Here is a 243,793-nt window from a genome sequence, read left to right as displayed (position 1 = left end):
CTGTCTCAATCTCTGCAAATATTCACTCCTAGATATTTGTAACATCTGACACTGAGGAAGGTAATTAGAGTAACTCTCCCTCGTGTTTCATTTTCTGGCCTGATGTTGATATATTTCAGCTTCTGAAAGATTGGAGACTTACATGGGATGTGCAAGACCCAGAGTAACAATGAAGGAAAATGTCTAGGAACTCAAAAAGACAGCTGCTGCTGCTGAGATTCCAGAGCCCTCGCCCCAGGGTTGTCACCTTACAGTGCAGGCGGGACTCTGGCTTGCTGGGATGGCTACGACCCCATTTACTCCCACAGGACTATTCAAAGGAAGGGCAGTCTTTGGTTTTGGAGTAGATGGGGGGCTAAACAGTCCCTGCCACATGGCAGGCAGATGCAAAGCTGAGGTTTGCTTGGGTAAAAGATGAGAATCAGCACGCATCTTTGACAAAAACAAAAAATAGGCAAAATCTAAAACGTCAGGCTGTGGGCAGATGTGAATAGAAATGTAGATTATAACTAATCTTATTTTTTTGGTATCTGTAACATTATCATCAGATATATAAAAGCACATTTTACAATAAGAATGAAACAATTAATTTAATGACCAACATGATTGACGTGTTTTATCTGATGCCATTTACGACGGGTACGTTGAAGACAAGGGCTTTGTGGTTCGGGTTAACATTTGTTAGTATAGTCACTCCATCATCCAGAGGCTTATGAGCTGCCCATCTGAGGGCCAATCCACACAACCACAGTCTGAAACTGTTCTCGTCTGCTTTGTCATGTAAACCACTTTCATCTGCCCTGTCTGGAAACATTCTTGATCATGATCATCAAGACTAGGGGGAAGCTACTGGCATCTAGTGGGTAGAAGCCAGAGGTGCTGCTCAATGCCCTACAGTGCAGAGGTCAGCACCGCCCCCCCACACAAAATTATTTAGCCCAAAATGTCAGTAGAGCAGAGGTTGAAAAACTGATCTAGTTTGATGTTTACACATACGGGGAGAGGAAAGCTAACCTCTACTGAGTGTTTACCAGGGGGGCAGGAGGGACTTCTTTGGTGGCTCAGGAGGTAAAGAATCTGCCCACAATGCAGGAGACCCGGGTTTGATCCTTGGGTCAGGAAGATCTCCAGGAGAAGGGCATGGTTATTCTTACCTGGAGAATTTCACGGACAGAGAAGCCTGGCGGGCTATACAGTCCATAGGGTCACAAAGAGTAGTAGGACACGACTGAGCGACTAACCCTTTCACTTTCAGGTGCTGTTCACCTGAATTAACTCATCTCACCCCAAATCTGTGCGGTAGGCACTATTCTCACTCCTGAACAAGCCTGGGTCGGGTGGAGGAAGCAGGCAGGCAGGTAGGTTACTCTATGAGACAGATGAGAAGCGCAGGGCAGGGCGTCGCCTCTGCTGTGCTCACACGCACAGTGCAGGAAGGGCAGTGTGCTCTGCTCGCTCTCTCCCTCCTTGTTGGTAACACCACTGCCGATGCCTATTCAGGCAGGAGCTCCAAGGTTAGTGGCTCTGGTGCTCCCTCACCCATGCCTACAGGCTCAGCACCTGGAAAGAATAGGAAAATCACAGCTCCAAACTAGCCCTGCGGGGCCCCCAGAAGGCGCCCAGCACGTCTTTGCTGACTTTGAGCTTTGCTTTGGGAGAGGCCACACTGTGGTATACCGGGAGGACCTGGACAGTACACTGAAACGCCCAGCAGGGATAGAGAGAGAAACGAGTATCCTGGAGAGAAAACAGCCACCTTCGACGTGGGACGTGTCTGTGGGGCTGGCAGGCAGATCTGGACCGAGTGGAAAGAAGCTGCAGGGAGAGAAAGGGGAACCTCAGGGCTGGAGAGTCAGAAACCGGTCAGCACAAGTGACAGCAGCATCCTAGGTTGCTGGAGAGGAGTTTTTTCCTGCTTAAATCTGGCCTTTAATCAGCAATTTCCTCTCCACCGGCAGGGGGTGGGGGCGGGGCACAGGAGGGTGGGAAGGTAGGGCTGGAGCCCTGTGGGAGGAGTGGCCCAGGCAATCTGCTTCTTAAGGGGAAGTCACACCACAGGAGAGTGGGGGGCTAGTTTTCAATGTGTGCCTTCTTTGGCACCCCTAAAAATCCAAAGGCTGGTTCTAAGACAGGATGGAATCCAAAGCTCTTCACACAGCTGACAGCAGTCGGTTGCAATGTTTAGACTGCATCGGAAGCACCCAGAGGGCTTTTTCATCAGTCCACTGACTGCTGTGCGTGTGTTCTAAGTCACTTCAGTCATGTCTGACTCCTTGCAACCGCATGGACTGTAGCCCGCCAGGCTCCTCTGTCCATGGGATTCTCCAGGCAAGAATACTGCAGTGGATTGCCATGCCCTTCTCCAGGGCATCTCCCTGACCCAGGGATCAAACTCGTGTCTCTTACATCTCCTGTATCAGCAAGCAGGTTCTTTGTCACTAGCCCACCTGGGAAGCCCCACAGACCTCCGTGTTCCACCCAAATTCCTAACAAGTTCCCAGGTGACACTGATGCCTCTACTGGTCCAGGGACCACACTTTGAGTCAGGCTACCTGCCCCACTCCAAACAGCAGTTATCATTACTTAACCATAAATGGTATTATCATTATTATTACTCCAGTGTCTTCAAAGACAGTGTTCATAGGAGTCCCTATTTAACACACAGTAAATTTACCTAACCTCCAAACAAACTGTATGAAAAATGTGAATGTAAACATCACCCCAACATCCCATACAACATCATCTGTTTTAATTCATTCACACTACTCCTTGCCTTCATTGACATGGATGATCGGGAGTTACCAGACCTAAAATTTATTGTGTATGGAATGAGATCTATTACCTGGACTTGAAAAACACTTTAAGTCCTTGGAGTTTGGTCTGAGATTTTAGACCTGAGTAAAGAAAGCTGAAACTCCAATACTTTGGCCACCTCATGCAACGAGTTGACTCACTGGAAAAAGACTCTGATGCTGGGAGGGACTGGGGGCGGGAGGAGAAGGGGACGACAGAGAATGAGATGGCTGGATGGCATCACCGCCTCGATGGACATGAGTTTGAGTGAACTCCGGGAGTTGGTGATGGACAGGGAGGCCTGGCATGCTGTGATTCATGGGGTTGCAGAGAGTCGGACACGACTGAGCGACGGAACGGAAAGAATGTGAGTTTCAGGTTGTCCTGAGAATGTCTGCCATGATATCCTGATCACAGTAAATTTGATTTGCTGAAGCAAATCTCTTAATTGCTTCTGGAGCCCATGTCTGAAATCCAAATTGGTAGCTTGGCTTCGATAACAAAGAATATATATACTTCTGGATTGCCACCGCTGATTTTCTTCCCCCCCGTTTGAAATGGCCTCTTTAAAGGCTTGACAGTAATTTCCCACCAACCTTGGCCCCGTGGGGCTGATGTAGTAAAAGTCCAACTTTTAGTCAGCAAATGAAATAAACTGTTTTCAAGACACATATGGAGTAAATATGGATGGTAAGGAGGTGCTACTTTTACAGTCACTTTTCTGAACATCCGTCTCATGAAGGAATTACTTACAGGGCTCTGGGAACTTGGCTTCTCTGTTCCTCAGCCGGGCGAGCTGCGGATGGGCTCAGCCACCAGCCCTCCTGTGCTCACTCTCATGTGACTCATTACCGCAAATGAAGGTGTTTGCCCCAAACGCTCCGAAGCAGCTGAAAACTATCCTAATATATAGCACCCAATCAAGCCCCTCCCCCCATTGACTAGACTCTCCGCACATGGAAGTGTTTTGAGATCTGGTTCTGTGGGCTTCGAGAAACTATTCCGGGACTCCCGCGCCGACGACAGGCCTCACTTTGATGTCAGCGATAAAATGGTTGTTCCAGGGAAGAGTGTTCTCTAATCCCACCACCCTTCTTCCCCCTCATCACTGTGAACCAGGGCAGCTTTCACAAACGGCTTTGGTAGAACCCTCCAGTCTCTGCCCTTGGCCCTGGTTCCTAATCTCTTTCTTCCAAAGGAAACCAGGGGCTTACTTTTCCTGACCCTTTCCTGATGAGGCCAGTCCTGGCAGTGGTATAAATGAGGAGTCTGAACACTCTGTCACTGAAAACAGTAACAAGTGCTTGTAAACACTCATCACGCGCCGGGCACTGCGCTAAGTCATTTAGCCATATTATCTCATTTAACCTTTAAAAGTGGCCCTGGGTGTCAGTTTTGTTACTTTTTCCCATTTTGAAAATGGATAAACTAAAGCTAAGATAACATATGATAGTTGGGGTGACAAAGCCATGAGATGAAGAGGATGAACAACAGGTTTAGAATTTGTGTTCTTTTTAAAAACTTGTTGAAGTATAATGTATATTCAGAAAAGTGAAAAATCCTGTGTATGTAGCTCAGTGTATTTTCATAAACACCCATATAATCAACTTAGGTAAAAAAAAAAATACAGCCAGCACCCTAGAAGCCCCTTCATGTACTACATAGTCACCAGCCACCCGACTCTGCACAGTAACTGTTACCAAGATTTCTTAGATCACAGATTAGTTCTTGCTTATTTCTGAATTTAAATGGAATCAATACAGTATGCATTCTTTTGTTTTTAGCTTTTTTTTTAACCCACTATTACCGCTGTGAGATTATCTGTGATCTGTAAGAGGCTCTTCATCACTATATAGAGTTCCAAACGTGCTATAACAGATCTATTTCATCATTAATGGTAGTAGCAGTTGTAGCTCAGTCATGTCTGACTCTTTTTGACCCCGTGGGCTGTAGCCTGTCAGGGTCTTCTGTCCATAGGATTTCCCAGGCAAGCATACTAGAGTGGACTGTCATTTCCTTCTATGTCACAATGTTAATAGGCAGGGGTTATTTATAAGTTGGGACTATTATAACAGTGCTATTAGAAACATTTCTGCTCCTGCCTACTGATAAGACATACACACACATTTCTGCTGGGCACACACACCCAGGAACGGGACTGCTGAGCACGTTCAGCTTTAAAAGACACCGATAGCAGGCCAGCCAATGTTGTTATGGGCTGGCAAATGCCTTGACGGGCATGATGGACTGAACTGTGCCTCTCCAAAATTCCTGTGTTGAAGCCCCAACTCCCAATGTGGCTTTATTTGCAGACAGGGCCTTTAAGGAAGTGAAGTGAAGTGAAGTCACTCAGTCCTGTCAGACTCTGTGCGACCCCATGGACTGTAGCCCACCAGGCTCCTTGGTCCATGGGATTTTCCAGGCATGAATACTGGAGTGGGTTGCCATTTCCTTCTCCAGGGGATCTTCCTGACCGTGGGATCGAACCCAGGTCTCCCACATTGTAGGCAGATGCTTTACCATCTGAGCTACCAGCAAAGCCCCCTTTAAGGAAGTAATTAACGTTAAATGACGTCACAGGTATTCTTTGAAACAGAGGAGGAGACCCAGTGCTCACTTATTCTCCTCACACACACAGAAGCAAGGTCATGTGAGGACACAGTGAGAGGTGGCTGTCTGCAGCCAGGAAGAAACAAGAGTCCGCACCAGAGACCAAACCTGTCAGCACCTTGATCCTGGACTCTGAATCTCCAGAACTGTGGGAAAACAAATGTCTGTTGTGTAAGCGCCCAGTCTGCCACATCCAGTTGCGGCATCCAGAACAGGCGACTACGAGGGAAAAGTGGTGGAGAAGCTGGGTTCGCCTCAGGGAGCTTGCTTTCTATTTGGGATTGTGGCCTTTCTAGGCCTGTCCTCTTGGCCACACCGAGCCCAGAGTTTTGTCTTCCCAGCCCTTGGACTCACCAAAGCTCGGCAAAGGGGTGCAGTCTTGCAGTGACTTTGGCCTGGCTTTTTAGCCTTTTATCCTTGAGCCAATTCCAGCCTGGCAAAGCCCGGAGGGAAAGAGGCACTTCGAGGGTGGCCTGCAAAAGGTTATTCTATCATTCTTGGAAGTGGAAATCTAACTGGTCATTTTTTAAAATAAGGAACTTACAAATAAAGCTGTAGTGGAGCTAATATCAATTCTGGGTTCTTTTCATCAAAATATTATTCAGTCAACTAGTTATTCAAATGGCGTATCTACTGGTTTTTGAAATTACCAACCTGACACAATTTTTTGCTCTAAGGAGGTCTCAGTTTGGAACCCACACTTTCTTGTATCTTTGTTAACTTGGAGAACTGGTAACTTCCTAGCCAACTCCCTTCAGAACTGACTGAATTGTTTTTGAAAAAAGAAGTTTAAGAATTCAAATACTCAGTGGCACCTGAATTAAAAAAAAAAACAAAACTGTCACATTTAGTGACTGGAAAATAGAATCCTGTGGATGATGGTCAGAGTTGCACCATGTGAATGTACTTAGTGCCCCTGAACTGTACAGTTATTGGTTAAAATAGCATGTTCTATGTGAATTTCACAATAAAAAATTTTCAAAAAAAAAAACCAGAAAAATAAGAATCATGGATGAAACTCAAACTGAGCCCTCCAAATCAGGAACCCTGGTCTCCAGGCCCCTACTATTCCCCATCAGTGGTGGGGCGCTGGGTGAGTCAGCCACTTGGAGCTTCAGCTTCTTGGGCTGTTTCGGAAACTTCAGAGCACAGCTGACCCTCAACACTGCCAGGTTAAGCCTCAGCACTGGTTGATGGGCAGTGTCCCATGACTAGTGGCGTTTGGTCTCCCCTGCTGAGCTCTGAGCCCCTTGGGGCAGCAGTCGTGTCCTCCCCTTCTATCCTCAGCACAGGGTCTCACACTGGGGATGTGATGGAGCCCCCACGCCAGCACCCTGCATGCTGGCAGCTCCTCCCAGGGGTCACTGTCGTGGCATGCCTCACAGGGCAGGGCTACAGCATCTTTAGCACCAGAGTTGATAGTGGAGTTGTCATGTAACAGGAAATAGTCAAAGTTACCGTACAAAGCTCCTTAAATGGCCCATGAAATGCAGGACATACATATTCAATCTAGCAGAGTCATCTTCAGGCACCAACACTCTTGAGAACAACAAAGCCAGACGCAAAGGAACCACCGGCTGAAGCAAGAGATCTGGGCATTCAAACCCCTCTGCCTGTGTAAATCCTACCTAGTCCCTGAAGGGAACAGAGATGCGTGGAGATGGCTGGAGAAGGCCTGCTCCCCTCAGTCCATCCTGAGAAACCTCTAGGAACTGAGTGAGATTGTCGAGGTTGGCTTCCCACATCAGTGACTAGCCTGGCTCCCGCTTTCAGAGAGTCCCAGCACACAGCAGCTTGGTAAAGCCTCTAAACAAGTCCGTGGTAGTTTAGTGTGGATACATCCTGCTTCACAACCTTATTTGACATTGGACCTTGATTCTAGAACTCTATTAATATTCTGTGGCACAGGTTGAATGTGACATGCTGGGGACCCGGCCTTAGATCATTACTCAAACTTGACTTACAAACAATCCCGAACACAAGTATTTATCGGCTTCAGGGCAGAGCAATTAAGAACAACCTATTATAGAATCAGATGAAGAGTGCTGTCCGATTAAAAACCAAATGAACAGCTAAACATCCTGGCAGGAATGGAAGGGATGGAAAACTTAACAAAGCATCCATGGAATTATTTTTAGATACTCAACAAATGTTACTGCATATGATCATGGCGGTTCAGAAGAGTAGCAGTTAGTCCTTAAGAAAAGGTGACATCCTTGGTAAACTTAAGAGGGTAGAAAGGCATTTATTAATATAATTAAAAAGTTGGGCATTGAAGCACATATATTATCATATGTGAAACAAATCACCAGTCCAGGTTCGATGCATGATACAGGATGCACGGGGCTGGTGCACTGGGACGACCCAGAGGGATGGTATGGGGAGGGAGGTGGGAGGGGGGGTTCAGGATGGGGAATACGTGTACACCCGGGGCAGATTCATGTCAATGTATGGCAAAACCAGTACAATATTGTAAAGTAATTAGCCTCCAATTAAAATAAATACATTTATATTAAAAAAAATTGGGTGTATAAAGACAAGATTCAATTGTTGGGAAAATTTATTCTCTCACTGTACCAGACAAGAAAGACCCCCGACTTATCCTCTCAGCTTCCTGCTGTTGTCTTTCCTATAGACACAGCTCAGAACAGCCTCCCAGACAAAGGAATCAACCAACTCAAACAGATTCTTCCTGTTTCCTAAGAATCTTGAGTTTTCTTTGACCCTAAACATTATTTTCTTAAGGAGGAAGGTCTTTCTAATGAGTAAATTTCAAGATACCAGGACATAAATAAAAGTTTATCTTTCAGTTCACATCCACTTGTGAATCACATCTGGTATATGGACAAGAGACTTCACTAGAGTCTGCATCTTTGGCACCTCTCCCGTGCCATGAGGCCTGTTGATGGAGGTTGTTCAGCCAAGTCTCCCAATGTATAAAAAGCCGCTCCATCAATTATGTGGTTAGTTTTTTTTGAGAAAGAGAACAATTCAAAGGATATCTGAATTCCCCAGAGTAGAGGTGGTCCTCATCTTGTCCACTTTCCACTGCGTTGGACGTATCGACCATTCTCTTTAAATAACCATCTGGGCCATCCTTACTCGTTGTATTTGGACAGTTTCAGTCTGGGGATGATGTTCATGGACTGCAGTTCCTGGAAGAGCAGCTTGCAGGCATATGGGATGCGCAAGGAGGACACGTGGCACGACGACTTGCAGAAGTGGCACCTGAAACCCAAGTCAGCTGCGTTAGAGGGACAGCAACTCAGGGGTGGAGGCAGTGCGAAGGAAGGGAAGGTGCGCTCTGCACCATTCCACGACCATCCTATTGAGTTCACTCGTTTCCTAGTCCTCAGTGTTGATTCACGCTATCAAATATGTATGTATGAAAGTGAAAGTGTGAGTCACTCAGTGGTGTCCAATTCTCTGCGATCCCATGGACTGCAGCCCGCCAGGCTCCTCTATCCATGAAATTCTCTGGGCAAGAATACTGGAGTGGGTTGCCATTTCCTTCTCCAAATATGTATGTATACACCCCCGGAATAAAAAGAAGCATCCAAGGCAGGAAAAGAAAAAAAACAAACCAAAATACAACTCCCCCAGTTTTAAAAGCATGTACTTTTAATCAGTTGCATCCACACTTCTAGACCTTTCTCTTTAAATGCAAAATATCTGCCTATATACTTGTTTTGAATGAGGCCCAGAAATCTGAACTATCTGAAAGTTACTCAGATTTAGTCTTTGTTGTTGAAAGAATTTCAAAACAATTTAGTCCCTATCCCTGTAGTTGAAAAGCTACTACTGCTCTATACAATTCTAGACAAGATGCTCAATTTGCTTTCTGTCACTGAAAGGCTTGAAGTGTGATGGGCAAGAGAAGACTTTCATATAGGAAGGTGGTGTGCAGTCAAATGCTACTTATTTTTCCAGTGCTCTTCAAGCACAGATATTTCCCTTAGTCCTGGAGGCCACTTCACTCACAATGCACTGATTCCTGTGTGTGTTCATCTATTCCCATTTTATCCTCACAACAGCACCTGCTCTGAGCCAACACATCTGCTCTTTCAATTAGTTTTCTTTTCTCTTCCTTCAGGAAAAGCCAGTGAACTGAACCTAGATCTTAATCAATGGCTACAATGGAAGAAGGGTCCCAGGGGAGAAACTGAATTATTCTCTTAGGTTTCAGACCAAAATAGGACCTCACCCTATATCTCAAGGGTCTGGGGGTACCTGGGACAGTAGATTTCCAGTACATATCCTGAAACTTAACAGGTAGAAAACTGGATCCTCCCAGGTAACAGGGTGCAAAATGAATGTAGGAGGAACAGCAACCATGGCTTAGACGAGTCAGTGCTGACTGGGGGCTGGAGGGAAATTCCTTAGTGATCGGCAGACCAGAGCAGGAAGACAACGTGTGTTAAACCTGTAGAGGTGTGTGTCATTTCACTGAGTAACCACAAAAGTGGCACAAGAATGTTCATGGTCAAACTGGTTATAACTGCATAAAGCTAGAACTCACATGTCCAATAAATCATTGGTTCTGAGATTACAGGACATTTATGCAGAAGAACCCTGTGCAGCCAGACCCAGATTAGTGAAATGTGAAGGTGTCCAGGACACAGTATGGAGTGAAAAAGCAGTCTACTCAACAGCGTGATTACATGGGGGGTCCTCAGATGGGTTTCAGCAAATGCACGAAGCTTCCAAAATCATCTATAACCAGATTTTCTGGTGTTTATAATTTTATTTTTATGCTATTATCAGAATCTCAAAGGGGTTCATGATTTAAAATAAAAATGGGTACAGACTATTTGGAGAAGGAAATGGCAACCCACTCCAGTATTCCTGCCTAGAGAATCCCATGGACAGAGGAGCCTGGTGGGCTATAGTCCATGAGTCGGACAAGACTTAGCAACTAAACCACAGAACTACTGGCAAACAGAAATGTCCCCAAAGGGTCGCTAAAATGTTGATAGTGCTCATCTGTGGGTGGCAGGAACTTGTATTGTCACAAATGTGACAATTTGTATTTTTTCTATATATATGTATTTTTTTATAACTGAATATAATAAAAATATTCAGGGGGTCATTTTTGCCATCAGTAAAATAAAGCTTTATTAATTTTAGAAAAGCAAAATATTAAGGCTCAGCATTTGAACAAGATGGTGGGTGACTATGCAGATACGAACTTTCCAAGGAGAGGTGGAGGGAAAAAGGACAAGCCACGATGGACCCATGCCTGGGTCCCCACTAGGGGACCTGCAGAGACCTTAACAAGCACTGTGGAGATTTGATTCCATCAATATTATAATAGGAACATTATGGATGACTTTTTCCTAAAAGATTACCTAAAGACCTCATGAATGCATTACAGTTTATGAATTATGTTTTTAAATGTGCCTGGGTTGATCTAATTTATTCAGGAATCATGTTCATGCTTTAATTAAACTAGAGAAATGGATTTAACTGGGGGAATGTCTTGCTGATTCTCCTGACCAGTATATTACCCTGTGACTTCAATCTAAGCTCATCTGCTTAAAGTTTCCATATGTGTTGATTCATAATCCAGAAAGTCCACTAATCTTCTCTATTATTACATATTTCTCATCATTTAAAATGTTCCAATGCACATATATACATGCATAAATATATACAGATAAAACATGCACCTATATACAGATAAAATATACATAAATAAAAATATATAATGCTTTACCCTATTTCTGAAAGAGTTCCAAAGGAAGAGACTTGACCCCAACAACAAGAAAAGAAACTGATTTTTTTAAGGCGAAAGCAGCGCAAGAAGGAGGCTGTGGCTTCACATGAGGAATGACTGTCCAGTGAAATATCCTCTACGAGCTAATTATCCGAATAGGGATTTTCTTTTCTCGGCAGTTTTCCTCTCTTTTGTGACTTACACCCTCCGTGTCTTCTGTAGAACAACAGTCTTGCTGTAAACATCCCCATAGCAATGCCTTACTAATGTGCAAATCACTGACAAAAGGCCAGTTTCAAGGTTCTGAACTGCTCTAATTACTCAGCCTCCTTTGTGCTGTTCATTAAAGAGCGACTTCCTCCAACAAATGCCCCGTGCTCCCTCCCACACAACCCAGAGCGCCTGATCAGGTAAGGACGGGAAAATGACAGCATCATTAGGCCCCTCTGCTAGGAAGCAGCGCGAGGAGGGTACCAGACTCCCAGGGTGGATGAGGATTTTATTTTTTTCTGTTGGCAACAGGGTATAAGCAAGCCACCTAAAATCAGACCTACGGCATATCCAGGTCTGATTAATTACAGTAAAGACCCTTAAACTGTATAACCTGAGTTAGTCTTCTTTCAAGGGATTTCAAATACAATACACACTGAACACATGTGCTTCAAAATCAGGCATTGCCATCAAACGATCTCTAAATGAGACAGAATCAAAGCAGCAAAGGAGATGATAATTTAACAGAAGAACAAGGAGATCAACCACAGCTTACGTGAGTTTCCCCAAGTATTTAGTGGAAGACAGGGGAAGGTTTTCAAAGTACGTGAATGAAGCTCATCTACTGCTTCGGTTCTTTTTTGCTCTCTCTTCCCTGTCACACACACACTCTCTTTCTTCTTTGAGTGGGAGGCACAGGAGGGAATGTGAGGCGAATGGAGAAGAAAAGGAAACTCTCTGAAGTCTCATGATCCCTGTTCTTAATAAAATGATTCCTCTGCACCATCTTTTCAAAATAAATTACTTTGAGATCCTTGTGCCAGAGGATGGCTGTCTACGAACCAGGAGGTAGGCCTTCTCCAGACAGCACATCTGCTCATACCTTGATCTTGAACTTCCCTGCCTCCATATATATGAGATATATGTGTTTGTAGTTTAAGCTTAAAAAAAAAAAATCCTTGCACCAAATTAGAAGACTTAAGCATAGTGAAACTAGTTCCAGGCATCTCGCTATTACACAATTTGTTGGTGTGTTACACAGCCAGAACAACAAAAAGCAAACTCAATACGCATTTCAAAAGACAAATAGACATCTCAGAATTGAAACAGCCCCTCCCATGTCACTGATAAAAGCAACACCCAGGCTTATGCTTAGAATACTGTCACCTCCTCTCTGCCATCATGTGAAAGGAACAAAGTGCAAACAGCCACCTCTGGTGTTGGTTTTTTAATACGAAAAGATTTCTTCACAGATAAGAAACAGACAACTCCTTCTCAACTATTTTACACCAAAAAAAAAAAAATCATAAAATAATTGGCTAAAGGGTTTTGTCATGTAACTAGCAAGGTATATACACTGTGTTCAAAGAAGTTCATTCATTTCAACTCTTGATTTGCTTTCATTCACCAAGAAACTGGCAGCAACAAATGGCAAAAAGTTGGGGCTCTCTCTGGAAGGAGGCTGTGAAGGGGGACTCAGTGGGGAAAGGGGCTCTGGGAGGGTGGGTGAGGGAGTTGAGGCTATTTCCTGTCCCACATCTGCCTTATACCTTGCTAGACCTCATCTCTGGCAGAAGAGTGAGGAAACACCAGGGAACTGCTGGCCTTCCTGCCTGCAGGGGATCTTCAGGGCTCTGGATCGCAACTAAAGAGAGCAGCTGCTCTTCAGTGGTAGAGTAGAACCAGTACGAGGAGGAAAACAAGCACAAACAAAAAATACAGAGTATCATCTTTTAACTGGCCTGTGTACTGAACTCGACACAGAAATTACAAAGTTTATGAATTATGCAATTTACCTATGGATTATCCTAAGCAATTATATTTTATTTAGCATCAAAAAGGTCCCAGGCTGGAGAAGCAGAGGTAAACAAGACAGAATGGAGTTAGACTGAGCTAGAAGACAAGCTCCCTGTGAGCAGCCATTCATCTTTGTTATTCACCACTATAACTCTGGGGCCTAGAACCGTGTCTGCCATGTAGCTGATTCTTACTCAATGTTTGTTGAGTGAAAAACTGAGACAGATGTGGTCTTTGACTTCAGGGAATTCACAGGTCAAGCATAAAGCAGAGAGGGTACAGACAAGGTCCCGGCTCTGTCACCAATTTGCTATAAGAGCTAGGGCAACATACCTGGTTCTTTGGGTTTAAGGTTAAACAAGGACATTTGACACTTTCTATCGAAGGATACTAGTTAAAATATGCTATAATTCTGAATCTGCTAGTATTTACAGATGAATAGTGTTATAAAAGGTACTTGAGATAACATTAAAAAGAAGACAAAGTCTCCTTGGGAGTTTAAACTCTAGTGGTCGTAGAGAGCAGAACACTAGGCAGACAAACTAAGCACGTACATACAGAATCCTGAATTCCGGAATGCCTGGATGGGGAAGGCTGGAGAATATGTGGGAAAGATGCAGGGTGGAACACTGAGCTGTGATTTAAGAGGCGAGGGATGTGGTGTGAGAGGCATGTGGTATCCACTTACCAGCCGGAGTACCCCAGAAGTCCGCACTGCCCACAGACATCAACCTCAAAGGCGTCACTTGAAATCATTAGTCTCTCTAGTAAAAGCATACTGGCTCCATAACCGATTAAACAGTCACGTTCCATTTCTCCAAGACGCAAACCACCATCGCGAGATCGACCTTCAGTGGGCTGCCTTTGGAACAAGTCAGACAAATGTGTTTGTACTAAACAAACAAAGAGGCAGCATCACATGCTGGCTAAAAGCACAAGGCTACAGAGCAGGGCTCACCTGGATTCAAACTGCTTCTGTTTTTTAAAATTAATTTCCTATTGGTGTATAGTTGCTTTACAATGTTGAGTTAGTTTCTGCCGTACAGCAAAGTGAATCAGCTATATATATACATATATCCACTTTTTTTCAGATTTCCTTCCCAGTTAGGTCACCACAGATCACTGAATAGAGATCCTTGTGTGACAGAGTAGGTTCTCATTAGTTATCTACTTTATACATAGCAGTGTATATATGTCAATCCCAATCTCCCAATTCATCCCACCCTCTCCTTCCTAGGTACCCATAAATTTGTTCTCTATACCTATGACTGTTTCTGCTTTGTAAATAAGCCCAGCTGTACCATTTTTCTAGATTCCACATGTAAGTGATACTGTATGGTATTTGTCAAACTGCTTGTAGACAGCGACCAAGAGCATGCTGCTCAGGCTCTCAGTCTCATTTGTAAAAATGCATGTAAGACAATCTATCCCAAAGAGCCTTCAATGAGAAGAGACATAACCCGAGTGGCTGCTAATATTATTATTAGATGGAAATAATAATTACACAATCTTCTGTGATATAACAACAGCTAACATATAATCACATAAAACAGCATTACTATCACCATCTCTATCATCATTATCAGCACAATATAGTTCTCAAATCAGGGGAGAAAGTCTTTTGAGTATTTTCAAAGATGTCTCAGTTCTCTGTTACTTAAAAATAGAAAAACTAAGCAGAACACGCTATGGAAGAAACCTGGGTCCCCAATAGTTATTGCCAGGGCTCCAGAGAGGAGCTTTACTGTTAAGATACAGATTAAACATGGGAAGAAGCAGAGTTTTCTATAAAATTTGGAAAAGATCAGGAATCCCCTGGAAGGATGGAGTTCCTGAGCCAGATGGGAGGTTCCCCAGAGACTGGAAAGGTTCTGTGTGTCCCACTCAGGCCGTTCCTTCTTGTATGAGAACTGGTCCCCTATTGGCCCCCTAAATGGACTCCCTGTGGTTTACGTATCTGCTGGGCTTGAAAATACTTTAAAAGGTTAGGGACCAAAGCCCTAACTGGTGCAGGATAAATGACTTTGTTAGGAGACTATTGGCAAGACTTTCCATGGGTTTGCTTACCTATGAATTGATTTTCAATTGGTGACTATTTTCTCACATTAATCATACATGTGATTTTTGTTGATGCCTAACACCCTAAATTTTGACATCTACCTACTGCTACATCCAAGAAATGCAACACAGACTTGACTACATTATAAATGCTTTTCTCTTACCTGGTAAGGACAGCTCGTGGTCCCCGGGCCCGGGCATGCATCTTATCAAGCACCATGTGTTTCAGTTTCTGATAGTACACAGGGCCAAAATAGATGTATGCTTCCAAGGGCTCACTGCAAGAAAGGTCAGAGTTTTAGGTTAAGGAACTAAGTTTGGGCTAACAAGAGACAACCTTTTTCAGGGCTCATCACTGTCAAGTCCTAATCTGTATTTGAATGAGTTTATGACTGAATGAATGGGCAAGAGAGTGACTTTCAGACTGCAGTGGATAAAATGCTAGAACTGAAAATATAAAAGTACCACAGATGCAATAAAAGACATACTGTTCAATTAGGAAATAAAATCTATGAACACTGTGTGCATGTATCTTTTCAAATTAGTGTTTTTGGTTTTTTTGGATATACAACCAGGAATGGAATTCCTGAGTCATATGGGAGTTTTTATTTTTTGCTTTTTCGGAAATCTCCATACTGTTTTTACAGTGCCTGCACCAATTTACATTCCCACAACAGTGTACAAGGGCTCCGTTTTCTCCACATCCTCTCCAACATTTGTTATTTTTGTTCTTTTTGATGACAGCCATTCTGACAGGTGTGAGGTGGTATTTCATTGTGGTTTTGCTCTGCATTTCCCTGATAACTAGCAATGCTGAATATCTTGTCATGTTCCTATTGGCCATCTGTATGTCTCTGGAGAAAGTCTATTCAGTTCTTCTATCCAGTTTTTAATTAGGCTTTTGTTTTTTTAATGTTGAGCCATATGAGCTGTTTTTATGTTTTGGATATTAACCCCATCCACTTATCAATCTTATCATTTGCAAATATTTTCTCCCATTCATTAGATTATCTTTTCGTTTTATTGGTGTTTCTCTTGCTGTGCAAAAGCTTTTCGGTTTAATTAGGTACCATTTGCTTACTTTTGCTTTTGTATCCTTTGCTTTAGGAGATGGATTAAAAAAATATTGCTGCAATTTATATCAAAGATTATTCTGCCTAAGTTTTTCTCTTGAAGTTTTATAGTATCTAGTCCTGCATTTAAGTCTTTCATCCATTTTAAGTTTGTTTTTGTGTATGGTGTTAGAGTTTGTTCTAATTTCATTCTTTTACATGTAGCTGCCCAGTTTCCCCAGCACCACTTATTGAAAAGACTGTCTTTTCTCCACCATATATTCTTGCCTCCTTTGTCACAGATTAATTAACCATAGTGTGTGGGCTTATTTCTGGGATTTCTATCCTGTTCCACTGATCTGTTTGTTTTTATGCCAGTACCATACTGTTTTGATTACTATAGCTTTGTAGTACAGTCTGAAGTTAGGGAGAGTGATTCCTCCAGCTCTACTCTTCTTTCTCAAGATTGTTTTGACTCTTTGGGGTCTTTTGTGTTTCCATACAACATTTTAAAATTATTTACCATCACCAAGGTATGGAAGCAATCTAAGTGTCCATCAACAGATGACTGGATAAAGAAGATGTGCTTTATCTATATGATGGGCTGTTACTCAGGCATAAAGAAGAACGACATTTTGCCATTTGCAGCAACACAGGTGAACTTGCAGGGCCTTATGCTAAGTGGAAAAGCCAGAGAAAGTCTAATACCATATGATATCATTTATATGTGGAATCTAAAAATTATAGCAAATTAGTAAATAAAACAAAAAAGAATCAGACTCATAAAGGACAAAGTACTGGTTACCAGTGGGGAGAGGGAAGAGAGAGGGGCAATACAGGGGTAGGATAAAAGGGTTATTATGGGATTATATGAGACCATGTGTGAAACTTTTGAAAATCATAAAGCACTGTAAAATTAAAACAGTCTTTCATTCAATTAAAAAGAACAGTGAAAAAAATGTAAACAGGTTGTGAAAGAGTGTATACAGGACAACCCCTCTTTCATGGTTGCCACCCTTGTCAGGTCACCCTCCTTTCTTGCCTGGACCACTGCAGACAATCCTCTGATCTGTCTCTCTGCTTCTACTCTTCTCTCTCAACAATCTATTCTTTGCACAGTAAGCCAAGTGATTCCTTCTAAAGCAGAGCTCACAGCAGGTAATTCTTCTGCTCTAAATTCCCAGTGGTTTCCCATTACACTCAGAATCTGTATCACCCAAACTGTGTATCATAGCCACAAGGTCCAACACAAGCTGGTTCCTGTCCACTTGACTCATTTTCTATTCCCTCTCCCCACCATGCAACTCTATTTCAGCAACACTGGCTTCTTCACTGCTCCTCAAATGTAGCAAGCCTGTCTGCTGCAGGGCCTTTGCACTCACTGTGCCCTCTGCCGGAAACACTCTTTCACCAGGTATTCCTGTGGCTCTGTCACACACGCCACCTCTTCAGAGAGATGCGCCCTGATGGGGGCCGCTGTGCACCCCAGCACCACAGTGCCAGTGCACTGTCTCAGCTCTCACCTAGCTTATATTTTCTTCAGGGTATCTGTCACTGCTTGGCATTAAAATATACATTTGTTATTTCTCTGATTATTGCCTCTTTTCCCCGGGAGAAGTAAACTCTGCAGGATAAGCATTTCATCTTGCCACTGTGGTCCCTAGCACTAATGACTCTGCCTGGCACACAACTGGTACTTGGTCAACATCTGTCACATAGCTGACTCAGGAGCCTTTAGAAAAGGTGTACTAAGAGTTTCAGAAGACAGTGAATATTTAAATGCTTTAAAAGTAGAAAGCTTTTTTCTTCAGTTTGGAGCAAGAGCAGCCAGAAAGATGCCTTTAAAAACATTTTTAACTGCCCCAGAACTTCCTCCTCAAAAGAAAGGAAGCATCTAGTATGTGCCATCTAACTCATGACTTAATCCATAACACAGTCCAGGGAGGGAGAGACTTCTTCCCTATGTTTAAGATGAAGAAACAGGCACAGAGAGCTAAATAAGAACTGGTGAGTGGTTCAGTTCAGTTCAGCTCAGTTCAGTTCAGTCGCTCAGTCGTGTCCGACTCTCCACGACCCCATGAATCACAGCACGCCAGGCCTCCCTGTCCATCACCAACTCCCGGAGTTCACTCAAACTCATGTCCACAGAGTCGGTGATGCCGTCCATCCATCTCATTCTCTGTTGTCCCTGTCTCCTCCTGCCCCCAATCCCTCCCAGCATCAGAGTCTTTTCCAGTGAGTCAACTCATCGCATGAGGTGGCCAAAGTATTGGAGTTTCAGCTTTAGCATCAGTCCTCCAATGAACATCCAGGATTGATCTCCTCTAGAATGGACTGGTTGGATCTCCTTTGGTGAGTGGTTCAGTTCAGTTCATTTCAGTTCAGTTCAGTCGCTCAGTCGTGTCCGACTCTCCGCGACCCCATGAATCACAGCACGCCAGGCCTCCCTGTCCATCACCAACTCCTGGAGTTCACTCAAACTCATGTCCACAGAGTCAGTGATGCCATCCAGCCATCTCATTCTCAGTCGTCCCCTTCTCCTCCCGCCCCCAACCTTTCCCAGCATCTGAGTCTTTTCCAGTGAGTCAACTCGTCGCATGAGGTGGCCAAAGTATTGCAGTTTCAGCTTTAGCATCAGTCCTTCCAATGAACACCCCGGATCGATCTCATGAGTGGTACAGTGATTCAAATCCAGGGCTTTCCCTACTAAGTAAATTTGGGGCCATAGCATGATGCAAGAGTAAAAGAGCAAAGAAAGAAACAGACATGGCAGAGAGGACACAAAAGCACCTGCCCTTGCTTGTGTGGTACACATCTTACAATGCTTCCAGCATCACTGGAAAAGACTTTTGCATCGATCAAGCTATTCTACTGGCTTAAGTACAGCCAGATTCTTGGAAGACACAGTAGAGTGAAAGCCACAATGGACAGGGTGTCAGGAGACAATATTCTCATCCTAGGCCTGTCACAAAGTAATTGCATGACCTCTCTCAGTTTTCTTAGTTGTACAAGGGGGTCACACTGATCCCCTTTCTTTCCAGCTTTTAATAATAAATGATTCTAGTTCTCCACTGTATGGCTCTTCATGGTAGAATTTCTGGAACTCTGTCACCTAATGCCATTCTATTATTAACTGAATAAAGCCATATGCAATTTTCCCTCCTAATTATGCTTAAAAATGTGAACAGAGATGAAAGCTGGTGGGTGAATATGTTTGTATGTCATGTGTGGAACTTTCAACTAACAAGCCAGAACAGTGTTTCTCAAACTTTGCCACTGAGATGAATGGCTTGGCTGGGGGCACGGCAGAAGGTGGTGTAGACATAGTCTATAGTTTTGTTCATAAGAAGCAGAGAACAACCCATTCAAATCTTCCAGTAAAATTATGTTCAGAAGGTCCGCCAAATTGAGTCACCAGTTCTGCACACCTTCTGGTCAACTACTGCATTATTTCTGGATGAGGAGCAAAGAGTAAAACGACCAGTTGAGCAATGACAACTTTTCTTTTGAAATGGACCTTAGCTATTTCACTGAATCATTTTTGAAATGGACCATCACTCTTTTCCTGTAATGTGATTTTCTATAATATCTCAACCATGATACACCTAAAGAAATTCACATTATTACAGTCTGGGTAGATCATTTGAGAAAGTAATCTATATCTTTTAATGTCTAGTAACAAATCTCAATGGTCAGACGCACAGGTGAGGGACCATGTCTATTCTGTTCACTGTTATATACTTAGGTGTTTAACACGCTGTTGGTGAATGACTGTGCAAACGTTAGGCCTCAGGCTATCTGTCAGAGCACAAAATACCTGAAATTCATCATAGAAGTACAGAGAAAAGCCAACAGTTAACAGACTTTGTATTATACACAATTGACGTGTTCTTTAAAAGTTGTGTGGTAATCCTACTTCAGTAAATAAGATCTTTTCTACTTTTTAAATGAGAACCTCCTCAGCAAAACAGCATTCCTGAATTTATCAGATTTCTAATTAAAAAAAAAATTATTTGTTTATATTTTTGGCTGTGCTGGATCTGTGTTGCTGTGCAGACTTTTCTCTAGATGCAGCAAGCAGGTAGGGGCTACTCTTTCCTGCAGTGGGCAGGCTTCTCTTGCTGCAAAGCACAGGTTCTAGGTGCACAGGCTTCAGTAACTGTGGCACGTGGGCTCAGTAGGTGCAGCTTCCAGGACCTAGAGCACAGGCTCAATAATTGTGGCACGTGGGCTTAGTTGCTCCGAGGCATGTGGGATCTTCCCTTATCAGGGATCAAATCTGTGTCTCTTGCATTGGCAGGCGAATTCTTTACCACTGAGCCACCCAGGAAGCCCTAGTTTTCTAAATTCGGACTTTTCTTCTCTCCCCTTCCCCAGTTTAACTGAGATACAATTCACATACAACATCAGGAACAGCATACAGAGTGCTGATGTGAGACACACACATTGCAAAGTCATGATCATCAGAGCTTAGCTGCCACATCCACCACCAACCTGGATTTTCTTGTTTCAGATTTCTTAAAAAAGTCCAGCTGTATTTAAGGGCTCTTATGTCTTATCAGACTTTTACTTTAATAAAATCATACTTTTAAGATGTCTAAACACACACTCACCCTGTGATGCCAGATGTAACGTAGTCTTTCCCTAAGTAGTTATAACCGTGGCGGACGAGGTCCTCACACACATCCTTCACTTTACTGCCTCCAAATGCGGTGCCGTAGTGGAATCTGCCATCTAACACGCCGGCCTTGCCTGCCAACAGCTCGATTAGCTTTCCCACCTGCGTAATATGAACAGATTTAAGGGAACACCTTCCTGTGGTGCAGGAATTCTGTTGGTTTACTTAGCTCTGGCCTTACTTCCCCCCAAAAATAATGAGACTACTACTCTTAATAAGAGTGACAAATTAGGAGCAGCAAATATTTATCCTCTCTTACTGTGACCTAAGTTTATGCCTCCAAAACCCCGATGGGATAGATAGTATTATCTCCCTCTGTTTGCACACGAGGAAACTGAAGAACAAGGGGGTAAGCAACTTTGAAGTCCCAAGGCTGGTCAGCAGTGGAGCCAGGCTGAAAATGACAGCCACAGAGAGGGAGATGCGTTAGGTTTGATATGACGGAGTCTTCTGCTGGGGGGTAACTTCATCACTCAGAAGACTGCCATTGAAGGACAGCCCAGATCTCTCCACCTCCCACTGGGAGATCAGTCCACCTGGTCAGGAACCTATTTTTGCTCAAAGGGCCCTTTCTGAAAATCAGTTTCAGGGTCCTGTCTCCTCCAACTGCCTTGCCCTCTTCCTTAAAAGCAGCGTCTCTGAAAAACGGACTGACCGTCATTCGAGATGGGAAGCCGTGGGGGTTCATGATGATGTCCGGACAGATGCCAGAGTCACAGAATGGCATGTCTTCCTGAGGGACGATCAAGCCGCAGACACCTAGGGGAGAGAAGATTCCGGGCTACGTACAGCCAGTCGGCAGGAAGGAAGAGCACAGAATTGTACCGACATCTCCTCATTGCCATCTCTATCTCTGCTGCTCTCAAACCTTCTCCGTGGTCCTTGTCAGGAGTTAACAAAAGCAATTTCCAACCGCCCTGCTAGACAAACGGTTCAAAACGACTGTCCTGGCGGACCCTGCTGGCACAACACACAGCGTGCCATCGGCTGCCGCCCAGCCTCTCCAGCCATGGAGAGGGGAGAGCAGTCCTGGCCCTGTCAAGAGCCCTGAAGCTACAGGTCAGCAGCAGCCTCACTCTGCGTCACCCAGCTCCTGATGTACTATCTGCCGTACCCAGGTCCCAGAATTATGAGTTCTCTGACCACCAAACACAGAGAGCTGACTGAGCGAGGGGTGTGTTTAAATTGTGGTTTTAAAACCTGGGACAAGGAGTACTTTGTGCGTGGCCGATGTGCTGACAGGTCTACCCACTGGCTGCTGAGCCCTTGGCTTGGGGGGCCGGTTTCTGCCCCGGCTCCCCTGGCTTCCCCTAAGTTGCCCTAAGGAACTGTAACTCCTACAGTTGACAGCCCATCAGAAAAGGGACCTCAGATTGAAGTTGTGAAGCTGAACAAGAAACTAAATGCCAAATTATTCTTGGAAGAAAAGGCTAGAGTTAGACATGAAATTCTAAGCATGAAAACAAAACAAAACCCCACCAACTCTCTGCAATCTACTGATAGTCTCTTAAATTGGTTGTACTTTATTACACCCTAAATATTATTCTAACCTGTAGAGTTAAAAATCTAACCTATAAAATCTTACCATTTAAATAATTTTATATTCCTCTGACTTCTTTGTTGATAGGAGGAATACAAGAGTACAATTTAGATTGCTAACCACAATCTACAAAATTCAGAATTAGAAAGCTAGTGTACAATGGCATTAGAACAAGAAAAAATGCTTTAATGTTTCAAAATATGAAATTTATATTCCTTTGTACATGAAGCTATCAACCATCTGCATCTATTAAAAAGAAAACTGTCCTCAAAGAAACATTTCTTTCCTCAGTTTGGTTTCTACATAATTACTCAAACTATTTCAAAAGAGATTTTTTTGTGTGTGACATGTTATAAAAACCAAGACCTGAAGTCTAAAGAAAAAGAGCACCATTTATCTATTTGACATCAGTTATCAATACTCAGATTTCCAGTCACTGCCAACAATAATGGTAATTAGGTTTATGAAGCTGAATTCCAGAGTATGTAGGTACTTTACTTGGCTTTTTGGTTGCAACTGTATTGTTTATCATAAAGAACATATGTTTTCCTACATCAAGCATAGAAACAGTCAGTTCACTTGACTGCAAATTCAGCTACAATGTTTTAGAATTTAAATCAAGCAGAGTCTGTGACTCTCTTTTCTTCTCTCCAAAAATCCATCTTGTCTACACTGAAATTATCCGACAAAACACTGGGGCTACTGGGAAATCTACTCTGAAAGAGATCAAATTGTAAATCTAGGTGCAACCGACAACAACATTGTTTAGCAGTGAACAAAATGTTAAAAACAGCAATTCCTGCAGAGGCCAGTCCCAGGATGTGCTTGGGTGAGAATGTCACTTTGGCTGGTGAGGAGGTGAAGGGCTCAGCTACATCCTTTAAAAACAAAACCAAAGAAAAGCTTCAGCACCCGCTTCCGCAGCAGTTCACAGGGGGATGCTGGCGTCGGCTCTAGGGGAAGCTGCCTGTTCGCCCGGTAGGAGAAGGTGGGAGTGAGGAGCAGGAGGTGCAGGACCCTCCGTCGGAAGCTAGACACTCTCAGATTGGGGGAGGGTAAAGAAAGACATGATTAGAATTCTGTATTCCCAGTCTTAGTGGACACGTTTCCCCAAGCAAATTTAACTTCATTTTGTGATTAAAACGAAAGCAGTGCTCCTTCCCCTGAAATCTGAATCTCCAACGACTCTGCTTGAGATCTGATTAATATTTGGTAGAGAGCTTCCTTTCTTGGGAAGTTATTTTCTTACCAGCCCTTTTCTGACATTGCAATTTAAAAACATATTGGTTATGTAAGTCACTTACAGATTTTTTTTTTTTTTTTCATTCCGTAATAGGAACTGCTGGGGCCACATCTGAATCAAGGGCACCTGTAAGCCAAAAATTAAATCTTCGCTAACTTAAAATTACTTTAGGCTCTGAAAACCCTTTTATATGCCAAGATGGTTCCCATAGCAGACAGGCCTGTGTTGTTTGTTTTGTGTGAAAGTGAATGATAAAAGATCCATGAAATCGACACAGAAAGCCAGAACAGCAGAAAGAACTGAGGGCTCTCCATCATCGCGGCTTCTACCCTCTGCTGACTTGCGGAACAATGCGCGCTACACATCCAACTGCAGATCCAACACAGCTGTGCATTTCATTAGATGAAGAGCACTAGTGACACAAGTAAATAATTAACTTATTCTGGTCCGCTGACTGTGCTTATGAGACCAGTCATAGCTGACAGATTTTAATACAAGTTAACACAAAGAAACCATAATGAGCTTAGGAGTTAAAACAAAATATTTAGACAGAATTTGATGATCTCGAATCTCAAATGAGACAGATGATTTTTTAAACTTTGTATTTTACTGAATTCATTAGGTGGTGGAGGAGAGAGTTCTCGATCTTAGAACCAGACTTTTTTTTTTAAAAGGTATTTCTGTTTCAGAATTATTCAAATCTTTAATCAAAGCAGGAAGGTTTTTTTTTTTTTCCTCTTATTTTTCAAATGAAAAATTAAAACTTTGGCTTCTCCAGGAACAGAGGCATAAAAATCTCCTCCGATATTTAGAACTCTTTAAAGTTACTCTCCTTTAATGCTAGTTTAAAAATGTAAATGATATGCAGTACGCTTCAGTGTGTTCACACTCCCCTGGATCCTTGAAAAGAGGATGGACTACAAACAAACCATATCTAATGGAAGCTGTTGTGAAACAATTACTGATTCATACCTTAAATGCTTACGCAGCATTTCAGATTTTAAAATAAAATTTCATCCCCTGGCTCATGCTGGTGTCTCAACCCCATTGTTTATAGCACAACTGCCTGGCAGTGAAATACAAATAGACTAGTTTAACAGGCCTGGAACACTTAACACACTCACAGGGGCCAAGTGGGAATTAGACCACAGATGACACTACAGAACTTTTAACAGATGGAAACAGACAAGAGGGAGAAACTCAAACACAGAAAGTTAGAGCAGAAAGATTCTACAGATACCCAGTCAATAAAATATTATTCCATCACCATCCATCTTAATATCAAGCTGTAAAAGCGAAGAACTTAGGGAGTCTCAAGAAGCTACAAGTCTGATCCACAAGCCACACGGCAAAGCCAAGTCTGGGGACCCGCTGCCACGGCTCTCTGTGTCACGGTCCAGACAGTGGAGGCTCTTACACCAATTTGTTATTCCTATTTCTGTGCCTTGCAGAACAACACATAAATCATTTTAAGAATAGGTTTACCCAGCAAAATTCCAGTTAATCTGACAAATCACTCTTAGAAAGTATTTCTAATTATAAGCAGCAACTCAGTTGTTCAAAAGTCATTTGTGGATTTAAAAAAAACAAACTAGTCTTAATGTAATGGATCCATTTCAATCCAAACGGAGGAGGGGAGGGTGGGGAAGAAAAGGTAAGAAAGTGAGAAAAAAGATATGGAAAAAAACTAAAGCATTGTATTACCACACAGAGACAGAAAAGCAAGTAACAGCTGGCTAAAGACAAAAACTGAAATAATATCTTTAACTTGACAGTTATTTTTGGTGTGACTTTAACGTGCTGAGAACCAACTAGCAAAGGGTTTTTCTCTTTTGTTGACAGCCTGGTCTCTCCTTAAGATCACATTCTGCTTCACTTCTTAATTTTATAAAAATTTTATGCAGCAAGTCTACCTTCTAAGTATAAATACTTTGGGATTAAATTTACCACTTTCAGGTTGCTACATATTTTTACTCTATCTTTTCTGAGAAGAAAAGAGAGAATTATTTTCCTCAATTAACAGGTCATGTGACAAGTGCCGTGAGCAAGGTAGGAATATGAAGAGGTTCACGGACTTGGGTCCACTTCAGAGCTGCCCCGAGCAGAGCAGCCTGACTGAACGCTGACCACGAGAACACCCGGGCCGGCTCAGTTCACCACATTCTAATCCTCTAAGTGATGCAGAGCCATCCTGCTGAAACAACACCGATCAGAGTCTACACTGCCAACTTTTACTCTCTGTGGGTACTGGTTAGAAAAGTCTATTTATTCTGCACAGTTTCATACTCTGAGCACTAAGCGAAGGTGAAATGATGCTGCCATGCTTCTCTGTTGGTCACAGAGCAGGAAGAGGCTTGGTGTTCGGGGAAGGTGTGATCACTGCAAAGCCCAGTATTAATGAGGTTCAGACATGGGAGCAAGGGGAGTGCCATCTCTGAAAGGGTCATCACCCCTTGGATGCTGAGACCTGCATATGGCAGGGCATCAAGGAAGCAGGATATCTTACTTTGTCTCTGTGCTATTCAACCAATATGGTTACCTGGCGGGTAAAGCACCACGTTCCAGGGAGCCTTAGTTGCTTGGTCTTTGGAATGGGAATAATTAGCATCTATCTCATGAGGAAATTGTATTACAAAAACAGATGAGCTAATGTCTGAGAGGTACTTTCAGGTCCTCAGAGAAAGGCAGCAGCTAAACACGAGGAATTATTATTATATAAGAAACCTAATTACTCTCAGCAGGAAGCAAACTAGCAAGGCAAAGGAGACCAACTTAATGAATGGATGGAAGGGGCAGATGCAGTGGCACTAACTGTGGCTTAAGAGGCTGAAAGGCAGCTCCCTCCACTGGGCCGTGCAGATCATTTCACGCGATCAGGACGGTGTCTCATAATAACTTAGGACTTCACAGGACCTGGGCTGCGGATTTCCAGGGCAGAGTAGCTTACTGCTGATGAATATGGTGCTAAATGGGGCCGAAGAAGCAGCAGGAATGCTTTCAAGTTCGAACTGTTCGTGTTCAATAAGAAGTGTTTCTACTTTGAACAAACTCATCTCGATAAGCCTTTACATATTCAGAAATGTAAATCTCTAAGTCGAAATGGGAAGGCTAACACAGGTGGTTACTCCTTTCTTCCTTTCCCCCTTTCCAGTTATTGAATTAACCTTCTTTTATTCTCCACACCACCACCTTAAATAATCCCTAGGGGGAGGGGAGGAGAAAAAAAAACTGTTGAATCATATTAGCTTTGTTCTGTTGTTGAACCGCTTCCAGATCTATCACATCACTCGCCACATCCCGGTTGACATAATTTTAATTCGGCTCTTCCTTACATGTTAACAGATAAATAATGCATAAGAAAACTTGATTAGCTTTCTTATTAAAACATCACTCTCAATGAGAGGAGGCGCTAGAAGACAATACAGTTTTTACACGGCTTTCCCATGAGCAGTTGAATGGTTTGATGTGATAAATTTGCATAGTCTGAAGCACACAAAGGGCTGATTAATTGAAACCCTTACAATGCTTCTGGAAGCAGCTATTGTAAAACAATAACCATAGGAACTTTACAAAATACACATGGCTGAATGTGTCGAGAGCTTAATAAAATGTGTTGAGGCTACACTATTTGGAAACAGAATTGGAGATTTTTATTCTGGGCCATAAAACACTAAAAACCCTAATTTCAAAGCTTTACTTGGATATTTACTGAAAGGTCAGAGGGTTACTGGCTAGCTACCGAAGACCAAAATTTGTTCTTCAAAAAGCAAATTAAATAAAATCTTCCTGAGGTGTCTATGTGGACAAAAATCACCTTGATTTCAAAGGTTAAAGAGTCGCCAGGATTTCTTTTTGGAAGGAAACTCTGAAGGACTGTCTGGTGTCGTATACCTTATCTTGGGGCTCACGCTGTTAACTCCATCAGCCCCCTTCTCCCCTCCCACTGGAGTCTTTCATTCAAAAGGATCAAGCAAAGTAGGGAGCCAAAGACATCCAGACTTTGAAGCTTCAGACTAGCAGAGAGGATTTTAGACGGTTTCAAGTGTTACATGAGTACAAGGTATTATTATTATTACTCTAAGTCAAAGCCTTTTCATTCTCTCAATTTTAGAAAACATAAGACAGAAAACTGAAATAACAAGTAAAGGTCTGGAAAAAGCAAAGCTTTTGCCCAGACATGCTTAACAAACTTTTTCTCTTGGATTTTTTGCCACATGCAAATTTAACATTTTCTTACTTTCGACTGCCTCTTCATGCTTACTGTATATGGATTCTTTAATGTGTTGGGAAATCAGAGGAGACTTTGTTTTCTTATAATAGACATTCAGTTAAAATCTAATAAATTAATTTAGCAGGTTGCTAAATAATTTTTATTAATGCAAAATGGAGGCAAGTGACCTTATCATGGAATTTTTGTTGAACAAGAGAGGGTCAAAGATGAATCTTCCAAACAATGTTATCCATAAATGTGTAATCTCTATGAACCAAAGATAGATAAGCTGAATCAGCCTGTGGAAAAAAACTGCATTTTGATAAGACTGTATTCCTATTTTAAAACAAAGGCTGACTTCACTCCACTTAAACTGGCTGTTTGAGGATTTAGGGGGCGATGCTGAGGAGGGTATGCCATTATCTCAGATTTGCAGTTATTAAAAAGCTTCTGTTTGCCAGGACAAACACTCTTGCTCAAATACAGTTTTTCCTCTCCTTTGGAATACTGTTTGGTGTTGCTGCTGATTCTGTGATCTCCAGGACCTTTGTTGGAGGTGCTAATCCTTTTTCACATGAGAGACTGAGAAATGTTCTCTGAGAGAAGTGATATATTGCTTTTTTCCCCCTACATCAAAGGAATCCACTTTTTCCTCCCTCATTGTGAATGGCAGCAAAAGTCAGAGGAAATCTGGAAATATAATAATTTGGTTTCCTGAGGACTGAAATGAAATTTAACTTGGGAATTCCTTAGGCTGACAGGTAATTTTTGTTAAAGGATTAAACAATAAAACAAGCAAACAAAAACCCAACTGAGCAGGAAATCTGCTCACCCTTCTAATAAATGCACTGACCACCACAGAAAGCAAGGCTCAAGATACAAGTGTTTGCCCTTGATGAATCGTGTTCATATAGAACTTATGCCAAAGTTCAAGAGGCTTATACACATTATTTTGACTTTAATAAAAACTCTAGTTCCAAACATGACTCCAACCAGCACTCTTTGTGAATGCCCCTTCCGATATCTGTGTGCTGTGCTTAGTCGCTCAGTCGTGTCCGACTCACTGCGACCCCATGGACTGAAGCCCGGCAGGCTCCTCTGTCCATGCGGATTCTCCAGACAAGAATTCCGGAGTGGGTTGCCATGCCCTCTTCCAGGGCATCTTCCCAAACCAGGGATCGAACCCAGGTCTCCCGCATTGCAGGCAGATCCTTTACCATCTGAGCCACCAGGGAGCCCCTTCCTGTCTTTAACTCTTATCTATAAATTTGATCAAGGAAGAATGTGAAGAGAAAACACGAAGAACATTCCAGACCCATGTCTGCTCTACTTTGCCCTGTGGAGTATCATTATGCATCTATTATACAGGTCATAGCTTCACTCTGACATACCCAGATGTTGCGAACACTTGGGATAGGAGATCAAGACTTTGGGGTTCTAATATTTTCCCACCACCACCAGAATTTAAAATTAAAGTAAGCTTTCCTTCCTTCGTAAACAAACATACAACAAATTCATAACTTTGCTGTACAGGTTCTTACCAACTCATCTCACTTTCCCCATTAGTTTGCATATTACTAAAAGGATGAACTGTTCCAGAGATCTCTGACCAAGGGCCAGTTCCTTTGAGGGGGAGCTCATTCACTATGCATTTACTGATGAGACGCGCAATGAACCTCACAAAGACCCAGAGGATGATGTACTTCATTAAAAGTCTTTGAATTTCTCATTGGAAAACTCTATTGGAATTCCCTTATCTAAAAAGTGTGTTGTGTAGTTTAGGGGGAGAAAAGATACATGTATGTGCATGGCCGAGTCCCTCTGCTGTCCACCTGACACTATCACAGCATTGTTAATCAGCTATACTCCAATACAGAGTAAAACGTTTAAAAAATAAAAAGCGTGCTGTGAGTGCATCCTGGCCGCTTCACATTAACTCCCTCTTCCTTATGGAATCCTCTCTCTCTCCTCCACGTGTGGCTCTCTCTGCTTGTCCTCTGTTGTCTAGGACACAGGAAGTGATGCTGCTGACTGGGTCTGCCGCAGTTTAAACAGCTACTGATCAAACACTTTCACTTCTCCAGCGGGCCTTCTCTGTCCAATCGATTGCATTCGAGCTTTGCTTATCACAGAGCACTGATATTGAACCCAGCTAGTCAGAACCGATTTTTCTGTACCACTTCACCCCCTTACTGTGGCCTCTTCGACCTTCTTCTCGAGCTTTTACAACACAGAGCTTGTAACTATCACTGTTTAGCTACCTCTTTAGCGGTGTTTCATCTAGCTACTAATTATCCCACCACCTCTGAAGTGATCAGGCTGGAGCAGGACAGACGCTCATGTTCTGTGAAACTAAATTTTCAAGTCTCCTTTAACTGTTAGAGAGGATATTTTCAGAGGCATTAGGTACAGGAATGCCATCTACACAGTGTGCGTATACAAAAAAGAATTCCTAATTCCTAATAACAACTTTGACAAGGTAAACTTTTACCAAAAATCAGGCCATTTGTGGGGCCACATTGCTTTTTAAACACCAAGACTAACAAATTTAATGCTCTAAAAATGGAGAGGGAGAGGGAGGTGGGCATAAAGATGACCTATGTCAAAACAATCTTTACATTTTCTCATAGAGAACACATGTATGTCAGCTTGTAGGAGATGCTACCAAAAAAAAATACTTCCAAAAAAATTCTGCATTTCAAGAGTAAAAGCTAAATTCAACTAATAGTGCTCTTACACTGGTGTGCATCTAGACCAATACAGAAAGAAATCATTGTAGGAGACACCACACAACACATATAATAAATGCCCTGAAAGCTCACAACACTATGAAACTTTGGTTGGCTCATTTCATGCAGCCGCGACAGCATAACGGACATTGTGGACTATTCTCCATTTCATTCAGTTTATTCTCTCAGGCCTCATCCAGCTCCTCTCTGGGCCCCACGCTGAGGGCTGCGTGGCTTGCACGGCTCCACACAGATGCCACCAGCTATGCCAGTCAGCTCCCTCCAGCCCTGTCCAGGCCACTGCCCTCAAGGGCCCTCCTCTGCTGGCTCTAACCACCACATCGTGCCAGAAAAACCAGAAGAGTGGACAAAGCAAATCAAGTCTTCCTCGTCTTCTACATACGCTAACTTTTGGCAGATTTGGAAATTTTAACCAAACACTGTCTTCTGACCAGGCTACTGGGCCAATGAGTTTTACAACGAGTTGATTTTAGAAAGACAGGAATACCTGGTGACACAGCTCTGTGTCAGAAGTATATCTTAATATGGGGGACTGTCAGGCATTTCGGGAATGAGGTATGTGAGGACAGGATTTCCTTTGGACTGGTGGCAGAGGAGTGTGCCTTCCATAGAAACCTGCTTATCCAGGAAGAAAGGGAATTTTGCATCTCCTCAAGGAAATACTAGAATTAATATTTAAATAGGTAATATTAAATATAATATTAAGAAAAATTAGAATCTATCTCAGGAAAAGGCTGCGTCTTTTTCAAGGGAAAATTCCAGGGAATATAGCAACCTTGGCTTTCCAGGTGCGGTCATGGTGGTGGTTTAGTCACTAAGTTGTGTCAGACTCTGCGACCCCACAGACTGCAGCTGAGCAGGCTCTTCTCTCCGTGGGATTTCCCAGGCAAGAATACTGGAGTGGGTTGCCATTTCCTTCTCCAGGGGATCTTCCTGTCCCGGGGATCGAACTCACACCTCCTGCATTGCAGGCAGATTCTTTACCACTGTGCCGCCTGGGAAGCTGAGGCTTCCCTCGTAGCTCAGTAGGTAAAAGACTGAGCACACACCCACATGGCGACCTTGAGGACAGAGTGGTAACGGGATATCACGAGAGGACACCTTACCTGGCACAGAATGGGCAGTGCACTTGGAATCAGAAATCCGGATCTGAACTGACTCTGCGAGCACTAAGATGTAGGAGGCAAGCCACTCACGACTCTGACCTCAATTTCCTGATCTGTATAGTAGGAACAATAATACCAACTAGAACTGTAAAGGTTAAAGGATGGAATATAGATGAAAATGCTCATAAACTATTAATCACAAAAGGTAAGACACTAAGAGTTTACATGCAGGTGACGCCTGAATTTTATCTCTAGTACCAACCTCCCCCTGGAGCACCAGACTCTATCCAAGTGCCTACTCAACCTTTTCACTTGGGAGTCTAACGGGCATCTCAGACCTAAGAACCAAAGTCAACTCCTGCCTTGGGCTAACTCCAAAAAACTGTTCCTTCCCAGTCCTCCCCTTCTTGATAGACCGCCTTGCCAGTGGCTCAGGCCACAGACCTCACCCTCAGTTCCTGGCTTTTCCTGCTCCAGCATCTCAGCCATCAGCAAATCCTGCTGGCTCTAATTCTAGAGCACACCCAGAATGCATCACTTCTCTCCTGTTCTCCACCACTACTGCCCTTGTCCAAGTCACCGTCCCCTCCTGCCTGGACCACTGCCACCACCTCTGGGCTTCTCTGCCTGCTCCCCTCCAGTCTAAGCTCCAAGGGGAACCGAGGGTGATTTCTTAAAACGGTAATTTGATCTTGTCATTCCTTTGCTTACAGTGGCTACCCAACAGGCCTGCTGGTTCCAACAGGCCTGCTGGTTCCCAGTATATTTAGAATAAAGTCCAAATCCCTTTCTTTTGGCCACATGACCCTGTACGCTGTGCCCCATCCTTTTTCTCTCCACTATCTCAAACCGTGTTCCACTCAGGCACATGCCTGCCCAGACTGGCCTTGTGTGTGTTCTCTGATTGTACCAAGCTCACTCATGCCTCAGGGCTGGTGAACTTAATCCCAGACCCTTGCTTCCCTGGCTTCTTTTCATCCTCCAGGTCTCAGTTCAAGTGTCACTTTCTCCAAGAGGCCGATCTTCATCATCATCCACAGGGCAGCCCCCTCTTCCTGAAAACCAGTCACTTTTGCATCAGTCTTCCTATGTCACACTGGTCACTACCTTAAATAATTCTGTTTGTATTTTTGTTTCCTTTTTTCTGTTTTCTTCCCCAAGAAAACATAAGTCCCAGGAAAGCAGAGACTCTGTCAGTATTTCCCACTGTTATTTCTAATATTGAGAACAGTGCCTGGTACATAGTGAGAGCTTGAGAAATGGATCGATTAATAATGTAAGCACTTGAGATGATCCTCCATCACATCAAGTTCAATGAGACACAAAGTTGCTTTGTGATCTGTGCCATCCTTTACCAGGCTTAAAACCAGTCACTATGGCCTCCTGCCTCTTCTCGGCTCTATTCCTGAAGGTCAACAGGTTTTCACTCTTTACTGCTGCTCCCCATTTTTTCTTTCACAGGAAAAACGAAATCCTCATCACAGCCCTCCAAGTCCAAACCCCACCTAGCCTGTCTACCTTTCCTGCCCAGCCTGCGACAGCAGACCTTCCAGCGGACACCTCTACTGACGGTGGCCATGGACCAGGCATTGCCTGCTTCACACACATCATTCTGTTTAATCCCAGTAACAACTCCTAGGAAACCGTCTCCATTTCAAAGGGATAAAACTGGTCACTTGGCGCTCAGGACGTTTATCTCTTTGCTATACTTCTCAACCTGAAGGCTTTCTTTAAATGCTGATCAGAGGTAACCTCAAAGAAAAAGGGAAAGTGTGCATTCAGTAAGCCCACAGGGCAGGGCAGGGGTACTGGCTGGACACTACAGGAAAGTGCACTCAGGTTCCATATAAGAGAACCATAGCCTCAGAAAGCTGCAAGGGGCTCCCTTCACAGGTCATAGGCAAAGATGAACAGTATCTATGACAAATAATCTAAAAGAAATTCTTATACTAGGGAAGATGGATTTGGACCAGACTTCTTAAAAGTGTTTTCAAATGCTGAGTTTTATCCCTATCTACAACAAACTCAAAACTTCTCTATCATGAATGGTCTTCACCATTTAGTTTAGTATGAACTGTATGCAATTCATTGCATTCATCTTTTTGCCAACTATGCAGGGACACTAGCCAAGGGCTGAGTTTCCTTGCTACCTCCCAAAGAGACAACATGATTTTGAGCCCACGACAGAGATTTAAATATGACCAAATAGATTTCTCTGGGCTGTCAAGGCAGACTTTTACTGAAGCTCAGGGTGCATCTCCGGGTGTCTGTGTGCATTTAGCTATTTTGGTTGAAAAGCTCTAGCGGGCTTCTGTGGTCAGTTAGGGCTGGGGAGCTATGAGTCCAGGGTGATGAAAACCCTGGTACCAGTCTGGATAAAAATGGGACATTTCATTTCTGATATTTACTGGGACAAATAAGTTACATTAATTTAGGGAGGGAAGATTTTGGCTTGTTATGTCTGTATGTTTGAGATACTTTAATAAACTATTCCACAGACACATTGAACAGCTACTGTTCAGTTCAGTCGCTCAGTCGTATCCGACTCTCCGCGACCCCATGAACCGCAGCACACCAGGCCTCCCTGTCCATCACCAACTCCCGGAGCTCACTCAAACTCATGTCCACAGAGTCGGTGATGCCATCCAGCCATCTCATTCTCGGTCGTCCCCTTCTCCTCCCGCCCCCAACCTTTCCCAGCATCAGAGTCTTTTCCAGTGAGTCAACTTGTCGCATGAGGTGGCCAAAGTATTGCAGTTTCAGCTTTAGCATCAGTCCTTCCAATGAACACCCAGGATCGATCTCCCTTAGAATGGACTGGTTGGATCTCCCTGCGGTACAAGGGACTCTCAAGAGTCTTCTCCAGCACCACAGTTCAAAAGCATCAATTCTTCGGCGATCAGCTTTCTTCACAGTCCAACTCTCACATCCATACATGACCACGGGAAAAACCATTGCCTTGACTAGACGGACCTTTGTTGGCAAAGTAATGTCTCTGCTCTTCAATATATTATCAAGGTTGGTCATAACTTTCCTTCCAAGGAATAAGCGTCTTTTAATTTCCTGGCTGCAGTCAGCATCTGCAGTGATTTTGGAGCCCCCAAAAATAAAGTCTGACACTGTGTCCACTGTTTTTCCATCTATTTCTCATGAAGTGATGGGACCAGATGCCATGATCTTTGTTTTCTGAATGTTGAGCTTCAAGCCAACCTTTTCACTCTCCTCTTTCACTTTCATCAAGAGGCTTTTGAGTTCCTCTTCACTTTCTGCCATAAGGGTGGTGTCATCAGTATATCTGAGATTATTGATATTTCTCCCGGTAATCTTGATTCCAGCTTGTGCTTCTTCCAGCCCAGCGTTCCTCATGATGTACTCTGCATATAAGTTAAATAAGCAAGGGGACAATATACAGCCTTGACGTACTCCTTTTCTTATTTGGAACCAGTCTGTTGTTCCATGTACAGTTCTGACTGTTGCTTCCTGACCTGCATACAGGTTTCTCAAGAGGCAGGTCAGGTGGTCTGGTGTTCCCATCTCTTTCAGAATTTTCCACAGTTTATTGTGATCCACACAGTCAAAGGCTTTGGCATAGTCAGTGAAGCAGAAATAGATGCTCTTCTGGAACTCTCTTGCTTTCTCCATGATCCAGCGGATGTTGGCAATTTGATCTCTGGTGCCTCTGCCTTTTCTAAAACCTGCTTGAACATCTGGGAGTTCACGGTTCACATACTGCTGAAGCCTGGTTGGAGAATTTTGAGCATCACTTTACTAGCGTGTGAGATGAGTGCAATTGTGCGGTAGTTTCAGCATTCTTTGGCATTCCCTTTCTTTGGGATTAGAATGAAGACTGACCTTTTCCAGTCCTGTGGCCACTGCTGAGTTTTCCAAATTTGCTGGCATATTGAGTGCAGCACTTTCACAGCATCATCTTTCAAGATTTGAAATAGCTCAACTGTAATTCCATCACCACCACCAGCTTTGTTTGTAGTGATGCTTTCTAAGGCCCACTTGACTTCACATTCCAAGATGTCTGGCTCTAGGTCAGTGACCACATTATCGTGACTATCTTGGTCGTGAAGATCTTTTTTGTACAGTTCTTCTGTGTATTCTTGCCACCTCTTCTTAATATCTTCTGCTTCTGTTAGGTCCATACCATTTCTGTCCTTTATCGAGCCCATCTTTGCATGAAATGTTCCCTTGGAATCTCTAATTTTCTTGAAGAGATCTCTTGTTTTTCCTTTTCTGTTGTTTTCCTCTATTTCTTCGAGTTGATCACTGAGGAAGACTTTCTTATCTCTCCTTGCTATTCTTTGGAGCTCTGCATTCAGATGCTTATATCTCTCCTTTTCTCCTTTGCTTTTCGCTTCTCTTCTTTTCACAGCTACTTGTAAGGCCTCCTCAGACAGCCATTTTGCTTTTTTGCATTTCTTTTCCATGGGGATGGTCTTGGTCCCTGTCTCCTGTACAATGTCATGAACCTCCGTCCAGAGTTCATCAGGCACTCTATCAGATCTAGTCCCATAAATCTATTCCTCACTTCCCCTGTATAATCATAAGGGATTTGATTGAGGTCATATCTGAATGGTCTACTTTCTTCAATTTCAGTCTGAATTTGGCAATAAGGAGTTCCTGATCTGAGCCACAGTCAGCTCCTGGTCTTGTTTTTGCTAACTGTATACAGCTTCTCCATCTTTGGCTGCAAAGAATATAATCAATCTGATTTCGGTGTTGACCATCTGGTGATGTCCATGTGTAGAGTCTTCTCTTGTGTTGTTGGAAGAGGGTGTTTGCTATGACCAGTGCCTTCTCTTGACAAAACTCTATTAGCCTTTGCCCTGCTTCATTCCCTGCTCCAAGGCCAAATCTGCCTGTTACTCCAGGTGTTTCTTGACTTCCTACTTTTGCATTCCAGTCCCCTATAATGAAAAGGACATCTTTTTTGGCTGTTAGTTCTAAAAGGTCTTGTAGGTCTTCATAGAACCGTTCAACTTCGGCTTCTTCAGCGTTACTGGTTGGGGCATAAGCCTGGATTACTGTAATATTGAATGGTTTGCCTTGGAAACGAACAGAAATCATTCTGTCATTTTTAAGACTGCATCCAAGTACTGCATTTCGGACTCTTGTTGACCATGATGGCTACTCCATTTCTTCTAAGGGATTCCTGCCCACAGTAGTAGATACAATGGTCATCTGAGTTAAACTCACCCATTCCAGTCCATTTTAATTCACTGATTCCTAGAATGTCTATGTTCACTCTTGCCATCTCCTGTTTGACCACTTCCAATTTGCCTTGATTCATGGACCTAACATTCCAGGTTCCTATGCAATATTGCTCTTTACAGCACCAGACCTTGCTTCTATCATCAGTCACATGCACAACTGGGTATTGGTTTTGCTTTTGCTCGGTCCCTTTATTCCTTCTAGAGTTACTTCTCCACTGATATCCAGTAGCATACTGGGCACCTACCGACCTGGGGAATTCCTCATTCAGTATCCTACCATTTTGCCCTTTGATACTGTTCATGGGGTTCTCAAGGCAAGTATACTGAAGTGGTTTGCCATTCCCTTCTCCAGTGGACCACCTTCGGCTGTGGTCCATGTGATCAGATCAACTAGTTTCCTGTGATTATGATTTCAGTGTGTCTGCCCTCTGATGCCAACGCGGGAGACGCCGGCCCCGGCGGCGCAGACGCGGGAGACGCCGGCCCCTGCGGCGCAGACGCGGGAGACGCCGGCCTCGGCATCGGCACAACCGACCAGGCAAAGAGGCGCGGCCGAGAGGAGCTACCCCACGCCTGAGGCCAGGGCCGGCGGCCGAGAGGAGCTGCCCCACGTCCAACAGGAGGTGGCTGCGCGGGCGCAGGAGGGCCGAGAGGAGCTACTCCACCTTCAAGGTCAGGAGGAACGGCTACTGTATAATATGTAAAATGCTGTGCCTGGTGCTGGGTGGGGGTAGTTAAATAAATTAGTAGGGCATGTTTTCCATCCTCAATAAATCTAAAATATACTTAAATTAGCCCTCAAAGTGTTCTGATGTTTAACAATATATACAAGTGGTTTAACAAAACCATGACTATTTTTGAATCTTTACGATTTTACTATAAATGAAAAAAACTTGAAAAAATAGGTTTATGCCATTGTCATGTCTCTGGTTTCAGAAGGGTAACATTCACAGAAAGGATAAAAATGGCAGACTTTAGTTATAATAATGATCCAGGAAAAAGATAAGCTATTCTCAGATAAGAGCTGCCAAACTGTGATTAATACCTTTCTGATAATCGTTAGCATTTATGTCATAATTCTGATTATATGAACTTTAGACCTATTTAAAGTTAGTTTTCAATCTTAGAAATGCTTACAACAGCCAATAAAAACAAGGCACCTTGGAGGCAAGGCTCTGATTAGCAGATAAAAGGTGTTCTAAAAACTTTTCTCACCTTTTACTAAAATAACATTAATTTCAGTTCTATACGCTGCAGTGAAAAAAACACACACACTTAACATTCCTGTGTTGAACATTCTCAAATAATAGATACATGGATTTCCAGGAAACAGGGAAGAAGAAACATGTCTATCCCTACTCCTTCTCTGAACCTCACTAACAAAAGAGTTGACAAAATTAAGGTATAAGCCTATAAGGTAAAAGAATAGGCAAGAGAGAACTATACAATTTTGAAAGCTGATGAGCAGAGGAAAGAACAGTAAGTGGCTTAAGAGAAGGAGAAAATTACACCTGGAAAAGGTTTTCATTCCAATCCCAAAGAAAGGCAATGCCAAAGAATACTCAAACTACTGCACAATTGCACTCATCTCATATGCTAACAAAGCAATGCTCAAACTTCTCCAAGTCAGGCTTCAACAGTACATGAACTGTGAACTTCCAGACGTTCAAGATGGGTTTAGAAAAGGCAGAGGAACCAGAGATCAAATTGCCAACATCCACTGGATCATAGAAAAAGCAAGAGGGTTCCAAAAAAACACCTATTTCCGCTTTATTGACTATGCCTTTGACTGTGTGGATCACAAGAAACTGGAAAATTCTGAAAGAGATGGGAATATCAGGCTACCTTACCTGCCTCTTAATAAACCTGTATGTAGGTCAGGAAGCAACAATTAGAACTGGACATGGAACAAGGGACTGGTTCCAAATAGGAAAAGGAGTACGTCAAGGCTGTATATTGTCACCCTGCTTATTTAACTTATATGCAGAGTACATCATGCAAAATGCTGGGCTGGATGAAGCACAAGCTGGAATCAAGACTGCAGGGAGAAATATCAATAACCTCAGATATGCAGATGACACCACCCTTAAGGCAGAAAGCAAAGAGGAACTGAAGAGCCTTTTGATGAAAGTCAAAGAGGAGAGTGAAAAAGCTGGCTTAAAACTCAACATAACAAAAACTAAGATCATGGCATCTAGTCCCATCACTTCATGGCAAACAGATAGGGAAACAATGAGAGACTTTATTTTCTGGGGCTCCAAAATCACTGCTGATGGTGACTGCAGCTGTGAAATTAAGAGACGCTTATTCCTTGGAATAAAAGTTATGACCAACCTGCTGCTGCTAAGTTGCTTCAGTCGTGTCCAACTGTGTGACCCCACAGACAACAGCCCACCAGGCTCCCCCGTCCCTGGGATTCTCCAGGCAAGAACAATGGAGTGGGTTGCCATTTCCTTCTCCAATGCATGAAAGTAAAAAGTGAAAATGAAGTCGTTCAGTCGTGTCCAACTCTTTGCAACCCTATGGACTGTAGCCCACCAGGCTCCTCCGTCCATGGGATTTTCCAGGCAAGAGTACTGGAGTGATGACCAACCTAGACAGCACATTAAAAAGCAGAGACATTACTCTGCCGACAAAGGTCTGTCTAGTCAAAGCTATGGTTTTTCTAGTAGTCATGTATAGATGTGAGAGTTGGACCTTAAAGAAAGCTGAGTGCTGAAGAATTGATGCTTTTGAACTGTGGTGTTGGAGAAGACTCTTGAGAGTCCCTTGGACTGCAAGGAGATCCAACCAGTCCATCCTAAAGGAGATCAGTCCTGAGCGCATTCTTTGGAAGGACTGATGATGAAGCTGAAACTCCAATACTTTGGCCACCTGATGTGAATAACTGACTCACTGGAAAAGACCCTGATGCTGGGAAAGATTGAAGGCGGGAAGAGAAGGGGATGACAAAGGACCAGATGGTTGGAGAGCATCACCAACTTGATGGACATGAGTTTGAGCAAATTCTGGGAGTTGGTGATGGACAGGTCTGGCATGCTGTAGTCCATGGGGTTGCATAGAGTTGGACACAACTGAGTGACTGACCTTAACTGAACCTGCACGGAGGCACAAGAAAGGGAACTGACTCAGACCTCTCCACCGCTCCCGGGAAGGCTCAGGAAACAGACATAAAGTGCTATGAAAACAGGATGAGGGGTGGGGCTGAGGGCAGCAGTACTGACTCATAGGTTCCCTGTCCATCAGCAATCCCAGTGGGCTCTGTATTTAAAATGTGTCTCACTCTTTGCAACCCCATGTACTGAACCTGCCAGGCTCTTCTGTCCATGGAATTCTCCAGGCAAGAATACTGGAATGGGTTGCCATTTCCTCCTCCAGAGGATCTTCCTGACCCAGGGACTGAACCTGGGTTTCCCACATCGCAGGCAAATTCTTTACTGTCTGAGCCACGAGTGAAGTCCACCACTTCCCCACTCACCACCAACTCTCACCTGGGCTGTTACAACTACCTTGGAACTAGAATCAGGGCTCCCTCACTTGCCCCATACAGTCTGTTTTCATGGGGGCCAAAGTAAGTCCCATCATATTTCTTGTCTGCTCAGACCCCTCCAGTGGCGTCTCTCCCCCTCAGGGTAAAGCTGAAGTTCACAGAGTGACCGGTGAGGCCTCACCTCTGACTGCCTCTGCTCCAGCCGCACTGGCTCCTGGCTGGGCCTCCAGCATACCAGGCTGAGTGCAGCCTCAGACCTCCCTTTTCCCTCCATCACTTGAGCTCCAGAGAGGGTTTGCTCCCTTCCTTCTCTCAGGACTTTACTCAGTCATCTTCTCAGTAAGGTACTGTTCCTCAACCACGTGACTTACGATGTCACAAATAATCACTACCCCCTGACCTGCTTCCTGTTTTGCTCCCCTATCTCTTAGTTTTTTTCATCTCAGCACTTAGCATTATCTCTCATGCCCACAGGAATGTAAGCCCCACATGGGCTGGGATCTTGTTCACTGCGTATCAGCAGGACCCAGAATAGCACCGGACACTCAGGAGATACATAACTAAGTATTCGTAGAAATAGATGTCTGTATAAGAAATCATCAGAACCTGAGTTTTTATTCGCTACACTATGCAGACAAGAAACTACCTTCTACCCCCAAAAACTCACCCAAGAAACTGAACCAGAATGACCCATGACCTAGCATGGGGCGATGACACAGCAGAGGGTGGGGTAAGGACACAGATGAATGAAGTCAAAGTCAGTGCACTGAACCGGGCCCACAGCCTGCTGCCCCACTCTGGCTTCCAGAAGGTCAGCTGACAGATAAGCTTTAATCACTGTAGCTACCCTCATTTCTAGCTGCAACCTGAAACTGAACTGAATGGCACTCGCAAGAAATACGGTTCACTGCTTGATCACCCTACAATGACTTCCACCAGTCAACAGGTTCTATCCCTGGGACACAGACCTGCCAACCATTCTTTAGGGTTCAAGGAGGCACTGCACATTAAAGGAAAGCTTCCAACAACAACAACCAGACTCTAAAACACACATGAGGGAAAGAAAGCTGTGAAGAAACAGAGATTACATTAGAAACAGAAAAGAAAGAAACCAAAAAAGTAAAGCTAAAAACTAAAAGAAAATTTAAAATATATAAATACATACCCGCTGTTATAAAATGGAAGAATACAAATTAAATTTAAAATTACAATTGGAAATCAAAAATATAAATAGGTTAAAAAGGATCTTGAAAATAAAACTGATCCAATCTCCTAGGAAGAAAAATAAGAGAAAAGAATGGAGGGCAGGGGTAGAAAAGATAACAAAGCTAGAGTAACACTCTGGAAGAAATCTAACTAACAGGAAAATCAGAAAAGGCATAGGGAAAATGATAAAAAGGAAATTACCAACGACAAACATATGAAGATGTCCAAGAATTGAAGGAACTCGAACTTCCAGAATAAGAGGGTATCTGATGCTTAAGGACAAGGAATGAAAAGACAGTCTATGGAATTTCAGAATTCAAAAAAGAACACAGTAAAAGCTTCCAGGGGTGGGGAAAGAGGGAAGGACGGACGGAGGAAAGGAGAGAGAAACAGAGCACACAGACAAAGATCTGAAGGATGATGCTGCAATTCATGTAAGTAAGATGGAATCTGGACAATAACGTAGCGATGGGATCAAAATCCCTGGGGAGAGCAATTTTTAAATCTAGAATACTTTACTCAACCAAAATATATCTCAAGTATGAGGACAGAACACGTTCAGACATACACGAGCTCGAAAAATGTACTTTACATGCGCACTTTCTCAGCAATTTAATAGATGGGCTATCCCACTACAGGGGTGGGGGGTGGGGTAGAGAGAGAAGTGACGGGGGAGAGCCAAGAAACAAGGGCTCAAAGGAGGCTGTCATAAATCATTACCATTCAGCAGGCTTAGAGTGCAGTGGATGGGCTGGGTCCCCCCTAAAATTCATATTACTGATGCTGAATTTCTGGCCTCTAGAACTGAGAGACAATAACTTCTCTTGTTTAGGTCACCTAAGTCTGTGGCATTTTATTTTAGCAGTCCAAGCAAACTAATACAGAGTGCTTCTCAACCTTTCTAAAAAACACGTCTAGGGCATGCAAGATGAGCTTAATGGCCTTGGCTTCCCCAGGCTCTGCCCTGCACTCCTGAGGGTTCCAAGGATTAACCCTCTCAGTTCACCTATTACAATTCTTAACACTTTCCTGGGAAGGTCTGGCTCAGAGAAGAACCACCATAGGTTGGAGGAGGAGGAGTGGGGACACTATAAAAGAAACCATCTGGGGAAAAAATGGTTCTAACAGACTACCGATCATGTGGAAAACTGTTGAGAGGCTGTTGATGGTATAGAAGAATGGCAATAAAAATAAGGAAAATTAAGCAAAATTCTTAAATGAGATACCGATTAACTTCTGAAAAAATAAAGTTATATAACCAAGGAAATGTAGTCAACAATCACTTGGTTTGGAGGCAAATAGTATTTATGGCACCAGATAATGCAATATAAATAATTAAGTAACTTAAAATTATGATAAATCTATGCAGGGAATGGAAGTTGGGAATAGGAAACAGAGGTAGCCAAGTGTAGGTCTTCCTATTGATCATAAGGCGAGATCAGCAGGCAATGTCTGCTGGTGAATCCGTCTGCAAACGGATGAATGAATACAGAGCTGCTTAAGAATATTATTTAGAAATACTAAGATGAAAATGAGGCGAAACTGCTTCAGGAAGCAGAATAAGAAGAAAGGAAAGGAAAAGAAAATTACGTTTTTTAGTACAAGGCACCCTTTTTTGGTACTGACTTTTTTAAGCCATGTGCATTTATTATTTAATAAAAATTATACTTAAATAAAAATTATTTTAATGGTCCCTATACTCTGATAAAGCTTACATTATCTATTTTTTGTTTGTTTGCTTCCCCCCACCCCAATCTTTTCAATAAATCTAATGAAGTTGTAAGAGAATATCAAGGGAATCTAGGCTAATCAGAAGGTTTTATCATTGGATTAAAAGCCATCTGGAAAAAGAAAACTAGCAAGATAAACTTCTCACTACAAGTGAAAGGTCATCTAGACCCAGGAGGACTTCTTTCAGTTTCATATAGAGATATTCTAGTCAAAGCTCCCTAAGACTGAAGAGATCTCGAAAATCTGCTACGTTTCAGATCACTGCAAGTTGGAAACCACTTCTGTCAATGGACGGTATCTGTATTTTACTAACAGTCTGAAAAAATGCAAGCGCACAGACTTGATGACATTTTACCTTGAGGTCTGTATTCATAGGAACTTACTAATTAAGCATGGTTTTCATTTAAAAGTACTGTTTTGTTTCTACCATAACATACACATACTCATATACAATGTACAGATTAAAATCTGGGTAAAAATCAACCCATCAAGAGTAGGGAATCTGCTCCTTTTCATATTCCCGCTACCTTCAATTCATTCATATATTCAACCGTTATCAATTACCTAGTAAGTGTCTACTCCGAGAAAAACTCTTATGAGAATCTAAGGACACGGTCCCTGTCCTCAAGCTTAGTGGAATGCGAACACAGTGGGTAACTGCTGAAATGTACACTAGCCTTCAACTCTCTACACAATAACTCTGATGGAACAAAGCACAGGATCTGGGCGTCAAGTGTGCAAACTGATTCAGAACAGAGACGTCCTCTTATGGTGTGCACGCTTGTAAAACTTCTAGTGCCAACATTTTATAAGAGGAGTATCAAGCGTTGCTCTTGTCCAGGAAAAAGGTCCAGTAAAACAGATGCTGTTAACGAGGCTATGGTTACCCCAGAAAGACGTAGGAGTATATCTCAGAAAGTGTCAAGATGAACAGAGAAGGAGAAACAATTCCAATACAGAGAATCTGACTTTCACTGGTAAGCAGCAGAAAATAATAGAATCTCAAGATAGGTTTTAAACTCAAAAGTTAAGACTTAGCATCTTAGGGAACTGTATGAAGTAGAGGAATCATATTGACAGTTACAGATGGAACCAATTCTGTTTCATAAAATACTGATAGGCTGAAATAATCTTGTGTCTGTTAACTGAACTAAAAACTGCTTCTGATGAAATAGTACCTTAGTCTGAAACAGTCCCATTGATGGAATGACAACTAAGGCTAGATTCATTTGACCAAACACACTATAATATTTGATATACTTGCCTGGCAAAGCAATAGTCAGAATCATCAAGAATTTAATGTATAATTATCTTCAAACCAGTCAATTAAAAACAAGAAGATGGGATGGGGCAGGAGATGGGAGCGGGGTTCAGGAGAGAGGGAAAAAAACAAACACCAAAAACAGGAAAATACCACACCAGCAATTTATAAGCACAAGTGAGATTCAAAGTTAAACAGTGAATGGGTAATAGCCAGTATTAATGATCACAGCTTTCACTTCCTGAGCACTTACTATGTGTCAGGCACAATCCTAACTGCTTAACAGTCAGGACAGCAAACAGGTTAGTTACAGAGCATGGATTCTGGAGCTAGGCTGCTAGGGCTTAAAACCAGCTCTGCCACCAACTGGGGACATGGGCAACCTCCTAAACTCTCTGTGCCTTGACTTCCTCACCTATGAAGTACAGACTGACCTACCTCCTGGGACTGTGGAAGAAACAAATGAGCAATGTGCCAGGCACACTGAGTGCTACCCAAGTGTTAGCTGCTGTTGTTCTGAATACTAGTGCATGGCAGACAGAGCTAAAGTTCAAACCCCAGGACAAACTTAAACTCTAGGTATATATTGACTAAGAGAGACTCTACTAAGTTAATCAGTAGTGACACAGTACCACATGCTCCTTGAAGATAAAAACAAAACCAAACCAACAATGAGTGAAAGCCCAGCACTGACCATCAACGGAAACAGGCTCCCCAATGGGATCTGATGGAGAAGGAGCATCTAGGAGAAGGTCACTAAGAGGCAGACAAAGCGCTGCACTGGAGGCGGGGAAGAACACGGTTCTAACACCAGCTCAGCAACGAGCTGGGAACCTGTGACCGGCGGCTTACCAACCGGGGTCTGAACTTCCTCTTGTGTTAAACGAAGGGGCAGATGACTCTGAGGTACCTTTTGGTACTGACATCCTGATACTGTGACCCAACAGAACATACAGCATTTTAAACACACACCTTTTGTAAAAAATAGGTATTACTATTTATTTCTGAACAGCCACTTGTACTTTAGTAGGTACATCATCTAGAACGTATTTATAATTTTGGGCTGAGCAGTTGCAGAATGAAAAACATAGTATAGGGAAGCAATACTATGGTATACTGTTGCTGCTGCTGCTGCTAAGTTGCTTCTGTTAGATGCCATTAAAATATAAACAGGTTAATCTGGGAAATAAAACAAGAATACTTTTGATAACATGGTAATACTTTTTGTAACATACTGAATTTTTCTAACAGGGAGAATTATAAAGTAGTTCTTATATAATGTGGTTAATAAATACTACAGTTTTATAAAAAAGCTGAGAAATGGTACAACTTACCTTTTTGCCCATGACGACTGCTGAATTTGTCTCCAATCTCTGGACGCCTTGTCTGTCTCAGCAGCATTTTGATCAGAAAAGCATCTTCGGCATTTGAAGATATCATCACTTTTTCAATATATGAGTCTGTTGCCCCTTTGTAGCTAATATTAAGAGAAAGTCACTATAGCAGAGTTTTCAAGTTCGCCCTTGGTGAACCTATTCTTCCAGGCATATTTCATGTAATACCTATCACGTAATATTCTGACATTCCCACTTCAGGTTCTGAAAAATGACTTTCCTCTTTCAAGAATAAATTAAAATGTGACAATTTCCCTTGGACAGTCCTAGTTTAACGTGGTTAAACACATATGTGAACCGAATTGCCAGTCCAGGTTCGATGCATGATATATGATGCTTGGGGCTGGTGCACTGGGATGACGCAGAGGGATGATATGGGGAGTGAAGTGGGAGGGGGGTTCAACATGGAGAACACATGTACACCCAGGGTGGATTAATGTCAAGGTATGGCAAAACCAATACAATACTGTAAAGTAATTAGCCTCCAATTAAAATTTAAAAAATTAAAAAAAAAATAAAGTGGTTAAACATTTATTACAAGGCAGGCACAATACAATTTAATCATTACCATACATAGTATTCACATACTGTTATTCCTTTATAGGAAATAAGAATTGAGGAAAACTTAGGAAGGTTAAGAACTTGCCCAGGACACATGACTCATACAAAGCAGACTTGGGATTTAAGCTGAAGCCTGTTACTCAACTCCAAATTTTTAAATATTACTTTAATCTATTCAGCTTTTCCATTGGGAACTTTTTCACACACTTCACATCATCTGTCTTTCATTCAACAAACATTATTCAGAGTCTACTTGTGTCAGATCCTTACAAGCACTGGACAGAAAAATTAAGAAGACATAGTTCCTGCCCCAAAGAAACTCACAATCAATGCAGGAAGAGAGAAAGGGAGATACAAGAAAGTTTTCTGGTATAGGGAGAGGCATAATGGTAAAGGCCCGAAGAGGTAACAGTCAGTCCTGCCAGGGGCTGGTGGTGGTGACAGTAGTGGCAGGGAGGGGCAAGCTATCAAGGGCTGCTTCCTGGAGGAGACCCTAGAATGGAGACCTGACCAGAGAGAAGGAAATTCCAGGCAGAGGGAGCAGCATGAGTAGATGCACAGAAGTCACATGGAATGTTTGGAGAATAAGAGACAATTTACTAGAAATATGGGGGCTGGTGTGCCAGAGGATGAGGCTAGAGACATGTGCCAAGAGTCATGGATGGCCATGTATTTATTATATTACCATTTCGTTTGGCCTTGATCCTGCAGGCGACATTGTCACTGGGAGTTTTACTCAATCTACTCAAGTTTTATGCTGTTTACTCAAGAGTAGCAGATGACTAATTGAGGAGAAAAAATAAATCACTCTGGCAGTAACAGAGAGAGCCTGAGAAGTGTGGGGAGCCGCACGACTGGAGGCAGATGAGCAGTTACCAGGAACGGTGAGTCCAGCAGGAGAGGCGGGCCAAACTCAGACGGCCACACCTGTCACTGGGAAGTGAGAGAACTTCTGAGGAGACAGAACTGACAGCACTGACCGAATTAAGGCGTGCAGCAGGTCACGCAAAGGAGTCAGGAGTATGCTGTAGGTGACTGGCTGGAGGGCAGCACTACTCACCGAGAAAGGGACCCAGAGGAAGCGTGTCTGAGGCTGGGGTAGGTGAGGGGAGGATGACGGTTTGGGTCTGGGTTTGGGGACCCCGTTGTCCAAGAGCGGGTATGGAGCTGACACTGGGCAGACGTCTCTCTGGGAGTCACCAGCCAAAGGAGCTAACTTCTAATTTCCTCCAACCCTTCTTTTTAAAAATCTTTCAATGTAATATTTCCAAGGCATGACCAGGACATACGTGATGGGCACGTCTTTGTACTGCGGCTGCTGGGGCACGTTACTTCCTTCCAGGGGAATCTGAGTCACTGTGGGCATGGACTTGTTTACAAGCACTTGCTTGTTTTCTACTTTCTCACCTGAGAGAGAGAGAAGAGCATTAGACAAGTCACTATCATCCGTGTGGAGGGCAAAGGCTATTGGGGCATAAAACCCCGTGATTAGACCTGGTGCATGAAATTCAGACATGGAGGTAACAAAAAGAGTCCACATGGGTGGAATCAGTTCAACAGAGCTTGTTCGAAATTCTGCAAGCCCATCTGAAAACACCACATAGATTAAGATCCCATCATGTATAAAATTAAGAAGCTGCTTTAGGGGACCACATGAATGAGAGAAAATCCATCCACTTTAAAGTATCTCCTAGGGTGTTAGAATAGGTTTGGGCCATGTCACAGTTATTTCAGCTAGTAATCAGTCCCTGCCAACTTAGCTTGGACAATGAGAAAATATAAGTATTTCTTTGATTTTCCTGCTGTCCTCACCTTTGCTTTGCACCTTTTTGCAGTAAGCACAGACACCAGCTACTACACTGTTGTCACTGCACTTGTTTTCCCTGCCACAGTACCCGGGTTGATATGGTTTTATAGGTTGTTATTTTTTTTCTGCCTTGTATACCAAACATTCAGACATACTGCTGAATACTTTCCATAATTTAAAAGCATGTACATTAAAAAAAAACGATTTTAAGGCTTTTACCTGGAGAACAAATACCATCTGCATCTAAAATCTCATGTCGCCAGATGGGTTTCCTTGTAGCAGCATCCAACATGGGCCCCATCACTTTATCAAAAGTCTGATTGGTATATCGTTTCAAAGTGCATTTAGCATTTTTATATACAAGGCAACGCCCAAAACCTAAAATGAAACCAAAGTGGGTTCAGAACCACCAGCAATATGAAACTATGAAGTCACAGATTTGTGTTATTCAACAAGCCACCCCACTCTACCTCCCTTCCCCTCCCAAGTGTTTGTCACTCAGTCGTGTCCAACTCGGTGATCCCATCAACTCTAGCTCACCAGGCTCCTCTGTCCATGGAACTCACCAGGCAAGAATACTGGAGTGGGTTGCCATTCCCTTCTCCAGGGGATCTTCCTGACCGAGGGATCAAACCCAGGTCTCCTGTGTTGCAGGCAGATTCTTTACCATCTGAGCCACCTGGGAAGCCCACAGAAACACACCCCAAATTTGCTCTACATTTAGATCATGAGAGTAGCCAAACCAAGTAACAATTTGATGACTTGAAGAACTGGCTCAAGATCTCTACCATATAAACACTGGAATCTCTACAATCATTTTCCAGCACAGAATATGCCTTGTCAGGTTGGAGGAAGGTGAGAAAAACCTAAGAATATTACTGTGATTCTTTAAGAGCACAGAGCCATAGCATGTGAAAACTGGAAAGGGCCTTAGAGATCACCTGGCTTAATCCCTCTATCTTACTGGTGCCATGAGTGAGGGGCAGAAAAATTAAGTGGCCATGGTCACTCAGCAACATGGTGGCTGAGTTGAGACACAGCAAGTTCACTGATTAGCCCTCATTCTTCTCACACATCATTTTGTTGCAAAACTTTTGCTACTCTTCTCTGGAAAGTTTTCTTTTTGCTGATTTTAGCACTTAGAGGAAGTCTCAAACAAGCAAATGAAAACATTAATTTTTCTCCAGAGAAAAGAAAGAATAAAAAGAAGCAATCAAATGATATTAATGGGAGAGACAGTTCACCTTTGCCTTTAAGATTAGAGATTACTTTGATTACATTTTTATATTACATTTATCTACTGGAGGAGGGAAAAGTGCTGAGACCACCTAACAACTTAAACATTAAGGAAAGTAAGCAAAATGAATAGAAAAAGCCTTTAGATGGAGCAAACTCAACCACTGAAGCCCACAGAAGGATTTGTCAGTTGCTCAAAAGAGCTGCCAGTCCTTCCACACTAAATAACATTTCCTAAGATGCTATGGCTGAATTTCTTTCTTCTTCCCGCTTTGGCCAAGCTGTTATTTTAAACGGGATTCTCCCTCTGATCTCCCCAGGATATACTGAGCCATGTCAGAGTTCACTTAAATAGGAAAATGTCTCCAGATTAAATGCCAGCTATTACTGAAGAAATAAATACATGGCTGTAAAATCCTTTGCTTATGATTCTCCACCCAAAGCAGAACTCTTTCAAGAAATCGAAGAATTTGAGTTCAGGAAATTAACTTGGGAAGAGTGGATTTCTAAATAAAATCTCAGTGCTCTAATGTCATTTTTTAAATATGAAGGTGACCATGATTGAAACAACACATTTCTACATCTGGACAGTAGATGAAGAAATCTGTGTGTCTTTGATAACAGTCTTCGTTGTTATGGCTCCTGGTAAATTGCGTATGGCCCTAATAAACTCGCCTCAGAGAGCAAGCTGTTTTGAAAACCTTACATGATCTTGATATTTCGTACAATGGCCATTAAGTTCAATATGCTGGAGTACAGTGTGAATCTGAACTGCATGGAATCAGAAGCGTTTTCTTCTAAGTATAAATGGACATTTTATTTACAGGTGGGAGCTTAAAAGCAAGAGGACAGTAAACTCAGATCATTAAATTGTGTCGCGGAGTTTCTGACAGATATCACAAAGTCTTCAGATTTCCACATAAACGTTACCAGTTAATCAGAAAGGAAAACATCTAGCTTTAAAGCATGGCTGTTGTCATTTGGAGGAAAAAAAGAGGCATAAATTAAGTGCAGCCAACATTAACGCCAAAGACACATGTCTAGGAGTACTATTATGGCTGCCTAGCAACTGCGAAGAGAGAAGGGGAAGGCAGGGCGGGTCTGCCAGGGAGAAAGAAGAGAAATGTATGATGAAGACAGAAATCACACCGCAGATCAGGTGATGGCTAACAAGCCCCTAGGTGGGGACCTGCAAAAGTAAGCTGTCAAAAAACTGAGAAAGAAAAAGGCAAAATGATGAATCAGGGTTTGTATATGTATACTTTTATCATTTTGCTAACGAAAAAGTATAGCATTATGGAGTTGAGATATACAATAAAAAAAATAGTCTTTTACATATAACTATTGCTATTGCTCTTTCAGCAGGTTTGTAATTAAATATACAACTTGATTTTTTTTTTTTTTAAAAAAAAGGTATTTCATTTATTGTAATTCCTGCTAGGAAATAATCAAATTCTTATTTCAATTTTTGTTTTCTGTTGAACTGTCTCAAGTCACCAATAAATTAAATAACAAAGAAAAAAAAAGGTTCCTTAGTAACAATTATTAATACCTCTATATAATATTCATTTTTAAAATGTCAACACCATATATAACCACTTTCTGGTTGTATATTATAAAAATCAAATCACTTGCAACTGACATTAACATTCTGACGTCAAGTGACTTTCACATTGATCACGCTTGTATCTGAATCTGCACAAAGGTACCTTTGGTGTTTTGAAAATTCACTTACCTCTGTCCAAGGAAGCCTTGTTTAAAACAAGAGCATCTTCGATATCATAGCCACTATAACTCATAACGGCAACTGTCGCATTCTGTCCAGCTGGCAGTTTCTCAAATTCTATCAACTCAATAGTCTTTGTTTTAACCATGGGTTTTTGTGGATATGCTAGGAGATACATGAGAGTATCAATTCTATTCCTCTGGTTGTATCCAATGGTACCTTCATTGTTATTGGAGAAAACAAAATGCAACATTCTATTAGATCAAATAATTAAGCAGCAATGAATACAGAGAGAAACATTCACTTTAATAATTAAAATGAAGAAAATCTTCAAATATTTAAAGAGCAATACCTCATAGTGATTAATGACTTTCAAAAATAATTTTTTTCAGTTATGTCAAAAATCCTACAAAGAAGAAAAATCACACTCAAGATATACTAATCTGAATAATTTCAACTTTTGGATTTATAAAATTGATCCCATTTGGAGAGTTTTTATCTCTGCTGGTTAATTATACATGTCAGTCAACAATTCTGCATTTGGTTCTACTATGTTCCAGGAATATTTACAGCTGCATTAGAAAATACCCCACAGTGCTGACAGGTAGAAAGCTTGGACAATAGGACAAATAAAGTAACCAACAATTCCAAATGTTCAACATGAGAAAAAAAAAAAGGAGGAAAAAAATAACTATTCACTTATTAAGCAGTTAATAAACACCTACTTGGGGCCCAGCACTGGAGATAAAATGAGGAAAGGCAGGGTCCTTCCCCCTAGGGAATCCAGAGCCCTGTCCTGTCAGGGATGGGCTTTTCTCTCCTTTGCAATCAGCCTTTCCACGATTGGACCTTGGAAGAGTATCTCTGTCAACTGAAAATTAAGCTAGAATGTTACCTACCCTTCTCCTTTTTCTCCATTGGGTGCATTAAAGTTCAAAGATCGATTCAACAAAAAGGCTTTCAATCTCCGGGGCTTGTGAACACACAATTGCTCTTACTCAGAGACCTTAAAACCGGGAAACCTACATTTGCCCTATTGTTGAGCTTGAGTGCAGGTTTCTGGACCTCTTTAACTTCTCCCAAGTATCTCTTCTTTTCCCTGGAGTGGCACATCAGCAATACCCACACACATCCAAGGTGCTGACGTGTCATTTAATGGAGTTAAGCTTTAATGTGAGCAGATATAAAACTCAATTATTTGTTTCCTTTTCCTTTTTCTCTGACTCATGTCATTAAATCAATGGTGATTTCAATTTAGAGATGAAAACAACCTATTCAGGCAGCAAAAATGATATAGTACTCCTTGATGGTTGGGCTTTAATGAAATCTGTAGGACACTAAAGAAACAAGTGCCTAGGCTTATTACCAATGCTCAATAAATGTCAAGTAAATGAAATGGAAGAATTTCAATACTTTTTAAGAAGGTATGCATTTATGCTTAAATCTCTAGAAAATTTATCAAGATTCAGCTGAAAACCAATAGCTAAACTGAACTGCATGAATTTTTTCTCAAGTTCACACTAAAAATTCCCAATTGCTGTTATTTTAGTGCCAACTAATAGACTGGGCAGGATACCTGATAATAGATCACTGATGGCCTTAGAAATAAAATTGCTGCTGCTCAGACTACAGTAAAGTTCATGACAGTTAAGTTCATCCTTTTACATGAAATCAGTTCAAATTTATGTTGAGATTTCAGCTTCAACTGTATACTTTACCCACCGTAGACAAGGGTTCAGGCAAAGTCCCACCAGGCTGCCAAACGTGCCCTCTGAGACCTGAGCTGAGTGTTACCATGCAGCAGAGAAGCAGAGCCAGCTGCACTTCAAAACAAGGGTGACAGAGATGGCATCCTGCTATAAATTGTGCTACTCGGCCCAGAGCATAATTCTTGGGCATCGTAACCCACTATGGAATGGAGGAACAGCTAAACGGTTTAGCAAAAATTTGGGGCTTATGATCTCATCAGAAAATGTTCCTTAAAGACTTTTGAACGAACTTGCAGGCCGATACATGTATACATATCTCTAGCAGCACTGGCGATGGATGCATAGGTTAAAATATTATAAACTATGACTTCTATGTTATAAAATTCTCAAATGCCACCACACCCCATAATTTTTATACAAATTATGAATGAATGACTAGCTATTTTTATCAATAAGTAAGCTTTTTGGAGAAAATGTCATGTAGAAATTGTAACATTAGCCCAGGGTGAAGCATATGCTCAAACTAGGACAGCTCTATTAGTATTTTCAGCTTCCTTAAGAAGGGCACTGCATGTACATAAAAACTAATTATCTATAAGCTGAATTCTCCTTCTACTGGCCCATTTTGCTGTAAAAACAGTCTCCAATGAATTTATTTGCTGCTCACTACCCAGGACATAATCTTTCTTACAAAGTCTTATTTTCTTGATCAAAACTTTCTTAAGGAGTCACAAATTGGCATAACATGGTATGTATATGTAGGTTAAAACAGTGAAAACGTTTTTTAAGACAAAAGGAGAAAACGTAAGGATGAACACAACTTAGAAAAGGTATATTGAGAAAAATAAAGTTGTATATATTTAACTAATTTTTCCATCTTCCTTCACCCAAGCTCTTTTTATTTAATTGTATATATTATGGAATTACAATAAACTTCACCAATTTAAAGTATACAAGTTGATGAATTCTGACAGATACATGAATCTGTGAAACCACTATCACAATTAAGATCCAGAACATTTCCAATACTTTCAGATGATCCTGTCCCTGGCCTTAGGCAACCAAGGATCTGTTTATCAGTACAGTTTCAGTTTGCATTTTCTAGAATTTCATATATAAATGGAATCATATAGTAAGTGTACTCTTGAGTTGTTTCATTTAGCATGATTCTGAGACACATCCACATGTCTGTGTGTAACAGAATTCATTCTTTTTTATTGCTGAGTATTATTCCATCATAATATACATTTTGTCTATCCATTCACCTACTGATGGATATTTGAGATGTTTCCAGTTTTGCGCTACTGTGAATAAAGTTGCTACGAACATTGATGCACACGTCTTTGTTACTCATTTCTCTTGGATAAATACACAGGAGTGGAGTTTCTGTGTTGTTTGCTAAGAGTATGGTTAACTTTATAGAATAATTTTAGCATTTTCCAAAGTGATTTTACTGTTTTACATTTTCACAGCAGTGTGTGAGCACTCTGGCTGCTCCACAAATGTCAAATCTTTTTCATCTGAGTCGTTCTAATGAGTGTGCAGTCACATCTTACAGAAATTTACATTTACTTAATGACTAATAATGTTGAACATATTTTCATGAGTGTATTGGTTATTCCTATTACTCTTTGTGAAACGTCTGCATTTTCCCTGGCCTCCAACTTCTGAGTTGTCTTATTATCCAAGAGTTCTTTGTATGTATTCTGGACACAAATCCTCTATCAGATATACTGAAAATACTTCCTTCCATTCTGTGGCTTAATGCTGTCTTTCATATATATGTATTTGGTCACACCTAGCAGCATGCAGGATCTTCAAACCCAACCAGGGATTGAACCCATGCTCCCTGCAGTGGAAGTCCCTGTCTTTCATATTCTTAACAGCATCCTTCAAAGAGAAGTATAAGTTGAGAAAGTCCAATTTGCTAAAATTTTCATTTTTTATAGTTTGTCCTTTTTGTGTTCTAAGAACTGTTACATTATTTGAGGTCACAAAGATTTTTACTTAAGTTTCCTTCTATAAGTTTTACAGTTTCAGCTCTTACATTTAGCGGTGTGATTCATTTTGTATTAACTTTTTGTATGGTATGAGGTAGGAGCTGACATTCATTTTTTTCTATATAGATACTCAGACATTTTGTTGAAAAGGTTTTCCTTTTGAATTGCCCTGATATAGTCATTGAAAATCAACTGCTCATAAAAGTGTGGCTCTGTTTCTGGATTCTGTTCCACTGACCTACATGCCTACCCTGATGTCAACATCACGCTGTCTTCCTTACTATGGCTTTATGGTAAGTCTAAGTACTGGGCTGTAAAGTCCTCCAACGTAATTCTTCATTTCAAAGACTGTTTTAAAGATCTGCATCTGATTTCTTAACAATTTTAATGTGCTCAGAGATTCATTCGTTGTTGAGACATTTATTAAGTATTATTAAGCTGGCACCTGGCTAGGCCCCAGAGATACAGTGATAAAAAGCAGACACAGTTCCTGTCCTTAAGGGAGTTTATAATTTACAGTCTACATTCATCATGATCCATGGTGAACCAGAAAAGTGAGGAAAGAAGTTAGTTTCAGTTGAGAAAAGTTGAGAAAAATTTTAGTAAGTTTTACAAAGATCTTATGTATAGAAGACATAAAGTAATGTCTTAAGAGTTACTCAACCAAGCTGGAATTCAGTTTCCTTGTCAGAAACAAAGAGGTATGTATTATATCTGACAGGACTATTATTATTAATATGTTACATGAAGAAATAAATGTACATAAATCAGTTGGATATTCAATGAGTGACAACATTCATTATGACTAATATTAACAATATTAGCAGTAAAAATACACACTCATCATCCTGCAAGACTGCCCATTCTACCTCCAACTCTAAGCCTACATACAGAACTATACCTCATTATAAACATTCTAGTCTCAGGAACTGTCACACAAGCTTACACCTACAATAGCTACAATGAGTATGTCTTTTTTAACCAAAAGAATTCTAAAAGAGAATTACCATGGATAATTTGTATCCCCAAATGGATTCAAAAAAATTCAAACAGAAAACGAGAGAAGAGATGTAGAATGAAACCACATTTTATAAGTTTTTATGTGTATATTATGTGTTTCTAGTATTTTGAAATCCTCTAGCCTATTTCTAGTACATCCCATCCTACTGTAAAGTAGGGGATACAAGAGAAGGAACTACCCACTTAGGAACAGACTCAATCAAAAACAAAAACCAAAACAGAAGCTGCGTTAATGCCCAACTTTAAAAAAGTCCAAGCAGTTTACAGCTGAAGGAGGAAGGGGCGGTGAGAAGCAGCGGGGGCTGGAGGAGGGATGTGATGCATATTCATTAGTTGAGCTGACAGTGACCAAAAGGTCCTTTTAAATGGGAGAAAGGGTTCCACTAGAGGCGTGCCAACTAATAAAATGGGCAGGATATGAAAGCGTGACTCATGCGAACTTGGCGTCGGGTGCTGGGGGGAGCAGACAACGCGGCCCCCTCAGACTGCCTTCACTTGAAGCACTGGGTGACCTAAAGACCCTGCCACCTCCACACACGCCGACCTGACTTCGCGCTCTGAACCACGTCACAACAGAGCCACAGGCATGGCAGGGATGTCTCCCACAAGCTCAGTAACACACTGTGTGGAGCCCTGAACTTCACGAATAATTTAAAGAGCCTTTGATTTAAGAAACACCCTCTGCTGGTATTTTAGGCTGCATTCAAGTCAGCCCTGTCTTATATACAAGGTAAGGCTCTCAAGTCTCTGTGGTCTGTGCTGTATTGGTCTCCTTCACAGTGACAGAAGATGACTTTTATTTTCTCACTGTTGAATGGGAGGGGTTGGTGGTAAATGGCATATAGTCAACTTTGAGCTTGGTTAGAGTATTTAGCGAATTAATTCTGGGATACTGTCTTTCACTTTCCACATGGACTAACAGATGAAGAGCAACTAAAATATTCTGTTATAAAATCCACACAGACACTGGGAGGATATATAAGGAATCACAAAAAGTAACTGTATAATTGTTCATCTGAAAAAAAAAAAGAAAAGAAAATCCACACAGAATCTCTGAGCCAATGGCTGATACCTAGTGTGATTTTATTTTAGTTCCTAGTGGTCAAGACAGCATGGAATTAAAATGACTCCGAGAAGTCCAACTCAAAGAGCTGGGTTTGCTTCAGACCTGGGTCTCTGCTCTGGTCTCCCTCTGCGGCCCTCTCTCCTTTTGCAAGTTTTCCTATAGACCTCACTCAATACTTCTGCAGCTATTTCAGTGCCCACAGAGCAAGGTGGCCTTCTCATGTGCCAACTTTAAATATTACTTTTATCTCATGACTTTTCTTTCCAGTCAGGTGTTTTATAATAACAAACAGTAACAAAGGCTTTTATTATTATTATTATTACTTAAGATATTCAGCGGCTTTTGTCTTCCTAGCGTCAGCAGTCACGTCAGAGGATTGTATCCAAGGAGCTAAATGTGCAGGACCCAGGGTCAGAGCAGCTGAATACACCAACCTCAGAAAACACAGACAATGAATTGCAAATGACACTCAAAACAAAACGAGGAAAAAAACCTTCACACAGAAAACTACAAAAGAACTCTACAGACACTGAATTGGCTTTCTGTACACACTGATCCTGCTTAACTGTGTGTGGTAACTGGCCAAACGTTTTAGGTACTCAGGGCTACAAAATAAAGGCTTTTTTTTCTTTTTTGGTAGGAAGAGAAGTTACAAAAATAAAAATATTATTTCTTTTGCTCAAGTCACTTATTTACAAAAACAAAAAGATTTGCCAAGTGGTGAGAGATACAGCCCTTTCTGTTTCAATCTTCAAACGCACTAAAGAGTGGCATTTGCGATGAAGTGATTAGTCTTCCGTTAATTCTGCTGAAGGTTCTACACAAAAGGTGTATTGTTTCAGCTGGGATTCACATCATGAAACAAAATGGTTTGGTAAACCCAATAGAAGTGATAGCCCTTTCAGGACACACAGGATTCAGTACTGTATATTTCAACTTGTTAGCAAGTCAGAAGCACAAGGGGGAACTCAGCCTCCACTCCTGTGGAGGATGAATGGGAAACGCTAAATTGATGAGCCGCTGTTTAGATTTTCCCACTGGGAATTATTCTCAACTGTCCAGGCATTACATCATTCAGGTAAATGGTAGCAGGACAACATGCTTCTTATTTCTTTGTGGCCAACCAAAGGGCAATATAAAAACTCGAAAAGACATGCATACTCTTTATCCACAGGAGAAACAGAATTCCTTAATTGTCAAGCTAATTATCAGTAACTGAGAGGCTAACTGCATTCCAGCTGTTACCCAAGGGCAATGCAAAAACCTTTTATGGTTTCTTTATGAACCTCCTTGTAGCATACTTTAAATCAGAGATGACAAATCATATTGATGTCATAGACACGGATGAAAAGGAAATTTATTAAACTTATTAGGATTTAAATGAGTTTTTAAAAAATTTCAAAAAAAAAAAAGCTTATAAGCAAAACTTTTTTTTCTGCTAGCATCTTCTGTATCCTCTTCAAGACAAAAATCCAAACTCCTACACATATGGCATCTCTCCAGCATGCCTCTCTGCCCATACTATGTAGCAAACAGGATACAGAACAGCTGTATCAAAGTCTATACCAAGACTTCCCCAGGCACTGCTTGCTTACATTCTCATACCTGTGAGAAATACTCAAGAGTCCTCAAGATTCAGTTCAGTTCCAGTCTCCGGAAACAATCCACTCTCTAACCTTAGGTGTTCTTTCTGCTCCTACTCCCTTAGACTCGAGCTGTCAGTCTACCACAGCGTTCACCAGACTATATCCAATTCCTGGTATATTTATTGTTCTCTCCTACTAGACTGTGAGCTCATTGAGGGAAGGACTCTGTCATCTCTGTATTTTCAGGTTCCAGTACTCCTGTCTGGTTTATTGTTGATGCTCAATAAATGTTAGGGATGATAAATAATCAATGAATGAACGAAAGGAAAGAAAAGTAGAAAGAAAGAAACACAAATTCAGGAAACTGTGTGACACATACTGAATGTCTCAGGAGCTACAGGAGCAACTGTGTGGCTGTAACGGGCTCAGTGATTGTCATCCAGACAGTAACTAAGTACATTCTAATCAATACCGTAGCTCTTCACCCCTGCTGCCTTACACTCTCCTCCTTCTGCCTCCAGTCTTCACTGCTCTTTCTTCCAGCTCTCCTGGTTAACAACTTACATTTATATAAGGCTTTTCTCTTTATATTCACTACCTTGTAATTCTGTGTCAGTTATTATGTATCCTTTTGTTTGGCCAAGGGAACAAGTTCAGAGAGGTTTTCTCCATTTTTGTTTAGGCTTTAGACATGACAGGGGAACTTGCAAGCACTGCAGAATTCCACAGCCTCCTGGGTTTGGTAACACTCAGGTGTGTCAGCAACATCTGACTCGGCCAAACATGCAATACTAGTGAAACACGAATAAAGACATAAGTATTCATCCAAGTATTTAGAACCAAGTTCAAGAAGGAATTCTTACCCATGGCTTGCTTCCCCATGGCACACTGATATGTGTTTCTCGGGGACTGGTTGTGATGAGGGTATGGGATCAGGCCAGCACAGACTCCGAGAAGAGTAAAAGGTTCAATCTCCAAGTGGGTGGTATCTCTATCAAGTTAATTAAAAATCAGATGTCTCAGGCACCAAGTACAAAACAAATATCCTTTAAGGGTATAAAAAATATTACTATCCAGGCCCCAGAGGGATCTAGACAATAAAATTTAAGTTTACATAAATATATTTAAAAATCTATATATAAAACATATATAATAAATTTACATAATAATAAAACCTCATAATAAAATTTGATGCTAGTAAAGCTGATAGGAAAAAATCCATATGTAAATAAAATATAATAAAGCAAATTATTTTTTTCAGTGAAACTAACACGTGCAACTTTATTATATGAAGCAATACAAGAGAAGGGAGACAATATAGAATGCCTATATAAAAAATAAAACATTATTACACACTAATAGTAACAATAACTAACACTTTTTAAGAAATTACTATATTAAGTACATAGAAATGCAGTATCAAAAACATCTACATGGCACAACATTGTACATCAACTATACTTCAGTTGCAGAAGGAAATGGCAACCCATTCTGGTATTCTTGCCTGGAGAATTCCATGGACAGAGGAGCCTGGTGGGCTATCCATGGCGTCACAAAGAGTCAGACACAACTGAGCAACTGACACACTATTTCAATAAGTTTTTTTAAAAGTTAAAAAAATATATCTACATGGATAAGTAGCCTGCTTTCTCCCACTTTTCTAACTTATATCAATGAAAAATATTATCATCTTAGAGAGAGGAATATGTCCCCTTTAAGAACAATTACTAAGACCTGAAGTGAGAAGTTAAAGTGTTAGCTGCTCAGTCACCTACGAGTCTTTGTGGCCCCATGGACTGTACCCCCGCCAGGCTCCTCTGCCCATGGAATTCTCCAGGCAAGAATACTGGAGTGGGCTGCCATGCCCTCCTCCAGGGGATCTTCCTGACTCAGGGATTGACCTGGGTCTCCTGCACTGCTGGCAGATTCTTTACCATCTTAGCCATCAGGGAATCAATACTGTAACCACTAGCTAAACATGGCTGTAGGGCACTTGAAAAGTTAGAACAGTGTAGCTGAGAAGCTGAATTTTTAATCAGTTATTTTAAATCTTTTAGTTATGCTTGTAATCACTTAAATGTATTAATCTACCTTTTCAATCGTAAATGTTATGAAATTAGATCAAGTATTTCCAATGAAAATTTAGCATCCAAGCTGAGATATGGTGTAACTACACACCATAAGACTTAGGAGGAAAAAAATGTAAAATATCTCAATATTTTTATGATTACATGTTGATATGATAATCTTTCAGATACACTGGGTTAAGTAAAATTATTAAAATTAATTTCATCTGTTTCTTTTTTACTTCTTTAATGTGGCTACGAGAAAACTTACAGTTATATGGTGACTTGCATTATAGTTTTACTAGACAGCTCAGGTCTAGATACTGGCCACAGAGTTAGACTTTGCCTTAGTAGATGTTAGAATCTTGATTACTTTCATAATATAATTTTGCGTAAAATTAAGTTTTGTTTAAATGATAAGGCAACTGAGATACCGCAATGGGAAAGGGCAGCCAGAAGGTTTTTAGGTCTTGATGAAACATCTCCTATTCAGAACCTATGGTCTCCAATGACCCTCTATCCCTTCCTTGAGTGTTTCTGAAGCACAACTTTAATTGTAATTTCAATAGTTTACAGTACTTCTGAAGAGAAGTGATTTCCAAGATAACCCAATACATTATGGAGAATTAGTTGCAATGTACATGGCAAAGATCTCCCACTTATCCATCTATTTATTTTTCCAATAATGTGTATTGAATTTTGTCCCTCGTTTGGTTAGAGAACATGCTTTCCATGCAGTTTTTGGTTTTGAAGAATACAGTTCTGACCTCACGACCTCGCAGAACCCCAATCCTCTCAGACACTTTAGGTCTTTGTCAGCAGAAAGGAAAATGGCTCTAGGCTTTGTTTTCTTTCTTTTTGTTTGATAGAAAAACAGCTTATGGAAACATAACCAAGAATGAAACAGTTTGTTAAAAGGTACTGTTCTGTTTATATTTAATATGATGGCCAATTTGACCAATCCAAAAACTTTATTTTTTCTGATGTAAAAATTGGGATAAGCTGAAAATGAAGAAGGTAAAGATCTGAGTTTCCTCTTTTTTCATGACAAGAACATATATAAGATTACATGAAAGTCCAAACTTTCAGTCTGGATTTGAAGTTTACAAAACAAAAAGGAATTTTATAGGATTGGCCAAAAACTTACTCGGGTTTTTGTGTAACACCTTATCATTCAATATTATTCTAAATTAAAATCACTCTAAGCTTCTATCCTAAACAGGAAATAGGAGACTTCCTGTTCACCGTGCATAAGGGCCTTAAATTTAGCTCAAATTAAGAATAACTGACCTGTTCCTTGCAACAGTGAAAAAATTAGAAATAACCTAAATTGTCATCAATAGTGGAACAAATTAAATAAGGTATTTATGTACAGACAACATCATCAAAAGCAATTAAAATATTTATATGTATAAATATATATACATACATTCATGTGGAAAAATATCCAGGATAATAATGTTAATAACGTTGAGTTAAAAAATCAAGATGCTGAAAATAATTGTAAGCATGCATGTATGTTTGCATTTACCTAAAAAAAAAATCTAGAAGAGTAAATATTAAACCATTAACACTGGCTACTTCTGGAGGGTGGAGTTTGGTGGGATGGGGAATTACTTTATGCATTTCTACATTTTAATAAATATCCTAAATATGAATTACTACCACTTGTTTTCTCATTTTTAAAGTAAAATTAATTTGATGTATGGGATAACTTGGTGTTGGGTGATACTGATAATCATTTTCCTTTGCAGAGGGAGGATTGTGACATTGTATAGGAGGCAGTAATCAAGGCCATCCCCAAGAAAAAGAAATGCAAAAAGGCAAAATGATTGTCTGAGGAAGCCTTACAAACAGCTATGAAAAGAAGAGAAGCCAAAGGCAAAGGAGAAAAGAAAAGGTTTGAATGCAGAGTTCCAAAGAATAGCAAGGAGAGATAAGAAAGTCTTCCTTGGGGATCAACGCAAAAAAATAAAGGAAAAGAACAGAATGGGAAAGACTAGAAATGTCTTCAAGAAAATCAGAGATACCAAGGGAATTTTTCCTGCAAAAATGGGCACAATAAAGGACAGAAATGGTATGGACCGAACAGAAGCAGAAGATATTAAGAAGAGGTGGCAAGAATACACAGAAGAACTATAAAGAAAAGATCTTCACGACCCAGGTAATCACAATGGTGTGATCACTCACCTAAAGCCAGACATCCTGGAATGCAAAGTCAAATGGGCCTTAGGAAGCATCACTATGAACAAAGCTAGTAAAGGTGATAGAATTCCAGTTGAGCTATACTTCAAATCCTAAAAGATGATGCTGTGAAAGTGCTGCATTTAATATGCCAGCAAATATGGAAAATTCGGCAGTGGCCACAGGACTGGAAAAGGTCAGCTTTCATTCCAAGCCCAAAGAAAGGCAACGCCAAAGGATGATGAAACTATCGCACAATTGAACTCATCTCACAAGCTATCAAAGTAATGCTCAAAATTCTCCAAGTCAGGATTCAACAGTACATGAACCATGAACTTCCAGATGTTCAAGCTGGATTTAGAAAAGGCATAGGAACCAGAGATCAAATTGCCAACATCCACTGGATCATCAAAAAAGCAAGAGAATTCCAGAAAAATATCTACTTCTGCTTTATTAACTACACCAAAGCCTGTGACTGTGTGGATCACAACCAACTGCTGGAAAATTCTTCAAGAGACGGGAATACCAGACCACGTGACCTACCTGCCTCCTAAGAAATCTGTATGCAAGTCAAGAAGCAACAGTTAGAACTGGACATGGAACAACAGACTGGTTCCAAATCGGAAAAGGAGTATGTCAAGGCTGTATATTGTCACCCTGCTTATTTAACTTATATGCAGAGTATATCATGAGAAATGCTGAAATGGATGAAGCACAAGCTGGAGATGACACCACACTTATGGCAGAAAGCGAAGAACTAAAGAGCCTCTTGATGAAAGTGAAAGAGGAGAGTGAAAAAGTTGGCCTAAAACTCAACACTCAGAAAACTAAGATCACGGCATCCAGTACCATCACTTCATGGCAAACAGATGGGGTAACAGTCGAAACAGTGACAGACTTTTTTTGGGCTCCAAATCACTGCAGATGGTGAGTGCAGCCATGAAATGAAAAGACACTTGCTCCTTGGAAGAAAAGTTATGACTAACCTAGACAACTTATTAAAAAGCAGAGACATTACTTTGCCGACAAAGGTCCTTCTAGTCAAAGCTATGGTTTTTCTAGTAGTCATGTATGGATGTGAGAGTTGGACTATAAAGAAAGCTGAGTGCCAAAGAATTGATGCTTTTGAACTGTGGTGTTAGAGAAGACTCTTGAGAGTCCCTTGGACTGCAAGGAGATCCAAGCAGTCCATCCTAAAGGAAATCAGTCCTGAATATTCATTGGAATGAATATTCCAATTGAATATTCCAACTGATGCTGAAGCTGAAACTCTAATACTTTGGCCACCTGATGTGAAGAATTGACTCATCTGAAAAGATCCTGATGCTGGGAAAAGTGGGGACGACAGTGGATGAGATGGTTGGATGGCATCACTGACTCAATGGACATGACTTTGAGTAAACTCCAGGAGTTGGTGTTGGACAGGGAGGCCTGGCATGCTGCAGTCCATGGGGTCGCAGAGTCGGACACGACTGAGCGACTGAACTGAACTTGTAGCAGTAAACAAAACAGACAAAATCCCTGCCTTCATGAAGCTTCTACTGAAGGGAGATAGACAACACACAGATGCATCAATAAAATGCACATTTTACAGATTTTCAGATTTAAGCACTAGAAAAATAAAATCATGAAGAGGGATGGACAGAGGAAGGGTTTCTACTTTAAATAGGGTGGTCAGGAAAACTCGCTGAGAAGGTGGTGCCTGAGTGAAGACCTGGAGAATGTGAAGGAGTGAGCCATGCAGGTAGGTGAGAGGATTCCAGGAAGAGGGCCTGGGGCAGGAACATGAAGACGAGGCCAGTGTGGTCAGAGCAGAGGGAGGGAGGAGATGACACAGCAGTAGAGGTTCTGTGTAGGAATGTGAAGGCCTCCGCAAGGACTGCAGAGGGAGAGGGGAAGCCACTGGGAGGTGTGGTGGGGTCGGGGGTGGGGAAAGGGGTTGAGAAGAGCAGCGATGAGAGTATTCTGATCCTTGAAGAATAGACTATGTAGGAACAGGTGCAAACCTAGTCAGGTGCCTTTTGCAACAGTCCAGACAAGCAATGGCAGTGGCCTGCCACAGGGTGGTATGTGAAGGAGAGCTCAAATTCCGAGTATACTTGGAAAGCTCACATGGTGCATTAAGTGATTAGATGTGGGTGCAGGGCAGAGAGGAGGCAAAGCTGAAACTGAGGTTTTTGGGCTTCAGTAACCATGATGGCAGAGAAGGCAATGGCAAGCCACTCCAGTACTCTTGCCTAGAAAATCCCATGGACAGAGGAGCCTGGTGGGCTACAGTCTATGGGGTCGCTACTAATCAGACAAGACTGAGCGACTTCACTTTCACTTTTCACTTTCACACATTGGAGAAGGAAATGGCAACCCACTCCAGTGTTCTTGCCTGGAGAATCCCAGGGATGGCGGAGCCTGGTGGGCTGCCATCTATGGGGTCGCACAGAGTCGGACACGACTGAAGCAACTTAGCAGCAGCAGCAGCAGCAGTAACCATGATGGAGGCTTCCCTGGTAGCTCAGGGGTAAAGAACCTGCCTGCCCATGTAGGAGACATGGGTTTGATCCCTGGGTTAGGAAGACTCCCCTGGAAAAGGAAATGGCAACCCACTCCAGTATTCTTGCCTGGAAAATCTCATGGACAGAGAAGCCTGGCAGGATACAGTCTGTGGGATCATAAGAGTCAGACATGGCTGAGTGACTAAACCACCTCCACCATATAACAGTTATCCTTTACACTCAGTCAATCTTGAAATGAGGGGTATAAAAATTGTACTCTGAGAAAGTCATACATTTAAGAATGAAAAACTGACTGAAAAGCATTATTTACTACATTACAGTAAGACAAAAATGGTACATTTCATCTGGCAGCAGAAAACAGAAAAGCGCTTTCCTGATTGAAGACATAAATAGTTATCAGGTGGCAGCATTAACCATGTAACAATATAACTGCAAAAATTCTCATTTTAGGTAACTAGTACCTTGGCGGTTTAGTTTCTAAGTCACATCCGACTCTTGCAATCCCATGCACTGTAGCTTGCCAGGCTCCTCTGTCCATGGGATTTTCTCAGGCAAGAATACTGGAGTGGATTGCCATTTCCTTCTCCAGGGGATCTTCCTGACCCAGGGATCAAACCCTGGTCTTCTATATTGAAGGCGGATTCTTTACCGACTAAGCTATCAGGAAAGTTCAAAGTGGTACCTTAGCCACAAGCATCTGACAGCAAGTGGTATAAATGTCTTTTAATGTATTTCAAATGGAACACAGATATTTCTAAAAATATCATTGTTCTAGAAGAAACACTGTGGACACATTAACATTTCATGTCAATATTGCACATAAGTTTAGAGATATCTTTACAGCAAAACAACATATGGAATTTCTGCACTGACAACAGGAATTCAGATATCCACTGACAAAAACACCCCATTACATAGCCTGATTCCTTAGTTCAATTTTTGTCAGTAATCGAAGTCAGAGAAGCAATTCCTTTTAAGAAATACACACTACATTTTTAAGAAATGAAAAGGAAGGATAATTAAATCTAAAGATTATTTGTGAGCAGTTCTGTGATACTCTTGGGATAAGCAACAGATTATGCTTCATTATAAAACAGAATACTCCTAACAGTTCCTACTAAGAATACACAACAGAACTGAAGATGAAATGAAAAAAGGAGGCTGTGTCTAACATCAGAACAGGTTTTAATTATGGCTGTTACGGATACTACTTACTTATTAATTGTATGTTCATAGAGTGCGATGTTACAGTCATTTTCTTCATTCACATCTAAGTATTCAACCAGACTCTCATGTAAGAAATCTTCAAAATTCCTGAGAAAATGTTGGTGAAATGGACACTTAAAAAGCATTTTACTGCCATATTTTATATGCGATAATGGAAGATAAGTGCTTTCACTTAGCCTCAAAGCATCCTTCTCTCCCAAAAAGTATCAATACACTGGGATACTCGAAACATGTTATTCTTAGACCACAGTTATCACAAATCACCAAAATATTAGAAAAATCTGTGATTCTTGTTAATCTGGTCCCGCTTCTAAAAATACCTTCTATGATTTAAAAAGTCCTATATGATGAGAGACCCAGTATCTACATCAACGTAACTTTCTCCTACTACTTCATCTGTGCTGATTTACACCAACATTCTATAACCTGCATTATCTAAACTGATAAACATTTTTACCATGTCCAAGCAAGCTCATATAGAGAAAAGGTTTTTAACAGGTTGTTATATTTGGTAGAGAGGAATTAAGAGACTAAAACTGAAAATATGCTTTTTCTAAAAGCTCAGCTCAAACACCATTACTTCTATTTAGATCATATAAACGAGTCTTAAGGAGATGGAGAAGTTTTGCTTTTGGCTACTTACCTGTACCCCTGAGCCAGCTCTTCCATATGCTTATTTGTGACTGCAGGTTTCTGTTTCTTTACAATGATATAGGGTCTGGAAGAGAAAAGAACAGCTTTACAGCAATAGTTCAACGGAAGAATAAAACCAATAAATTCACTTTACTGAAGTGAGGGAAGCTACATACATGTTTCTGGATTATTTGAGGACACCAGGTACTTTTCACAAGTGTGAGAGCACAGGGGCCTATTTTCTCTTTCACATACACCAGCCCACCCACAAGCACATGTTTACACACACAGTTACTCTGTCCAAGTATCTTTGGAAATATTTGGTTCTGAATGAGAAAGCAATGTGAAATAACACCTGATAAAGTCTAGCCAAAAAAACCCCCAAAACTTTAATACCTTAAATATCATTTGGTAAATGCATCCATTGTACCAAAAAGTCTTCTGATTTCATACTGGGAATATGGAGAAGTCAGCAGTCAGAGAGAACAGTCACTGAGAAAAACAGTGGCGTTTTTAGGGAAAGTCTGAGGACCATCAGCTATCTAGAGTGCTTTTGCTTCAGGATAAACCTCACTGGACGACACCAGCAGCGTACTTAAAGCTACATACAACCAAAGAGTGGGGATGAGCTGACAGAGAATAAAGCTTTCTCACTTTGTGATTTTTAGTGATATCATGGGTTTAAGAAAGGCAGAGAGCCTCGGGCCACACGTTCTGATAGATTAGCCTGTAAGTGTCAGTGGGAACCTGCCTCTGAGGGCTCCGCCTCCGCGAGGAAACATGGACACAAAGGACGGCGTGCGGCTCGGAACGCCAAGGGCTGCTGCTATTTGCACAAGCGGTTCCTGCGAAGGAGCGAGTGGCCGGCATGCACTTGTGCGTCCCACCGTCAGGCCCACGCGACCTTCGGGGCTAACGAGCACCTGGAGACAGCTAAGAGGAGGAGTTGCATGATTACAAAAAGGGGAAAAACGGCTCTGAAAATGACTGGATGCTACCTTGAGGTCCTGGCTGCTCCTCTCATCAGGGAAGCAGGAACCCCACCCTCCCCCAGGTGGGGCTGCAGTATAGCTCAGGACAAGAGAAGTGGTGTCACCACTGAGAAGTGGTGACAAAGCAGGGATGGGCGAGGGAAGGGACTGTACTTAGCCACCTCAGCTACCTTTCACTTTTATTCCACAAATTCTACCAATTCTTCCTGCCAGATCTATGTTGGGTCATTATAAAATCACTTCTAAAAAAAAGGATTAGTTTTCTTTTTAGGCTATGCCATATTATACTGGGTGTAGTGAGAAACATCTTAAAAAAGAGTAATCGAGAAAATGTCAGTGTTTTCCCCACCCTTAACTGGACCATGTTAGTGGCTATAAGTAAGTACCATGTGTTTGCCTAGCACCCTACAAGGCACTTACCACACCTTGTATCAATCCCAGGAAGGCACTGTTATTTACATTTTTACTGATGAGAAAAATCAAGGCCCAGAGACTTAAGTAATAAACTCAAGAGTCACATGAGTCAATAAGTGGAATATTAGGATTCAAACATGGGTATAAGCTTCAATTAGGGCTTTTTGATTGCAGAGAATAGGAACCAAAGCTGGCTAATTTAAGTAAAGATGGAATTTACTAAAAACTAAGTAGAAGAAGAAAATTTTAAGGAATTTACTAAATGGCTTATTCTAGAAAAATACGAATGAAAGAAAAAGGTGCAACGCTCAGCCTCAGAAAGAAAAGGAACCAGAACAGCCCCAAAGATCCAGAAAGGCAGGGGGAGGGGGCAGTCTCTTGCACGCACTGCTGCCAGGATGAACCTGTTCTGACCACGTCTTGCTCTCAGTTCTTCTCCTTGGGATTCAAGCTCTCTGAAGAGAGTCTGACTGGCCTGGCTTGGGTCATATGCCTGATCTTTGGCTGAGCAAGAGACAGCAGCTGACTGACCAACCCAAGAAGACTGCCAGTGGGGAAGGGCAATCCTAAGGAAAACAAGGAGAGCGACTGGAAGGAGAAAGGGAGGCTGGGCAGACACAGGCAAAGGCAGTCCACGTTCCCAGCTGTCAGACTTCCCACCTCCTGCCACCTCCCCAGCCACTGCGAGCTCACCGACTCGTGCCCTCACACCATCGGAGGTCTCCAAGGAGAGACTCTGGTGAACTGAGTGAAGGCCTGGGAAACAAGGTGACATCCTCAGCTGAGGTCCCTGCATACCTCCAAAGCACCAGACACCATGTCACATTGGTCTCTGTGTCCCCGTCTCTGACACAGCTGAATAGAACAGGCCCTAAACATCTTCCGAGTGAATATAAGGTACCTGCTCTTCTAAGGGTATAATATGGTATCATCTCTTTGTGCTGCCATGTTTTCTTTCTTGCCATTCCTTAGCCTTTTTACTTTTCTCCTTTATCCTTTAAAGCAACAGTACTCAACCCTCGCCTCTTTGTTTCCCCAAAGGATTTGGGCTTTTGTTTATTTTACTAAGTTTTTTTTTTAATGTTTATTTTTAGCTTATTTATTTATTTGGCGGCACTGGGTCCTAGTTGCAGCATGAAGGATCTAGTCCCTGACCAGGGATCAAACCTGGGCCCCCTGCATTGGAAGCTCAGTCTTAGCCACTGGACCACCAAGGAAATCTGTATGCATCTTTTAAAGCTCAGATCAGAGCACCAGAATAGAGTGGGTAAAATCAGGATTACTGGATCAAATGAATTCTAAGAACTTTCCAGTAAAAAACAGACTCCACCACTATCTGGCTTTGGGTAATTTACTTAGTTTCACCAAATCCCAGTACCTTATTTGTTAAATGAAAATAATAATCCAACCTCATAGGGTTGAATGTGGTTAAAGCCTTACAGACAGAGCATCTATTAAGATAATGCATAATGGCTAGCACTTACTACTCACACAGTTAGTTGTTATTACTAATTATTTCTGCCTCTCCCAGCAGATTGAGTTCTCTGAGGGCAGAGACTGACTCCCATTAATCTCTGAATCCCCAGTAGCCAATATGCATATTCATGAGGTGTTTGCTAACCGAATTAAAGTTATCTTAACAATGAAAGAGGTTAAAGCAACTTCTAAAATAAAAACAAGTCCATTTCTTTCAAAAGTAAATAAAGAGATCTTAACTATTTCCAGCCACACCTACCTGCACAGCCTTCCTCCATCAGAGGAAATATAGACACATCGATCTGTCAGATTTGTTGAGATGGAAACAAACTCATTGATATAGCCTGCTCTTCGCATCAGTCGAAATGTATTCACCAGCTTCCTGTGATCTCGAATGACACCCAGGATGTTACCTAAGCAGAAAGAAGTAAGAATGTACAAGATTGAAATAAAAAATACATCTAATGGATTTTAAATATCTACTCAATAAAAACAATAACCAGCAGTGAGCAGTCATTTGGAAATACTAAGCCTGCAGCTAGTCCACAAGGCTGGAGGGAGCAACAGAGTGGAGGGTTTGAGGGGTCAAGGGCAGTCCAGGGGACTCAAATCCAGAGCTGGCCCTACCACATGCTGACTGTATATTGCTGGGAAGTCAGTCTTTCTCCTTATCTGTCAGCACTGTGCAGGGTCCGAACTTGGGCTCCAGAGCCCTGGAGTTGAACCCTGGCTCTATCACTTCCACTGTGTTGATGTGAGGATTAAATGAGCTGATCTCCTGTAAAACACTTAGAACTGGACACAGCACTGAGTAATTGCTATCATGAAGCTGCGACTGTTGTCATTATCTGAGAGCTGAAGCAGACAGACTTGGGCTCCCAGGGTAAAGTGAGGATTCAGGGAGGTACTGGATGAATGTGCAAGGTAAGGTCACATTCAGTGTGAGCTGCCAGAATTCACCGACCAGGCAGGCAGTGAACAGCCCCGTCTCCTTCCTACCAGCCTTCACAATAGATGGTGAAGCCCTCCCAGAGCGGGAAGGAGGGGGAGATGTGGGGGCTGATGTGAGGAAGAGCATGTGCAATACCCCAGGGAGGGGATGGACACCCAGGCCAACAAGCCACACCTGCTGCAGCGTCTCTGGAGGACCCTGAGGGGATGGGGAGGGGTGTGAGACAACATGGAGCTGGAGCGGAAGGAAAGGGACCCTCCTGCAGAGCCTGCTGACACTCACTCACTCAGGGGCTGAAGACAAGTCATCTCACTCTAAGGGCTGACCTGATTATTTCTGCAGAACGCCTCACATATTTAACTTGAACTTAAGGATATTGTGTTGAACCTCGTTCCACTGCGGATATGCTGGCAGCTGCCACAGGGTCTCTGCACCTTTACCTTTAGCTCTGATAGCCAAATCATCTCAGAACCTGGGTGACCCAGTCAATGGAAGAAGTGTTTGTTACCATTTTTTCTACCTTTCAGTTAAGGTCAACCTGGGTCCAGGACTAAGGTATATTTAGGGAGTAGAGCTCAGTGGCAGCGAGAATTAAAAGTATAATTGTGCTTTAAATACATAGTCAATTCCTTCCCCTTCCCCCACAGATCATTTAGGATCATCATGCTTCCCCAACAGACTCACCATTGAGGAAGACAAGAAACACATTTGGGTAAGAGAGCTCTTCCCCACACAGTAAGTTCACATCTTCTACTCCCAAGTTACTGGCTAATTTGACAATGGGTCCATCTTCCATGTCAGTCGTGATGTGTGTCATAAGCGCCAAGTTTTTAACCAAACCACACGCCTAAAAAACAAAAGATAGTCATGTCTAAGAATGAACATGAACAACACAAAATACGGTCTGTGTCTGAATATAGCTCACCACTCTGCTGGCAACAAGGCACAGTAGTGCAGCCTCAGAGGGAACACTTTGGAGGTTCATACAAAGCCTGAAGGATGCACCTACCCTTTATTTCAGAGGAACTGATACTAAAGTCACAAGCAAGGATATAAATATAGATTTAGCCACAGAAACGCTCAGTACTATTTGAACTGGAAATGATGATGACATTATAAATGTCCTCTCTCCAAAGAAACTGATTTACCCAAATTGCTATTTCCCAACAATAGTATATCATAGTCATTAAAATGACGTTGTATAAAATGAGTAAAGAAAAACACTGATAATTGTGAATACATGAACATAAAACTTCTGGCCTGAAATAAGACATAGTCTGCAAAATAACTGGCCAGTACTCTATAAGCTTCTTGGTGTTAAAAAATAAAGAAAGACTGAACAAACTGCTCCAGATTAAGAGACCAAGGAAACTTGACAATTGAAAGTGCAATCCTGGGATCAGAAAAAACATGATAGGACAATTGGCAAAATCTGAATAAGGTCTAGAGATTACAATACTGTTACCAATGCTAATCTCATGAGGTTGATAAATATAATTACATACTATAGTCACATAAGACATCACATTTAGGGAATCTAGGTGTACAGTCATGGAAACTCTCTGCACTATTTTTGGAATTTTTTTTGTATGTCTAAAATTATTCCAAAGTAAAAAGGAAATGAAAAAAAAATTCTTTTAAACTTCTATACAACCAAAGAAAATTTAAAGCAAACATAAAGGAGTTAGTACAACAAATTAAGAAGAAAAAAAAAGCCACTTGAGACACATGTGATATGTAAACAATGCATCTTTAATTCTTAAAAACCATCTTCTGTAGTGATACACAAAATAGTTTCTTTATGAGATTAGCTGAAGCAAGCTCTGGGAAACTTGGTGTCCCAAAGCTCAAGATGTATAGACTAGGCAAATTGGACAAGAGGCACAATTTTAGCATGAATTTCCTTAAAATAAATTAGGAGAAAAATGATAATTTCTAAAAATTATAACCCTGTATGGACTTCTATTTTTTACCTCTCCCAAGTCATAACAAATTCCTACACTTCAGAACATACATCTTTTACTTGTCCTAATTAAGTAATTTATTCATTCAGCATATATTTATGGGACCTCTACTAGGAATGAGGCTGGGATACAATGGTGAATCTAATATGGTTCCTTCCACCAGAAGTTTACAAGTTAGAAGGAATAAGATCAAGTGAAACTAATGATAGCTAACACAAAGGAGAAAGAAGCATGACACAGGAAGAAGCTGGTGTCTTGATGTAAACCAATTTAAACTCCTTGGTTTAGTGTTTAGGTAACTGCTTACGTTTCCTATATAAGTGAGCACGAATCCACTTTAAGTCTTGGACTGTATGCTCCTGGTTGGCTGCAGTTGTGACTTTGATGTCCTCTAAGAAGAGTCAGGAAAATAAGGAGTTGTTTAAAAAGAGCTCCTTGTGAGCAAAGGTGATGAGTCTCCCAATTTTCCTTCCTATTCTTATCCCCTATTCATTGAGTGGTTTGACTCTTGGGATAAAATAAAACAAGCAAGAAAATTTGGCCCATATGTCTCTTTAGGTGAGAAAAGAAAGTAAAAGTGTTACTTAGTTGTGTCTGAGTCTTCTGCAACCCCTGGACTGGACCCTGCCAGGCTTCTCTGTCCATGGAATTCTCCAGGCAAGAATACTACAGTGGGTGGCCATACCCTTCTCCAGGACATCTTACCAACCCAAGGACTGAACCCAGGTCTCCCGTATTGCAGGCAGATTCTTTACCACTGGGCCACCAGGGAATCCCCTCTTTAGGTGAGCTATTAATAGTAAATCAAAGGCTTCTGGAGGTACTGTTTGGGAATGACACTGATGTTCTCACAGGCTGCATCAACACTTCTCTGGCAGATAAATGGCTAACCCCAGAGAGGATACAACCTGGGGGAACGGGGCAGAAGCAGAACAGCCACTACCTCTGACACAGCGGAGACCCTCAGGGACCTTACCTCTCCTTCAGGAGTGTCTGAAGGGCACAGCATGCCCCACTGGGATGGCTGGAGGGATCGAGGACCACTCACTTTTCTTGTTTTTTCGAACTGGGAAGAGATTCTCGTCATCATGCCCAGCGCAGATATATATGATAAGCGAGACAGCACCTGAGTCACACCCTGGCGATCCATTTTAAATCTCTTTAGAGACCAATTGCCCTGAAAAGAGAGGAGAGACATGAGACTACCCCAGACCACTCGTGCTGCCTGAAACCCTGCGGTCATTCTGAGAGGCTCTGCATAGGAACTGCTTATTTGTGAAATTAGAGTCATGATATATATTCAGAAATCAAAAATCACAATTAAAATCTAGCCAAGTTACTCACTGGGGTTTTCTAGGAATTTAATGAATATTACCTATATCTAGCAACCACCTCAGAATGCTTCAATGGATTGACATTATCACATCAGAGAAGGTATTTTCTAAAGAACTAATTACATTCTGAACAAGCCAGTTCAACCAGAGATTTTCACTGGCAGCAATAAGCTAACTAATAGAATACTACCAATTTCTACACATATTTAAGGTAAAATGAGCCTGAAGCTCAAAGAGATAATTTCATGTTGGAATGTGCCACTATCTGGATGCCTTCCAAAATTAGTTTAAATTAGAGAAAAATATAGCAATAGGAAAAAAAGACTCTAATAGCAGTTATCAGGGAAAATGAATAAGTATAGGCTTCTTAATCAAGGCTAAAATTGCACATATTTACATTAATAAATATATCTTCTTTGGTTATCATGTCAATCTTAAAAAAGATTTATATGAAATAAATCTTAAGCCTTAAATTTACTTCAAATGCATTAGAAGTACTGAAATACATTAAATATACTATTTTATAGAAGCATTAAGTGTACACATTAAATATTCTCAAGGATAATTTAAAGATCAAGGTTAGGAATCAAATTTTCAACTCACGGTAACATGAATTAACAGAAAATAGTATGCAAAGAAAAAACAAAGTAGAAAATAAAATGTCAAAAAATGATTGATTCAATATTTATGATTCAAAAGGGAAGAAAATTACACCTGCTAAATAGTGGTTCTTCATTTTCCTTTTGATAATCTGATGAAAGCTATGACTGTTCTCTAGAGAAAAATGCACACAGGACCACAAATACAAATTTTTAATTCAATTTCAGGGGTGGATTCCCAGATCCCAGATTAAAATTCTTCCCAGTAGAAAAACTCATCTGTTTGAATTTAAATATGTGACCTCAGAGGAGCTCCTCACAAATTAAAGTTTAGTCACTATTACAGTGAAGACCTATCACTTCAAAAACTTGAGTTTTGATAGAGTGGAAAACAGCTAAAACCTAGGAAGAAACAATGCATTACAAAGCAGAGAAACAGAGCAAACATGTTTATCTCACAAGTTAACTCCTCCTCATATTACTTATTCAGTTAAATCCTTTTATGCTTTGAATGAGAATGAACCTAGTAAACTGACTTATGACCAGAAAGAGCAAGGAAGATAAATAAATATTCAGCACAGAACTCAGCAGCTGCTGGCAAATAAGTAGATGGGGATGAAGTCAAGACATTCAGCAAGATAATTTGTTCCAATATTCTTTTTTTAAAAAAGGGAGAGAGGAGAAACAGACAAAGGGTCTAAAACTGCTCCTCTGAGAAAATTTATTTGTTGAAAATATTCTACATATGGCAACACAATTTTTAAGACTTTTTTATGTGGACCACCTTTAAGGTCTTTATTGAATTTGTTACAATATTGCTTCTGTTCTATATTTTTGGTTTTTTGGCCACTAGATATGAGGGATCTTAGGTCCCTGACCAGGAATTGAACCCACAACCCCTGCACTGGAAGGTGAAGTCTCAACAACTGAACCCATCTTTTTCCAGTTGCCTACAGATTGGCATTCACCCACAACAAGGCCCACTACTGATTTTGCTAATAAGTAGTCTGCTCCAAGAGTTAATAAGGTGTCATTTGGGGGCAATACAACTACTCAAAACAGCTATTCTGACCTGAAAATAAAACGTCAGAAAGCAAGGAAAAGTCACTCTAACAGAAGTGTATTTAAGTGTTCTTTGGAGGCTTCTTTTCAAATATCCAGGAATCTACTTCCAGACAAGTTTGGGCCCCATGACTGTGACGGGCCCAGAGAGGCAGACAGGCCGGGCCCGCTCCAGTCTGGATGGAGCTGTCACGATGGGGGCTGCTCACACAGACCTGCTGCACATTTCTCAAGTCAGACAGGGCGCGAGTCAGCTGCTGATATACTCTTCTTTTGTTGGGACCAAATCCCATCCATAAAATTAATTTTATGTCTGGCATACAAAACGTGAACCAGACTTTATCAGATAGACCTATGGATGTTACACTCTAAGAAAGGGAGCAAAAACCTATCTGATAACCCCTGATGAACAGCCAGAGGCCCTGAATACACAGCAGCTGCTGAGGCCTGAATTCACTGCTCACATGAGAACAGCTGGGAGCCCTTTGAGGACTATGAACCTACAATGCAATGAAACATTTTACACTGTTTCAGACAAAAGTTGTCATTAGTAAACCTACTTGCAATATGTCAGCTTTATTACAGAAAAAAATGGGGGAACGTATCCATTGAAAGAATGGTTATTAACGGTTAAACTAAAGGATTTTTTCCTTTATGGAAGAGTGTATTTCCTTATTACCTCAGTAAATTGTAACAGGAACTATAATTTGACGATACAGTCATATAGCAGCAAAATTTCTATTGATTTCAACTGCAGACTAATTCAAAGAAGAAAATTTGTGACTTGTAACATCCTCAAATAAATGTGTGTGTGTGTGTGTGTGTGTGTATACACATATATTTTTTTTCCCACCTAGATTCTCAGAATACTTTAAATTTCCCACTGAACAGATGTACAAATAATTTACAAGACTCTGCCAAGGGCTCAGACTCACGGTTGAGATGGCATTCACCATGCCGTTGGTGATCTGGTCCTGGCGCATGTGTTTCACAACGTCAAACTGGGCTGCTCTTTGTTTAGGGATCACCTGATCTGCAATCTTCTTCATTTCAGAATTAAATTTTTTGAACAAATCTTCAAAAAGAAGAGATAAAAGCTAAAGAAAAAAAAAGTATATGGTGAACTTTCAAAATGCATCACTAGCTTATTTACTAAATTTTAGGTCGTTATTAAACTTTGTTTAAAAAAATCTGGTGGAAAAACTACTTAAAACTGCACATTTTAAAAATTCAGCATGATAAAACATGTAATTATATACGTGCTTATCACTATGCTTGGTGTGGAGAATACGAGCAATGATGACATAATCCCTGCATTCAAAGACATTTAGACCAGCCACTCCCAGACTGTTTCCACTGACCTAATTTTTAACTTTACAAATGAAGACTATTAAAACCCACAAAAGATCAGGGGAGAAGAATTAATGTTAAAAATTCTGACAGCACCAAGGATGGGTGCCATTTGAACATTCCTGAATCACTGGTAAAAATGTGAACTGGTATAACCACTAACAATCAGTTTGTAGTTATCTGCCCATCCCGAGGCCCCAAAGTTCCTCTCATAAGTACATCCTCTATAGCCATGGTTCTCAAACTTTAACCTGCATGTAATCACATTGAGGGATTATTAAAACACAAATTGCTGGCCATACCCCTCTGGTATCTGATTCTATAAGTCTACGGTAGAGCCCAAGAATTTTCATTTCTAACAAGTTCCTAGGAACACCATTGTTGCTGGTGGGGTAAGGGTACCCTTGAGAATCACTACCCTACAGAAATGTCTTTATATGCATCACGGTACATATACAAGATGTTCAAAGGAGCACTATTTGTATCAGTTAAAAACTGGACACCATACAAATACTATTTAGTTAGACAAATTGTAGTATATTCATATAACAGAATACTACAGAGCATTGAAAATGGACAAAAAAAAAATAACTGGCCACAAAATCACAGCTAAATCTTAAAAAAAAATATAATATTGAGTGAAAGAAGCCAGACCCAAAAGAATATATATGATGTGACTCTATATAGGGTTCAAAACCCAGCACAATAATCAGTTATATTGTTTAGGAAGGCTACCTAGCAGGCAAAATGAAAAGGAAAGACACAAACACCATAAAAATCAGGTTGGAGATTACACCTTGGAGGGGAAGGGGAAAGCTTAAGAAAGATTTTGCAAGTTCTGCTTCCACCTAGAATGTAAAAAGCCACAAGACAACATCCTTCCCACCCTGATAATCTTTTTTAAAAAAGATGCTGCTGCTGCTGCTGCGTCACTTCAGTCGTGTCCGACTCTGTGTAACCCCATAGACAGAAGCCCACCAGGCTCCCCCGTCCCTGGGATTCTCCAGGCATCATCTACAAAATCATAAAATTTCTTGACTCTAACAAAGAGGTAAGTTGTAAGGCAACCAGGGGAACTAAACTGCAAAGGTGTCAAGCCTCTCCAAGGAGAGATGGGACACATGATAGAGCAGAAGTGTGCCATAAAAGAAGAAATTAGCTAAAATTTTAAGGACTGCTAAAATGCCAAATGTGAGCTATCACCAAAGCTTAGAATTTTTCAGAGCTCCAGACATGAGAGGATCCACACTTAGAAGTTCATTCCACGAGTGCTCAGGAAAGACTGGAAGGAGAAAGAAGACCTGAGAACGACCCCTTTGTTGCAACAAGCAACAAAACTCTACCTACTTCCCTGGACTTCCTCTTACATGAGAAGAAACCCTTAAGTCACCGGAGAAAAAGCAGGAAACCCTTCTGTTGAGGATCCCAGGCAAAGGTAACTCACGCTGAGAGGGGCAGAAGCAAAACCAAGAGGTCCAGTTTTTTCAAAGACAGACACACACAGAATACATATTGATCAAAAGGAATTTAAGAGACATCAACTGAATGCAACATGTGAAACACGCTTGGATTCTATTTGAATAATCCTACTTTAAACAACAATATAAAGAAATCAGGGAAATCTGAATACATAATATTCAAATGATATTGATGCTTAATGACATTAAGCCATTATTCTTTAAAAATTTTATGTGTGAAAATGATATTATGATTTTTTTAAATTGTATTTTTTAGAGACACATTTTTAAGTACTTACAGAATGTGATTTGATTATTTGAAATGCTGAAATGATTTGATGGTTTGGATTTGTTTAAACAACCGAATCTATGGAATGGGGGGAGTAGGAAGAGTTGAAGAGGACATAGATAAAACCAGATTAACTTCTACTGATGACAGCCAAAGTTGTGTGATTAAAACAAGGAAGCTAATTTTTATATAGGTTTGAGGTTTTACTTATTAATATTTATATTACAAATATCTACCAAAATAAACCCCTAAAATACTAAGGAGTACGTCTAACAAAAGAGGTGCAAGGCTTTCATGGAGAAAATTACAAATCTTTATTGAAAGACTTCAAAGAAAACCTAAATAAATGAGAAAATATTCATGGATGAGAAGACTATTTTAAGATTACTAGTTTTCCCCCAATTGATCTACAATTCCAATAAAACTCCAATCAAAATCCCCAGATTTTTAATGAAAATGGAGACTAACTCTAAAATTAATGTGGAAAACCTAAGACTCTAGAGCAGACAGACAGTCCTGAAAAAGAAGGCAAGTGAACTGATTAATGTACAGATAAACTTAATGAACAGAACAAAAAGTCCAGAAATAACATATATATTAAAATTTGTTATATGGTAAAGACATTTTAGCATTTAAGATCTGTAAGGAAATGAAAGACTACAAATAAATGATGCTAGGAAAATCAGTTATTCATTTCAAAAACAAATGAAACTCCTTTCCTTACTTCATTCTACACACAAAAACCCATTGCAGATAAGACTAAAGAACAAATAACAAAGGCATAAGTTTAAAGTATAAAAAGCACAACTGAAAAGAAGAAAGGACTGACAAAATTGAATGCAATTAAAATTACAAACTTCTATAATTAAAAGATCCCATAATAGTAAAAAGAACTCAGACTGGAAGAAGATACCAGCAACACACATAACTCATAAAAAGTTGGATCCAAAGTACACCCAAAAAATCTTAAATAAGGAAAATACAAACAATCCAAAAAATATTTAAGAAAAAAGTAGAAACGATCAATAAGTATATGAAACATAAAGAGACTCAACTTCATTAGCAATGAAGGAAATGCAAATTAAGCCCACAAGGAGAGAGCACTTTGCACCCACTAGACAAGACAAAAATTTTTCAATTTTCACACTAAGTCATGGGCTAGAGACCATCAGGTCTTACATACAATGCAATGTACAAATACTTGGGAAACTAGTTTGACACTCTGCAGTCAAGCCGAAGGTTTAACTTGACTTCATGATTGGACAATCCTTTTTGCAGAAACTCTTTCATATGGGCACGAGAAGATATGAATAAGAAGGTTAATTTTTTTAAAAAAAGAGAAGTCATATAATGGCCTTGATAAGTAGGATGGATAAAGGGTTATTTATCATATGTATCATACCTTTACACATTGAATGTGAAGGTGAAATACATGAAACAATATAGATGAATCTTTAAAACAATGTTAAGTGAAGAAAAAAGTTGCAAAAGAATGTATATGATATGAATCTATTCTTATAAAACTCAAACATACAAAAATAATACTGAGCTCTTAGACTGGAAGAATCAATACTGTTAATAACCATACTACCCAAGGCAAACTATAGATTCAATGCAATCCCCATCAAATTACTAATGGCAATTTTCAGAGACCTAGAACCAGTAACTTTAAAACTTGTATGGAAACAAGATCCCAAATAGCCAAAACAATCCTAAGGGAACTTCCCTGGTGGTCCAGTGGTTAAGAATTCACCTGAGAATGCAGGGGGCATGGGCTCAATCCCTGGTCCAGAAGATCCCACATGCTGAGGAGCAACTAAGCCCATACATCTAGACTCCATGCTCCACAACAAGAGAAACCACCTTGATGAGAAGCCCATGCACTGCAACTACAGAGTAGCTCTACCCACCACTACTAGAGAAAGACTGTGTGCAGCAACAGAGACCCAGTGCAGCCAAAAATAAAAATTTTAAAGAAATCTTTATTTTAAAAATATGGGGCTTCCCTTGTAGCTCAGTCAGTAAAGAATCTGCCTGCAACAGAAGAGACCAGGGTTCAATTCCTGGGTCGGGAAGATACCAATGAGAAGGAAATGACAACCTACTCCAGTATTCTTGCCTGGAGAATCCCACGGAGAGGAACCTGGCAGGCTACAGTCCATGGTGTCGCAACAGTCAGACACAACTTAGCGACTAAATCACCACATTTAAAGAGAGAAACTTTTGAACTGTTTTAATAAAAAACAATGTTGAGAAAGAAGAACAGAGCTGAAGGGATCAGACTCCCTGAATTCAGACTATACTACAAAGCTACAATAATCAAAACAGTATGGCACTAGCACAAAAAACAGAGATCAATGGAATAGGACAGAAAGCCCAGAAATAAACCCACACACTTACAGTCAATTAATTTATGACAAAGGAAGCAAGAATACACAATAGGGGAATGTCCCTGGCAGTCCAATGGTTATGATTCCAGACTTCCAGTGCAAGGGGTGTGGGTTTGATCCCTGGTTGGGGCACTAAGATCCCACATGTCATGCAGTGCAGACAAACATATTTAAGAACACACAATGGAGAAAAAACAGTTTTTTCAATAAGTTGTGCTGGGAAAACAGGACAGCTACATGTAAAAGAATGAAATTAAAACATTCTACACATAAGTGACATCATACGATAGTTGTTTTTCTCTGCCTGACTTACTTCACTCAGTATGACACACGTGGAATCTAAAATAATGGTACAAATGAACCTATTTACAAAACAGAAATATAGTCACAGATGCAGAAAACAAACTTATGGTTACCAAAAAGGAAAGGGTGGGGAGAGGATAAATTTTTAGTGTTAACAGATACATACTCAATACATAAAACAACAAGGACCTGCTGTATAGCACAGGGAATTATATTCAGTATCTTGTAATAACCTAAAATGAAAAATAATCTGAAAAGGAATATAAATATAGTATACTCACACACACACACACACACATAACTGAATCACCTTGCTGTACATCTTAAACACAACAGTAAATAAACTATACTTCAATAAAAAAAAAGCAAAACTTATACTGTAATAAACTATTTTAAAATTTTTAAATAAATGATACAATAAAAAAGAAAGCAATAAGTATACAAATTCAGGATAGTAGGAGAAAGAGAAGGACAGAGTAAGGAAGAAATATATAAGTAAATGAAATGGCAATTAGTGGTCAATTACTAAGAATGAGTTAAACTGGTAGTGGACTTGAGGTGATTTAATTTGTCACCTTCATAACTAACATATGTGTGACATTTTTACTTTCACTCTTTAAGTTAAAAATTAGAAAGTAAATGACATTAAATCATGTTAACCATGGAAAACAAATCAGTGGGACGGGGAACGGAAAGTCATAAAAATAGACTAGAATGGTTCTGTTTCAGAATTGATGGGAGTAGCTCCTATCAGACTCATTGGCTGATAAAAATTAGAAACTCTGGACAAAATATTAAAACTATTTGACAGCACTGGAGAGTAAATGCAGACAGAAACTGGAGGAAACTTGATACTTACCAAAAGTGCATTTCCATTTTGAAGGCTTTTCAACTAAGGGTAGAACACATTAGCAAAAAGGGTCCAGGTGACATTAGAAACTAAAACTCAGAGAAAGACCCACAGTCTTACTGGATTGAAGGATCAGAGGGAGAAGATACCAGCCACCACAGTAGCTGGAAAGTGAGGGGAAAGTCACAGAAAGGAGATAACCACAAATAAAATTTACATCCTCAAATCCACTACCCACTTCATCTTGGGAGAAAACCCCAAGATCATGTAGATAAACTTTCCCCAAATCTCTGCTTACTATGTCTCCCACTGCCCCAACTCAGGCAAGGGCTGTGATTGCTTTTTTTTCAATAAAGTTAGTGAAGATGTGACTTTTAAGACGAACTCATTAAGGTCACACAGAGTCTCCTGTGCATGGGAAGCGCACTTGAGTCCTGAGCCACTCTGATGTCACAGTGCTGGCATGGTCAAGACGGAGCTGAGCCCAGCCTTCCAGGCACCCCACCACTTCCAGCAGAACACTACCAATTGAGCTCCATGTGATACAGAACAGTTACACAGCTGGATCTTGCCTGAATTTCTGACTCACAAAATCGTGAGATATAACAAAATAGTGGCTGTCTTAAGCCACATGAGACAATGATGGCTGTCTTAAGTTTTGCAATAGATACCATACAATGCAGCAACAGACAAAACCAGAACACCACTTACAGACAGTTCACAAAAGTAAGTAAGTGGCTTATGACCAAAAAATAATAGGCATACTTCTTCAATAATCAAATATAAAATTATAACTACTTAAATTCCTCTGAAAAATCAATTACATTTGTTTTTTATTCCTTTACTGAGGAAGAAAACAGTTGGATATATATGTAATCTAAGCTACCTAGCATAATAGTAATGAAGCATCAGAGGATATTATATATGCACTATTTATATAATTCAGGAATTCTGAACTTCAGGAATTCTGAAGTTCAGGGAAATCTTATAAGCTAAAGATTTTCCAAATTCCACACTGTATTCTTAAATGTTTACAACCCACAGGTAGTTTTGTGATTCATAATTTAGAAGACATGAAAGTCAATGAGTCTTCTCTTCCAGCCACTGTTGAAGAAAGCATTTCCTAGGTAGAATGTGATTTTACACTCTTCTCCCTTAAGATAGGCATATCCTTCCACTTTTCTACAAAATCAACTGTGCAGATGGGAAAGCCAGCGTCCTTGATTTACCATGTCAGAAGTTTTCTAAAAAGAAAACTTCCTCCTCTGAGAACTTAATCTTTTCTTCCACGCAGACCCAGCAGTTTCCTTCATGAAAAGGAATATGGGAATGGAAGCAGGTGCAGGGGAAAAGAGGGATGGACAAGCCCATTTCAGTAACTTCCTGTGGAAACTGGCAAAGGGACTTGAATAAGTATCCTGAACAGAAGCAAATGCCCTTAACCTTTAACCACAAAAGCTCAGCTCTGTTTTAATTAGTTCGTTACACTTAAGACTTCTGTGTCTCAAATTTCAACAAAGTTTATTTTGGGGATCCCAGATGAATTTGTTGTAGCCCCCTGATTCAAGTACAAGGAAATGCTCCAGTACTAAACAAGAGTAAGAGCACACTCAACAAAACTACGGCCTCATTAATAAATTTCTCCATCCTTCAAATTTCTTCATAAGAGAAATAACGTTCTCCAGTTCACAGAGCAGTAAGAAGCTACAAGGCCTATTCCCACAATAAGCCACATTATTTAGGTCAAGAGTAAAATGATGAAAAGGGATGGAATGTTGGTGATATTAAAATATTCAATACCTCTCACTGTTGGCATGAGGCCTTTCAGCCTGCCTAAGACAGGAGCACTAAAGAGCAAATTATATTTAAGAAAAAATGCTGACAGCTCATCAATTGATTTTCAATGAAAATGCTAAAAAAAAAAAAAAATTAATAAAGAAGTTAAGCTGCTGAAATACAGTTTCACCAATTAGCTTAATGTCAGAGAATTCTAATTAGGAGTCTTGAGATTGCTATTTAGTGTTTAAGCCTTCAGAGTGCCAAATTCTCCTTTTCACACAAACTGGTTGCAAAATTAAAGACATTAGGCAGCCTTAATTACATTATCAGAACAGCTGGGATTAGGCAATCTCTGAAGTCAAGACGGCATTCTTTTGTAACCGGGTGGAAATCCCTGGCTTTCCAGGGTGCCGGATTTTGGTGCCGTTCCATATCTCACCCATACAAAGCAAGCTGCATTAGAAACAAAAAAATCTGCAGACAAAGAATAGAGTAATGCTCGGCAAATAATGAACACATTACCGAAAGAGAAAAGGTAGGTGCAAAGATTAAGCCTGAAACCGGTAGGTTTTGCTAACACCTCTATTGGCGGCCAGCCGGCCAGCCCTCTGGTGGCGGTGAGACTGAGGGAAGGTTCTGTGAACCCGCCTGGCCAGTGGATACAGCTCTGTTATCTAAAGCTGAAGCACATTCATACTCCCTCATCCCATGGGGTGTGAAATTAGCAGCTATTGTTTTTACACATTTTTGCCAACACAATGCCTTTTATGTTCTTACACTGTTTATAAAGCAATGTTTTCTTTGCACATGGGAACCCTCTTTTTAATTCTAATTTTTTAAGCAATAGGATAGTCTTTTCCTCTCCCCTCTCAACTCCATTCCTTAGTCCTCCAAACAACCAACATTTTTTTTTAAAGGACTAGTTGAACATCAAGATTTCTTTTCCAATTATAAAGATCTGTAAAAAATTGGGATTGTTGGTGGTAGGGATATACACAATCAATCCCCTGAACTGTGGTCAATCTGAAGGTGGCCAAGAGCCCACCTGTTAGCCTTAGCCATTGACCAAACAACTTCCCAAGTATTTCAGGCGTTAATTTTTTTCTCAGAAAAAACTGATACAATTATAATTACAGTTTTTTACATTTTAGACATGGTAATTAATACCTGCTGTTATGATCCCAGCCACCATCACTCATCTGGAATACTGCCACAGTCTCCTAACCGGACTTTCCTGGCAGGTCCGTTCATCTCCAAACAAGATCTTTTAAACTGAAATTGATGGTGTCACTTCCCTGATTTTAACTCTCTTGTGATTCTCTACTGCAGGAACAATTAAATCCAAACCCCTTCCCACGGCGTATGATGCTAGTTCTCCAGTGTCCTCTCTCACCACCTCCAGACCTCACACCCCAGAAACACTGGTCCTCTTCCAGTTCCTCCAAAAAGGGCACTGCCTGAAGACGCATGTTGCTCATGCGGGTCTCTTAACAGAATGCAGTTCCAGAGGTTATGTGAGACTGGATTTTCCTCTCAAGTCTCAGCTGGAATGTCTGAGGGCTCAGCTTAAAATATATATCACTTTTTCACAGAGATATTTAATCAAGTGATTGATTTAATCAAGAGATTGATCCTAAGATGACTGAGTTATTGGAATGAGACCAGGACTCTAAAACAGCTGCTAAGGTTCGAGGATGTAAATGAAAACATGGTTGTGATGAATAAACAAGTAAGAAATCTCAGTAGAGAAACAGAAGCTAAAAGTACCAGAATGAAATTTCTAGAACTGAAAACACAACATCTAAACTGAAAATTTAATTAGATCAGTGTAATAGGCATGTTAGAGACAATGCAAGAAAAATTAGGGAATTTGAAAATAGATCAATAGAAATTATCCAACCTGAAGAAGAGAGCTAAACTGGGGGAAAAAAATTAACAGAGCCTCAATATCAAAGGGTCAAACAAGATAATTTGAGTTAGAAGGACAAGAGAGAATAATATTAAAAAGATATCTGAAGAAATAGGTTCTAAAAATGTCTCAAATTTAGTTAGACATAAATTTACAGACTGAAGAATTTCGTGAACTCTAAGTAGGACATTAACAGAGACCACCACATCAAGGCACTTCTTTTAAGCCCCAAGACAGAAAAGGGACCTTTGTCTATCTTATTTTTCCTCTATACCCAGTTTCTATAACTATGCCTGGCACGTGGTAGAAGTTTAATAGACATTTGTTAACTGAATAAATGATACTACTTAAAATCATACATCACTTTCTACATTAAACACAATGAGAGTAAATAAACATCTCAAAAAAGATATAATATAGGTAACACTACTAACATATTTAAAGAACTAAGAGTTTTCATAGTTCAAGGAATTCTTAAGTCAAAGAGGTAGTAAGTCATGTATGAATGTTTATATTCATATATTTCCAAATATACAAACCTATATTCCATTCAACTGTTTCTTCCTACTATCTAAAATGAATAGTAAATTAATTTTTATTGAGGAAAATAAGATTTGACATAAAATAGTTAAATCACCTGTCCTGCCAACTCCAACCTCTTGTTACCATAATAATCTCTGTCATCAACTTTATTATCTCCTTGGGCCAGAATTACTCTTCTCACCATCACTGCCGTATAGATACATTTGGCTCGGAAATTGAATTCTTTAACCTGTAATTCAGAAATTAGAGAAAAACTTTTAAGACTCTACACATCAAAATTTAAGGTGCCTCAAGAAAATAACCAATGCCATAATATTTAAATAAGAAAAAAATGAATTGTTACGTTTCTCCTTATTCAAAAAATTCAACCAGTCTATAAACTTTCTAAAAGCTGAGATGATGACTTTCCATCTTTGTACTCAATACTTGTGGCAGTTTTTCTTCAAAGATGACCACCATTAACTCCTTCCCTCCCTATATGTTTCACGCCATTCCTTCATGAAGAGGTGGAGTTAATCACCATCTTTGGGTTGGCTTGTAAACTAGCAGTTTCCACTTCTTTCCTTTTGAGAGTCCTGAAGCACCAAATGAGAAGTCTAGGATACTCTGCTGGGGAGAAAAGGGCCACTTGGAAAGGCAGTGAGGAGTCAGAGATGTGACTGATGACACATCTTTGATGTTCAGCCCAGTCAAGTCTTTGGATGACTCCACCCTCAGCTGCTATCTGTCTGCAACTTCATAAGATTCATGTCAAGAACCTCCTTCCTGGGACCTCCCTGGTGGTCCAGTGGTTAAGAATCCTCCTTCTAATGCAGAGGACACAGGTTTGATCTCTGGCTGGGGAACTAAGATCCCACACGGCGTGATGCAATTAAGCCTGTGAGCTGCAACTTCTAGGCAGACCCAGGTGCTCTAGAGCTATCTGCCACAACTAAGACCTGATGCAGCCACATAAATAAATATTAAAAAAAAAAAAAAGAAAAGAACCTCCCTCCCTATCACTGAGCCCCTTCAGACCTGAGAATCCTGAGAGAGAGCAACAAACACTTATCTCAAGCTACTAAGTTTTGGAAATATTTGCTGTGCAGCGATAAATAACAGGAATGGTACTAAAACACTGTCAGAACTCAACAAATATCTATGAAATAAATGAACAGATTGATAAGTAAATTGCTGCAAATGTTCTATTCAATTTTATCTTGTACAACTGAAATCTACATAAATGAATCTGGCCCAACCAGTAAACTAAATCAAAACTGGCTAAATCATTGCACTGGTTTACTTAGAGAGACAAAAATCTTAGATAAGTAGGTAAATTCTTTCTCTACATCCCAAACAATGAATACTGAGAGTAGTCTAAGTTTCTGTCAATTCTAAGGAATATTTCATAGGCTTGTTTATAAAGAATTCATATTATAAAACTTGTTTTACTTTTCTAATTCTCTGAATCAGACCAAGGGCACACACAAATGGCAGCAAAAGGGCAAAATCATAGACCCACATTATTTGGCTAACAAGGTGTTTCAAAACAAGAAAACTATATCTTCATGTGTTTAGGTGGTCACTGTTCACTTCTACTGTTCTCTCAACTTTTCATTATTTATAATCAGCCCCTGAAGGTAGAGTGTGCAATTCTTAAATTAGATCATTTGTGAATAATACACATGCTAAAAGTCAACATAAACCGACTATTTCGTTAACAAGATAAGTCTGACTAACAATTTTATAACTTAGAAAGAGTACATATGTATTAAGTGAGGGCAGGGGAAGAATGACTCTTGCCAATATGGCTAAACTCTGTTTAATAATAAGTTAATAAAAATAAATATTAAGCACAGGTTCAAGGGTCAGAAGATGCGATTCTGGCTCTCTCTCTCTGACCACTAAGTAGCTGGATGACAAGAAAAATCATCCAGCTTTTCTGGACCTGAGCATCTGCATTCTAAGTGAAGGAGTCTGGACAATGTGAGCTCAAGGTCTAGAAGATAAGCCCATCTAACATTTTAATAAGTATCTATGGTAGTGATGGTAACATAACAGTGAGAATGTACATAATCCCACAGAAACATACACATAAAAAGAGTAAATTTTATATTTTGTATGTTTTACCACAATTTTTCAAAAAGTTACACATATGGGCAAAGCACTGTAAGCGTGTTTTTATTTAAAAATATCTAAGACACCATCTCTGACCTTCAGAAATGAAATCTAGCAGCACTGCTAATATATATCTGAATATCAAAGAAAAAACTAAAATTTTGGATTGAAAGAAGAATCAAGACAATAAACATGATCAGATGATGACATAATATAGCTAATATTCTCTAAGTACAAATAAACTGTTGATAATGGAAGATTATTTCCAGGGCAGTCCATCAGAGAGTCCTGTTTAGGGTTCTCTCTTTTCTTATGGAACCAGTCTTCAATTAATGTAAACTCGTACTCAAACAGAAGTTCACGGATCCCACAATGATCAGTATTCACAGTTGCAAAGGGTTTACTCACTGGTACGTGGGTCAGAATGGTAGAAGCCAGGAGCTCTCTTGCTTCTTCTATTTTGGTTTTCTTTGGGCCACCTCCCCACATCCTTTGCCTTCTGACTTTGTTCCCTATATATTTTAATGCCTATTAAGAAACAGAATATATTACAATAATGTTTGAATAACATCAGAGAGAATTTATTAAGTAGCTACCCATACACAACACTATAAGCAAAAAAGACAAGGACCTTTATAAAGAAAACTGAATTGGTCCTAGTTAAAAAAAAAAACACAACAAACATTTGTCATAAACCAATGACAAAACAGTTCCCTTTTTATAATTTTTTTTTACTATAAAATTGATACAGGACAATTGTAGAAAGTTTAGAAAATACAAAGGAGATAAGTATTTTAGCCATCAATCCTCCACCCAAAGAGGATTCTGTTGACTGTTAACACTTTGGGTGAGTCTTCTTTGGGGGGGAGGGGGAGTAGTTTCTCTCCTCAAAAAGGAATCACAGCATGTATGACTACCCTGAAATCTACAAAGCACTGCTGTGAGAAGACAAAACCTAAATAAACTGAGGGTTATGCCATTTTCAATGACTAGAACATTTAATTAGAGAACGCAATGGCACCCCACTCCAGTACTCTTGCCTGAAAAATCCCCTGGGCGGAGGAGCCTGGTAGGCTGCAGTCCATGGGGTAACTAAGAGTCGGACATGACTGAGCGACTTCACTTTCACTTTTCACTTTCATGCACTGGAGAAGGAAACGGCAACCCACTCCAGTGTTCTTGCCTGGAGAATCCCAGGGGCGGGGGAGCCTGGTGGGCTGCCATCTAGGGGGTCGCACAGAGTCGGACACGACTGAAGTGACTTAGCAGCAGCAGCAGCAGAACATTTAATATAGTTAAAGATGGCTTGCTGTTAAAATTATCTCCAAATTGAGCAAAAGATGTATTTTTATTGTTAATTATACTCCTGACGGTTTTGTTAAAAAACACAAATTGATTGGATTTCAAAATTTTTATGGAAAAGCAGAAGACCTAGAATAACTGAAAACAGTGTTGAAACAGTCAGAAGATTTACATGATTTCAACTATAAAGGAAGTCAGTAAGCACACAAAAAGTAGTCAACGTCATCAGTCATCTGGAAAACGCATGATTAAAATCACAGTGAAATACCACCAAAACAAACCAGAACAGCGAAAGGTACACAGACTAACAACACCGAATGCTGAGGACGTGAAGAACCAGAACTCTCAGGCACGGCGGAGGGGACTGCAAAATGCTGCCGTCCCAGCTGGCAGCTCTGGCTCGATAAAAGTTACATACACAACTGATTTCTTTTTTAATCTTTTATTTTGGGTTGGCGTTTAGCCAATTAACACTGCTGTGACAGTTTCAGGTGAAGAGTAAACGGACTCAGCCATACATATGCATGAAGCCATTCTCCCCCAAACTCCCCTCCCAACCAGACTGCCACATGATACTGAGCAGAGTTCCACATACTGTACAGTAGGACCTTGCTGGTTATCCATTTTAAACATAGCAGTGTGCACATGTCAATCCCAAACTCCCTAACTATCCCTTCCCCGATCCTTCTCCCCATCAGCAACTGTAAGTTTGGTCTCTAAGTCTGTGAGTCTGTTTTGTAAGTAAGTTCACTTGTATCATTCATTCCTTTTTAGATTCCACATATAGGGATGCCATACAATATTTCTCCTTTTCTGTCCGACTTACTTCAGTCAGCATGACAATCTCCAGATCCATCCATGTTGCTGCAAATGGCATTATTTCATTCTTTCTAATGGCTGAGTAATATTCCTCACAACTGCATCTTGATCCAGCAATTCTATTTTTAGGTATTTATCCACGAGAAATGCCCAACTGTCTAGGCAGAGACTTAGACAGGCATGTTTATGGCAGTTTTATTCATAACAGCCAAAGAGTGAAACAAACCAAATGTCCATCAACAGGAAAAGATAACAAACTGTGGTATATTCATACAATGGAACACTACTCAACAATTAAAAGGAATGAAGAACATGGATACACGACCTAAAGAGGAAACACTTGGCTGGATCTAAGTCAGTATGTTCAACAAAAGAAGCTGACAAAACAAGAAGTATATACTGCATAATTCCTTATATAAAGTTCTAGAATAGGCAAAACTAATCTATGGTGAAAAAAATAAGAAAAGTGGGAGAAAACGAGAATGGAGGCAAAAACTGATTAGAAGGGGCATGAGGGAATTTTCAGGGGTCATGGAAATATTCTGCATCTTATAAAAAGTATACAATTAAGATTTGTATATTATGTGTATATATACTTTACCTAAAAAGTGAAACGTTAAAAACTAATCATATGACTGATTTGTGTTGCCGCTCAGCAGGAACCAACACAACACTGTAAAGCAATTTTCCCCCCAAATAAAAATACATTTTAAAAACTTAACCAAGTAATAGGTGAGGAAGAGATAGAGCTTTAGATGAAATAAGAATAGCAAAGTTTTTCTGTTTTTAATATTTATTTATTTAGCTCCACCAGGTCTTAGTTACAGTACACGGAATCTTCCATTTTTGTTGTGACACACAGGATCCAGTTTCCTGAACAGGGATTAAACCCAGGTCTCCTGCATTGGGAGCACAGAGTCTTAGCCACTGGACCACCAAGGAAGTCCCTGGCAAAGTGTTTTTCATGTTGAAGCTGGGTGACAGGCACATGGGGGTTCATAATACTGTTCTATATACTTTTTATATTTTGAAATTTTTCCATAAAAAAAGTCTGAAAAGATCATGTGGTTCTTATTATTTTGTAAGAGGAATAAACGCATTAAAAAAAACCCAAAACACTGGTTTCCATTTAGTCATAAGAAAGAACTAGGATTCCTGATTCTTTATCCTGGAATTCCTGCTGCTAGTTTCCTGCCTGGGAAAATTTCTTTTCCATGCTTCAAAACCTAGATCAGGTACCACTTCCTCTTTGAAGCCTTTCCTAACCCTACTTCTTTCTCTCTGCAATTTAATTCCTTACATATAAAGAACTGAGTACTTCCATTTGTGTTCATGTCACACTGTATTCTGTCTGCTTACCTGTATGTCCCTCTTACTAGACATTTTGTCATCTTTATTTTTTTGATTCCTGACTAAAATAGTCCCCGAAACTGAATGGAACATCTCTATTAAGACTGGAAATCAAATCTAGAACCTTCCCTGGTTTAAAACAAAAACAAGGCCATCAGAGAGTAAGACAAACTAAGAGCTTCAAAACACAAGGTGCAGTAACACAGCAGGAAGAGGTGACCAAGTAAGTGACTGGAGCAAGCCAGCAGCGGTGGGACCAGGAACAGACAGGCGCCTCAGTGCTCCCTAACTGAGCTGTCTTCATTAAATTTCGGTCTTTCAATTCCCCTGGGAAAGAGACTAAAGCGTCTTCACTTCCTTGAGGAAGAAACAGGAACACAGGGGCGCCTTCTGATGCAGCAGAAAGTCACTTTTCCCTAGAATAGCTGATAAAGTTGCCAGGGCTGGGTAAGGGCCCAATTGGCCTTATAAACAGGCCAAGACGCCACCCTGGTGTATCCTCTCCTCCCAAAAAGGTAGTGACTAATTTCTTCTCCATTTTTCAGAGTCCCTGGCAATGATAATGTAAAACATCTGTGACATATGTAGCAGTGAAAGGGCTTTATCAGCAGAATAAATGGAGGAGTCACTAAAAAGGGAGGAATTAAAAACAAAACATATATTTTAAACAATCTACTGAAGTGCCATGTCAAAAGTTCTATTACCTAAGACGATACATTTTTATTTAGAATAACATAAAATATTTGTGTTTCCCTAACTTACATGTTCAAGTCATCAACCATTTTGGACTGCCTGTGCCTCTGTAACCTTTTATCAGTTGCAAATAATTAATATTTGCTTTAATCCAGCACACAGAGAACAAGCCATCTCAAACTTCTATTTCTTGTTTGTCTCACGTGAGATACGTTTGTCTTTTTTAGCTAATCACATATTCTCATCTTTTAAAAGAACTTCTCCAGTTCACTTTAGTAACTTTTAGTTAGACAATATTTTCTGTCAGTACCTATTTAAGAGGAATAAATGAATGATTTTGCAACTCACTGTTTACCTCCAGCTCAAACGGCTTTACAATGATAGAGTTATCTGACCAGCAAAGATGATGCTTGCAATAAGATGAATACTGGATCTCACTAAATCCACTGGGCTATCATGAAGGTAAATTGTTCTCCCAGGCATTACACAGCTTTAAAGCATAGAGTGTATCTCCCCAAATGTAGCCAATTCCTAAGTATTTAACGTTTTCTCTTCACGTAATTACAATGTAATTTCAGTTTATAAACAGTTCAGTGAAGACCAAAAATAGAACAGGGCAAAGGCCAACAGAGTTTTGCCACAACAACGCACTGGTCATAGCAAACACCCTCTTCCAACAACACAAGAGAAGACTCTACACATGGACATCACCAGATGGTCAACACCAATATCAGACTGATTACATTCTTTGCAGCCAAAGATGGAGAAGCTCTATACAGTCAGCAAAAACAAGACCGGGAGCTGACTGTGGCTCAGATCATGAACTCCTTATTGCCAAAGTCAGACTTAAACTGAAGAAAGTAGGGAAAACCACTAGACTCTTCAGGTATGACCTAAATCAAACCCCTTATGACTATATAGTGGAAGTGACAAATAGATTCAAGGCATTAGATCTGAAAGACAGAGTGCCTGAAAAACTATGGGTGGAGGTTCGTGACACTGTACAGGAAACAGGGATCAAGACCATCCCCATGGGAAAAAAAGGCAAAAAGGCTGTCTGAGGAAGTCTTACAAACAGCTATGAAAAGAGAAGCGGAAGGCAAAGGAGAAAAGGAAAGATATACCCATTTGAATGCAGAGTTCCCAAAATATCAAGGAGAGATAAGAAAGCCTTCCTCAGTGATCAGTACAAAGACATAGAGGAAAACAATAGAATAGGAAAGACTAGCGATCTCTTTAAGAAAATGAGAGATACCAAGAGAACTTTTCATGCAAAGATGGGCTCAATAAAGGACAGAAATGATACGGACCTAACAGAAGCAGGAGATATAAGAAGAGGTGGCAAGAATACAAAGAAGAACTATACAAAAAAGATCTTCATGACCCAGATAATCACGATGGTGTGCTCACTCACCTACAGCCAGACATCGTGGAATGTGAAGTCAAGTGGACCTTAGGAAGCATCACTATGAACAAAGCTAGTGGAGGTGATGGAATTCCAGTTGAGCTATTTCAAATCCTAAAAGATGATGCTGTGAAAGTGCTACACTCAATATGCCAGCAGATTTGGAAAACTCAGCAGTGGCCACAGGACTGGAAAAGGTCAGTCTTCATTTCAATCCCAAAGAAAGGCAATGCCAAATAATGCTCAAACTATTGCACAATTGCACTCATCTCACACATTAGCAAAGTAATGCTCCAAGTTCTCCAAGCCAGGCTTCAACAGTACGTGAAACGTGAAGTTCCAGACGTTCAAGCTGGATTTAGAAAAGGCAGAGGAACCAGAGATCAAATTGCCAACATCCTCTGGATCATCCAAAAAGCAACAGTTCCAGAAAAACATCTATTTCTGCTCTATGGACTATGCCAAAGCCTTTGACTGTGTGGATCACAATAAACTGTGGAAAATTCTGAAAGAGATGGGAATACCAGACCATCTGACCTGCCTCTTGAGAAACCTGTATGCAGGTCAAGAAGCAACAGTTAGAACTGGACATGGAACAACAGACTGGTTCCAAATTGGGAAAGGAGTACATCAAGGCTGTATATTGTCACCCTGCTTACTTAACTTATATGCAGAGTACATCATGAGAAACGCTGGGCTGGAGGAAGCACAAGCTGGAATTAAGACTGCCAGGAGAAATATCAATAACCTCAGATATGCAGATGACACCACACTTACGGCAGACAGTGAATAACTAAAGAGCTTCTTGATGAAAGTGAAAAAGGACAGTGAAAAAGTTGGCTTAAAATTCAACATTCAGAAAACTAAGATCATGGAATCTGGTCCCATCACTTCATGGCAAGTAGATGGGGAAGCAATGGAAACAGTCACAGACTTTATTTTGGGGGGCTCCAAAATCACTGCAAATGGTGACTGCAGCCATGAAATTAAAAGTCACTTGCTCCCTGGAAGACAAATTATGACAAACCTAGGCAGCTCATTAAAAAGCAGAGACATTGCCAACCAAGGTATGTCTAATCAAAGCTATGGTCTTTCCGGTAGTCATATATGGATGTGAGAGTTGGACTATAAAGAAAGCTGAGTCCCAAAGAATTGATGCTTTTGAACTGTGGTGGTGGAAAAGACTCTTGAAGAGTCCCTTGGACTCCAAGGAGAACCAACCAGTCCATCCTAAAGGAAATCAGTCCTGGGTGTTCAATGGAAGGACTAATGCTAAAGCTGAAACTCCAATACTTTGGCCACCTCATGCAATGAGTTGACTCACTGGAAAAACTCTGATGCTGGGAAGGATAGGGGGCGGGAGGAGAAGGGGACGACAGAGAATGAGATGGCTGGATGGCATCACCGACTTGATGGACATGAGTTTTAGTGAACTCCGGGAACTGGTGATGGACAGGGAGGCCTGGGGTGCTGCAGTCCATGGGGTCGCAAAGAGTCGGACACGACTGAGTGAGTGAACTGAAATAGAAACAACTTCTCCTGATGCTGCCTGCCTGATAACTAGAGGTGACTGCTTAATTAACTACAGATAAAGAAGAAGGCAGTGGTAAGAATAATCCTTGCTATTTTCTGCTCTTGAATTTATGTGTACTTACATATGACAATCAATCTTCCTAAATGTTTGGTTCAGTCTATGAAAATATCAAGACTCATTTCATTTTTCAGAACACATACTAACAGATATAAGGAAAATGCTATCTCTAAAAACATCCTGGGTGACAAGAAAAAAGCAGCATGGAATTTATACCTTATTTAAGCAACCCAACAGAATAGACAATGTATACATGGATAATAAATAAGAACTGTCCATTGTGCTTCTCTATAGAAGGGAAATCCTACCTACCAGGATGGCTATGAGGAAGGTCACTACTGATTTACACTAGCAAAGCACCTTATAAATATGTAACTAAAAATCCTGAGGATGGCTATAAGGGCTACCTGTCACATGGGAAGGGAAGTCTAATTATTTTGATTATGTTTAGCATATATAAAGGGGCTTCCCAGGAGGCTCATTCGTAAAGAATTCACCTGTCAAGAAGGAGACGTGGGTTTGATCCCTGGTTCAGGAAGATCCCCTGGAGAAGGAAATGGCAACCCACTTCAGTATTCTTGCCTGGGAAATCTCACTGACAGAGGAGCCTGGAGGCTACAGTCCATGGGGTTTCAGAGTTGGACAGGACTTAGTGACTAAACAACAACAAAGCATATATACAGTTCCCTATCTTCATCTTTGAGTCTGGTCCTAAAATCCACAGGTTCCAGCTAGAAGTGCCTAAGGCAGGTCAATGAAGGCTCTGCAGTGGCAAAGGGGTTCTGAGCCTGGGTTTTTCTTGCTGGAAACATTGAAAATTCAGCAAAAGGGATAGAGACCACATACAACTGGATGCTGAAAGCAACTCAAAGCAGGGAATAAAAAAGAATATTAAAGATAAAGACGTAAAAAGAAAGAAAAAATAGCTTTCTACACTAGAGGTGCTGTAGTTTAAAAAACTGTGTCACCAGGCAAATACAGAAAAGACGAGTACTTGCCATTTATTACATTAGAACAAAAGCCTCTTGGTCCCTCCGCTTCTAAGTTGGACACCAAAGTCGATAATTTGTCTAGGCAGACTCCTCCAATCCCTCAAATAATGAGCCAAAGAAGCTCCTTGACCACTATTCCCATCTCCCCAACATCCACCCCAAATCTCTACCCCTAAAAGTCACCGCATCTGATGCTTTAGCGATGAGCAGCATTAAATCTCCAATTAATTCCCTTTCGCAGTGAAGGACAACGTGAAAAGACACACCTGCATCTGTGTGAAAATCTGAGCTTTCTGGCACTCTTCCAGACTGGGCCCAAACGCAGCCATCACGTGCTCCTCTGTTCCGATCATCTGCACAATTTCCTGGTCACTCTCAACACCCATGGCCTAGGAAGGGAAGAAAAGATAGAAAGAGTGTGGGCTTTGTGTTAACTCACTGACATTTGCTTATGCTAATTTGGCATTGTTTGTGGGTATTACTTCTAAGCAAAAGCTAGCTCTTTTCTCAGAAACGGTGCCATCTGGCATTGGCAGTCACAGCCCAAGCTGCAGAAGAACCTGAAACAGAAATTTTGATGAGGAAGAGGAAAAACAAACATTCTCAAGCACTTTCTGCATGTGTACTATCTTCTACAATTTATAAGTATCCAAGGAAGTGGGGCGGTAGAGTGGAGACCCTGGTCACAATTATAAAGGCAAACAGAAAAAAGAGAAAACAAAAGGCAAAGAGCAGTAAATCAGAAAATATGCATGGCTGAAAATAAACAGAACCCTCAAAGAGTTTTGCCGCAAGACAAAATTTTCTGAGAACTGTCAAATCATGCACCTTTAGGCTCAAAGAATTTTTCCTAGAGGATGTTTTAACCTCACTATTCTAGAGATATCAAGCTCTACTTTATGTAGATTTTTAATGAGATTTTTTATAAAACCAAGAACACCCTTAGGTTTAAAAAACTCATTTATCTTTAAGTGTTTCAAGGTGGCAGCCAACAATGCAGGTCTTTGTAGATTCCATATGGTCGTCCTAAGTTCACTCCTTCACACATTTGCCTGGCATTCTGCCACATCAAGAAATAGAGCATAATCTCACTAAACCTATCCTGGCAGAAAAGTAGCCCACTTCTGAGAAGTTAGGGGAAAAGTTATATTTGTATTCAAATTCTTCCTTTACCTATGCAGAGAAAAGAGAACCAGGGGTACTCGTCTGTTAAACTTTGACAATTTAGTTCTTAGCTCTTCTCCACACACAAGACAGGGAAAATCAAATTCTGAGTCTGATGCAGAACACAGACAGCCTCACGCTGGGCACAATGGAAGGGGCACCTCTTCAAAGCTGACAGAGAATGTCAACAGGCCTGACGACCACTACTGCACATCAGCTCCTCCACCTGAGTTTCTTCATTTCTGTCATGACAGGGCAAACAAGGTCCCTTCCAGCTCAACATTCCACCACTCTACATTTGAATTTTAATAGTCTGTATCATACAAAGTCAACCTGGCTATCTCAGGATCAGATGTAAGCCTACCGAAAGTTTCGAAGCTTGCTAGGACAGTTGCTGCTGTTCACTCAGTGGTGTCCGACTCTGCGACCCCACGGACTGCAGCACACCAGGCTTCCCTGTCCTTCACCATCTGCCAGAGTTTGCTCAAACTCACGTCCTTTTAGTCGTGATGCCATCCAACCATCTCATCTTCTGTCGTCCCCTTCTCCTCCCGCCTTCAATCTTTCCCAGCATCAGGGTCTTTTCTAATGGTCAGCTCTTTGTATCAGGTGGCCAAAGTATTGAAGCTTTAGCTTCAGCATCAGTTCTTCCAATGAATATTCGGGACTGATTTCCTTTAGGACTAACTGGTTTGATCTCCTTCCTGTCCAATGGACTCTCAAGTGTCTTCCCAGCACCACAATTGGAAAGCATCAATTCTTTGGTGCTCAGCCTTCTATTGGTCCAACTTTCACATCCATTCATGACGACTGGAAAAATCATAACTTGGACCATGTGGAACTTTGTCAGCAAAGTAATGTCTCTGCTTTTCAATACGCTGTCTAGGTTTGTCATAGTTTTTCTTTCAAGGAGCAAATGTCTTTTAATTTTGTGGCTGCAGTCACCATCCACAGTGATTATGGAGCCCAAGAAAAGAAACTCTGTCACTGTTTCCACTTCTTCCCCATCTATTTCCCATGAAGTGATGGGACCAGAAGCCATGATCTTAGTTTTTGGAATGTTGAGTTTTAAGCCAGCTTTTTCACGCTCCTCTTTCACCCTCATCAAGTTGCACCTCTGCTTGGGTGTGGGCTAAACTTAATGACTCACTTCTATAGATAAAAGGTAGAAACCACCTTATGACTCTGGAGCCTGGGTCACAAAGGTACTGCAGCTTCTTGCTGGCTCCTCTGGGGACCAGTGGCCATGTCATGGAGATACTCCAGCTCCCATGGAAGCGCCAGTAGTGAGGAGCCAGGTCTCTTACCCTGAGGGTCAGCCACCTCCAGCTCCAATCCAGTCTTCAGATGACTGAAGCCTCAGCTGACACCTCGACTCATGAGAGACCCGGAGCCAGGACTACTCAGTCTCAGTCCAGTTCAGTCGCTCAGTCGTGTCCGACTCTTCGCGACCCCATGAATCGCAGCACGCCAGGCCTCCCTGTCCATCACCAACTCCTGGAGTTCACCCAAACTCATGTGCATCGAGTCGGTGATGCCATCCAGCCATCTCATCCTCTGTTGGCCCCTTCTCCTCCTGCCCCCAATCCCTCCCAGCAACTCAGTGTAGGGCCCAAACCCCTGACCGACAGACTGTTGTGACTTGTTACAGCACAGATAACTAATAAACCAACTTTGGGAGTCAAATCAAACTTAATATTTTAAGCGTACAACTTGTTTTGAAAAATATTTTTGTTTTGTGAACAAAATGAAGAAGTTTTCAGGATACAAACCTTCTTTTTTTAATATACGTTAATTTTCACGTCAGTTTTCATGTCTTTTTTATCTCTGATACAATGCATTTATTCAAATGGACACTAGACAGCAACTCTAAACACTACACAAATTCATTAAAACAGTCTTCCTGGGACTTCCCTGTGGTCCAGTGGTTAAGAATCCACCTTTCAATGCATGGGACAAGGGTTTGATCCCTGGTCAGGAAACTAAGATCCCACATGCAATAGAGCTACTAATGCTACGTGAACCAGAGAAGCCTGTGTGCCTCCATGAAGACCTAGCGCAGTCAAAAAAAAGAAAAACACACACACATTTAGTCTTTCATGGATTAAAGAAGAGCAATCCTAAAAAATTATCAGCTCTAATTTAAAAAAAGAACAACCCTAGATTATCCTTTAACCAAACACAGAGCTGCATCTTCTCTGATGGTTACGGCTTATATCCAGTACCATCTATCCTCTGTGGTCTGCCAAGGAGCCACTCAGAAATAACAGATGACAGTACTTCTCTGAAAAGCCAGTTAGAATATAAGTTAATTTTTACCTGTCAAACTCTCAAAATAATGGGTTTCAATGGCACCAACATATTTTTACAAAAACAACACTAAGGCAATAGTTTGCAGTCGTTTTTCTCTAAAATCTTGAATGTAAAACTTTGTAACTAAGGAGTCTCACTTCTCAGGGAAAGCCCAAACACTGAAGAAAACCAAAAAAAAAAAACAAAACCTAAAGGAGATGAGATCTGTGTAGAACAGGTGCCAAACCAAGGAGGCAAAACGATATAGCAGGAAAAGGCCTTGCTGAAACAAACAGAATCCCAGAGCTGAAACGGCAGATGCATCCTGGGTCAGCCCCCTTTCATTGGGGAAGACAACACCTAAGCCACGTGAAGATCACCGTATGTCACCTGAATACTTTTTAGCTCAGTAATCTCCAAGCAAAAAAGACAGTGTTCTTGATTGTCTCTTTTGGTGTTTAATAATAATGAAAGTCTTCCCTTGAAGCTGCCACTTCAAGTTGCCCTGTTGCTGATCTAAGGAGCAAGTCTGTAATTGCACAAAACTCTTGAGCGGCCTAACATGAATCTAAACAGACTGCTTAGGCCTTCCAAATATTTTTAAGCTATGAAACAAAGATATGCCAAAGGTATGTCACACAGTAAATGACACCATATATGCAGAAAGAATGATCTGTGGCAAAGCTTAGCTCTAAAAGCCCTAAACTCTTCCAGTATCAGGTCACTGAAACATGGTGACAACTCAGTCAGGTCGTCATCAGTAGTGCTCCAGCTCCAAAGATGGAAGCGACTTTATGACTATTTAGCCTTCAGAAGTCACAGCTACAAATAAATGACATATTGCTATGGAAACGACAGCAAAATGCCCAAGCATTTTGCTCTACAGACCTAATTTAGACATCTGAAAACCAGCTTTATATGGAACTCTGTACGCCAGATATCTGAAACCATTTCACCTAACGAGTAAGTCAAAAGTGAAGGCTATTCAATAACCTCATGAAAAAAATAGCAGAGATAATGTCTCCGTGGAAGGTCAGCCAGTCTGGCGATCAGCAATAAGAACAAAAATAAGGGGATGTACTCTTTAAAAAGTGGCAGGAAGTCTTCTCCTTGGATATCCACTCAGTGTGACTAAAAGTGTGATTTTTAGAAACAGAAAGAATACTAATGAGCAGAAGAGAATGATATGCAAGCTAATGGTGATATGTTGCAACATATTATGTGAAGAAGGAAAAAGGGTAAGTTCTTAAAATATCTAACATTCAGAACCCAGAGATTTTTCTTTAGACAGAAGTCAACCTATCATTACCAGAACAGTCCACACAGATAACAAAAGAACTGCATTCACTCACTTGAACTCCGTAATTTTTTTTCTCTTTAAAGACCAAACATTTCAAAATTATGCAATGCCCAGCCCCCTTGATATCTGTCCTCTTTTTCCAAAAACATCTTTAGGCTGCAGATGCCGTCACAGCACAACTGCTGAATACTGAGGGGTACAAAAAATAAAAGTGGGGAAGATTCATGGGCAGGAGAACCTTTGTTGTGATTCAAGTCCATAAATAAGGCTGATCTACGTCTTGAAAGCTTTATCCGTCATATTCAGACTCGGCATGGAGTCTGGAAACCCTGCTGCTTCTGTCACTTTTAGCCAATTGTTGGCTACAATCAACAACCATCAAGTCCTAATGACTGTCAAGGTCTGTGTTAGGGCCACACAACACAAAAAGAGAAATGATGTGACTTTTCTGGTAGCCTACTTTATTTTCCCGGGCTTCTGACGCTGAATGTGTAAAGAAGACTCCCTAAAAAGAAACAGCATTGTCTTTCTACGCAGTCTACTTTGCAAAAAACGTATTATCTCATTTGCTCCTTAAAGAACCCCCCCCTCAGGTAAAATGCTCACGTTAGATGAGCTATCCAAGACTCAAGAAGACTGGGGAATCTATTCAAGGCCACACAGACTAGTAAGTGAAGAGACTGGAAGTCAACCTGGATCTGCCTGATTGTAAGACATCCAATATTCATTCTATGCTGCCTCCCAAATGGGAAGGTCTTAACAGTGGTTAATAAGCAAGTTCATTAAAACAACTCTATAGTGAGAGACCCAAAAAAAGTGTCTATGTGTGATCAATGTATTTATTTGACCTAAAAATTTTCAGGACACGAGTTTGAGTGAACTCCGGGAGTTGGTGATGGACAGGGAGGCCTGGCGTGCTGTGATTCATGGGGTCTCAAAGAGTCGGACACGACTGAGCAACTGAACTGAACTGAAAAATTTTCAAGTATTTATTTTAGTTAGTATACACTGCTGATTAAAATGTAATGAATACATTTAGGGGAAAAATTAAACAACGTGTACAAGTTTTTAAAAATATATATAATCCCACTCCCAGGAATTAAGTCTCACAAAATAATCAGCAACACACATGTGTGTATAAGGATGCCCAGTGCTGTGCCTAAGAGTGAAAATTTAGGGAAAAAAGACACCTATATGTCCCACTATAGAAATTTGCTTAAATAGATTATATCATGTACATGGATTCTATACAATACCTAGTAAAAATAATGATGTGGATTTATTTACAGATGAGGAAAGTTATTCAAAATTCATTGCTAAGTGAAAAAAGTAAAACAAAATCAATGTGTATATTTCAAAAGCAAAGGAAAAAAGGTCTTAAAAAACTATCCAACGTTGTTACACTTTTTAGTGACTTTCTCAATTCAATGTAAGGACTATTTTACAATCAGAAAGGGAGAAGCTGGAAATCTCAACTACTGGCTGCTGCATAAAAATGCACATTATTAACTTATAGCCCCATGCTAGAAAGGATTTACTTATTTATTCAGCTATAAATATATTTATACATTTATAACATAATAATAAATTTGACAGAAAAAACTGTCTTACCAAACTTTTGTCACCTACCCAAGTAAAGTATTTAAAAGTTTTCTGGTTTTAATGCATGCATGTGTCTAATGATCCCTTTTCCATATGAGTGACATAACAGTATCGGCATTATAATTAATTTATAATTTCTGGTCTAAGGAAAGCAGTCCTACACATCTTTATAAGCTCTGAAATTGTCCATAAAAGTCCTTCTGATCCATGATAACATACTGCCCTCTGCTGGAGATGTAATTTCACATAGGTAAAATTTATCCACTGAACCTCACCATGGACACAAGACACTGCATTGGGCAATGTGGGATTCCCTTCAAGAAAAGACAGAATTACTTTTTCTTTTACAAAAAATTATAGTTACAAATAACATAAACCTCAAATAAAGATAATAAGAAGTGAATTTAAAAATTCTCAGTGGACATGAGTTTGAGCAAGCTCCAGGAGATGGTGCTAGACAGGGAAGCCTGCCGTGCCGCAGTCCATGGGGAGCCAGACACAACTGAGTGACTGAACAGTAAACACCACTTAAACATTATTTCTACAGGAAAATGTCTTTTGGGTTCTAAGTCAACAATTCACAAAGAAGATTTTAAAAATCAGCTTTAGCTTAAAGATTCGTTATCTATGAAAAAATTCACAGGAATCCCAAAGTCCATAAAAAAGAACAAAAGACTCAGATCATCCTCTTTGACCTAGAAAATTACACTTCTAGAAACTTAGCCTACAGATATCCTTGCCTTGTATAAAATATTACAGCAGCTTTAAAATAGCAAGAGCTGTGTGTCCATTCTTTTTTAGGTACAGGTGGGTGAGAGGCCTACTCATTACTATACATCCTTTTGTATTTTTGGAATTCCTTATCGTGTTTCCATTTTAAAGAATAGATCACTACTTTTAAAAATACTTGAACCCCACCCTCACTAGCTTTCAATTTATATTATATGCCTGACAATTTCTCTACGTCACAAATCTTTACATTCCTAGAACTCCATGTGCTCAATTTTCTACCTATATATGAAAATAAACCATAGAAAATTTATAATTTTCAGAAGATATTTGCAGGCTCAATTTTTCTAACCTATATATAAAAATAAAAGTTTAAAAGAATTCTTTATAATTTTCAAATGATACTTGCAGACTCACCTTAAATATGATGACAATGGGTATATCTTCTGACAAAGTATTATGTCTCAAATAAAACCGTCCTTGTTTCACAGCCATATTGGTTCTGCTTTTTTTCTCATGAGTAGAGCTATAAGAAAACACAGTTGGTTAAACTACATCCCCACATAGTTTCAAGCTACTAACATGCAAGAGCAATAACTACCAATCAATAAGATTCCAGTGATCAGCAACGATCAGTAAGGTCCTTCCAAACAGGACACTCAACTCCTCTCCAGCCTCCTCTGACACTTCCATGAACATTTTAGAACACTAGAATTGTTTCTTTAGCTGTGTGGGCGAATAAGCAACAATTACCAATTCATTTTAACCTACTTCACTTTGATTCCACCTGAACTGCTTTGTTCTAATATGGGATATATTTCTGATCAATAATATACATTTGAAAAGAAAAACTTTAAAATAAGCCTATACCACAATGGGAAAACCACAAGAAAATGAATGAATACTATGAATTTTAAAAATAATAATCCAATACAACATACTACAGTTTCGATATAAAGTCAAAAGAAACTAAGGAATCTCCTATTGATATCTCAGTTAGCTGAAACTTTCCTGATGGATTTAAAAACATTTCCCAGCTTTAATCCACCACAATAACAACACATTCTGATCACCTATTACATACTGTGCACTGTTATTCACTCTATGAACATTAGCTCTAATCTCCTACATTCTAACACTTATTTTGCAGTGTTGTCCCTAAATCATGTATGAAAGAAACCAAGGCTTAGAGAAGTTAAATATTGTAATTTCGCCCCCAAGTGCCTCATGACTAGTAAACAACTGTGGGATTCAAATCCTGATTGTCCTGGCTTCAAAAGCTGCATACAACAGGAAGATGTGGGTTGCAGAATTATTACATCTTGATCCAAATGCTGGCTTCCCCTGATGGTCAATGTCATCCTGTGAGCAAGGCCTGTTACTCACCTGAAAATAACAGCACTTACCTTGGAGGGCAGAGGTGACAAATATATATAACGCACCTAATACACTCTCTGGCTCCTACTAACTGCTCAACAAATGGGCACTATTGTTAGTTGCCTCTTCACCAGAAAGAAAACTTCAGAAACTCTAAGCTGAGCAGTTCATTATAAGTCATCAGAAGAGAAACTCTATTTCATACTGACATCTTAACCATGCCACATATTTTTTATTCCCAGAACTTTTAACTTTTTTAAAAAGTTCCTTTAATGCTGTGTGTGTTAGTCACTCAGTGTCCAACTCTGCGACACCATGGACTGCAGCCAAGTTCAACTTGGATAAAATAACTAATGCCCCTTTGAACAATGTCTCACACTTCTCATCACTGAAAATTTTAAATCAGTACTCTATGACACAGACTTACGCAATCAATTGAATGCTATATAGTTTAGTTTAAATATCCCACTCCCTGTTATAGAAGAGAAATAACGGGCTACCTCCGTATTCAGTGACAGCTATCTGACACCAATGGGATGATCAATATTTCGTAAGAACACCAGCTCTGCCATCCATACCTGGTAACTGAAGCACCCACAGCCCCTTTTCTGTCAGCCTCCACAATGATCCTGTTCTTAGACAGTTGCTCTTGGATAAGAATAACTTTTTCTACTCCTTTAACGATGAAGTAGCCCCCTGCCAGAGGGAAACAAGAAAAGCATCACCAGCCATTCTTCCAACAGCGTGACTGAGCAATGGCAGCAAGTTCCTAGTCTTTCTATTGGGTTGGCCAAAATGTTAATTTGTATTTTTCTATAACATCTTATAGGAAAATCCAAATGAACTTTTCAGCTGACTCAATACCATCACCTTATGGTGCTGACAGAGAGTAGTTCAGTCATGTCCGACTCTTTGCGACCCCATGGACTGTAGCCTGTCAGGCTCCCCTGTCCATGGAATTCTCCAGACAAGAATACTGGAGTAGGCTGCCATTTCCTTAATTTAAAGGGGTTTGTCAATATTGTTTTACAAACTGTTAACAGTCTCAGCACATGATTTAAACAAATTAGCCACAAGATAAATTTCTGGAGGACAAGGAATGCATCTTATTGGTCTATGATCATCATTATTGATCATTCATCATTCATCATCATTATTGATCATCAGGACCTGACATATGAGAAGTGAATGAAAAAAAAGCCAAATAAATTAGTCTTCAGATTTTATAAGCACAGAAATAAGTGACAATCTTCAATATAAATTAAAATTCGTTCCAAGTTTTCTAACAAATCATTGACAATGGCAGATTAAGATCAGGTTTCCAAAATATATTCTATACTTGACAAAACTCATAAAACATTATGTTATGCTTTTTTGCACACAATTCAGAATAGGATAAAGTGAGACTGCTTTACCTTCAGAATATAAGCAAAAACAACGCAATATATTTGACTTATGAAACATCCTATTATTGCTCTAGTAAAGTCACATTCTGTGTTATCCTCTTTCCAAAACCTTCTGGGATTCTACATCAGTCACTTAGTCGTGTCTGACTTTTTGTGACCCCATGGTCTATACAGTCCATGGAATTCTCCAAGCCAGAGTACTGGATTGGGTAGCCTTTCCCTTCTCCAGAGGCTCTTCCCAACTCAGGGATCGAACCCAGGTCTCCCGCATTGCAGGCGGATTCTTTACCAGCTGAGCCACAAGGGAAGCCCAAGAATACTGGAGTGGGTGGCCTATCCCCTCCCCAGAGAATTTTCCTCACCCAGGAAATGAACCAGGGTCTCCTGCATTGCAGGCAGATTCTTTACCAACTGAACTATCAGGAAAGCAATATATGCAACTATAAAGGAATTAGATTAACCATAAACTAAATCAAAGTGAAACATGAATTAAAAGAACATTCTGTAAACTGCTAAGCATGAAGCTTAAAAAAAACTGCCTAGAAGTAAGTACAAAAATATAACTTAGAAAAATTTAAACAGAAGACTCATTTTTTGCCCAGATATGGCATTCAAAACAGCCGGAAGTGAGCTACTTGTGTCTTTTCAGATAAGACAAAGAACTTCGTGAGATTATTCTTGAATTTTTAAGCATACCAAAAGACACCATCGAGCAAACAGACAGCCTGATAAACCATAGCAATAAACCAGAACATCCTGGGTGTTCACTGGAAGGAGTGATGTTGAAGTTGAAACTCCAATATTTTGGCCACCTGATGTGAAGAGCTGACTCATTTGAAAAGATCCTGATGTTGGGAAAGATTGAGGGCAGGAGGAGAAGGGGATGACAGAGGATGAGATGGTTAGATGGTATCACCAACTCAATGGACATGAGTTTGGGTAAACTCCGGGAGTTGGTGATGAACAGGGAGGCTTGGAGTGCTGCGGTTAATGGGGTCACAAACAGTCAGACACAACTGAGCAACTGAACTGAACTGAACTGAGGTATTAAAGTTTTAAGCCTGAAATAAAAGAGGAAACAACATATCTTTAAAAATACAGACTAACAGAATAAAGTTGGAACCAAACTGCTGTATGTTTTGCAAACAAAATTTTATCCTAATTCACTAAAAGAAGAAAGGCTGATCTGGTTTCTGAGAAAAAATGGGAAATCAACAGCGAGAGTAAAACAAAAGCAAAAAAAAAGAAGGAAGTGGAGGGGAAATCTAAGAAATCACACCTACCTGGATCTAAAGGACATTCATTCAGCTTAGCAAATTCTGCTGGTGTTTTTCCTGTAAGAACACAGTTTGAACTACGCAGCATTATGGGCATTCTGTTTAAAATAAAACACAAAGAAAGTATCATATTCAGATGGTCACTGGCAAAAAGGCTGAACAGAATACAAGCTGGCCAGTGCACACATCACTGAGGGGTCTGCATTCCTGTTGGACGTTTGAGGAAAGGCAGAGGGACGGTATCATGGGAGAGCTGAGCGAAACGAAGTATGTCCTCAGGCACACTGCTTTTCTGGTACAGATAACAAAAACCCAAATCCATGGTTCCCTCCAACTTTGCAGACAAGCCTGAGTAACAGTCAACAAATGGCAGCAAGTCTTCATTCATGGAAAACAAAGTGACTCGCCTTAGTCACGTAGAAACAGCACTATGAGTCAAAGTGTAAGGAACAAGAGACTCTCAGAACTAACCAGGCAATACTGAAAAAGAACTAAGATTTAACTGGACACAGGTATGGTCCATTTATAAGAGAGAATTTCTTCTCTTTTAACACTGATAAACAGCTGTGCTAAAACAAAGATTCATTTAATATCCCTATTTCTTTTTCTAAGTGAAGAATGAGGAGAATGCAGCCAAGTGAGCAATGTCTTAAGTATCTTCTATTCACCTGATAGAGGTACCAGCATAGCACATGACAATAACAGGTAGCTGGTGCATATTTGATGAACAAACAGATGTTTATTGAGCTCTTGGCTTAATAATAAACAAATGCATGTTTATTATTTTGAGGCAAGGGGCAACACTTGAGTGGCAATTATTTGCATTGTGTTTAAAGTCCAACATCATTATTAAACACACAATATTGTGGATCTGGTCCATTTCTACAGCAAAGTAGATACATTTCCCTAATTAGGAAAACCAGGCAGTAAAAATGCCAGCTGGTGCTATCATTTCCAAACTTGTCCTGGGCAAATAACTTCTCCCCTAAATACTGCTATGAACAGTCATTCGTCCAAGAAAACTCTATGCAAAAATCCACCAAGAAGACTGGCCCAGGGGAGTTGAATGAAATGATCTCTTACCTAGTGCTTCCCTAACAGCCTGGAGTTATAGGAGGAAATGGAAGCAGTTTCCTTAACTTCACAATTGAAACACAACAACGTGATGAATGCTGCTCCAAGTGTTTTACATATACTGACTCATTGGACCCATAAGGCAACCCGGTGAAGTAGGCTCCATTTCCCCCACATTTCAGATGAGAGAACGGGGCAAGGAGTGTCAGTCCTGCTCAGGGGTCACCTCACAGGGCCACGATGCAGGCAGTGTCAGGCCTCACCTGCCAATGGGTAAGGCGTTACGGATGATCCTCTGGCTGCCTCGAGTGTACTCGATATCCACTGTGATGGGAGCGGAGTACGTCATGTCCCGCAATCGGCACTGGAAGAGAATCATACAATCACTGCTCCTCCTCTGGGGAAAGAATGGGTCCCAGCAGCCTCTTAGAGCCACTCTCAAGCAGAAGTAAGGCCCCTGCTGGACTCTGACCCCTCCACGGTACCCAGCTGTCCCTGTGCTGCCTTAAGGGAACTGGGAGTTATGACCTTACCCTCTCCATGAGGGGACAATGCCAACCATGGATATAGACATTGAAACAGCATCCCTGCCCCTGCCAGCCCAGAAATGGGACAATAGATCTTGGACTGAATTTCTTCTCCCTGACCTGATGTTATCACCAGTCTCCCCCGACATCTCTGAAGCCGTTAGATCCTTCTTTGCAAACTGGGACCTTGGAAAGTCATCAATGTGGCTGGTTTACTCAAAACAGTTAACAACCAGTTCAGTGACTGAACACACACACATAACTGAAGTACGTACACAAACTAAAAAAATTAAACTGTATCTCCTAGTCTTCTTCAAATAAACTATATCACAAAATTCCTTTGCAAGTGGCATGTCAGAGCACGAATCACTCAACACGTCATTCTAATAGTTTCTGAGTCACTTGCAGAACTTTTGGAATGGTTGGTGTGAGCTTTACTTTTACGTGGCCATGACTCACTAAGTGATGTCCTCGCCTCGGCCATGATTGGAAACAGGAAACCCACCAGAATCTTCCAAAGACTTCTCTATTATATTGAAGGTCATCAGATGGCTTGGGGTCTCAAAGAGAATTCCTCTGAACCTGAGTCAGATAATTCATGATGCTGAATCCTCTCTTGGGCTTTTACTAAACCAAAGACAGATATAAACTTTTTTCTAGCCTAACTGTGCTTAGGGTTTTAAAACAGCCACTTCCGTTGTGTCCAATTCTTTGCGACCCCATGGAATGCAGTCTGCCAGGTTTCTCTATCCATGAAATTCTCCACGCAAGAACACTGGAGTGGGTTGCCATTTCCTTCTTCAGGGGATCTTCCCAACCCAGGGACAGAAACCCGGGTCTCCCACATTGCAGGCAGATTCTCTACCATCTAAGCTACCAGTGAAGCCCTATTATTGACCAGTAAGCATGGCTTACACCATTTATTTAATTAGATCAAGCCTTCTTCAGGCCTGACAGAAGGTGGGCTGGCATGATGGTTAGTGTGGACTCTGGCCTGTGTTCAAATCCTGGCTCTACTAATTAAGTTTTAAATAAACTTTCTGTATCTCAGTCATGTGAGTAACATTAATTCCTAAAAGTATGAATATGTATTTTAGAATGGTGCTAGTACAGAGTACTATATAAATATTATCTTGTTTTCTTTTTTAATAAAACTAAGGTAGTACCCATGATTGGAGAAGGCAATGGCAAGCCACTCCAGTACTCTTGCCTAGAAAATCCCATGGATGGAGGAGCCTGGTAGGCTGCAATCCGTGGGTTTGTTAAGGGTCGGACACTACTGAGCGACTTCACTTTCACTTTTACACACTGGAGAAGGAAATGGCAACCCACTCCAGTGTTCTTGCCTGGAGAATCCCAGGGATGGGGGAGCCTGGTGGGCTTCTGTCTATGGGGTCACAGAGTCGGACACGACTGAAGTGACTTAGCAGCAGCAGCAGCAATACCCATGATAGGCAGATATTCATGGTCTTAACAATCCCTTCAAATGGGAATGAAACCGGACAGGACCCCAAAACTACCTCAGGGACCCCTCTGTCCCCCTCAGATGCTCTCCGCTAACAATAGGAATAGAGTTGTATGGCAGAGCCTGCAGTACCTGAACCCGCTGTGTCTTGCTGTGGATCCCATGACTGCCCACCCACCTGGCTCTCACACGCTCCCCATCTCTCCAGGAGTCAAAATCCCTCCAAGAAATCTTTGTTTCCTTTTTCTCTAACTGCAGTAACACCCATGAGTTTTCTTCAATGTCAGGAGGAATTATTATGACAGCTGCAGCCTCAGCCTTCTTCAACTACTTTGAACTCTTTGTCTTCTCCCTTTTCGGAGAATATATTTTTCCCCTATCTTTAAATCACTTTTTAAGAATATATTTTAAGGGCACTGGCTCTTCCAATTAAGCCAAAAAAATCCAATTAAATTATGGTTGGTAATTACCTCATGAGGGGACACTGGTCTAGTTACGTTGAAGCTTTCTTCAACATCAGGGAGCCCGACATAGATATTAAGATATCTGAAAGGCAAGTTATTCCAGAATCAATTATACTTCTTCAAAGAACATATAAACAATCAAGCTATTTTCCTTCCAAATACGAGATTACACTTTTGACAAATGCTTATCTTGCAGAGAATGGCAAACTAAAAATTTACAACTGGAGATCCTGAAGTCACAGAACACACGGTTTACAAAGGAGAGGAAATACCATCAAGCTGAGTTTTTAAAAAAATACAGTAAATCTCTCCACAAAAATACTGAAATTATAGCTCCCTAAAAATGATACTTAAGGGAAAAAGCAAATGCAAGAGTATCTATAATTTGCTATCATTCTTGTAAGAAAGGCAACATACAAATATTAGTAAATTTTATTCTCACAGAGTGATGAATTAACAATTCTGAAACTACTTTCTGTATATCCTAGGACTGAATAAACAATAAGTATAGCTCTGTCTACTGAGACTTCAGTACCCAAATCTTGGTGTCTAAAACACTACTCTGCAAAAGAGGAGACTAAAGATGCTTGGAGAAATGATTGATTCCAGGCTGGAACAGGGAAAATACTATATGAACCACATCTCATGGTAACAGAAAGTAAAGGAGTGTTCGAAACAGGAGCATGTTAAAAGGTCAACTCAATGGAAGTTTCCTATGGTCAAATCTGGGGCTATTTGAGACATAAAATAATGACAGTACTGGATTATGATGCAAATAATAAAATAACTATCTACGAGTTCATATTGATTTAAATAAAATTACAATAGAATAGGAAAGACTAGAGATCTCGTCAAGAAAATTAGAGATACCAAGGGAACATTTCATGCAAAGATGGGCTCGATAAAGGACAGAAATGATATGAACCTAATAGAACCAGAAGATATTATGAAGAGGTGGCAAGAATACACAGAAGAACTACACAAAAAGGATCTTCACGACCCAGATAATCACAATGGTATGATCACTCACCTAGAGTCAAACATCCTGGAATGCTGAATCAAGAGGGCTTTAGGAAGCATCAGTGTGAACAAAGCTAGTGGAGGTGATGGAATTTCAGTTGAGCTATTTCAAATCCTGAAAGATGATCCTGTGACAGTGCTGCACTCAATATGCCAGCAAACCTGGAAAACTCAGCAGTGGCTCCAGGACTGGAAAAGGTCAGTTTTCATTTCAATCCCAAAGAAAGGGAATGCCAAATAATGCTCAAACTACTGCACAATTGAACTCATTTCACATACAAGGAAAGTAACGCTCAAAATTCTCCAAGCCAGGCTTCAGCAACATGTGAACTGTCAACTTCCAGATGTTAAAGCTGGATTTAGAAAAGGCAGAGAAATAAGAGATCAAATTGCCAACATCCGCTGGATCATTCAAAAAGCAAGAGATCTCCAGGAAAAACATCTACTGCTTTATTGACTATGCCAAAGCCTTTGACTGTGTGGATCACAATAAACTGTGGAAAATTCTGAAAGAGATGGGAATACCTGACCACCTGACCTGCCTCTTGAGAAACCTGTTGCAGGCCAGGAAGCAACAGTTAGAACTGGACATGGAACAACAGACTGGTTCCAAAGAGGAAAAGGAGTACGTCAAGGCTGTATATTGTCACCCTGCTTATTTAACTTATATGCAGAGTACATCATGAGAAACGCTGGGCTTGGAAGAAGCACAAGCTGGAATCAAGATTGCCGGGAGAAATATCAATAGCCTCAGATATGCAGATGACACCACCCTTATGGCAGAAAGCGAAGAACTAAAGAGCCTCCTGATGAAAGTGAAAGAGGAAAGTGAAAAAGTTGGCTTAAAGCTCAACATTCAGAAAACTAAGATCATGGCATTCAGTCCCATCACTTCATGGCAAATAGGTGGGAAAGCAATGGAAACAGTGACAGATTTTATCTTTTTGGGCTCCAAAATCACTGCAGATGGGGACTGCAACCATGAAATTAAAAGATGCTTGCTCCTTGGAAGAAAAGTTATGACCAACCTAGACAGCATATTAAAGCAGAGACATTAAGGTCCGTCTAGTCAAAGCTATGGTTTTTCCAGCAGTCATGTATGGATGTGAGAGCTGGACTATAAAGAAGGCTGAGCGCTGAAGAATTGATGCTTTTGAACTGTGGTGAAGAAGAAGACCCTTGGACTGCAAGGAGATCCAACCAGTCCATTCTAAAGGAAATAAGGTCCTGACTATACACTGGAAGGACTGATGCTGAAGCTGAAATTCCAATACTTTGAAGAACTGACTCATTTGAAAAGACCCTGATGCTGGGAAACATTGAAGGCAGGATGAGAAGGGGACAACAGAGGATGAGATGGCTGGATGGCATCACCGATTCAATGGACAAGAGTTTAGGTAAACTCGGTGAGCTGGTGATGGACAGGGAGGCCTGGCGTGCTGCAGTTCATGGGGTTGCAAAGAGTCGGACATGACTGAGCAACTGAACTGAACTAAACTGAAGTGAACAGATAGAAACTGAGGGGAAGAAAAAAGCTCTTCTCACAGTAGAATTCTAACATTAATGTAGAAGGAATGATAGAAAAAGATACTGGCCACTAGATAAACACCAAAGTAATTACTTTTAAAGGTAAAAACCACCAATGCATGCTAAAGTACTAGGTAAAATAGTATGACAAATAAGATACTTGTAGTCTCACAGGATCACAATTTAGTGATTGATTACTAAAGGAAAGATAGTAACTTTACCGTGGAGAAACCTGGAAGATACCACCTTAACCAAATGAACAAAGTTAAATTGCCAGTAATAAAGCAGACTGACGTCTATACCACCTGATATGGTGCAGGGAGAGCAACCCAAAGCATTGCTTCTGAGGCCAAAAAGGCATAAACCAATGTAGCCATGAGCAAACACCACACAAACCCAAACTGAGGACCTTTGACAAAACAACTGACCAGAATTCTTCGAAAGTGTCAAGGTCAAAAACATGTCACGGTCACGTGAAAGACCAAGAGAACTTGAGGAGCTGCCACAGGCTGGGGAGGACAAAGGAGACATACGCCACCTGGACCCAATGCAGGTCCTGGACTGAATACTGTGCCAGATAAAGGGCATTTGCGGGAAACCTAAGCTAAGCTGACAGTATTGTATCAGGGCTGATTTCCCAGTGTGGCTAACTGTGCTATGACCACATAAGATGTTAACATCAGCATAAACTGGGTGAAGGGTAACATGGGAACTCCATCCTATTTTTGTAATTCTTTAAGTCTAAAACTGTTTTTAAGAAAGGCTTAAACCTAAGTTTCAGTAACTTTTCACTCATAACTACTTGTTTTCATAGCTTACCAATTAAAAATTGAACATTTGATAATTATTTTCCTATTCAAAACAAAAAAGGAGAATAATGTTAGAAGAATTTTGATAGCAACTACAATCACTATAAAAAAATGTCAGACACACAAAAATGTTAAACATGATCAAAATAGCAAACTAAGAGTAGTTGGTTCCTTACTTTAAGTACCACATGGGGTCAGCATCACTTGTAACCTTTTCATTGGCTTTCATTATTTTCTTTATCTGCAATGGAAAGAGTAACATGAGGAAAGACTCTGGCCTCCAGTTCATTCGTAATCATATCCTTTCCCAAGATCTGATGCTTACCTCTACATTAATGAAATAGTTAAATGAATCTATATGCTGTTTCACAAGGCCTTTCACCTAAATAGATAAAAAAATAAAAGCAGGTTAGCAACAAAATAGCAGATTACACAAGGGGCTTAACCTGATCTATAAATTTTCCCCCAAAACCAAACTGACCACAAAAAATCCATAAATTTTACTTGCCAAAACTTTCTATTTTCATGTCCTCATTCCATTTCTCCTCCATCTTACTAGAACACCCTCAAACTTTCCTCCCTGAAAAACAAACTGATGTATGGAATTCAAGATATATTCTAACGACTCCCCGTGAGCTAACAAATTAGGCAAGAAAGAAAATCCAAGGAAAAAATATAGCAATCAAGCATCATCTCTCCAACCCTCAAACAATGCCTATTTTCTTTTTTTCTTGCACCTATGTAAGCGATTTTATGATTTCCCCATATGTGGTCTTTCATATCACTTTTAGAAGAATGATGGGGAAAAATAAGGATCTCTATTAAGGAAACCAAAAATAAATGCATTTAAAATTGAAAGCAAGGTGAACCCCAGGGACCTACGAACAGATCAGCTCCAGTGACTGCCTTTCATCTCAAAAGTCAGTACAGCTACACAGACAGTGCTGTGTGCGGCCATGAAAAACCCTGAAATGCTAAACACAGACTTCAAAGTCTTAGGATTTAAAAGGACTGTAATGTGTTCAACTTTTTACAATAATGTTCAAACACAATTAGTTCAACCCTTCTAGAATACACCCAATAGAAAGCATCACAGGGCCTCTGCTTTAATTACACCTCTTTTGAGGGATCTCACTGGCTTACTAAGCAGCTATCCCATTTTGAAATAGTCCTGATTATTGGGGGGAAAATTCACTCTTATAATGATCTGTAGTCTAACATCCCACAGTTCCTCGCCCCCCATGGGCTTAACTGTCTTTTCTGAAGACAATGTCTTCTCCACCACAGTCCATTTAGTTATCACATCTCTTTTATGTCTTCTCTTCCAGGCTGAAGAGGCTCTTCCACTATTTCTCACAGACATGCTTTCCAGACTCTTCAGCAGCCCATGGACTGTAAAAACTGGTCAGAAATCTGGCCTTGACAATTCCCAGCCTCACCTGCCAGCACGCTCCCTTCCGACAATTATACAGAACTGAAGATGGAAAAAATGCGACACATTTTTTCAACCCTCTACTCTTTCAATGGCACCCCACTCCAGTACTCTTGCCTGGAAAATCCCATGGATGGAGGAGCCTGGTAGGCTGCAGTCCGTGGGGTCGCTAAGGGTCAGACACGACTGAGCGAGTTCACTTTCACTTTTCACTTTCACACATTGGAGAAGGAAATGGCAACCCACTCCAGTGTTCCTGCCTGGAGAATCCCAGGGACAGGGGAGCCTGGTGGGCTGCTGTCTATGGGGTCACACAGAGTCGGACATGACTGAAGTGACTTAGCAGCAGCAACTCTTTCACTGAGCATAATGTTTCCAAGATTCATCCATGCTGTAGCATGTATTGGCACTTTCTATTGCCAAAAACATTTCATTGTATGGATATATCATATTTCATTTAGCCATCCATCAGTCGGTATTTGAGTTGTTTCTATTTTTGGCTATTATAAATAATGCTGCTATGAACACCTGTGTACAAGTTTTTGCATGGACATATGTTTTTGTTCCTCATGGGTAAATAGCTAGGAGTAGAATTGCAGGATCATACAGTAACTCTATGTTCAACCATTTGATGAACTGCCAGGCTGTTTTCCAAAGTGGCTGCAACTCCATCAGTAGAGTGTGAGGGTTCCAAGTGTTCCACATCCCCACCAACAATTGTTATTGTCTTTCTTTCTTGACTACAGTCATCCTACTGGGTGTCAAGTGGTCTCTCATTGTGGAAGCTGCTACTATTTAGCATAAGCTCTTTAAAACTGAAATTCAATGATAATAGGATCGATCCTGGGTGTTCACTGGAAGGACTGATGCTAAAGCTGAAACTGCAATACTTTGGCCACCTCATGCGACGAGTTGACTCACTGGAAAAGACTCTGATGCTGGGAAAGGTTGGGGGCGGGAGGAGAAGGGGACGACCGAGAATGAGATGGCTGGATGGCATCGCCGACTCTGTGGACATGAGTTTGAGTGAACTCCGGGAGTTGGTGATGGATAGGGAGGCCCGGCGTGCTGTGATTTATGGGGTCGCGGAGAGTCGGACGCGACTGAGTGACTGAACTGAACTGAACTGAGGAACCTTAAAATCTGTACTTCCTTTGTCCGAACCACTCATCCACTCCAGCCAAGCAGACTGGACTCTGTTTTCAACAGACCCCGTGGATCCTCCTCTTGAGGACTTTTAGTAAGCCATGCTCCCCGCATCCTACCTTTCAGCTTAGGTAATTCCTTTCCTCTCGCTATTGTTGTTTAGCTGCTAAGTCGTGTCTCTTTTGCAACCCCATGGACTGTACTCTGCCAGGCCACTGAGCCTCCTCTGAGGATGTGGTTTATGTCTCACCTTCTTCAGAAGGCCCTTTCTGACCACATGTGGCATCAATCTTCTGCCAGTAGCACTTTGGTTTGTATTATTCCTATGCCAAGCGACAATGTAAACTACTTCCTAACTCTAAAATTAAATTATAATCCCCTACCTAGTACTTCATAGACAGGGTTACTGCCTTATAATTTCTCATATTTCTAAAACTTAGAAAAGTGCACAGTTGCACAAAGTCAAAAAATGTTGGTGATAAAATTTAATTTAAAAAAAGGCCTATTTCTTGACTCTTGACTGGAAAAATAACTGTTATTAGATATTAATTACCTTTAAAAATGCTGGAAGCAGCCGCCATTTTTCCTGTGAATCAGAACAATAAAAGTATCAGAACTCTGTGTCAGCGATCACAATATTTTCATGAGGTTATTTTAATGTACCAAAAGTGACTTACTTTATCACAGTAAGCAAAAGAAAGTAAGTGGAAACAAAAAGAACAATTTTTACATTGCAACCTTTTTATGGAAATCACATATGCACTGTACATGTACATGCATACAAACACATGCATACACACAAGCATATATAAACCACAGATTTCTTCAACAAAATATACTTTAATCTCTTTTTGATGACTCAAGAGTCCAAGCACTTTTCATCTTTCTTTTATTCTCATGACCCTTCCTGAGTAAGCAGGGTTTGCCAGTTTGAAAAAGGGAAAGTATTAGTAAGTTTCAGAGAGTTTGGTGGGGAATCTGGGTCTTTCAACCCAAAGGGAGTTCTTTCTCCCTCCTATTTTTCCTCAACTAGCACCTGGTCAGAGTCCAGGCTGAAGAAAGATATAACCCGGTGTTCACCTATTTAAACAGCTGCAAACTGCCACGTTCAGCTCTTAGGCCTGCTGTTCACACCTTCCTGAGGTTGTAAACAGCCTACCATGATACAACTCTTCATGAATGGTATCTAATCTGTTCAGGGGAAATAGGACAACTGAGTCTAAAGTAAGAAAACACAGTTTCTGAATAAGAGCCCCAGGATTATGTAAGACCTTGTAAGAAACTGTAAAATTTTTTGACTTTGGGCAACAGAGAAGTGCTAGAAGGTTTTGAACAAAAGAGTGACAAGATGATGTGATCCATTTTAGCTGGATCACTCCAGCTGCTGTGGTGAGAAAAGACAAGGTTAGACGCAGAGGGATCATTTAGGAGTTTCCTGCAATACTCTAGGCTGATAACAATACAGGTAGTGAGAAAGTGTTGCCTAGGAAAACACGATGTGAAGTTAGAGTCAACAGGACTTGATAGCAGATGAGATGCAGGAATCTGAGAAAGAGGAATTGAGACTGATACCTTAGTGCTGCCATTTCTGGAGATGAGGAGGCAGGGATGCTGCCGGAACAGCAGGTTTAGTGTCAAAGGGTGACCAGGAGTTTGGCTGGGGACATGTTAAGTTTGAGATATCCACTAGACATGCAGGTGGACATGCCAAATTGACAACAAATGAGTCTGGAACTTGAGAAGAGTGGCCTGGAGATCTAAATCAGGGAAAGTCAGCAGGCGGACGGCAGGGGAAGTCATGAAACAGATGAGACCACCTGTGGAGTGTAGGTGGAGAGGAGCTCCGTGAAGTGGGATCAGAAATACCCCAACACTTAGAGCAGCAGAAAGCACACTGAGCAGAGATCAAGGAGTGGTCAGAGAGGGCTGACAATCTGGAAAATGGAAAAACATTTTTTAAGAAAAGGTAAGTGGGGGCAGTGGTAAATAGAAAGTCTCTATACCTTCCTCTCAGTTTTGCTCTGAACCTAAAACTACTCTTAAAAAAAGTCATTAAAAAAAATTTAATTGAAGGATAATTGCTTTTACAGAATTTTGGTGGTTTCTACCAAACATCAACACACACACACAAACACAAAAGAAATGAGTCTGGCAAAACTAATCTATGATGACAGAAATCAAATGGTGGCGTAGGGCTCAGACTGAAAAGGGCACTTTCTGCAATGATGAAAATGTTGTATATCTTGTATGGGGTGGTAGTTATTTCGGTATACGTAACTGTAAAAACTAATGTAAATGAACACTAAGTAAGTACTTCTGCATTTTACTGGATGTAAATCTACAGAGAAGAACGACAGAAAGACCAGAACGGACTACACGGAGAGTAGAAAGAGCTTGAGGAGTTGGAGTGGAGAAGGGGCAGGTGGGGAGAAACAAGCTAGAGAAGTAAGCAGTGGCCAGATTGAGAAAAGCCTTAACAATATGGTAAAGACTAGATTTTTTTTTGCCCTGAGAGCAATGGGCAGACTGAAGAATTTTAACCAAGGAAGCAATGTGAACATTCTGCATGTTTAAACTGATGGCCCTGGTGACAGATCAGAGAATAGACTGGAATGGGACAAGTAAGAAGCCAAGGAAGTAAGAGATGACAGTGGCTGACTTGGAGAACAGTGGGGATGTCAGAACAGAGTACATTTTGTAATTGGGGCCCTTAAGATGGGATGGTGGACTGGATGCAGAGGGTCAGGAAGAGGAACTCTTATTTCTAAATCAGAAGACTGGAAATATGTCACTGGTCCCTTCATGGCTGTGCAACTTAAGAGAAGAAACAGAAATCCTGCAGCTCTCTGGAGAAGCAGTTCAGTCAGCAGTTAAGGTCAGGAGCTCTGGAGTCTGACTGCTGAAATCCAAAATCCCCAACAGTCACTTAATGGCCTTCTGACACTGGGTTAGTTACTTAACTTCTCTAGGTCTTAAAAATCTTCATTGGCAAAATGGGGCAAAAATATTACTTGCTTCGGAGGATTAAATAACATAATGCTCCTTCAGTTCAGTTCAGTTCTGTCACTCAGTCGTGTCTGACTCTTTGCGACCCCATGAATCACAGCATGCCAGGCCTCCCTGTCCATCACCAACTCCCGGAGTACACTCAAACTCATGTGCATCGAGTCGGTGATGCCATCCAGCCATCTCATTCTGTCGTCCCCTTCTCCTCCTGCCCCCAATCCCTCCGAGCGTCAGAGTCTTTTCCAATGAGTCAACTCTTCGCATGAGGTGGCCAAAGTATTGGAGTTTCAGCTTCAGGATCAGTCCTTCCAATGTACATTCAGGACCTGATCTCCTTCAGAATGGACTTGTTGGATCTCCGTGCAGTTCAAGGGACTCTCAAGAGTCTTCTCCAACACCAAATTCTTCACAGTCCAACTCTCACATCCATACATGACCACTGGAAAAACCATAGCCTTGACTAGACAGACCTTTGTTGGTAAAGTAATGTCTCTGCTTTTTAATATGCTATCTAGGTTGGTCATAACTTTCCTTCCAAGGTGTAAGCATCTTTTAATTTCATGACTGCAATCAGCATCCGGCAAAATGGGGCAAAAATATTACTTGCTTCAGAGGATTAAATAACATAATGCTCATTAGGTTTAAACAGAGCTGGTGCATAATAAGTGCTCAGTAAATGCTGGCTCTTAAATAGCAGTTCAAGAGTTAAAAATTCAAACCAACTATACTCCAATATAAAGTAAACAAACAAAAAAAGTTAAAAATCCAGTATTGCCTGATGAAAACCAGCATGTAGGAACGCACTCACAGAATCTAATAGACTGACTGTAATTCCTCAGAATGTAATTTGCAGAATGATTATAAAGAAATTGATTCATTGATCTTGTCAGTCATTGTCCTGCTTAAACCTGTCAATAGCATCCCAGGCCTCCTTCAGATCTCTAACAAAACCTTTCATAACCAGGACCCTTATCTGTCACCTTTAATCTCTCCTCTACTTTTTCACACCCCAATACTACTGGATTTATTTTTATTTCTCAAAAATATCAGATGGCCTTGCCTCCAGGTTTCAAGTGTCTTGTTCCCGCTACGTGAATCTCTCCCTTGACTATTTCTCCATGTCCCCAACCGATGCCAACTAAAATTTTGAGCCCCAGAGAAATTATATGTACCTTTACAGAAAATAAAATTATACCAACAGCTGAACTTCATCAGGCAGCTCAGAGTAGGACAGTTATCCTTAACTTCTGAGAAGCTGATGAAAGCTACAGGGGTACTCCCCGAGAAAACACTTAAAATTTGGAGTAAATTTTCTGGGCACTTAAAATACTCTTGCAATCCAAACTTGAGTTCCCGGCGAAAAGGAGAAATTACTAGCCTGGGATTCGGACGATTTTGTTTTAACACCACAGCTAGCGGTGGGAGCCTAAGCTCCATGGAGCTCAGCATCCTTTATAAGGAAGCAAAGATGCAATACGTCCCCCAAGGTGGGTGAGAGTCAGTCCTCCCTGACAACACTCGTACACTAGAATGGGTCCAACGCCGAAGCCGTGGGCGGGGCTGCTAGGCCAGCGTGGCGCCTGCCAGGTCCCCCAGCTCAACCATTGCACGTGGGTCCAGCGGCCGGCAAGGGAGTAAACCCGCGGAGCCCCGAGCCAGCGCAGAATCCTGAGCATGCGCGGAAGCCGCGGCCCGCCCCCCTCCATGGCCAGGACTCGGGGCAACGCCTCTCGAGGACGCATCACGGTCCCTTCCGTTCACCATCTGCCCTGCACTCACCTCTACAGTTGGGATCGGCGCAGCCAGCTGCTCCGGGGTCAGGTTCCCAAACTCTTCCGCAAGCAGGTCCATGCTACTCACGATGAAGCAAGCAGTAAGCAGAATACTCACGTGCGTCTCCCCCGCGTCAAGGTATCCGCTGTACCGGTGGAGAGCGCTGCGTGGTGGCCTAAACGGTCCCCGCCGCGCAACTTAGTAGGAGGAAGAAAGGTTCCGCCTGCTGTCGGTCGGAACCTGCGGTTGAACCCGGATGTGACTGAGGCGGAGCCGGGAAACTGCGCCTTCTGGTGTCCATCGGAAGTCTCGCGTGGGTAATCTGAAAGCCGGGCAGGGATGTCGTTTCCTGTGATCTCAGTCAGTCCGACTCTTTAGGACCCCGTGGACTGTAGCCTGCCAGACTCCTTTGCTATGGGATTATCCTAGCAAGAGTACTAGAAAGTGATAGTTGCTCAGTCGTGTCGACTTGTGACCCTATGAACCGTAGCCCGCAAGGCTCTTCTGTCCGTGGGATTTCGTAGGCTCCAGAGGATCTTCCCGACTCAGGAATGGAACCCCGGTCTCCTGCATTACAGGCAGATTCTTTACAGTCTGAGCCACCAGGAAAGCCCCAAGAATACTAGAGTAGGTTGCCATTTCCTCCCCCAGGGGATCTTCCCGACCCAGGGGTGGAACCCGTGTCCCTTGCTTCTCTTGCTCTGACAGGCGAATTTTTTTTCTTTTTTTTTTAACACTGCACTGCCTGGGAAGCCCCCAGTTATCCCATAATTGAGGTCAAAAAGCATATTGTTTTAAAAATATTTCACAGAAAAGGGTAAAAGGAAAATTTACATGACTTGAGCCACAGAAGCATAGGAGTCATTTAATTTCGCCACAAACTACACGTATAGTATGGAAAAGTTGGAAATATACCAAATACCTAGTAGGAGGGGATTGGTTTAAAAACTTAAGGTACGTGTGTGGTGGACTACTATACAACCATTAAAATGACCACAAAATGAGGATTTAACTTTACCTAGAGAGTAGAGCGTAACAGGACAGCAATAAAGATAGTTATATTCTGAAAGGACTAGGCAGAAGATCCAGGAGTAAATGTCAGCAGAAATTTAGTATGAAAAGATGACATTTTAAATCAGTTGGAAAGATGCTTTTCCAAAAAATGATGTTGGAGCCGCTGATTAGCTGTTTCAAGAGGGGGGGAAAAACATATATATATATATATATATATATGTAAATCCTATATGGATTACATATTTAAATGTTAACAACCTTAGAAGGAAATATAAAGTGAACAAATTCATGACATTGAATGGTGACTGCCTTCAAGCATGGCAACACAGAAGTCATAAAGGAAAATATTCATAGATTGAATCATAAAATTCTATCCATAGTTTTAGGATTCCATGAAAAATTTAAAATATCCTGAACAGATGGTTAAAAATCTCCATGAATAGGTTTCAAGACACACAAGTTGGCAGGTGAGAAAGGATTGGTATCCCTCATTTAAAATGAACTTACATGAATCAATAGGGGAAAAAAAATCCCATTGAGGGGGGAGAAAGGCAAAAAAGAATCAACAGTTGTTTAGTATGTGCAAAGTTTCAGTTCAGGAAGATGCAAAATTCTGGAAATGGATAATGGTCATAGTTTCACAAGTGTGAGTATACATAAGACCACTGAACCGTGCACTTGAAATGGTAAATTTTAGTATATTTTGCCAACTGTGCACTTGAAATGGTAAATTTTAGTATATTTTGCCATAGTAAATTAAGAAAATTTATAAATACTCATTTGCCATTCTGAATGTCTAACCCTTGTGGCGATCGTGGCAAAGAACTAGCATGCCAATGCAGGAGACATGGGTTCAATCCCTGGGTCAGGGAGATCCCCTGAAGGAGGGCACAGCAACCCACTCTAGTATTCTTGCCTGGAGAATCCCATGGACAGAGGAGCCTGGTGGGCTATGGTTCATAGGATTGCAAAGAGTCGAAGACGACTAAAGAGACTTGGCAACCCTAGCACCGGGTCAGTCTAATTTGTTGTAGTTTTGTTTTCTGTTAAAATAAGCATAGTTTTCCAGTTTGGTAGGTTTGGGCTGGGGCCTGCAAATTTGCATTTCTAATAGGCTTCCAGGTGATAATGCTGATGCTGCTGGCCCAGTGATCCCAGTTGAGAATCACTCTGTAATGTAACGTAACATAAGGTTTATCACTCGATCCCATAGCCTGTTTACGTGTTTACCTCTCCTTCTGACAGGGAGCACCTGGAACAGGGACTGTCTTGTTTGTCTTCATCTTTTCAGGTTCTAACTCATTGTTTGTTCCTAAGTAAAGTTGTGTTGAATAAATGATTTGGGGGAAAAAAACATGCATTGAGTGATAAGTTCAATTTTTCATGTCATGCTTTTTAAAATTCTGATTTTTTTAAAGTTTCTCTTGAGGAGGATCTGGTAGCAGAGGTCCCACAGTCCTACATGGGAGCAATTGGCTGACACTAAGTGGTGTCCACCCAGTTTGCACCTGCCTGGTTCCTGAGGTAGGGGCATTTGCATCCTGGGGTCAAATCCATTGTCTTTCTGATCCCCTAAGGCAAGGGTTCCCAACCTCCAGGATCTAATGCCTGATGATCTGAGGTATAGCTGATGTAATAACAATAGAAATAAAATGCACAATAAGGAAACGGTAACCCACTCCAGTATTCTTGCCTGGAGAATCCCATGGACGGAGAAGCCTGGTAGGCTACAGTCCATGGGGTTGCAAAGAGTCAGACACGACTGAGCGACGGAACGGAACGGAACGGAAATGTAGTGCACTTGAAACATCCTGAAACCACCCCCTACCCCAGTCCATGGAAAAATTGTTTTCCACAAAACTGGTCCCTGGTGCCAAAAAGTTTGGGGACTGCTGCCCTAAGGGGCTGGATTTTTTTATTCCAAAAGCCAGAAACAGTGTCCTGATTTCTGTTTTCTGCTGTCCTTTTCCTGAACTATTGGTACAAAAAAGACTTGGTGGTTTGAATAGAGGGCTGGGCAATTAGGGAAAGGAGATCACAGAAAAACAGTTGACATCTTGGAATACTATCCCATCACCTAGGTATGAAGTGTTGTGGTCCCCAGATGGGAAAGTGACCCATGCGAGGAGAACCATGAGCATCAGTTAAAGAAGAGCAAAGGAAAGGGGAAAACAGAGGTGTCAGAGCTGAGCCCTGGAATGTTAGGGAGTGTTTCTGTTGACTGTTTACTCTTTTCCAGGCATTGGAATAACCACTTTCTGTACACTCTCTGATTTAATAATCAAGGGGGAGAAGTATGATAATCCCCATTTTGCCAGGTGAGGAGACTAAGGCTCATAAGGTTTGAGAAATTTGCCAAGCGTGGTTGGAATTTAAATCCACACTCATCTGACCCCAGAGCCCATGTTTTAAACCACTCTATTGTGACACCAGCTGAATGGATTGGGTAGGAGACATCAAGCAGAAAGACAGCCTGAGCAAAAACGACATGGGGGCTGTCGAGCACATAATACTATCAATATGTGTGGCGGCTAAGTGTAGTTCTCCCACAGGGCTTGTCGAGGGATGCGTCTGTAGATAACACCAGAAATTGTCATTTATGCCATGTTAAAGAAAATTAGAACTTATTTTGAGAAGCTTCAACTTGAAGACACTAGAAAACAAAAGAAAAAGATGACCTTCTCTCCTCGAAAACCTTGGTACATTCAGACTGGGGGGAAAAAAGTGATCCTGATTTCTATATTTGAATAAATTTATAGCAGAACTAGAGAAAGCCCAGAACAACGTTGGAGAAGGAATAAGGGTTCTTCAGTCTGAAAAGGCAACGGCAAAGGGGATCTTGGAAGTCTATTGTTTCACAGCCAGCAAGGTAAGGAGAAGCTGGGACAGAAGTCTCTACTCTAATCAGAGAACATTTTGCATTTTGAGCAAGACTGGATGGTCCAAAACCTCTAGTTGCCTGCCAGGCCCATAGGTCTTCCTCTGAAAAACCTTTTTTTGTGTCACGTTACCTCGTCATCCTGTCAAAACCGACAGGGCCAGCAACCAGCTAAGCAGGGGGCAGGGAGGGGGCACGGAGCTCCTTATGAGACCCCCTACCGAAGGCAAGAGAGTCTGGGAGGGGTATCCATAGTGACTAGTGGCAAATAGACCCAATCATTTTCTCTCTTCTGGGAAGTTTTCAGTGAAGACCAAAAGGGAAGGGCAATAGGAAACAGAGGCAGAGAAGTAAACAGCATTTGGTAGCATTTCAACAGTATAGTGAACCAGTATAGTGAGTAGTTAACACGTTGCAGAGTTAGACTCTTTGCGTTCAAGTTGATTATCAGCTCTGTGACCTTAACCTCTGTGTCTCATTTTGCACAAATGGAAATAATGATAGACCCTGCCTTGTGCAGGTTGTAGAGTTATATGAGACCATTTATATAAAATGCTTAGTCCATATGATAAGTAAGTATTTTGCTAAATTCTGAAAGAAAAAATTATGTTCAACTTCTCTATCATCCCTGCAGGTGCAACTGCTGGCAGATTCCCAGGTTTCCTTTCTTCTTCTTAAAGCCTTGCGATAAATCCCTAGGTCCCTTTCCCTTGAAAGCTGAACAAGGCTAACATACCAAGCTTAGACATGAAAAGACAAAGTTTCACTTGAAAAGTAGAGAACAAGAGGGCACAAGTTGCTGGTACAAATGTGCTTTCTAAAAGGTTAGATTAAATCATGGAGGATAAAGTCATATCCGATTTACTAAACGAAATTGGAACATGTTGGATTGTGTCACTATCCTTTGAAGTCAACATCAAGGACAATAACTGCAGTCTCTACATACCCTTGAGTTTCTCTGCCAATGACAATATTGGGCTTAATGAACCATGCTTGTGATGAGAGTTGACAATTTTTGGTCTTATGTACTTAAGTACTCGATCATCACATCTCACAATACTAAAACCTCTTGAAGCTTGAAAGAGATTTAGGACTAATAAATTAGCTTTTGTAATGTATTCTGGCCACATTATGCTAAAGTTTGTAGACAATTTCAGATACATCTCATTTGACTCTCACTAGGGCTCTGTGAGGCAGGCAGGTAGGGTAGGAAATCGATGTTCAGGGTGAGACTAGAAGGCTGACTTGAGGTCATAATACCTGTGAAAAATAAGTGAATTCAAACTCAAGTCCCCTGACTCTCAGTCCCCTGCTACTTTTACTAACGAGTGGGAGCTTTTGGTACTTAACATCCCCAGAGGTAGAACAGATTCAATTTTAGTTTTAAGGAGGATTCAAGTGAAAAAATGTATGTTGCACAAAATGTGGCAGGCCCCACAGAATTCTTTACTGCTTATCCTGGATTTGGTTTCAAAATCCTCTCAACTCGGTGCTCTGGGGAGCTAATACTAAAAGATCAGAGCAGACACATGACTTTAAACTTATTTTCATAGAAAAGAGGATTCATAGAGCTTATTCAAGGAAACTGGCAGGGTCTGAGTTAGAAACTGCTAGTGCTTATCCATACCCAGTACCCATGTCCACCTCTTTTCTCCTGGGCACATTTTCCTGACTTGCTTGCACTTGAAGCCAGGTGATTTTGAGTTCTGGCCGATGCACCATGAATAGAAGTAGGCAATCCATTTATTTCCCCTGTCTTCTGAGTGATTCAGGAGATGCCGAAGGTTTTGAGGACTGCTGAGTTATAAGATGGAATAAGATGGATGGAAGTTGGGTTTCTGAGTAACTGGATTAAGGCCCTCGATACATACACCAACCTTCCCTAAACCTGGAACTACAATTTGAGAAATAAAGCTATGCTGAGGCCATGGTGACTTGAGAGCTATTTGTTCAGGAGTTCATCAATGCACACCAGTAAAGGCTGATTTCACTGACTATGCCCTTCCTGGAAATTATAGTGTCATTCTTAGAGGCAATACTGGATGGGAGGAGGGGTCTCCTCACACATTTCTCCCATTCGAGTTCAAAAGACCTCATAAACGTAAAGGATAGTGGATTTGTTTTTCTCTTTCTGCTCCTCAGGACACCTTTCCTATTTGAAAGAAATCACTAGTTGGGTGACCTTGGTGGGAACATAGGAGTCTATGTGTCAGCCACTATCTCATTCCATCCCATGCAAATTAAAGCATTGCCCTTGACAGAGATTCGTCCCACTGAATGTTGATATCTGGGACTTTAAATCTTGAGCAAATGAGGCAAAGCAGCAAGGACAGTTGAGAAATCAATCTCTGAATCCTGCTTGGCTAAGGCCCTGCGCTTGCATTGCCTTGGTTCCTACCCATTTGCCAAGCTTAATTCCCCAAACAAAATAGATTCTGTGAAGTGTGTAAATCTCTCCAATATACGCTCTGTCTGCCTGTTAGCTAGAGTCCATTTCTACTGCCTGTGCCATGTGTTCAGGTGTGAGGGTGTGTACACATACGCACACCACACATAATCTAGCACCAATGGCAAGTGTGCTTGGCAGGACAATCTTTCCAAAACATAATTGTTTGCAACTTTCAAAGGATTCCATGATTCTTTACCTCTTTCAGAACAAACCCCACACATATGAACATGACATCCCAGAAGCCTTTTCCCTTGCTTGTCTCTCCTCTCATCACTTCCCCTCTTCTGGAGGCTGTTCCCTGGGCTCACCATTTCTCCACATGACTGTGCCTCCTGTGCACTTGGCCTCTTGTGCCTTTCCCTTTCTTGGTCTCTTGGCAAGTTCCTGCCTATCATTCATGTTTTAGCTCAAGGATGATCCATGAAAGAGTCCAGTGATTTTTCGTCTATACTATGTATCAGTTCAGTCCAGTCGCTCAGTCATATCCAACTCTTTGCAACGCCGTGGACTGTAGCACACCAGGCTTCCCTGTCCATCACCAACTCCCAGAGCTTGCTCAAACTCATGTCCATCGAGTTGGTGATGCCATCCAACCATCTCCTCCTCTATTGTCCACTTCTCCTCCTGCCTTCAATCTTTCTCAGCACCAGGGTCTTTTCTAAGGAGTCAGTTCTTCACATCAGGTGGCCAAAGTATTGGAGTTTCAGCATCAGTCCTTCCAAAGAATACTCAGGACTGATTTCCCTTAGGATTGACTGGTTTTATCTCCTTGCAGTCCACAGGACTCTCAAGAGTCTTCTCCAACATCCCAGTTCAAAAGCATCAATTCTTCAGCACTCAGCTTTCTTTATAGTCCAGTTCTCACATACATACGTGACTACTGGAAAAACCACAGCTTTGACTAGACAGACCTTTGTTGGCAAAGTAATGTCTCTGCTTTGTAATATGCTGTCTAGGTTGGTCATAGCTTTTCTTCCAAGGAGCAGGCATCTTTTAATTTCATGGCTGCAGTCACCATCTGCAGTGATTTTGGAGTCCCCCAAAACAAAGTCTGTCACTGTTTCCATTGTTTCCCCATCTATTTGCCATGAAGTGATGGGACTGGATGCCATGATCTTAGTTTTTTTAATATTGCGTTTTAAGCCAGCTTTTTCACTCTCCTCTTTCACTTTCATCAAGAGGCTCTTTAGTTCTTCTTCACTTTCTGTACTATGTGTACTTGTTTTAAAAGCATAGCCCGAATTACACTTTATTGCTATTCTTCACGAGTGTGTCCTTCTTACTAAGTTACAAACTTCTCAGGACAGTGTCTGTCTAGTCATCTGTGTATTAAATACATAGGATATTTCTTGACACATAGTAGATGCTCAATAGCTATTTGTTGACTGAATGAATGAACACGATTGATGTCTGTGAGGCTTTGGCCTTAAGTAGAAGATTCCTTCTAGAATCACTGCAATAAAGACTGTGCAATATTCCAGCCCCAAGCTATCCAAAGGTGGTTTAGAAAACAGAGACACCATCTATCTTGAAATAATTTTTAATGTTTTAAAATGTAACTAGTGTGCACAATACATGTTTTAGCAGTAGAAGAATGAAAAGTGTATATGGTGTTTAGGAAAATTGACATTACAAAACAAGACCATGTTAAGAAAATTCTCAAAAGTAGAAGTAAACATTAAGTAAAAACCAAATAAACAACATGCTAAGAGACAGGATTTAAAAATCCTAATAAATGTACTTGCTTAAATCCAGACTTGGGACATTGAGATTTTCTTTGCCACTTAAAAAAAAAAAAAAAGCAGAATGCCCTTCATTTTAAAATGCATTTAAAAAAAATGTTTGCACATTGTTTTCCTGCTGGCAACTGTAGTATAATCAAGTATATAAGAATACCAGCTGGATTCCAATCTGATAGTAAAAAAGTATACCACCTGGTCCTCTAGTTAAATATACAGGTCACCAGGAAAGTGACAAAAAGTCACACTACACACTACCTTTCAGACCCTCTGTGCTATCCAGGCCCCAAAGTGAACAGTTGAAAACAACTTCAATGTAAGAGAAAATGCAAACAAAAATCTACAGCACCTTATGATTTCTAAGCATAGGAAACAAGCAGAATGGACATACAGGAAGAAGGGGAAAACGGGTAAGACCAATGATGTGCTCTTCAGTAAATTCCATTTCTACGCAGCTGCTCAAATGGACAGAATGGTGATTTATGTTTTGGTCATTGGGAGAAAAAAGATGATGTTCAACATTTCCTCAAATTTTGGCAGATCCCTCCAAAATGTAAAGATCAGAGATAAGTTATCCACACAATAATTTCCCAGGCCTTCATCAAATCACTAGGTAGCACCATAATGGTAGAGGTCATGGTGAGGAAGAGGAAGTAAAGAAGAAACAAAGATTAAGCTTTTTCTTCCTACTTGCTCTTCTCCATCAGACCGCTATGGTCAAGGAGTCCTCAGAAAATCAAACCATCAAAAATGCACTTTATGCAAATAAAGCATTTTCCGGTAGTGCTTCCCTCAACACTTCAGAAGCATGTAATCCAAAGACAAGCAGATTTCTCTAGGATCCTAACAAGCAGTGCCAGCGTGCAAAGTTTAATGCACAAGAACGGCAAATGATGAGAAGAGCTTCTTGGTCATGGTGGGGTAAGAATTAAATCCACAGAGAAGGCATTTGCTAGCACGTTATATGCTTATAAGAAGAAAAAGAATCCAAAGTTCATCTGTTTCTTTTTCAGATGTGAATTTCACTGAGAATGGGGGTCCCATTTTATCAACTTTTTCTGACAAGTAAATTCAAGTTACCAATTCAAACCACTCCTGCCTTATGTAAAAATATTAAAATCTTATATAAACCTTACCAATGGCCTGAGAAATGCAAGGACATTCACGAAGAGATGTGTGCAAAAAGTGTTTCTCTCAGAGAGCAGCATAAGTTGAGAGAAGAACCACCCTCTAGAATGAGATTTTAGAAGGGGTTTGTTTCTATTTCCATTAAATCATCAAGGGAGGTTTTATCTAAAATTTGTGCATAGCATAAAAATGTATTTAATACATTTAAATTCTAAACAAATACTGACCATCGGTATCACCAAATGTGATTAGGTATATTTGTAGAATTTGAGGACTTACTATGTAAGTTTCTATTATATATGAATAAAATTTAATTGTACATTTCAAATACAATTATCCTTACTTCACATCATTTATTTAGAACTTTCAACCCTTTAAGAAGCTGTACCAAAGTTAAAAAAAAAATCATTAGATTTGATAGTAACAGGTGAGGAAATACAATTCCTTAAGGGTTGAATGAATAAGCCAGATATAAATGCTTAAGAAAACATTTATAAGTATTATATAGGTAATAGAATTAAATACAAATTGTTTTCTGTTCATTAAAAAGTCTCTTTAGGACTCGAAAATGGTGCACGTGCAGGGGCGTTGTGATGTGCATGTCTCTGCAATGCTGACATTACTGGGTTACACAACTTCGGGCTAACACCATGCCTCACACAGGATCAAGAATATGCCCCATCTGTAATGCCGCTGGTGGAAACAGACTGGGTACCTAAGTGCTGGGCTTCCAATCTCTTTTCCAATGTCATTTCCTCTTTAGTTAGTAGATGAAGAAGCTTCTGCCTTCCCTGTGGCTTCCTCACCGAACAGCAGCTTTCGGAGTATATTTGCATAAAATGGTCCATATACTTGTTTGTTGAGATTCACGATGTTTGCGTATTGCAAGCCTAGTGACTCCAGCTCTTGCTGAACGACAGCAAGGCCTCCTGGCATGGGAGGCATGCATCTTGGAGGGCTTGGCAGACAAAGCAGACTTTTCATGTATAGCTGGATTCGTTTATCTGGGGGGAGAGAAGATATGTTTATCTGTCCTATTATTAAAGCACATACTTTTTAAACATGAGAATAGTAATTGTGGTAGATGGATTGCAACAACATTCTCAATTCTTTACCCCCTCCCTATACTCATGCCCTTTCCAAGGTAGCCTGGCAGTTCTTCCCATCAGGGCTGGAGTCTGGGTGCCCAGGCTTTGGATCAGGGATGGCCTTCTGACCTGCTTTGGCCCATGCAGAATGTGGCCGGAGTGATGGTGTGTGAGTTCCATGCTCAAGAGGCATGGTTTGAATCTGCCCTTTCTGCCTACCACCTCCATGTAAACAAGCCTGGGCCAGATGAGAGCCCATGTCGAGGGAAGCCCAACTGTTCATCTTAGGCCATCCTAGACAAACCAGTAGCCAGCCAAATCCCAAACACTTGAGACAGTCCGGGGAGACCAGCAGAGCTAACTACCCATGCGGCTGCTTACCATAAATGCATGCATTGAGTTCAGCAAGACCAAATGAACTGCCCAGTTGCCCCACAGCCTGGTGAGCAATGATAGATGGAGTCTTAGGGAAATCTGTTAGGCAGTAATAGCTAACTAATAAAACACACAGAGCACTTTCAGGGTGGAGTGGGGAGTCTTTTATAAAAATCAAATGTCCATAATTTTAGTTATATATCCTAAAGCTGAGTATGTAAACTGGGACTGCTAGTTTAGCCCAGACAGTGTTTTTATAAAAAACAGAAGCTATTTAAAATGAGGGGCTTTCACATAGAAAATCACATTTTTGGTTCTTCTTGAAAAATCTACAGATCTGGCAAACTTGGGAGCCCAAACTGCCACATGGCAAAGGTGAACATACGTCTGGGTTTTCTCAGGACAGTTGAAGTTGACACCTGCTGTCCTGGTCTTATTAAAAAGAATACTTTCAACAGTGTCCTGGGTTAGAAAATAAATTATATGATCACCCCCCATGGGGGCAAGAATCTGGAGGCACTCAGGAAGGACCACCCCAACTGGCACTGCCACCTTCTCCACTCTTCCTGCTTCTGTGCCTCTGCATTTGAGAAGATTCCACAAATGCATACAAATGCTTTAAAAAGGGAAGCTGCGGTGTCCGGGACAAATGGCACTGGACAAGCCAGACCTGCTCCAGCCCAGGCTGCTCCAAGGACATTCTCTGGCTCTGAAAACAGAAATCTCACAAATAAGAACATTTACTAAGGAAAATGAGTGAGTGAGTGAAGTTGCTCAGTCGTGCCTAACTCTTTGCGACCCCAGGGACTGTAACCCACCAGGCTTCTCCATTCGTGGGATTTTCCAGGCAAGAATACTGGAGTGGGTTGCCATTTAAATACACTCATCCAACACAGACAACTGTAATATTACTGAAATTCTTATATCCAAACACTTCTACCCCAAATCATACATTTCAGCCAGATCTGACCTAGAACTCAAAGTGCCCAGTGTCCCATGTCCATATCTTAGCCCAGACTATTACTAGAATGCCCTTCCATCTCACTTCATCTCTGCCAAAGTTGAGAGCATCCACGCTGATACTAAAGTCATCTCCTTTCTGTGGCTTTCCTTACCATCTGTTATATTCTCACCCCTTATTACTGTTATTTGAGAATTTCTCTCTCTCGCTTCTCAGACAGTAGGCTTTCGGAGGGTGAGGGCTACATTTTTAGCCTTTATTTCCCTGGTCTGGCAGGCTGTAGGCATATCACAAATGTTGACTGTAGTGAAGTGAGAATGGCATGAAAAAGGTCTATGAAGATAAACCCCAAACTGAAAACACAAGGAGCCAGAGAGGAGTAGGGGCTGAAGAAGACCTGAGCCTTATCCATAAATTTTCAACAAGAGGAAATTATTCATGGAGGGATCACTTGTACAGTTGAAAATTACTTTTTAAAAATGTAGGTGGCTATTAGCATGCAAACAATTTCCATAGATCATTTTTATCGTATATATCTGAAAATATTGGTTTGAAAGAAAACTTGCTTTCTAATTATCTTTTTTAAAGGCTAAGAACACAGTGGGAGTTGTGATTTTATTGTAAATAAATAGCACATCAACTGAGAACAGAAGAAGGCAGCCTGTGGGTACCATGAACAACAGAGGAGGAAAGCTAGGGCTAAGCTGGAGCCCTTCTTCTGTCCTAGGGATCCCTCTAAGGTCTGATGTATTCTAGCTCCTCTGTGGGCAGAGAATTCAGAGCAAATGGTCCACTAAACTCTCCGTTAGGCTGGCTGCTAGATTCTCATGAGCCCGGGTCTATTTTTGTCACAGTTATGGTCGGGACACTTTTCTGTGAGACTGTTTAAAGAATGCAGGTCTTTGAAAACTGTTATTATGCTGACAAGTAGTTCTGTCTCTTCTATGGATGAGTCAGTTTTTAGGCCAAGACTAAAGTGATGGAAGTGTCTGTCCACTGAGGAGCAGCCAAACCCAGCCACTGCCAAAGACATGCCCTTGGCTTCCAGAGCCTAGGGAAGAGACACTCAAGTGAGTCATGCAAGTTGCTAGGCAACAGTACTTTGAACAATGTTACAAAACACTTTCAATTTGCAAAAGAACAGGAAACTTGGAATAGGGAGGGCTGGGTGGAAAAAAGTGGCTTGACTGGACTTTAAGAGGCCTCCTCAGGGTGGGGCATCTCCTGGCCCCCAGCTTCCCCCTCTCTCTGGCGCTGCCAGTAGTTCCCTGATCTAAAGCAAGGGCACAGAGAACACCCGAGGCTCTGGCCAGCCTGCCAACAGGCAGCAGGGCTCCAGCTCTGACTGGAGTACCCATCAGAGCATGTGAGAATGTGAGTCAGACAGGAAGACTCCCTACCCTGAGACCCGCTGGTTATATGGCCTCAGGTGAGAGACACTTGACTGCTCCAAGTCTCCATGCATTCATTCATCCACTCCACTGCTGACTTTAAAAATTAATACACAATGTGAGAGTTGCAAACTGAATTTTATCTGGGGCAATAGGGGACTGCAGCCTGGGAGACAGCACCTCAGATAGCTCTGAGAGACCGTTCCAAAGACAAAGGGGAAAGGGACAGTATATGTGTGATTTTGGTGCAATCAAAAACACATTTTTATGAAAGGTTTCTACTAGTCTCATGAAGCTTCTGCTAGTCACAAGAAACAGTCATCACTATGAAGGATTTTAGTGTTTTTCTAGATATGAGGAGATATGTGAATTGGGTTTATAAAATCAGTTCTGGAGAATATCTAACTCGTGAAGACCTATCCTGCCAGTTTTCCCCTGAACACACAGTGCTTCTTTTCTGTTCTCCATCCTGAACTCCTTTCAGGGGGTGTTGGACGTCAGCAGCTGCAGCAACACGTGATTTAATCCTTAGAGAGGTAGATGGCAAGTGCCAATCTGTGATTGACACCTCAGATACCTATTAAAGGTCATCTCTGGGCCCCGCCCCCATGGTCTGGGGAAATCACGATGAGCAAAGATGCATCCCATCCTCCTCATGAGACCTGTGCACTAGCGAGGGTCTCCTGGTACGAGGCAGAGATGGCTGACAGCCTGCCCCTCCTCCTCTGAAAAGCACCATGGCCCAAGTGCTGGCTGTACAGCCTGAGATGACAGGCTGTGACATGCTTGTCAGCAGTGAAGGTCATGCAGGGCAGGGCTCGGCCACAGGCAGCTGAGGTTATGTTGTGTGTGTTACCGTCCTCACTGTCACCCCTCAAAGCCCACGTGCCGCCCACCAGAGCTCTTAAGTGGCCTGGGTGCTTAGATCGCCAGCAACCCATGTCCCAGGGATAAGGTTGAAAGACACCCTTTAAGAATCTCAGCTAAACAATAACCAGTGTTTGTGTTCCTAGGGAAGTCAGTGCTGTGCTTTGAAAACTTGCAGATTCCTCCTGGAATGTTTGGATATTCAAATTCCACACTCTTTGCTCCATCTGTTCCTCTCCCACTGGCGCTGACACTTGCTTTGTCTCCCACATCACCTTCATCCCCTTCTTATGGCCACAGCACCCTGATTCTGTCTGGGGGAAACAATTGCTTCCCTAGTTTCAGATCAGGTGTTCAGGTAAAGCTGACTCACATTGGCTCCAGGAACTGAACACTTGTCTGGGGTTAAGTTTCTTCCACTCTGGTGACCAAAAATGGGATGTGACCACCAACTGGAGCTAATGGGATTCAATTCTGGGGTCATAGTTTGAGCTAAGAGGGGAGGGAAACTGACTGGTTTTTTGTGTGTTTTTTTGCCTTGATTTAAATATGGAAAGATGCAGGCTGGAGTGGAAGTCATCTTGCTATGTTGGGAAGAGACTATTTTAGAGACAGCCATCCCAGAGGAAGGCAGCACTGAGGGACCACAAGTGGGAAACAGTGCCAAGACATCATCTGAACTCTTATTAAGCTGTACCAGCAGCCAATCGCCCCAACTGCTCTTTTCTGTGATATGAGCAAATACAGTCCCTTCCTGCTTAAGCCACTTTGTTGTTTGGTCACTAAGTCATGTCTGACTCTTTGTGACCCCATGGACTGTAGCCCGTCAGGATCCTCTGTCCATAGGATTTCCCAGGCAAGAATACTGGAGTGGATAGCCATTTCCTTCTTCAGGGAATCTCCCAGAACCAGGGATCAAACCCAGGTCTCCTGCTTGGCAGGCGGATTCTTTACCACTGAGCCACCTGGGAAGTCACTTTAGAGTTTTAAATTATCTGTAACAGGTAACAGAAAAAAGTCCTGATACAGTCTCCATTTCCCCAACTCACCAACACAATTTGATCCTGAGATATTAATTTTCTTAGCAATCAAATAGGGAACAAAAAAATCCCCCCACTATGCCTCTCAACTCTATGGCCCTTTTAACTTTTAGTCTTTCTAAGCTTGACCAAGCAAGGGGCCTCAGCTCACACAGGTTAGCTTCCATCAGAGCATGTGTCTACTTTCTGTGAACATACTGCCATATGGTTTGGATTGCTGTATTGATCTAGGATTTTAAAATGATGGCAGCATGACGTTATTTTCTTCATAAAACCCTATCAGCTGGGTAGTAAGGTAGAAGACCCTGAAACATCCCCCCCACTTCACTACATATACATACATAAGCAGCAGTGAGTCTCAAACCTTTGAAAATATTAATGCTTTCTTCATGTTTTCAATATTTATTCACCAAGAGAAGCGGGTAACCTGCTAAAATTTGACTGATACTTAACATTAGCCAAAGCCAGCATGGTAAAGAATATTGACATTGAAGCAGAAACCAATAAAAATAAAAGGACTCACCAATTAAAGACCAGATAGGATTGTCCTCATCTTCGATGCTTGAGAATTGGCCTACAAGGTTAGCTTGAACCTCAGCATTTAAAGTTGGTAAACCTCTCTCCATTAGGGTCTTGTTAACCTCAACACAAGTCTGAATGCCGATAGAATTCAGGACTTCCTTCAAGTTAAAGGTCCTACAAAATATGAAACAATAATTCCACCAGGGACAGTTTTTATTCAGCAAGTTTTTGTTTGTTTTGTTTAAAAAATATACCAGCTTGTTTCAAATGTCTACTAATTTTCTCTCATATAGACAAAAATTGCCTCTATTAGAATGAGCTTAGAAAATAGGAAACTCCTCCCAACCACCAAGCTTTATATGCATCAGACTTTTAAATGCTTAAAACCACTCAATTCTGTAGGGAATATGAAAAGCACAGACAGAAAAATGTGGTCCCTGAAAATAAATCCGCAACCCCATTTTCAGGCAGGGCTATCAGAAAGGGATAGAAAATATTTGTTTAATTTGAAAAATAAACCCTCTGGCCTGAGTGGATTCGTAGATTTTGGTTTTAATGTGCTTAGAAAATAAGATAGAATCAATTAATTTATCCAGCCTGTGCAGGAAACCTTTAACACCAACCAAAAACAAGAAATATTCAGAGGCCAACACCATAAAGACAAATTACCTAAAACTCTTGACCTATCATGATGAAAGATAAGAGACTCTTTCCCACTGTTACTTTCAAGTAGCTGATCAGTAATCCCAAATATATACAGTCCAGAAAGATGTAAAAAGTAGTTAGTGGTGGTTATTTAATAGGTAAGGAAAAAGGTATAATAGGAAGCAGCATTTGCTGTGTCCACACTATTGTGAATGATATTGAAAATTGTATCTTGTTATTCAGAAAGGATCCTTAAGACAACTTTGTGCACAATGGGAATTAAAGGATAAGAGAAGGGGGGATGGTGGTGAGGGGAATTAGACAAAACAACAAAACAGTCAGATAGGCAGAACAACTATAAAGAAGATGACTTAACAACTAGTTATTAAGAGCTAACATTTTTCAAGCACTTACAATGTGCCACACACCTGCTACACACGAGACATCTTCAGTTCAGTCACTCAGTCGTATCGGACTCTGCGACCCCATGAACCGTAGCACGCCAGGCCTCCCTGTCCATCACCAACTCCCGGAGTCTACCCAAACTCACGTCCATTGAGTCGGTGGTGCCATTCAACCATCTCATCCTCTGTCATCCCCTTCTCCTCCTGCCCTCAATCTTTCCCAGCATCGGGGTCTTTTCAAATGTCATCTTAAGTTGCCATAACTCTAAGGTAGGTATCTTTATATCCCTTCTTACCGTGAGGCCATGACACTCAGAGTGACTCAGGATCCTATTCAGTGGAATAGCACAGCTAGGATTTAAACCCTGGTTTGTCTAACCCAAAAGTCTGTCCTTTTAGTGACCATTTGCTATGTGCTTCATATGAATACTTAGGCAGTACTGGAGGGCTTCCCAGGTGGCTCAGCAGTAAAGAATCTGCCTGCCGATACAAGAAACGCAGAGATGCGGGTTCAGTCCCTGGTTAGGAAGATCTTCTGGAGTAGAAAATGGCAACCTACTCCAGGAATCTTGCCTGGAGAATTCAATGGACAGAGGAGCCTGTTAGGCTATAGTCCAAGGGGTTGCAAAGAGTCGGACACAACTGAGCAGCTAACACTAAGCAGTATTTGGGGACTCACTAAAGGCTTAATAAATTAGAATTCCTAGAAAATAATGATTACCCAGTGTGGGGAAATACTAAGAGCAGGTTTCTGAAAACCAGAGCAGGTGTTTTTCCTTACAGGTCTTGGGTCCTGGAATGTGAAAGAAAAGAGCCTGGCAGGTTAGTGCCAGGATCAGTAGAAAGGGCAGGGACTTGACAATCAGGCTTGGGCTCGGGTCTTGGCTTGACCTTTTCTTGGTGTACAGCCCAAAGCAAATCCTATTCTCTCTGAGCTTTAGGTCAAAATGAGAACTCTGGATTGCTGGAACCACTTGGGCTAGTTTGACTTTTAAGATTCTAGGATTTTATCAAGTCATGCATGTGCTCTCTGAATAACAAGCAGGAAGATGGGATGTTGGATGTATTGGGTGTAAAGTCCCTGAAAACACCTGAGAGGACAGTCAGTAAGAGGAAATCCATAGGAGACCCATGGAAACACCCAGTCATTGGCCAGGATTAGAAATTTTCTGACTTGGACAGGATTCCCAATAATGCAAAATTGAAATGGGATTCTAGTATTCAATGATGGTTTGATACTGAGAAATGAATTTGGCAAAGACAAAACTTTCACTGACTTGGAAAACATCTCTGAAGGACAGAGATGTCACTACTTCTGTAGGCTTTACAGAGGCTGGGATCTGTGAAGCTGGTAAACATTTCGTTGCAGAAAAATGATGGAGTCAGAACAAATGAATCAGAAAGCCTCTCTGATTGACACTGAGCATGACGAATTTCTAGGTATTGTTTGTTTCTTCCACAACACTGTCAAAGGAGAACTTGTACACACATCAGTCCTAAGTGGAAACACTACACTCATCCTGGCACCTGTTATGGAAAAGACCTCTCCCTACCGATGAGGGACATCTAAGCCTTCAGAGATATGAAAAGAAACTCTAGGAAAAGAAGGCATGAGCTAAGCTTCTCTAAAGCACGGTCCTGAATACCACATCCAGATTTTCTGAGGTTATTCATGTTCTCTGAAACACATGCAGAGCTGGAATACAAGGGAGAGCAGATAAAAATGCTGGAACTCACTCTTTGTTCATGCCTTCAAGTAGAACAGCTGAAATCCTTTTTAGTCTGACTGCAAGCTCAGGTAGGCCTTCTGTAAGAGCACCCACCATGTTATTGGTGATAAGGGCCAGGCAGGCAATCATTTTCAGTTGATTCAGCTTTTCTGTCAGTTCCTGAAGACGCGCTCCATCTGTCATGAGTGTCTAGCATATTTAAGATGTAAAAATAGGAAGGGAAGCTCAATACCATGAACGTGTAAAATCAGCAGTGTTACATCCAAACCCCCCATTTTTCCTCTGACTCCAGTTAAGGTCATTAAACCACATGCAACACAGACAGACCAGCTGATACACTGTTTGAACTTAAGAATCAGAATATTGAAAACTTGGGGGAAGCCAAAGGGGGGAAAAAGAAATCACTCACCTCTGGTAATTCTTTTTTCTGATAATCCCACTGTAACAGTTTCAAGTAACTATTATTTAGCACCAACGTAGGGCTCAGGCTTGGCTTGGAGCTGTTTTCGGCTCCAGGCGTTAAAGTAGCCTCAGAAAGAGAAAGTAACTCTTCATGGACAGATTCTTTTATCCACTCTGTAGTTTGATCAAGAGCACCTGCAAGGAAAAAGGCCACACACTTGTCCTACAGCTGATAGATTCCTTTATTTGTGCATTCCACACACGATGAACGGTAAGACGGCAACGACCCTCAAGGAGCCTTTGGTCCAGATGGGCAGACAGTCATGTAAGCTCACAATTACAGCAGAAGACAGTGAGTACTAGAAGGCCCAGTGGGGGTGGAGGGAGGAGAGGCTGTCTACAGTAGAGTCTAAAAGGAAGAACTCCGTAAGTGACACAAGGCAGATAGAGGAAAGAGCTGTCACTCCAGGCTAGGAGAACAGACCACACACAGAGACGAAATAATGAGAAAGCATAGCAATTTGGATGCTACAAGCAAATCTGTACTGCTGGTCCATAAAGAAGCAGGGAAGGGAGGAGAGAGTGGCAGCAGATAGCAACAGATGGACAGACAGGACAGCTCACACATGACCTTGAGTCTTGTGCAGAGAAGTTATCGAGATTAAAAGCAGTGGTGATTAAAAATTTTGGGTTCCAGACCCCTTGGAGCGTCTGATCAGAGCTATGCCTTTCCAAACATGCTGGTATGAACACTTTTTTTCACTTCAGACCCAGTTCTAAGGTTTACCCCTAGAAATAAATTGCTCTTTAGACCACATTTCTTATTAAAAGTATGCATTTGGTAAAATTTATAAGGTGTCAATTGCTTAAAAAATGCAGACTGAACACAGGTGCAAATTAAAAAAAAAAAAAAAACCCAGAGAATGAAATAAAGAATAGTCACCCTGAAATTCTTCATCAGACCCAGCCCTTAAACAGGGGTAATTTATGAGCAGCTCCATTTGCTATACTAAAGCAATACCACCCCCAGAATTTCACCACTTTACTTCTCTTCAGTTGGCAAAGGTTGTTCTTGGTTTTCCCAGTTTTGTTTATAAAGAAGTAAAAAACTTGCAGTCTTTAAAAGAGATCCAACAGAGAGAAAGAGTGGAAACCATCACAGGTATAATTACAATGTGGTGGTAATAAGCATTTATATACTACGAGTGTAATCATTTACAACTGACACATTTAAAAGCCTATTTAGTTATCTCAAACAAAAGCAACAGTGTAGCACAGAGGTTCTCAATCCTGGCTGATGGTAGAATCACCTTGGAAACTTAAAAAAAAAAAAAGATTTTGGGTGTTGGCTCTTGGAGATTTTGATTTAATCAGCCTGAGATGGGCTCAGGCATCTGTGTTTAAACTCTCCAGGTGATCCTTATATGTAACCAGGCCTGAGTACAATTGGTAAAGCAGAAAGAGCGAGGTTAGAGGGAAACAAGGATTTTCTTTAAGGGATCTGCTAAGATTTCAGGGGCTTCCCAAGTGGCTCAGTGGTAAAGAAAATCCACCTGGCAATGCAGGAGCAGCAGGAGACATGGGTTTGATCTCTGAGTCAAGAAGATCCCCTGGAGGAAGAAATAGCAACCCACTCTAGTATTCTTGTTGGCCTAATCCCATGGACATAGAACCCTTGCGGGCCCCAGTTCACTGGTCCCAAAGAGTTGGACACAACTAAGCACACACGCATGCTGCTGAGATTTCAATCCCATAAGCAAGAATATCAACTGCTCTGAGTGGCTCCAAGAGCATGGTCAACCCTAGGAGGCACTGGTACTTGGTATTTCATGTGGAAAAAAAAAGCCTCTCCATTAATTTCTTCAAAAGCAACTGAGCACCAACTATACACTAGATACTGTACCTTGCTTTGGAAACTAATCAAACATTTTCCCAGTGGTACTTGTCACTTAGTAGGTTCTCAAAAAGCTTCTGCTCTCTATATCTGGTATGAGACCTGGCAGGTTTCCTTTTTAATTCACTATCTCTGGAGTTAACCATGGGCTTAAGGACTGACTCAAATAGTCTCCTTCAGATTGGCAAATTGATTTGGTCCCTGACACCTGAAGATATCTTTCCTTTTTACTGATATACACAGAGCATGCAAATCAAACTAAAAGATATAAGGTGTTTTTTGCAAACTTTCAGAAAGCAAGAGGAGGGAACACTTCCTACTGTACTTATTAGGCCAGTTCTGTGTGTGTGAGCATGTGTTCAGATGCTCAGTCATGTCCAACTCTTTTGAAATTCCAGAATATTGAAAATAGGGGCTATCTAAAGGTTTGGACAATGCCAGGGACTCCTATTCATGTATTCTGCGCCATTCTCCTGGTTTATTGAATGGTGCCTGTTCAGAATTGCAAAGACCGAGAGCTAGCCTGGCCCCTGTTTTCAATATTCTGGAAAATATCCACACCAAATATCCCAGTTTTCAGTTAGAAGAATGTAGTCTGCTTATCCGTGACGTCCACTCTTTTATGCCTGGCTACACCTCACCTTCCCTTTTGTTGGTACTGATTTTGAGAAATCATTTCCTTCACTCCATGCTTTTGCAGATGTTAATTAGAGGCCCCATGACCAGGACCAGGCAACCTCCCTACCCAGGAGTTGGCCTGGCTGAGTCATACATCCATCAGACTCTTTCCTGGGACTCTGAATGATGATGACAGCGTTCAAGGATGGTCCGTGTTGAAGTGCACATTAACCATCTGAGGACACAGCTTGTTTTTTCCTCTCCAGATTCCTGATGCCCTCCTGATTTCTGGCCTTGCACAGACTCAGGAAATTTTAGCTTTTCTGTGAACTGCCCTCTCCTTCCATTCACTTCCTTTTCTGCTAAATCAGCCAGTGAGTTTCTTTTGCCTCTGATATAACTCAGCTGATACAACATAAAATTGAAAAATCCAGAGAGAGGAATGAAGACAGAAGCTTGGTTTACTACTGGCTTGGCCAGGAGAGACCTGGTTTCCAATCCCAGCTTTGCTATTTCTCACCTGCGCAGCTCTGTCTTTGGGCAGGTTGCTACTGAGCATCAGCTTGCTTATCTCTAAAATGTTCCATAAATATTTCCTGAATGCCTTGGGTGCCAGGCAAAGACAATCGTAATGCAATTTCATTTATTTTTTGAAAAATATTTATGTCCCGTGAGGATTTCTGAATCACATGAAATGAAGTTCCTGAGAACATTTTATCAGATATAAGAGATGATCTAAATAAATAAAACCTTTTCTGAGTATCTGAGAAATTACTTGTGGCCTGGGGGTTATGTGCCATTCTTTCCACAGATAATTTAGTCCTTGGATCTAATGTGGTTATTTTGTTGACATTTAAGACACATACCCAATCACTGCGTAAGGCTTTCTTGGGTGTATTTTAAATAGGGAGATGACATAAAATCTCTCTGTTGGCAAAATACAATCTTTGGGGGAGTCAACTAGGAAACCCAGAGTACTTCTAAATATTGATTTTCCAAATAATTATCTTATAAAAATCATGTACACATAAAAATCCAACACTTTTATACTTCTGTGCAGTACTGTAAGACTCTTATTTTGATAGCAGGGCACAGTGACCGATTTTTGGCAGCATGACTTGAGGATATAATTAACAGCTGACATACACTCTGCTTCCTGGACTCTTGATTTCTCTGGGAACATATTTAGAGCTGGGCAATAATGACCTATTTGCACAGCTGGATTCATTCTATTCTTAAATCTCTGGAAATATCCAAGTCAATGTGAAAGGTACGAGTGAAATAGAAGTGAGTAAGTCTGGATTTCAAGGAGAGAAACCAATAATTTGAGATGAACAAAACTGTAGTTCAAGCCTACATTAAGGGATTTGTTCAAGATTACAGGCCCATCTTGACTCAAGACACGGAGACATTTGTACACATGTATATGAACACACAGGGACACAAATGAAACCAACCAGTGAGTCTCAGGAAAATGCTGCTAAGAACATGGTTATCATATTAATAGTTCAGGTTTCAGATCCAGGGTTGATGCAGGGTTCTATTTCCCATAATCCCTCTCTGCCTTTGCAACCCAAACAATGTAACCCTAAAGTCAAGAGAATTTTTGTTGCAGAAGGATCCTTAGACGTCAACTAGTCATATCTGCCACTCAATGCTAGAACTTTCTCTGCAAATACCCACAAGACAGCTGGTATACTGCTTGGAGAGAGTCAGTTTTGCATAGTAGTTGAATGTGTATGCTTTGGGGCAGAGACACACCTGACTTATCCAGGTTCTTCCACCCACTAGCAGGCTCTTACTTTAACCTCAATTTCTTCCTTTATAAACAGTGGGTGATAACAGTCTCACAAGTGATTTGTGAAGCTTGAATAAGCTAATAAATGTAAGGTGTTTGGCACATAATAAGGTCTTGGCACACAGTAAGTGTGCAGACAAAATGTTAGCTAGCATGGGCTACTATGAGTGACAGGAAGTCCATTCTGAAGTTAAAATAGCAGCTCCAGCGGCTAGGAAGGTCTAAACTGGCTGTTGGCTTCTTCCCTCCCATGGGTCCTAGTCTGCCCTTCAGAACTTAACCAAAGCCCTGAATCACTAACCACATGGCAGGCAGTGCTCATGGCCCACCTGAGTCTACCTGGTACCAGGCACTATGGGCCCAGCTTCACTGACTGTTCCTCATGTCACCCTCCAAAGCCCCTGCCCTCTTCCCTGGACAGGCTCCAGCCTGCTGGAGTCCCTTTAAAGGAGGCATGTGATTGGCTCTGTATACACAAGGCTATCATATTGACTATCTTGACAGAAGAACGCAGTCCACGAGGGGGAAGGTGGCATGGGGGGATCACCTAACCCAGACTTAGACTATGGTTGCAAGTGAAGCCCAGAGGCTGCTGTCAAGGGTTTGCTAATAAGGGAAACAGTGAGCTAGCCTCTTGCCAGCTGCCCAACATTTGGCATCTCGGTTTCCTCACCTGTGGAATGAAGGGAATAACATTACCTCCCCCACTGAGAAATTGTGAGGATTCAATGAGGTCATACTTCCTCCTCTCTCCACTTCTGGTCACCACTGAAACTGCTCCCATCACAGTTACCAAGGAGCCTCATACAGTCTCATACCACGATCAAGCCTTGGTCTTCATCTTTCTTGACCACTTAGCACTTGTTACAGCTAATCACTGAACACTTTCTTCACTTGTTTTGCAGGACACCACCCTCTCCTGTCTTTCTTCCCCTCTCTGGCTACCCTTACACAGTCTCTGTTGTTGGATCCTTCTTCTCTTCTTAAGCTCTAGATATGCAAGAGTCCCAGGTCAGGCCCACTCAGTATCTACACTCACTGTCTAGGTAATTTCGCCCAGGATAACCCTGGGATAAGAGCACGGAGTGGACTGGAGTGTGGAGTCAGACTTCTGGGGTGAGTCCCAGCTCTACAACTCTCAAGTTGTATTATGGTGGCAAGTGACTGAGCCTCTCTATGTCTCTCTATGACTGAGACATAGAGAGTAGTTTCCTAAAGTTTTTATAAAGATTAAATCAGTTAAAACAGATAAAGTGTTTAAGGAAGCAGAGATCAAATTGCCAACATCCGCTGGATCATGGAAAAAGCAAGAGAGTTCCAGAAAAACATCTATTTCTGCTTCATTGACTATGCCAAAGCCTTTGACTGTGTGGATCACAATAAACTGTGGAAAATTCTGAAAGAGATGGGAATACCAGACCACCTGACCTGCCTCTTGAGAAACCTGTATGCAGGTCAGGAAGCAACGGTTAGAAGTGGACATGGTTGGGACTCTGTGGGAGAGGGTGAAGGTGGAATGATTGGGGAGAATGGAATTGTAGCATGTATATTATCATAAGTGACCAGTCCAGGTTCGACGCATAATTTTTCCTCTGTTCATTTCTTTGCATTTGTGCTTTTTTAATAAAAATACTTTTAACTGTAAAAAAAAAAAAAAAAAGAAGTGGACATGGAATAACGGACTGGTTCCAAATAGGAAAAGGAGTATGTCACGGTTGTATATTGTCACCTTGCTTATTTAACTTATATGCAGAGTACACCATGAGGAACGCTGGGCTGGAGGAAGCACAAAGTGGAATCAAGATTGCCGGGAGAAATATCAATAACCTCAGATATGCAGATGACACCACCCTTATGGCAGAAAGTGAAGAGGAACTAAAATGCCTCTTGATGAAAGTGAAAGAGGAGAGTGAAAAAGTTGGCTTGAAGCTCAACAATCAGAAAACTAAGATCGTGGCATCTGGTCCCATCACTTCATGGCAAATAGATGGGGAAACAGTGTCAGACTTTATTTTTTGGGGCTCCAAAATCACTGCAGATGCTGATTGCAGCCATGAAATTAAAAGACGCTTACTCCTTGGAAGGAAAGTTATGACCAACCTAGATAGTATATTAAAAAGCAGAGACATTACTTTGCCTACCAGGGTCTGTCTCGTCAAGGCTATGGTTTTTCCCATGGTCATGTATGGATGTGAGAGTTGGACTGTGAAGAAAGCTGATGGCCGAAGAATTGATGCTTTTGAACTGTGGTGCTGGAGAAGACTCTTGAGAGTCCCTTATACTGCAAGGAGATCCAACCAGTCCATTCTGGAGGAGATCAATCCTGGGTGTTCATTGGAAGGACTGATGCTAAAGCTGAAACTCCAATACTTTGGCCACCTCATGTGACGAGTTGACTCACTGGAAAAGAGTCTGATGCTGGGAGGGATTGGGGGTGGGAGGAGACGGGGACGACAGAGAATGAGATGGCTGGATGGCATCACCGACTTGATGGACATGAGTTTGAGTGAACTCCGGGAGTTGGTGATGGACAGGGAGGCCTGGCGTGCTGTGATTCAAGGGGTCGCAAAGAGTTGGACATGACTGAGCGACTGAACTGAACTGAAGCATTCTACATGTGTCAGCTACTATCCAGTTCTGTGGCTCTAGATGAACACTCCATGCTGACCATTCCTCCAAACCCGTCTCATTCCTAAATCCCTCCTGGCATCTTCATACTGATGTCAAACAAGGTCTGAGTTCACAGGTCCAAAACTGAACTCTGACTTCATCCCGTCCCCCACCCTCCTTTCCTGGGTCTCTCCCATCTCACTAATAGGCATCACTATTCATCGAGTTGCTTAGAGTCATCTCCAACTCTCATTTTTCCCTCGTCCAGCTTGCAGCAAATCTTGTTACTCCATTTTCAAAATACACCCAGAACCTGATCTCTTCTCACTACTTTCTGCCACCACCATTTGGACCATCCGCCATCCATGATACCACCTAATTGGTGTCCCTGTTTCCCTTCTTGCTCCCATATGATTTATTCTCTACCCAGGAGCCGGAGTATGTTTTAAAAATAAAAAGCAGATGCTGCTTCCCTGTTCAGGCTCTCCAATCACTCCCCATCACATTTGGATTGAAATTCAAATTCTTCTTATTTCCTAACAAGGCTCTACAGGACCTGCCTCAGTCTACTTCTTGGCCTCAACTGTAACCACTCTTTCCTGCCTATTCTGTTCCACCACACTGTCTGCCCTGTGTTTGTGCAAAACACAAGCAAGTTTCTACTGCAAGGCCTTTGTACTTGCAGCTGTCTCTGGCTGGAATGTTCTTCCCGCACATCTTCACATGGCCCTTCCTCATTCCTTTGCAAACTCTGTTCAAATGTTACTTCTCTGAGAGGCCTCTCAGTCCACCTCACCTAAAAAAAATCACCTCTTACCCTCACTCCTGCCCCATTACTATTTCTTTATCCTACTTTTATTCATAGCACTAAATAACACATCCGGCCATATATGCTTGTTTTTGTCATGCCTACTCGGCCATCTCCTTGGGAGCTGCAACTTTATTTTTTGTTCACTGTCATATCTACAGCACACAAGATGTATCTGGGACACAGCAGATGGTTAATAAATGTCTCTTTCTTTTTTTTTTTAATGCATAAAGAGCAGAGCTTGGGTCAGAGTTAACAGCTCTAAGTTTGTGATATTAATTTTAGAAGTCAAAAAAATGTTGAACAGAAATGCCAAAAGTCTTTAGTAATACTATTTAAGATATCAAAAACCAAAATGCCATATTTCACCCCTTTTCAATATATATCACACATATTTTACTTACTTGGAGTTTCTTCTAAAATTTCTTGGAACTTGGTTCTCTCATAATCTACCAACTGGCGCTGAAGATGTGGTCTGAGACTCCGAATTGTAAAATTCACCATGTCCATTTTCATGAGGTCCAGGACATGAAATATTTGTCTAAAAATTTCAGAGTTAAAATAGTTAGACAGGTGATCAAGAAAATCATCTGAAATTCATTAACTATTATTTATTTTACAGGCTGGAAAAGATAAACATCTCCGAAATGGTTTTGAAATTCCAATCACTTTGACAAGGACACTTTTCATAAAAGGCATTACACATGCATTCCAAATGCATTCTTCCAGAGATCTCAAGAGTATTTGCTTTAGCAAATATACTTCCAACTGATTCATTACATTCAGCCATAGACTGACAGACACTAATAAGTATAAACAATGAGTCTTAACAATGAGACAAAAAAAGATTCAAGAAGGAGTTTTCTTTTGGAAGTCCCTGAAATTTTAAGGAGTCTGAATATAGTACACCCTGTTTCTATTCCTAAGGAAACGAGAAAAAAAGAAAAAAGGACAGGGCAGTGAAGCACTGGGGCTGCTGCTGCTAAGCCGCTTCAGTCATGTCTGACTCTGTGCGACCCCACAGACAGCAGCCCACCAGGCTCCCCCATCCCTGGGATTCTCCAGGCAAGAACATTGGAGTGGGTTGCCATTTCCTTCTCCAATGCATGAAAGTAAAAAGTGAAAGTGAAGTCGCTCAGTCGTGTCCAACTCTTAGCGAACCCATGGACTGCAGCCTACTAGGCTCCTCCGTCCATGGGATTTTCCAGGCAAGAGTACTGGAGTGGGGTGCCATTGTCTTCTCTGAAGCACCAGGGAAAACACTGCATTTCAGAGTTGGGCAGCCCTGTATTCAATTACAGCTTTACAACTGACCAGCTCTGTGGCCAGGAACAAGTTACTCAATCTCTCTGAGCCTTAGTTTCCTCACCTGTGAAAGAAAGGGACAAGATCAACGTTGGAGACGTGTTGTGAAGAGTCAATGAGATAGCATATTAGAAATGCAGGGACAGTACCAACCACTAGGTGCTCAATATATGAGCAAGATGAACGCCACAGTTTTGATTAGCACACATGGGTAATAAGATCATTCAGCAAGGATTCCAGAGCTTAAGAATCTCAACCTGCCAGAGCTAAGCACAACTCTGAAGGATATTTACAACCCATTTTACAGATGAAGAAAGTGTGACTTGTGAAATTGTCAACTTTCCCAAAGTCAGAAAATAATGAACTTGCTATATGCAAACCAGTTTCCTCCCCTTCCTTTTCCAATACTATTACATGAAATTTAATTCTCTATGTGGCTGTATTCATACAACAACAAAAAAAAAAAAAAAGGAGAAGAATTTGCCTCAATGGCAAAAAATACTGTAGACTCCTCTTTCCTCTGGAATCACTAAGAAGTTGTTGTCTACATAGCCAAACTAGAGTCTTTATGATCTTACTGTATACATCACTTCCTTAGGGAAGCTGCAGCAGTTAGCTAGACAACCACCAAAGGTCCATTTCCCTTTCTGCAGTGTGGATGTGTGGCTGGGAAATGTGATTCCACATAACAACCACATTGCCTAAACCCACTTCAATCTACGTGGGACCACAGGACTAGGCATAGTCAGTGGAATATGTCACTTCTGGGCTGAGGTGGTTAAACATTTAATATGCCTTCCTCAGGGCTTCCTGGGTGGCTCAGTGGTAAAAAAAAAAAAAAAAAAAATCTGCCTGCCAATGCAAGAGATTTGGGTTCAATCCTTGGGTTGGGAAGATCACCTAGAGAAGGGAATGGCTACCCACTCCAGTAATCTTGCCTGGAAAATCCCACGGACAGAAGAGTCTGGTGGGCTACAGTTCACGGGGTTGCAGAAGAGTCAGACACCACTGAGCGACTAAACAGTAGCAGCATGCCTTCCTCATGATCTCTTCCCCATGCACCAGCTGAATGTAAAGGACTCCAAAGACCTGGGTGGAGCCAAGGACAGGAGACTGGGTCCCTGAATGGCGCTTGGAAGGCTGCCTAACCAGGAATCCCTGACTCAGACTGTGGCGTGAGTGAGAAACTTTCAGTGGTTAAATCACTAAGAAGTCAAGGTTTACATGTCAAAGCAGCTACCAATACCCTGCCTAATCAAGGCTTCCTGTATCCTTGAGATTAGGTGCCTCTGCTGGGGGCCCTATTAATCCTCTCTACTTCCCCTCCCACAGTGCTTTATCACAACTGTAATTCCTTGTTCAGGGTTGTTTCCCCATTAAATTGTAAATTCCCTGGGGTCAGAGGTCATATCTGCCCCTTTCATCACTGCATCTCTAGGGCCCAGCACTGCCAACTAACACCCTTGTTTGCTCATTCTATGTGAAAGTTTCATGTACACAATAAATGATTGACCCCTTGCTTAGTCAGTTTTTTCCCTAGGGTTAAGGGTTCCTTTGGGAGACCAGTTACTACTCTGTGCCCCTCAAGTCCCACATTTCCCTTCTGAATGCACTCAAAGGTAGTTTAAGAAAATGCAAGCAGCCAGCACTAACCTCAGCACCTCCACGATGTTGCTGGTAGCCTTCAACTCTCGGATGTCATCATCTCGCACAGGGGCGCACAGCTTTCCCATGGTACTGATGACATAGTTGGCCAGGCCTTGGATGTCGACAGCACTGTGCTCAGCCTGCTGCCTAATGAGTTCTGTGTCTAAAACTTCACAAATCTGGCTGCGAAGCCTGTTGCCACCAGGAGTCAGGAAAGAGAGGAGAATCTGCACAGGGAGAATGAACAGCATCATTACATGAAGAAAAGCTGTCATTTTAAAAATTTCAGTGTCTAGATGACCAAGCTCCCTGCCCCCAGTATTTGAATGCCCTGGATATCATGGAAGTTTGCCCTGACTCGGTGGTGGATCAGAGAAGCATGACAGGGTCCTGTCCTAAAAAGAATGATCTATCTTCTGAATGAAAGCCTTCCCTTCCCTCCTGTGGGAAGTTACTAACACCATCATAATGAAAATAAGGAAGCAATAGTATTGAAAGAAATTTGAAAAGTTTACAGAGAAATCCTGCAAAGAAACACAAGTTGCAGATCAGGGATCCAAAACAACCTTTTAAAGAAGGGCAAATAGTAACACCCCCATGGGTCCCATTAGTATAACACAGTATATTTACATGTGAAATATATATTATGGGCTTCCCAGATGGCACTAGTGGTAAAGAACCTGCCTGCCAATGCAGGAGACATAAGAGACAGGGATTCGATCCCTGGGTTGGAAAGATCCCTAGAGGGAGGCATGGCAACCCACTTCTGTATTCTTGCCTGGATAATCTCATGGACAGAGGAGCCTGGTGGGCTACAGTCCATAAGGTTGTAAAGAATCGGACACAACTAAAGCACCTTAGCATGCATGCACGCGCATTATATATTATGTGAGCAACCTATTCACGACACAGCAGACACTGTACTCATACACACAGCATGTGGTTAGGAGCATGAACTCTGAGCAGGAGTGCCTCAGTTCAAATACCTTCTGCCCCTCAAAGCTGTGTGACCTAGGATGAGTCAGGGAGCTCAGTTTCTTTACATAAAATAGTAACAGGCATAACTACCTCACAGCATTATGGTAAGGAATAAATGAAGACTCTAGTGCTTAGCACAGAGCAAGTGTCTTGTGAAACGTTAGCCATAACTGTCATCTGATTTAATTCTTGCAACTACTCAGGAGACTTTGGATTCCCTTGTGTCTCAGATGGTAAAGACTCTGCCTGCAATGCAAGAAACCTGAGTTCAATCCCTGGGTTGGGAAGATCCCCTGGAGAAGGGAAAGGCTACCCACTCCAGTATTCTGGCCTAGAAAATTCCATGGGCTGTATAGTTCATGGGGTCGCAAAAGGTCGGACACGACTGAGCGACTTTCACTTCACTCACTCAGGAGACTGAAACTTAGGAGAAAGCAGAAGCAGACCACTAAAGCAGACCTATCTAACCTGGGCTCTGTGCTCTGAAGCACCACAGCCACCGCCTACCAGCTAAGTGCTGACCTGTGTTCCTGTCACTGCCCTGTTTTCACTGTCTCCATTCTCCTCTAAGAGATGCAGGCAAAAACTCTTCCAGATATTGAACTGGCTCAGTGTTTCAGAAAGAGCCTCCAGTCCTCTTTAGAGAACAGAAAAACAGCCTCTGGAGCAGGGTGGGGGAAGAGGATTACCAATGAATACAGATGACATCAACTTGCCTCTCTGATTTCTTCAAACAGTTTGATGGCGTGTTCATACTCGGGAGGTTCTGCATTCAGTTCTGATTCCAAGACATCCCAGAAGGCCTGATGGACAATGTGCCTCACTTGACCAGCCAAGCTATGGGAATGAAATGAATCACTTTTTTTACATAAGCACTATTTTTCCTAATTATAAAAGAAATATGCTCATTGTAGAAATCTGAGGAAATGCAGAAAAACAGAATAAAAACTGCTCATAATTCTATTATTAAGCTTTTAACATATTTGATATATTTCAATGAATGGTCTTAATACAATTTTTTAAGTAGTGGTCTGTACAATATTATATACTTATTTCATTTAATATTCTGTCTTAAGTGTCTCCCCTAAATTTTTTAAGTGCTTCCTTCCTATAGCTTTTGACAAGTTCATCAAATTCTGTCCTAGGACTTCCCTGGTGGCACAGTGGATAAGAATCTGCCTGTCAATGCAGCAGACACAGGTTTGATCCCTGGTCTGAGAAGACTCCACATACCACGGAGCAACTAAGCCTGGAGCCACAACTACTGAACTTGTGTGCCACAACTACTGAAGCCCACATCTAGAGCTTGTGCTCCACAACAAGAGAAGCCACAGCAATGAGAAACCCATGCCCAGCAACTAGAGAAAGCCCATGTAAAAGCAACGCCTGGTGCAGCCAAAAATAAAAATAAATAAAATTCTGTCCTAAGGAGATACCTTATTTCACCCATCCACCCTTTTTTTTTTTTTAAGATATTTTGGCTACACTGCACAACATGTGGGATGTTAATGCCCAGACCAGGGATCAAACCTGTGACCCCTGCATTGGCAGCAGAATCTCAACCACCAGACCACCAGGGAAGTTCCCACAGCTAGTCTCCTACACAAATCTTCACACCTGGTCTAGGTTTTTAGGATGAGGTGGCCAAGTTGTTCTTTCCTTAATAGCGGATGTTCCGTGGCATGGAACAGAACAGATTGGCCCCAAGGAGACATGCATTTGAATGCCTGCCAGCTCCAGCTTAGATGTCCCATTTAAAGTTGGCCAGACCACACTGCTGAAATAGGAGCCTTCCTAGGAAAGCTTCACAATAGAATAGGTGGCCACCTTGCTTTATCCTGTCAATATCAATGCCCCCAAATAGGTGCATGTTAAAATACACATCCCTACTGAACTCCCATACCATTTTGAAACTGCTTTTAGAAAAGCACATATTTCCTGGAACTGTAATTACTTCAAGTTTCTATCCCTCACAGGGTTATGCACCTCTCTCAGATAGAGGCCACTTCTTCTAGGTACCTGCCACCATACCTAGCGTAGTGCTTGGTATTTACTGAAAGTTTACTGAATGCATGGTGAATGAATTGATAATTTGACAGTTAAGCATATCACTTAAATTTTCTCTTTAAAGCTCAAATAGCTAAAATATACAATAATGTTAGAAATAAAAACTAGCTTTCTGAGAAGCATAACTTAAAACTGTTTTTGTAACTGCAAATACTATAATCTACTCAGCCACTTTAAATGTTAAAACTTAGTCTAGTTGCCTGAGTGGATTTATTCAACATAAATGCCATTCCCAATGTCTGAAATGCTCTCAAGCAATTACAGAACAATTAGAAAGGCAAACATTACAGGAATGGATTTTTGCTCTTGACTTCACAAGCCTCAGGTACTTGGCTTGAATGGATCAATCAGGAATGAGCTAAAACAACTTTATAGCTCCTTGAAGGATGTCAGTTTCAGTTTTCCAAACTTCTTAGATTTCTAATTTTGGGTGGGTAGTGATGAGATCAATCAAATCATTTATAAGCATTCCTACCCAGTGTCATAAATCTGACTTATTTTACCAAGTCTTTCTCCCCAAGAAAATACTTGGTAAAATATGAGAGTCAGCCATTTTTTAAACAGTAAAGGAGACAGTGCTTTGAGAGCAATTGCCTGTCTCCTCATTTGTCACAAGTAATAAAGGATGATGCTTTGATGAAAAAAAAAAATAGTAACAACTTGGCCACTGTGGAGAATCATCTGAAAAATCAACAGTTAATGCTATGCTATTTTACTTTTAAGCAAAGGTATTCGGGAGTTGGTGATGGACAGGGAGGCCTGGCGTGCTGCGATTCATGGGGTCGCAAAGAGTCGGACACGACTGAGCGACTAAACTGAACTGAATGTGTCCTAATCCTGTGTGCTGTTTCTCTTGCTCACATTTTCTAGCCATGGAAGAAAATGAAGAGAAGGGGAATTCCTATCTTCCACAGTATCAAAATATTTATGTGCCATTCATTTCATTTCATTCATTCAGGGCACTTACATGCCCAGGAGCACGGATTCAGAGTGAGTATTGTGGAGAATGTGAGGCTCAGATACAGTCTCAGCAGAGCCAGGATTCAAACCCCAAGGTCTGTCTGATTCTAAAGGCCCCTCATTCAGTCTGTATTTGCAACTTATGAATTTAAAGCACAAATATTCCCAATTTGTCTTTTGCTGCACTTCATAAAACATACTCATTTTAAATTTAAAAGTTCATTTTTATTAGTCAATAAATGTTTTTCAAAATTCAATATGTGGTACTCCCTGTTTCAGGCACTGGGGTGTTTCAAAAAGAGTCTACTCTCAAAAAGTTTACATGTTGGCAGAGAGAGAAAGACAAAAAACACATTGACAGTGAGTAAGACAATTTCAGAGCCATGAGGAAGGCAGAGGAAGACAATGCATTCCACAGTGATGAAGAGGGTGCCTATTTGATGGGGCGGTATAAGAAAGCTTCTCTAAGACAGTGAGTGACCTTAGAGCTGAGACACAAATGGGGAAAAGAAAGCAGCTGGTAAAGACCTATGGAAAAAACATTAAAAAAGAAGGAAGATGGAATAAATCCTCAGGATAGGATTAAGCTGGTGTGCCGCAGGATCAGCAAGGAAGCCAGTGTGGCTGAAGCAAGCAGGAGGGAAGGAATAAGAGACATGGTTGGTGAAGGAGGGCCGTGCTAGTCATACTACAGAGTTGGAATATTTATTCTAAGTGTGATAGAACCACTGAAGGGTTTTAAGCAAAATCATGATTTAATCTGATTGAAGGAAAGTTATGAACAACCTAGATAGCATATTAAAAAGCAGAGACATTACTTTGCCAACAAAGGTCCGTCTAGTCAAGGCTATGGTTTTTCCAGTGGTCATGTATGGATGTGAGAGTTGGACTGTGAAGAAGGCTGATCACCGAAGAATTGATGCTTTGAAGAACTGTGGTGCTGGAGAAGACTCTTGAGAGTCCCTTGGACTGCAAGGAGATCCAACCGGTCCATTCTAGAGGAGATCAATCCTGGGTGTTCATTGGAAGGACTGATGCTAAAGCTGAAACTCCAATACTTTGGCCACCTCATACGACGAACTGACTCACTGGAAAGGACTCTAATGCTGGGAAGGATTGGGGGCGGGAGGAGAAGGGGACGACAGAGAATGAGATGGCTGGATGGCATCACCGACTCGATGGACATGAGTTTGAGTGAACTCCGGGAGTTGGTGATGGACAGGGAGGCCTGGCGTGCTGTGATTCATGGGGTCGCAAAGAGTCGGACACGACTGAGCGACTGAACTGAACTGAACCCTTTAGAAAGATCACTGTGGCTGACTGTGTATGTGGAGGATGGACTGCCAAGAGCTAAGGATGAAGACTGGGTAACCAGCTAGGATAGAAAGAGTCCAGGTCAGAGACGATAGTGACCTGACCTGGGGGTAGAGCAGCAGAGCTGGTAAAAAGGATCATAGTGAAATGCGGTCACCATAGAAAACCAAACAGATACACCTACTTTGGCCAGTAATCTTAAAAAGTATTCATGATTATTTATGAACAACATCCCCAGGAAGAGGACTATGATCCATATTTTTAAAAAGGAAAATTACTAGATTTACTCTTTTCCTGCTTTAAAACAAAAACTTGCTGAATGGAATCAAATATTATATGTTGTCTTCACTGATGGAGAGAATACCTCCTGATTTATAAATGGCACTGTGAGCTTTCAGATTCAGTGTGATTATCCATGGGTCAATTTTGCCTCTAAAGCTTATTTACCTGCAGTCATGGCTGCAAGCCTTTTCTTCTCTTTGTCCCAGGGCGGGTTTTGTGAACCACCAAAACTGGAAAGACTGAGGTGGGGTATAAGGACATGGCTCTAACTAGCGATCCCTTGGGCATGACATTAACCCAGGGGTACCTATGCTGTCATGATTCCTACCTCCAGAGGATTCTAGATAGACTCATCACTCTGGCAGCTCAGCTTCATTCGTCTTTTACAATCTGAATATCAGTTTTTAATAAGTTAGGCTGAAAGTATTTCTTGACCATATACTATGTGTCAGGCACTCTGCTGGGCAATAAGAACAGAGCAAACAATATAGACATAGTTTCTCCATTAACAGGGCTTTGGGTCCAGTGGAAAAGACAGACATCGAACCTAAAATTATAAGACACCTTAACAAGACAGAGGCAGAGGGGGCTACAGGAGTCTTTAGAAGGTAATTTCATGTAGTCTAGTGGGCTCAAGAATGTCAGGAAAAGCTTCACTCAGGAAGTGACATATAAACTGAATTCTAAAACTCTATGAGTGACATATACCCTAGAAGAATGGTTTTAAAAACAAATAAAAGACCTTGTTAGAGAACTAAATATAGTAAGTCCCCTATATATGAATGAGTTCCATTCTGAGAGCATGTCCATAAGTCCAATTTGTTCACATGGCAACCCACTCCAGTATTCTTGCCTGGAGAATTCCATGGACAGAGAAGCCTGGTGGGCTACAGTCCATGAGATTGCAAAGAGTCAGACATGACTGAAGCGACTTAGCAGGCCTGCACCAACAAAGTTGGACCCAACTCACACAACTGGCTATAGAGTACTATATTGTAATACTTTTATAATACTTTTCACACAAGTAATACACAAAAAACAAGCACACACAAAAAATAAAACATTTTTAATCTTACAGTGTTGTACCTTTAAAAGTATAGTAGCATAGTCCAACAGCTGGCATACAGGGGCACATTCGTATCTTTGAAAGTTTGCAACTTGAAGGTTCATATGTAGGGGCTTACTGTACTGTTAACTCCCAGTAGACATTATACAAGACTGTCCAGGAATCACTGTGAATATTTGTGTTTGCAGGACACACACATACACACACAGAGAGTCTGCAGCACAGTTCATGCACAACAGATGCCTCCAGGTTACCTGCTCTCAGGGAGGGCATCCTGTTTCAGTTGAAAGTTCTCATTTACAGCTATCTCGTGAGCAAGAGTCATGTTTGACAAGTTCCTTGCTGCAGCCATCACTTCGTCAAATGTCACGACCCTGGGAGGGCTCGTTGCTGAAAAGAAAACAAAAACCAGTTAATGCCGTGGAAGAGGAATTGCCAGCTAGTGACACGTTCTGATGCACACAAGGTTTAAGCTACTCCAGTGTATTATTTTCAAGGTTTTACAAGTAAGAAGAATGTATACAAAAGCAGGTAGATTCCCATGCTTGATACTTAAGGCTTCAAAAATTTAAAAATTCCTTTGATAGCTTCAGTTACTGTATTGATAATAAACTGTCAAATGTTTCTTAGAAATTTTTTATTAATATAGGCTATTCCAAGTTAGTTTTAAAAATTAAATCGCTTCATTTTTCAGCACATACTACTATCTGCATCTATTACATGTACTCTACAGGAAATTGATGACTACTTTTTATACTGTAATTCATAGCATTAATTTAAGCTGGCTCACTATGAACTAACTGATCTTTTAAAACTATAATATCTAAAAGTATATGCAGTATAGCACAATTCTAAGTTTTGCTAATTGGTGGTTACCATTTGACCTCACTGAAGCATAACTTAACCTGCTCAAAGGACTGTCCTGAAGTGATTAAACAAGATAATTTAAGTAAGAAACATGGCAAAAATTCCATAAATGTAGATAATTAAAATAAATCTGATAAGTTGATCATCTACTTCTCAGTAGGAAATAGGGAGTAAATAATTATTTCAGTTATTTGAAAAAGATTATTCAAAAATTATTCTAGTAAGTCATGTCTTTTTGAAATCATTCCTGGAACTCTCAGCTTCTGTTCATTAAAAACCATTGCCTTAAATAATGCTGACTGCCACCAATGCTTTGCTATCTAAAATAATTTCAGAAATGAGAAGACAAGGAGATGGTAGATAAGAGGGAGATGGAAGAAGAAGAAGAGGAGGAGGAAGGAATGGAAGGAATGGTGGTACACAATTAGTAAAATCCTTTTACAGGACGCCCAGGTGCCCTGCTGGAGACGTCAACCCTGTATATAGTATAAAGAATGAGAAAAAGCACTGAAAGCTGGGTGACTGCTAATAAATTCTTTTGCCAATTCTCTTCCCCATTAACATTCTCCATGAAAATGTCTGTACACTTTAGTCCAGGAATCTAATTACGTACAAAGGAATTCCTCGAAAGGCTTTATGCACCTCAATGTTTATAATGCACTATTTGTAAAGCAAAAAAAAAAAAAAGGAAATGAACTAAATGCCCAATGATAAACAGAAGTTAAGTAAACTGATGGTATATTCACTTGATAAAGTAAGAAGTAGTCATAAAGATGTTTAAAAAAACATTATCATGAGTGAATGTTTTAGTTATACTAATAAGCAAAAAGAGTACATGTGCGCATGTGTGTCTATGTGAAGAATGAAAATACGACAAAGCGCTGTCACAGCTGTCACCTTTGGGTGACGTTATAGGCGATATTTTGTTTTCTATCTACTTTTCCATGTTTTAAAAAAATGAGAATGTACTAACTTAAATACAGATGAAAAAGCTTTTTCCAAAGGGGGCATTTGATCATATTAAATATTAGTTGCTTCTCTCTGCATTTGCACTGACAACTTAAGGGGTTATATTTTCTATATAAAATGTCAATTAAAAAGCTAAAAAAAAATAAAAGACAAATACACTGCTTTGCACATCTCTAGCGTCCACACACAAAAAAGGAAAAAGACGTCTCCTTGGCCATCTTTTAACTCTCACGTCCCTAATGTAGTAATTCTCCTCATGGGCACCCCTTTTCTGGGGTGATTTGCACAACGGTTTTTGAAATTAGCAGGAAACCCATTAGATTATTTCACTTCCTGCCTGACCCTTGAGTTGGGGCAAGTTTCCTTCCACGTAAATCAGAAAGGACCGATTTGAATTCTTCCTTGAATGTGACTCAAAAAAAGATCTTGAGGAGTAGTTTTCCACCAAGTGAGAGAGAAGACAAGGTGGGGTTGGAAGACCTGATTTACAGTCAAACCAAAGATCAGAGACAGTGATGAAAATAAAAACAGACAGACTGTAAACTTCAGTTTAGTTCAGTTGCTCGGTCCTGTCTGACTTTTTGAGACCCTATGGCCTCATAGGGAAGCATGCCAGGCTTCCCTGTCCATCATCAACTCCCGGAGCTTACTCAAACTCATGTCCATTGAGTCAGTGATGCCATCCAACCATCTCATCCTCTGTCATCCCCTTCTCCTGCTGCCTTCAATCTTGCCCAGCATCAGGGTCTTTTCCAAGGAGTCCATTCTTCACAACAGACGGCCAAAGTATTAGAGTTTCAGCTTCAGCATCAGCCCTTCCAATGAATATTCAGGACTGATTTCCTTTAGGATTGACTGGTTTGATCTCCTTGCAGTCCAAGGGACTCTCAAGAGTCTTCTCCAACACCACAGTTCAAAATCATGAATTATTTGGTGCTCAGCTTCCTTTATGGTCCAATTCTCACATCCATACATGACTACTGGAAAAACCATAGCTTTGACTAGATGGACCTTTGTTGGCAAAGTAATGTCTCTGCTTTTTAATATTCAGTTCAGTTCAGTTCAGTCACTCAGTCGTGTCTGACTCTTTGCGACCCCATGAATCACAGCACGCCAGGCCTCCCTGTCCATCACCAACTCCCGGAGTTCACTCAAACTCATGTCCATCGAGCTGGTGATGCCATCCAGACATCTCATCCAGTGGCTATTTATTGCTGAAAGTGTGTACAAGACAGCTGGGATGCCCTTCCAGTGACATTCCAGTATGTCTAGAAAGGAGGGGAAGTTAGGACTTTGCTCTCACTCAAACAAGCATCTAGGGACTTCCCTGGTGGTCCAGTGGGTAAGACTCCATGCTCCCAATGCAGGGGGCCCGGGTTTGATCCCTGGTCAGGGAACTAGATCCCATATGCCACAACTAAGAGTTCGCATGCTGCAACTAAAAATAGGGCCTGCAGGCTGCAATTGAGACCTGGCTCAGCCAGATAAATAAATAAATTAAAAAATTGATTAAAAGAAAAAACAAACATGTGTGCCTACAACCATGCCCAGCACCCCCAGGCTCTGCTCCCTGTCGGCTTACAGGCAGGAGAGCTGGATTTGCTGGAGGAGTCGCTTGTGAAGCTCTGCCTGGAGCACTCGTAGTCACTGAGAGAAGCCATGCTTTCCGAAAACCGGGAAGAGTCGGAATCGCTGGGCTGGTCCTCGCCCACACACTGCTTCTCACCATTGAAGGGCATTTTGTGTCGCAGGAGTGTGGATAGAGACAGCACCTGCACAGACAAAGAGACCCTGTGTCAACCTCCCGCTGTGCTTCCACCAGTGGTGCCTTTGCCTCTTCCAGCATAGACAGCCATGTCCTCTGTGTCACAGCACTGGAAAGGCCCCCAGCAGATGACCTCCTTCCTCCCGTGGCACCCAGGCCAGCCTGTCACTAGGCCTGCAAGACTGCCTTCAGAAAGGGACTCCAGAGCCACAGGTATGAGCTCCCACGGGACATACTCAGTGTGAACATGGAGCAGCTCCCAGCAAGAACAGATCCTCGAAAAACAATGTACAGAGCACATGCTCTCTCCTCTGAGGGCTGCTGAAGCGTAGGAGGGTAAGAGTTAAGAGTGTGGGACTCCAGGTTAGAAGCTGGTTCTGTCTTTTGCCAGGTGACCTTGGAGAAGTCACTCAACTTCCTCCCTCCGGGGTAAAGCTGGGCTCAAAGACACCTCATGGGGTTGCTTGAAGATGAAACAGGTTTCGTCTTATTAAAGTGCTTAGCACAGCATTCACATGTTAGCTATTACTATTCCTCTGTCTTTGTTTTACATAAAATATTTTTGAAATCAGTCTCTTTAGTTGTCTGTGAGCCTCCTGGGGAAAGAGGAGCTACTAAGTAACATCTCTGGCTGGCAAGTCTATAGGTTTTCCTCATCCATTTTGTCACAAACTGCCACACTATAAAGCATAAGGCCTGATCTTTGGTTTATACTTGATAATTTACCAAGTACCCACAGTCACCCAATGAACAAGCAGGCACAGAGATGCTGGTTCACAGGCTGAGGCCTCTGGGAGACTTGCTGTGCCACAAAGCCAGTCCCTGGACTCCACATCCAGGGCTGTTTCTGCGACATCAGATTGCTTCCCAGGGAAGGGCAAGGGAGTGGGCCCAGTCCTTCCCTGGAAAGGAGACCTGGGGTACGCAGGATGCTCAGGCCAGAACTCAGGATCCTTAGCCATGCCTGTGAAGGAGCTGGCCCTGATACATGAGTGCGGTGCTAGCTGATACTGAGGGGAAACCCAGGCCTGAGAAGAAAGGCACCTCAAATCCTGAATGGATGGTAATGACAGTAAGAATTCACTGAGTGTCTTTAAACCTGAACCAGCAATGAGGTTCTCTGAGCTTTTAAAACTGTCAGTACATGAAACCACAGCTACCCACAGAATGCCTTCACCGGTCCCTTTCAAATGTATTAAGCGCCTACTGTGCACCAAGCCCAGGGAAGAGTAACAGTGAACAATATACGCAAGGCTATCCTCTCATGGCTCTGAAGTCCAGTTACCTAAAGCTGTGTGTCAGATGCTGGAGGACAAGGAAGGGGACACCAAGGCACTGCTGAGGAAGCACCAGAAAGGAGAGGCAGGCGGGGGACCAAGTGGAGGGACTGAGCCTTTGCTGAGAGAAACAGGACTATTGTTTTATCCTCTGGGTGAGGACGGAGAAATGAATGGGCCTAACAGGGACTTACTGAAGGTCAGAAGTCAAGGGCACTTGCCCCTGACCTCACCCAAGCTACTTCTACAGTCGTGGCACTTGGAGAAATGTACCCTTGCTCAGCCCTCCACTTTTGCAAACAGAAAATCACCAACTCAGAGGCTGCCTCTGCAGACTGAAGGGGAGGGAGTGGGGTGGTGCTGGAGCTGCCAGGAAGCTTCCCCATAGAGACACTACTCCCAGAGTCCCAAAACCAAACACCTTGGACACAGGCTACAAAGGGTCTGCCCCCTGGCATTCTCAGTGGTGGGCTCACTTCCTCTACCCCAGGCAAACTAGCCTTGCACTTTAACTCCCGTCTGAGAGAAGGGGGTGTGGGTGTGGCTGGGGCTAGAGGAAGAAGAAAATGGTCCACTCTAACCCTTTAATTCCACCAAACCCCAAGTCCCAAATGGAGCGCTTGCCCTTCCCTCTGGCTTTCTCTCTTTGCCAACGTTTTACTTCTCATGGATGGCATTTCTTGAAAATGCTGGTTTTCGAGGAAAGGAAAACAGGAAACCCTCCCTCTACACCTGGCCAGAGCTAAGGGCACTCTTCTCTGTCCACCTGCAGCACGTCTCCAGTATCTGCCCAATAGTAATTAGACTCTCACAGTTATTTTCCTCCCCTGGCTACTTCTGACTCCCCTTACTAAGGCAGGAACTGCGTCTCGTCCACCATCAGTGTCAAGTGTGTGACAAGCATTCATTCGGTGTCAGCTGAATCGGAATCCCCGAATCCCATCTGGTACAATAGCAACCAGAACATTTGCAAACTGATATTCCACATTTGCAGACCTGCTGCTGTCACAGGTTAAGGCCTGGAGCAAAGAACCTACTACCTCTACCTGCCTTATGAGGCTGAGGACTCAATATTCCCTGGTCCTGTCATACTCTTAAACTAGGATACCATAAGTTCTGCTTCCACTTTATTATTTCTTTCACTCATTCAACTGTGACAACTGTGCCATGATGCTCTGAGATCATTTCTTTTCACTTTGGCTATTTTTCTAGGTAAAAATGAATAAAAGCTTTTCATCCGTTGGAATTTATGAACTAGGTTAATAGCTAAAACTGTCCATTTCATTTTTATACTCCAGCTGAACAGCACAACTCATAGGTTTCTTAATTGTGTTTAACGAGGCAGCTAAGTACGAAGATTTAAAAAAAAATGAAAAGCTCCAGGTTGGGAGGTAGAAGTCCTGGGTGTGAGGCCTGACTCTGCTGTTGATTTGCTGCATGACTTCACCCACAATGCATCTGCTCTCTTCACCTCATTTTTCTGAGGGGGTTGGGCCAGCTATCAGGTGACTTTTATGAGGAACTGCTAAAATGATATATAAACCCAGAGTTCTGTGAAGCATCACATCACTAGAAGTTCTGAGAAATCAAATGTTGCATAGCAGACGTGCTCAATAACATGCAACTATGCTTTCTTCCTGGAGAAGGAAACGGCAACCCACTCCAGTGTTCTTGCCTGGAGAATCCCAGGGATGGGGAGCCCGGTAGGAGGCCGTCTATGGGGTCGCACAGAGTCAGACACGACTAAAGCGACTTAGCAGTAGCAGCATGCTTTCTTCCAGGTTCCACAGCTGGCTCAGTGGGTAAAGAATCTGCCTGCAATGAAGGAGATGCAGGAACCGAGCGTTCAATCCCTGGGTTGGGAAGATATCCTAGAGGAGGAAATGGCAACCCACTCCAGTATTCTTGTCTGGAAAATCCCATGAACAGAGGAGCCTGGTGGGCTACAGTTCATAGGGTAGCAAAAAGTTGGACACAACTGAAGTGACTGAGCATAGCACATACACAGCTTGTTTTCTTCAATTCCATTGAATTGTTTCTGGCATAGGGGATGTAAAGAAAATGTAAAAGTGTCAAAATGTTCAGAAATCCTGTTTAATTGGTAGAAGCCTCTACATGACAACTGGGTTTTCATGGATCTGAGCAGAAACTTTTATTTGAGGCCAAAAGAGAAGGCCTGCATTCTCAAATTAATAATACCTAACTCATAGGGTTGGTGAGAGATTTCATTCAGGCAGTATATATTGGAACAATGTCTGATACAGAGTAAACAGGATGCAGATGTTTGCTGTTGTTAGTATTATTTGCTTTGGTAGTTGTTATTATAATCATTTTAGGCATTAGAAACTCTGGAGGGAAGAATGGTTTCATTCCGTGATAAAAGCATGTTCCTCTACAGATAACAAAGACTGGGAGTTGACCTAGGACAGAACTCTTGCATTTGTTTGAAATACAAAAATCAAAGCAAATGGTGCATCATGGTACAAACAGTCTTCTGCAAGTTCCTTCACACTTGCTCTTACCTTTCTTGGTCTCAGGTGTCCATATAGGTCATCTGGGGACAAAGCTACCTGACCCAAAAGCATTAAGGGTAATTAGACTGCTTTTAAAGCTATTTTGGGTTCTCTCTTAGAATAGTGACAACAAAAGCAGGTTGTTTCTTTAAGAAATGTAATGCTTCTAATACCGACAAACTAGATCTACTTAACCTTCACCAGTGCAACTCACAAACAAACCAGACAACTTTCAGGGAACAGCACATCTCACCCCACGTGGGAGGATTTACTCAATGGCCAAAGGTAAAGTCAATGTGAAGAGAGGAGGTTACACCAAAACAAAGCCTCCAGCACTACGGTGTGTCACTATTCAAAGAGAATAATCACATTTTTCATTATACTGTTCCACATTTTATAATAATAAAGGCAGTATAATCATTCCTTCCAAGGTCAATGGCTGGGAGGCAGGAGGCACTTAAAGATTTATTGTGCAATGAATAGCCATATGACCACTGGCATTTTAGAGAAGAGGGAACAAGTTACAGAGACCTGAAGGGGCTCATCCTGCATTTCACCACATATAAGGGGGAAATCAGTTTTTAATTTGCCAGTGATCCTCAGGCTGCATCCAGATAACTGACTTTACTTTTTTATTTTCTTTCTGCAGCAAAATCTACCTGCAAATTATCCTGCACTGGTTCAGAACTGCAAAGATCCACCAGTCACCATGCACATGTCACCAAGGCAGTAAGGACATCGGCTCTGGAGCCAGGAGGACTGGATTCTTTATCTCAACTCGTGATACTTATAGACTGGAGACAGGAACTTACCCTTGATGAATGGGGGACAGCAGTATTATCTACCTTATAGAATTGTTGTAATTAAAATAGTCTTATGTATTTAAACTCCTACTAAGTGCCTGACAGATATGAAATATTATTTTATTCTTATTAGAAATTATGCATTTTTAAAACATGTCAGTGTCATAAAAAACAAAGAAAGGTTGAGGATAATGAAAGGGGACTTGACAACTGAGTGCAGTAGATGCTCCCAGATTGTATCCTGTACCAAATTAAAAAATGCTGTAATAAACATTGCATCAGTTGACAATATGGTTACAATACTTGAATCTACTGTCTGTATTATAATGTCAAACTTACTGAAGTTGATAAGTGTGCTGTGATTATGCATTGAGGAATAAAGACCTATGATATATGCAACTTTCTCTCCAATGATTCAAATGAGAGAAAAAGAGAAAACACTGAAGCCTATGGAACAAAATGCTAATAGGTGAATATGAGTAAAAGGTAGACAATAGGGAATTCTTTGTACTGTTCTTGCAACTTTTTCTGTAAGTTTGAAATTACTGCAAAGTAAAAGGTTAGAAGAAGAAGTACTGTACCAGAAGTTCAAGTCTAAGTCAGAACAGTCCAGTCTCCTGTAGTTTTATGATCTTGATTGTTCCCACTGCTATGTTAGTGTAGATAGCACGCTATTACAAAATCTCTTCTAGACAGTCAAACTTTCCCACTGTCCTTCTTGAACAATGCCTAATGAATAAAACAAGAAATTGTCCAGAACCCTTCAGAAAAGGCAAAAGAAATCCCTTTTAAGTGTTCTCCAGGTGGGTCCCCTTTTCCTACAAGGTCTCTTGGCAGTGGTTTATAATCCTTCTGTGATTTGGCCTTTGTCCACTTTATCCTGCTACCATTCTCCCCCTAATTCTTCATATTCTGAACAAAATGGCTTTCTTTGGGTGCCAAACTTCCTTCTTTGGAGCACTAGCACCTGCTATTCCCTTCCAGTGGGATGTTCTTTTCCCTGATCTCTGTGTGGCTGGAGACTTGTTGTCATTCAGACTTGAAAGCAAATGCTACAACTTCGAAGTGATCTGCCTTGATATCCCTACTCATTCTATTTATTGGTCATCTTAGAGCTTAGGATGCTGCCTGGGATAGAGCAGGAGCTCAGTGAGCACCACTGATGAACAAATTAAGTCACACTATTCACAAGACAACTTGGGTTACCCTTCTCCTTTGCCTCACTCACATTGTTTATGTTCCCATTACGCGGTCACTGAAAGATAACTATCTGCAAATCTGTCTCCCCACTAAATTTTAAACTCCTTTCAGGAAGAAGCTATGTCTTTTTCCTCCAATTTCCAGTGCCTATCTCAAAAGCATTTCTAAGGCACCAATAATTAAAATTAGCGAAGAGTCACAGTCCCAGAGCTTAAAGAGACTTTCACATTGTAACTTTCCACCCTCCTAATGCTAAACTGGTAGCAAAAAATAACAATTGGAGGTAACAGTTATTGAGTACTTACTATGACTCAGCCCCTATAATAAGTGCTTAAAATGTTTTATCTTCTTGAATCTTCATTATAACCTTGTTAGCAAAGGAATCATCATTATTCTCTTTTTAGAAGGAAGAACCTGAGGCTCAGAGAGGATAAATAATTTGCTCTAGGGTTCACAGCTGTGGCAGAGGCACAACTCTAACCAAGGCAGTGGATCCCTAAAGCCTGTGCTCTTTACCACTCTAGGATGCCTATAGAAAATGTGGAGAACTGTTCATTCTTTCCACTCCCACGCTGCTGAACTGATCTATCCATCACACATGGACCCTTGCACATGTGATAACAAGCTGACCTTCCCCCCGGGGTGTCTGCTCAAGTGCCATACCATGAAGGGCATCACTGAAAGAGTTAGTTCATTGACCAAAATCATTCTCACCCACTGCACTAGAGTAACTGAAAATCCTCCATCAGGGAGTCTTTCTTTATGAACTGCAAAATCTTTCTGTAAAACCCAAATATTATCAAAAGGGTTAATTGCTTACAGTTAGCTTGAGTCAGAAGCATTTTGAAGTGAATTACTCAGATTATCCAGCAGGGCCCTGAGGAATGGAACCCATCCAACTAAGGTTAAGTCATGAAAAAGAGAAAATTTCAAGAAACATCAAGCAGGTATCATCCTTCAAGACCTGATCAAGGTTGGGTGCAAGAACAAGCGTTCACATATCTGTAGTAAAGGGTAGGGAGTCACAGGAGTCAGGTTGGACTCTGAAGAAAACCCTGCAGATGATATAGTAAATCTTCATCTTCTGCAAAGTGCTGCTTTAGAACCACTCCTAAACAATAGCAGCGCTAAAGAGTTATCCACAGGCAGCAAAGCAAAAACCATAGAGCAGAGAGGTAGGTGCCTGCTCCAATCAGCTACAGAATATTGGTCTTCATCAAATTAGAACCAACAAAGGGCTAGATAAAGGCCAACAAAGACAGTCATTGTCTAAAAAAGCAAATGTTCATGCCACCCATAACATTACAGCATCAGGGAAAGGATTTCTAGGCACTGTGCACACTTGAAAACACTTCTCCCACCTCTGGCTGACCTGTTTTAGTACCTGGTTCCTCATCTGGGCCCTCAACCCTCCACAAAAGGGCACTGAAGCTGCTTCATACACGACTGGGTATCTTCAGCCTTGGGTCACTTTAAGTCAGGCAACCTCCAGAGGCTGTCAGGATGATAGATGAAATCCCCGGAAGCAAGAGGAAAAGGCAGGCTGGGCACTCCCTAAAGTGGGAACCACTGTCATAACCTCATTAAATTTGGCAGGTAGGACAGAGCAAGGTTTTGGACTGGGCTGGAGATCATGGGACCCGGGGGATCTTGGGGACCAAGGGGCCCACTGGGGACAAAGACAGCTTGTCTAGTTTCTTCAACGTGAAAGTAACAGGATAACCATCGAAGATGGTTTCCCAAGACTTAGCCACTTGAGGACCTCTCTTCACGTCTGTTTCCACATCTCCATCCTCACCGGTGGGTGCTCTAGCAAACACTTCTCTATCTGGACGAGATTTTTGCATATAAATAGATTTGTGTTGAAAGGAAACTTTCTATCACTGTGAAATCGCTCGGTTTAAGCGAACAGTTTTCCTTAACACTAATGAAAACACTTAACCACGTTCGTCCACGTGCCACCCCAAATCATCGCTGTGACCTGAAGTGGCACCATCCAAAGTAGCAGCCTTGGGAAGCACAAGCCACCCCGGAGGGCCTCAGGGGTTCGAACCCGGGCTTGACCCGCACGTCCCGCCTCCTCCCGGTAACTGAGGGTACCGCCGCGGGAACGCATCTGCACATCCCTCGCCCAAGTCCCCTGGGCGCCCCTCCCCTTCAGCAGCACGTTTCCTGTCAAAACAAACCCTTGGGGGAGGGGACAGCGGAGGCCGGGCCGAGTACCGAGGAAACCCCGGCAACAAACTCCAAACACACGATCGGAGCCCCTCCCGGCCCTGACCGCGGCTCGGTTCACCCACCCCAGCCGGGCCAGCGGTCGCAGGCTACAAGGTGCCCCCTCCCGGAGCCCGGGTGGTGGGAAGCCGCTCGCGGCGCCGTCGCTGGCACGGGCCCAGCGGGAGGTAAACAGAGGCCAAGCGGCCACGACCCCGACCCCGGCCCCTCCCTCCAGGGCCCGAAGCCCGCGGCCGCCCCAACACCCGCCGCGGCCACTAGGTGCCCGCGCCCCCTTCCCACGCGGGACGGCGGTTCGAGGTCAAACAAGGGATATGGGGAGGGGGTTGGGGAAGCGAGAAGCCTGGCTATACCGCCACTGGCCGCGGGTCCCAGGACGCAGCTCCGAGGTGAGGTGGGGGAGGCCCTCGGGCGGCTACTGGCGTGAGGCGTCCCCCTCTGTCAACCTGGCCCGTCACCTCAGAGCCCGCGATCCCTTCCCCGGGGATGGTACGCACCGGGTCCGGCACGGAGACAGGCGGAGGAGAAAGACGACTGAGGGAGCCCTCGGCAGGGGTCTTTGAGTGTTCCCTCGCCCAGGACCGCACAAACACCTTGGAAACTCACGAGTCCAACAACCCTCAGCCTCCCCGCCCCCCCCACCCCCACGCGGTATTTAAAGGGCCGGGAGGGACTCTAGAGAGGCAGCCACGGAGTGGCCACCACGTAAGCGGAGAGGAGGGGTGAAGACCGCATGAAGCAGGGGGTAAATCTAGGGCACTTCAGCTTTGATGTCAGCGTTCTGACAGACCTGACCTCATAGAAAACATCCGCCTCAACTTCGAATGAAAGAGACCCAGGAGAGCTTGGATTGGGGGTATTTTGGATGCCGGAGGGAACGGTTCCCCCCCGTGGGCTGCGAGTGGTGCAGTCCGGGTACTGCAAGGGGCGGGGAGAGGAGTGTTTACGGAACTGGGGCAGCCGTGCCTCCCAAGCGCCCGGTATTGGAGGCGGGGCCTGTTGGGGTTCTGGGGGCGGGGCCAATCGGGGCGCTGGGGGGCGGAGCGGAGCTGGGATTCTGGGTGCGGGGCGGAGCCTCCCGCGGACAGTCCCGTGAAGCCCTGGATTGACCCCACTGGTCTACAGGGCCCCACACTATCATGAGCAATGCAGCAAGCTGCCTGACCGCAGGTGGAACTTTTACGACCCGAACACTCCTCATCTAGACCAGGCGAGCCAAATTAAGTTCCCAGTATCACACGGTCTACACAGAGACAATCTAACCCACTACTGGGCAAGTGCATTCCCACGCACGTCAGCAACCAAATTGTCACCTATGTTTGTGTCTGCACCTCCACAGAAACAGGAGTCCAGATTTGCATATGACTGGACAGGACGATTAGCTCCTGGGAGTCACACGCACCCAGGCTCTCTGAAGACGTAAACTTCGTGTGTGCGCAAAAGATAAAGCATCTAACTTCCCCTAGGGTTTTTGGCAACACCTATCTCCGAGAGAAGTTTCAGAAGTTTCGACAGTGGTTAATGTAAATAAGCAGTCCCAGAGGAGCTCTGTGCGGTCAGGCCTACAGTTCTGCTCTGTTGTGGGTGTGCCTCCGAGTCTACAGAAACACCCTTCCCCCAACTGCACACAGGAAGACTGCATCTTCTGTCAGGTGTAAATTGAGAATTATTTGAGAGATAGTTTCATGCAAGAATGTAAGTGACTTTTGTAAAGGCTCAAGTACTTCCATTTAGTGCTGAAATCATGTCTGGTTTGGTGGAGGGGAAATTGGTTCTATTAGTAGGAAAAAAAACAGGCAACATTTTAAAGGAGGATGGAAAGTCAGTTAACCTAGATGGAATCATTCAGTGTTAAAAATGGCCCTATCTTGGGTTCAAACCTTCCCTCTGACATTTACTACTATGAGATCTCAGTCAATGGGAAAATAGTATAACTGTCTAACTAGGCTATTGTGAAGATGGAATGAGATAAAGCATGTAAAGTGCTTAGGGTTGTACACAGTAAGCACTCAATCAGTGCTAGTTGCTGAAACTATTTGGCAAACCACCCTGAACAACCTTAGCTGGTGATCTGAATAAATTTGTATTTGTGTCTCCTGATGCCACTCTCTCCTCCCTTCTCCTAAAATACACAACTTGGTACAAATCAAGAGATTAAAGAGAAAATGCTATTGCCACCCAGGTTCTTTCCTATGAACCTAGCTTATGTCATTTGTTGGAATCAGATGTCAGGTTGACAGAAGCCTCTAATTTAAATTCTTGCCAAATAACCACCACCACACAACTGCCATCACCACCCTAGAGACTCCACAATAGAAAGATTAACTAAAAATATCCCCCAAACTTCTGGACACTGTGACAATGACACATGGCAGCTTTGCTTTCTTTGTTAGCTTTGCAGGAGCTTGTTAAGTATTGTTTTGCCATATTACATAACATGAAGCAGGTAAGCATGAATCAGGAGAGTTGTCCAGTCTACCTGGGTCACCAGCTGCCTGATCCTGGGCATGGCACATATTTTAAAGCTCAAATATGTGATTCTCAAAGCCACAAGGAAGCAATTTTTGTCAAAACAGATGAGTCAAGTTTCAACATCTGGTGGGGTGAGAACTGTGAGGCATAAGAGGTAGGGTAACATCAGCGACCCATGCCAGAAAAAGAAAAATCTCCTGGAAAAATAATTTTCTATTACATCAAAATTAAATAACTTACTACCCGGAAACCTCTTGGTCAGTTAACCTCTTGGTCAGGAAACCTCCTGACCAATTGCCCTTAGACTGACTTGTATATAAAAACACTTTGAAGAAATATAGTCCTGTAAAATATTAGGCAGCTTCCTTAAAAAAACAGAGAGCCTTGTATCATATTCTTACCCAAAGAGCTCAGGCAGTCATAAAATAAAATCCTCCTTGCACAGATTAGTTCATGACCTTCCAAAAAAAGAATTTGAAAAGGCAACCTCTTTAGTAAGTAAAATAATTAGCTGTTTATGTGAAGAAGACATATTATCACACCTAATTTTTTTAACTTTTATTTTTTGAAGCACTTCAAGAACTCATGATAATGCAGTTTGCTTTCCCTGTAAATTACACAATAGATTAAATTTGATCTATTGCCTTTGGCAGATGACTCAAGAGAGATCGACATTTTTACTCAGCAAAAAAATTTAAAGACTTCTTTTGACACATCTTAAATCTGAGTTTTAAGTTATAGTGAATCCTTGAATAAATCAGAAGATCCAAAAATGTAATTTTAATGTGGATTTGCAACTTCTTAGCAGCTTAACGTTTATAGTGGGGTTGCATCATGTGCTGATACTCAGTTCAGTTCAGTCACTTAGTCATGTCCAACTCTTTGCAACCCCATGGGCTGCAGCACACCAGGCTTTCCTATCTATCACCAACTCCCGGAGCCTACTCAAACTCATGTCCATCGTGTAGGTGATGCCATCCAACCATCTCATCCTCTGAGTTCCCCTTCTCCTCCTGCCTTCAATCTTTCCCAGCATCAACATAATGCAGATTCAACCTGACATCAATGAGATGTGGAGTAGGGAGCACAAAAGCATGGTTGGAACCCCGGCAGTGATGTTAACCCCTTTTTCTCTCTATGGGAGTTGTGAGGCTTCGCCTCCTGAGTTGATGTCAGTTTCCAAGTTTCTCATTACAGGTCCAAGCTCCTTATCCAAGGCTAGCTTCTTGGGCATGCAATGGCTCATGACCCTATGCTTAGAGGAGCCTCATACTTAATTTAAAGCTCTGCTGCTGCCTACTTGAAATTCTCACTCATTTTTGAACAAAGAGCTCTGCATTTTCATTTTGCATGGTACCTTGAAAATAGTGTCACTGGTCCTGACTTCACCATACAGAATATGAGTCTAGTGTTTGAAGGTACTTATCTTCCCTTTTAATCCATCCCCAAATACAAGTCGATTATTTTATCTAATGCTCAAGTGAAGAAACATTTATCTGTTTCCAGGAATTCCCTGGTTGCCCAGTGGTTAGGACTCATTGTTTTCACTCCCTGGCCAGATCATATTGTTTTTGTTGTTATTGTTTTGGTTTTTTCTGGTTGCACCAAGTGGTTTGCGGGAACCTAGTTCCCTAACCAGAGACCAAACCCGGGTCCCCTGCAGTGGAAGCCCAGAGTCCTAACCACTGGATTTCCAGGGAATTCCCTGGGCCCAGGTTGGACACTAGATTAGAGAACTAAGATCCCACAAACCACAAGCGTGGCCAAAAACAAACACCAACCCCATAAATCAGTTTCAATTCTGGAGACAAAAAACAAAACAAAACTAGATGTTTCCTAGGTCTTATGGTCCATTTAAGGAATTTTCAAGGCTAACTTTGACTTTACATGATTTTTACCTTATGATCTCTCTTTAGAACTTAACCCCTCACATAATATATGACTTCAGTGTAAACAGAAAAATTCATCGAATGGAATTCCATCTCTTTTTCTCTCCCTTAAGGTCCATCTTAAGGTACTGCTGCTGCTGCTACTAAGTCACTTCAGTCGTGCCCGACTCTGTGCGACCCCATAGGCGGCAGCTCACCAGGCTCTGCCCTCCCTGAGATTCTCCAGGCAAGAACACTGGAGTGGGTTGCCATTTCCTTCTCCAATGCATGAAAATGAAAAGTGAAAGTGAAGTCACTCAGTCGTGTCCGACTCTTAGCGACCCCATGGACTGCAGCCTACCAGGCTCCCCCATTCTTAAGGTGCTAGGAAGGACTAAAAATCGATAAAGTGGGAAAAAATAGAAAGTAGAAGGGAGGAAAATAATTTGGCTAAAATATGAATTAGATGATTGATCACTGCATGTTCAAAATTAAACCACAACTTTTTGACAGATTTTGTCATTATTTTTTCTTTTGGTCTTGAATATAAGGCAGATTTAGATCACTGGTTTTGAGAGTGAATCAAAATATTGATTCTTTTTAAAAAAATAATTTATTTTAATGAGAAGTAATTACAATATTGTGATGGTTTTTGCCATACATCAATATGAATCAGCCATAGGCATACAAAATGTTGATTCTTGATCAAATTTCCAAAACACCAAAACCAGTTTTTCCCCTGACTCCACAGAACTGAGTTGGTGTAAAATTGGAGATTATTTCTCATTCCAATTGCCTCTACCATCATACATAGCATACTAAAAAGAAAACCAGCCTTAATACTCCCCTTTACCCTCCTCCATGAGTCCTTTCCACTTACCTGGGAAACACAGTCCTCTCCTGGAAAACAAAAAAGACTGTGAGGGACAACAGAGAAGACTCTGGGCAGGAAGTGGGGGGGGGGGCCAAAGGAAGCTGAAGCTCAAAGGAGCACCTGTGAGAGGTCAAAGCGTGATGGCTCAGAGCTCAGCCAAGACAGTCCTGCTGTTCCACTCCACCTCCAGGCCAGCAGGCGGCTCTTTGCTAAGTGTCTTCCCAGACCTGTTCAACCATGGATGAAGATTTAGGCAGAAACTAACACAACATTGTACAAATTTTTAAAATATATTTAAATGAAAAATAATCAACGGAAGCACCCAATGGAGTGGGGAAAGTGCTTCTAAAATAGAAGGGGACTTCCCTGGCAGTCCAGTGATTAAGACTTCACCATCTAATGCAGGGAGTACTGGTTCAATCCCTGGTTGGGGAGCTAAAATTCCCACTTGCCTCCTGGCCAAAAAACTAAAACGTAAAACAGAAACCATGTTTGTAACAAATTCAAATTCAAAATCAAAATTGGCTGTAACAAATTCAAATTCAAGAATAGTCCATGTCAAAAAAAAAAAAAATCTTTAAAAATTAAAAAAAAATAAATAAAGGCAAAGCCCAGAAGACATAAAGGAAAAGATTAAGAAACATGACTCTTCAAATAGTGTTCAACATAAAAGCATGAATTATAGAACAGTCACTGTGTTGGGATACCATTTATACTTGATTGAGAGCTGTCAGTAGAAGGCCTCTATAAGTATTTTGTATATATGAAATGCATAGAGATGAGATGAAAAGTTAGCCTCTCAACTGTTTAGGAAGCAAGTTGGGAGATGTTTCTCATTTATTCTACATGCATACAAATGTCTTTTTTTTTTTTTAACAATGAGAATGTATTCATTCATACATTATTAATGTAATTTCACATGCCTCATAGTGATATTGCTCTTATCACTGAATGTCCTGTCTTATTGATGGAGGGCTATTAACACCACACAGTAATCTTCCCATCTCCTTTGTATTCATATTCTTTAAAGTCATGATAAGAAAAGGAGCTTTTTATGTAAACTATGGAAAGCAATAGATTTGCAAAAGGTCCCTCAGTAAGGTATGTCAAAATTATTTATGCTGTGGGGGTGGAATAATAATATTTATTTCTCAAGTTGTTTCCTTCAGGCCCAATTCTTAGACAGTCAAAGTGCAAGGAGTTCACTCTGGCTTTAAAAGATATTTGCCCCACCAACAACCACTTAAGGGTTTCTTCCCTTTGATAATAAAGAAAATGGTATGGAACTTAAATAATTGGATTATTTCTGAGGATAAAAAATTAAGAGCCCTGAACATTTAAGTGTCGGTACAATAGCTTTTACCCAAGTTCCTGGGGGTTCTAGTGGAAAGTATGGTAGGGTTTATGACTGAGCAAAAAGATATTCAGTGACTCACTGAACTGGTCGAGAATAGAAACCAAAACTCATTTCATGGCTTCTCTACACACACACACACACAGAGTCACATGCAAGGTATTACCTATTGGCATAATTATCTAACTTCCATAACAATATGTCAACAAGCATACCAGCACTGTATCAACTAAGTGCCCAAAGTATTTATAATCGCAGTCCATTAATCTAGAAGGTTGCTTGGACCAGGTACTGGGGTGGCTGGCTGTGCCTTCCAGACAGCAAAAACAACGAAATGGTACCAACTCTCCTAAAATATGAAGCTGTCTATGTGTCTCTCATATGTATATATGAAGCAATCAGAGAAAGAACAAAAAAAAATGTAAATTCTACTACAAGAAGAGCAGCAAAGTGTTTCTGGTTGCTTCTCTGATAGAGATTGTTCATGTTACAAGTGTGTGATGGAGTGTCTCTTGCCATGTCTGTAAACAAGAATGTCACAGCCATCTGTGATTCCAGCCCTCCAAATGTGAGGGGCCCCAAAAGGGAGACAATGGGGTGGGGTAGGGGAGATGTGAAAATGAAGGATGCGGGCCCCAGGTAGCTGAGATGCATATGAAAGGAATGAGTTCAGTGAGCCCAGAGGCTTGCATCTTTCCATACTTAGAGAGTGCTAAGTTCCTAAACTTAAGATATCTGGTTTTCTTAGTTAACAATAATCTTCGATGTTCAGACTATCTGCCTGCTTTGTTGCAAACTTCTATATAACCTGACTCCATCCCCTGCCTCCTCAGAGCAATTTCTCAGGGCTGCTTGAGATGCTGCCTCCCAGGCTTGAAGTCCTAAAAATTTCCCACCCAAGAAAACAATTCTCAACTTTCAGGGTTTTAAGTAGATACAAGTATACCTCTAAGTACATAATCAACAAATCCTGGAAATCTGAGTAAAACATAATCATGGTCAAAAGAATTTCAATGCTTAAGCTGACTTTGCTATTTAAAAGAAGACTATTGTGATAAAGTATAAATTTAAAAAATGATTTCCAAGTGTATGTAGATCAAAGTTTTCAAAAAGCAAATTAATTCAGGTACAAACTAGCTCTTTATGAAGAACAAATGTATTCAGATGGAAAGGGGGAATGCCTTGGATTCACACATACCAGAAGGCTCATCTATACCACTTATTATACTTACATCTTATCTGTCATGGCAGTCCAAATATGGGTTGGAAAAGAATTTCCAGACACAAAGAACTGCAGAAAAGAGTGAGTTAATTAAGAACAAAGAGCAGAGATAATATAGGCACAGCAAGCACATTGGGCGGATACCTCCTGACAGGCCAGGGGGAGTTGACCCTTTCCATAGGCTAGTAGCCAATTTGGGGGCCTTGCTGGTGCCTCAGTGGGAAAGAATCCATCTGCCAACGTAGGAGATGCAGGTGTGAACCCTGCAGGAGATCCCCTGCAGGAGGAAATGGCAACCCACTCCAGTATTCCTAACTGGAAAACCCCATGGATAGAGGAGCCGGTCGGGCTATAGTCCATGGGGTTGCAAAAGAGTCAGACATGACTGAGCGACTAAACAACGACAAGGCATCTGGAGTGGAAGAAATTAGTGGAAATTAAATTAGCATAAAAGAGAGTGGGCTAATTAAAATAACCCTAGGTTGGAATCCCAGCCTTACTAGCTACTAGCTACATAATTTTAGGCAAGCAGCTTAAACTTCTTGTCCCTTTTGTTCTCATCCTTCCCATAATTCTTCCACAGGTGACCTCGTATGCTCCCATGGCTTCCCTGACTATTCAGATGTTGTGTCTCCCCTGGACTCTCTAAGTTTAACTCTTTCTACGTCTGAGTGGATGAGGAGCCACCAGTCACAAAGCTTATTTTGGCCCCCTCATTTGTAAGGAGTCTGACATTTCTCTTGGGGACATGGAAGTAGCTGTCAGTCACTTTCTTGGGGATGCAGATGAAACTGATGTCATGGCTGTCTCATTAACTATCCTATTAAATCTGTTCCTTGCACTGGAACCCAGGCACCTAAGGGCTGCTTCACTCTTCATGGCTGTCTCTCCAGTGCTGGGTGTAGTGTTTGGCGCATTATTCCCCTCCTCATAAGTATTTTTTGAATGAATGAACTGCCCTAAGGCTGAGTCCCGGAGTGAGTTAGTGTGTTAGCTGCAAGAAGGGAGTCAGTGTTCTGGGTAAGAGGACAGCATGACAAAAGGCACAGAGGGGAGAAATCAGAATGTGTGCAGACTTAAAAAGCAAAGGCAGGGACTTCCCTGGTGGTCCAGTGGCCAAGATTCCTTGCTCCCAGGCAGGGGACACAAGTTTGATCCCTGGTTAGGGAACTAACCAGGGGCTTCCCTAGTGACACAGATGGTAAAGAATCCACCTTCAGTGCAGGAGATGCAGGTTCGATGCCTGGGTCAGGAAGATCCCCTGGAGTAGGAAATGGCAACCCACTCCAGTATTCTTGCCTGAAGAATCCCATGGCGGGCTACAGTCCATGGAGTCACAAAGAGTCGACATGACTGAGCGACTAACACTTTCACTTTTTCACTTTAGGGAACTAGATCCCACATACCACAAGGAAGAGTTCTCATGCAGCAACTAAAGATCCAGCTTATGGCAACTAAGGCCCAGCACAGCCAAATAAATTAATTTAAAAAAAAGGGCAAATGGCTACATTCTACATTATTTAGTTGTTTTCTCTTTAAGACTCACCAATCTACTTTTTTTAATTGTATAGAAAAATGGAGAAAAAAAAGAGATGTTAGGAAAAAATGCAAAGGAGGTGGAAGCAGATCTGTGTACGTAAAAAACCAGCAAAGAAGCAAGTGTGACTGGACTGCGGTGGAGGAGTGGAGCAGGATGGGAGGCTGGAAGTAACCCAGGGCCAGCTCACAGGGAGCCTGGAAGTGATAAACAGTGACTGAAGAAAAGGGACAGGATGTGATAGATGTTTTTAAGAATCACCCTGGCTGCGTGAGGATAACAGCCCAGAAGCGCAAGAATTGGGAGGTTGTGATTCAGGCTGGAGATGATGCTGCTTGTCCTGGGACTGTGCTGGTGGCCTGGTCCTCTGCACAGATCATATCAATGAATAGCAGTTGGTTATGCTCATTTGGAAGCCTGACCTGGGGGTTCCCTTTGAAGCGCAGTTTTCTTAATTCCATGTCTGACAGCGAGAAGGAGATTACCTGGGGTGGAAATAATTGAATGGTACATGAATAAGAACATAGTGTCATCAAAGGCCTTAGGAAAATCCCCAAATGGAATCTGAGACTGTGGCATCTCCTTGTAATTAATTTTCCCTTGTCAAAGGAACAGATGGAGCTAGGATATCAACTATTGCTCTTAAGGAATGCACACCAAGGCGAGCGCCTTGGTGTAGTTCAGATGCTTTTGGCTTCGAGGAGCAGAAATCCAATCCAAAGAGCCTTAAACAGCAGGGAAATCATCTCCCATAGCAGTGATAGTGTGTTCGCTTGTACATTTTGATACGTATATCATTTTAGACAGAACCCTCTGATTTGCTTGACTCTTTATGCCCTAACATCTTCTGGAATACTCTAAAACGTGAAGAACCCATCTGCCAATGCAGGAGAAGTAAGCGACAGGGTTTGATCCCTGGGTCAGGAAGATCCCCTGGAGGAGGGCACAGCCGTGCACGCCAGTATTCTTGCCTGGAGAATCCCATGAACAGAGGATCCTGGCAGGCTACAGTCCATGGGGTCGCAGAGTTGGACATGATTGAGTGACTTTAGCCTGCATACACATGTGTATTAGTACTGTTTTTCTTCCTCTGTCAGAATGAAGCTCCATGAGGGCAGGGATCATTGTTTTATTCACTTATGTATCCTAGTGCCTATGTTGGTGCCTCAAACAGTGAGTGAATGAGTGAATGGATGAAATATCTTCCTTTGGAGCCCAGTTCAGTTCAGTTCAGTCGCTCAGTCCTGTTCAACTCTTTGCGACCCCATGGACTGCTGAGGGAGAAAGAAGAGTTATGAGGACTTCACAGTTTCTCCCCTGGGAAAAAAGTCAAGAAACTCTCCATTTGCTGAAATAGTTTCCTTGTAGCCTCCAAAAGGACAAGACTGTAAACTGCAAACCAAATCCCACTGCAGAGAGGAGGGGACTCTTTGGTAGGGTTGTGGAGGCTGCTGCTGCTGCTGCTAAGTCACTTCAGTCGTGTCCGACTCTGTGTGACCCCATAGACGCCAGCCCACCAGGCTCCCCCGTCCCTGGGATTCTCCAGGCAAGAACATTGGAGTGGGTTGCCATTTTCTTCTCCAATGCATGAAAGAGAAAAGTGAAAGTGAAGGTGTTCAGTCGTGTTTGACTCTTTGCGACCCCATGGATTGCAGCCTACCAGGCTCCTCGGTCCATGGGATTTTCCAGGCAAGAGTACTGGAGTGGGGTGCCATTGCCTTCTCCTAAATAGGAATTCACCAGGCAAATGTGGAATAGGAGAGGGCAGAAAGACACTCTGGGGAGGGCAAATAACAGATACAAAAATGTGGATGTATGAAGCAGCACTGTGTGTTTAGAGAATTATAATTGGTCATGTATTTCTGGAGTACAAATTGCCAGGATGGGAGTTACCAAAATTGAGGCTAGAGAGTTGGGCAAAGGCCAGAGTATTAATACCTTGTGTGTTCCAGTAAGGAGTCCTGGGTTTATTTTAGGTGATGAGTTTTCATCCCGAGAGTGAGAGGATCAGGTTTATGTTTAGAAAGATCACTCTGGCATCCAGAGACAAAACGGATTTGAGAATAGCCAACTCAGGTCAACAAGACGCACGCACACTGGAAAAATAAAGCTTTGGCAATTTCCCACACTGTCCACCAGGTGGAGTAAGTAAGCCAGAACAGCTTGGTTGCTGGCTGGGTGCGTGGAGAAAGAACAGGAGAAAGCATCAGCAAGGGGCTGTTTTCATGGACAGGAAACTTCTAAGTCAGGTGCCCGTGACTCAGAAAAGAACTGCAGTGATTTGAAAAAATTATCCAGCAAAAACTGAAAGTCTCTTAAAAGTCCGCAAATACAGGACACGTTACATTTCACAAAACATTCACACGCTGGATTACCAGTAAGCTATTGAGAGGAACGAGGTAGAATTGTGTGTACCCACAATAAAAGAGTCCAAGTGAAAAAACCAAGTTGGGTGTATAATGTGATCCCAAGATGTAGTGTATAATGTGATTGTGCAAATGTCTACAAAGATGATTGTAAAACTGGTATCAGAGGTAAGTTCGAGAGCAGGTTTTGGGCCTACTGTGTGTGTGTGCGCTTGTGTGTGTATATATGTGTGTCTAACAGTTCTAGGAGGTATAATTGGCTGCAATAAGCTGCACATATTTAAATATGCAATTTAATGTTTTACACGTGTAAGCCCCTATGAAACCATCACTGCAATCCCAACAGGGAACATATCCATCACCCTCAAAAGTTTCTACATGCCCCTCTACCTGTTTCCCATCCTTCCCTGCCCTACCCCCATCTCCAGGAAACCACTGATTTGCTTTTTGTCAGGAAAGGTTTGCATTTTCTAAAATTTTACATAAATGGGATCAAATAATGTGTCTTATCTTTGGTCTTGCTTCTTTCATTTAGTGACATTAGGATTCATCTGTACTGTTAACTGTATCAGTAATTAATCCCTTTTTATTGCTAGATAGCATTTTGTTGTATAGATGTACCACAGCTTGCTTATACATTCATTGGATTGACATTTGGAGTGTTAATAGTTTAGGGACATGACAGATAAAGCTCCTTTGAGCATTCACGTACCACTCTTCATAGTTACATGTGTTTTCATTTCTCTTGTGTAAACACCTAGGAGTGGAACAGCTAGATCCTGTGTTAGGTGTATGCTTAACTTTAGAAACTGCAAAATTGATTTTCAAAGTGGCTGTTTCGTTTTACATCCCAACAGCCCTGTATGAATGTTCCAGTTTCTCTGTATCTTTGCCAGTATCTGGCATGATTGGACTTTTTAGCTTTTCTAATGGGTATGACCAACCTTGATAGTATATTAAAAAGCAGAGACATTACTTTGCCAACCAAGGTCCGTCTAGTCAAGGCAATGGTTTTTCCCGTGGTCATGTATGGATGTGAGAGTTGGACTGTGAAGAAAGCTGATTGCCGAAGAATTGATGCTTTTGAACTGTGGTGTTGGAGAAGACTCTTGAGAGTCCCTTGGACTGCAGGGAGATCCAACCAGTCCATTCTAAAGGAGATCAATCCTGGATGTTCATTGGAGGGACTGATGCTAAAGCTGAAACTGCAATACTTTGGCCACCTCATGCGACGAGTTGACTCACTGGAAAAGACTCTGATGCTGGGAAAGGTTGGGGGCAGGAGGAGAAGGGGACGACGGAGAATGAGATGGCTGGATGGCATCACCGACTCTGTGGACATGAGTTTGAGTGTACTCCGAGAGTTGGTGATGGACAGGGAGGCCTGGCGTGCTGTGATTCATGGGGTCGCAAAGAGTCGGACACGACTGAGAGACTGAACTGAACTGAACTGAATGGGTAGTTTAAATTTTCATTTAATGATTAACAATGTGCATTTTTCATATACATATTTGCCATCAGTAGATTTCCTTTGGTGAAGTATCCATTCAGTTTTTTGTGGGCTATTGACATTTCTATTTCACTTTATATTTCACAACATTTAAAATTTTTACAATGACCACATATCTCTTTTATAATAAAACTAAACAATCTCAATCCAGAGTACAGTAATAATTGCAATCTGAACTTCAAACTTAATAGTAGAATATGATGATAGTGAAGGCAAATCTTGATTGTATCTTTAAATAAAATATTTGGTTTCCAATTTCAAATTACTAGGAAATTACCTCAAAACCGATATTTTTTTTTCCTTTTTTTTTTTCAAATTGGAGGCTAATTGTTTTACAATATTGTGCTGGTTTCTGCCACACATCAACACGAATCAGTCACAGGTATAGATATGTCCCCTCCCTCCTGAACCCCTCCTCCATCTCCCACCCCATCCCACCCCTCTAGGTTTTTACAGAACACTGGGTTGAGCTCCCTGTGTCACATAGCGAATTTCCACTTGCTGTCTATTTTACATACGATAATGTATATGTTTCCATGTTACTCTCTCAATTCATCCCACCCTCTCCTTCCTCTACTGTGTCCACAAGTTTGTCCTCTATGCCTGCGTCTCCATGGCTGCCCTGCAAATCAGTTCATCAGTACTGTCTTTCTAGATACCATACGCATGTGTTAATACACAATATTTGTATATTTGTTAATACACAAAATTGTTAATACACAAAATTTCTGACTTACTTCACTTTGTATGATAGGCTCTAGGTTCATCCATCTCATTAGGACAGACTCCAGTGCATTTTTTTACATATATATATGTGAAAGTGAAAGTGGCTCAGTGGTGTCTGACTCTTTGCAACCCCAAGGACTGTATAGTCCATGGAATTCTCCAGGTCAGAATACTGGTGTGGGTAGCCTTTCCCTTCTCCAGGGGATCTTCCCAACCCAGAGATTGAACCCAGGTCTCCGGCATTGCAGGCAGATTCTTTTACCAGCTGAGCCACAAGGGAAGCCCAAGAATATTGGAGTGGGCAGCCTATCCCTTCTCCAGGGAATCTTCCTCACCCAGGAATCGAACCAGGGTCACATAGCTGAGTAATATTCCATTGTATATATGTATCACAGTTTCTGTATCCATTCATCTGGTGATGGACATCTAGGTTAAAACCAGTGTTTGTATTTTACTAGATTATTGCTTTTGAGAGATCCCACAAGTTTATAACTATGGTGTTAGAGAAGATTCTTGAGAGTCCCTTGGACTGCAAGGAGATCAAACCAGTCAATCCTAAAGGAAATCAGTCCTGAATATTCATTGGAAGGACTGATGATGAAGCTGAAACTCCAATACTTTGGCCACCTGATGTGAAGAACTGACTTATTGGAAAAGACTCTGATGCTGGGAAAGATTGAAGGCAAGAGGAGAAGGGGACGACAGAGGATGAGATGGTTGGATGGCATCACCGACTCGATGGACATGAGTTTGAGTAAACTCTGGGAATTGGTGGTGGTCAGGGAAGCCTGGCGTGCTGCCGTCCTTGGGGTTGCAAACAGTCAGACATGACTGAGCGACTGGACTGAAATGAACTGAGTTTAGACTCAAATGAACCTGGCTTCAAACTCCAGCTCTCCTATTTTCAGCTGTGTGATTTGGGGCAGATTCTCAGAGCTTTAGTTTCCTTTTTTCTTTTTAAAATTCTGACATATCCTTTACCTCATAGGCTGATTTGGGGGGATTGAATTTGATATTATATCTAGCAAAATAACTAGCATGAAACCTGTTCCACAAATATTAGAACTTCTATGACAAGCAGTTTGAGTGCCTTGACCACCAGTGGTTCCATGCTCAAAATTCAAGCTAGGACTAAATAAAGCACAGTCACAGTGTTTTGTAAAGGAGCTGTTGAAACCCGTGTCAAGATAGGCAACATCCTTTGTGATAACAGAGATCAGCCCTCCCTCACCCGCATTTGTTTGGAAAGAATCTGACAAAAGAGCTCTGGTTTGTACTTGGTTTTGAAAGCAGAGTGAAAACACACACACACACACACAGAGGAAACAGGAAACTTAGGTTGAAAATGGACTTTATTGAGTATTTTAGCAGATGTTGACTTCCTTGGAGAGCCCTCAATATCCTCTGTTGCTCAACCCACCAATTAGTCTTGTGGACAGACATTCACGTTGCCCTGCAGGATGGTACAGTGCTAGAGCAGACCTAATGTTCTTCACGTCAGGGTGATTGTCAAGTTCACGTTATTGAGGTTAATGTCCATCATAAATGCTGTACATTGTGTAATGCAATAGAAAGAACCTTAGAAGCCACAGTCAAAGAGAAGGTTTTAGAAGGAAAATATGAGCAATACAAGCTGAACACATGACTAGAGAAAGGAACTCAGAACTGAGGGCTCCTGTGGGTCTCACCCTTGAATCTCTAAGGGGCCCCAATCTACAGGCTGCTTCATCCTTAAAGTCCCAGGACATGGCTTCAACCTTTGTTATTAGCACCTTTGTTATTAGGATTATTATATTTGTTATAATCCCCCTGGTATGGGGATTGGTGGTGGTAGTGGCTTCATTGCTAAGCTATGTCCAACTCTTGTGATTCCCGTGCACTGTATGTACCCTGCCAGGCTCCTCTGTCCATGGAATTTCCCAGGCAAGAATACTGGAGTGGGTTGTCATGTCTTCCGGACCCAGGGATAGAACCTGCATCTCCTACATTGCAGGCAGATTCTTTACCAGTGAGCCACCAGGGAAGCCTAGTATAGGGATTACTTGTTCAGTAAGCTGTGAAGCCTAAGGAACTTAATGACTAATCTCTTAAGAATTGTCGCTTGTGCATTTTTCCAGTTTTATATATCTCCAGCAACTGGCACAAAGCATGGTCTCAATTCTGTTTACATAGTTAAGAGTAATAGGAGAAGTATAAAAAGTTTGCTATCCACTAATACAACTGCCTTGTAAGAAGAGTGGATTCAACTTTGATGAAAGGTCATTTTGTTCAGCTGGGAGCCTCGAAGGGTCAGGAGCTGAGTTTGGAGGTTGGGGCTTGAATGTACTATACACACTGGAGAGAAGGGTTTGGGGTTGGGTGTGAGGTGAGGGCAGGGCAGGAAAGCAAAAAGAGGTGGCAGGTGGGTGGGGGGAGACAGGATCCAGTAACAAACTCATAGAGCAAAGCAGCCAATAAATAATACATTTCCAGGGCCTTTGAGAAGAGTGTTGTGTTCTGTTCTGTTTTCACAGGAATGTTAACTATTGCTATTGAAGTTGCTTGAGTTCAGCTGTGGAAAGCTCTCCAATACCTTTCATAAAGTCTACACATGTTCAGATCACCTGATAGAGCAGGTTTTCTGTAGAAGCCAAGGAAGGAGCTGAGTTTCCATCTGGGTCAGGGACAGAAAGGTGAGACCATTTCCTGAATGAACTAGTTCAGTGGAGTCAGGAGCTGGAGGCAGAAACTGCCTTAAGAAAGTAATCTTAAGAAAGAAAGCTCCTCGGGAATTTGCAGAAATTTTTGGTAAGGCTTTTAAACTTCTCTTAGGACATGAATTTGGGAGCATCTGGTTCATTTTATCTTACGGTGCAGAGAGATTGCAGCCGACATGCAGGATGCAAAAGGAAGGAGAGGATGAAAAGAAGGAAAGAGTAAGAGAAGAAGAAAAGACAGGCAGCTGTGTAAGAGTCACAGAAGCGGTGGACATCAGTCCCAGAGTTAAGGACTTGGGACAGGTACAGAAATTCTCACGAGAGAGGTAAGCCTGGAACTAGCCTTGAAACCTGGATCAACTGCTTAAAAGTAGCTTATTTCATGTATAAAATATGTCTATTTATTTTCTTCTCTTATTGGGGAGGGTGGGGTGCACTGTGGGCTTTGGTTCTGAAGTCAAACAGGCCAAGCTCTAAATCCTGGCTACCAGCTGTGTGACTCTGGGCAAGTTACTTAAGCTCTCTGAACTTCAGTTTGTAAACTGCAGACACTAAAAGTACCCACCTCATAGTCTTTCTGGGAGATGTAAATAAATTAATCTACAAAAGTACTTAGCATAGGGCCTGGCACAAGATAAATATTCAGGAATACTCCATATATAATATCCATTTTGAAGTATGTTTATTGAATGCAATTTGGAAAATACATGGGAAAGCAGAACTGAAAACCATCAATAGTTCCGCCACCCGAAGGAGAAAACCACAGTTAAGATTTGAGAGTACACCGTCCCAGTTTTCAGTTATTACTTAGTTTAGTCTGCTTTTCTTTCTTTTTGTAGTGCTGGTCATTCTAAATATAAAATTTAAACCCTAATTTTTATTTAGTTAACTGAAGAATTTTTTCCCATCTTATTATAATCTCTTCAAAACATTTTAAATGACTGTATTGTAGTTTTAAATTGATGTATTGTAATTCACCTAATCATTTTCCCATTGTTAGATATCTGTGTGGATTCCAGATATTTCCCCTATTAAAAATAGTTCATTAATAAACAAATCTGGGCATAAACCATTTCCTTTATTTTGTATTGTGTCTTTAGAAATGATTCCTTAAAATGAAATTCCTGCTGTTGAAGGTACAAATAGTTTTAATGTTCCTACTTGTCAAGACTTCTGAAGGTATCTGGAGGGAGTCTCCTATTTCCTGATTCTTCCTTTATAGTTATCTCTCTCATCTCTTTTCCAAAAGCAGGAGGAAAAGGAGGGAAGTGATTAACCAGATGCCCAGGCACTCCCTGTGTCATCTGTGCCAGTGGGCAGAATCCTCAGGCAGAAAGAAGTCTGGCGATGGACACAGTTTCTCTTTTTGCTGCCCATCTGTTGAATGCAGTCTCAAAGAACAGGCTACCCAGAGCATGAACTCCCAAAGGACACCTGGGAATTAATTTCCTTTGCTCTCAAAACTCTCATGTGGCAAGCGGGCCTGAGACCCTCCTTGCTGGGCTTAGAGGCAAACACGAAGATTTCTTGCGATCTCTTTCTCCGTGGCTCCATCTCACCCAGCACTGATGGATGGGCACTGAATCTCCCTTCCTCGCAAAGGGCTGACCTGATATTCAGGTCAGAGGAGAGGGCTGCCTTTTAGGTGTCTGGCTGTGACCTTGCTGAACAGATTCATGCGTCAGAATTCTGCTTTGAAGTGCAGAGACTAAAGTCCAGATAAAAATAAAACTTCCCCTTGGGGTTTTCCCTCCTTTGGGGACCCCTTAGGGATATTTCTTCCGTTGTAAAGGGAAGATAATAAAAGTTTCAGGTGGGATTTAGCATCTCTGGCTGGCTGGCTGCATTGCAGGTTCTCTGGGTTGCTAGAGAAATCCAGCCTGGGTAGCTTACAGACAGTGGTGCGCTAGTAAATGTTTAACAACTGGCTCTTTAGGGAAAAAAAAAATCAGCCCTGATTCACAGTGTTTGTAGATTTGCACAGGCTGAAAATGCCCCTGTGGCTGTAGAGTTAATACTTCTATCTGGGCTGATATCAAGTTTTAACTCTTTAACAACTCATTCATAAAATTCCTAACAATTTAATAGGCTCTTGCAAGTCAGAGGAGCCCACTCTGGTGTAAACTAAGGAAGAGGGTTGATTGGCTCTTGTCATTGACACATAGGGAGGGCAGGGACACAGAAAATGTCCTCAGGAATGATGGGAACTGGGGAATCTAGTGTCAATCAGATCCTTTCTGCAAACCAGCCTTTTTATTTTCCTAGTACAGACGTACTCTCTGCATGTTTCAACAGACATGCCTGCTGGCAGCTTCCAGAGTCACATCTTTACTGAATCACAACCAGAGAAAAGGAAGGGCTTATCTTCCAGCCAGCGCTGGTTTGAAATTCCTAGCAAAGGGCTGAGCAGCCTTTCATTGTGTCCTTCCCTCATGGCTCAGAAGGTAAGTGCACTGCCTGAGCATCATGGGTGTGTCAGAAAGGGGGATGGAGGGATGCTGGTCAGATATAACCCATGATTCCTGTAACAGTGACCAACTCAGTACCATCAGAACCTGTCCCAATGGCCTCCAAAGTGGGCGAATCAATGACAGCATGAGGAGCCTGCCTTGTCATTATATGCTGTGGTTTAAAAAATCAAAAAACTCAGCTAATTTTATAGACAAAATAATAACCCATTGGCATTTTAAATACTTCTATTTCTTATATCACAAATGAGGTTAGCAATAGGCTCCTACATATTGAATAATTGCACTTCTTCTTTTGTGAATTATTTTCATGTCATTTTCTCACTTATCTCCTGAGGTTTTAAGTTTTTTTTTTTTTTTATTTAAATCTCTTCATTCAACAAGTATTTACTGATCTGTAGACTTAGGAAATACAATAGCAAACAAGATAGTGTTCTGGTCTTCAGAGCACTTGCTCTATTTGCACAACCTTTTTAGATAATAATATACTAACATTTGCTTGCCATATTTACAACAAATATTTTCCTATATTTTTTCTTATTCTTTAATGTAGTACTTTTATATTTTATGTAGTTAAATCTGATATACCTTCCCCTTTTAATAAAATCTTTTTCTTCCATGTTTAAACTCCATTTCCTCACCAAAATTTTTAAGATATGATTCACTTTATTTTCTACTTGTCTAAAGTTGAAACTTTTGTATTTAATGACTAATTTCATTTGTAACTTGTCACAGTGTGTGGGTAAGCTGAACATCAAAATTGGTCACTTTTTCCAAACATTTAACACTAATTCTTCTTTTCTGATTTCTAAAAGAGACAGAATTGTGATTAATGTAGAGGTGAGGTAGGGGATATTGAAGGACAGTTGGAATTGCTCAGTTTAGGGAACTCATGGGAAATGTTGAGGAAAGGGATAATATATAAGGCCTTAAAGGGGAGGGTTGTTTGGAATGAAGGATCCATTTATTGTAGTGATACCTAACCAGGGATGGACATACCTATTGACTAGAGATTTAAAGAAGTACTTAGGCCTGGGCCCTACCATTAGCAGGGGTTTTTGTTGCTGTTGATGATGTTTGTTTTTTTTTAAGAAACGAAGAAATGGAGACATTTTAAAAAATAATTTTTACTAACCTTCAACAGGTCAACTTCTTTCTTCTCTACTGTGTTAATTCAAAACACATTGCCCAAAGATTTTGCCCCATGATACAACCAATACAGCAAACCATGAAAATCCTAACACTTACTTTACAGTGACAAACTTGATTGGACCATTCATATCACTACCATAAACCCTTGAACTGCCATGCTTAATATTCCAGCTCTCAAGTATTTGCGAGCAATATTGGGAGTTTCTAAATCTAGCTCTGTATCGAAATCTTGACTCTTGCATGTTGTACTTGGGGAGTAAGTTGATGCAGTTGGAAATGAGTAGTTTTTTTGCCCTGCACGTGGAGAAAATAAATTCTTCTACCTCATAATCACATCTGGATATATGTCTGCACATTTGGAGTAAATCTCCCTTCAAATAGTAAATGTTTTCTCTTTGACAATTGAGGGAGAATTTGAAGAGTGCCTTAGTCTACTCAAGACTTGGGCTTCCCTGGTGGCTCAGCTGGTAAAGAATCTGCCTGCAATGTGGGAGACCTATGTTCAGTCTCTGGGTTGGGAAGATCCCTTGGAGAAGGGAACGGCTACCCACACCAGTATTCTGGCTTGGAGAATTCCATGGACTGTATATCCATGGGGTCACAAAGAGTCAGACTTTCAAAAATAATAGTATTAGTCTACTCTAGACGCGATAACAGAATACCATAATCTGAGGATGTCTTATAAACAGAAATTCTTCACAGTTTTGGAGGCTAAGAAGTCCAAGATGAAGGTGCTGACCATTAGCAGTTTACACAGCGGGTCAGGGTTCATCTGTCTTTAAAAAAAACTCCCTCATCCTGGGAAAGCTTGAGGTCAGGAAGAGAAGAGGGCAACAGAGGATGACATGGTTGAATGGCATCACTGACTCAGTGGACATGAGTTTCAGCAAACTCCGGGAGATAGTGAAGGGCAGGGAGACCTGGGGTGCTGCAGTCCACGGGGCTGCAAAGAGTCGGACAGGACTCAGAGACTGAACAGCAACAGGCACTGACGATGTAGAACACTGTGAATAATACAGCTAGTTTGGTAACGAGGGAGCAGACTGAGAGAGCGGTCAGTGCCAGGCTGAGTGCAGCTGCAGGCCCAGGAAGCCTCTGGGGGAAGAGTAGAAAGAACATGGTGGACTTTGGATTCCAGCCGATGTAGGCTTCAATCCTATTTTTGCCACTTGCAGACACACTGTTATCTGGGCACATCACTGGTCTGCACTGAGTCTTATTTTCCGGCCCTAAGCAGACTTAATAACATTTACCTAATAGGGTTGGGATGATTCAATGGGAAATTAAGTATAAAATGCGTGGCTCAGCACCTGACACATTAATTCTCCCCTCTTCCTCTTGAATGAATCTTTGGCCCACACAGGGCTGCTTCGGGATAAACTGATGTAAGGCATTTCCAGAGAAAACATGCAAATACGTGTCAGGATGAGAAACAGAAAGAGGTCCAGGTTGTCCTTTAAGCCCAGAAATTCCAGAAACCTTCAAAGAGCCTGTACATTTTAGGAGAACCCTTCTTCCTTAGAGAAATGGAGAAATGTTTTGAACTTCACCAAGGCCTTGCCTTCGTAGACTAGGCAAAGACAAAATCTGGCTCCGCTAGAGGCCACCTCTACTCAGCAGCACAGATAATCCCAGCCCCTGGGCAGCTTAGCCTGTAAACCAAGGACAGCTGTTGTGAAAACAACACAGGCGTAGTCATTTTATTAAAAAAAAAAAAAAAAATCCTCATACAAATCTGTTGACAGTGCAAAGACTCTCCTTTCTCAAGGGTGATGCCCTTCCTTCTCAGAAGATCCACCTGCCTTAACTTCATTTCATTTATATTCATTTGGTGACTTGACAAATATTTATTGAAATCATTTCTGTTTGACAACTACTTTGGAACTGGCCTCTACATAGGGCTCATTTACAACTAGTTTTCCATGCCTCCCTGCATTTCAAATCGACACCAAATATTTACCTTGGGATTGGGTGCTAATCAGTATTCCTTGGAGGTCATTCATCCAAAAGGCCGTGGGGACTGGTGGAAAGGAGAGGGGTCTGGAATCAGACACACATGGTTCAAACCTTGACTCTCTCTTTAGGGATAAGCTGTGTGACTTTAGGCCAATCGGTAAAACACTCTGAGATCCAGCCTTATTTTTCTCTAAAATGAGACTGACCTTCTTACTCTAAAGCCAGTGCTCTCTTCCTGAAAGAACAGCACTTCTTGGGTGAAGTGGAAGAAAGAGCTCATTCATTCTAAAAGACAGGAACTTGTGTGGTACCAGAGAGGAGAGAGAAAGAGCCCAGCTGCCTACAAGGTGGGTGTGTTTGGGAACAAGGAGAGATAACATTGGGACAGCAAAAGATGGGCCCTTCTGCCCCCTGGTCACAGCCCACTTTAGGACAGTTGGCTGGGAAGTCCCTGTTGATGGAGGGGCTTTGAGCTACAGGGGGATGAATGCACTAAGATTGATGTTATAACTGAATTGCAAGCTTCCTGTGAGTAGAGTTCTCATCTGCATCACCTTCATTGGATGTCAGAGAAACAGACCAAGAGGATGGTATTTTTTTTTTTTAACTTGAAGAAAGAACAAGGGAACCTAGGCTTATTGAAGCAAGAGGGGCTTAAATTAGATAGTAATACTGACTTCCTCACTATGAGAAAAGCACAAGATTATCCTAGCTCACCAAGGAGTCTCTTTCCTAAGTGACTTGGAATCTCCTGGCTGGTGGAGACTCAGTTTGTTCATTCATTAGTGATTCTCAAGCTCTTCTACATCACTGGACAAGCCTACCAAATCACCGTGAGGATCATTGTGTTTGAAAGTTTCATGGTAAGCTCCTGGTTTCCTCACTCTGATCTACCCCCTTCCCAGCAGAAAACTTTTCAGAGGCTAATTCAGAGTTGCAGACAGCAGGTTGCTAGATCTGGCTGCTGGGTTCCAGGTGATGTCCCAAAGCCAACAGGGATGCTGTGCTCTGAGCCCAGACACTAGCTGTTTGTCCCTAGAAAATGAGGGGCTCAAGACTGACCAGAAGTGACAGACTCTGAACTGTAGACTCCCTTGTCTACCTTTCTAAAGGTTGAGGAGTTCAACCCAAGTGATACAATATTGCATTTACATACAATTCTGGTAGCACTTTAAGACTTAAAGAATTTTCAGAGCATAAGGCCAACTGTAAGGAAACAAGTCTCCAATGCAGCTAAACTTCAAGGGATAACCAGGTGTTAATGGTTAGGGACATAGTGGGATTCAGTTTACTGACCTCTTCCTAGGTGCTGGGTCTTGGGTTGGGTACTGGGTGGAGGTGGGAGAGACCCAACCTAAGATTGGTGATGACAGTGATAATAAACATGTGCAAAGAGCTGACCATACCCCAGGCATTGGGTTCATTTGTTCATGTATTCATAAACAGTAGGGGCTCCATAAATATTTGTTGAATGAACTATTCACTTGCCCCAGTTACACTGGCCTCTTCTCTGTTCCTCACATGCACCCCAGGGCCTTTGCATCGCTCTTTTCTCTATCTGGAAGGCTCTTCTTCCAGACGTTTGCATGACTGATCCCCACAATTCCTTCACATCTTGACTCCAATGTCACCTTCTCAGTGAGGTCTCCCTGACCACCTAAGCTAAAATTGCAACCACCCTCTCAATCCCAGGGCCATCCTGGTCCTTTTTCCTCACTTTGCTCTTTGCCCTCAGCACTATCCAGCATGCTGTTTGTTGTTGTTTGGTCGTTCAGTTATGTCTGACTCTTTGCCACCCCATGGACTGCAGCATGCCAGGCTTCCCTGTCCTTCACCATCTCCTGGACCTTGCCCAAACTCATGTCCATTGAGTCGGTGATGCCATCCAACCATTTTATCCTCTGTGTTCCCCTTCTCCTCCTGCCTTCAATCTTTCCCAGCATCAGGGCCTTCTCTAGTGTGTTATTGTCTGGTCTCCCTGCTGGCATGAGAGCTCCATGAGCGCAGGGACTTTGGGCAGCTTTGTTCACTGCTCTTGCCCCCACGCCTAGGTCAGATGCTCAAATCTGCCCAGTGCATGAATCAAATGAAATGCTTTCTTAGTATCAATTATCCCCCCAACAGTAAGTACTAAGGATAGTGCAGTGAACGAGGTAGACAACAGTTTTTGCCCTCTAAAGCGTGTGTGTGTGCCAAGTTGCTTCAGTCATGTCCGACTCTTTGTGTCCCTGTGGACCATAGCCTGCCAGGCTTCTCTGTCTATGGGATTCTGCAGGCAAGAATACTGGAGTGGCCCTGTAAAGCAGAGCTCCCCAACCTCTGGGATCTAATGCCTACTGATCTGAGGTGGAGCTGATGTAATAATAATAATAATAAAGTGAACAATAAATGTAATGTGGTTGAATCATCCTGAAACCATCCCCACCCCCAGGTCTGTGAAAAAAACTATCTTCCATGAAACTGGTCCTTGGTGCCAAAAAGGTTGGGGATCACTGCTCCAGAAGACCATGGCCTGGTGGGGATAATATATCACACTAATACAATAAAATATCCATCCTGCTGAAATATGGCATAGTGGGTGCTTTACTGATATTATTTCACTGAAATCTCACCACAACCTTAGGTCGTTGGTTTATGGATATATTTTAGTTTTTATTTTCTAGCTGAAAATACACAGATAGGCTCTGAATTATAGAAAGGCTGGATTTATCCAGTTTGCATTTATTAATGATAATCACTTATGTGTTCTATTGTTTAGTTGCGAAGTTGTGTCTGACTCTTTTGTGATCCCATGGATTGTAGAGTGTCAGGTTTCTCTGTCCACGGGATTTCCAGGCAAGAAGATTGGAGTGGTTGCCATTTCCTTCTATGGGGGATCTTCCCAACCCCGGGATCAAACCTGTGTCTCCTGCATTGGCAGATGAATTCTTTAGTATTTGAGCCACCAGGGAAGCCCTATCTATGTGTAACTTAGTTAAAATGGTCTTTTTTCTTACTCATTACTTCCCATGAATCCTGTGATGTATTTGTCCTGCTCTGTAAATGAGGACTAGAGAAGTTAAAGAACTTGCCAGAGGGACACTACCAGATAGCATCAAACCCAATCTGTATCCTCACCACTCTTCCTCATTCTGAACAACCTAAATGATGGCGGGACTAATTGGGGTATGGGGTAGTCAGGGACTAGATTTTGCTAGTGAAGGAGGCAGCTGGGACTTCCAGGCTGAAGGGCTGGGGAGACCTTGAATAGAGAATGAAAGCGTGCAGGTGGCTGTAAGCCAGGGAGAGGCAGGCCGAGTAGAATCCTAGGTGAGTGAGGAGGCACAGTTCTCAAACTCCCGTCCCCCAACACCCTCTTGGTCATTGTGGTTTGACTCTAACAAGTAGACATGGGAGACTCTTGAGCCAGGGGCAGGATGAAAATGGTCTCTGAAGAATACAGTTTTTGCAGCTACCTCTCCATCCCATTCACTGAAGAATACATCTCGTCTACACATCTCTTCAGCTTGTTTGGTTATATTAGCAAATTATCTAAATCTATTACAAGACATTGCATTTCCACATTTCCACCTCTAAGCTTTCAAAAGTTTCTTTCCTAACACCCCCATCCACTAACAGTAGGTGCCCTGAAAGGGGAATGCTGAGAATCAGAGGTCTGGTATTCTCAGTGACAGACTGTCATATCCATCCAATGAGCAACACATTGTGGACTGAGTGCTTCCTACAATCCAGGCAAACTACCTGGGACTAGGGCTGAGAAAAGGAACAGATGACAGTCTCTGCCCTGAAAGCCTCAGCGTTAATGACAGTAAGCAAACAGGCAATTATAGCACATCACACACAGTAAGTGCTATGACCCATCTGGGAGCTGGGACAGCACCAGGGAGGGGCATCTTATCCAGGTTGGGGGTGGGGCAGGAAAAGGAAGCTGAGTACCTAAGAGAATATGGCAAATTAGGGCAACTCCAGGGAAGTTTAGCCTGGCTAAACACAGGGTGAGAAGAGATTGGAGGAAGAAGTGAGGCTAGAGAGAGAGAGAAGTAGGGGCCAGATTATGAAGGGTTTTGTAATGTCATGCTAAGGCACTGGTTCTCAGAATTCTTTTTTTCCTACAACACTCCTGAGGGATGAAAAGTAGGTCCATCAGCAGCAAGGTGAGAGGGAACAGCTGTGCAGGTAAATCGCCTGTGTCAGGTTGAAATACAGCCCTCCCTTGCCCTTCCCAGTTTGAGATTCACGGTGTTTACAGTCTAGATTTCTTCAGCAGTCTGACTAGCCTTGGATCAATTACCTCATCCTGCTAAGCTTTGTCTTCTTATTGGTCTACACATTCACGTGCTAGTTGAGGGTATAAGCTCAGGATCAACTGCCTGGTCTTTAGCCCAAATGACAACCACCATTCTCAAGCTATGTCACCTTGTATAAGAGCTGTTCACCCTCTTCAGCAAACTGGATCAGTACCACCGTGGTGCCTACATCAAAGGCTCAGTGAGGATGAAAGGAGGTAAAGCATGTGAAGCTCCTGGCACGGTGCCTGGCGTGAGTGAGCAGTAAATGCCAGCTAACAGAATATCGCAGCACCTCTGAGCTTCCCAGTGTTAGCAACCATCCTGTATTTGTCATGCCCATCCCCATCACTGTTACCATCAGCAGCAGCAGCACCTTCATCATCTCCATCCTCTTGATGCTGAAGTTCTAGGAGGTCATTTCTCATTGGGTTCCTCCCCTCCACTGTCCTTCCTTTCATAAGACACTGTGGTTATCTTATGAAAGAGAAGGCCCTACATAGATAAATTTTAAATAATGAGAGATTCATCATATTCACTGAGTTCCTGTGATGTGTCAGACATCGTTTTGAGTACTGAGGATATGAGAATGAGCTAAATAATGAAGTTCCCAATCATGGCACTTACTAATGAGACGAGACATACAGCAATGATTCAATAAGCATATATATAGTATATTAGAGAAAAATAAACCAAGGAAAGACGGATAGACAGTGTCTCAGGTTGGGCAGTTGTTATTTTATATCAGATGGTCAAGGAAGAGCTGGCCTAGAGGTGACATTTGAATTGAGGAAGGGAAGGCCACCACCTGGTGGATACCTGGACTGAAGTTTGGTGGGTACAGGGGACAAAATTACAAAGGCCCACAAAATAGAAAGATACTTGGCATATTGAGGAGCAATAGGAGGCCAGTGTGGCTGGATGGCAGTAATGAGGGGGCAATTAAGAAGGGATGAGAGGGAGCAGGGGGCCAGGACACAGGGACCCTTGGAGGTCATTGTAAAAACTGCCTTTGGCTCCGATTCTCTTGAAATGTCATCACAGGGTTTTGGAAAGAGGTATGAGAGGGTCTGACTTATATTTTGAGGGACTGCTCTGGCTTTTGTATTGAAAAAAGACCACAGGGAAGCAGCAAGTGCTTAAGCAAGGAGTCCAGCAGGACGGTATTTCAATAACCCAAGTGTATGTTGAGTGGTGACTTGGATCCACGGGATAATGGTGCAGGTCCCAAGAAGTCAGAGATGCTAGATAAAATTTGCTAATATATTGCACTGGGTGTGGGGGGATGGGTGAGAGAAGGAGAGGAGTCAAGGATGATTCCTGAGCAATGGGATGGATGTTAATGACATGTGCTGGGATGAGGGAGACCATGAGTGGACGAGAAGATCAAGTGAGTATTCATGTTGCCTCTATGAGGTAGGGATTATGGTTTTCTCCCATAAAAACTAGGACTCAGTGAAGTGAAGCCTCATATGGTGCCAGGAGTTCCAAGAAAGAATTCCCGTATTGCATGGAGCTCAGGCTTTGGAGCTGGGGAGCTCCTGGGACTGGGGACCACTGAGACTAACAGATACCCTGTTTGTGGGGCATTGAGCCTCACGCCTTGGCCTCTTGTCAACCTTCCAGGTTGCTTCCATAGAGAAGAAGCAATCGAAGTAATAGGGGCTTTCTATTTAGCCATTCTAACTGAAATGTGGAAAACCAAAGGGCTGAAGGCTTACAGAACTCTAGGTAGTGGAAGATCCCTGTAGTTCAGGGTGTTCAGCAGCATCTTTGCACAAGCTGGGGGAAAGGAAGAGATGTCTTTAGCTCTTCCTCTTTTCTACCTACATTCCTGACCATCGAACATACTTTACGGAAGGTAAAATGGAAAAGGCTCAGAGAAGAAATCAGGAGGAGACGGGAAACTTCCTCTAAATGCTTGTTGTGTTGACAAAGAAAACAGGATAAAAGAATGGAAATCCCCAAGAACCGCGGCAGTCTTCCTGTCCTAGAAGGTGTGTTTCCATGACTATTTATCAACCTCCTTCTCTGGGTGTAGCTGAAGGTGGAACCACAATCCAGAGGGAAACAGTGCTGCTTTTTGAAGTTAAACCCATCAGAGCCTGTGTTCTATATGCCACAAATGGTGCTGGGAGCTCCAAGAAATGATGATGAAAGAAAAATGTTGAAATCTAGACATGAAAATTCTGTGTGCAGCTAGACTTTCAGTGCCTCTACCTACTCTTTATTCACTGAGTCCTACCAAGGGCCCAGGATCATAGTGTCTCTCCTTTAGCCCTCACAATAACCAGGTAAAGCAGTTTTTATTACCTCTGAAGACACAGAGGTTCAGAGAGTTCACATTCCCCCATCAGTCATGGAGCTGAATTTGAACTCAAGTTAGTCTTTTCCAGAGCCTGTGTCTTAACCATTATACTTCACCACCTCCCAAAAGGAAAAGGATGAGATATACATACTAATAACAGTCCCATCTCCCATCCCTTCATTCTTCCAGGGCTCAGTGGAGGCAGAAAGTTAAGAAATCTGTCATTTTTAAAGCAGGCCTATGTTTTGAATCAACTTTTAAAAATTTAAAAATGTAATTATTTCTCATGATAATCAGACTACTGGGAATTCCCTGGTGGTCCAGTGGCTAAGGCTCTGAGCTCCCAGTTCAGGGTGCCTGGGATTCAACCCCTGGTCAGGAAACTAGACCCCACGTGTTACGACTAAGTTTTAGCAACTAAAGATCCCTTGTGCAGCAACTAAGGCCTGGCACAGTAAAATAAATTAAAAAAAGAAATATAATTGATTGAAAAAAATCAGATGACTATTTTCTATAAGAAAGAGATTAATAATAAGAAAGGCCTTTAGAGATACAGAAATGGTGACCTTGAAATCCAGAGAAGTATACTTCTCAAGGTCACAGAGTTTGGTGGCAGAAGTAAGGCTAAAAAGCAGAGCTCCTGCCTCCTAAGCCAGAGCTTGGCTGAGCCCCCAAAGCCACTTTGCAAATTATCACTACCTCTGCCCTAACACGGATGATTGCTTGAAGGAGGATGGTTACTTTTTTGTGCACTAGAGATTTGAAACACAATCTGCTGAAGTTTCTAAACAAGGTTCTTCTACCATCTTCTGATATTAGTCTTCTGCCATCTCCTTTCTCCCCTCCTAGGTCAGAGTCATAGGCCTTGTTGAGCAGGGAGTTTTCTATCAGAGCTCCTAGTATTTAGTTGGAGTGGAGACATTCCTCTCTGTCTGGGGCAGATGATTGTATTCCTAGTCCAGAACCGGCTTCAATCTACTCTGGCTTCCCACACTAATAGCAACTCCTGTGCCTGCCTGGCCGGCTTCTGTGAACCTCTGCAACCTGGACCCACTCCACCCAGCTCATCTCTGTCTTTCCTAATTGCAGCTCACACCCTTGATGTCAGACAGGTGTCCTGGGTCCACCCCCATTTCCGCCACAGAAATATCCCCTCTGCTCTCCTCCTATGCAAATCTATTCTTCAAGGCTTTCCACCTGTGTTCAAGAACTTACCACCTCAGAAGACTTCCCCAGGTGCAGCCCAATGGTTTTCTTTCCAAGTTTGTTTTCCATTTATAGTCTGGATGACACAATTTAGCCTTCAAGATGTTTCTGCACATTTCTCCAAATGTGCAGAGGGACGGCACATATGTTCATTCATTCACTGCTGCTGCTGCTAAGTCGCTTCAGTCGTGTCTGACTCTGTGTGACCCCATAGATGGCAGCCCACCAGGCTCTCCCATCCCTGGGATTCTCCAGGCAAGAGTACTGGAGTGGGCTGCCATTGCCTTCTCCTCATTCATTCACTAGAGATTTTTAAAAGTATCTTATTAAGTGAGATTCATAGAGACATAGGCAATGGTTGCTTCCTATCCTCAAAGAGAGGAGACTCTAGTACTTTGAAGACATTGATCCGGTATATAGCAGACCCTCAACAAAGGTTTGCTATGTTGAACTAACATACACAACGCTTTGCAATTGTCTTCTGTTTCTTGGTCTCATAGGAGATATCATGTGGTTTACAGGGAAGGTTTCATGCAAGAAAGGGTATTTGAACTAGGCCTTAAGGATGTGGAGTGTTTTTTTAAAGAAGGCATTGAGAGACGTTTCCAGGGAAAAGAAACAGGGTTGCTAACTCACAGGCACATACACAGACACCAAGATTAGGGGGAAAGGAGCTTGTAAAGTGGAGCTCAGTTCCTGCCCCAGCATTAACTGGTCTTATTGAGAGTGAACAAACTGCTTAATTTCTCCATGGCCTAAGATTCCCCTGGAGAAGGAAATGGCAACCCACTCCAGGACTCTTGTCTTGGAAACCTCATGGACAGAGGAGCCTGGTGGGCTACAGTCCACCGGGTTGCAAAGTGTCTGACTGCGACTTAGGGACTAAACAACATTATTAAGCCGCACAGGCGCCCGGAAGAAGCAGATCACGGTTCAAACTACGTTTATGGGAGATCTTGGGACAATCAGTTGGAGTGGGGCTCAAGCTCAGTTTGTCTCCCCATTAAGCAGGTAAAATAATTTCTATATTAGAATATATCAGTGAGGTTTGATATAACATATATGTAAGTTGTGGGGCACAGAGCCTGGCAATAGTTTATTTCCTTCCACCAAAGTAGGCATGGAAGCCCTGATCTGCCGTCCTCTGCGGCCGCTGCCGGTTGCCAGCACGCAGCACAGAGCCTGTCCTTAGTGGGGGCGGTGGACACAGTGCGGGGCGGGGGAGGTAAAGAGAAAATGGAGTTGAACGGGCTTCAGAAAAAAGTCAACAGTGTCGACAGCGAGCTGGCTGGGCTAAGTGGGCCGCTCCTGACTCTTCCCTTGAACAGTCTTCACGCAGCCCGAGAATATTTGGTAACTTTTCCTAAACATGCCTTTGGGGCCAACTGGTTTTCAGAAAGCCCTTTCTGCCTCGCGTTCAAACCCCAGGAAAGAGAAAAGGTCCAACCCCACAGGCGTGGAGGGTGGGATCCGGGAGGAGTGAGGCGGATTGGGGGTTTCCCCAGCTGCCCGGGGAAAGGAATGGGGGTCTCTTCCTGCCCCTTTACTCCCACTCCCAGGAGCAGGGCTCCTGGGGCGCCCCCCTTCATTTCCTCTCTTCTCAAGGGTCCAGAAGGGCACGGGGCTCGCGCTGATTTTTGCCCGGCTCCTCCACTTGCGACCCGCCCGGCCGCCTTTCCCCGGGGCCCCAGCTCAGTCGCCAGTCCGGGTCCCAGTTGACCCAGCCCTCCGCCCCCTCCCTGTGGCCACCTCGGCAGCCGGGTCCCGCCTCCTTAGACCCGGCCTGGCCGCTCCCCACCTCGCCCCCTACAGCCGCCTGCCCTGACCTCCATTGGCCCGGCTGGGATACCATCGTCGCCCCCCGCCCCCACCGCGCCCCTGTAGACCCCGCTCGGCCACCACCCTCCCCTCCGCCGACCTCCCAACCCCCGGACCTTTTTGCTGGGGCTCCCTTCTTCATCAGCCACCCTCAGCCCACCCCGGCTCCCGTAGACCCGGCTCCGCCGCCGCCTTCCCCGAGATCCCCTCGCCCTATCCCAGCCTCCGTAGCCCCCGCGGGGCCGCCCCCCGCTCGGCCCTCCCTCTTTGGGGTCGTGGCGGCGAGGGGAGGGGCCGCCCGCCGGCCCCAGCGTGCGTGGCAGGCGCTCCGGGCTCGGCTCTGCCGGCCTCCCTTCCCGGGAGGCGGGGTCGGCGCCGCGGCGGCGGCGGCGGCGGCGGCGGCGGAGGCAGGCCCCCTCCTCCTTCCTCCCTCGCCCGGCCTCCTTCCTCGCCCGCCCGCCCGCTCTCGCTCTCTCTCTCTCTCTCTCTCGGCCGCTCCGACGCCAACAGCGCCCGCGTGCTGCTCGCCCAGCCCCGGGGGAGCCCGAGGAAGTTTCCCCGGCCGCGCGCCCCACTCGCTCGCCTCGCAGCCCGCGGCCTCAGCCGCCGCCGCGCCCGCCATGCCCTCGGCCAAACAAAGGGGCTCCAAGGGCGGCCACGGCGCCGCGAGCCCCTCGGAGAAGGGCGCCCACCCGTCGGGCGGCGCGGATGACGTGGCGAAGAAGCCGCCGCCCGCGCCGCAGCAGCACCCGCCGCCGTCCGCGCCGCACCCGCAGCAGCAGCACCCGCCGCAGCATCCGCAGAACCAGGCGCACGGCAAGGGCGGCCACCGCGGCGGCAAGTCCTCCTCCTCCGCCGCCGCCGCCGCCGCCTCCTCGTCCTCCGCGTCCTGCTCGCGCAGGCTCGGCCGGGTGCTCAACTTTCTCTTCTACCTCGCCCTGGTGGCGGCGGCCGCCTTCTCGGGCTGGTGTGTCCACCACGTCCTGGAGGAGGTCCAGCACGTCCGGCGCAGCCACCAGGACTTCTCCCGGCAGCGGGAGGAGCTGGGTCAGGGCTTGCAGGACGTCGAGCAGAAGGTGGGTACCCAGCCAGGCCCCCAACCTCCGTGCTCCCGGCGGTGGCCACAGCCGGGCCCCCTCGTGCCCTCCCGGCCGGGGCTCTCGCCAGCGGCCCGGGGTGCCCTCGCCCCGGCCCTTGGCTCCGAGGCAGCCCCCAGACCCTTTTTGTTAATGGCTGCTGAGGATTCGCCCTGAGGGATGGACCGCTTCGAGGATGTTCCGGCCGCCCGGGAGGGTGGGCCAAGGGCCTGTCACAGGACATTAGCGGTGACCTGTAAGGAAGCCGGCAGGCTCTGGGGAGCTCATTCTTTTTGGATTAGGAACCGCTGAATGGGCAGAGTTGTCTGGAGAGGAGCTTGGAAGGGAAACCAGCGCATCCCTGGAAGCCTCGGGCAAGGCCGCACCTCTGCTCTCCCCGTGGGAGACATCTGAGCCAGATTTTAATAGACCCAGAGCCTGGGGAAAGAGAAGCTAGTAATGTTACTCATTTGTATAGTTCTGATGAAATATTTCATCTCGTTAGGCCCCCTGCGCTTTATTAGACCAGTGTACCTAAGTGGGCCTTGGAAGTATGACAGCATATTTCAGCCTTAGAGGAGAGGAACGGCCAAAGATACTAGGTCACACTGGTGAATAATACCACGGAGGTACATTTATATGGTGTTTAGAGGGCTTACTCACTTATTATCTAATCCTCATAGCAACCTTGGGAGGGAGGGAAGGAGAGAGGACTGGCAGTTTTGACTCTGTTTTCCAGACCAGAAAATTGAGATTTAGAACTTAATTGACAAAGACTGCAACTGGTGAGTGGCAGGTTGCATGACAGCCTTGAGGCCACAGGGGTCTGTTTCAGGTTCAGATGGACCCGCCTTTCAACAGGAAGCTGCTTAGGGTCTACCTTTTCTTTTTACACTAAGTGCAGCTCCTTCGCCTCATTCTCCATTCTCCGTCCTCCACTCATGTCATTGCTCAATGAAACTTGGTTGCATGATTGAAACAAAAAATCCCGCCACCACTTCTGAGCCCGGAACTGCTGCCTCCTTTTCCCAGCATGCTGTCGGCCCTGCCAAGTTTCTATCGACTGTGTAGAATATGTAGGACTAGGAATTTCCTCTTAAGACTGGCGGAGCAACTGGAGTGAGTCATTTTGCTCCACGATGCAGGCCAAGGGAGGTGACTTTTCGAAGGGAATTAAGTAGGCAGCGCTGCTTTGCCTATCTGGAATGTCAAATCATTCTTATAAAATAGACATACTGCTGAAGTGTCATCAGTAGGCTCTCTGTTTCCTCTCTTGATCCACCCACTTACCAATCAATCATAATATTTGGTGAAGTCTGATAGTCGCATGGCTCCTGGTAGGCCCTGTGGAGGGTGTGAAGGTGCAAATCCTATTTGTGAAGCAGCCCACAGGTAGGTTTCGGTTGAGGGTGACTGCTGTGTGAGTTCGGAAGAGAGAAGGTGGAGTTTGCCTCGGCCTGTGACCTGGTGGCCAGCGTGGTACCAGTCTAGATCTATATGGTAGTGGATAACTGTTGAGATGGCATGAGGAACACACAGGCTTGTTTGGTGGACACTACATGGCCATCCTGCCCACAGCAGGGTAACTGCTGAAGTTGAGGCCCAGATGGTGGAGGTCTTGAGTTGAGGCAGGAGAAATTGAGGTTTATTCTCTCTGCTTCCTCCCTGCCCCTCCCTTATTCTTCCATCTGGTTCCCAGTCTTGCTCCATCACAGCTTTCACTGTCAGGGGAGGACTCTTTCCAGGTTTTCAAGAATTCACCTGGCTGTAAACCATTGAAATTATGACCCTTCTTTTTTAGTAGTGTAGTCAGGCTCATATTTAATGCCTCATGTTTATTGTGCATTCATCTGACTTTCACAGTGCCAACAGGTAAGTACTGATATGATCCCCTTTTCACAGACCGGGAAAGTGAACACCAGGAGGCTGAGTAACTCTTTGTGGTTACATAGCCAGCAAGTAGCGGTACTAGGATTCAAACTGCAGTGAACTCCTAGAACACGGTTCACCACTTACCTATTCATTTTGCCATCTTTCCCGTGCCTTGCTTAGTACCTAGTAGGTGCTCAATTAATTCTCATTTCATTGACTTGGAACATTTGCCACATAGGTTCTTCCACTGCATGTGGTCACTTCTCTCTGCATCTCCAGGGTGGCCAGTAGATTTTACTTTGCCTTGAGGAGTGAGTGGATGGTGCTTTGACAAACTAAGTTTGAGCACCTTATTCCTCTGAGGATGAGGGTTTGGTTTTTCTCAGAGACATATTCTTACTGTATTATTATTATTCATAGTTAGTCTTCACTGTGGGCCAGGTGTTCCCAGTTACCCTCTGAGACATTAGCACCATTCACAGATAGGCCAGCTGAGTCTGGAGCAGTTGTGTCACTCATTCGGGGTCACGTGCAGACCCTCAGTGGTGGAGCTGGAGTTGGAATCAGAGCAGTGTGACTTTGAAGCATGCTATTCCACTGCCCTTTTGGGTACCCACCTGGTCTCGTTCTTAGATGCTCTCAGTTTTGGGGCATGGCCCAGGTCTGCTGAATGGACTGAGAGGCTGCCCTGTTCTTAGCCTGAAGATTCAGCAGGCATAAAATGGGCACAGGGCTTCAGAAACCCTGGTTCTGCTCTAGGCCCTCTGAAGGGCTTGGGTTGCCTTGGCAGATCCAGCGTGGCATACAGTGATTTTAGGAGTAGGCTTAAGGCCTGTGGGGTCAGTTGAATGAGACTAAGGGCTGTTTGCGGGTGAGTGAGTTCTCTGGTCGTATTTCTTTGTTCTCTCATCTTACTCTCGGAGAAGGCAATGGCACCCCACTCCAGTACTCTTGCCTGGAAAATCCCATGGATGGAGGAGCCTGGTAGGCTACAGTCCATGGGGTCGCTGAGAGTCAGACATGACTGAGCGACTTCACTTTGACTTTTCACTTTCCTGCATTGGAGAAGGAAATGGCAACCCACTCCAGTATTCTTGCCTGGAGAATCCCAGGGACGGGGGAGCCGGATGGGCTGCCGTCTGTGGGGTCGCACAGAGTCGGACACGACTGCAGTGACTTAGCAGCAGCAGCAGCATCTTACTCTGGGCTAGGAATCATGGCCTGAGGCTGAGCAGCATTTCTAGGCACTCAGTGCACTTTGAACATGCTTCTGCCCAAGTTTATCACTGGAGGCCAAGAGTGCAGTTTCTAAACTCAGACATTCTTGGATTCTGATGCTCAGCTCTACCATTTCCCAGGTTCCTGCTTTGTAAAATGGGGATCAATAGGAGCTGCCATGAGATTATTATGAGGGTGGATTGAGATGATGTCTCTTAAATTTGCATAATTATTTACATCAAGTTCCTGTTGAATATCAGCCACCGCTAACTAGTTTCTTACCCCTGCCTCTACTGTGAGCTCCTTGGGGGCAGGGATCCTGTCTTAGTGTCACTCTGCTCTGGCATCTTGTCCACCACTTAGTGGGCACCCCACATAGGCTGGGAAAACAGATAAAATCACTGCATATTGATTATAATGGGGTTTTTGCATGTGAAGATGAACAGCTTAGAAGATGAACAGCACCAACACAGGGAGACACTGTCTGTGCTCTTTTCATTGGTTTCATCTGTCATTTCTGATCTAGTACCCTTCCTAGCCATCTGTAAAGAGCCAGTCCAGGTTAGGAGTGACAGACGGGTTGGGGGCAATGGACCAGCCTGGTCTTCATCAGGCCTTGCTCTGTAAATTCATTCATTCATTGATTCATTCAGAAAACACTGATGAACACCCACCATGTTTCAGGTACTGTGCCTACCTGTTGACACCTCTGTTCTGAAATCTGTGCTTAGAATAGGCAGATTCTGTGATTGAATAACCTAATTTCAGAGGTGAGCTGTCTCTGGTACCTTCTCAAGATGTCCTTTATGACTCAGGTTATATTTGGTTGAGCAGGCAAGTTGTCTAGTATTCTGGAGTCCCTGAGAACCTTATTCTAATCTGCTGTAAAATCACAGACTGGTAGAAGCAATAAAGGACTTTAGAAACCGATTTTTTAATAGATGAAGAACTTGGGAGTTGGAATTTGAGTGTGACTTCCTTGTGCTCACAGAGCTGGTTATTGGTGGGACTGGAACTAGAGCCCAGGGTACTGTTCATAGTCGTGTAGTGTTTTTCCCTTTGTCATTGGGCCAGGGGTGGGCTAGGAATCTCCAGATGGCTGAGCTACTCCAGAAAGATGCAGTGATAGTGAAGGTGACAGTTACTGTTTACAGGTTGCATGGTGGTAAAGAATCTACCTGCTAATGCAGGAGACATAACAGATGCGGATTTGGTCTCTGGCTCAGGAAGATCCCCTGGAGGAGGAAATGGCAACCTGCTCTAGTATTCTTGCCTGGAAATTCCCATGGACAGAGGAGCTTTGAGGGCTATAGTCCATGGGGTTGCAAAGAGTCTGAGTGACTGGGCACAGCTATGTGTTAGGCCCAATTTAAGCGCTTTATATATATTAACTCACTTTATTCTCACAAAACAAGCTAATGAATTAGATAGTATCTTTGTTTCCATCCTGTGGCTGAGGAAACCAAGGCATAGATATGCTAAATTACTTGCCCATGATCACATAGCTGGGAAGTGTCCAAGCTAGGATTTGAGCATAGGTGGTCCCATTCTAGAACCCATGCTATTTTTTTTAAGCCCTTCATTATGGAAATATTCAAGCATTAAGAAGAGATCAATATAGTGAACCCTACTTTGAATAATCATCAATTTTTTGCTATTTAATCCATTCACCACCCCTTCCTCCTCTCATTTTGTCATGCTTAGTTCTGCTCAGCAGTTCTGACTGTTTTGGCAGGCCATTAATCATCATGCTCTCAGCCTCTGAGGACATTAAACCTGCTCCCTGGAGTGGTTCCCAGGTCAGACCCTGTTTAGGGTGGAATTTATTTAGAATGAATGTATAGTGGCAATCAGTATTATAATGTGTTCACAAGCCAGAAAATGCTAAGGGCCACTGGTCCACTGATCACATTTTCAGTTGAGGACAGTGACTTGTTCAAGGCAAAGAGCTAGAAATACCAAGCAGAGACCTGAACCTGGTCTCCTGCCTTCCTGCCCAGTGTCTCCCATGTGCCTCAGCTTTGTTTCTATGAAATCTTGGGACCTTTCAGTTGTAAGAGCCAAAACTTCAGCTAAAACTGCCCTAAAGAAAGATGAAGGGAGGGAGAGAGATAATTTATTGGCTCAAACTTACTAGTTCCAGAGTAGATTCCCTCCAGAGTAGAGGCCTTCAGTATGGCTGTCTCCAGGGTTTTAAATTGTATCTTCAGAACTTGCTGTTGCCCTCCCTGAGTTCTGCTTCCTGTGCTGGCTTGATCTGTAGGCAGGCATTGATCATGTGCTGGTCTGAGCTGTTCCAGGCTTCCCTCATCCTATAGCTAGCAAGAGTAGAAAGAGTAGAAAGAGCTTTCTTTTCCCAGTAGTTTTAAGAGAAGTTATGCAGCCGACTTGCTGGTCTGGCTTAGGCCACATACCCATCCCCTAATCACTATAGTTCCAGGAGCGGGTGGGGAAGTGGGTGGATGGAAAGCATTGATTGGTCAGGCCTAGAGGGCTTGGCCTGGAGCCTTTGGGTTGGTCCCCCAAACTATATGGGCTGTGCATAAGGATGGTTCCCCAAAGAATTATGGTGCTGTTCTGTTGGAGGAGGGACCTTTAAGCTGGCCAGATCAAAAGAAATATAGCTGAATCACATAAAAACCCTTTAGCGGTTCTCTGTGGTTAACATCTGGATTTTGGTTACAGGTGCAGTCCCTGCAAGCCACCTTTGGTACTTTTGAGTCCCTCGTGAGAAGCTCCCAACATAAACATGATCTCACAGAGAAAGCTGTGAAGCAGGGGGAGAGCGAGATCAACCGCATCAGTGAAGTTCTACAAAAACTCCAGAATGAGATCCTCAAAGACCTCTCTGATGGGATCCACGTGGTCAAGGATGCCCGGGAGCGGGACTTCACCTCCTTGGAGAACACAGTGGAGGAAAGGCTGACGGAGCTCACCAAGTCCATCAATGACAACATCGCCATCTTCACGGAAGTCCAGAAGAGGAGCCAGAAGGAAATCAATGACGTGAAGGCCAAGGTCGCCTCTCTGGAAGACTCGGAGGGATACAAGCAGGATCTGAAAGCCTTGAAGGAAGTGGTTAAGGAAATACAAACCTCAGTGAAGTCCAAAGAGAAGGACATGGAGGCCCTGAGAAGCACCATCCAGACCATGGAGTCGGATGTCTACACGGAGGTCAAAGAACTGGTGAGCCTCAAACAGGAGCAGCAGAGGTTCAAGGAGGTGGCCGATTCAGAACATCACACCCTTCAGGCGCTCACGGAGAAGATCCTCCGGGCCGAGGAGTCTGCTGCCCGCCTCCCCGAGGAGATCAGGAGACTCGAGGAGGAGCTCAGCCAGCTCAAGGCCGCAGCCCTCCGACCAGAAGAAGACGGGGCCTTCAGACCCTCCGAGGCCTTTGAAACGCTCCAGAAGGAGAGCCAGGGCTTGGACTCGCGGCTGCAGAGTGTGGAAGACGGGGTGCAGGCGGCGCGGGCAGCCTGGGCGCGCCAGGGCGAGAGCCTGGAGGAGCTGCGCACGCAGGGCGAGGAGCAGGCGCGGCGCCTGGCGGAGCTGCAGCAGCGCGTGGCCGGCCTGGGCCCCGCCGCCGATGCCAAGGGCGGCCTGGCAGGCACGGTGCGTGACCTCGGCGAGGCCCAGCTCTCGCTGGCTGGTGACGTGGACGAGCTGAAGCGCCGCCTAGCCGAGCTCCCCGGCGCTGTGGAGGCTCTGCAGAAGGTGCAGGAGCAGGTCCACACACTGCTGGGCCGCGAGGCCACCGCCGCGCCCCCCCAGGACCTGCTGGACAGACTCTCCTCTCTCGACAACCTCAGAGCCTCCGTGGGCCAGGTGGAGTCGGACTTGAAAATGCTCAGGACTGCCGTGGACAGTTTGGTTGCGTACTCGGTGAAGATCGAGACCAATGAGAACAACTTGGAGTCGGCCAAGGGTTTGCTAGAGGACCTGAGGAATGACCTGGATAGATTGTTTGTGAAAGTGGAAAAGATTCACGAGAAAGTCTAAATGGATTGCGTGTGCAGGGCATGGATGGCCAGTGCAGTTTTTCATGACCAAAAAAAAAAAAAAATGTTGATGGCCTCCCCCTCACCTCTCCCCTCACAGCCAGGTCCCTCCACCACCCGCACCACCAGGACCTCCCGGGCCTTCCATGTTTTTGTGCCCGGTTAACTTATTTATGATGGTTATCATGCGCCACCGGTTGCGCAAAAGTCTTCTGCTTCAGCTTTGGTGGGGGCGTTTCCTGAAGGCGTTGTTTCTGTGCCTCAGAGGCACTTTCTAGAAGGGATGTCTCTCCCTAGTGTCAGGGAAGAACCTTAGTGGCTGCAATTGAGGATTAACAGAAGCAGATTAACCTCAAAAATCCTGCCTGGCTGGCAGATTTCAAGCAAAATGTGGGGGGAGGAGGTCCTTTTCTTTCTAATTGTCTTTAAGGAAAATTCATTTTATTTTTTTTAGTACTTCTGGCCGAGGTTTTCATGAGATGTCACTCGTCTTCCACTTCAAACTGGTTACAACTCATTAAGGTCAACTCTGAATTGAGGGGAGACAAGCCGTCCATTTTTAGTTGCATCAACTGCTTGATGGTCGCCTTCTGTGGGGAAAGGTGTCTTTTCCATTCCTGAACCATTTCACGATCTCAGTGGTAACTATGCAAAGAATTCAGACGGTTCTGAATGTGAAGGCACAACCCCCCCCCACCCCACAGAGTCCCCTGTGGCTGACCTGTGTCACCTCTTGATAAGGCCCCAAATAGTGCATTCAGAATAAGGGTTTAGAATCCCTGAGAGTCCTTGGATTCCTTCAGGAAATGTATTACGAGAGCTGCTCATAAAGGCATAGACTGCCTCCCCAGGGAATGGAGGCCACTGTCTCTCTTTTACCACAATGTTCTTGAAGAGGTTTGCTGTCAGCAGACCCCATCCATCAGTGAGGAACGTGTGCATTTTCTGTAGCCATTTGCTGTTTCCCTTCCCCCTTTGAGCTGTACTGTTCTTTAATGGCTGTCTTGCCCTTTAAAAAAGAAAAAAGAAAAAAAGGAAAAAAAAGGAAAAAGAAAAAAAAGGTTTGTTTAGTTTACTGTGAAATGAACTGTATGGCTTATTTACAGTATTTTTAATTCTTAATAAACACTTGAGCTTTGTTATGACTTTTCCAGAGTGGTGGTTTTCTGAGAACTTGGTAACTTTTAATGATGTATTAATGTGCAGTATTCAGAATTAGAAAGATGGGTAGTTTTCAATTGTAAACTTTTTTTTAAATTCTGCAATCAAGATGTCCTCCCTGTTAGGCCTGGGCACCTAGTTCTGATTTGACTATTAGCAGTTTTCTTTATAGGTCATTGCTTGACCCCAGTGCTTAACTACAGCAGAGGGTTACAACCTTGGCTTTCTGTTATACTCTTGGAGCCTTAAAAAATACCTGGGGCCCCTCTCCATAGATTTGGATTCAGTGGGTGCAGAGGGCTGGCACTAGCATTTTAAAGTCTTCCTAGCTGAGGGACTTCCCTGGTGGTCCAGTGGCTGAGATTCTCTACTCCCAGTGCAGGGGACCCAGGTTCGATCGCTGGTCAGGGAGACAGATTCCACATGCCACAGTTAAAAGAGCTTGAAGGCCACAGCTAAGACTTGGTGCAGCCGAAAAAGGAAAAATAAATGTTAAAGGCTCCCTAGATGAGCCTGGTAGGCTGCAGTCCATGGGGTGGCTAAGGGTCGGACACGACTGAACGACTTCACTTTCACTTTTCACTTTCACACATTGGAGAAGGAAATGGCAGCCCACTCCAGTGTTCTTGCCTGGAGAATCCCAGGGACGGGGGAGCCTGGTGGGCTTCCGTCTATGAGGTCACACAGAGTCGGACATGACTGAAGTGACTTAACAGCAGCAGCAGCAGCTGATTCTAATGTGCACCAGTGTGTTGATTTGAGAACTAGTGTGTTGATTTGAGAACCAGTGTGTTGATTCATCTGGGTGACCTTTGGCCTCTGTGCAAATCTAGGAATGTTGACTTCTCAGGTTGCCATACACCTGCCACTCGATAACAAAGGATACTATTTATTGAATTGAGTACCTGTCTGCCAGGCATGGTGCTTAGCACTTCATAGGCCTCTGTTTATTCCTTCTAATATTCCCCGGAGATAGGCAGTATCATTCCCCGTTTTATAAAGGAACAACAGGCTTGTAAACAAGCACAATGTACAGTCATTAGCTGGAAAGGGCAGGGCTGAGGTTTGAACCCAGTGCCTGCTCTTAACTGTAACAGCGTCCTCCACCTTCTACCGGCACAAGGGCAGGGCTGCGTTGACCTGTGCAACACCTGCTGTCTGTTGGTTCAGAGACTGCATGAGCTCTTCTCTCCCTTTGGGAGAGAGGGCCTGGGGGAGACCAAGACCTGAGTGCATATGGAGCTTCAAACTTCCACTCTGAATGGAGGGCCTCTCTGAACTTCTCTGTCGGTCATTCTGCATCCTGGGGTCAGCATCCCTAAGCCTTTATGACTCTTATTTTTCCCAAAGCAGTTTGCACATCAAGACGAGCCCTTTATTAGTGTTAGCTGTCATCTGTATTTTTATTTTAAAGTCAGAGTTGATATGTATGTTTTAACAACTCATTTTGCCCTCTTTGGGGGAGGGTGCTGAGCAGGATAAAACCCCACGTTTGGAGCAAATTAAATTCTGCTTCCTTCTCAGGTCGGTTGGTTGCATCAGGCATATTCTTGCTCTTTTACCTTCGTTTCTGCAGTCCTTAATCTCAGACTGTGGAGTAGTTTAATATAGTCTCATTTAATATTCATAGTTGAAAATATCTACTAGGGTCAGAGAAGTAACTAGATATAAATTCAAGTGGTAAAGTAAAAGGAATGCATTATGCGATCTTACCCCAAATAACAATTCAGCCTTATATTCATGTGTCTGCTCACTTATTCATTCAATGGACATTTGTTGAGCCCATAGCCAAACATTTTGCCAAATATCAGTGAATTCAAGATGCACCTGACAGGATCCTTGTCTTTCAAGGACCTATAGCTGAGTCGAATGGGAGTGACAGTCCTGAAAGCTGGTAGATGGCATAAGGAATCACAGGTGCTATAGCCAGGTCTAATGGGGTACAGAAGAGAGAGTGGGAAGTTCTGCGAGAGTTGGGCTAGCATGGTTAGAATAGATTCTTCGAGGCCTGCGGGAAATGGAATGTGTCCATGAATAACGGTAACACTCAGGAAACATGAGGCTGCCCCACCCTTTGAACAGGGGATAGCTACAAGTTACTGAAGGCCTTGATTAAACTGTGGATGATTCAGGGACTTCCCTGGTGGTCCGGTCGCTAAGACTCCATACTCCCAGTGAGGGGACCCGGGTTTGATCCCTGGTCAGGGAACTAGATTCCACATGCCACGACTAAAAAGATCCCAAATGCCATAACGAAGATGGAAGATCTTGCATGCCTCAGTTAAGATCTGGTGCAGCCAAATAAATAAGAATAAACACTAAAAACCAAAAAGCTGTGGAAGACCCAGCACCAGGATAATCAACTGCAGTGAAATTCCCAGGCAAGACTGGCAACATGCTGGTAAGGAAAACGCTACCATGTCCCATGGCACTTAGGATGGTGATGATGGTGAGGATACCTAACAGGATGACTGTGAGGGTTGCATGGGGCCATGGGTGGAGAGGGTTTAGGTTAACACAGCATCTGGCTGTAGCAAGAACTCCAGGGCTCATTCATGTGCAGCCACACCAGAGGGTAGAAGATTGAAATACTTCTGTGCTGCTTGGTAAACACCTGCAGCCCTGAGTGCCTTCTTTTGGGACCATTAACCTTCTTACAGTCTGGCAACTAACAGGCTAAAATACGGATGTACTGGAACCTCTAGGATAGTGCTTCAGCCTCATGGCCAGCATTAATTCTGATTATTGTGCACCCATACTTTGACAGTGGTTAAATATTTAGAAATCACCCTATGTTTTCCACAAGAGCCTGTGGAAAAGACCCTGATGCTGGGAATGATTGAGGTCAGGAGAAGGGGCATCCAGAGGATGAGATGGTTGGATGGCATCACCAACTCAATGGACATGCATTTGAGCAAACTCTGGGAGATCATGAAGGACAGGGAAGCCTGGCAGGCTGCAGTTCATGGGGTCGTCACAAAGAGTCAGACATGACTAAGCAAATGTTTTCTTCAAAGCATGAGTCTGAGGTATGGATCTAAATATCCAGTAACATCTGGACACACTGCACCCCACCCCCTGACATCTCACAGGGTTCAAAACTAAAGTCATTTTTTTCCCCTGGAATCAGTGTAACCACTGCTCCCTTGTTGCTTGAACTAGAAGCTCAAGAGTCCCTCCTGTCTTCCCAACTCTCCCTTTTCCTGTCCTTCCACATCCTCTTGGATAGAAACCTGGACACAGTCACTCCATTCCACATCCCCCAGCCTTTACTCCATCACTGGATGGTTCCTGAATTCCAGCAGCAACCCCTGACTGCACCCTCTGCCTATTAATACAGAAACCTGGTTCATGCACTCACTATTCACCCACTACTTGGAGAGCACCACTCTTTGTGGAACAAAGAGATGACAAAGAACAAGACATGTGGTTCCTGCCTTCATGAGGTTTATAGTCCGGCTCTGGGGAGGCAGTAAATGTGGAAAGAAACAGAGCTAACTGTACAAACTGCAGTCCGTATCTTGAGCGATATGAACAGCTCCTAGTCAGCCTCTTTGTCCCCAGCCTGGTTCCCATTCAGGGAATCCCCAGTGGGTAACTGGTGTGAGGTTTCTCAAAAGCTTTGAGAAAGAGACTTTGTGAAAAGTCAGCCTGTGTCCTTTCCCCCATTTAATCCATCAGTGTCTACCCTTTGGCTTCAGAAGAATATCCCAGTTAAAAACCTGTGCTCTTACAGACACAACAGGTCACATATTGTATAATTCCACGTATATGAAATATCCAGAATAAATCTACAGTGACTGAAGGCAAGTTGATGGTTGTGGGGGCAGAGGGAGGGGGAAGGAGTTGTGGAGAGCATCTGCTTAGCAGGCACCAGGTTTCTTTTGGGGTGATGAAAATGAAACCATAATAGTGGTGGTTGTTACACAGCACTGTGGTCATACTAAACTCCACTGAATGATTCACTTTAAAATGTTTGCTTTGTTACGTGAATTTCATCTCAATTTAAAAAATGGAAAAAAAATTGAAAAAAAATAAACAGAGGAAAAAACCTGAATTACTCTAGAACTGATTTCTTCACTGAAGAATACCCAGTACTTCTTGAGTTTACTTTTTATTGACGTATAACATGTGAGCTTTAAGGCATACACATCAGAAGTGCACAGCTGAATGAATTTCCACACATGATACACCACGTGCTAACCACCAGATCGAGATAGATGTTTTCAGTACCACACAAGCTTCCTGTGCCCCACAGTCATGTCACTTCCCAAGGTAACCACTCTTCTGACTACCGTCACCATAGATTACTTTAGTCCATTCTTGACTTTTATATAGATTGAATCATACCACATAAGACCTGGTATTCCTTTAATAAAAACTTCATTGAGATATAATTCACACACTACAAAATTTATTAAAATATAAATTGCTCTTAGTATATTTACAGAAGGCTGAAGACATTCTTATTTGATAAACCTTGCCCCTGTCACATACTTAAAAAAAAGGTGCATAGTAGGTGTTCAATAAACAGCATCTGTTTGCGTTCATAAGGTTTTTTGAACTGGACAACACATTTTACGGTCTCCATCTTGCTAGTCAACAATTCTGAGAGGACAAAGAAGTGTCAAGAGTGGCAGAAACCACTGCCTTCTTGGGCTGGGTCCAGAGGGGAGGAGGTGAAAACCACAGAGCTAGGGGCTTTGAGTGCCTATCCTCCTCCTCAGGCTGCATCTGGTCAAGACTGGATTCCACAGGCCGCCGTTTATTATGAACAGGGCAGAACTGTCTTCACTCTGGGAGACAAGATGAAGGCTGAGGTCTCCTTTCCTTGAGAGATTCCCACACGTGTGTGTAGGATTACATGTGTGGTATGGCATGCAATGGTAAAGGATTGCACACACAATGAGGCCCTGAACCTCTGTTGTTGCCTGCCCAGCATCACTCCTCCTGTGTTTGGCAACAACTCCTCTGTTTCTATTCACAATCACCCCTTTCCATTCCCAGTCCACTGCAATTTGATGAGACTGACCGTGATAAACACATGACCCAGGACTGGCCAGTGAGAAACCCCATTCTCCTGGTTTGATTTGTTCAAGATGAACAAGTCAACTGAAAAGATACACAAAGAAATACTACTAGTGTTGACCCCCAAGGACTACACTAAAAAGATACACAAAGATCTTCTTGACCCAGGAATCAATCCGGGGTCTCCTGCATTGCAGGCAGATTCTTTACCGTCTGAGCCACCAGGGAAGCCCTACACAACATGAGAGTTAAATTTTATCTGGGGCAAAATGAGGGCTGCAGCCTGGAGACAGCACCTCAGATGGATAGCTCTGAGAGGCTGCTCCAAAGAGGCAATGGGGGAAGGTCAATGTGTAAGATTTTGGTGAAGGGGGAGCTCAATGCAATCAAGTGCTTATTTTATAAACGATTTTCTCCTAGTCATGAGGAACTGATGTCACCATGAAGGGATTTGGTGATTTTCTAGATATGAAGACATGAAAGGATTGGGATCATGAAATCAATTCCTGAAAATATCTATCTAAAGACCTGTTCTACCTGTTTCCCTGGAGCACAGAGTGCCTCACTCTCCACCCTGAATTCCCCTCAGAGGGTGTTGAAGGTTGGCAGCTGCGGCAGCACCAGGTTCAATCTCCTCAGAGGCCTATGGCAAATTTCCTTGTTGTTGTTCAGTCACTGGCAAATGCTCTTGGTAAGTGTCAATTTGTAGTTGACAAACACATGTCCCAATCCCACCCATTGCTGCTGGGACTTTCTGTAAAGGGGTGCCTTTTGTCCACTGGCTGGATATAAGCCCACAGCTGCTAGGGGCCATCTTATGTAGAGAGATCGCTGAGAATGAAGCTGGCATAGAGGAAAGCAAATCCAAGGGATGGCAGTAACTGGTTCCCGATGACATAGAATGAGAACCTGGATCCAGCTGTGTCCCAAAGCTCCAGAAGCCACGTCCTTTATTACATGGAATCGTATGCCAACTTTTGGCTTCCCTTGTGGCCAGTGGTAAAGTATCTGCCTTCAGTGCAGGAGACTCGTGTTCAATGCCTAGGTCAGGATGATCCCCTGGAGAAGGAAATAGTAACCCACTCCAGTATTCTTGACTGAAGACTCCCATGGCAGAGGAGGCAGAGGAGCCTGGTGGGCTATAGTCCATGGGGTCACAAAGAATCCGACACAAGTTAGTGACTAAGCAATGACAACGTGCCAACTTTCACATGGATACAAAGTGACATGGAGCCATGCAAATGGTAAGCATAATAGTACTGCTTATGACTAAAAAGACTGTTGCTGTTTAGTCACTAAGTCATGACTGACACTTTCTCGACCTCTATGGATTGACCGTGCCAGGCTCCTCTGTCCATGGTGTTTCCCTGGTAAGAATATTGGAGAGGGTTGCCATTTCCTTTTCCAGGGGATCTTCATGACCCAGGGATCGAATCTACTTCTCCTTCTTTGGTAGGTGGATTCTTTACCACTGAGCCACTGGGGAGGGAAACCCTGTAAAAAACTGTCAGTTCAGTCGCTTAGTGGTGTCTGACTCTGCGACCCCACGGACTGCAGCACGCCAGACTTCCCTGTCCATCACCAACTCCCAGAGCTTACTCAAACTCATGTCCATCAAGTTGGTGATGCCATCCAATCATCTCATCCTCTGTCATCCCCTTCTCCTCCTGCCTTCAGTCTTGCCCAGCATCAGGATCTTTTCCAGTGAGTCTGTTCTTAGCATCAGGTGGCCAAAGAATTGATGTTTTAGCTTCAGCATCAATCCTTCCAATGAATATTCAGGTCTGATTTCCTTTAGGATGGACTGATTGGATCTCCTTGCAGTCCAAGAGACTCTCAAGAGTCTTCTCCAACACCACAGTTCAAAAGCATCAATTCTTCTGTGCTCAGCTTTCTTTATAGTCCAACTTTCACATATATACATGACTACTGGAAAAACCATAGCTTTAACTATATGGACCTTTGTTGGCAAAATAATGTCTCTGATTTTAATATGCTGACTAGGTTGGTCATAGCTTTTCTTCCAAGGAGCAAGCATCTTTTAATTTCATGGCTGCAGTCACCATCTGCAGTGATTTTGGAGCACAAGAAAATAAAGTCTCTCACTGTTTCCATTGTTTCCCCATCTATCTGCCATGAAGTGATGGGACTGGATGCCATGAATGTTGAGTTTTAAGCCAACCTTTCACTCTTCTCTTTCCCTTTCATCAAGAGGCTCTTTAGTTCTTCTTCACTTTCTGGCATAAGGGTGGTGCCATCTGCATATCTGAGGTTATTGATATTTTTCCCAGCAATCTTGACTTCAGCTTGTGCTTCATCCAGCCCAGCATTTCTCACGATGTACTCTGCATATAAGTTAAATAAGCAAAACAAGCAAATAAGTAAAAGACTGTAAACACCTAAAAAGTCTGGTAACCCAATCAATGACTACTTTATCCCTTGTTCAAACAATGTACTCCAAAACAATAATAAAAATGAATAAATCAGAACCTGTGTATCAATGTGAATGGATCGCTTAACTAAATCCTGAGTGGGAAAAAAAAGAAAAGAAAATACATAGTATGAGAACTTGTATATAAAATTAAGAACGCATACAAAATAATACTGTATATTGTAGTACAAGGATCAAAAAGTAGCTAGGATACTGACTATCCAAATTCAGATTTGTTTCTTAGGTTAAGTGGGGATTACCTGGGCATTCATTATATTATTCTTAATATCTTTTTTCTTCTCTTAACAATTTATTATGAAAATTCAAACAAAAAATGGAAAGAATTGTCCAGTGAGCACTCGTACATTTACCACTGAGATACTACAATGAATATTTTACTATCACATATATTTCCCATGCATGCGTGCGTGCTAAGTCATCTCAGTTGTGTCCGACTCTTTGTGACCCTGTGGACTGTAGCCTACCAGGCTCCTCTGTCCATGAGATTCTCCAGGCAAGAATACTAGAGTGGGTTGCCATGCCCTCCTCTAGGGGATCTTTCCAACCCTAAGGATCGAACCTGCACATCTTACGTCTCCTGCATTGGCAAGTGGGTTCTTTACCACTAGAGCCAGCTGAGAAGCCCCATTTCCCTGTACTTATATACATATTTTGGCTGCGCCACATGGCTTGCAGGATCTCAGTTCCTTGACTAGGGATTGAATCTAGACCATGGCAGTGAAAGCCTAGAGTGCTAACCACTTGGCCCCCAGGAAGCTCTCAGTCTCTCAATAGTCTTGATAATTTTTTTGCATGTCAGAAATGTTTTGCAATGAAAATCTTTTAAAAAGGGGGAAGAAACACCAAAGGAAACATTCATACTTTAAAAAAATTGAATTACAACTAACAGAAAACACTATATTAGTTTCGCGTGTTACAACACAGTGATTTGATATTTTTATACATTATGAAATGATTACCACAAGAAGTCTAATAATCATCTGTTACTGTCCAAAGTTGTTACAATTTTATTGACTATATTCCGTACGCTATAAGGGCTTCCCAGGTGGCATTAGTGGTAAAGAATTTGCCTGCCAATGCAGGAGACACAAGAGACATGGGTTCAATCCCTGGGTCAGGAAGATTCCCTGGAGTAGGGAATGGCAGCCCCCTCCAATATTCTTGCTTGGAAAATCCCATGGACAGAGGAGCCTGGTGGGTTATAGTCCATGGGGTCTCAAAGAGTGGGACACAACTGAACATGCGCACACACACACACACACACACACACACACACAATATTGTGCATTACATTCCCATGACTTATATATTCACTAATTGAAAGTTTGTACCTCTTATTCCCGTTTACCTATTTCATCTCTTCCCTCCATCCCCTGTCACTCTGGTAACCACCAGTTTGTCCTCTGCCTCTATGACTCTGTTTTATTTTGTTTTGCTTTCTAGATTCCACAAATAAATGAGATCATAGGGTATTTGTCTTTCTCTGTCTGACTTATTTCACTTTGCATAAAGTCCTCCAGGTCCATCCACATTTGTCTTGCCTCCAGTGGCAAGATTTCATTCCTTTTTTATCGTTGAGCAATATTTCATTATATATACATGCTACATCTTCTTTATCCATTCATCTATTGATAGACAGGTTGCTTCCATATCTTGGCCACTGAAAATAATGCTGCAATAAACATACGCGTGCACATATCTTTTCAACTTAGTGTTTTTGTTTTCCTTGGGCAAATACCAAGAAGTAGAGCTTCTGGATCACCTGGTAGCTCTGTTTATTTTATTTTATTTTTTTGAGGAACCTCAATACTATTTTTCATTGAGGCTGAACCACTTTATATTCCCACCCACAGTGGAAGGGCTCCCCTTTTCTCCACGTTTCTGCCACTTGTTGTTTCTTGTCTTTTTGATGACAGGCATTCTGACTATCAGAATGACGTGAGAGTGTGAGATAGGAAAACAAATGATCATCTCTGTATATTTCATGAGGAGCTATATTTAAAGATAATTAATTACTTTTTATGATAGTCAACTAAATAGCCACATGGCAGGCCTTGGAGAGCTCAGGCTAAAAAGTATTCCCAATCTCCCTTATTTTACAGACCAAGGGCAGGGTACTGAGACTCAGGGAGAGGAACTTGCTCTCCAAGTTCAGAAACTAGTTGTTAAGGAGACAGAACCAGTTTCTTCTCTTCTATTTGTTTGGGCTCCACCCTAGGCCTAAGCAAATTTCTGAAATGTCCAGAGACAAGCAAAGCTGAGTCCCTGCAAGCAGGAACTGCATTCTGGCAGGAAGGGGAGTGGCCCCTTGGCTAGTGCTCAGCGTATTGGTCCTGAGCAGCCAGGAGCAATACCTGTTGGGCAATGGGCCGTGGGGAAACCTCAGCCTGTCTGTGTGTAAATACCTGATAGTGTTGAAATGCCTGTTATGAATCGGGTGTAGTTGCCCAGTGTTAAGGTGCTTTTGTTGTTATTGTTTAGTCACTGTCGTATCCAACTCTTTGAGACCCCATGCACTGTAGCCCAGGCTTCCCTATGGCTCAGTGGTTAAAAAAAAATCTGCTTACAAAGTTGAAGCCACAGGAGACATGTATTTGATCCTTGGGTCAGGAAGACCCTCTGTAGGATGACATGGCAATTCATTCCAGTATTCTTGCCTGGAGAATCCCATGGACAGAGGAGCCTGGCGGGCTACAGTCCCTATGGTTGCAAAGTCAGACATGACTGAAGTCACTGAGCTCACTCGCTCAGACTATAGCCCGCCAGGCTCCTCTGCCTATAGAAGTCTTCCCAGGTAAGAAGACTGGAATGGGTAGCCATTTCCTTCTCTAGGAGATCTTACCAGATCAGGGATCAAATCCATGTCTCCAACATTGACAGGCATATTCTTTACCACTGAACCACCAGTTAAGATGTTTACAGTCCTACAGACTCACTCTTAGAAACTCAGGAACATAGGTCTACATTTCTCATGCACTGGATTGTCCTGGTTTATTCTCCTTGGGAGGTTCCCAGTCAAAGTTTTACTTTTTCGGCCGTGCCAAACGTTAGTTCCTCCACCAGGGATCAAACTCATGCCCCCTGTGGTGGAAATGTGGAGTCCTTACCACTGGACTGCCAGGGAATTTTCCCCAGCTGAAATTTTAAGGATTGGAGGCAGGGAGGAAAAGGACCTAGGGATCAGAAAGTTGGTGTTAGTTCCATCTGCTGGCCTGTTTTTCTTTGGATAATTCATCTTCTGTCTCTGGGCCCCTGTCTGCCCTCCTGTCTGTAAAGTGAAGAGAGTGATAAAATGATCTCCAAGTTCTCCTCCAGCTCCAGCTTCCCTTGACTTTATCATCTTACACGACTCTTTGGGAGCATCTTGTGGGTAGTAGGAGAGCTGAGCAAAAAAGAACTTGAGCGTGGGCAAATCCTCGAAGGGCACATATGACTTCTGTGTTAACCAAGGCTGTATTCCTAGCTCTCATTTGTGTCTGGCATACAGTAGGTGCTTAAATATTTTCTCTCTTACCAAGGTGGAGCTAGTGATTTGTTGGTTTTGCTGTTGGCGGTAGCTGCTAGACTAGGCTGACATTTTGGGTAACTTCATCCGAAGTCTGTTTACTTTTAGAAGACTCCCTGATGCGCCCGGAGCAAATCTAAAGTAGCTCACTCTCTTGAACTTTTTCAGCGGAGGTGTAACCCCAAATCTGTGGGGCTGATGGCTGTAGGAACGAGAGATGCCACTTGAAGTGAGAATTTAGCGCCATCTAGTGTTTGAATTTCAGCTTCAGCATTGAAGCTGAAACTCCAATACTTGGGCCACCTGATTTGAAGAACTGACTCAGGAAAAGACCTGATGCTGGGAAAGATTGAAGGCAGGAGGAGAAGGGGAGGACAGAGGATGAGACGATTGGATGACATCACCGATTCGATGGACATGAGTTTGAGCAAGTTCCAGGAGTTGGTGATGGACAGGGAGGCTTGGCGTGCTGCAGTCCATGGGGTCACAAAGAGTCAGACATGATTGAACAGACTGAGTGTCTGAATTGAGGATCACAGGAATGATTTCCTCATTTTTCTAGGTATTCTGTTTCAGAAAGGAGAGATAAATCCAGTTGTGCCAATTAAAATATACCAAGAAAACCCACTATTTAAAAGACTCATGAATGTACTTACATGTGACATGAACATGTATACTCTCCCCCTACTTAGCTCCCTCTGAAAACTTAGATAACAATAGAGGGTTTTGTCAACAGAAGTCTTTTGTTAGTAGAAGCTTAGAAAGTCCTTAAGGCTCTAACCTTCCCACATCCAGCTAGTTCAGAAGGGCAGGTGCTCACCCTTAAAGCAGCTCAGTCTAGAGCTGACTGCTTAGTTGTTAACATAAATATCTGAGTTTTATGTCATGCATTAATTAAAACACATTTCTTATCTCACTCAATCCTGGTGATTATCCTAGGGAGTAAGAGTGACAGTCTCTGACTAGCTGATCACTCACTGCAGTTGAGAAAATTTCATTAATTTGCCTTGACGTTGTACAGTAATTGTTGGGGAGAGGATTCAGACTCACATTGGTCTGACTTCTGTGTACTAAAAATCACATTCTTTTTGACAAAATGATACAATTGCCATCCCATAATATTCATAATTTTCTTGGGCTCCAAAACCACTGCAGACAGAAACTGCAGCCATGAAATTAAAAGACACTTGCTTCTTGGAGGGAAAGCTATGACAATCCTAGACACTGTATTAAAAAGCAGAGACAACACTTTGCCAACAAAGGCCCATATAGTCAAAGATATGGTTTTTCCAGTAGTCATGTACAGCTGTGAGAGTTGGACCATAAAGAAGGCAGAGTGCTGAAGAAATGATGCTTTCGAACTGTGGTGCTGGAGAAGACACCTGAGAGTCCCTTGGACAGCAAGGAGATCAAACCAGTCAATCCTAAATGAAATCAACCCTGAATATTCATTGGGAGGACGGATGCTAAAGCAGAAGCTCCAATACTTTGGCCACCTGATGCGAAGAGCCGACTCATGGGAAAAGACCCTGATGCTGGGAAAGATTGAGGGCAGGAGGAGAAGGGGATGACAGAGGATAAGATGGTTAGATAGCGTCACCGACTCAATGGACATGAATCTGAGCAAACACCTGGATATAGTGAAGGACAGGCGAGCCTGGTGTGTTGCAGTCCAGGGGGTCACAAAGAGTTGGACATGACTTAGCAACTGAAAAACAACAACAGTGTCCAAGGATACAACTCTCCATGCTTGTACAGTGTATATAATACTGATGGTTAAGAAATTGGGTTCTAGAGCCAGGTTACCTGAGTTTAGCTCCGTTGGACATAGAGAAAGATACTGATGGGCTCTGAGCCTCCATTTTCCATTATAAATGGGGATGATGCTAAGAATACTTACTTCATAGGTTTGTGTGACCTTTAACAGATTCACTACATCTCAGGTGCTGAGAACAGTGCCCTTCACACAATAAAGTGCTCCATAAATATTACTTCAAAATTGACTGTAAGGCAGGGAGTTGAAAATATCAGTTCAGTTCAGTTCAGTTGCTCAGTCTTGTCCGACACTTTGTGACCCCATGGACTGTAGCACTCCAGGCCTCCCTGTCCATCACCAACTCCTGGAGTTTCCTCAGACTCATGTCCATTGAGTTGGTGGTGTCATCCAACCATCTCATCCTCTGTCATCCCCTTCTCCTCCCGCCTTCAATCTTGCCCAGCATCAGGGTCTTTTCAAATGAGTCAGCTCTTTGTATCAGGTGGCCAAAGTATCGGAGTTTCAGCTTCAACATCAGTCCTTCCAATGAACATTCAGGACTGATTTCCTTTAGGATGGACTGGTTGGATCTCCGTGCAGTCCAAGGGACTCTCAAGAGTCTTCTCCAACACCACAGTTCAAAAATCATCAGTTCTTCGGTGCTCAGCTTTCTTTATAGTCCAATCACATCCATACATGACTGCTGAAAAAACCATAGCCCTGACTAGATGGACCTTTGTTGGCAAAGTAATGTCTCTGCTTTTCAATATGTTGTCTAGGTTGGTCATAAATTTCCTTCCCAGGAGCAGGCATCTTTTAATTTCATGGCTGTAGTCACCATCTGCAGTGATTTGGAGCCCAAGAAAATAGTCTCTCATTATTTCCACTGTTTCTCCATCTATTTGCCATGAAGTGATGGGACCAGATGCCATGATCTTAGTTTTCTGAATGTTGAGCTTTAAGTTCAACAACATTCACTCCTCTTTCACTTTCATCAAATGCTCTTTAGTTCTTCACTTTCTGCCATAAAGGTGGTGTCATCTGAAAATATAAGTCTTGTGAAATGAACTGACTTGTAGTTGGACAGCAAAATGCATGTTGAGAATTTTTAATCTGAGCATCTCCAGGTACACAGGTCTCCAGGGCCTGTGTACTGAGATCCTTGAAAGTCCCATCATTCACTCACATCTGCTTTTACATCCATTTAGAACCCTTGTTTGGCTCTGAAAGGTATTTGGGATTTTGATCCTTGCTGTGTATGAGATGAAGTAATGGAAACTGTCACCCTGAGAAATGGAAACTTTGGGCTCTTTGTAAATCTCTTTTAAGGCCTGCAACCTCACGTTGCAGAAGATCTTTGGGTTCTCTTGTCGTGCAGTATGGTTTCTCCTGCCAAGAACAAGGGCTCTGCTAGCCAAGAACTAGGCCCAACTCTAGCTTCACCTTCCTTACTTCTTTCCACAGATGTCTACTTTTCTCCTGTCCCTCCCAGGGAGGAACCAGCTCCCGGAGGTCAGAAGCGGTGCTAGAAAAAGTGAGTGTGATTCGTAAAAAGAAACACCGCCTAGAACCGCAATCCCTGGAGTCACTCTGCAGAGAAAGTCTGCCTGTGAGGTGTCAAAGCAAGAGTCTTGAAAACTATGCGTAGACCAAAAGGGCAATTTCCCTCCACTGCCAGAAGGGGGCATTCCCTCCACTGCCAGAAGGGGGCAGTGTAGTGCAGAGCACCGAGAGGAGATACACTCCTGGAGCGGTGGGTTCTAGTTCAGTCTCTGCTTGGAAGTAGCTGTGATCTGCACAATAAGCTGGGCCCCATTTTCCCTGATGTTCAGCTTTAAGGTTCTGCGGTTCTATTAGGAGAGAATGGGACGAACTAGCCAACAATTCCAAATTGGCTTATGTAAGTAAGAAACCAGAAATGGGGGAGAGGGGTGGGGGATGGGTGAAAATGGGGTGGTGGTGGGCACAGCTGAGAAGTTTCTTTTGTGGGGGATTCAAAACCTCTCTATGGGGCTTCCCAGGAAAGAATCCACCTGCCAGTGCAGGAGACCCAAGAGACAAGGGTTTGATTCCTCAGTTGGGAAGATCCCCTGGAGAAGGAAGTGGCAACTCACTCCAGTATTCTCACCTGGAAAATTCCATGGGCAGTGGAGCCTGGGTGTCTATAGTCTATGGGGCCCCAAAGAATCGGACATGACTGAGCAACTGAGCATGCATGAAAACCTCTCTCCTGAATGCAACAGGTGGAAAAAGTCTTAAAACAGCTCTTTTAGGGTCACATGCTCAGGTTGGGTGGCCCAGTCAAACCACCCCAAAGAGTCTGGAATGGAGCATTGTACCTTGCTCCTGTCCTTGTTGGTGCCAAAGCTTAATCCCCCCAAAAAACATTTACAGTTACAAACAGCACTCACTGGTGGTTTGCCCATCTCTGCATTGTGTAATAGCCAGAGCCTATTTTTTTCTTGATGGAAATTCTTTCTAGAAATAATGGCTGATGCAGAGCCTGCAGTGGCCTCAGGGTGCCCCTTGGCAGAGGTTAAAAAGTGAAGTCAGCAGGCAAAACCCTTTCTGGCTCAGCAGCTCCATGAAGTTGCCTTGCTTGCTAGGATTTAGAAGCCCCATGAGAGGCCTGGGAGACCCTGATGATTTGGGGCAGGGACTTTTTCCATTGAAGTCACTTGATTGGTGCCCTCAGAAGCCAGGGACACTGAAGTTGTATCTTATGAGAGCACCAAGGGAGAGCTTGTCATTAGGAGCCTGTGTGCATGCTAAGTTGCTACAGTCTTGTCTGACTCTCTGTGATCCTATGGATTGCAGCCTGCCAAGCTCCTCTGTTTATGGGATTCTCCTGGCAAGAATAGGGGAGTGGGTTGCCATTTCCTTCTCCAGAGGATCAAACCCGCGTCTCTTATGTCTTCTGCATTGGCAGGTGGATTCTTTACTACTAGCTCCACCTGTTATGCACCTCTATTGGTCTCTAATTCTGCCACACTCACTAAAAAGCCAGCCGCAAAAGCATAAACGCTGGGCAGGGTGCCTTGTTCAGAAGCCTCTTACCAAGCTTCCCATCTCCCAGCCTGTTCCTACATCCATTGGCTGTGGACCTCTTGCTTCACTTCCTGTTATTACCCTTGCTTTTCTTGGAGCTGGTGGAGGCAGGATAGCCTAGGGGCTAGGAACACAAGCTCTGGACCTCGGCTGTCTGGGTGTGTGACTCAGGGCAAGTTCCTTAATTCCTCATTGCCTTGGTTCCTCACCTGTAAAATGGGGGTGATTATAATAGTACCTGCCTCACAGAGTATGTGTGAGGATGAAAGCACTTAGCACCTATACTACTAGTACTTAGTATAGGTAGGCACTTGATAAAGATTTGTTGAACATATACATTCAGGTCTACATTGCAGAGATTTGTGGATGCAGAGGAAAAAATCCCAGAAGAAAACGCATTTAAAAATCACTGTCTCTGCTTGAGGTGGATAGAGGGACTGGATTTGCCCACCTGTCTGAAACAACGAAATAATAATACACAATAAGTCCTTACTAAATGTTTGCTGTCATCATTGTTTTCATGCTTCAACTCCCTGCTCACAAGTGTGTGAAGCCTGTTAAACTATTAGCCTCATGTTACTGCCAAGGAAATTGAGGCTCAGAGAGGTTCCATGACTTGACCGAGGTCACTTAGCTAGTCAGTTAGGGGAAGAATCAAGAGCTGAACATTCTAGAAGCTGTGTTCTGGACCATGCTATCATGTCTGAGTGTGCAGCCACGTGTTTGGTGATATCTGCTGAATGAATGACCCCAGCCACCTGGAATGAGACCGTCTCCATCCTTCCCCTTCCTCTCTTTTATCTTCAGCCTCTTCCTCCCTGGATCTGCCCAGGCAAGTCTTGAACACGTTCCCCTCTCTCCTATTCAGAAAGAAAAGAACAGAAAAGAAAACCTCCAGTGCTTATCCTACCTCTTGCCTCCACCCACAGGCCACCTTCTCGGAGTCACCTGTGCTTGTCTCCTTACCTTCTCTCAGTGCATCCGGGGTGACAGTGCCCCTGGCAGTATCTGTAATGTGCCGTTTTCATGTGAACTTTGCTTCCCTCTTGTCTGAATGTTTCCAGCGACTGGGTCTCTAGTCTTTCAGATGCACCAGTGAGCCATCAACTCTCTCTCCAACCCAGAGGAGAGATTGCAGCCAAGATCCATGAAAGGTTCAAGCTTACTGAATTCATTGTGCCCCAAATGATCTACTCCTTAGAAACTTCCTCCTCCAGGGAGCCGTAGCAGAGTAAAGGTTTCTTCAGCTCCTTGGTTTCTCATGTCAGAAGCATGAATCTTATACTTCCCCTCTTCCCCACTCTCTCATCCAGCCACCTGATCTCCCTGATACATCTTTCTAAACATTTCTTGAGAATGTTTCCTGCTCCCCACTGCCACGACTAAGGTCCAAACCTGAAAAATAGTGCATATATCCCAGTGTTTGTGGTTTTTCTCTCTTCCCTTCTTCCCATCCTCCCTTCCTTCCGTGATGGCTTCTCTTTCCCACTCCTTGTCCGTTTCCACCCACCTCCACCAGCACACCCTCTCTTCTCCTTACACCAGACTCGCTTTTTTCTTTATCATCACTATTTCTCGGTCTGTAGTGTTTAAGCACATGGTCTTAAAAAGTGCCTGGCTGGGGCTTCCCTGGTAGTCCAGTGGTTAAGAATACACCATGCAATGCACTAGTTCGATCCCTGGTCCAGGAAGATCCTACATGGCACAGGGCAACTAAGCCCATGCGCCGCAACTGCTGAGCCTGGGAGCCCCAACTAATGCAGACATGTGCCCCAGAGCTCGTGTTCCACAACAAGAGAAACCACTGCAGTGACAAGCCTGCACACGGCCCCTCCGCTTCACCACAACTAGAGGGTAGACCCTGCTCGCCACAACTAGAGAAAAAGTCCGCGAAGCAATAAAGACCCAGCACAGCCGAAAAAGGAAAATTTTCTTTTATAAAGTGCCTGGCTGACTCGAGGGCTCCCTTGTGAGGCTGTTTCCTGTTAAGGCCAGGATGCCCCCAGCCCAGCCCCAGCCCCCAGCTCTCATTTCTGTCCTGCCCGCTGCTCCCTCTCTCTCCGTCAGCCTCAGCTCTGCCTAAGTGCAGGGAGGGCTCCCTTTGGCAGGTGTGCCCCTGGTGACCCGCCTGGCTGCTAAAGACACGGATCCTACTGCCAGGAGAGAGCTTTCCGCGTGGCAGAATGTTTATGGAACTTATCCTCAGAAAGATCTGATCTGGCATCTGGCAATTTTAAACTGCCAGGAGGGATCCCAAAAAACAACTTTTTTTTTTTTTCACTTTCTCCAAGGAGCATTCTCAAAAGCAAAGGCAAATGACATTGTTTATGGAGAAAAAAGAAAACCACACGAAACCACCAACAACACTGGGTAATTATAGAGGGTGAGTGAGATTCTGTCAGCGATGGTGAAAGAAAGCTGTCTTTTTTTTTTCCCTTTAGCACTTTTCTCGTTGGAGGCAAAAGAGCCACGCTCTGCTACATTCCTGCGGACGGTCCCGTCTTTTGCCAGGATGGATCTGGTTGGGGCAAAATCTTTTGGTTCTGAGTAAGGGTGGAAAGCATAATACGTGTTTGTTGGAAAGATCATAAATTCCTTGACTCTGTCCAGGCTCTGGGGCTCTGGGGAGTGGTGATTCTGAAGCTCCTAGTTCAGTTTCTGTGCCATCTGGCTCTGGTCTGACGGAGGTTCAGTGACCCTTGGCTTCTGGGTAATAAAGTTCAGTGTTTATACTTCTTCCCTCTGCGAGAGCTTCAACTACTTGCTGACCTGCCAGGTCACGTATCTTAGATGTTAGCAGTGGGGAGTTAGGGATGGGAAGGCAGGCAGGGACACTTTTAGAGAACATGCGCAGAGGGGCCTTATATTGCTTCCCCATGGCTGCTCTAGTGAGTGACGGCCAACGTAGTGCCTGAAAACACACTGGTGTCTTCTTTCACGGTGCTGGAAACTGGAGTGTGGAATTGGTTTCCCTGGGTTGCAATCAAGGTATCAGCAGGGCTGTGTTCCTTCTGGAGGAGCCTTTGTTTCCTTGCCTTTTCCAGCTCACAGAAGCTCATGGCCCTGCCGTCTGTCTTCAAAGCCAAAATGCAGCATCTTCGAGTGTGCGTAGCATCATTCTGACACCCTCCTTCATCACAGCATCTCTGACTCTTTTAAGGACCCCTGTAATTACATTGGACTCACTGAGATGATCTAGTAAACTCCCCATCTCAAGATCTTGAACCTAATCACCTCTGCAAAGTCCTTTTTTGACACACTGGGTAGCACATTCACAGGCCTCAAGGATCAAGATGTGGGGATCTTTGGGGGGACCATTATTCTGTCTGTCACAGGCCTCTCAGAAAGGCAGTTGCCTTAAGTCATGTGGTGAGACCCAGAGGACAGAGGCGACTTGCTTTGAGTCAAAGAACCTGTCATTGACTGAGATGCGACTCAAATCCTAGTTTACCTGTCTTACCACGGTATTGGAATTTAAGAGTGAACTTTTGAGGGTAGATGGGGGATCCTTGCAATGCAGATCTTAGCCTTCTTAAAGAGGAAGCAATGAGACAGATCAGATGGCGTTGGAAGGATTGGTTAAAAAATTATATGTTGGGTATCACTTTGTGCAACGATTATGGTAAATGATGAAAGGCCCAACTTCACAAAATCATTTGCAAAGTCCCATGCAGGAGGGATAACTGTTAGCTCCATGCTACAGCAAAGAAGACCGAGGCGAAGGGGACTTTAAATATGCTCAAGAAAGCAGTGAAGCTAGGATGCGCTATCAGGTCTGTCTGAATTCAAAACCCAAGTTCTTAGGACTTCCCTTGGGTGGTCTAGTAGCTAAGACTCCATTCTCCCAACGCAAGGGGCTAGGGTTTGATCCCTGGGCAGGGAGCTAGATACCACACGTCACAACAAAGGATCCCACTTGCTACAATTAAGACCTGGAACAGCTAAATAAATAAATACTGAAAAAAAAGTTCAAAAATTGTTCTCCTGTACTCGCTGCCTTTCCTCCATCTTCTGCTTGGCATTTATCACCATATACATATTGTGCTACTGTACTGGTCTCTCCCATTGGAATGTAAGCTTCCAAAAGAGAGGGGGAATTTTTAGTTTCTTTATTTGGTCCAAGATTTCACTGCTGTGTGATCAGCTTCCGGCATACAGTAGGCATGCATGCATGCGTATTAAACAAATGAATATGTGGAGCCAGATATCATATTCAAAATATGCCATTATTAGGAAGTAAAGGCGTGGTCCACTTGGGACGGATGTTTGTTATAAATTATCAGTACAGTCTTATGGGGGCATCTGGCCGAAAATCAGCCTTGACTGGGACACTAAATGCAGCATCTGAGAATGTTACATTGAGAATCCTATGCTTTCGCAGTGTATCAGGCACATGCTGGGAACAGGCACTGCAAGGGCTGACGTTTCGTCCCTGTAATTAGCTGAAAGAAGGGAAACGCACACCTGCCGAGTATTTCATCTGGTGCCAGTCCTGGGCTGGGCCTATTATTTCGTTTAACTTTATGGTCTCTGTTGTTTTATTTCAATATAATTCCAAATTGCACACCCCAGCATTCTTTCTCGTCTGGGCCTCCTCTTTCCTCTCTCTGCACCCCCTTTAGCAGTGCTCCTGGCAGGGAAGAAGGTGCTCCTGGGGCCCCCGTGGTTGATTAGAACCAGCTTAAGAGAAGTGGGCTGTTACATGGGTCTGGCTGAGAGCAGCGCCTCTGGCAAAACCAGAAAAGGCAACACCAAGAGGGCTGAATGGGCCCCCTTTTCTGTCTGTATTCACACCTCATCCTTCCCTGACACCTAGAAGGTGTGGTGCTGAAGCTGCCTAGCTGATCCACAGGTTCATACATACTGGCCTAGAGTGCTTATTTTTTCAACTCGCAATTATTATTGATTTATTGAAGCAGTGGCTTGAGAATGCTAAATCTGTCCTTTATGAACATTGGCTTGCTTCAAGGCCAGGCCCCTGGGTCTGGCTTGGAAGGGAACTTGAGCGTGAACTTCACAGACTACGTGCTCAGTTCTTCCTGGACCTGCTCACAAGACTCCCCAGTGTATGAAGGGGTAAGTCCGAGAACTTGGTGGGGCTTGGGTTTTGTTATTAGAAAAGACCCTCATGCTGGGGAAGATTGAAGGCAGGAGGAGAAGGGGATGATAGAGGACGAGATGGTTGTATGGCATCACCGACTCAATAGACATGAGTTTGAGCAAGCTCTGGGAGTTGGTGAAGGACAGGGAAACCTGGCGTGCTGCAGTCCATGGGGTCACAAAGACTCGAACACAACTGAGAGATTGAACAACAACAACAAGGCTTTTAAAAATCCTAGTTGAATTCCCTATTGGTTCAGTGGTTAAGACTTGGCACTTACATTGCTATGTGTGTTAGTCACTCAGTCGTGTCTGACTCTTTGCAACCCCATGGACTGTAGCCTGCCAGTCTCCTCTGTCCATGGAATTCTCCAGGCCAGAATACTGGAGTGGGTAGCCATTCCCTTCTCCAGGGGATCTTCCTGACCCAGGGATCAAACCAGGGTCTCCTGAATTGCCGGCAGATTCTTTACTGTCTGAGCCATAAGGGCCCAGATTTAATCCCTGGTCAAGGAACTAAGGCTCTGCAAACTGCAGCGTTGTCAAAAAAAGAGAAGGTGCTGGAGGTGATGGCCGCGGAAAAGAATAGAGGCTTCAGAATCAAAAGCTGTGGCAGCTCTTATCTGGGAGGTGGATTTTATTTCTGTGTTCCTACCCTACCATCACAGGGCATCACAGCTAAAAATGAAATTATTGAGTCAATCAAATCAACACATGGCATCTTCCATTTGTCCAGGCACAGACCTGGAACTGGGTGCAGCATTGCACAAATAGAGATGATGTATTTTTCCCGTTATTCATTTAATAATAATTTACTCAGTGTACACTGAGGGCCAGACCCTCGGCTGGGTGCAAGGAAAGCAGAGATTGATAAGACGTGATCTTTACCTTGTAACCCAGTGGTTAAGAACATGAGCTGGGGGGTTCAAATCCCAGACCCGTTTCCTTGTAGCTAGTTGATCTTGGGCACGTTGATTCAACTCGGTATTTTAGTTTCCATGTCTGTAAAATAGGAATAATAATAATCCCATCTTTTGCTGTTATTAAATGACCTAAATGTTAGGTCTTTGGAATAGTATCCAGTAAGTGTTCAGTAAATACCTATTATTATTAATAATAATTCTATTGTTAATCTAACCAGGGAGATAAATAGGCCAAATCTCACAATGTGATACAGTCTATAATGAAGGGTTATGGAAACATGGTGGTGATGGTGTAGTTGCTAAGTCAAGTTTGACTCTTTTGAGACCCCATGGATTGTAGCCAGCCAGTCTTCTCAGTCCATAGGATTCTCCAGGCAAGAATACTAGAGTGAGTTGCCACTTCCTCTTCCAGGGGATCTTTCTGACCCAGGGATCAAACCAGCATCTCCTGCCTTGCAAGTGGATTCTTTACCACTGAGCCACCAGGGAAGACTTATGGAAATATAGAGAACAATAAATACTGATGGATCAAGAAAGTTTCATGTGAAAGGGGATTTTTAGGGGCAGGAGTCAGGGTAGGAGGGACAGAGGAAGAACTCTCAGCAAAGGGAACAACATGAGCAAAGACACAAATGTGTAGGAACTCAGGGTATGACTGAGAGGACCAAGATTTGGAATCATAGGAGGTGAGGCTGGGCCAATTTTGTGGAAATAATGAGCATGCTGGAGCCAGGCAGACCTGAGTTCAAATCCTGATTCTGCCACTTCCTGCCTGGATGTTTTCTGTTAAGTGATTGAAACTTTTAGGGCCCCTGCAAAAGGGTAATGCTTTTGCCTGTGTCATACAGCCCACGAGAGAAAAATGGTGTCACTGAATTGTTCCAAAGAATCACTGTCTATTCTTTCCCCCTTATATTTTGTGAAACTACAGACCAGTTTAGAGTTCTCCTCCATGATTTCCAAATAACTACCCCAGAACAAGCCTGTGTTCACAGCTTCCTAGCAGCCAACCGGAGATGTTGGCTGCATTCTCCTTTTCTTTCTGGCTCTTGTTGGATTGTCTGTTTCTGTTTGTGCTGCTGTATTAAATGCCACTGGGGACTCTTTTTTTTTTAAATTATTAATTTATTTGGCTGCCTCAGGTCTTAGTTGCAGCATGCGGGGTCTTCTATTGTAGCACTCAGACTCTAGTTGTGTCACATGGGCTCAGGAGTTGCAGCATCTGTGCTTAGTTTCCCAATAAGCGATTGAACCCTCATTCCTTGCATTGCAAGGCAGATCTTTAACCACTGGACCACCAGGGAAGTCCCCACTGTGGACTTTCAGTCTTGCAGTTATGTCAGTAAACAGCTCCTTTGCGTAGATGCTAAGTTGCTTCAATCGTGTCTCACTCTTTGCAACCCTGTGGACTATAGCCAGCCAGTTTCCTCTGTCCATGGGATTCTTCAGGCAAGGATACTGAAGTGGGTTGCCACGCCCTCCTCCAAGGGATCTTCCCAAGCCAGAGATCAAAGCTGCATCTCTTACGTCTCCTGCATTGGCATGTGGGCTCTTTACCACTAGCGCCACACAGCCCCCTTGTTTCCAGGGCTCAGTCATGAGTCAGAGACAGTGTGGGGATAGGACCTCATGCTCAGAATCAACCTTCACCCCCGCATAACACTGGCCTGTTGCCCTGGACCCTCTCTGCTGTGCTTTCACTATCTTCCACTATTCTTAAGCTGTGTGTGTGTGTATCTCTGTGTGTGTATGTCTGTGCATGCATACATTCACATGCACCCACATCCCCAGCCCACTTGGGTGGTTTGGAAAAAGCCCATAAATCCCTTTTCAGTATCAAAGCTAAAGTATTAGATGCAGCTAATGTTACTGTGGTTAACTGCTTATTCTCTAAATGAAAAATATATTTCAGTTCTAGGTTAGGAAAAATAAAGATGCATTTTTTTTTCCTTCTCCAAATTTTTGTACTTCCTGACTTCTATTTAGGCACTTTGGGATATGTGGCCCCCAAATGTCCCAGATATATCTTATGCTGCATGATAAGCTACTTCAAAACTTAGTGGCATAAAGCAACACTTTTATTCTGCTGTTCCACGTGGTGTGAACTAGAATCATGGCATTTGCCTGCTGACTGCTCTGATCAGGAGGCTCCAAGAACCTAAGAAGTTCTCATCCTCTTCGATGGTTAGACCAAAAATTGGCATGGTGTCACTTTCACTGTATTCTATTTGTTAAGTCACAGGCCAGCTCAGATTTAGGGGAGGTGAAATAGAATCCGCCTCTTGATGGGTGAAGTGTCAAAGAATTTATGGTCATCTTTCACCTGACACGCCAGGTTAAAAATCTTTGATCCCTAAAGTGGCCTATTTCCTAGGGTGCTTCCTGGTCCCTCATGCAAATCGATTTCTGGCAGGCTAGTCCCATCAATCTGCTGAGTAAGCCACACATGTCAACACAGTAGGTTGAACATGACTTATATGCCTTGGCTGCAACTCCCTCCCATTCCTAGGACTGTGCGAAGATCGGCTGTGATAATACATGTCAAGTCCTTTGTATAGTAACTCATGGTCAGATAATGTCAACTCCATTTCCATTCCCGCTCTTTTTTGAAGAAGACTGTTTTATTTTTGGTTTCACTGGGTCTTCGTGACTGCTCATGGGCGTTCTCTAGTTGCGGTGAGTGGGGGCTGCTCTTTGTTGCCATGCACAGGCTTCTCCTTGGAGTGGTTTCTCTCGCTGTGGAGCACAAACCCTGGAGCAAGGGCTTCAGTCGTTGTGATGCATGGGCTTAGGTGCCCCGTGGCATGCGGGATCTTTCTGGACCAGGGATTGAACCCATGTCCCCTGCATGGGCATGCAAATTCTGATCCATTGTACCACCAGGGAAGTCCTCCGTTCCCTTTCTGTTTTCACAGAATAATAGCGAATATTCTTAGAATTCAGAGAAGGAAGAGATCATTTCATGTGGGACATCAGGAAAACTTCTTCAAGGCTTACCTATAATAACTAATATTTATTTGGTGCCTTCTTTATGCCAGATCCTGTGCTAAGTGCCTTACTGGCTCATTTCATTTCGTCGAATCTTCTCTGAGTCTCTGAAGCAAGTATTCTTGTTTCCTCATTTTTCAGATGAGGAAACTGGCATTCAGAGACTTTAAATAACTTGTCCAAGATCACACGGTATCTTGGACTTATCTCTAATCAGTGATCCAGATAAGATTTGAAAGCAGGCTCATACTTTTAGTCATCATAATATATTAGTTATCTATTGCTGTGTCACAAATTACCCTAAGACGTAACAGCTTAAAACAACAATGAACGTTTATTATTGTTGTTTATCCTTACACACAGTTTCTGTAAGTAAGGAACTCAGGAGTTATTCATCTTGGGTGCTAAAGGTCCCTCGTTAAAAGGTTAAAATCAAAGTGTCAGCTGGGGCTGCAGTTGTCTGAAGGCTTACTTGAAGCTGGAGGATCCAGTTCTCAGATGGCTGTGTACATGGTTGGGAAGTCAACGCTGGCTCTTGGCAGGAGGCCACAGTTCCTCACTAGGTGAACCTCTCCAGAAGGCTGGTTGAGTGTTCTCTCAACAGGGAAGCTGACTTTCTCCGAGGAGATGTTCAAAGAGAGATCAAGGTAGAAACTGCAGTTGAAAAACTAAATGACCTCGCCTCAAGTCACACACCATTTCCACAATATTCTTTTGGTAACACAGGTCAGTCCTATTCAGTGTGAATGAAAACTGCGCAAAGGTGTGGCTAACAGAACACGAAGGCCACTGGGGACTGTTTTGGAGGCTGGCTACTGCGATGTGCTCTTCAACGCACAGGAAGTACTTGATAAGGTATTCCACATCTTTGGAATGGTATTGATGAAATGGTAGGTTTTTGAGCTGGACCGTATATTAATAGTTAGAAAAGATAGGCAGTAGGAGCTAATCATTTCTCTTTGCCTCTTCACTCCTGATTGTCATCATCATTGTTAACTGACATGGTCATTGTCATCATCCTAATGATTATCATCATTCTGGAGGTGTCCTGGACTACCTTCATAGGTATTTACAATTTATGATTTTAAAGATACAGACAGAAGTCCACACAGGTATAAAGCTATATATATATATACACTATATAATGCAAAACAGTGGTTATTTTGATGGGGTGAGAAGGGTGAATCCTGAGCTGTAGCAAAGACCTGCTTGTTTGCTCCCTGGAAAGCCTGTCTCTCTTGAAACCTAGAAGAGGAGGGACTTGGTACCTTAGCTGAGGGCTGTGAGGGAAAAAATCTTAGTAAACTAAAGTGGGCTGGCTCCAAATGCCCTTGCTGTATGTTGTCTTGGCACCCCGAGCCTATAATTTCTCATATAACAGGATGTTAAATTTGACTTTTTGGTGTTTTGGCAAAGTCCCCAAGGTTGAGACCATCTGTGTAGTACATGCTAAGGGATTGTGAAATCAGTTTTTATTAAAAAAGATTCTTAGTACATCACCCACATGAATTAAGACACTTGGGGGACAAACTATGAGGTGGTAGTGGGGTGACTCTGGAGAGACTGGAGAGCGCGTAGTCAGAGTAGGGAAAGGAGGGTGCTTATTTCTCCCTCCTTCCTCCACACCAGATATGGAGAATCACTTCGGAGAATCACCTGGAAAAATCCCTGGCATTGAAGGGACTTAGTGACTGGTGGACAACTATGCCTGGGAGAAAGGCACAGAAGCAAGAACCACTCTTTGCATGTGTCCCTCTCTTTCCTGGTCCTGGGGACCCAGGACTCAAGGTGTTAACTAGTTTTTAATTATCTTCATTGAAATTGGGCATTGTAATCAAAGACTCTTTCTCTTCTTTCTGAAGAGAAAGTCAGACTGGAGTTAGTTACCTTGATGAGAAAGAGGTATAAGGACCATACTGGTATAAACAGTCCTCCCAGTGGTAATGGGAGCCTGGGTATGCTTCTGAGAAGGAGGAGTCAGACTTGAGTCATGCTGAGAGGGTCTCTATCCAAGAGATCCCTTGTGACTCCAATAGAGAGTCCAGGTGACTGGAAGTGAGGGATTGAGAGGTCAGCTGGGGAAGGCATGGCCCATATCAGGGAGTTAGAAGAGGCCAGTTCCACCACCAGAGAGGAAGTCCTCGTGGGAGGAAGAACAAGTGTTTGCACATATGCATTAATGAGGATATTTGACCAAGACAATCACCCTGACTCCTTAAGATCTTCTCATCTTCCTTACCTCTCTCACCACTCTTTCCTGCCAACAAAGCAGTGGGTGGGAGAGAAGGGCATGCATGCGTTCATGCTCAGTCACTCAGTCATATCTAACTCTTTGTGACCCCATGAACTGTAGCCCACTGGGCTCCTCTGTTCCTGGGATTTTCCAGACAAGAATACTAGAGTAGATTGCCATTTCCTCCCCCAGGGGATCTTTCCCACCCAGGTAGTGAACCCGAGTCTCTTGCATCTCCTGCATTGACAGGCGGATTCTTTTACCACTGTGCTACCTGGGAAGGCCAAGAACCCAGCAAAGGAGCTCAGACCTTCCCTTTCCCTGATGAATCTTCCCAGCCTGAGTTGGTCCCAAGACAAGGCTGGGGAAGAACTTTTTAACTGGATGAAAGATTGGAAATTTGCCCTTAGACTAAATGGGACTTTGTAAATTACCTGAAACGTGAAGTTATTCTTTAATACCTAAGAGTGGCCAGAATAAATATAGGATCAATTGACGGCACCTAAGATTTCCAAGGAATAGGAAGATGGAGTAGGTTTGTGGAGGCAGTGATGAGAAAATTGAATTGCTTTTGAGTGATTTCAGTTCATTCAGGAAACTGGTTATATTTTGAAAGATGGTTCTTTTTGGCTACATTTTCAGCTCTAGTGGGGCAAGAGTGCATGTTAGTCTTATTCACTGGGGAATTCCTAGCAGCAAGGATTGTGTGTAGCTCACTGCAGGTGTTCAGCAAAATTTTGTGTAATTGTGCTGAGTTGAGTTGAAGGGTTTGGACTAGAGATGGGTGAATGTGATGCATATCTGTTGATTCAGTGGGAGAGAAAGATCCCTCATTTAGGATGCAGTGAGGAATGTATGATGTGATTGCAGTAGTGCCATATTCCAAGCCCTGGGTTCTAGGCCTGGCTCTGCTGCCAACAGGCTGATTACCTTGGGCATGATACTAGAACTCTCTGGGCTTCAGTTTTCTGATCTGGAAAGTGAAGAGGTTAGTTGGCTTGGCAAGTGGATTCCAAACAAGGCTGTATATGAGAATCAGTTGGGGGTGCTCTGTAAACACAGGTTCCTGGACACACTCCTGTCCCTTTTCCAGTTGAGGTTGGTGGTATCTAGGACAGGGTCCCTAGGCAATTCTGATGTACCAGGCAGCTTAGGAACCCACTGGCCAAGATGATTGCTGAAGTCTGTTCATGAGTCTAAATTGCTTTCTTTATCTGAAAAATGGGAATATTCTTAGTATTTGCCCCATAAGGTTAGTATGAGGATTAAATGAAATAACACATGGGAGGAATTGAGAGCAACTTCTGGAACATGTGACCTGCTCAGTAAATAATATCTCATGAACTATAAAAATAGAGTTTTGCCAGCAGAGTAGAACTGTCAACTTTAAAATTGGTTTTAAACCTAGAAGTATAATGCCAAATCTTTTGTTTTCCTTTTATTTTCTTACACACTTCCAGCCTGGGCCATGCCCTTTCTTTCTCTCTCATCTGTTTGTCATTATTTTCTCTTTAAAACGTTTTCTTATCCCATCCACCCACAACCCACGCTTGTAGTTGTGTTTCTTCTCACATTGAAATTATGGACATTGCTCACTCATTTTCCAGTTCTCAGGGCAAGCTTCCACCAGTACCTCCACCCCGGTGTCCCTGAAATGTGATGTCTTAGAAAGTCCCTGGCATGCAAGGCAAGTTTTCTGAAAGTTGCAGAGTGAGTCAAACAAGAATGGAGGACAGTGGGTAACTCCATGTTCAAATTCATGGTCAAGTCCTGATGGATGGAGGGGCTGCTGTTGTCCTGGTGAATGTTGATCTTGGTCAGGCTCGCCTTCCCGGCTGGTTTTCATTGCATCCTGATTTGGCTCAAGCCAAACGTTTTGTGCCGGGCCAGCACTTGTGAAATCCACAGCATATCCAGTGGTATTGTGTGTCTATTTTTAGATGCCATGTCCTCAGGGCCACAGAGAATGGGGGTTCTGCGGTATTTCTCTGCTTCTCTTGGGCCTTGCTGTCAGGGAGCTGACCTCATTTTTCACTTACCATCAGTAATTAACTGCAGAACCATCTCTGTGTTTCTCTAGAACCATCTCAGACTTTCTTCCTGCACCCTCCCATGATGGAGCTGCAAGTACACTGCCTGGTTTCTGGGGTGGAAATTAATTCTGGCCTAAGGCACTGCTCCCATACAGTTTTCTATAGCTGCAGAGGATAGGCCCAAACTCAGTATACCCTAAGTCCTTTCAATGCCCTGATTTTGATGAGCTGTTAAGGAAGGGGATGATTAGAATTGGAGAGAGTAGGGTTGGGTAGACCTATTCCAAGGTTTGTCAAACCCAGTGCAAGGCAAGTGGTGGAGAAGGTAGTTCTCACCCACCCTCTCTGTTATCACCCTTTGACAGATCATCACTGTAACACTTAGCCATTCAAGCTGTTAGTTGCTGGGGAATTTGTCTGCCTTTGCTATTAGCTTATAGACTGCTGTGGCTCAGGCACTTAGTGGGATCTCAGACACTATCTGTTGAGGGAATTTGGAATACTTTACATGAGGAGTGGGTCTCATCTATCATTTATTTCCAATTTCACACAGGATTTAGGAGACGGTAGGGACTTTATCCTATCTATGAATGAATACCAGCATCTATGGATTTGGAGTTGGCCAGATGTGTTTTCGAAAGCTGGTTCCATAGCCTTGTGGCCAAAATTGATCTGTTTTCTTTCTGAGCCTCACTTCCTCATCTGTGTAACAGAGATAATAGTATTCATCACACAAAGCATATCTTGAGGGTTGGATGAGCTAGGGTATCAGTTGATGAAAAAATTCAGTCAATAGAGACCCTCAGAACTGATGGTGACTCTGGGGGAAATTAAAATAGAGATATCAGAGCTGGAGGAAGAGCCAAAGATATGGTGAAGGCCAGTGAAGAGTATAGAATGTAGCCATTTCCCTCAGCTGGTAACCATTATTGTTTGCCTAGTCCACCCTCTCTTTTTGGATCAGAAACTTAGATGTCCAGGCAAGGAGACTGGAAGGTTCCTGACAGGCTTCCATGTACAGTCCAGGGTACACAGGGTCCCCCTGATTCCACTGAGGCAGTCTCTGCTGGAAGCATTTCTGTAACAGGATGCAAGTCACTGGGTCCAGTGGAATTCAGGACGATGGGAGGCTGAACACAAACCCAAATGCTCTGCCCAGATCTGGAAGATCACTCCTGGTGGCACCAAGGTAAATGGGTTTGGACTGTGACTTCTCTAAAATTCTCAATATCTATAGTCAGTTTATATAGTTAGTGTTTGAAATATGTTATATGGAATATTTGGCTGTTGAAAGTCTAAGAGAGTGGTACCATGGGATGAACCATCTTCTCTTATATTCTGTGTATCCTCAGGGCTGCTACAAAAAGGGGGTAGGAAGGAGAGAGCAACGTGTCACTTCAGAAATATTTTTGAAAATTCCTAATTACCCAGGAAAGCGCATGTAATAAAGTTACACATGTGTCAAATCTATCAGTGTCTGACACCTTCTAGATATTCAAGAGCCATTACTTTATCTTCTCCTCTAGGATTAAAAGATGGTAAAAAGAAAAAAATCAAGTCATAATAAGAGGAAGAAGCCCCAAACCCCCAGTTCTAAATCTAAATCTGTTTTTTAAAATGTTGCAGAATTATACTTCCTTAGACGTTTGATCACCCCAAACATGTTCTCTGTTCTCCTAAATGCCTGGGAGAAACCAGCTCAGATCATGATTCTGGAGAATTTCCTTTTGTCCTGACCTTTATCCAGCAACCAGTGCAGAGGTGCGCACTGTGTGGGTGAGAGGACTGCGGGCATCTCTCCTCACTCTCCAAGGTGGAACTGCAGGGGAGTGGCTGGGGGGCAGGGAAGAGCTCTGGACCGGGAGCCAGGGGACCTGGGTTCTCACCCTCACCCTGCCACTGGTGACCCACATGGCTGTGAGCAGGCTACTTTAATCCAGGACTCAGTTTCTCCCTCTGTCAGATGAAGTGCTTGAATCAAATTGCCTCCAAAGTCTTGACAGTGAATCCTGTTACTGTTCTAATCAGTCATTGCCTTTCTCATAAGTGAATTAGACATTGGTGCCTGTTGCCACATAGATTTTGGTGCTTCCAGTGACGTTAGCTTGGCCATAAACTTGCTTTGACAGATGGAATGTGGGCAGCCATGACAGGGTCACTTGCTGAACAGAAGTTTTAAGAGCCATGGTGTGGTTCAGTTGCTGCTCTCTTACTCTCGGCCATGAGACTAAGAGGAGCTGCTCCCCAGCCTGGATCCTAGAACTCAGAAGACATCTGAAGTGGAGCCAGAGAGCCACAATCCACCTGCAACCAACAGGTAATGTGAGTGAGAAGTGAATCTTGGTTGCTGTAGGCCCTTGGAAGCTTGCGGCTGTCGGTGATGGCAGCCTTATTTAGGGAAAGTGGGCTCGTATGGTCTCTAGCTTTGACATTGTGGGTCTTCCTGCCTCCAAAGCAGGAGCCTCTTGGTCATTCCCGTCCACGCAGAAGGCATGCCCACTCTAAAACCAGATCATTGGATTGTATCCATTAGGGCTGTTTTGGTTGCAAGTTTCAGAAAACCCAACTCAACAAGCAGAAGATCAAAACAAACAAACAAAAAAGAGTTTAATAGTTTATTTAACTGAAAACTCCAGGATAAATTTGGCCCAACTTTACCTAGAGGTGCAGTATTATCATTAGGATGCCATTTCTCTCCATCTCTTGGCGCTACTTTTCTGCTTTCTCATTTTTACATTATCCTCAGGCAAGATAGCCATTTTAGCCACCTTCTCTAGGTTAATCCAGTCTAGCCTAAAAATGACACTCTTTTTTTTTTACCAGTAGTGCTTGTGTAAATCCTAAGAGTCACTCCGATTGGACCAACTTGGGTGAATATTCCTGAAACAATTCCTGGGAAGTCAGAAAGATAGAGTTATTGTGACAGGCTTACTTCTAAATCGATCACTGTATGACTTGGGTGATTTTGTGCTCTGATTGCCTGGGTGTGGGTCACATGCTATTGACCCAAGGGTTGTAGAAGGGTGGTTCTCCAAAAGGTAGCTGAGCTACTATTGCCAGGAGAAAGGGAATATCTGTTGGAAGAAAAATCAGTAAATGAGCATTATCCTCCCTTTGTCACTTTCATGACAGGGAGGAAAAAACTTAAACCATCCCCCCTCCCCATAATTTTCAGAACCAAATCCCAACTCTTTATTTTTTTATTTTTAATTTTTTTACCAGTGGATAATATTGTGTTGGTTTCTGCCATACATCAACATGAATCAGCCAC

The 243,793-nt window shown here is 42.6% G+C and overlaps 3 protein-coding genes across 5 annotated transcripts; 1 reads left to right on the top strand and 2 right to left on the bottom strand.

Moving 5' to 3' along the window:
* Positions 1 to 7,623: 7,623 nt before the first annotated feature.
* Positions 7,624 to 122,874, bottom strand: POLR3B (RNA polymerase III subunit B). 3 transcript variants are annotated; one of them, XM_055394426.2, is made up of 28 exons: positions 122,707 to 122,874; positions 118,475 to 118,507; positions 115,669 to 115,725; positions 115,520 to 115,584; positions 111,994 to 112,069; positions 109,795 to 109,895; positions 108,464 to 108,555; positions 106,353 to 106,470; positions 104,815 to 104,923; positions 97,577 to 97,699; positions 89,567 to 89,686; positions 87,156 to 87,290; positions 77,127 to 77,288; positions 74,173 to 74,373; positions 71,917 to 72,079; positions 70,540 to 70,693; positions 67,409 to 67,483; positions 66,754 to 66,852; positions 59,642 to 59,769; positions 51,407 to 51,616; positions 48,655 to 48,813; positions 47,918 to 48,035; positions 46,008 to 46,150; positions 21,570 to 21,673; positions 20,850 to 21,016; positions 15,349 to 15,462; positions 13,815 to 13,988; positions 7,624 to 8,631 (listed from the first exon to the last, which is right to left on the bottom strand). In XM_055394426.2, exons 1-28 carry the CDS (start codon positions 122,776 to 122,778, stop codon positions 8,502 to 8,504), a joined length of 3,402 nt encoding a protein of 1,133 aa, XP_055250401.1. In that variant the 5' UTR covers positions 122,779 to 122,874; the 3' UTR covers positions 7,624 to 8,501. The 3 variants fall into 3 exon arrangements, with proteins under 3 accessions (XP_055250401.1, XP_088693290.1, XP_088693291.1); XM_088837164.1 differs by having other exon boundaries at positions 122,818 to 122,860; XM_088837165.1 differs by lacking the exons at positions 118,475 to 118,507; positions 122,707 to 122,874 and adding an exon at positions 115,354 to 115,386 and having other exon boundaries at positions 115,669 to 115,722.
* A 7,691-nt stretch (positions 122,875 to 130,565) lies between these two features.
* On the bottom strand, positions 130,566 to 170,962 carry TCP11L2 (t-complex 11 like 2). Its single transcript, XM_055395224.2, has 10 exons — positions 170,807 to 170,962; positions 162,099 to 162,288; positions 158,935 to 159,070; positions 153,708 to 153,828; positions 152,020 to 152,240; positions 149,466 to 149,602; positions 141,341 to 141,528; positions 140,939 to 141,120; positions 138,154 to 138,326; positions 130,566 to 132,912 (listed from the first exon to the last, which is right to left on the bottom strand). Exons 2-10 carry the CDS (start codon positions 162,253 to 162,255, stop codon positions 132,668 to 132,670), a joined length of 1,560 nt encoding a protein of 519 aa, XP_055251199.1. The 5' UTR covers positions 162,256 to 162,288; positions 170,807 to 170,962; the 3' UTR covers positions 130,566 to 132,667.
* Positions 170,963 to 202,546: 31,584 nt separating this feature from the next.
* Positions 202,547 to 211,440, top strand: CKAP4 (cytoskeleton associated protein 4). The gene is made up of 2 exons (XM_055395955.2): positions 202,547 to 203,204; positions 208,980 to 211,440. Exons 1-2 carry the CDS (start codon positions 202,749 to 202,751, stop codon positions 210,294 to 210,296), a joined length of 1,773 nt encoding a protein of 590 aa, XP_055251930.2. The 5' UTR covers positions 202,547 to 202,748; the 3' UTR covers positions 210,297 to 211,440.
* Positions 211,441 to 243,793: the final 32,353 nt, after the last annotated feature.

Source organism: Moschus berezovskii, chromosome 6, assembly GCF_049115385.1.
Source record: "Moschus berezovskii isolate FMDL1 chromosome 6, NW_MosBer_1.0, whole genome shotgun sequence".
Classification (NCBI taxonomy): Eukaryota; Metazoa; Chordata; class Mammalia; order Artiodactyla; family Moschidae; genus Moschus; species Moschus berezovskii.
The sequence above is the reverse complement of the archived record's forward strand: the minus strand, read 5'-3'. Positions and strand labels throughout refer to the sequence as shown.

What these genes read in the sequence shown, in the direction of transcription:
- POLR3B (XM_055394426.2), bottom strand. Translation starts at nt 122,778, where the DNA reads ATGGACCTGCTTGCGGAAGAGTTTGGGAACCTGACCCCGGAGCAGCTG. An exon ending in TGGTGAATGCCATCTCAACC is followed by an intron (nt 74,374 to 77,126) that starts GTGAGTCTGAGC and finishes CTCTCTTTTCAG; the next exon opens with GGCAATTGGTCTCTAAAGAG. An exon ending in GAGCTGGCTCAGGGGTACAG is followed by an intron (nt 66,853 to 67,408) that starts GTAAGTAGCCAA and finishes ACATTTTCTCAG; the next exon opens with GAATTTTGAAGATTTCTTAC.
- TCP11L2 (XM_055395224.2), bottom strand. Translation starts at nt 162,255, where the DNA reads ATGCCCTTCAATGGTGAGAAGCAGTGTGTGGGCGAGGACCAGCCCAGC. An exon ending in TGTTTGAAGAAATCAGAGAG is followed by an intron (nt 152,241 to 153,707) that starts GCAAGTTGATGT and finishes CTCCCTGTGCAG; the next exon opens with ATTCTCCTCTCTTTCCTGAC. An exon ending in TCCTATCTGGTCTTTAATTG is followed by an intron (nt 132,913 to 138,153) that starts GTGAGTCCTTTT and finishes CTCTCCCCCCAG; the next exon opens with ATAAACGAATCCAGCTATAC.
- CKAP4 (XM_055395955.2), top strand. Translation starts at nt 202,749, where the DNA reads ATGCCCTCGGCCAAACAAAGGGGCTCCAAGGGCGGCCACGGCGCCGCG. An exon ending in TGCAGGACGTCGAGCAGAAG is followed by an intron (nt 203,205 to 208,979) that starts GTGGGTACCCAG and finishes TTTTGGTTACAG; the next exon opens with GTGCAGTCCCTGCAAGCCAC.